Source organism: Spermophilus citellus, assembly GCF_964194105.1.
Source record: "Spermophilus citellus genome assembly, chromosome: 3".
NCBI lineage: Eukaryota > Metazoa > Chordata > Mammalia > Rodentia > Sciuridae > Spermophilus > Spermophilus citellus.
In genome coordinates, this window is record NC_138184.1 from 201,947,359 (window position 1) to 202,235,716 (window position 288,358).

The 288,358-nt window shown below is 36.5% G+C and overlaps 4 protein-coding genes and 1 pseudogene across 13 annotated transcripts in view; 4 read left to right on the forward strand and 1 right to left on the reverse strand.

Annotated features, from left to right (window-relative positions):
- Window positions 1-9,517: 9,517 nt before the first annotated feature.
- Window positions 9,518-132,357, reverse strand: ANKIB1 (ankyrin repeat and IBR domain containing 1). Of its 7 annotated transcripts, none has more exons than XM_081288430.1 (21): window positions 131,937-132,357; window positions 123,826-123,921; window positions 95,091-95,371; window positions 84,861-85,161; window positions 75,517-75,699; window positions 68,592-68,709; window positions 52,180-52,388; window positions 50,876-50,964; window positions 47,324-47,468; window positions 45,924-46,090; window positions 36,245-36,333; window positions 30,643-30,773; window positions 24,379-24,513; window positions 23,012-23,098; window positions 22,855-22,921; window positions 20,529-20,674; window positions 18,988-19,166; window positions 18,109-18,160; window positions 14,008-14,122; window positions 12,965-13,101; window positions 9,518-12,205 (listed from the first exon to the last, which is right to left on the reverse strand). In XM_081288430.1, the coding sequence occupies exons 3-21, from the start codon at window positions 95,276-95,278 to the stop codon at window positions 11,468-11,470; spliced, it is 3,276 nt and encodes a 1,091-aa protein (XP_081144556.1). In that variant the 5' UTR covers window positions 95,279-95,371; window positions 123,826-123,921; window positions 131,937-132,357; the 3' UTR covers window positions 9,518-11,467. The 7 variants fall into 7 exon arrangements, with proteins under 7 accessions (XP_081144556.1, XP_081144557.1, XP_081144560.1 ...); XM_081288431.1 differs by lacking the exon at window positions 131,937-132,357 and adding an exon at window positions 124,835-124,850; XM_081288434.1 differs by lacking the exon at window positions 123,826-123,921 and having other exon boundaries at window positions 12,965-13,098; window positions 14,008-14,104.
- A 97-nt stretch (window positions 132,358-132,454) lies between these two features.
- On the forward strand, window positions 132,455-181,084 carry KRIT1 (KRIT1 ankyrin repeat containing). 3 transcript variants are annotated; one of them, XM_081288436.1, is made up of 18 exons: window positions 132,455-133,019; window positions 134,408-134,432; window positions 134,569-134,672; window positions 135,584-135,743; window positions 146,985-147,077; window positions 147,635-147,764; window positions 148,361-148,604; window positions 148,815-148,930; window positions 149,148-149,291; window positions 155,345-155,501; window positions 156,142-156,249; window positions 158,551-158,707; window positions 159,459-159,610; window positions 172,190-172,356; window positions 173,008-173,095; window positions 173,694-173,900; window positions 178,686-178,802; window positions 179,301-181,080. In XM_081288436.1, the coding sequence occupies exons 3-18, from the start codon at window positions 134,571-134,573 to the stop codon at window positions 179,367-179,369; spliced, it is 2,211 nt and encodes a 736-aa protein (XP_081144562.1). In that variant the 5' UTR covers window positions 132,455-133,019; window positions 134,408-134,432; window positions 134,569-134,570; the 3' UTR covers window positions 179,370-181,080. The 3 variants fall into 3 exon arrangements, with proteins under 3 accessions (XP_081144562.1, XP_081144564.1, XP_081144563.1); XM_081288438.1 differs by lacking the exon at window positions 134,408-134,432 and having other exon boundaries at window positions 132,992-133,019; XM_081288437.1 differs by lacking the exons at window positions 132,455-133,019; window positions 134,408-134,432; window positions 134,569-134,672; window positions 135,584-135,743; window positions 146,985-147,077 and adding an exon at window positions 148,076-148,118 and having other exon boundaries at window positions 147,647-147,764; window positions 179,301-181,084.
- Window positions 181,085-201,173: 20,089 nt separating this feature from the next.
- On the forward strand, window positions 201,174-215,286 carry LRRD1 (leucine rich repeats and death domain containing 1; the record flags this gene model as incomplete). Its single annotated transcript, XM_081287301.1, has 5 exons — window positions 201,174-203,090; window positions 206,595-206,793; window positions 211,109-211,270; window positions 214,356-214,473; window positions 215,103-215,286. 5 exons carry the CDS (start codon window positions 201,174-201,176, stop codon window positions 215,284-215,286), a joined length of 2,580 nt encoding a protein of 859 aa, XP_081143427.1.
- Window positions 215,287-237,141: 21,855 nt separating this feature from the next.
- On the forward strand, window positions 237,142-238,080 carry LOC308645514 (aldo-keto reductase family 1 member B10-like; annotated as a pseudogene). The gene has a single exon. The product of its transcript is annotated as an aldo-keto reductase family 1 member B10-like (transcript).
- Window positions 238,081-270,514: 32,434 nt separating this feature from the next.
- The window catches only part of CYP51A1 (cytochrome P450 family 51 subfamily A member 1), a 21,688-nt gene continuing 3,844 nt past the window's right edge, over window positions 270,515-288,358 (forward strand). Inside the window, exons 1-7 of the mRNA XM_081288439.1 lie at window positions 270,515-271,337; window positions 273,205-273,303; window positions 277,873-278,049; window positions 279,477-279,603; window positions 281,111-281,285; window positions 283,008-283,127; window positions 283,541-283,736. Of these exons, the coding sequence (XP_081144565.1) occupies window positions 271,164-271,337; window positions 273,205-273,303; window positions 277,873-278,049; window positions 279,477-279,603; window positions 281,111-281,285; window positions 283,008-283,127; window positions 283,541-283,736 (1,068 nt within the window). The 5' untranslated portion in view covers window positions 270,515-271,163. The remainder of the gene's footprint in view (window positions 271,338-273,204; window positions 273,304-277,872; window positions 278,050-279,476; window positions 279,604-281,110; window positions 281,286-283,007; window positions 283,128-283,540; window positions 283,737-288,358) is intronic.

Consider the following 288,358-nt stretch of genomic DNA (forward strand, 5'->3'; position numbering starts at 1 on the left):
GGGACAACTAGCTTCCTATGAAGTCCTATGTTTTAAACTTAATTTGTGTGTTTAATTGTGACAAAATATAAATAAAATTTACTTCCTCATCCATTTTAAGTATACAGTTTAATAGCATCAAGTTTATTTAAATTATCATGCAACTAATCTCCCAAAGTCTTTTTCTTTTGCAAAACTCAAGCTCTAGGTCCATTAAAAAAGAAGTCCATAACCTTTTTATTTATAGATATCTTATACAACCAATTTATGTTCCAGAAGGTCATAGGCCATACAGATCTTGATGTCCCTCCTGGACTCTCACAACTTGCAAGCCCCAGGCCAGCCAGGCTTTGTTGCTCCCCGAGCAGGAAGAGCACAAGGCTGTGGCATGAACAAAGGCAGTGAGCAGGTGGGCTCCTGGTGGACTTCAGGAGGTCTGGGGGAGGAGCTACAGAAAAAGATTTATGTAGAGGATGGTGGAGTCAGAAGGACCTCAAGTAATCCTCAAAGGCTGGAGGATTTCAGGCTTTATAGTGTTACATCAGGTTTTGATTGTAGTGTCCTGGTGAAGACACTGCTTTAGGGGAATGAGCTTGGTCATGTTGGGTGGGTGAAGGTACAGAAGGAGCTATTGGAGAGGAAGGAGGTGGAGCAAGGGCTACTACAATAACCCAGGCTGAAGGCACTAACAACAGAACTCAGGGTAGAATGAGCTAACGATGTATGATCCAGAAAATGGACAAGTTCATGTCCGATAGGGTGGATCTGCAGTGCAGGGGACATGAGGAATGTCCTACTTTTTACCGTGGGTAATTGTCACTAAAATAAGGCCATCTTAAGAAAGTAGGAAATGGCTTGGGGTGTTATGAGGCAAGGTGAAAAATAACTTCAATATGTAGAAACAGAGGGAATGTTAACTTGGCTGTTTGGGGAGCAGGAGCTCAGGGCTAGAGATTCAAAATAGGAGGCCATCAGAGTCTGGTAAGAACTGAGGTTGTGAGATCAGATGCAACTGCCAGGAATGAGAAGGAAGGAGAGCCCAAAAAACCAATGTGAGAATGCCAAAATTCAGAGATGGAAGGAAGAAGGGTGTTGGTCAGTAAAACATAAGAACAGCGAGGGCATAGCATTTTGAAGGCCAACCAGGGATCCAAGGGAGGTGTTGGAACAGCACAGCTATCATTAATTTACAGCTACCATTAATTTAGAGGCTTTCTATCATCAAAAGTTCAAGCACAGGACTAGGGTGTGGCTCGCCTAGCATGCATGAGGCCCTGGGTTCGATCCCTTGCACCACAAATACATAAAGATATTGAGTATTTTTTTTTTTTAAAGGTCAAGCACAATAAAACTAAGAATAAGGCCAGTGGATTTGCCCACGACCAGACTGGAAAGAGCCCAGATTCCAGGGCAGGAAGGACTGATGTGAAACAAAAGGTCAAAGCCCTGAGAAATGTCTGCCAGGTTCATCTGCAGGGAGAGGAGAAATAGCAGGGGCAGGTGAAGGTTGTGCTTTTGTTACTTGATTTTTCAGGAGGGATTTTTTTCAGGACAGGGAGAAAATGTTTGAGGGCAGAAGAAAAATGAAGGTGCTAGAAATTGGGAAAAATCAACGTGAGTAGGGATAGGAGGACGGGATGGCCTTGGAGAGGCTGAGGGCAGGGCTTTGCACTGGAGGTTTGATCCGGCTGCCGTGGGTTGTGCACGTGAAAGTCAGCCAGAGAGCTCTGTGATTACTCTTCTCCTCTATCACAAGTACTGAAATAAGGCTGTGATTTAACTGAATCTAAAGATCTCAAGGAAGACATTTGAGTCGGTGCAAGCACTATTCACAGTCCCAGACACTTACCTTTTTCTTGTTTCAAATTCACCCTGTCTTACTATTTTCTGGTTATAGTGACTCTCAGAAGGGACTCTAGTAGAGTTTCCTATTGTGTTTTGCAATCTGGGATTCAATTCTGAAATGTGAACAAGTAGAAAAGAGACTTTAAAGCCACTCGGAAAAAAATTCTGTAGCATCCTCCAAAGGTTGTGGGTCTGGATATTTAAACAAACATTACTGTGTATGCATCTGCCAAAGCCTTTGGTATTGAAGTCACAGTGAATTAATTTCATACAAGAAAGTAAATGCAATTGGGAAGCTTGATGTTTTGCATATCCTCTTGGGTATCAAGAAAACCTTCAAGCATATAATAGGCTACTTGCTTTCTTGAGCTTCTGCTGTCCCAGCACAGCACCGGGCATTTCCGCTATCTCAGCAATGTTCCCAACCACGCGCAGCCCAACGTGGGAGCCTACTGTATGTGCCAGTAGAAATGGGGACTTGATTAAAAAGAAGCCCTAAGCCAGATGCAGTGGTGCATGCATGTAAACCTAGCCGCTTGGGAGGCTGAGACAGGAGGATGGTGAGCTCAAAGGCAGTCTCAGCAAGGGTGAGGCACTAAGCAACTCAGTGAGACCCTTCTCTAAATAAAATACAAAATAGGGCTGGGGATGCAGCTCAGTGGTTAAAAGCCTAATACTTCTGTGACAGCCTTTTTTCTTTTTCCCTCCCCTCCGTTACCGAGGTTTGAACTCAAGGGCCACTCACAAGCATAGAGCCACATCCTCAGCCCTATTTTGTATTTTATTTTGAGAAAGGGTCTCAGTGAGTTGCTTAGTGCCTCTCAGTTGCTGAGCCTGGCTTTGAACTTGTGATCCTCCTCCCTCAGCCTCCTGAGTTGCTGGGATCAGGGGCCTGTGCTACCGTACCTGGCTCTGTGACTCTAAAAAAAAATTTTTTTTTTTTTTTTAGTTGTAGATGAACACAATACCTTTGTTTTATTTGTTTATGTGTTGCTGAGGATTGAACCCAGTGTTCCATGCATGAGAGGCAAGTGCTCTACCACTGAGACAGTCTTTTGATTTGTGCATTTAGTACAGGCTCTAAGCAACATCAGCTGTTAGGGTCAGTCTATTAAATGAGTGGGTAAATTGAATTGCTTTCAATTAATAGTAATTCATCTTTTGAGAGTACAGTCCACAATTTGAACATATTAGAAGTGGCCCAAAATCCAGTGACGTATAGCAGATCTGTAAATCAACTCAAGATGTCCATAGAAGCATAATGGAAGACTACTGGCCAGTGGAGAATTCATACAAGTGTTTAAGTTACATATTCTATAACACCCACAAATGTAGGCATTCAAATCTACTTTTTTTAAACCTATAATTTACTTTTACCTTTTGTTCTCTATATTAACCCAAATCCTCATCTAGTTCTAGGCCTAGTTTGATGAGCATATCTCTCCATACACAAAAGGATGGTGGTAAAAACGCTGATAGTAAAGGCAGTGCATAGTCAAGTTCTTTTTTTGAGGTGGGGGCGGGGGGGGGGTACCAGGGATTGAACTCAGGGGCACTCAACTACTGAGCCACATCCCCAGCCCTGTTTTGTATTTTATTTAGATTCAGGGTCTCACCGAGTTGTTTAGCACCTTGCTTTTGCTGAGGCTGGCTTTGAACTTGTGATCCTCCTGCCTCAGCTTCCTGAGCCACTGGGATTACAAGTGTGTGCCACCTCACCCAGCTGTCAAGTTCTTTGTAAAACCACTTAGAACTCATAGGCTCAAATGCCAATAGCCAAAACACAGTGGCATTCATTTGACATTATTATGGAAAGTGAATGCTAGCAGTTTTAACATCATGCTTAAAGTTAAAACACATGAATCAACTGTTAAAGATATCTTCAATGGTTCCCAAGTTATAGTAGCATTGATGCTGATTAGGTACTAAGATAATGTTTGCTTTCTTGCCCTAAAGCAGGCCATCTTTTAATTTTTAAATTTTGAAATAATTTATAGACTCACAGGAAGTTGCTAATATAGAGACCCTGTGTACCCTTCACCCAGTTTCCTCCAATAATTATCTCTTCATAACCCATAGTATCAAAACAGGAAATTGACATTTTTTTGTATGTGTTCTTCTTACATGAGATTTTTAACAAGTATAAATTCATGCAGCTAGCACTAATATACTGAGCTATTCCCCTTATGGAACATACAAGTCCCTAATTGTCCCCCCCACCCCACCCCTATTCCTGGCCATCACTAATTTGTTTCCATCTCTATTGTTCTATTTTGAAAATATAATCTAAATGGAATAATACAGAATGTGACAGTTTTGAGATTGGCTTTTTTTTTTCCACTCAGCATTATGTCCCTGAGATCCACCCAAGTGATATCAGTAGTTTTCATTGCATGGATTACCAGTTAACCATTCATCCACTACATTTGGGTGGATTCCAGTCTTGGCCTATTATAAATAAAGCAACTATGAACAATCATGTACAGAACATAATGTTTTTCATTTTCCTGTGATAAATGCCCATAAATGCAAGTGTTGGATCATATGGTAAGTATATACTTATTTTCCAGGGTGGCTGCACCATCTTATTTTCCCACCAGCAATGTATGAACAGTCCAGTTTCTCTGTATCCTTGCCCGCACTAGATACTGACACTAATATTTTTTTTTAAATTTTAATATTTATTTATTTTAGTTTTCAGCGGACGCAACATCTTTGTTTGTATGTGGTGCTGAGGATCGAACCTGGGCCGCACGCATGCCAGGCGAGCGTGCTACCACTTGAGCCACATCCCCAGCCCGACACTAATATTTTGGTCATTCTGATAGGTGTGTGGTGTCTTATTGTGATTTTAATTTGCATTTTCCAGATGATATTGAACATCTTTTTAGGTATTGATCATTTTCCTTCTTTGGTGAAGTCTCTTCATGTTCTTTGTTCATCTTATTGGCTTATTTGTCTTTTTACTGTTTAGTTTTGAAAGTTCTTTTTATATCTTGAACGAGTTGTCAGACATGCAGTTTGAAAGTATTTTCTCCCAGGCTCTAGCTTGTCTTTCATTTTCTTCATTGGGTCTCTCACAGAACAAGAAGTTTTACATTTTGATGAAGTTCAATTTAATAAATTTTAAGTGGATTATGTTTTTGGTATCAAGTCTAAACATTTCTGCTACCCTAGACTCTTACAAAGAGACTTTTGCTTGCCTATGAATCTATAATCCATATTAATGTTATATAACATTTAAATCTATAATCCATTTCAAGTTCTGTATAAAGTGTGAGATTAGGCAGAAGTTCACATTTTTGCCTACCTTATACTAATAGTTCCAGAATCATTTGTTGAAAAGCCTATATTTTCTCCTTTTGAAACTTAATCATAATCAATTGAAAATTTTTGTGTAGGGCTATTTCTGGTTCCGTATCTCATTCAATTGATCTGTATTTATTCTTTCACCAGTATTATATCATCTTGATTACTGTACTTTTGAAATAGAGTGATTTCTATGACTTTTTTCAAGATTATTTTTGCTATTCCTGTTCCTTTGTCTTTCCATATAAACTTCAGAATAATCTATAGTTAATAAAAAATAAAAAGATTCTTGCTGGGACTTGGCAGAAACTGCTGACAAGCAATTGAACTAAGCTTAGTTATTTTGTGAACTGGGCTCCCCACTAAGCTACTGGCTTTGCTTCAGGCAGTGGATGTGGAACACAATTTCATCCAAAGAGGTTATCTATACTTTTTAAGGTAAAATGGAGACACTATAGGTAGGGCCATGCTACCTGTACTCTCAAATATTCCCTTCCTATTTGGCTGGCCTGTTGGACTCCTTCCATTTCTTTTAATCCTCCAATTAGAGCTGATCTACCCCAAAGTCAAGATGTCAGGCCAGCAAGTCAGTTTCCATGGGCCAGGCATTCAAGTTTCAAGAGCTTAGTAGTAGGTTAATAGCTGCACTTTTGAAAATGTCAGGCAGGTGGCGATATTATGCTGGAAAACGGCTGAGCTCTGACCCAACTATTGTTCTTATTTAGGAAAGGTAGCAGAATACAACAGTCACTAATATGGCAGTATGTAAAAATGTGATGTGTAACCGATGTGATTCTGCAATCTGTATTTGGGGTAAAAATGGGAGTTCATAACCCACTAGATTCTAATGTATGAAATATGATTGGTCAAGAGCTTTGTAATGTTGTGAACATCCAATAAAAAAAAAAAGAGAAAAAAAAATAAAAACTTCATTATAATTACTCATAATATTGGGATTCCTTGTGAAATATTCATATATGTATATAAAGCAATGGGGGTTTTATTCTCTAGTATATACCATCTTTCCTCTCCTCCTCTCTTCCCTTGGGTCTTTTATGAGGGGGGAAAAAAAGATACTGGGGATTGAACACAGGGGTGCTTACCCCTGAGCTATATAACCAGTCCTTTTTATTTTGAGACAGGATCTTTGTCTAAATTGTTGGGGCTGGCCTTGAAATTGCCTCAGCCTCCAGGGTTGCTGGGATTGCAGATGTTCCCCTCTGCCCAGATCTTCAACTAAGGCAGCAATTTCCTTTTCTCCTGATTTCTATATTGTTTCTGCTGGACCAGCAGGAAGGGGATAAGAAGACAGGTGGAGGAGCAGTTTACATTCCCACTACCACATCTCTTCATGTGGCAGCCTCTGAAAGGGGAATCCCACTGACAATTATTTGAAACAGGTTAAGTGCAGGTATAGAACATGCCAATTCCTTTATTCATTCAGATTTGGAAGCTACATTATTAGACTGAATCTCCCAGAGGATCTCACCCACCAGGCCCTTTTAGCTTCCCTTCCCCATTGTGAAGCACATCTCAAATCCATTTCCACTACAGCAACAGACCAAGAAGCTGAAGATGTGTGCGACTACACGTGGCGGAATGACAGATGGCAATGGGTGGGGAGCCCCGGTTGGCAGAAGAGGATGCAAGTGTCACCCTTTTTCTTCTTTAGCTCCATGGTCAGTGCTTGAACACTGACGACTACTTTCCCTTGACAGCAAGGGACAAGCTTCTGTGCCCAGAGCCTTGTCCTCCTTGTTGGCTAAGTAAGTGGTGGCAGAGGCCAGGGTTACTGTGCCTATAGCCTGTTCTGCACATCTGGCTTTGCATTTGAACAGTGCAGCTTGTGGCTCAACCCAATGATTTTCTAATCTTTTCAGCCCACTCACAGCTCTCAAATACCAACGTTTTATTGTGGAGACCATTTTATGTTTGGAGACTCCTTGACTCAGCAGCCCTAGCCATATTACCTTTCAGCTAGAGAGACAATTGCTGACAACTTGTCATGAAAACATAACATACCATTCTCTGCCTGCTACAGTCACAATCAAGGTAACATTTAGATAACTTGTTTCAATAATACCTCTGGTCACTAAACCACTAAACATTAGTTCAACATCTGTTCGTCAAGAGGTAGGACAGTGGGAACCTTTAGTCTCCCCCATCCTTATCACTTGGGTGAGAGCCTTCACTACCAGGGTTCTGGGAGTCTTACAGTGTCATGGTTACTTCTCCATGGCCCATGATTTGTTTTCCAGAAAACCTTGTCTCTGCCAGCATTCCATCCTTGTTGCCCAAATTCCAGGGTATAGACCTTCATTTGACCCTACTTATAAGTCAGTAAGTTTGCCTGTCACTGTCTCATATATGTTGACAAAAGACACAAGACTCCTGGGTCAGAGGCAAAGGACTTTTTATCACTTGTGGCACAGCATGCAGATTAGATTATACATCACATTTATCAGTTACCCATGTCTCCAGCTTCACAGAGGCAACACAATGGGCCTGGATGTCTACAGGGACTGAGCGGATTCATGCTGCAGCCAAGCAGCATGAAGAATTCACCACTTTTATAGCAAGCAATTCAGCCTGCTCCTTTTCCTCAGGGTTACTATTTACATGAATCCTGAGAGATGGCCCAAGCAAAATTGTTGTCTAGGCCTTGCAGTCTTGGCACGCAGAGCAGGATATATAGTTATACAAGAGGCTAAGAGATGACAGATGACAGACAGCCTGATCAAGAATACTGTCCAATTACAGTTTCAAAGACCAAAGAACAATTCCTTTAAAAGCTTGGTTAGTTTTCCAGCCTAATGTCATTGAATGTGAAACTGAGAAGTACAGGAAACTTTTCTGGTCCACCTTTCTTTAATAACTAGTACCACTGCCAGTTCCTAAAATAAGGACTATCATAAAATAGTCTAGAAGAAAGCCGCTTCTTTCTAGAAAAAAATCTATTCTGATGAGAAAGTCATAAGAACTGAAGAGACAACAGTATAGTGTTGCTAAGGAGATCCAGTAATTACCCCCTTGGCACAATGCTGAGATGAAACTACCACTCGGTGGCTGAACCCATGGAAATATTTTTCCTATGAAATCATTTTAGATTTTTAAAAATCCCCAAATTTATGTTATGATTTAATATTTAGGTTCCAAGATTTTACTCTTTAGAGATATACTAACTGTAACTTTAACATTACAACCAAACCTCAACAAGTCTCAGATTTTAATTCATAACAGGGTAAGTGACAAAATATTTAGGATTAAAAAGAGAATGAAAATGAGATCAGTGACTACAATTAACATTTAAGGGATAATTAAGCATATGGACATTGGTAGCTAAGTTTCAGATCTACATATTGAAAGTCATAAATAAAACATGACTGTTAAGTGATAACCAATGGCAGACCCCATGAAACACCAGCTGGTAGCCTAGAACTTACATGTAGGTACTGAAGGTCATATGCCACAAGGTTGTTTTGGTAATTCAGAAGGGATAAAATACTTTTTTAAAATTTTGGTGGAGAAGCAGGCATTTTTATTCATAAGGCTAAGTTTTTTCCTTTTCTAGCAATTTAAAACATGGCTTACATTCTATATTTCTCAGTGTTTCTATTAGAGATTTTATTGAGATTTTGCAGAAAAAGCATAATTTTTTTCTCTTAAAGGTATAGCGATGAAAATAAAATGAGCATTTAAGTCATGTTTTAACACATCTTTATACAGTGTTACTGGATTTATCTCTGAGATACAAAATGCTCAGTAAGTGGGCTAGTGTAAAAATATTAGGCACTAATCAATTACATGTTAGAACCAAATTAATCACGCTATATTGGAGGGAATTTAATTTCAAGAAAATTAAGCTCCCTGACCTGCTTAAAACAAAGTTTATAATGTAATGAGACAAAATGGAAGTAGTTTAAGTAATAAATGTTTAATCAAAGAATTTTACATATTATTAACAGCATTCATTTGGCCAAACATCTACACGTTTGTAGAATCCTACTGTATATAAAGTGGGAATGTATCAAGTATAGACTATGAAAGTGCAAATAACAAGTCAAGATTAGGTTAATTTCTTTTACATTATAAAATTAACTTGTTTACAAAATAGGCTTTGCCAAACTTTATTACTGAATTGTAAAGTCAATGACTGTGTTGTTTTTAAAATATGTACCAAGGAAATACAAACTGGATAACGATCATTTTTCATGCTCAGGAGAGACCAGCACAGAAACAAAGGATACTGCATAAGGTGCAAGGAAACCAGAACCCACCACAAACACTACCTTCACACAGAGAACTCCTCACCTCACTGCAGTTGTGCAAGACGCCTCAATGTGATGCGAACTCTACTGGAAAAATTACAACTTGGTCTATAAACTTAATGTTAAATATTTTTAATCCAAAATAAATTTGTAAAAAAATCCTTTAATGGACTATTTCAGTTTAATATACAGTAATACACTGTAGATTAAGTTAATATTTTCCCCCACTAATTTCAATAGGGATTGATATTAATTTTTCTGTAACTGGAGAAATAAAAACTAATGTGGACCTTAGTTATCCATAGCATAAGAGCAATTTTCATTTAGTAGAGGAACCTGGGGAACTTTAAATACTTTATATTTTAATGTCCTGGCCATATGAATTTAAAGTTCAAGAAAATTTCAAAAGTAAGGGATTGGAAAAAACAAGCAATCAAAAACCGTAATCACAACTCACATGAATACCAATACTAATACAACCTTTTATCTGGCCTAAGACTTGCCTGTACAAACTCAGTACAGAAATTTTGGTTTCTGTAGATTTCTGGTAACAATCCAGCAAAACATTAAATGGAGTGTTGCACGAATCTATTTTGCTTATGTTATGCTAGTTTTGATAATATGTAAGTAAAACAGCCATTCCAATAGTTTACTCTAGTTTTAATTACACACTGTACCATTGTATCTTAATTACAACTAAGACCAGTAATTTCTTCACAGTAAGACACTGATAACTAGGAAGTTGATTTTTTTCAATACTAAACAGTAATCACACAGCAAATGAGTATTGTGCAAGACAACAAACACATGTCAGCATTTGCTATTTAGGCAAACAAACTGAACATTTAGTTGTTATATTTACTGTAAAGGCAAGGCCATGGGTGGTTTCATGGAGGTCTTTGCAATTCATAGCATAGTTATTTCAGAAGAGACATTGAAATTTGAATTACTGACTTATTAACTGGCAACTATCCATTTAGGTTAGGCAAAGGCACGGTAACATGTTGCGCAGGATGTTTTATTGAATTTTTTAATAATTGTGGGATTTACTATAACTCATGAAAACTCCACTTTTTTTCTATTTTATAAAACACCATTAAAAGTAATTGCACCCATTAGTAATTAGAATGCACTGTAAAATTGTGAAAACAAAGAACTATGATTGCACTTCCAATAAAGTGTCTCTTAAAATACAGCACCGCTGTTGCTAATCAACTGTATTTTAATATTAAAATAAACTGTTTTTAACAGCAGCATTAGATTTAGTTAACTTAAGCTACAGGCTACATTTATTTAAAATACAGTCTCCATGGCAACAAAAGCCCATGAAATTCTGGAATATCACTGCTACCAAGTGGCACCTTTTACTCCCAAGAACGCTGACACTGTCTTGGAGTACACTAGGATGCTGCACACCTCAATGCTTTGTCAGTCAGCGCACGACTCAGAGTTTGGCACAATTGGACTGTAAATAGACAGGAGGAGAAATCTTTGATTCATATGAAAATTAAAACTAATTACACTGTGGTAGATGCAGCACTAAAGAAGCTGTGGATACTTCAATTCACATTGCTCAGACAAAAAGGGAAGAAGGAAGTTATGAAAGAGCACAAAAAGATTGAGGACATACATGTTATCAGATCTGTCCAAAATGAACTTCTAAAATGAAGAAAACTTCCTTTTTAAAGGAAAGCCACCCAAAGATTAAGGAGTAAGCCTTTGATTTCCATGTTCAAGTCAAGTATTGCCAACTCCAGGGTAAACAGAGCCCTGCATTTTCTTAGCATGTAGAATACAACCTAATTATTCCATTTTGTTTCTCTTGCTCTCCTGCCATTCTTTTTCTCAGCAAAATGGGGACCAGTTATCCAGTTAAATACAAAAGAAATTCCCTGTAAGGTTAAAATTGAAAATGAAGCTACCATTCAAGGGAACTCCTTTGTATTCCATCCTAACATCAGTGGTTTATAACTGAGCTGGAATTAAGTGGATCAAAGTCTCTATAAAGCTTTCTCCACCTAACATACCTGTACTTGCAATTCATTTGGAGCCCAGATATGTACATTTCATACTAAATGTACTTGTTCAAGCCATTCACTTGAGGTTTGGGGTGTCTGACTTGAAACATCTGAACCATCACCTTTGTTGGCTGCCTCATGACTACTCCCATCACCTTGAGATGATGCTTCCCCAGCCAGAATATTTTCTTCCAAAGGATTTTCTTCTATCTGAGTTCCTCTATCTTCGTTGACACCAGCATCTTCAAACACTGAATCTTCTGGTGGCATTAGTTCCACATCCCTCACACTTTCTGACCCATCTTTGACACAGGGGAGCTGAGAATCTGCACTGATTTCTGTAGTGGCTGGAGGAATCAGAGCAATGCTCTGAGGGTTCATGTCATGAAACCAAGCCATAATATTACCAAGAAGATTGTCACTGACATTGGGATCCTGGCCAGCTGAGTCAGGGTCACTGGATGAAGGACAGAAATCACTTCTTGCCTCACTGAGGGGGTGTGAACTCAAGGTGTCAGTTGAAAATGGGTCACTCGCTGCTCCTAGTCTCATGAGGCTGTCACCAAGTTCCAACAGCTCAGAGCTGCTCAATGCAGCACGAGGGCTATCTGTATTCCTGGGGACAGAGTCCAGCCTGGAAGGTAAAGAAGTGCCTATAGCTCCTAGGGATGCTTCATTACTGAGGAAGTCTCTAGTTTCTTCGTCGATGGTCAGCCCAGATTCTTGCAGTGACAACTGTATTGCAAGAAGTATGTTGGGATCATCTTCATCCAAGGAACTCAGAGCCTGAGACAATAGAAAATAAAACTACTTTAAAAACTTCCGACAGAAAAATAATTCAACTCAATCAGATTTACCACTTTTCCTTTAACAAACAGATAACAAATATTACTAATATATGTATACAAATTATTTTTTTCTACTCAAATTTTTTTTTGTGTGTGTATATAAAATATATTTTATTTCTCATTTCATCTGCTGACAGACACCTAGGCTGATTCCATATCTTTTTTTTATTAGTTGCTCAAAACATTACAATGATCTTGACATATCATACATTTGATTCAAGTGGGGTATGAATTCTTTTTTTCCACGTGTACATATTGCAGTATCACACTGGTTTTACAGTCACGTTTATACATACAGCCATATTAGTGTCTATTGTATTCTGATACCCTTCCTATTCCCCTCTCCCCTCCCTTCCCCTCCCATCACCTCTCTCTACCCACTCTATGACACTTTTCTCTCTCTCTCTGTCTCTGTCTCTCTCTTTTTCTCTTCCTCACACCATCTTATATGTAATTTTGCATAACAATGAGGGTTCCACTCAAATCTTATAACTATCTTCTTGTCTATGCAAAGGGAAAAAATATATAAGATAAATCAGAAATATAGTAATTATATATATATATTTTTGCAGCACATCTTTGAAACAAAGATTTCAAAATGGAAGTAAGAAAAAGGAAAGCTGTAGAAGTAAAAGCAGAAAATCACACTAAACATGAAATGAGCAAAAGGGCAACTGAAGCTGCCCAGCAAGGCTACCTGAAGAGAGTCCTGGTTTTCAGAGCGACTGGCAGGGGTATAGTCACGCAGGGAAGAGCTGTGCAGCACACTCATAGATGCAGAACTTACCACAGACGCTCCAGGCCTGCGGCCACTGCCACCCTCTGGAATATCTGCTTCAAAGCAATTGGTACCACAGGCAATTTAGTGATAGGTAAGATTTTTTTTTTCCTTTTTTCCATACATCTTCTTATTTAAACTGGGAATTTCTCTTTCAGTGCTATGAATATCTGTATTTACATGTTTTCTTAATTTTTCTGGGATTTCTCAGCCATATTTGTCTCACCACAAGCAACAATATATCTAATACTATCACTTCAAGTCCATGACTGTTTTTACAACTTTTGCTCGTGTACTTATGGTTTTCTTCATAAATTCGAATGCTACACTCTGTTATTCTTTCATTTTTCCTAAGTAATAGCAAATAAGGGTATTTTCATTTTCAGATTTTTTTAAATTAAAGAATTTTGGAATTACAATAGCCTAAAAAACTAATTTTTAGTCACAATGATCCTGATGTTATAGTTTTTAAGATTTTAACTCATAATTTAACATTTAAAAGTTGAATGATTAAAATAATTACCTCTAAAAGAACATCTCTAGGAGAACTAAGACTAATAGGAAAAATATTCCACAAACACAGTAACAGTACTGACAGCTATAATTTACTTAGTGCTCAGAAGGCGCTGAAGTGCTTTACAAGCATTATCTTAATTTAATGCTAAGAATGAGCCTACGAACTGGTACTATTATTGCTTCTTTAGAATAAGGAAACTGAAGCATAGAGAGCTTCAGTGACTTGACTGTAGTTATACAACTAGTTTACAGCAATGATAGTGTCGTAAACCCAGGTCTGTCCAACTCTATGTGTTCTTAACCTTCCTGGTTTTCTGTATCCCCGGACAATCTGAACATTTACTGTGTATCTAAACTACAAACCCCAAAATATTGACATCAGCCAGTTTTAAAAAATAAATTCAGGAGAATTAAGATATTAAACCATGCTGAACCCAAGAGCTTACCTAAAGTGCTTTCGCTTTGCTCATCAGGGTCCGGAGGATTACTAAGCAGACTGTGCACGTCTCCTCGACGGCGCTGCTGTCTGTGTCTCCTCCGATACTGAAATTCAGCATATTCCTGCATAAACCAAAGGTTATAAAATACAGGAGAGCATGCAGTTTTTAATGCAAATAAAAACAAATAACATACTTTTTCCCAGGGGAAAAATGTGTGATTTTATACACATATTATAAAATCACTTGGCTTTAGAAAAAGAAACTTCAAGTTTTGCCATGCCAAGGAAACATAATAGGCAAAATGAAAAATAAATTTTTCCAAGTCATCACTATTGCCTAGATAAATTGGGAATACTTGCAAGCCTCAGAGCTACATTATAACTGAGTGTTACTTCATAATGCCTGATGATTTCAGTGGTCCTGTTATGTAATATTATAACTAATACCACAATCATTTTACTAAGTTAGATTCTCCCTGGAGGTCTATTTTTAAAAAGTGTGCAACAGAGGCGGGGACAATAACAATAATAAAAATGTCAAACCACATACACACACTGTTAAGTATTTGTCAGACTGTTGAACTTCCTACTCTTTGGAACTACCACATAACACATTCACAACTCAAATGACTAGATTAAAAGAAATAAGTTAACTTTAAAAGAAGATATCACTGAGCTTCCTTCTCTTAGTAGCCAATATGTGATATTATCTACAATATAAAAAAGGGAAGTGTTTTCTATTTAGCAAGTGGGAAGAGTACAGATTTAGACAAATGTCCATAAATCTATTTTATATTTGTGACAACAGCTTAAGATAGGGTTGTTATTACCCAAGGTGATAGCTGGGAGTATCTTCTAATACCTGGGTATAAATGTATTTTCCTAGATTTTAGTGGCAGAGGAAATAAAAATGAAACAGAGGTCAGAGTGCATGACACTAGCATAAAAAGGCTAATTTGCAGAATCATTGTGGAATCTTATAGTGATAAACATAAAAATTCTCAGGTTTATGATTATCTTAGTTACTCTAGAATAGTCAATGTATTTATATGGTGACAGTACTAGGAATAAGTGAAGACAAGTTCTATGTCATAAAACTTCTGTATCACACTACTCTAATTAAATTTATTTAAACTTCTTCATTTATCTAAGTTTAGCTGGAGTCTTAATAAGGGAGAGAAGGGGCATCCTACCAAGTTAGAAACCAATGACTGAAAGTACACTGAGGGATTACTTAGTTTCTTTAAAATTTCTGGGTAAACTGGGCATCATTTCTTCTTCTGGAGGCTCATGCTCTCAAGCTAGATTATTTATTATGTCATTATGTGGCTCTATGAACCACAGAAGACCACATTTCTTGGACAAAAATGGTGTGAAAATTTTATCTCAACTAAAGGTTCATATACGAGGAAAATCTGCTTATTTTGTAGACTTGATAAAAATAATATTTCTAATTATTCTGAAAAAAAAACCCTCTCAAATTGGGGCTGAGGTTGTGGCTCAGAGGTAGAGCACTTGTCTAGCATGTGTGAGGCACTGGGTTTGATCCTTAGTACCACGTTAAAAAAAATAATAATAAAGGTATTGTGTCTAACCACAACTAAAGAAAAAATGTTTTTTAAAAAAAACTCTCAAATTACATTCTCTGATGATGTAACATGTTAAAAAAATTGCTTTCATAAAATTATCTAAAAATTTCCAAGGAATCCTAAGATCTTTGAGAAAATACACAAAAAGGCTTTAGTCAGGATGCTACACATGGTTTGAGAGTGTTAAGGCCACAGAGAAGATTTAAAAGTTCTAGGATAATAGGAAGAAAGGCTGCCAGAAGTTTGTTCTTTTGAATAATAAGAGCCACCATTTATTGGGCACCAATTTTGTCAATGCCTTGACAGTCTTTAATTCTTCTAGAACTTGATGGGGTGAATACCACTGCCTGTATTTTAAAGATGAGAAGTTAAGGAAGAGAACATGCTAAGATCTAGTAAGTTAGAGAACTAGAAACACTTGAACTCAGGTGTTTCTCAGACTTTAAGACTATGCTCTTTAAACAAAATTTCCCTGACTTTAAAGTGGCATAAAACATGATGATGGGAACTGTAGTCTGAGCTGGCTGTCGAAAAATAAATAAATAAATAAATAAATAAATACATACATACATACATACATACATACATAAGTGGCATAAAACAAATACTTGTGCCTGCCATGGAATCATGTAATTTATTTTTAAAATTTTTATCTATTTATTATTATTATTTTTTGTGGTACTGAGGAATGAACCCAGGGGTACTTACCACTGAGTTACACATGCTCCAAACCCTTTTTATATTTTATTTTGAGACAGCGCCTCATTAAGTTGAAGAGGCTGGCCTCAAATTTGCAATCCTAACTCAGCTTCCTGGGTTGCTGGAATTACAGATGCACCCAGCTTCATGCAATTTAATGTAAATAAAATAAGGTAAAATTAACTTCACTGAAAAAATATGAATCTAACCTAAAAGTTTACTGGAGTTAAGTAAAATTATTCTCCTTTCCCCATAGCCTATCCTAAGACAAAGAGATAACTTTTAAAAATATAATCTTGGCAGATATTGAATAGTCACACACAGAATTTGAAAGTCTCACAATGTTTGGTAATTCTTTGGTTTTGTTGTAAAGTTTACACAAAAGTTTTGAATTTCAACATGTCAAAGACTAAAGAAAAGCAAAAGTAGATTAAATAATTTTTGTGGAATCAATTCATAAAACAAAAATTTAAGTAATAGTCATATTAGCAGGCCAAATATTTCAGAATCTCTAAAGTTACTGTCAGAGCCAGAAGCATCAAGATGATACAAACATTATTATGAACACTGATAAAGGTTTTATTTTTGCTTAACTGTGTTAATTGTTTTTGATAAATGAAGTTATCTATTCCTCCTTTTAGGCATAAATTTCCCATAATATCCCCAAAGCTATAATCATATTATAATACAGAAATAATAAGTCTAGAACCAGGTAAAGAAAAAGGTCTGTAATTTGTTTTCCAATAAAAATTTCATTATTATATATATATATTTTTGCAATTAAAAGTGAATTTAAAATTTCCATATGCCTTATAAGCACTGTTTTCTCAAGTCAATATTTTCTTAAAGATATCTACCAATACAAAAGGCCACAAGGTGATTGCAAGTATCCTCAAAAGCTGAAAAGAGAAAGTGTCTGATTTAAATAAGCCATAGTCATTTCTGAATAATATTCTGAATAATAATTATTTTCACAAAAAAATGGGGTATAAATGATACACAAAGGTTTCATCATTTGTCCTGCTTCATTTCAAGAATAAACTGAGGAATGTAAGTATCAAATGCTATACTATATTATAAGGCACAAAGGAAAGAGAAGCAGAGAACTGCTAAAATAATTTAAAAATCAGATATAAAGGTGACATTGGCAATTTAAATCTCAGAAAATATTTGTGATTAAGATTTTCACTCTGACTTATTTGCCACAACTGCTTGTTGCAGTATTAAGTATTTTAGATTTTCTGTAGTTTAAAATGACATTTCAATAACAAGAACCAAAAACACAAATAAGAATAAGAAAGTCTTAAAGAGAAGCAGAAAGCAACTAAGCAAAGCATTTCTTTTAATATGAACATTATCACTGCAAAATTTCACACTTTAGTAATTTGATTATGAATTAATTCTCAAGTTTGTTGAAGTAACATAAAAAATACATCATTCATTTAGGTTTTTAATAGATTCAGACTAAAATAATATTACAAATAGAAACCCATTTCTAATAAGTAAAAATTACCTCTATTAAAAAATTAGAAGATATCTTCCAAAATAATATGTTGTAAATTTGCCTAAGTTCTGTTTAGGAATTAAGAACAATAAAAGGGGGATACATTTAACAATGTGATGATACTCCAGTACTATGAAGAGCTAAATGTAGGTTCTGCTGAAGCATTTTTGTTACAAAATAAAGAGAAAGCACTGCTGATAACCTTAGTAGGATTTAGAATAGATGAAGGTGCAAATGCAAGCAGGGTTGTGCTAAGAAAAAACAAAACAACAACAACAACAAAAAAACAACCAAAAAACCCCCACAAAACAATTACCTCAGGTGATGCAAATCCTAAATATTCCCAATCCCATGTTCCACCAGCAAAGCTACAAAGAAATTAGACATACCATTTGATTTATTATCAGTACTATAAAGTACATACTACCAGACCCTTGCCCTTTGAACATTACTTTTAATTCTTCTACTAAGAATTTGCTTAACCAAAGTAGATCGATTATTAAAATGACACTTTCATCATTTCTTCCAAATTCCAAGTTGCTTTGTTTGTGCAAAATAACAAAAAAAATAAAAATCAGCATGTTATAACAAAATATTTTTACAACTGCTTCTATTTTTACTTTATAAGTAATGCTTGTAATCATTATGAATAATAAAATATGCTTCAATTTGCAGTGGCAGAAGTAGTATAAGTATCTGAAATGAAACAACCAAAACAACTGCTCTTTTTAGGGATAAATTTGAATCATTTAAGTAACTTTAGTATTAGCAGATTTCTCATTTCTTTACAAGTTCTTACACAAAAATACAAATATGACCATAACAAGTTGGCAGTTTCCAAATTCTACATTATGAGATGTCTGTGACTCATCATATCACTACATATATTACACACCGGAAATGGCGCATTTGAATACTCTATGAATTGTGAGTTCACCTGAAATGTGAAATTAACCTAGTCTAATTAGTTTCAGGAACTATACAATGATAAACAAACAAAAAGAAATGCCAAATAAAATAGAAATAGTACTGAAGAAAAAATATCACCAAAAAGAAAGTAACATACTTTTATTGGCTATCCATATTTTAGGTGTAAGTAACCTCCAGGCATATGAACCCTAGTTGGATAAAAAATACAACTGCTGGCATTTGTGGCTCAAGCTAAAGTGGTTTCTATAGTGTACATCCTTTTTACCTGCGCCTTGGAGCTTCTGGTGAGTCTGCTGGAGCAACTCCACGAGCCACAGATGCCAGGAATTCTTGCCTCTTCTGCTGTACAAGGCATGCGGCCTTGATGATCTTGTGGCGAGGTGTGCGAAGGTAAGGCCTATTGACTTTTTGGGCAAGGTCTTCAGTGACCATTTCTAGGTCTGTCTATGGCATGAGGAGGGAAAAAAAAAAAAGATTATAGGCTAAATGTGTTAGTAAGTACCAAATCCAGAGTTGGTCTGGTCTCCTAGCTAAGTCTCATTCTTTTGGAGTCAGAAAGTAATACACATTTTGAAATAACTTCCTATTTGACATACTTACTACTATGTACATTTTTTCCAGGTTATGAAAGAGAAAGAATCCCCCTAATTTCAGGAAAATGACACTTATTTGATAGGTATTTATAGAAATGTAGATTACAATAGGTATTTACAGTGATGTAGTTGATACAGATTACAGTCATTGAACATCAAAAGTATCTATAAGAATTTATAGATATGTGAAATGTGTAATATACTTCAAGACACTGTACAACCACATGCAAGATGTTATGATGTAGACCATATATAAATGCTGAAGGAATCTGAGGCAAGGTAAGACCACTGTGATTTGGGGTTAGGCCTTAAAGGCTATGGAGAAAATGAATATTGACCTTTAAAAGAAATGCAGGATATAAATTAGTAAGGACAGCTTGAAAATAATACATGAAACTGTAACGAAAGGAGAAAGTTTTTTAAAAAAATATTTTTTATTTGTTCTAATTAGTTATACATGACAGTAGAAAAGAAGGAAGTCTGATGGCTTCAAAAAAAGATGAGTGTACAATGAAGTTGATTGGTTACAAGGACTTCAGCTGACTCAGGTATTTTAGCTTTTTAAATTCTGTAACTTTTTTTTTTTGGTAGTGCTGGGGATTGAACCTAGGGCCTTGTGAATGCTAGGCAACCACTCTACCAACTGAGCTTATCCCCAGCCCCAACTTTTTTTTTTTTAATCGAACATGTTTATATGCATACTATTTTTTGGTAGAAAAAAATATAACATACATTTATTTAGCACAGCCTTGTGAAATGCAAAAAGCATAATTGGGTAAGAAGCAATTTTTTTTAATCCTAGTTCATTTCTGCTAAAATATTTTCTGAGGACTAAATCATGAACTGCTCCATTGGAATTAAGTATTATACTAGTGGGGCACACATTTAACATTTATTAATTTTCTCCTAAGTATAGGTAGCAATTCACCATTCTCTTAAATACTGTAACTTTTTGAGTTGTACTTTAAAAATAAACCAGTAAACATAACCTTCTAATATAGAATATAATGTGGTTTGTTTCATATTTGAGGATAAACTTCAAAAACCAGTTTAAAACAAAGAAACAAATGCTAGCATAGTTCTTGACTCATTCAAACTTGCAGTGAAAAATTTAAACATGAAAGAAAATTTCAGTTTATTATTGGTTAGTTTTTATTTATAAGCTACATATAACTGCTATCATTTGAAATATAAATTTAAAAAGATATCTTACTTGCATTAGTTCAAAAATTTCTTTCTTTGTGCTTTTAGGTTCTAAGAAAAATCCATATGGATAAGAACACTTGAGGATACGCCGAGTTTTTAAGAGCACGTGAACTGCATCTTCAATGAAAGTGGTATCTGGACAGCCTCCTTCAGCTATAATAAAGGAATTAAGGCACAGTGAATTTTTTTGCAAACTATTTTATTATAAAATTAACCAAACAACTGTTTTCTTAAAAAAAATCCTTAAGAAGAAACTAAAGTAGTTCTATGATACTTATTTGAGCTAAACTAAAAACCTATATGAAATATTCATATGTGATATGCATGTGATAGTGAAGGACATTCAGATCAGCCCAGGAGCCATGAAGAATGCACACTCATCCTGGATTCTGTCCTTAACCTACTGGTAAACAAACACAGCTTTAGGTTTAATGTTTTATTAAATTTTTCAGATTATATCTAGGGGAACTTTTTTTAAATATTTTTTTTTAGTTGTAGATGGACACAATACCTTTATTTTGTTTATTTTTATGTGGTGCCGGGATCGAACCCAGTGCCTCATGCATGCTTGGTAAGTGCTCTACCACTGAGCTACAACCCTGGCCCTAGGGGAACTTTGTTGCTTAAGAATTAGAACAAATGCCTTTGCTAAGTTGCTTGCTTAAAAAAAAAAAAAGTCTAATTATAATCAACCCTCTGCAAATACAACACAGGAAAAAGATACTACATTCTGAGGAACAAATGGATAACTAACTCTAGTAAATAAAAAACATCAGAGAGAAAAAAGGAAGAGTGAGGAGCAGGGAAGAAGAAATTGTCTTAATAAAGCAAAAATATCTTTACAGCATTCTAGCTTTTTCTTTAACAAACTATAGAATCTAAAAGAATAAGTACTGTTGAAAACCAGATTATTTTGCATGCCTTTAGATTTCAATTACATCTGTATGTTCACAGATATATATATACCACCCTAAAATTTCTGCTTTTGTTCAACATTTGGTATCTATAGAATGTAAAAAAACAAACCAAACCAAACATGCCCCTTGCTCATTATGTGAGAGAAGTGCATGAAATTGTATCTTCTTTTTCAATTCTTATTTTTTAAATTTTTTCACATTTTATATGCTGCCTAGAACCTCCAAATGTTGAACAAAAGCAGTAATTCATATCGCAAATATTTATTGTTTACTACGTGTCAGGCATGGTTCTAGGTAATAGGAATACATTAATGACAGAATAGACAAAAATCTCTGCTAAAGAACTATGTACCCTGTGATAATTTTTCCCTTTCAATTTTACTGTGGACAATATTCTAGAGCTTGATATTAGTGTGATATAATTATATCATTAATAATGTCTACAAACTAATAATTAACAAGAATAAGCCTATTGATACATTCTTCCCTTCTCTATTTATCTTATGGTTACTGTCTTATTAGGGAATCATTTTCACAAAAAAGGTTATTAGTACTCATTATTTTATAAATTGGAACAAATACAAATATAATTGATCACATTTTTAGGCTTAAATATGTCATTCATATAAATGGTAGGACTATTTTTAAGATATGATTTTTAAAAATAAACATACCATATCCTGTATTGTGTGGTCACTGTGGGATATTATATTCTAATGATGTGACTAGCACTTAATCCATATTTAGGAATACTCTTTTATTTTTTTATTTATTATTTATTTTTATTGGTTATTCAAAACATTACAAAGATTGCAGAGTCACATCGAATACTCTTTTATAACTTAAGACTTATAAGTGTTAGCTCTTCTTATGGCTTTGCTTTTGACCTTGATTTCATTACTTACCAGTGAAACTATTTCTCTCCAAACTTTTATTTTGACTCCATTAGGCACTCTGCTATACTTTCTCAAGAATTTTATGGTATTCAGTTTCATGACATTTGGGTAGCAAATATATGTTGCTTCCTTTGACTATGTCAGGAATGCCCTTTAGTACCCATCACTTTTCCCAACACTTGAGAGCATCAGCAAAGGCACAATGTAAACAAAGTCATGATGTGTTTTTGTCACCATAGGCTACATTAAGAGAAGCAGGCTAGGTGCCAGGTGGAAAATCCTATCACAAGAGATAAAGTCTTATAAGAGGAGGAAGGGACTTATCCTTATAAGAAGAGGAAGGGACACCAGAGCAATCTCATTCTCTTTCCCAGACAACATAAGGACATAGGTGAGCTAATGACTATAATACATTCCTTTAGAGACCTAATCTCTAATCAGTGAACTGAATTAGTATGGAAGGACATTTTATATTAATTGATATTTTATATTAATTATAACACAATCACTTAGAACTTACTTTCTTTGAGAGCTCTACTCAATTGCTCCATCTTTTCTTTGGCTGTTTTAAGAAGGCGTTGTTCTAACTAAAGGAACAAAAATAAATAATTTAAGCCATCGTCTTTATTTATTTACAACAGAGTGGTTCAACTCATTTAAAATGATTTGAGACATACCTGATAACTATGCTCATGGTTTTTAAATCTTGTGTAATAGTGCATAAATCTATCAAGTTCCTGAAACCGTTTGTGTTTTTTCTCAGCCTAGAAAACAAAAGTCCATTAATAACTTTTACAAAAACTACTAATTATTAAAATTAGTTCTGGAGGGATAAGTTAAATTTTTTATTAGTAATAGGTAGTGATGCATACAGATTTGTTGGTTATTTTTCTGAGAAAAAATAATAATCAATACATTTTAAAGGTTCTCAAAACAAAGTCTAAATTGGTATTCTCTACAACAACCCATTAGACATCTTCACATCTTCAATGTCTTTAAAAAAATTTTTTTTAGTTGTAGAAGGAAACAATACTTTTATTTTGTTTATTTTTATGTGGTGTCAGGGAACAGACCCAGTGCCTCATGCATGCTAGGCAAGTGCTCTACCACTGAGCCACAACCCCAAGCCCTTCAATGTCTTATCATATGGTTTATTGTCAGAGACTAATTTGTGTCCCACTGAAATTCTTATGTTGAAGTCCTAACCCCAAAGTGTTTCTGGAGACAGTGCCTGTTGAGGAGGTAATAAAAGTTAAATAAGGTCATTAGTGTAGTGATCTAATGTGATAGGGCTGGTGTCCTAATCAGAAGAGGAAGGGACACCAGAGTGCTCTCATTATCTTTCCTAGACAACATGAGAACACAGGTGAGAAGGTGGCTGGCTGTGTGCAAACCAAGATGAGAATCTCCTCACCAAGAACCAGTCAGCTAGAAACCTGATCTTGGACTTCATAGCCTCTGGAATTGTGAGAAATAAATTTCTATTGTTTAAGCTACCCCATCTTTGGCAGCTGAGCAGACTAACACACTGTATGCTATAATGTAATACTGTATTGTTGATATTTTACGAAAATTATTTTTAAGTCTTTACATTGGCAGGTTGAGACTAGGCTTTTCATACTCATCAAAATCAAAAGGGAAAGCTTAAAAGGAGAAAAAACTGTCAAGTTTATAGATTACTTTGTTTTAACTAAAGCCTCCTCCAAAGTGTATTCAATTTTAATGCCTCATTAAGATGAAGACAGGAGCTGGGTAAGGGGGCAGACACCTGTAATTCCAGGGGCTCTGGAGGCTAAAACAGAAGGATTGCAAATCTGAGGCCAGCCTCAGCAATTTAGTAAGGCTCTAAGTAACTTAGAGAGACTCTGTCTCAAAAAATCTAAAGGGCTGGGGGTGTAGCTTAATGGTAAAGCATCTCTGGGTTTAATTCCTGGTAGGAAAAAAAAAAAGATGAAGACAGGAAAAGAAGAAATGCAAAATACTTCCCATGGTTTAAGTGGCTTATACAAAAATATAAAGTCTTGGCTTAATCAGTTCTCTTTACCTCCACAGTCATTTCTTTGGATTGCTCCTCCACATGCTGAATGACTTCATAGCGAGTACATCTGTAATAACCTCCAGTGGAAGAGCTATGTTTTTTCCATTCTTCTAGGCAAATCCAGCAAAAGTCATATTTGCACTTCAAAAGAAAACATACATGCATAACATTTCCCTGTTAATATACAAATGCTGTTCTGCTTTTTAGTCAATCAATTTGTAATGACTAAACAATTCTGTTTATGTGACCAGAAACAAAACATCTCAAAGATATGCTCTCTTACTCATATTTCCTTTTGCTATCTTATCTGCATTATGGAAAGATGTGAGGGTAGTTTAAAACTGTTACTTCTAGGTATAACTCAAAAATAAAATCACAATATTTTATGAAGTAATCAAAAAGAAACAATAAAAATATCAGTAGGATATTTGTTTCAAATACTAAAACAAATAGTGATAAATGTTTCACTTTTTTCAAGTGTGTGGTAATCTGACACTGGTCTCTGAAGTTCTATGTTCCATATGAAAAACTTCTGGCAACTTGATAGACAAATTGGTTTTGAAACTGCAATGTTTATAAGGTCTCTAAGTACAGGAGCTGACAGAAAGCTGTTTCCCATTTTAAAGAAAATTTCATTTACTTAATATGTCATAATTAGAAGAAAATGCCAAAAATATGAACATGGATTCTGAATCAGAAACATTTTCCCATTCTAAGTCTATGTTGTTTTCTGGTCATTTTTTTTTAAATAAACATTTAAATCTTTGAGCTACTAGAAACTTATTTGGGTATACAGTATGAAACTAACTTTATTCCCACCCCCAATAGCTGTCCTACTATCCTATTACCAATTACTGAATAATTCATGTGTATCTACTGGTTAAGAATGCCACCTTTACCATATGCTAAATTCCCATGTATGTGTATCTATTTTCTGGGCTTGCTTTATGTTGTGTTTCATGATCTGTTTATTCACATGCCAGCACCATATTGTTTTAATTATTGAGGATTTGTAATATGGCTTATCAAGGTTAGCACCACTTTACTGTTCTTTTTCAGTTTTCCTAGTTATTCTTGCTTTGATTTCCCTTATGGACTTGTTTGTTTCTATCTTTCTTCGGTGCTGGGGATTGAACCCAGAGTCTCACATACTAGGCAAGTGCTCTACCACTGAGTTGCACAGCCTCCAACAAAAAACTTTTTTGAATTAAGTTTATCTAGATGCAGAAACAAAACTTGGTGGTATTTTTGTTGAGTCTTTCTATTTAAGAAATTGGTTGTCTTTTTATTTGTTCATCATCCTTTGGACCCTAGAGGATTTTAAAAATTTTTTTCTATAAAAGTCATGCATATTTTTAAAATTTATTTCTAGATAAATAATGCTTGTACATATGAATATTATTACTTTCTGTATATTAGTTTTGTACTCTGCTACTTAATTGAATTTTTATTTGTAGAAGTTATTCAGTGATTTTTATGGATTTCTAGGCATACAATCATGCCAACTGCAATATTACCTAATATTTAATCTAACTTTTACAACTCTTAATTTTTTAAGAGAATGATTTAAAAAAATTTTTTTTAAATTTATTTTTTAGGTGTAGATGGACACAACACAATGCCTTTATTTTTATGTGGTGCTGAGGATCGAACCCAGGTCCCGACCGTGCTAGGTAAGCGCTCTACCGCTGAGCCACAATCCCAGCCCAACAGAACAATTTTTTAAAATATCTTTTTAAGTTGTAGGTGGACACAATGCCTTTATTATTATTTATTTATTTTTATGTGGTGCTGAGGACTGAACCCAGTGCCTCACCCACGCTAGGCAAGCACTGAGCCACAATCCCAGCCCCTCTTAATTTCTTTATGTTGTCTAATTATGTTGACCAGTATTACCAGTTCAGTGTTAATGATAATACAATAATGCAGAGCATCCTTACTTTATTTTTGTGTTTAGGGAGCTGCCACTAATTTCCCCACTAAATATATTAGCTTTCATGGAGACAATTTATTTTTATCACACTTAAAAAGAAAGAGTCCATTCTTTATTGATTTGAATGTTTATAAAAATTGTTAGGGGTTGGGGTTGTAGCTCAGTGGTAGAGTTCTTGTCTAGCATGCTTGAGTCACTGGGTTTGATCCTCAGCACAACATGAAAGTAAATAAAGTAAAGATATTGTGCCCATCTACAACTAAAAATATTAAAAAAGAAAAAATTTAAAACTTTTGTCAAAAGCCATTCAGCATCTATAGAAAATATATGACTTTCCTCTTTGGATCTACCAATAAAATGAGGTAGAGTAACAATTTTCCTCATATGGAACCAGTTTTCTTAAATTTATTTTTTAGCTGTAGTTGGACATAATACCTTTATTTAATTTATTTATATGTAGTGCTGAGGATCAAACCCAGGGCCTCACATGTGCTAGGTGAGCACTCTACCAGTGAGCCACAACCTCAGCCCTGGAACCATTCTTGTATTCCTAGAATAAACCCTGACTCATCAATTACTCTCTTTATGTGTTCTGATATTGTCTGCAAATATCTTTGTGTGCTTTTTGTCTCCTCTAATATCTTATCAGGACTTCTGTATTGTTATTTATAAGTAAGATTAAAGTTTTATTTTTATGATCTTGTCACGTGGTATTAAGGTTCTACTCAATAAAAATAACTTCATGTTTTCTTTAAAAATAAATTTAAAAAAATCCCAGGAACAGTTTAAATGACACTGGTATTACCTGTTCCTTATAGGTTTGATAAAATTCTCCTGTGAAACTGTCAGGACTCATTGAAGGGACTAAAAAGAAGGAAATGATCCTTAATGGGGTTTGTGGTGGGGCTTATCTTTGTAAAACTTTCTTTCTCTTTATGGGAATGAAGACAATTGATATTTTCTCTCTTCTAGGGTCACTTTTAACTAATTACTTTTTTCTGAGAAAATAATCCATTCATATCCAGCCTGAAATATATTTACAAGGGTTCAGCTAAATTATTCCTTATTATTCCAGTTTGTTTCTCTGATTATTGTATTTTTGTGTGTTTCTCTGACTGTTTCCCTGTTTCTTATTTGGTATATTTGAACTCTCTCAACTCCATTATTTATTATGTTAGCTTACTGGTTTTTCTATATTTTTTTCTTCAGAAAATAATTTGATTCTTTGTTGTTGCATTGTTTTTCAAAGCTCACTAATTTCTGCAATTCTTTTTTAAAAGTTAATTTATTTTAATTAGGTATGACAGCAGAATGCATTTTGATTTATTGTACATAATTGCAGCATACCTTTACATTTGTATAGTTGTAAACAGTGTAGTGTCACACCATATGTACAGTCATACAAGTATCTAGATACCCTAGGTAATGATGTCCATCTCTTTCCACTGTCTTTCTGCCCCCCATGCACTAAACCTTGTGGTGTTAAAATTTCTTTTTCTAAATTTCTGAATCACATTCTCAATTCTTTATTTTGTATTATTTTAAGTGAATAAGGCTGCACATATTTTTTCATTGGTTCTTTTGAGTTATCTGTAACATTAGGATTCATTTTCACATAATTATAAAAGCATGGAATATAGTTTGCTCTAATGCAGTCCCCAGTACTTCCCTTCCCATCCAATGTCTTATGGGTATACTTGATGGTCAGATTCACTGCAACATATTCACATATGTACACAGAAAAGTTAGATCAGATTCATTGCAATGTTCCTCTCTTATCCCGTCCCTCCTCTCTCCCCTTTTGTCTATTCCATTGATCTCTCTTCTATTTAGATGGAACACACACCCTCCTTATTTTGGACTGACCTCTGCATATTAGAAAATACTTGACTTTTGACTTTTCGGGTGTGACTTATTTCACTTAGCATAATTCCACCTATTTACCAGCAAATGGCTGAACATATTTTTGAGTATTGCTTTAGCTGCAGCCCTTAGATTCTGATAAGTCATTTTCATTATTTTTTTTTCTAGAGATCTTTAAAAAAATAGTTTTAGTAGTAGATGAACACAATGCCTTTATTTATTTATTTATTTTAATGTGGTCCTGAAGATCAAATCCAGTACCTCACATGTGCTAGGCAAGAGCTCTACCATTAAGCCACGACCCCAGTCCCTAGAAAATTCTTTAATTTACATTTTGTTCATTTATGTTGTCTGAAAGATTAAAAATTTCCACGTGAAAAGGCCTTTTATATAACTTTATTTTTAATTTCAATTTTATTCCCTTATGATCAGAGATTATTATTTGTATTATTTTCTACCTTTGGAAAGTTAATGAAGTTTTGATGATTAGTGATCAATTTTTTGTGTACAATGCTTCATGGTGCTTGAAAAGATGGCAGAGTTCACATTTTAAGGATATAGAATTTGATATATATAATAAACATATACACTTCAGTTAATTATGGTATTGATGCCCTCTATTCCCTAAATTCTTTGTCTGCCTAATATGAAATGGACAGAGAACTGAATTAAAGCCGTTTACAACATAATAAACTATAAACTTATTTCAAGGCTCTGATAAAATGTCTTAGTATCCCCCTCCCTGCTTACTGGGGACTGAATTCAAGCAGGAAGAGGAATATAGAACGTTAATAATTTTTACTTTTTAGTCATGGCATAAATTTCTCACAGAATGAGATAGAGAAAATTAGTAGGGGCTGGGGATGTGGCTCAAGCGGTAGCGCGCTCGCCTGGCATGCGTGCGGCCCGGGTTCGATCCTCAGCACCACATACCAACAAAGATGTTGTGTCCGCCGAGAACTAAAAAATAAATATTAAAAATTCTCTCTCTCTCTCTCTCTCTTTAAAAAAAAAAAAAAGAAAAAGAAAATTAGTACAAGTAATTTGAAATATTTAAGAATAAAAAGTTAAATAGCTACCAAAAATTATCTAAGGGGACACTTATAGAATAAATAGTGTTTTAAAAATAAATAAACATATTTTTAGAGGATTAAATTTGTCATTCTTTTAAAATGTTTAACATATTTGATTCCAGAAAGAAAAATTGCTTACTGAATCATAATCAATGCTGAGGCATTAATAAAGCTATACTGTGATTTAGTCTTTGTGGTGCAGAATGGATTCAATTACACATGAAATGTTGTTTCAGCTACACATTTAAAAAATATTTCTGAAGTATTCAATTTTGCTGTAAGATTATTACTCTCTAAATATGTCTTACATGTCATAATAAGAATACTATTTTTCTACTTTGAATGCAAACATTTCAGACAGCATTATTAGATATTCCTTTACTCATACAGGTATGTGCTATGAAGGAAATAAAGGTAAAGTAGAATTCTATCTCAGCCAACTATGAATTTTAGAGTCAATCTGTATTTCCTTACATGTATAATCTATATAAGATTTTCCAAGAAAAAAATGAATATGAATATTGGAAATAATACCATAATTAGATGAAATGATTTTAGTCCAATCCTTAGCCATATTAATAAGCACTTTTAAATATTTTGCCCAGAACATTGCACTAGATTTTTCTGTCTCTTGGGGAATCATTATTATTCCCTCACTAAATTGATTCATTTATGTTAATTTTAATTGATTGATTCATAGTGGTGTTGGGAATTGAATCAGAGGCACTCTATTATTGAGCTACATCCCCAGCCCTTTTTATTTTGAGATAGGGTCTCACTAAGTTGCTGAGGCTGGTCTCAAACTTGTCTCAGCCTCCCAAGTCACTGGGATTACTGGTGTAGGCCACTGTGCCTAGCTATATATGTGAATCTTACAACACAGTTTTGTAATAACATTTCTAACTGCCATTCTTTTGCAAGTTATAACTACAATGATCATTAAATTTCAGGTTAAAAATCAAGTAATTCTTAGAAGATACTGAAATATTTTATAGAAATCTTAACTATTTGAGTTTCTCTAAATGAGAAAAAATTACTATAGTTTAAATAATCATTTTAAACCATTGATAACATGATAAAACATTAGAATATCATTACAATTTTATAACAGAGATGTTCAAAATATAAGCAGGGATTAATTCCAGAATATTTGAAACATATAGTAATTTGTTTTTGTGCAACGAAATCAGGAGGGTATATTCTATTTAGCCTTCAGTACTCTAAAACTAATTATTTATGATTTTTCAGCTAAGTGGATCATGTTGGCATTTTAATTTTCAATACGATAATTACTTATTTAGTTGATGGTTTCATTAGCAAAGCAACATTTCTGCTTTGGGTTGACAATCAACTTATATTAAGATTCCAACTGCAAAGCATATAAAACACTCCAATTCTTACCTTAGCACACTGCATGTGATTGCAGCCTTCATTCTTCTGTATCGGAGACTTACAATTAGCACAAGGTTTGGAGTTAGTTAACAACCAGAGACAATTGGCAGCATCCTCATAAGCTTCACTAACTCCCACAACTTTGGGATATTAAGCACAAACATAAAAAGAAATGATTTTGTGTACAATTTCACAGAGGAAAAAACCCACACTTTACTTCCAGGTTAACTCTCCATTTTAATCGTATATTTATTTTCCTATTAGGGTTTATGGCAACATTTTTTAAGTTGCTTCATTTTGATTGGCATAATTATAAAGATAAAAAGCTTTATCCCAAAAGTCCTATTTATCAAATCTAGTTTGAAGTTTTTTTTTTCTTTTTTTTTCCCTTATAAACTTGTATCCAAACAAACTGGAAAGAAAAGAACCAAAGAATGATTGCTGTAGACAATAATTACTTAAATCCAGTTGCAAACATAATTATCAGAAATTCTTCATTATAGTGAAAAGTATTAAATATCAATTTTTTTGTTATCCATAATTATTTTGGATAAACTTAAAATGAATCCAATGTGACATGTCTAAAAGTAAACTTAACCATTTTTCCCAAACATGTTCTTTTTTCTAGCTTTTGTATAGATAAATAATGCCTGCCCAGAGTCAATCCGGGAGGAATATAATCTTCAATATTTTCCTCTTCCTCTTCCTCCGGGCATCCTAATGATTCTACTTCTTTCTCCTTCATATCTGTTTCCTCTCCACTCCCACTTTTTACTGCTTTAGCTAGAATCTTACATACCCCTTGCCTAGACAATGGAAGTATAGAAAACCAACCTATATCCCCAGTTCCCTCTCTGTCCCACTCCTAACTAAATTGCCTATATAATGATCTTTTTAAAATAAAATCTGCTTAAAATTTCTCAATTGTTCCTCACTGACTATAAGATAAATTCAAACTGCTTTAGCAAAAAATACAAATTTTTTTTTATCATCTGGTCATCTACTTGGCCACCATTGCTCACTCAACATCCCTACACCGTTTCAACATTAGAGTTCTTAAACTCCATTTATGATATTATAATTTGGGATCTGTAAACTTCAGGAATGACATGATTTTTAAAGATTTTAAACTTATAAGCCCCCCACCCACCAAACAGAGTTAAGTGGACAAAAGTTTGGGCTGATTGTGATCTAGGAAGTGGCTTTGTATATGAATTGGAGGGACTGAGCACTATAAGCAGTCCTTAGACGGGACCTAGCAGTAGAGGAGTGGGGCTTTCTTGCAATAGCAACACAATAGCACCTACTGTTGGACTGATTTTTAATTCCACATAGCAAAGAGAAACAACAGCAGCAGTGTAGTGACAAGACTTCACTCCGGTTCTAAATTCACTTGGTAGAAGATGGGTCAACAAGGGTGCTGGCAGATAGAATTCTCAGAATAATTGGGTGGGGACAGGAGTTTCAGAAAAAACTTAGTATACTTATGGTTAATATGGTCAAGCTGATGGTAATGCTGTTTACAAAAGGCATTTCTAAAAAACCTATGAACTAAGTAAATGCTGCATTTAAAACATTTTTTTTGTTTAAAAATAGTGGTGTTTCTCTCTTCAGAATCAATGTTATTTTAGCTCAGAGGCTCTAACATATTATTATGACCCTATTGTCCATTGTTATAGTAAATAAAGCACAAAGCCATTAAAACAAAGAGGCTGTGTAGCCTGCAACATAACATTTTTTTTCTCTAACCCTTGGAGAGAACCCTATCTCCCAAATGTATTCTAATGGATTACATGATGTAAATCACATTAAGGAGACAACTATTACTGTAACAAAAAATTACGTTGGAAAAAATGCCTTCACTTTTTCACCAATTCTTTGAACATGCTTATTTCAGACATTGTTTCTTTGTATATATACTGTTCTTAATACCTCCAATACCTTATCTATCTCCAAGCTCTGTGGTAAATCTTCATTACTCCTACTGACTTTCAAACTCTTCCCCTCACTTCAGTTGCATGTTCATTATAATACATCAACTAGATGTATTAGGTCTCTTGGTAAGAAACACTAACTTTATTTAATAAAGTGCTAGAGTATAAGAGAATCTTAAGATTTATTAGTAGAATCAAAATGTATGCAAGTGAAAACAGTTGCTTTTATAGACTATATTTTTAAATAGACAATTTGAATTAAATTCCACAACCATTTACTGAATATGTACTATGAAAAAATTGTAAATTATATAAATTAACATCATTTCACAGAAAATACAATCATTACTTCTTCTTGCTTTGATTAAACAAAATAGGGTCAATTTCAGTGCTCAAAAAACTATTTGAATTTTCATATGGAATTCAAGTGGATTTTACATATTTTCTTAATATCTTTTCTCATTAATGAAGATTTTGGTGCTTTTTAGTTTCATCATTCAGGGACCTTGGAAAACTGGGAACAAGAGAGGAAATTGTCCCAAGAATCTACAAGTTTAGTTAAAAACGCCTATGTGAATTGGGTATAGTAGGATGTACCTATAATCTCAGCTATTCAGGAGGTTGAACAGAAGGATCATGAGTTCAAGATCAGCCTGGGTCAACACAGTGAGACCCGCCCATTCAGAGAAAAAAATAAAAGCTTCTGTCATTTATTTTTGCATAATATGCAAAGAAAAAATGCTTATGATTCAAAGTAGTATGTAACTTAAAATAGCATTCAGCCATACTTTTGTTTTTTGGAATATCATTTTTTATGTATTTAATGATGATGTTCTACTTTAGTATTACAGTTGGCCTATTATTATTTGCTTTATGTTTCATGATAAATTTCATAAGCTTAAGTGGTCATTAATAGTAGACTAGTAGGCCACCATCTTTCAGTGTGGAGAACACACATCAATATAGAGAAAATACCTACTTTTTTAACTTTTAACTTTTTTTTTTCCACTGTCATAGCTTTGGTTTTCTCTGGTAGAACATTTCTCAGGTATCCTCAGACTCTTGTCTCTTATCCTATTTTCTAATGTTTCTTCATCTTTCTGAATCAAAATCCCATTTGGGCTCTTCAAGAATGACCTTTAGTTTTTTTTTTTTTTTTTTTTTTTTTTGTGTGTGTGTGTGTGTGTGTGGTACCAGGGATTAAAGCCAGGGGCACTTAACCACTGAACCACATCCCCAGCCTTTTTATATTTTATTTAGAGACTGGGTCTCGCTAAGTTGCTCAGGCCTAGTTAAGTTGCTGAGGTTGGCTTTGAATTCATGATCTTCCTGCCTCAGTCTCCCAAGCCACTGAGATTACATGTGCGCCACACCACCTGACTCTCTTCATTTTAAAATTTGTGGTATCCCTATCTCTGGTCAACATTGGTAATCATATATAAATAGTATGTATACCATTTTCTTGTTCTCTTATTTCTTTTCTTATAACCAAGATCATTATCATGTGCAAGATTATTCTTTCACAATCCCACCAATATCTATTCTCTCCTTCCTTTGCAAAAACTTATCTATGAGTGATCCAATTTTAAAACGATAAAGGGTAACTAAATACAATTAACAATCAAAATACTTGCTTTATATCTTAGATACTTTTGGACATTTTCTACTCAAGAATTAAATAGTATGCTACACTACTTCTTGTGCATTATATCTTCTAGGCAACTAAAAAGCATACTTGATTACAACTAAATACAATTACATCTTCTTCATTCTCCTGCATATACCCCCTGCCTCATCTGAATTGCCCCTGTCTTGTTTAAGCCCTCATAGCCTCTCTCTCACCTGGTCATTCTGAAATTGTCTCAGATAAGGTGTTCTTGCCTGGTGTTTTAATACTTTCTGATTTACCATCCCTACTTCTGCTTGAGTGTCTTTCTAAGCAAGAATCTTCATTCATCACTCTCCTACTAAAAACTCCTTTTCATTGTCTCAAGTCAGACTTCCTTGCATTGTGTACAACACCCTATCTGCACCCAATGTCTGATTTGGACCCCTGCCTGGGTAGTTTCATTTGTTACTACGCCTTACTGCACCACTGCACTGGTGTATTGAATTTGTAGTCCTTGAATAGGCCATGTTGTTTCACATGTAAAACTTCATCCTATGTTTGAAATGCCCTTCGTATTATGGCTCATGTGAAGAACATCTATCATTTTCAAGATTCATCTTAAGAAGCATCAATTCTTTTATAATTATGTGTTTCCTTTACCTTCTTTACCACAGGAACAATTTTCTCAACATTTACAACAATATCCTCTCTAAAATAAGAATTTCAAGAGCATATAAGTTATCTTATTTTTGTCTTCTAACATACAACATCACTCAAAAATGTTAAATAAAAAATGAATATACCATTTGAAGTCAACAAATCATTCCTAATTTTTGTTCATATTCTATTTCTTTTAGAAGATTCTAGGTTATTCTTCCTACCCTCAACCTGAATTAGTTGTTCTTATTTCTGCACTCTCATTGTTACTCTACTGTATCAGTTATCATATAACACTGACTACTTATCCTTTAATCTCTGCATTCCCTGAAGGCTGGCATCATTTTTCTTTTGTTTTTGTTTATGGTACTAGGGATTGAACCCAGGGGTGCTTTACGACTGAGCTAAATTCCCAGCCCTTTTAAATTATTTTTTAAAATTTTGAGACAGGGTCTCACTAAGTTGCTGAGGCTGGCCTTGAACTTGTGATCCTTCTGCCCTAGTCTTCCAAACTGCTGGGATTATAGGCATGAGCCCATGCTGGTTGACATCATCTTTATTATGTGCTTTGAACATAAGTATAGATTCAGTGACTAAATTCTTGATCCTGATTCGCAACACATCAGAGTAATTCCACTACTTAAAAATAAAAACAAAAACTTTAAAAAGACCCAAACTAAATTAATTTACATTTATATTAATTTGAAAGAAAATATTGTCAGAAACACTTTAGGAGTAGGGAAAATAATGCAAAGTAGATATATTTATTTGTTAATGTGGGAATTGATACTGGGAAGGATTTAAAAAGGCGTCCCCTTAGAGTTCAATCCATTTCATCATTAGGCACATGCTGTGTCACTCAGTACAACCTAGATATTAGTTTCCTCTGTAAAACATGACTACTAACATCACCTCACAGCATTTCTTTGACCACTCTCCCTTTAAGAGATAATCTATTTATAGAAGTCTCAGTGACAACTGTTATAGATGTGGTATTTAATTAAGTAAATACATAGAACCACAGAACAGCAAGAAATTCACTTGTTCTTCACTGGAATTTGCTTCTCACTATGGATCATATACTATTTCCCAAAAAGTACAGAAAAGTTGGTTGGCTCATTCTAGGATAAAATAAAGAAGGGCTATATGGGGAAGATTAAACGTGACCCCCCCAAATGTCCTATTTATCTTAGGCTATAAAGTCTTATTAGAAACACGGGACCTGTCTAATGATTCCTCCTTGCAAAAAGTTCGATCTCCAAAAGGGTATTATTAATCAGGGGGCAATGTTAAACATGGGAGCTCTATCAGTAACAAATTTGAAAAACCTCTTAAATAAGATTATAAGAAATATGACATTATATTTTGAATGGTATTGGAAATACACAGAACAGCTATCTAAGATTCTTACGTTCTTCAGGTTTCATTTCAGTTATTTTTTGTAGCCAGTTTTTCCATGTTTGGCAGTCACAAGGCTCATGTGCTTCACCAAGGCACTCCCTAAGGAAAAAAACAGAAAAGACTATTTAAAAATATTCATCAATATCAAGGTGAAGCTGGATGCAGTGGCACATGCCTATAATCCCAGTGGCCTGGGAGGCAGAGGCAGGAGGATTGCAAGTTTAAAGCCAACCTCAGCAACTCAGACTCTGTGCCAAAATTAAAAATAAAAAAGGGGGGGGAGCTGGGGATAAGCTCAGTGGTAAGGTATCCCTGGGTTCAATCCCCAGTACAAAAAAAAAAAAAAAAAAAAAAGAGTAAAAAAGTATAGGTGAGATATTCTTGTTCAATTTTAAAATTAAAAAACTAAGGCAGAGCAACTAATAAGACATGAAATATTTTTATAGAAAACTTGAAAATCCAAAGCTTGATACTATCATATCAGCTTTTTAAGAAAATAAGTACATTCAATTTATAAATTTTGAAGTTCAAATACATTACCTAATATTTATAACTTAGTTTATTTTTATTTATTTTTTATTGCTTTTTTTTAGTTATACATGACAGTAGAATCCATTTTAACATAATTATACAAACATGGAATATATCTCCTTCTAATTCAGACCGCAATGCCACTCTATAATTTTGCATGCCTTTAGAGGTGTAAAACATTTTTGTCAGGGGCTGTGGCTGTGGCTCAGTGGTAGCGCACTTGCATGTGTGAGGCACTGGGTTCAATTCTCAGCACTGCATTAAATAAATAAATAAATAAATAAATGTGTTCAGTCCATCTACAACTAAAAAATATATATATAAAAAGAAGACCCTTTAAATAATTTTTATCAATTAGGTTGCATTCTTATTAATATTTTAAATGCTCCTTACTCAAGGTGTGTTCGTTCCTCTGGTTAGCAGCATTACTATTACTTAGGTTTTGTTAGCAAGCAGAAGGCAGGCCCCAAAAGACCCAGAGATTAGAATCTGCATTTAATCAAAATTACCACAATTCTTCATTTTAAAGTTTGAGAAGCACTGTTTTAAATCACATTCTTACAGTTATTTTTTAACTTCAAATTCCCAGATAATTGCTAAGACAATCTAAGATATTTTATAGGAATTTGGCAAATTTTGGTTTAAGTAATTAAAACCATCAATTTATCACTGGCAATTCAATTTCACATTTTTTTATTGCTATGTAAGAAGTCAAACAGTAAAAAGAGTTTAAAGTCTTTATGAATTGCTCATTTTGATTCAATATGATGCTGTACTGTATAATATGAAGATCATATTAAGAAGCAAAAGTCAAATTACAGTTAATAACAATATTATTTTGGAGAGAGAAAAACTCAATTGGGAGATGATATCATCATAATCATCATCACTGTTATCTTAAAGATCTTATTTGCAAAGGTTGTTTGCTAAGAAGACATACCAACTAAGAGGTGACATTTCACTGTATTACAAATGTACCAATTCTACTTCATACTCTTTAGGATTTTTAAAAAATATTTTTTAGTTGTAGATGGACACAGTATCTTTATATATTTATTTTTATGTGGTGCTGAGAATGGAACCCAGTACCTCATATATACAAGGCAAGTGATCTACCACTGAGTCACACACAGCCCCAGTCCCCTCTTCAGGACTTCTTTTTATAAACATTTGCTTTAGTTGTCAATGGATCTTTAATTATTCATTTATATGTGGTGCTGATAATTGAATCCAGTGCCTTACACATGCTAGGTAAGTGCTCTACCATTGAGCCACAACCCCAGGCCCTAAGATGTTCTTGTTATACCCTAGAAATGAAGATTTTCAAAAATTAAAACCCTGTGTACTACTGGTAAAATAAAAGTGCTGATGTAACTAGTTGCTATGAAAAAGTTTGGTGAATCCTTATAAAATTAAGTATAAAATTACCATATGAGTCAATAATTCCATCCACAGGTATATATCTAAAAGAACTGAAAACAAAGACCCAGACTTGAACACTCCAATGTTCACAGCAGCATATAAAAGCCACACTGTGGAAACAACCAAAGTGTGTCTGTATACTGAGGGATAAACTATGGTGTATATACACATAATGGTAAAGGAATACTATGGGGGGAGATTGTAGAGCTGCCTATCTAGCATGCTTGAAGCCCGGGATTTGATCTCCAGCATTGAAAGAAAAAAAAAATGATATCCTGACACATGTTAAAAAATGAGCCTTCATTTTATTAAGTGAATTAAACTAGACATAAAAAGATAAAAATTGTAAGGTTCCACTTAAATGTTAATTATCTGGAGTAGGCTAATTCACAGATATAGAAAGTAGGATGTTGACTATCAGTGGCTGGGGAGGGCAAGATGAGGAAATACTGCTTACTGGTCACGGTCTCTTGGGATCATGAAAAAGTTCTAAAAATGGATGGGTGGTTGTTGCATTGTGAATGCAATAATGCCACTCAAGTGCATACTTAAAAATAGTTAATTTTTAAAAATGCATCAATTACCTTGAAAGGGTAATTTAATTTACTTACTTTCTTGACTTATCTCCTAACATGACATTTGGGAAAATTTTCCATATAGAGCTCCTAGTACCTTAGCGGTAACTTAACAGATACCCAAAGAATATTAACTTGTTTAAAAATTGAGGTGGATATATTTTATTCATTTAAATGCATATCAAAATCAATTCTTTCCATAAAATGGCTATCTGTAATAAGAGCAAATCTTTATTTGGCACACATACTAACACACATAGGAATAAGAAATGATAGGAAATAATGCCATAGTTCTAGGAACAGTATTTCCATATGGTGCTTCAGAAGACATATGGGAATGCAGATCTACATTTCTCATGACTCATTAAAAAGGAAAAAGTCTATTTTGTTCATTATACCTCAATAAAGATGAGAAAAAAAGAAGTCTTGAGATGCAAAGTTCCCTTACATATCTGCAATATCTAAAACAAACAAATGAAGTCAATGAAAATAAATTACTTCCATTAAGTTTAAGACTTTTTTCTACTGGGGATTAAAGAGCATATTTAATTTTTTCCCCTCCTTGAAGAGTCAATACTGGTATACTGGTTCTGCTATCAGAACACTTTCATCAAGGGGGAAAAAGCCCAATGCTACAAATAAATTCTTAAAAAACCTCCAACACTTTATCAAAAGGCCAAAATTGCTTATCAGTGTGCTTGGCTTTCTGAGACTGTTTGTATTAGATAATAACAGAAGATTTTCCTTTCCAGAACCTCACAAGAGGACAGACTGCCTGCTTCTTCAAGTGTTAGCCCAATCAGTAGGATCTCTTGGGAATGTCATACAGTTTCTACTCATTTCCAATGCAATATTAAGAGTGAGTATAAAAGGGAGAAGTTTATAAATAAAGAAGACATTATAGGGCTGGAGTTGTGGCTCAGCGGTAGAGTGCTCGCCTAGCATGTGCAAGACCCTGGGTTCGATCCTCAGCACCACATAAAAATAAATAAATAAAATAAAGATATTGTGGCTAATTACAACTAAAAAATAAAGAAATAAAAAAGAAGACACTACAGCAATGACTGAAAATTAGCAAGATAGCCAGAGTTTTCCATTTAATACAATTAACTATTTTTGAGCACTAAGGCATCTAGGAAAATAAGCTCAGACTTTTCCAAAGTACTAAAATAACTGTACCAGACATAATAGGTAACTGATAATCTAGATTATAAATGTAGTCCAGTAGACACTAGAAAGCTAATTCCTGAAGACAGTTTTTATCAATGACGATGACAAGTATTCTGAAAGACCTGGTACTTGTTATTAAAACTGTATCTCTAAAGTTAAGTAAAATGTGTATAGGGAAGAGAATTTGGCATATAGGAGACTGAATCTTGGCTACAGACATCAACAGAGTAGGTCTCTTCTAGAAAAAAAAGTGTCTTGGTAGAAGATTATAAAGATAAAAGTAGCTGCCTAATCTCAAGTCTTCAACCCCATCCACATATGGCTGGATGGTAATGTAAGACCAACAGATCAGCAAATGGCTTTTTCCTTGAAAATGCGTCAGTACACACAACTGTTGGCAGGAAAATACAGTGGCTCCGAGTGCTCTGGAAAAGAAAAGATCTACTAAAAGTTTCAAGCATCATCATTTGATGGAAGAAATTGCTATCAAGAAGTTGGCAATTCCAGTTCAATGTTAGTTTAGTACTTAATAATCAAGACTGTGAATTCAGTTAGAAATCCTCATTTTTAGAATTATCCCTTTAGATAACAACATTTTTTTAAGTCTACCAGGCAATGTTCTAGACTCATTATACCAACACGTTGAAATTGGTTTATTCCCATTTTAAATGCACAGAGGGGTCCAGTAATCTGCCAAAGTAAATGAAATAAAATTTGAACTAAATGTTTGGCTTTGGAACTCTTCAAGTTGTCTGCATCAGATAAGAAGACATCTATTTTCTTACTGCATTACAAAAGAGAATGATCACCAAGTCACACAGCTAAGTAGTGGTAGAGCTGTCTCAAATTCAGGTTCTATGTCCCCTAGAATAATATCAATCTGTGCTCTACTGAAATTTGATAAATTGAACTTTCAAGCAGCATTTATTTAGGTATATTATTTTGTATAGGATGTATATGATATTTAAACAAGGTCTTATGATTGAACTCTTGCCAAATAAAGCAAATACTGCTTTTATTTCTGGGTTGTGAAGAGCTAAGGCATCTTTTGCTAGTTGGCAAGACTGTGATTCTTAAATAGCTAGATGCTGCTAACCTGAAAAAAAATCTTTCTTTTTCACATAACTAGAGCCATTAAACTAAGGTCTGACACTGATTTTGCCAGAAATGACAAAATGCAACCATTAGGTCCACAAATAAGGATAACTTCATCTATTTTCCCCAGGGCACTCTCAGAGAGTCTCTTTGCCTGAGAAGTCTGTGGAAAGGCAGATAAAGCATGAAACTACTGCTTTACCTCAATTAAGATCCACAATCCTAAGAAGGGAGTAAATGTTACCAAAGTTCTTTAGTGACTTTGGAGAAAATGGGCATTGAATGAACTGACAATTTTAATGCAAAGACATTCACTTTTGGAGTTTTCCCTGAATATATGACAAATTTGTACACTATACTCTGATTTACAGGAAACTCAAGAGGCTACAAGCTGATACTGCTTTTTCTTAACTGATGCATCACTATGATTCAAACTTTCCTATCAGAGGTTTAAATTTGTTTCTTGGTGATTCTATTTTGAACTATTTTGAAAGATGCATTGCCTTCAAAATAGTTGTTGTTCCAGTACCTAAATGCTCTATTGCTGGGTGACAAATTAAGAGCTCAACCATATTATTATTTATAATATTCTTGCCAGTTAATTTGAGCAAATAACTCTAAAATACATTTAACTGTTTATGGGTTTAGAAGATGAATTCCAAGTAAGTTTCAGTTTCCAATGGAGATACTACTGATTAAAATTAAAGACCAGCAATACAGGAGAGAAATAACCTACTCTCTAGGTTAAACTTAAGCTTTTCTCTGGACAGACAAGATTTTGGTGACTAAGAAATACTTCAGACAATGAATCTTTAAGAGGGACTTTGTGTTAGTTTAGAGGGCAGAGAAGTTAAACAGTAGAATATTCTACTTATTATAAAAACAAATGGGGAAAGGTCATTGGCTCAAGTCAAAGTCCTTCCAGGTTTTAAATACCATCTGCAAATAATTTTGTCCAGATTAGAAAAACTCCCCTTATAAAGGCTAGGAGGAGGGTTGGGGAGGTGGCTCAGCGGAATAACACTCACCTAGCATGTGTGGGGCCCTGGGTTTGATCCTCAGCATCATATAAGGAAATAAATAAAATAAAGATATTGTGTCTGAATACAACTAAAAAAGAAATGTAAAAAAAAAAAAAAAGGCTAGGAGGAAAAAGCATCCTACGTTTAGTTACAGAGGGCAGAGAACTTGTTGGTGAATAAGCTATCCTGTGGTAGGAAGAGAAAATGCCTTCTATTACCTTATCTCAAAACAACACATATATTCAATTATATCCAAGCAGACATCTCTTGGGCATGGCTCAACTGATTCAGTCACATGGCGCTATTAAGAAGAAAAAATTATTATTGCCATTTTGTGGTTTCTGTAATCATCTTTTAAAAAATATTTCTGAGGAAAGCAAAGGAAGCAAAAGCAGAGTCACATGGCTTTATTTTGTGAAGATCTATTGTAGAGATGCCTTTTGCAAAAGATTTGGCTTCTCAGTGAAATAAGAGATAAAGGTGGCAGAAAATGTGACCATTTCTATTTGTAATTTCTGATCATAGTTAGAGCTCTTACACCATATGAAAAAGAATAAGAGATTAAGAACATAAAAACAAAAATAAACAGCTCATACTAAAAAAAATGTATAAACAACGGGTATAAATTAATGCCTAGAGAAGTGAAGAAGGCAATACACAAATCCTAGACAATCTATCTCACAATCTTATAGCTTAATGAATATCATAACTGAAAGGCAACAAGATTAAGTTCAAGAACTTAAATCAGAATTTGTCCTTCACATAACCTATTTTTATCTCATTCAAGTTCCTTCAGGTGCTGTGCCCAGAAAATGATGATTCTATTTGCTAAAATCTCTACTACCCTTATGAATAGGAGGAAAAGCAAATAAAATGGCAGATATGACCTCAGTCCATGTGCTCATTCTCAGATCCTTTTAACTGGGTTGAAATTCAAATCACATTGGCCTGAGATCTTGGCGCACAAGTATCCAGTGTTTGAATAAAACCAACTTCATATTTTAGGGTAAGAGAAAGACTAAGGTGAAAATTTCTCCAAATGTTGGACAAGATATATAGTTTATAGCATTTTACACACACACACACACACACACACACACACACACAGTTTAAAAAATCTATTTATTTGGGTAGGTGTACTTGTTTTGAGTTAAACCAAACTTATTACTTGGAGAATACAAAAATAATAAGAACATAAGAAAGTAAAACCTAAACTCTGATGAAAACTAGTAAAAGCTAGACCAAAGAAACCACAGAGTTTAAGGCAATGCTAATCACAGGTTTTCTTTTTTCCTTTAAGACTTTTCTCTGATTTTAGCAAATGCTATCTTCTTATTTATCTTCTAGATATTTTACTAATTTTTTTCCTTTGTAGCATCTTCAACTAACACTTTAAAACCCAGCTTTCCTCCAACAAGGATTCCTCATAAAATGAACTCAACCAGAAAACTTATAAAATGATCTATGTGATAATTTTTGTCACTTTTCCCCATGACTTCCTATCAGTACCATTTTAGAGGCATAGGATGCATATAAATGGTGTCTGAAGGCACTGGAGTTTGATTTTCTCAAGAAACCTAATACTGGCTGAGAAGAGAAAGGTCCTTTATTACTTTACAGCAAAATGGGTTCATATTCATCTAAATTCCCTTTATTGGCCAACCAAGTTTCTGTGCATTTAATGCCCATCTTATTTCTATAGTTTCTATAGTTTCACTCTTATGTCTCATGGTTAGTGAGGGAGTTAGTAAACCAATTATGAATAATAAAAGTGCAAAACTTTAATGTTGGCAAGGATGTGGGGGAAAAGGCACACTCATACATTGCTAGTGGAGTGCCAATTGGTGCAACCAATCTGAAAGCAGTATGGAGATTCCTTAGAAAATTTGGAATGGAACCATCATTTGACCCAGCTATCCCACTCCTGGGTCTAAACCCTAAAGACTTAAAAACAGCATAATACAGTGACACAGTCACTTCAATGTTTATAGCAACACAATTAACAGTTGCTAAACTGTGGAACCAATCTAGATGCTCTTCAATAGATGAATGGATAAAGAAACCGTGGTACATATACACAATGGAATATTACTCAGCATTAAAAGAGAATAAAATCATGGCATTTGCAGGTAAATGGATGGAATTGGAGAATATGCTAAGTGAAGTAAGCCAATCTCAAAAAACCAAGGGCTGAATGTTTTCTCTAATAAGTAGATGCTAATCCATAATGGGGTGGGGCATGGGATGAGTGGAGGAACTTTGGATGGGGCAAAGGAGAGGGGGAAGGGGCAAAGGGTAGAAAACATCGTGGAATGAGACATACAGCATTACTCTAGGTACATGTCTGACTGCATGAAAGGTGTGACTCCATGTACAACCAGAAAAGTGAAAAATTCTGCTCCATTTGTGTGCAACGAATTAAAGAGCTTTCTACTGTCATGTGTAACTGGTTAGAAATAATTTTGAAAAAGTTTTAAAAAAGTGCAAAACTTTTAAAGACTAAAATGTTTTCTTTTCAATGTTTTGAATAACTACTTAAGGCATATGCGTATAACCTATTATTCAGCATTTTGTGGCTAATATTTTACTTGCATAGACTGATTTAGCCATGAAAATAGTAAAGATGAAAGTTTTCTTTTCATCAATCACTATATCCAAGCACCTAGTGCAAGGTTCAGCAAAAATTTTCTGTAAAGGGCTAAAGAGTAAATATTTAGGGTTTTGTTGGCCACACAGTTTCTGTTCCAACTACACAATTCTGCTGCCATGGCCCCAAAGCAGACCCATACAACACATAAATATGAAAGTGTGTGTCGGTGTTCCAATAAAAATTCATTTTCAAAGACAGGTATGGATACTAGTTTGCTGACCCTGACCTAGAGGTTGGTATTATATATATAGGCTGGTAGGTCAGTAAATGTTTTTATCTCATGTTGATGAGAAAGGTAAAAAACAGACCTGCCAGGGTAGGAGTAATTATATTTATTAAATTTATTAAATTTATATTATTTATTTTATTGTTGGTCGTTCAAAACATTACATAGTTCTTAATATATCATATTTCACAGTAATTTATATTATTTATAAATCCAAAACAGCTAATTGGATTTACTTTGAATAAGCAGAATGTTGATGGCTGACAAATATAGTCAAATGAGCATACAAAGTTACATATCCTTGTGAAGTTCTTACCAGGTAATGGAAACTAAATAAAACACATGAAATAAAAAGCCTATAGTCATTGGTTCTTAACTAGGACTATGCATTAGAATAACCTGAAAAATTTTTTTTCTTTTTCTGTGGTTTTTGTTGTTGTTGTTGTTTGTTTTTTGGAGCACCACTCAAAAAAAAAAAAAAAAAAAAAAAAAAAACCTATTAAATCAAAATCTTACTTGTCATGGCCAAGGACAAAAATCTGGAAAAGATCCCTTAGCAATTCTGAGCATAACTGGTTAAGAATCACTGCTGAAGATTTATATATTAAGAAGAAAAGTTAAAATGGTAAACATTTTCTAATCTATGGTTAGCATTTTCTAATACGGTTGGAATCAAACATATCTGGGCTCAAACCCTTTTCCACCATTTCCTAGCTATATAACCCTGGGGAAACATCTCTGTGGTTGAATTTCCTTATCTGTAAAATGAACATAATATCAGCATTCTATGCAGAGCATCACTGGAAGAATCTCATACTTAAAAATATTTGGCATAGTGCTTGATATTTATCAACACATGATAAATATCAACTATTACTATTTACTATATTTTTTTAATTAATAAGAATAATATCAAGTATACTACAATGTAAAGGCTGAGAGAGAACATTTCTTTAAAAACTGTTAGAAAGGCTGATGTCATCTTGTCACGTACTAACCAGCAGAAGAGATGTCCTTTCCCACAATCCACAGCTGGAGCTCTCAGCAGTGGGAAACTGAGTGTATCAGATCCAGATGTATTTGACCCTTGTTTTGTTAGTCTGACTGCTCTTTCACAGCCTGCAGTAGGGCACCACTTAATGGCAGGATTATTTTCAACAAAGGCCTGTTTAAATAGTAATAACAAAAAACATTTTAACTCTAAATTCTAACATAAAGGGTACCGCCACAGTAATTTGAAGTTAAAAAAAAATGAAAATATAAGAAATTATCAGTCTCAAAAACACTTAAAATTAGAAAGCATTAAAAAAAAACTTAAGGAAAAATGACGTTTTTACCTTAGAAATAACATGACTTAAAAATTTTGTTTTCGTTAATCTAAAAAATAGGTAAATGAAGCTAAAGTAAAAATGCAATTATTTACTCAGAAAATGTGTAATTTAAAAATGTTTTCTCATACAATGTGCTACTTTTCTGATAAAATATAAGTAGAATTTTGCATATAATTACTAGTGTATTAGAACAGTTAATTTTTTAAATGGCATCTTTATAACACATAAAAATCAATTTATGGGGCTAGGGTTGTGGCTCAGTGGTAGAGTGCTTGCCTAGCATGTGTGAGGCACTGAGTTCAATCCCAGGCACCACATAAAAATAAAAACAAATAAAGGTATTTTGTCCATCTATAACTAAATATATATACACATATATATATATATATATATATATATATATATTAAAAAATCAATTTATGATGATGCTTTTTATTTTATAAAAGCAGGACTTCTCTTTTAAAAGTCCATTAACTGCACAAAGCAATTAAAATTTAACTTTTAAATTCCACAAAAAAAGAGAGTAACCTATATCTATTTCTGAATAACTCCTGAATGAAAATAAACACTGGGGGGAAAAAGTTGAAATGTTATAATATTTATATGAAACTATTACTGCAATTAAAAAAATTGTAAGTTTCCAAGTTAAAAATACTAAATATTTACCTTAAAATAATTTATTGCTATATCTAAATTTCTATTTCTAAATAGTTATTTGTAGGAGCATCAGATGTTTTGGAAAATTTAAAGCAGGTACTATCTGCTTTGAACATCATCTTAGCCAATTAGTTATAAAAGTATAATATGCAAATTAGTAAATACCTCTGAGCTATAACAATTTTTTTGGTAAACTACTATGCCAGGCTTTCATTTTTACTTTTATTTTATAAAATAATGCTTTGGCTTAAAACTTTAATGCCACCCATTCCTTTATGTAATATTTCTGAGAAACGTACATTAGAGGCCATTATTCTATATTTTCAAAAATAAAATGAAAACAAATATCATGTTATATAGGTTTAATAAAATTGAAATTATGGAAATCAGACAAATAATTGGCAGCATACCTTAATATCAAATTGTAGGTATCGTTTGTCCATCTCCTTAGAAACTACGCTTTCTATGATGTCCACAGGTACAAGTTGAAAGCAATCATATGCAGGGCAGAAAATGTTGTGAGCTTCACCCTCCTGAATTTTCAGATTCAAAAACCTGTTAAAGCAGCAATTGACAGAAAAAGGGCAACAATGTAAGTTATTTGCACATTTAAGAATTTTTCTTTATTCTGAATTTTCTGTTAAGAGTATAATTAAGCTAATACTAACATGGGATGGAGGTGTAGCTTAGTAGTAGACTGTGTGCTAGCATGCACTAGACTTGAGTTTAGTGTCCAGTGCATGAGCAAACATACGCACACCGACTAGATTGTGGAATATCAACTCTAGCACTTATTAATTGTCCAGCCATTTATTTTATGAGCATATATGTAGACATGTAGACACACATATACACACACACTTGAGTATTTCAGTTATTTTTATGTTTCCATTTTGCTTTATTATCTCTAAAAATATGAAACACTTTTATTTAACACTAAAAATTCAGAAATGAGTGGCTTAGAAAGGACATATTCAATTCTCAATATATTATATCTTTAAGCAAATGAACCAAAGATAATTAAAGATATTTGAGGGTGGCACTAGAATCCAGGGCTTTTCTTTTTAAAAGAAAATGGTTTTTCCTTATATATCATTTTGAAAAATACTAAAATGAGTTCTATGTCCTGCTCTGTTGTTGAGTTAGTAAGGAAAAGGCATCCTGTAAAGTGGGAGGAATATAGCCCAAGGTGAATTAATCATTAAGAGCAAGATTCTAAATTAAAAAATTTTAGGTTTTCAGCTTAATAATCTTAAGCAATTTAGTTAACTCTTCTGAAAAATAGGGATAATAAGGGCTGGGGCTGTAGCTCAATGGCAGAGCTAGCATGTGTGAAGCACTGGGTTCGATCCTTAGCACCACATTAAAAAAATAAATATATAAAATAAAAAGCATGCTGTCCATATACAACTACAAAAATTTTTTAAAAAATAGGAATAATAATAATATTATTATCCTCAGGTCTGTTATGCAAATTATACACATGAAATATATATATAGTGCCTGACACTGAAGAATTCACAAATTTTAGCAAGGATTATTGCTGTTATATTTAATACTGCCTGTGGAGACGCAAGAAACAAACTTTTGATTCTGTCTGACTATATGGGACTTAAGATTTTGTTAAACAAAAATTCAATGGAAAACAGGACAAATGAATCAAACCTCTTCTACTTATCACTATCAATAGTTTGATGATTCTAATTATAATATCTTTTCCCTTTTCTTCTCAGTCTCTTAATTCCATTGTACTTAAAAGAAAAAAAAAATCAACCTTACTGAGACCTCAATGGACCTGCTCCCTTTCTCCATCTCCTTCTACCTCCACAACCCTCATCCTGGCACTTCACAGAAGTTTTCCAACAGGTAGCCCTATCCCCTCAAACCTAGCTCTAATATATATAGATATTTATATTTTAAAGCTATCTTTGCCTTTGTAAAAGAAATCTGGAGCAAATTCTACCAATATTTTTAATCTTGTGTATCACCTTCAAGATGTTATCATACAGATAGGCTCTTTGCTTATTAAAATGCTTAGGAAGATGATTACATATGCCCTGTTCCAAGCACTTTATATATACTGTTACTTAATAAATTAATCCTATGAAGTACTTACTATTTACATCATTTTATAAATTAGAAAACTGAGGTACAGACAGGTTACCATTTACCTAAATCAACAATTAATAAATAGCAGAGCTGAAATCCACAACCTAGAAGCCTATTATATCTAGAACCTGAGCTCTTATCCTTATATCAGGCAGTAAGTTCTAGCCTGGGTGGCAAGTAATAGTTCTCTTTTTTCAAACCTTTGGCATAGATCTGGCTGGACTGAGAAGATAGGGGCACTGGGAAGAGTAGGATAGAGGAGCTTTCAAAATTATTTGAAGACCTTAAAAACTCTTCCTCATTTTTAGATAGGAATTTCTTTTTTTATAAGCCTGTGTAAAGTTTGCAATTAATTTAAAAGTGATTTTATCAACATGAATCACTTAACATGGAACTTGCTTTACTGATGTTTGATTTGACAAGATCTACAGGGAAAGGGCACAGAAACCTAGGTAGGATAGTAAGATACTTTGGAAAACAATAATTAGATCTTTCAAATGCGAATCTTGCCATAAACTCTCATGGTTAGTCTGTGATGAGTATAAGAGATGGTTCCCATGAGAAAGATCAAAGAAGCTCAAAAAATTCAAGTAATTCCTGGATGAGCTGTTTTCACATATGAACCAAAGCCAAAAGCTGCAAACCTAGTAAAACCCAGGTAATACATCCTCCTACATTATAGTTAACAATTTTAAGCTAAATAAAGTACTGTACATGGGAGAGATATTCGGCCTCCAGAGATAAATGAAAGACTGCTTTAGACTGTTAATTTTGGCCTTTGTAAATTCATTATCTATTAAACTCAGAGTAAAGTCTAGCTTGTGTTTTAAAAAGAATAAATAGATACTCTTACTTATTCTGACTTTTGAAAAGCAGTAGCTTCCCCCCCCCCAAAAAAAAAAACCTTTGCCACATAATTCCATTTTGGAAAACAGAAAAAAAAAGATGTATTCGAAATGAAACCAGAACCACAGGCCAGTAAACCTATAGCTTTGGGTGTCGGGAGGCAGAATGAGAAGGGCATGAGGGATTCAAGAGGAAATGAATATATTTATATTTATTGATATATTTATTATCTTGATTGTGGTGATGGTTTCACAGGTGTATATATACATTAAAGTTTATGAAATTATTTATTTTAAACATGTGGTTTGATGTATGAAAACTATACCCCAACAGAGCTGTTAAAATAAAACAGAACAAAACCCCAAAAATTTGCTCAAATTTCTTCTTGTTCTCTTACCCACCTGGAGTTCCCCAGATCTCTACATTTAAGTGCAACCTCAAAGCAGTTAATGGATAATAAGAAAATATAAATCTTAGCAAGGTAATGAGAAGGAAAATAGAGATAAACATAAGAAACAAAATACATTTCCCACCTCAACCATATCTAGCAGAAACATTTAACTTTGAATAGACTAAAAAGGAATTTTAAACACCCACATTTTTACAGACTTTCAAGGTTATTCATCAACAAAAATTAAGAGAAAGCACAAAAACAAATGATTAGAATTCTTAGGACTAAGGCAGAAACTGATTCTTGAAATTTAGGTGGAGGCCTGGCATTTACATTAGATGTTATATACATTAAAATACTAAGAAAATTTATTTAGAATAGTTGTTTGTTTCCTAAAGTACATTATATTAAGCTAAACAGCAATAACTAAAGTAGCTGGAAAGATGACAAAATAAGAAAAAGAATTCTTCTTTAATAATTAAGTACAACAAATTTCAGGGTAACTCTGAAACGAATATAAATAATCCATAGAAGTAAGTAATGAAAGCAAACAATTCTATTACCAAATCAGAATGCTACCATGCAGTAAGAAATACTAAGCTGCTCATATACTCACGACTCCCAACATCCTCTACAAAAGTCATGTCCACAGGGCATATCCACTGGATCTTCAAATACAGAGATACTGCACATACAAATGTCACACTGGAGATGGAGAAGAACAATGACTTCAACAGTCATATTTTGGAGAGAGAAAAACATTCATTTTGGGCATTAATACTTTTGCTTTGTTCATTATTTAAAAGTAAAAATACTGGAATGGTAATCATAAATTTTAACATTAGGTGTTCCCAAGTTATAAGGGCAGTTAGAGTGCCTATCTTTGAATAACATACAATTTCTATCTCACTATAAACTATTATACAACTTAAATACTTTAATGCAAAAGTCAAACTCTTAATTTCATGTATTTATCAGCATCTGTGCAATTTGGAAAAGGAAGTGCAAGAAAAAAATCATTATAATCTATTCAGGTCAAGATCAAATTGCATGCTGCAAAATAACCACTTCAGTATCATGTCCTTCAACCTACACTTAACTTGGACAATCTATAAAACCAGAGTTATCTTTGTGCTTTTAACACAGCAACTCAGGATATTAAGAGTAGCAATTTAAAGCTTTCTAAGCAAGGAACCCTGCTATAAAACTATGTATCTTCTCAACAATGACTTACTAGAAGCAAACTTTATCTTGTGATAGTTGAGAATTAATAGAAAGTAGGATTCTGTTTTCCAAAATGGGTTAGATGAAACAAGGAGTGCTTTCATATTAATCACAAAGTTTGAGTGGTTGAACCATTCAAGAAATATCAAAATTTCCTATAAAGCATACCAATGATATGCCAATCTAAAAATCCACAAAGGGCAATACTGTACCTTAATAAAGAGGAAATATTTATTATGGAAATGCATCTGGATGACAAACTCCAGAAGCTTTGCTGAAATAAATATATGACCATCAATATACTGAAAATGTTTAAAAATTAGTAGCTTTCAAGAAATCATAGAAATTTTTTTTGCATTTTTGGTTTAAAGTACATACCACAAATTCAGTTTTCAATATTTTAGTATCTGAAGCTTTTAAGTGAAAATAGAGTACATGGTTTCTCCAAACTATTATGTTTTGATCTATAGTTTACAGATCACAAAAATATTCTGTGATAATAAGCATTTACTAAAGCATGAAAATAATGGAACCTTTAAAAAAGAGTATAGGATTCAATTACAAGAACACAACTAGACATTCCATGGAATAACATTAAATAATTTAAAAGTTAAAAGACTAAGAACAAAGCTATGGGAAGTATACTATAGCCACCCTACACCATATAATACTAAACCGTAGTACACTAAACCATACCAAACTGGTGTCTAAATCTCCAGGTGATAAACTTATTTCATCTGGACTGGTGACAGAAGAGCGTGTAGTCCTTGGAGTTCTTGGAGAAGGGAGCGTGTCCCAGGCATTATACCCGCTTGGTGGTGGAGTTGGCATTTGAACACCTGATCGTTGGCAACAGTTCTCTGGGTTGGACATCCAAGCTTCAAGTAATTTCTCCCTGTCCCAGTCTTTAAGAAAAATGAAATGGATCTCTCTCAAAATGCAGAAACTATAGTAATGTTTTAGAAGCTACACTATAGTGAAAGAAACAGTCTGGATAAATTAAAAAGATATCAGTCACCTAAGGAAAAAAAGTAGTATTTATGTACAAGCAATAACAGAAAATGATTATCTGGCTATGTTAAATTTATTGATATTTTAAAGCAGAATTTAAATTCCCTTATAACCTACTGTGGCTTACAAGTGTGTCAATATCTAACAATTTCCTAATTTCTACTAATAAAAGATGATACACATCACTTTTAGAATTTACTAAATTTTTAGCCTCTTTTACTCTTTCAATATGCAATTTTGTAAATGGCCTCATTAGCGTGAAGTTGTAAAATGATTATATAGTTACCCCAAGCATGTCAATACCAATATCAGGTCCTAAAAATCACTTGACAAACAGCTTGAGAGCAGAAGGAACTTCCCAAGGGTTATAAAAAAAGTTTTAGTGAAGTAGTGTATAAATTTTGTCTTAAGTGAGCTCAAATCTGGCTTCACTATAAAAAAAGTTTTGTCTTCCTACGCTGAACATTTATAAAATGGCCAAGTGAAACACATTATGATAAAGTCCCAGAGCCATAAAAACCTAACCCTTTAAAAACAATAAATTAATATATTCAATTATTTTGGTAGGCATTTTATACACCCTCCCAGCAAACTTTTCAATCATTATTTAATGACTGAAATCATTATTTAATGAAGAAAACAATACTCAGGATAGTTAGTTATGTAACTTGTCCACGCTCACATGGATAGATACTTGACAAGTCTTCTGTGATCCCAAAGCTGTGTCATTTCCACTACCACATACTATTTTACAAGTATATTAAATGGGTGAACTTAAAGGCTGGGGATGCAGCTTAATGGAAGACTCCTTGTCTTATAGGTACAATTCTGGGGGTTTGATTGCCAGCATCCTCCCCACCCTAAAAAAGTTAAAAAGGACAACTTATTCACTGTAGGTCCATTCTATAAAATTTTACAGCTCAAATACAATAGCTGTGGAAATTTTCTACACAAGAATTTTTCAATCATATTAAGCTAATGCATTTGGCAATTTAACAGGATAAGTACGATTCAGACATGCAATGAGAATTGAGGAAGTGTATTTCCAGCTGAGGAAACCAAAAATACAGAAGCACAGAAGTTAACTGTGAGACTTAAAACAGTTCTACAGTATAGGAAGTCCTAGTTTGGGAAGACTGGGAGAAAGAAGCGAAATAGGAGTCAAATTACACAGGAGGGAAAAAACCCCTAACAACTGAAAAAACTACACGTGAGTACATTTCAGGAAAAGGTGCTAGATGGAATCAGTGTTTTGATAGGTTATTACTAACTATAGGTTATTACTCTGATCATTGCCTGTATGCAACATTTGACTTTCTTGTGGGTCCTGTAGACTGTCCTCTAAATTTTGCATATTTAAAATACTGCAGTGTAAACCTAAATTTTCTACTTGTATGGAAAGTTTATATGTACATATAAAATAGGCATTTATATTTCTCAGTTATGAATTTTGTTTCTAAAACATATGGCATAAAATTTAGCAATCTACTAATTTTATTAGTAGAAACTTATTTTAACATATAAAAGTCCTTTAATTGAATAGATATTTATGGAGAAATTTTTAGAGATAAGAGTACTAAATAAATGTTTTATCTTCCTAGGTTTTCTCATAAGAATCTTTCTTTCGTTTTAAACCTGACCACTCTTAATTCTTGCAACATCATATAATACATCATGATGGTTTCTTTCTTTTTTTGGTGCTGGGGACTAAATCCAGGGCCTCAGGCATGGCAGGCAAACACTCTACCACTAAGTCACATTCCTAGCCCCTAATGCTGGTTTCTTTAAACTTGACTGATGTGTAATATTTAAGAGGTGATACTGACTGGTATAAAGATATCTTTTCCTTCCTTTTTAGCAGCTATAGGGATTTGTAATTACATTAGGAAAAACCAATCTTCCATGTCTATTTTATGAACTCTCATCAATTTCAAAAGAAAGTGGTAGGCAAGTACTTAACCTCTTTGTATCTAAGTTTCTTATATGCTAACTGGGACTAATTAGTATCTACCCTATTGGTTTCATGAACATTAAATGAAGTAATATACGTAATATGCTTTAAGTAATGGCTGGCAGATGGTAACATCAATAAATCTAGGCTATGATTAATTATTATAATTATTTCAGGGCTTATCACAAAACTTGTGATGACTTCAAGACATTTGGATCATAGTCTTGGAAGAGAATTGAGGGTTTTATTCAGAGAACTATATTGAAGAAGTTATGAACTTACTTTGGAAACTTAAGGAATAGAGTTAAGAAATAGATAAAATAATGCTGAGGTATACACAGTTTATCCAGGCTAAAAAAAAAACAAAAACAAAAAAACAACAACTTTATCTTGTCTTTTAAAATAAGACTTTGGCTGGTAGGTTTAAAAGAGAATGTGAGGAAAAGAGACGGCATTATCTCTTTACAGAATGATAGATTAAACTTTAAAACACTAAATTAGCACAACTGTATGTTAAAGTGAGGCATAAGTTAAGTGCACATTAGTCTACTAAAAACAGACTGGTAACTGAAAAATCTGGTTAAAAGTTACAATTGTAAATGATGGCAAAACATCTCATTAAAATACCTTGTTTGGATCTTCCTTTCTTAATTTACAAATTATAAATAATATATTGACTAAAACATACTTTTAAAAACATACTGAAAGATTTTATATTAAAGCAATTAAGGGGCTAGGGTTGTGGCTCAGCAGTAGAGCGCTTGCCTAGCGTGTGTGAGGCCCTGGGTTGGATCCTCAGCATCATAAAAAATAAGTATTAAAAAAAAAGCAATTAAAAAGAAAAACGAAAAGAGACTATGAGAATTGATGAATACACTCATTAGTTTAAAATATTTTTTAAAATTTTATAACATTAAATTATTTTATGTCTACCTGAAAAAATTTCTTAAAATATTTATCAAATACTTTGTAAAACATATGTATATTATGAATAAAGATACACATAGTATATCATATATGCTAGTTTTAGAGCAGAAGCTTTTGTTTTTTTACTTGTTTCTCCTTGTTCTCTACTTTCCCTCTTTGTCAGTAATACATATGAGAAACAAAATATTTCTCCTTCCATGTTTTTCTCCATGCTAATATAATTATATGTAAACTCATATATACATACATGAAGGTTTTCAGATTATTTTACATAAGTTTAATCTAAACTTTATTTCCTTTTCTACTAATCAACCTCCTAAAAACTCTCCAAGTTGAACATTATTTTCTTTTTAATAACTGAATCCACCTTGTGAAACAATTTGTGTACCATGATTTACTTAAGTATTCCCTGCTTTGTTTAGTTATTTTTTGCCACAACAATAAAGCTGTACTACACATCATGCTTCTAATTCTTTGGGATAAATTCCCTGGAATAGGGCCAAACACTCATATTCCCATATATATGCAAACAACAGAAGACTTAACCAGTTTCCTCTGCAGTGATGTTATAGTTCCTTTAGATATTTATGAAGTGGCACTGTTATTTCACAAAAATATTTTTTAGTTGCAGATGGCCATAATAAATTTTTTGTAATGTGGTCCTGAGGATCGAACTCAGTGCCTCACATGTGAGAAGCAAGCGTTCTACCACTGAGCTACAACTCCAGCTGATATTGTTATTTTAACTTACTTTTCTGACAGCTAATGAATTCAAATATCTTTTCATGTGTTTGTTGGCCATTAACATTTGTCCTGTGAATTACCTACCCACATCCTTTCATCAGTTTTCTATTGGGTTATTTACCAATGTCTTTTAACAACAAAAATTTAAAATGTCAATATTCTTTAGCCTATCTTTTCTTTAGCTTCTTGGTTGCTTGTCTGAGAAAGTGTATACTAGACCTTCTCCTAAGATTGATGGATTGATTTTATGTCTTCCCTCCATTTCTGATATGAATTTTCTTTATTTTTTAAATATTCCAGCTTAATTTCACTCCAGCTGTCCAGCCAGTCATATTACACTCATTTATTGACTATTGTCTTCTTACTAAGCTAGAATATCTTAACTATAAATTAAATCCCCAAATATTTTAAATTGGGCTTGCTATGATTTCAAAGGTCTATTTGTCTAGATTTGTTCAGGTGCCATATTGACTGAATTATAGTGGCTTATAGTATGTTTTATTTTCTGGTGAGGCTAGTTCTCTTCACTGGAACCAATGGAGTGCCCCTGAGGTAGGGTCAGAGAGCAAAAAGACAGCTGCAGAAAAGGTGTTGCTGTAGCAAAGAAAAACAACATGTGAAAATCAAATAGAACATTTAACAAATAAAATAAGAAGCTCTTAGAGGAAGCATGAGAAACAACAAATAAAATATTAATAAGAACATTAGTAAGAATCAAAATTATCATAAAAGACTTCTTGGGACAAAACAGTTATAAGTTAAAAAAAAAAAAAAGCATCATTGGCCAAATAAGGAAAATGAGACCAAATTGGTATTTTTCAAGAACAAAGATGAAGAAATCCTTTGAAACAAAAATAAAGAATATTTAAATAATAAAAAAATCACTATAAATTAAAAAATGCAAAAAGCTAAATAACTAAGCCAATACTGTTGTAGTCAAGAAAAACTCAGTACATATACATTTCAATTGAAAATGAAATACAGCAAGATGTTGAGAGAAAATGAAAAGAACTGCAGGAAAATGTAGTGTTTTTCAAACTATAAACTTATAGAAGGGAAGAGATGGTAACTATATTGCTAATCTATTTTATCTCCACTGCTCAGCCTAAGGTCTAGATCAAAGTATGTATTCAATAAAAATCTGATGAATAAACAAATAAACATAAAATAACATACCAATATTATTAAAATCTGCATGAAGTTTGATAGTACTCTAGGAAATTGCAAATGACTAAAACTGAAGAATGCATGAAGAGGTAGTAAACCTAAACAGACTAAAAACTATGTAAGAAACTGGGAAGTACAGTAATTGTTTCTTTAAACAATATATGATATAAGCAAAATTTTCCAAAATTTTATGTAACAATTCTTGGGATTTTTAAAAGGCTGTCATAAAAACTCCAAATGCCAAAACTCAATTTTACATAAACCAAGTCTTCTTTATATTAGCAAGTATAATTGGTCAGTTAAAATGTAGAATTACAAAAATAATTATACACACATATCGCAAACTTTAAAAAAAATTTTTTTAGTTGTAGTTGAACACAATATCTTTATTTATTATTTATGCAGTGCTGAGGATCGAACCCAGTGCCTCACACGTGCTCTACCACTGAGCTTCAGTCCCAACCCATCAAACTTTTAATAAAAGCATATACATTAATTTTCTAATCCTTTTTATGTAGGGCCAAGGCTTTTTCTTTGACTTTCATTCTACTTCTATTTCCTATTTCTTGCCTAAACTGCCCCATAAAACATGTATACAAGTTTTCAGCATCATTTCTTTACAATGAGATTTAAAATACATCCAGTAGTAATCCGAATGTAAAGGCCTAAATTTTTATGATCTCTTTTTTCACTTATTTCACTCACACATAATATAACAGCAATTTAAAAAGTAACTTACTTTATCAAGGCTTTCCAAGGTAATAAATTTTAATTTCAGAAAAATAATAATTTTTTAAACTAATATTTTATCAGTATGATTCATTATATTATGCAATCACAACTAGGATAATCAGATCTGGTAATCAAAGCTTGGTAAGCACACAATTCAAGTCAACCACAGGAGAATTCTGAAAAGAAATCTCCTAGCCAAGAATACTCTCAGTCTACTTGGCAAAAAAAGTCCTTACTTGACAAAGTCTAGTTAAACTGATGCTAGTTAAAAGAGTATTTATTATACTATAATGCCAAAATCTAAATAAAATATTAGGAAATCAAATAGAGCATGATATAAACCCCAAGATCAAATGTCTTAACTTTCTAATATAAAAATACTTGAGTGTTATGAAAGATAAAAATAGTATTATAATTTCTTTTAAGAATTGGAAAAAGCCAAACAAACTTAAAAATTATTCCTGATGTTTTAAAAAGAAAGCTTTTAAATAGCAAGAAAAAGATACTTCAAAACATGATAAGGGGCTGCGGCTGGGATTGTGGCTCAGTGGTATAGTGCTTGCCTGGCATGTGTGAGGCATTGGGTTCAATTCTCAACACCACATATTAATAAATAAATTAAATAAAGGTTCATTGACAACTAAAAAAAATATTTAAAAACAACATGATGAGGAGAATCTGATTCAAACCAAAAGCCTATTCATTTTTTTGGTAATGGGGATTGAAACCAGAAGGGCTTAACCATTGAGCAACATGCCCAACCCTTTTTTAATATTTTATTTTAGAGATAGGGTCTTGCTAAAATGTAGTGCAGGGCTTAACTAAGTTTCTGAGGCTGGTTATGAACTTATAATCCTCATGCCTCAGCCTCCTGAGTCACTGGGATTATAGGCGTGCATCACTGCATCTGGTTTAGCCTATTTTTTTTTTCTTTCTTTTTTGGTACTGGGAATTGAACTCAGGGGCAAGCGACCACTGAGCGACATCCCCAGCTCTACTTTGTATTTTATTTAGAGATTGCTTAGTATTTTATTTAGAGTTGCTTAGTGCCTCGGCATTGCTGAGGCTGGCTTTGAACTCGCAATCCTCCTGCATCAGCCTCCTGAGCTGCTGGGATTATAGGTGTGAGCCACCGTGCCTGGCTCAGAGACTATTTCTTACTTTAAAAAACTAGAGGCATTCTCAGGATTTCTTTCTTTCTTTTTTTTTCTTTTTCCTGGTTGTATACAAAGTATATTCACACCACTTCATGTCTCAGGATTTCAATTATCACCTATTCACTGATAAATTTCCTACCCAAACGATTATGAGGTCTAGACAATTTCTCAAAGTCTACTGCTTGCCACACAGTAAAGAACAAATTAGTGACTGAATTTTCATGTAAGCCAAGAAAGTGGTAAGAATCACTAATACCAAGGGTTACACATGAAAGCTAGCCAATAACCAGATAATCCAGATAAACCAGATAAAAGATAAGGAAAAGGTGGGAGCAGAATGACCATGACTTAGAAATGATATAACTGTCTTCCTTATAATACTTAAAAAACATGAGGAATGCTTTGAATGTAATAAGTACTGTTCCATTTCTGGTAAGAGTAAAGTAATTCCCTTCTATCAGACCAACCTTCCTACAATAACAATGATAAATGTTAGACAAAATACCAATCACAACTAAAGACAGTACTGTCTAAAGACAATAGTGAACAATCAAAAAAGAAGTGGAGTTGTCACTTGGCCAAACTGAAATAGCACTGTATGAGTGTTTTAAGTTTTTGCCTGTGGGAAGACTCCATGCAGCACAAGAATGGTAACCTGAAATTTTATTAGCCTGAAGAAGTGAGATTAGATTCAGGGTTACCAGAGCACCTAGAAAAGGAGGGAGAATATTCTAAAAAAAAAAAAAAAAAGCCACAGATATGTTGAATGTAGACTCTCCAAATCTCTGATTTGGGCCTGAATTGTTCATGTATGCAACAGATTCCAGGCAGTTAAAACAAGTCAACAAAGATTCAGCCGCTGCCCACTGCAAGAAAATGGGAGTCTGAAGTATAATGTTAACAAACAAACATCAATACACAGAGGATTATTACAGAATTCAGAATCTCTACAATATATCTTTGTGTTTTCTTTGTGTGTGGATAGTTCTAGAGATGGAACCTAGGACCTTGTGCCTGCTAGGTAAGCACAATATCACTGAGTAACTGAGCTCTTCTCTAGTGCTCCATATATCATTTTGTTGGTTTGTTTTTCTGGATTGCTGGGGATCAAATTCAGGGCCTTCTGCATGGTAGGCAAGTGTTCTTCCACTGAACTAAACCCCAGACCCTCCAATAAGTCATTTTAAATGTCTAAGCTGCAAGCCCAAACTACTAGATGTATGGAAAAAGGAAAATGTAAGAAAATGCAATCAATGGAGATCAACCCTGAGGTGATGTGATTCACATGTTAGAATAATGATTATTAAGGACTTAAATGATAACTTTTTCCTGAAGGTCATAAATAAAAAAATGTGTAAATATTATCAATGAAAACTTAGTAAAGAAAAAGGACCAAATGGGAATTTTAGAACCAAAAAGTACAGTATCTGAAAAGGGGGGAAAAAAAAATCACTGGGTTAACTTTGGTTTAGAGATGAAAGAGATCAAAGGTAAAATCGGGTGAAACAGATAATAACAGGTCAGTAGAAATGATCCAACCTAAAGAATAGGAAAAAAATGTTTATTTAAAATATGATTGATTGAAGCAAACATTTTAACAATGTTGTGAAATTTATAATGTATGTAATATGATATTCATAACACAAAGGATGGAACAATAGATCCACATTTTATGTGAAATGGTACCACATTAACTTTAAGTAGATGTAAAAAGATAAGTATACAGGAGATCAGAGAGAAAGCATTTTTTAAAAGATGCAAACAAGAATAACCTAAAACCCAAGAGATAATTAAAATCAAATTCTAAAATCATTCAATTAATTTGAAAGACAGCAGGGAAAAAAGGAACAGAGGAACAAAACACAGACGAGACAAAAAACATAGTGAAATGAAAGACTAAAATTCAACCATAATAATAATTTCATTAAATGTAAATGCACTAATGAAAAGGTATAGGGAATTAGGATTGGATAAAAAAAAACAAGACTCACTTCTACTGTCATGTATAACTAATTAAAATAACTTAAAAAAACTCTATTAGCTATGCAAATAACATAAGTAAAGCTATGCATTAATTAATTTCAGATAAAAATGAGTGATAGGAAAGATAAAAAGGGACATTTCATGATAAAAGTCAGACATAGTCATAAATGTGTATGAGACTGGGATCAGAGCTTCAAAATATACTAAGAGACTGACAGCATTAAGAACATTTACACAGGGGCTGGGGTTATAGCTCAGTGGTAGAGCATTTGCCTAGCCTGGGTTTGATCCTCAGCACTACATAAAAACAAATAAATAAAAAATAGAATTCATTAATAGGAAGGAATTTTTTAATTGAGTGGGGTACAGGGGATTAAACTCAGGGGCACTCAACCACTAAGCCATATCCCTAATCCTATTTTCTACTTTAAAAAAAATTTTAAAAATATTTTTTAGTAATAGTTGGACACAATACCTTTATTTTATTTATTTATTTTTATTTGGTACTGAGGATCAAACCCAGTGCCCTGCATGTGCTAGGCGAGCGATCTACTGCTAAGCCACAAACTCAGCCCCCCTATTTTGTATTTTATTTAGAGACAGGGTCTCACTGAGTTGCTTAGCGCCTCGCTGTGGCTGAGGATGGCTTTGAACTCAAAATTCTCCTGCCTCAGCCTACCAAGCTGCTGGGATTACAGGTGTGCATGCGCCAATGTGTCCGGTCCACAAATGGGAATTTTAACATCCCTTTGTTAGCAACCAATAGAACTAGATAATAAAAATTAGTAATGACACTGAAAATTTGCATAATACATTGATGTTAACAGAACTCTATACTAAACAATTGCAGAATACATTCTTTTCAAGTACACATGGGAAAGTTATCAAGATAGACTATGTATTAGGCCATTAAACAAGTCACAACAAATTACAAAAGAATGAAATCCTAGTGGACAAAAGTGGAAATAGTTAATAGGATATCCAGAAAAATTTCAAATATTTAGAAACTATATCCTTCTAAATAACAGATAGAGTCAAAGAAGGGAAAATTTAAACACTTTCAAAAGAATGATAATGAAAATACAACACACAATTTTTTGGCTCTACCAGAAAAAATAGTACAAGAGATCACAAAAGAAATCACAATAAAAAAATACAAATATCCAATAAACATGTAATTTTATTATATACTGCCATTAAAGATTGTAATAGTATAAACAACTATCGAAAAATGTTTGTGATGTACTGAGAAAATTGCAATAAAAATGAATTGGTATCATGTAAAATATATTAATATATCAAATTGTGAGGCATATAAAGAAAAAATAATTTTCTTAGGATAATATAATTCCTTTATAAAAATTTTTATTATAAGCCAGACCTCACTTATAATTAAGAATTGCAAAGTTTTGATGAAGAGTATATTCTTTAAACTGTAGTTTTACTTGTAAGAACTGATCCTTTTTTTTAATTTAAGCAAATATAGTTTTATTAAATTATGTCCAGAGAAAGAATTGAAAACAAGGTAGCAAGTGCCTAGTTTAAGTAAACTTGGTTATTTTTTTCTAATCAGTTTCAGATTTGGGGTATATACATTTCATGTCCCCACAAATGATTACAAATTTAATGACCTCTTAATGAAGTTATGGCTCAACTCAGAAATTGAATAAATTTATTAGACATATCTCTGTTTTATGTCTAAGATAATTCTGAAGTGTAAGTAAATTCTTCTAGATAACTAAAAAAAAAAAAAAAACAAACAAATTCACTTAAGATTGGTGAAAAAGGTAACCACAATGAAATACTTTTTTCAGCATAATTGGCTGAAGACTTCCAAAGTTTTTCTAGCTAAATGCACTACTAAAACAACCAACTCTGAATATAAATAATTCCAAGTACATAAATATACCTCCAAAATATGAACAAATTATATCTAAAAGTGTTATACAGTTTTACAATTTCCATCTGTTATGGCTTGGATTCTAAATGCCTCCAAAGGTTCACGTGTTCAAGGCTTGGTCCCAAGCTGATGGCACTATGGAACCTTTAGAAAATGGTGCCTCTTGGACTTAGAATCATAGACTCTTTCTACCATGCAGATATAATGCCATTTACCTATGAACACCTCAGGAAGTATTGATTCATCTCTAAACATATTACAAAATTGTTGAAAGAAAAATCTCTAGATTTTATTAAATTATGTGATCAATACTTTCAGCATTGAAAATAATTTTAAAAGTAAGTGTAAATTACAACTTTAAAATGATAGAAATTATGTCTACCTATCATTTGTGGTCTTCTCCTCGCATTCTATGGTCAACATTCTGTGTGTCCTGGGATCTGGGGCAATCCTCTCTGGAGGGTCACTACAAATGCTTTGCTTTTTATTTTTTTTTTAAAGTAAGAACTTATCCTAATTCAGTAAATGAAAAGGTGTACAGTATTTATAACTGCAACAAAGAAAACAATGATACAAATAAAGAGCAATGGAGTTGACTATTTTTATATGATTGCAAGATCATGAAGCCATATATTTACTAATATGGAAAGCGTATGTCTTGTATTAATTCTAAAAAGCATAATCATATGTAGACATATTATTATAAAAAACAATGTTCATTTCCCTGTGTCCCACTCAATTTTTATTTACATAGATTATATTATTGTGTCCATCTACAATATGTCAAAATATTTTTTAGTTGTAGATGGACACAATACCTTTATTTTATTTATTTATTTTTATATGGTGCTGAGGATCAAACCCAATGCTTCACATGTGCTAGGCAAGTGTTCTACCACTGAGCTACAACCTCAACCTGATTATGTCACTTTTTTTTTTAAACATTTACTTATTTAATTTAGTTGTAGGTGGACACAATAACTTTGTTTTATTTTTATGTGGTGCTGAGGATGGAACTCAGTGCCTCAAGCATAAGAGTCAAGCACTCTACCTCTGAGCCACAAACCCAGCCCTTAAGTCACTTAAAAAAAAAATTTTTTTTAGTTGTTGATGGACTTTTATTTTATTTATTTATATGTGGTGCTGAGAATCAAACCCAGTCCCTCACACATGCTAGGCAAGCTCTACCAATGAACTACAACCCCAGCCCACCTTGTCACTTTTTAATAAAGAAAAAAACTACTATAACGTATAAACAGATTAAATATGCTAAATTTTAGTCCTACCTACTATAAATATTTTTCACCTCAATTTCTACCTGGATCCTATCACATCAGTCATTTAGTAAGTATACTGTGCATATTTTCTATGTGCCATGTTCTATATCAATTAGGGAAGAATAGTAGGAAAAACCAGATATAATCCCTATCTTAATAGTATTTCCAGTTGTAAGAAGAAAGACATTAATAAAATAATGTTTCATACACACTCACACCAATCACCAGTCAGAATCACATGAAGAAGAGCTGGACAACCTCAGGTAAGGGAGGTAAGACAAGGTGATCTGGGGAAAATGGCAGAGAGGACATCTAAATAATAAGCGGGAGTTAACCAGATGAAAGGAGAAGAAAAGACATTCTCAAGAGAGGAAACAACATATTCAAAAGCTTCTGGCAGAAGGTGGCTGCCTTGTGAAATTAAAAAGGTCAATATAGCCGAAGCAAGGAGACCAGAGGGAAGATTTGTGTGAGATGGGGCTTGACAAATTGACAGGGGCTCAGTGTTGAAGAACTTTGTTTACAAATATCTCTACCTTAAGTTTAGTAGTGATATAAAGTCAATGAAAAGTTGGGAATGGGGACAGAAAGGACAAGCTGCCATGATTAGATATAAAAATATTAATATGACATATAGAAAAAAATCAGACAGGGCATAAGTACACTAGGAAGTGGCTACTGTATGTGACAGAGAACAGGGATAAGCGGTGGTAATAGAAATAAAACAAAGAGCCTGGTGTGGTGTTGCATGCCTGTAATCCCAGCAGCTAGGGAGGCTGAGGAAGGAGGATGGCGAATTCAAAGCCAGCCTCAGCAAAGCAAGACACTAAGAAACTCAGTGAGATCCTTTCTTTAACTAAAATACAAAATAGGGCTGAGGATGTAGCTCAGTGGCCAAGTGCCCCTGGGTTCAATCCCCAGTGACCCCTTTCCTCCTAAAACACACACACACACACACACACACACACACACACACACAAAGAAAAAAAGTTTAGGATTGGGGAGGTGAAACTGACAATTCAGTAATGATAGGACACAAGAGTCTGAGGGAGGGGGAAATGTCAAATTTGGTGTCCCAAGTTTCTGCCTTGAATACCCAGTTGGTTGGCTGGTGCTCCTACAGACATAGGTAACATCAGAGAACCAGGTGCAGTTGGAAGAGCATGATTTTAGTTTTAGACATGATGAGTTTAAGGTGTTTTTGAGGTATGCTGGAGGGGTTTTCAAAAAGACAGTTATAATAAAGCTCCTTTTCAATGTCTTTGTCAATATCTTCAACATAGTCACCTCTTTCCAACTTGTTCCTAGAGAAAAATCTGAAAAGTCATTTACGTAAGGGAATGACTGAATTACTATATTTTAGGTAATTTTTCTTTTGAAATAAAATCCCTATCTAAAAAAAAAGATAGTTATATGTAAGGTATCTAGCAAAAAAGGAAGATGTAATCCAGAGGGAAAAAATTATGTTCATGAGGACTTGGGAAAAGATATCATTACCTAGGAAAAGAGAAATTGAGATGCAGACCACCAATGTTTAATTGCCCATAGTTAAAAATGATGCTTCAATAAATTTATTCTAAGCTCAAATAAATTAGCATTGGTCTTATATTTTGTAAATTTTATTTATCTTTTCATGAGGTAATACTCAATTATATGTTACTTTTATTACTGAGAGAAATTCAAGAGGATGAACTTTGTATGTCTAATATACTTCTCATTAAAATTGAGTTAGTTAGAACCTTACCCTGAGTAAACACAAATTAAGGTATTTTGTATTTCTGAAGAAATTTTTGTATTTTGATTGTAAGAATTATTACCTGGCTAAAAAGAAAACATTCTGCCTTTAAATTATGATTTTAAAAGCTATTCTGAAGTATAACATTTCAGGTATCTTATTCATTCATTCCTCAACTATTTTCTGTGAGGTCAATATATGTTAGGTACTGTGGAAAGAAACAAAACATTAAAACCTAGCCTTAAGGAGCTCTCAGATTAATAAAGAGAAAAAGCAAATAAAGAAACTGAAATATTATATTCTAAGTGTGTATCATATATGCATGGGATACAATGGGAATACGAAGGAAGGATACCAACAGAGACTTGGGAAGACATACTCAGAAGAGGTTTCCTAGATTTTTAAGAACAATTGGAGTGGGTCAGGTCAAGAACTGGAGACACAATCTAGGCAAAGAAGCCTGTATCATAAACTCTACTAAAAAAATTTGGATGCTTTTAAGTTTGTGAAGAGTCAGTGAAGAGTCTTCAGCAGGGAGTGATATGCTCCAATTGACATTTTAAAAGGACACCTACTGGTAATATGAAAAATTAATTGGACTTGGGCACTACACTTTAGATGAAAAATAACTGGAGCCTGAATTTAAGTGAAAATGGGAAGACCTAAGGAAGGTAGGCAGAGGCTGAGAGATATTTGAGAAGTGGAATGATGGGACTAAAGCTAGACATAATAGAGATGGAGGAATAAAGTATGATTTTCAAGTTTCTGGCTAGCTAATTAGGTAAAGGTAGATGCTCACTCATGAGTTTAGCTGTGGACATTCTTAGGTTGAGGAGAAAATGATAAGGAGGCATTTAGAAATTGTTGAGAGCCACAGCCGAAGGGGCCCCAGCAAAATTCCAGCGGCCACCAAACTTCCAGCTGCCGGCTGATGATTGGCTCACAGCAGCCCCAGCAACATCTAGCTGATTGGCTCCTCTGTGGTGATGCTCCTTGGAGATGCTCATTGAGCTGTTTCCCTGCCCTTTCAGACCACGGAGCTGCTCATTGGGGGACTTTTTTGGCTCTGCCCACGCGACCCAGCCAATCGGCCTCAAGAGCAGGAGGATTGTGGGAGGTGGTGAGGCTTGTGGTTGAGAGAGAGGCTTGTGGGAAGCCAGTGGTGGCAGTTGGGCTCTGAGGGTTTTTCCTGAGGAGCTGTTTTGTTTGGCCTGTGTGGTTCTAAAAATAAAGTTCGTTTCTTTTGACAAGTGGCTCCTGAATTGTGCCCAGCCAGAATACTTAGATTTAAAGTCAGACTGTAGATAAAGTCTTTACTGTTTAGGTGGTTTTTGAAACTACTGCTTTTATTAAAAAAAAAATGAGTTTAGCAATGTTTCTAAGTAATCTAGTTAGTAAGCTTGTTTATAATGCATTTTTATACCTACCTGCACACCTAATGTCTTCATAGTCAGCAATCTATGTTTAGTTTCCCCGTGCATTGTTTTGTATACTAAAATTTAAGAGCCATTGATATATGAAATAGGAAAACAATGTCAATTGTACAACCATAGAAACATCAATATTGAAGGAAACAATTCTGGAAGTTTATAACAAAATATTAACAGTGGTGATCAATGGATGATGAAATATGGAGTTTAAATTTTCTTCTGATCAAAACATTACTGGGTTTGATTCTCAGCACCACATATGAACAAATAAATAAATAAAGATTCATCAACACTAATAAAAATGTAAAAGATTACATAAACATTTTGGAAGTTGGAGATAGAGATTTCTAGTTAAAACAGAAAGCTAGAACCTCAAAATAAGTGGAATAGTCATTTACCTTAATTTTTGTTTTTATTTTAAAAATTTCAACATTTACCTTTATAGAGAGGTAAATATTAAATATTTTTAAATTAAAGGAACCATTAAAAGTGATGTATATGCTTCAGTTTTTAAGATCATTTTATACATTTCATGGTGAGAAACAGCTTTTTCTGAAACACAACCATCAAAACTAATAACAAATTCTAAGGTATTTATAATTGAAGTACTACAATTTTATAAGTGAATGACTTCAGCAAAAAAATGTTAAAATGAGGACTAGCACAATGGATTCCAACACCTAATCACACTCAAATCAGATATATTTCTAAAATGACACTGTAAGTTGATTTAGTATCTCAATTTTTAAAAAGAAATGCCTAATTTCCCCCTTTGATTCAATATAGCCATTTTATGCTTCAAAATACAAAATGTCACGAGGATGATGAGTAATGCAGTAACCATGATGCAATAAACAAGTTAGGCTTGTTTAAGAAACTGTTTTGTGGGGTTGGGGTTGTGGCTCAGTGGTAGAGCACTTGCCTAGCACATGTGAGAGGTACTGGGTTTGATCCTAAGTACCTCAGAAAAATAAATACAGGTATTAAAGAAAACTGTTTTGTTTTATATTAAAAGACAAAAATACTGATCTTTTAACCCTGAAAAGTTTCAAAAAACACCAGTATGATTAGAAGCATGACATTTCTTTCATTACCATGGGCTCGAAGTAAAGCTTCAGCAGTAAATAGAGGAGCCTGAAGCATGTCTGCAGTTTCCACAATAAGCATATCTTTCAATCTGCGAAGATCCTGAGGCCTTAATCCTTCATATGGCTTTGAAAAGAAGAGAAATTAGAAATTAGAAGTTAGATTGGCCATGATGCTTAGGAATTATCAAAATATATATAAACAAATACATAAGATTATCATTTATTAAATCTTTCAGCTTCAATTTGATTATAGAAGTTCAAATGGCATTTTTAGGTTCTACTGTCACAGACTTCAAACTACCCTTTCACAAGTCCCTTTTAAGCTGGAAAGCAGATGCTGGGGCTCATGCAACTCAACATTCTAAAAACAAAAGTATTAAAACCATAGTGGCAAAACCATCATACCTTATAGTTTTGCAAATCTGGATTATATACCAAAAAAAGCCTTAGAAATAAAAACTTATAATCGTATGAATAAGCAATAATCACTACTAAAGGTCTCATGTATTTTTATCCAGTTTGTTCTTTCTGCAAACCAACTGTATATAAATACATGTATGTTCACTTAAGGCAGTTTCAGTCACTGAATCACTGAATAGTAACCAATGCATTGTAGTAAACAAGAATTAAAAATCAGCTTAAAAAGCAGTAGAGATTCCCAAATATTTATTAGAAAAACAACCACTCAGATGTCCTCTGGTAGTATCTACCACAGTTCTTAAAGAGCTCTAGGCAGGAAGAAATCTCACCCAGTGTATTTGATTTACAAATATTTTAGAATTAGATGTTATTTTTATTTCTTGCTTGTTTTTTTTAGTATCATGGTAATCATTTCATCAATTCTTACTTAACTTCATGTGACTAGGACTATTCACCAAGGCTAATTTTTCTGAGTTGACAGGATTAACTTTCTGATTCTTAGATATCTTCTGGCAGGGACAAATAAAAAGCAATAAGTATATTAATGACAGAGAAGACTGACACACTTAACCTCATAAAAATCTGCCAAGATTTAAACAAACAAACCAAAAAAGGCGTATTACATTTAATATATAGAAATTCTGTCATCATAAGTAAGTTTTTTTTTTAAATTAAAAAACATAAACAGCCTTCAAGATACAAATTCTTTCTCCAGCAAAGGCCAAGGTTACAAAAACAAACAAACAAACAAACAAAAAAACCCCCACAGTATTGGCAAAGTTGCAGTGAGCTGGTCATCAGCAACATTATAGATGAAAATGAAAATCAGTGTATCATTTAACAACCTACCATAATCTATCATGAACCCTTAAAATATTCATCTTTTAACCTATTAATTTGACTTGTATGAATGTATTGCAAGATAGAATTGCAAATGTGGACAGAACTGGTTATTTGTAATGTTATTTGAAAAGTAAAAAAAAAGCAAATAATTCAGATCTACACTAAGGGAATTATGGTACAATCACACTGAATATGCATGTGAAATGATTTTCATCATGATAATTTTCATGAGTTTGTAAAAATCCAGCAGTGTTAGGAATTAAAAAATATTTAAAAAAGCACGTTCTATGGAAAAAATGTAATTGAAAAATAAAAGAAAAATCACGTGGGATGTAAAACAGCTACCAGGAGTAGCAGTGTACATTCAATCTATAGTGTTTTTGCTATTAAAAATTATGGGGTAGACTTAACATTACATACATTCCACATCACACAGTATTACAGCTTACTTCATATGTATCCATTCAGCTACAACACCATGAATGCCTACATATACAGGTATTCCATGAACTTAACTAGAAAGAAATGGAAAATTAACACTATTCTATATAGAAATATCATTAAATAAAAATGAAAGAAGCACTTCAATGTAATCCTATGTATCCTTAGAAAAAGTCTTAACTGTATAATGCTACCTTTCAAGCTAACTGTGAAACACATTTTCTCCTTAAAAAAATCCTAGTACATCTTTTAATAGTTAAATTTGTAGTATTTATTTTATTTTGAAAGTATATACTATGTATCACATTGTTTCTAGAAAATGTATTTCAAGTCCAGGTTTGGGGTTGGAGTAACTTTCTTTGCCTCAATAATTAGAGTATTTCTTGATATTCCCAGTGGTAGCAATTGTGTATTTCCTGAACTCATTTCCTAAATATTCTTTTTCAGATTAGCCATCATTCTACCTCATCAATGTTGAACCAACTAAGCAGGGAGAAAATGGTTAATTTAATTATCACTTTATAGATTATTATCAAGAAACCAGCCGGGCACAGTGGTGCATGCCTGTATTCCCAGTGACTCGGGAGGCTGAGGCAGGAGGATCTCGAGTATAGATAAACTAATGGGGGGAAAAATCACCTTTCCTTGCAATTCTGATATAACGTATTGAAAGATTTTTTTTTTAAATTTTAGACATATTAAGAAGGAAAGGATACTATAAAGCAATCAGCATGAATTAAGTTTTTTTTAAATGTATGCAGTTTTAAATTGAAAAAGACAACAATGGAAGAAAAACAGTTGTTGAAGGACAAAAACATATTGCCTGCATAAACATGTAACATATTCATTCTGAATTTCTGTAGAACTGTAATTAGGTCATGTGAAGCATTTCAATACATTGCTTAGTCCCAAGTAGGCATTAACTAGCTCTTTCTTCTGTAGGAAAGATTAAAATTAAGGCGCCTTTCTTTTTCCTGCTGCCAGGACAAACTGCTTCTACTTTCACATTAAACACAAACCAGCAATAACCTTCAAAGGAGTCAGTACAGATATAAAAAAAGAAAAAGGAAACTAAATTAAAAAGACACAGTGAATAAAAGTACCTCTTCTGTATCAGTGCATACTACTGCTACCAAGAGACCACTCAAGAAATGAGAAAATCTAACACAAAAATGGCACTATTTTTATACCATGTTAAAAAAAAAAAAGGTAGATTCTTCAAAAATAGTTTTAGAAAGACTCTGACATAAATTAATTGAAGGGCATATTTGTTTTTGTTAAATTTTTCCACAATGAAAACAGCACCCTGCTATGAATGTGAAACGTGTGAAACGTTTTTTGTTGTTGTTGTTGTTGTTTTTTTTTTTTTTTTTTTTTTTAGTTTAAGGATAGCATTTTTTTACTCCAATATATTGGTAACTTAAAATGTTTAAATGTGAAATACACTCAGGAGAGTGTATTTCCAATTCCCCTTAATACCAATTTTTATTTTGCTGATCCATGAGCTTATTTTAAGAGGTAGAGGGGGAAAAAAGCAGCCAGAGAAATAGGCAATATCCTCTCTCCCTATTTAGCTGTTATTGCCTGGGCATTAAGACCTAGACTATTTTCACCTATACCTCCACTTAAAAGTATACTATAGAGCAGAGGAGGTTAAATGTGCTAACAAGAGTAGTTGCCTAAGGCAATGCCCAATATGTGGGTTCCTTGCTAGACAGAACCTTGAAGGGGCTCAGGGGTAGAGGGCCCACTTAAAAGTATACTATAGAGCAGAGGAGGTTAAATGCTCTAACAAGAGTAGTTGCTTAAGGCAATGCCCAACATGTGGGTTCCTTGCTAGACAGAACCTTGAAGGGGCTCAGGGGTAGAGCGCTTGCCTAGCATGTGTGAGGCACTGGATTCAATCCTCAGCACCACATAAAGAAATAAATAAAGATATTGTGTCAAACTACAACTAAAAAAAAATTAAATAACAGCAAAAGGACCTTGAGCCTTCCTCATTTATAGAATGGTGGAAAGGGAGAATTCTTAATTATTTTTTCTTTTTTAATGAAGGCCTTTTATACAGCATACTGTGTGCACTTTTCATTTACTCAGAAGAAAACTTACAATGTTTCTAGGCAGCCATAACTATAGTTTTTATTTTTATTTTTTTTCTTATCTGCGTTCCTATTGTTTCCAGGCACTTAAAACAGTGTCTGCAGAGCAGCAACTCAGAGTTTTGCTGAATGATGGGATAAGAAATGGATTTCACCCATTTATAAACTAATTATTTTATTATTTATAAACTAATTAATTACAACGTGTCAAGAAGATAAAGGATATTTTATACACCATCTAGATCATTAACTGAATCAAAAACTCAGAAATGTAAAAATATCTAAATTACTTAAATATTCATCAATAAACAAATGGTTAAGATATGCAGATTAGGTAGCTCAGTGGTAAAGCCTTGGCCTAGCATGCCTAGACCCTGGTTCAATCCCCAGAACAGGGGTAGGGGGTGTCATGGGGAGGGGGCGGTGGCAAGGGGAGAGTCTCTCAAACACAGATTATATATTCTGACTTGGGAAAATGTTCAAGATATATTGTAAAGTTGAAAAAAAATTATTAGGACTCAATACATGATGATCTTTTATGTTAAAAATTCAATATGTATATATGTTTTTGCTTAAGTCTGATAATATAAGAAACTTAATATGAAACGGGTAGCATCAGGACAGAGAACATTTTTTAGCAATAAATATTCATTATAAATTTCAGAAAATGCATGAAAATAGAAAATTAAGAAAAGCAAAGGAAATTTCCCATGACCACAATTATTATTTTATGTACTTCAATCTTCTTTCTTTATATAGGTTTTCTTCTATATAATTAGAATCAAACTATTATATATTTAAAGTTAAACTAATAGTCAGTTACACTAAGTTCATTTAGGTCATTCATCTGTTAATGAGTTCTACTGATTTATTTAATTTATTTTAATTTTTTTTTGTCCCCCAAGTAGTTCTAAGTTCTATTAGTTTCTAAAAACCAAATTCTACTAATTTCATATTTAACTAGGAATTAAATTATGGTACCTTGGAGAAAAGACTAAATACATAATCACAAATGACTTTCAATTTAATCACATCAACATTATTTCTGGAATACTACTGCTGAAATGTTATCTTCTGACTAAATAATTATATTAATAATTTATGCTTGACTCAAAATCATGGATTGTCAAAAGGGAAGTAGTATGGCAAACAGAAGAATCAAGTTCATTTCACTGTGATCCTGGAAAGTATTTTCTGGTTTATCTTTCTTATTAAAAAGGGAGGTAGAGGGGCTGGGGTTGTGGCTTAGCAGTAGAGCACTCGCCTACTAGCACATGTGAGACTCTGGGTTCAATCCTCATCACCACATAGAAATGAATAAAATAAAGGTGTTGTATACAACTACAACTAAAAAGTAAATATTTTTAAAAAAAAGGGAGGAAGGGGACACAAATATCACTCAAGATTCCTGTGTGGATTCAATAACCATGTGAAAAGGCCAGCAAAATCTTTAGGACATAGGCCCTTTCTATATGTACTTAAACTTAATAAGTATGTCTATAATATAACCTAAATAAAGAAACAAAAACACAAAGAAATACAAATATTAATTCTAAGAAACTCAGCTCTTTTGGCCTTTATAGAGAGTATAAAAACTCAAAATATTTTTGTTGACAATTTCATAGGAAAAATAAAACAAACAATATGACTGGATGATACACATACAAACCAATAGTGATACAATACCTTTAGAATCAAGTTAGTACTGAACAATGAAGAATCAGAATCATTTTGGGAGGAAAAATTGTGTTATAATTTCTTTAAGCAATATCAATGGATGCATACTCTGTAAGCAGAGTGTTAGGCACTGAAAATACTCTGTTGAATAAGGCAGATGAGGCTCTAGATTTATTGTAGTTGACAATCTAATAAGAGAGAAAGGCAATAATCAAATAAATACACAAAATAATTATAGCATCTGATAGGTCTTATGAGAAATAAATGGGGGCACAAAGTTTCAGGTAGACAGGAAGAATAGATATTGAGGTCTACTGCACAATAGCATGAAAGACTAGAGTCAGAATAAAAATGTACTGTGTATTTCAAAATAAGAGCAATTTTCAAATATATCACCATAAAAAAATGATAAGAGCACTGGGGAGACCATATTTAGAAAGATTTTCTCTCTGAACCTAAACGAAAACAACTGGGAGAAGATTTCAGACATAAAGCAAATGGAAAAGCCTTGGATTAGTTTAGGTATTGTGCTGGGGAAGTAAATTTTGAGATGAAGATGGAAAGAGAGGTAGTAGTAAGATCATAAAAGGGCTTTCATCTGAGCAAACACTTCAGATTTTATTCAAGTACAATGACAAGTCACTCATATTGTTTGAATATGTTTAAATGTGCCCTTCCCCACCTGTTCTCCTGCCAAAGATTCCTGTGCTAAAAGCTTGGTTCTCACTGTGGCAATGATGGTCTGGAATTTTTAAGAGATATGGCCTATGAATGGCAGGTCCTCAAAGGAAGGCACTGTGGGACCCCAGTCTTCCTCTGGTTTCTTGTTTCAAGATCACTCCCATAAATATTCTCCACTATTTGCCATGAGGCCCTTATCAGAACCTGCCGTTTAGACTTTTAGCTTCCAAAACCAGAGCTACATAAACTTCTTTTCTTTAAAAAGTTGGCTCATCTCAGGTATTTCATTATAGCAACACAAAATGGACCAATATGGTCACTAATTCATTTAAATGATACGAAGTGATTTAAGTTTAAAAATGCGCCATTCTGACTCCTATGTACAAAACAGATTCTAAAGGTACCAGATTGGAGGTAAGGAAAATGTAACAATAGCTAAGAAGTGAGTATGGTGAGGGCCTGGAGATGGAGAGTAGAAGTAAAGACTGAAGAGCATATAGATTTAGGTAAAATTAACAGGACACCCTGATTGTTTGGATGTGATGGTTAAGGAGATGTGAGGAATCAAGAATGCCTGCCACATTTATTATGCTTGAGCAAATCAGTTAGCTATGGAAATGACAGGATATTTAGCATATTGCAAAGAAGACCATACAAACCAAGCTCTAAAGAAGAAAAAATTTCTAATTTAATATAAAATGTAAAATTATTGTTACATAATTTTTTATTAAAAACAACAACAACAACAACAACAACAAAAAGCACCTTACCTCTCGTTTGTCTAATGCAGCATATTCAGCTTCTATTTCTTCAGCCTCAGGATCCCGTGAAAATACCATTTGGGATTCCAGATTGAGGGCCAAATCTTTGTGGTGTTGTTTTTCAGCACAATCACAAGGAGTATCTTTATTTTCATTCTCAGCAAACAAGTCTCCTCCATGTTTTACTAAAAGCTAAGAAAGATTTTTTTGAAAAGTTGCAACCAGATTTACATGAAAAGTTATTGCAACCTACTGATTTTTAAAAAATACAATAGGATTAGCGTAACAAAAATGCAACAGTATGTATAGTGTGTATTTGAACTAATAATAAAATGTATTTAGATATCTGTGGCTTCTAATTTTTAAGGCTAGAAATTATTCTTTTTTAATAATAAGATGAATTCCTTTGATTATAAACAATAATAAATAAACATTTTACTTGTATCATTCATTATCCTATGAAATACTAAAATGAAATTAGGATGACCAAGTCACTGAGGCAAAGCTGTTTCTAATATTCCTCAAAATAAGTGATGGGATGAGCTACTGATGGACAAGTTGGGAAGATCCTCTATCATACAATCTCTCTTTGGTCCAAAGAAATCCATCTCTAAAAAGATATAAAATAATGTTGTAACTTGCTTACTACTGAGGTTTCTGCTGGTTTTGCAGAAGTTATATATGTAATTTCTAAGAGCTGTAGGTTCCAGATTCTGATTGTGTTCATGGACAGGTTAAGGACATAAAAATCTTCAAAAAAAACCCTTCAACTTTGAAGGGCATTCTGACAATTAAGCATGAAGATTCTTATACAGGATTCAGTCATACTCAGTATAGTAACAGTCACTATGTATTGCCTTCTAAGACAGCATAGTGCTTAGCATTAAATATACATTCTCATTTAATATTATACAGGCCTGTGACAGACGTCTCTCAGAAAAGGAACTTGACCAAAGTTATCAAGCTAGTCAGACACAAGTGTGATCGAGTTTTTAACTGTGCTTGGCTATTCTGCTGACTCATGTTGTAGGATGATCACACAAACTGAAGAAGGCAAATGCAACCTGAGTCAATCCTCAAGTTCTGCCCAGGCTCTTATGTAAATCTAAATGTGAATACTTTTGTAGAGGCTTTCACTTTATATGAGGGTTAATCATAAATGGCTCTTTTCATTTTCTTTCAAATAATTTTATCCTCCTCTTTGCTCACCAGCAAACACTGACCTTCTTGCAAAGTTCTTCTGATTGGAATTCTTTTTTTTTTTTTTTTTTTGGTACCAGGAATTGAACCCAGGGCACTTAACCACTAACTAAGCAACATCCCCAGCCCCTTTTATTTTGAGACAGGGTCTCACTTAGGGCCTTGCTAAGTTGCTGAGGCTGGCTTTGAACTTGGTATCCTCCTGCCTCAGCCTCCTGAGCCACTGATCTGATTGAAATTCTTATGTTTCCTCTACAGTCATACCAAGATATATCAAATCATCACTATTTCAACACATCTTTTCTTCAATTCTGCCTTTCTTCCTGTTTATAATTCCAGAGGTGGGGTAACCAATAACATTCAAAACAAATCCCATACCATTCTTCTGATCCATAATATAAAATGTTGGGAACTCTTGGCAAGTCATTTAACTCTTTCAAGTCACAGTTTACATAGGCCCATTAGAAAAAGAGACATGTAATTTTGAAAAAAAGGTGCAAGGGCTGGGGTTGTGGCTCAAGCGGTAGCGCGCTCGCCTGGCATGCGTGCGGCCCGGGTTCGATCCTCAGCACCACATACCAACAAAGATGTTGTGTCCGCCGAGAACTAAAAAATAAATATTAAAAACTCTCTCTCTCTCTCTCTCCCTCTCTCTCCTTTAAAAAAAAAAAAAGGTGCAAAACAAGATGATTCCTAAAGTCTGTTCTAATTCTAAGATTACCATTTCACTATCTCTGTGTACTGGACTTCATTACTTTCTCCATCTCTACTATGACTTCCTTTAGCTCCTGGCACAGAATCCCTTTAACTTAATCCTGCTATCCTTCTAGTTACTTTCCTAATACTGTAACGGGCAGGATAATAACATTTTGGTATGCATATAAGAAGAAGATGTAGTGAGATAATAGAGCTGAAAAATTATTATTATTGCCTTAGTGGTGTTGTGACTATCCTAAATTTATACAACACCACCTTATTCACTAGTTTGTGGTGATACTGGTGTAAACTATGCTGCTAGTCATATAAAAATTACATACATAAGGCTTTCACTTTATATGAGGGTTATTATGTAAATCTAAATGTTAATACTTTTGTAGAGGCTTTCACTTTATATGAAGGTTAATCATAAATGGCTCTTTTCATTTTCTTTCAAATAATTTTATCCTCCTCTTTGCTCACCAGCAAACACTGACCTTCTTGCAAAGTTGAAAAGGAGGGAAAGGTATGTAGCAGACTTTAACATCAAGGTTTATGTACGTACATGTTATGATGTTCATACAATGGTGAAACCACCTAACTATGCATTTCTCAGAATGTATTTCCATTGTTAAGGAATGCATGTCTGTCTGTTCCTGTTGTCCTCAGCCACATTTCTCAAAAATATTCACTCTCTCTCCATTTTCTCAGCAAATGACTCAATTACTCCTAGTTATCGTCTACCTTATTTTATGTAAACAATATTCCTGAAAGTCATTAATACCTCTTAACTCTCAATCCAACAGTCTTTCTCAGTCCTCCAATTCCTTTACCTTGCTGCAGCATGTCACATGACTGAGTACCCTCTGTTTTAATCAGCTTTTTCACTAAAAGATCTGACCAGAACAACTGTAGAGGAGGAGAAGTTTATTTGAGGGCTCAGGATTTCTAAGGTTATTAGTCCACAAAAGGTCATCTCCATTCCTTAGCCCTCTAGTGAGGCAGAACATCATGGCAGAAAAGGGTGGCAAAGGGAAGCAAGCAGCTCACATGATGTTTAGGAAGCAGAGAGAAACTCCACTTTCCAGATACAAAATATATACCCCATAGCCCCACACTCAATGAACCACTTCCCCCAGCCACACCCCACTTGCCTCCAGTTACCACTCAGTTAATCCCACCAGGGATTAATTCACTGATTAGGTTAAGCGTATGGCCCAATCATTTCTCCTCCAAACCTTGCACTGTCTTATACGTGAGCTTTTGGGGGACACCACATCTAAACCATAACACCCTTTCTCTTTGGAATTCTTCTCTTGGCATCCTTGACATTGTATCACTATGCCACCGTATTTTTCTACTTTTTCTGTTTCTGACATAGGCTTTACCTCTTGTTCTTACCATCTTCAAATGTAAGCATTCTCTAAATTGACGCTGTCACTTTAACTCTGTTATCTATAACTTTAAAAGACTTTCCCCTGGATCTCCCATCTTTCCATTGTCTTGTTTGTAGCTGTCAATCATGTAGCTCATAATTCCAAATCTATACTCTTTAGTCCCAAACATTTGGTCCTAATTTTCAGTAGTCTGTCTACTATTTCTTGTGGAGAATCTAAGACCTGAATATCCATCCTTCTAAATAAAAGGCTACTTTCCCTTCTTTTCGACTCATTCCTTCCTCATCTTACTTTTTGAGAGGCTAATAATTGTTGGCAAGCCTCAAATTTACTTAGATTTAAAACCATGTTCATTTTTCTTAAAGTTAATTTAATTTAGTTAAGGAGATAAGAGTAGATTATTATAAAAAAATAATTTTAAAAAATCAGAAAATGTCATCCCAAGATAGTTCATCATAGTCAATATTAAAAATTTAAAGCCTTTTTAAGCCTTTTTCTCCCTTGCTTTTTCTCTTAGTTTTTATTTTTTTGTTCTATTAAGTTATGCATGACAGTAGAATGCATTTCGACACAGCATACATAAATGGAGTGTAACTTCTCATTATTTTGGTTGTAAATGATGTAGAGTTACACTATTCAAGTAATCATATATGCACATGGGGTAATAATGTTCAATCATTCTACTATCATTCCTAATCCCAAACCCCCTTGTCTCCTTTCACTCTCCCTCTGTCTAATCCAAAATACCTCTATTCTTCCCTAGCCCCACCCCCTTAATGTGAATTAGCATCCGCATAACAGAGAAAACATTCAGCCTTTGGTTCTTTGTTTTCCTTCTTTTTTCATGTCACCAAATGCTACCAGTTCTTCATAATATCCCATATATCTGCTTCATTCTTTCCATCCCTAATGCCACCACACAAAGCCAAGCTCTTTATCAGTTTATACAAGATTAATCCAATAATCTCACTACGACTCCTCCATCTAGTACAATGGTTTTCAACCTTGGCTACACACTGAAGCCATCTGGAGAACTTTAAAAATAACAATGTGTGGGATCTACATTTAGAGCTTATGATTGTATTAGTATGAGGTTTCTATACAGTAATGGTTAGAACCAGTGTCCTGATACAAGGTTTTCAAATGGTTTAACAATCATCTGGGGAGCTTGATAGTCTTATAAGATGGATTTGGAGTGGAAAGTGCAATCAATTTATTTTTATAGGTGATTACAATATAAGTGGCCCAAAGACCTCATTGTAAATAGGGGTTTTCAATCTTCAATGGGAATATGATTAAGATTTACTAGAGTATAGATTCAGTTTCAGTTGGGCCTAAAATTTGGTCTGAATTTCTTTATTTGTAACAAGTTCCCAGATGATCAATGCTAATACCATTCTGAGGACCAATCTCTGAGTACCAAGTCTCTTAATAAATACTGCTTTACAATTATCCCATTAAAATCTATTCCACACTCCAACCATTAGGCTAATCTTTTTGTTTTACCTTTTAAGATACTACTTTTTCAATCACAGTGTTTCATTGGCTTAATTTTCTGCAAAAGAACTCCCAAATCTTTGACCCTGGCATTCAGTAGTTTCTGTTTGGTATGGTCTCTATTTTCAAGTCACTTATTATTTCTCCACCAAAAAAACTTCAATCTGCAAATGTTTGAGACCTAGGACAGTGCTTCTCAAACTCTACCATGCAAAAGAATCAGCAGGAGAACCTACCAAAACATTCCTGGAATCCTAGAAATTTTGCTTTGGAATTTGGAGGTTCAAGAAATTGTATTTATCATAAGATCAGAGTAGCTACTGATGCTGCAGGTCTGACATTTACATTTTCAATAGCTTCCTCCAGATACTTAATCTGAAATCTTACCCTCTCAAATCTTACTACTACAATGAACCCCTTCCAGGGTGTGTGTAATGCCTTTAATAGTCACTGTCTTAATATAGCCCTTAGCACATCATAATATTTGGGAACAATGATGAGATCATAACTCTTGAAAAAAAATGAGAAAACTGAGACTCTCATAGTTACTGAGTTACAGAGCTGGGACTACAATTCTTGCATTCTTTTCAATTTTAAAACTCCAGGTGCTAATAAAAAACACAAAATAATTAGGTAAACTCTTCAGTCAGTTCTGTGAATGGTTATTATGGCTTTTCAGTGAACCGGTGAAACACTCTGATAGCTGCCCATGTGTCAAACAGGCTCTCTGCCTATGGAAGGGAAAGTATGCCTTACCACCTTTGTTTTTCTAGTAACCTCTATTTGATCTAAGCAGCTACACTTACAGCTCCCAAAATAAGCAATTAGGGAATGTATCAGAAATATATAAAGTAACACTCATTTTTAAACATGCTTTATAATAGAGTGAAGCACTATCAAAAGCAAAAATCTGTTATAGTCACCAACTACCGCAAGTGTTGAGTCATCTTGCCTTATGCAGGGGTCAGTCTGCTGCCTGTTTCTGTATAGCCCATTAATTAAAAATGGCTTTTCCATTTTTTAATGGTTGAAAATGAGTCAAAACAAATATTTCAGGATATGTGCAAATAATCAGAAATTCAAATAAAATTATTTACTATCTAGGTTTTCAGAGGGGAGAAAAAAAAAAAAACAGCTTACAAACCCCTGAATTCTTCTTTGGTATATGAAAAATCAGAATTAGAGGAATTTATTTTTAGTTTATCCTTAGTAAATGTTTATTATGTAAGCATTTCCAGTTTTCAAACAATTTAAAACTATCACAATTTTTTGATTACTTTTAACTCATAAATAACTTTAAATAATGAGTATTTGTGAAACACAAGATTTTCCTGTTTAAGCAGTTCTAAAAAATACACCAAAGTGAAGATTTAACATAAATCACTTGGTATTAGAGAGTGAACATAGAGATAAAAAGAAGGTGCTGGCTGAAAGAAACAAGAGGTCTACTCTGTCAGTGAATCATACTGGTTTGGTGCAGGCAGTGGGGGTTGGGGGTTGCTGCAAGGAGAAAGAGAAAGAAAAGAAAGAACAGACCAAGGTAAGTCCAGGTATTATCAAGACTGGTTGGTTATTGGGGAGATTAAGAGGAGAAGCTAGTGGGTAGAAAGTGCAGCTTCAAAAATGTAAAATTTGAGAAACTGTTGGAACAGCTATATCAGGAAGTCAACCAGGCAGCAATAGCACATGAGAAACTTCGGAAAAATCAGGGTTGGCCATCAGAGACACTGATATGTGACACTATATACATCCAGTGATACCTTCATACCTAGAGGTTCCCAGAGAACTCTATAATTAAGAGATTTCAATTTTATTTGTACGTGTGAGGAAGCTATTATGGACCACAATTATTATAGAAAGGAGGAGTTTTAAAATAAATAATTCATTTCCATGGTTCAAAATGGTGAGGCACAGAAAACTTTATATTACAAATGCATCTATAAAATTGTCAAATACTAACTTTATCAAAGCTGTTCTTAAATAAACATACAAAAACATTTCAACAACTAGAGAAGATATATTTTCATAAATATAAAAATATAAGTCTGTACATTTTAAAAAGGGGTTGGTCTTAACCTTGGGGAAAAAAATAATCTCCTAATTGTAATGCCTAGACACCAAAAATAGGAAATATTTTACTACAGTCATGATCTAATAGAAAATTAGTAATAAAAGGGGTATTTGAAGTAATTTTTAAATTATTTACCCCAACCAGCCAAGAGGCAACTATCACAGAGATTGAGTGACTCACACAGTCTCATAGTTACTATACTAAGATTAGATACCAGTGCTTTCACCACAAGATAATACTTTAGCTTCATGAAAAATTAATAAATACTGGTGACTCTATTTCACTCAACTCCAACTTTTATATCATGCTTAATTAACAATGAGTGCTATGAAAATTAAAAAGCATCATACAAATGTATTATTATTACTATTATTCTTATAGTCAAAGACTAACAGATGTATAGAAAGAAGTTTAGAAAAAAATATTTAAAGTACCCTTCATAGTAAATTTTATAAGAGAAATCTAAACCTTTCTTGTTCATGAAAATAGTGCAACATTACCTGAAGACTAATATTCTAAGAATTATAGTTATATAGTAGGTTACATATTACAATGTATTTATTTTATGCACTTACACAAGAAAACACAATAGGAACTCAGGAGCTTAGTTAATCAAAAGTAAGTAAGGGCCTAAGTCTGGGCAAGGAGAGTATAGTCAAATAATGTAAATTAAAGATAAGCTTTACATGGGCAAAATAACATCTGAAATAAGTACTAGAATGAATGTAGGATATTCATAAAACTATATTTGGAATATTTTACATTAAGTCAAAAGAATTCTTCAGAATACAGAAAAATGAAAACAGTCATCAAATGCTGGTGTGGCTTATGCAATGATATGATCAAACAGTTAAAATATATATTCTCTCTCTCTCTCTCTCTCTCTCTCTCACACACACACACACACACACACACACACACACACACACACATCAAAATAAACCTCACACTAATTTTCCTTAATAAACAAAAAATAAAGGTGGCAAAGGTACATCATTGTAAAAATACTTCAAAATCAACAACTACTAAAGCAATAATATTGACAAATTTTGGAAGCAAGATATTAAAACAGCCTTTTAAAAGCATTATTATTACTATCAAGAATAAGCTATTTTCTACCCAAGTCCACTTGAGAAATATGATGCAGATAAATCAATAATGGCGAGTCACTACAGCAGGGATTATTTCATAGGAGATAAATATGAGAACAATATCTACAAGGCTTGAGCAAAAAAAATTCTGCTATTAGCCACTCCCTGCAAAAAATCCAGGATATCCTTCCACTACACTGAATCAATATTAGCACTGCTTGAAAGAATAATCTCAAGTTAATGACTGTCACTCACTAACTAGTGAGCAAAGGTGACATAAACACAAGAAATAAAATGATGGAGATTTTAAAAGATTAACAAGTATCACAACAGCAGTAAATAAAAGACAAGTTTATAAGAGTGCTATTAGTGAAAAGAACTGCCTCTTCAGATATACTAAAGTGGCTGTAATTCTTTAACAGAATACATTCAATATTTTTGATATATTAATCAATTTAGAAGTATAATGTTAAAGAAACATTAAATTTAAAATATCCAGATATACATAATTTAATCCCATTAGGATCACTGCTTTTCCAATAAAGACACACATTTTTAGAAATGAAAATACTCTGATCCAACCTAAAATGCACCTCCCTCATAAAAGAACTTTATGAGCTATATATGGAATGACATGAATGGTGATAACTGAGAAAAATCTGTTCTGATGTATGTATAGTAGTGATATCATAAAAGTAATGGTTTCTTAGGTTTAGCTAAGATCCCATGTATATAGACGATTGTATCTAAACGTATTGTTAGATATTTTACATATATTAGTAACATATATTAGGTATATATATATATTAAATAAATGTTAAAAACTCAAATGTAATGTACTTAAGAGCACTTTAATGCAGACCAAATATAAAAAAGTTTAAAAACAACAAGTGCTTTTAAAGATTCAATAAAAGCATTTATTCATGTTTATTTATTATTTGTTCATGTTTATCCCTTGCTTATTAACTGATCGATTCTAGAAAAAAATACCTACAGAGCCTACTTCTCAATACTGCCATATCTGACATGTATAAATTTCATAAATTGGCTACAAAAAAAATCAGCAAAAAATCAGAATGCATCTTGACTAAAATTATTACTTTCAATATGACAGTGCTTAATTGATGACTACTTTTGTTGGTAAATTTTTAATTATTCTTGATTCTAGTTTATTTAAAGGGTTGACTATTTAGCTGTGGGTTTTTCCCTGGTAAAACAACATTAAAATAAAGTTAAAGATAATTTTTTAACTTTAAAGGGCCCTGATTCTTTCAGAATGAAAAAAGGGACAAAAATGGCTAGCTTAAATATTGTTACCACAAACAAAACAAACCCTTATTGTTAAATATTAACAAGATACAAATTTTATAATTCAGAATATTAAAAGAAACCAAGTTTTACCTCTACACAGGCTTTCATCCCTGAGGCAGCAGCATAGTGAAGGGGTGTGTTTTTCTTGTTATCAACAGCATCGATAGCTGCTCGCTCATATTCGCCTTGATCAAGTTTTGCCCCTTTCCATCTTAAGATCATCTGCAGACAATCTGCTCTTCTGAAATCATCTTCCACGGGGCGTGCTAAGCGCGGATGAAGGGCTCCTTCAGATATCATAATTTGAGGTCCCATACACAACAAATGCATAGATGTTTCATTGTGGACATTCCTTTTATTTGGATTTCCATCTCTACCAAAAAGAAAAGTCCTAAAATGGAAGGAAGAATGGAAACCACTTGAAATATATAAGAAATCACTAATTTAACAGATAAGCTCAAAATCCTTTTTTTTTTTTTTTTTTTTTTTATATTGGGTATAGAACTCAAGGGCACTCAACCACTAAGCCACATCCCAGGCCCTATTTTGAATTTTATTTAGAGACAGAGTCTCATTGAGTTGCTTAGTGCCTTGCCTCACTTTTGCTAAGGCTGGCTTTGAACTTGCCATTCTCCTGCCTCAGCCTTCCAAGCCACTGGGATTACAGGCGTCTCCACTGTGCCTAGCTCAAAATCCAATTTTTGAAGTGTTTGGTTCATAATAAGTTGAAGGACTGATTCTTACAATTTCAAAAATCTTCATTCTAGAATAATACTAAAATTAAAAAAAAAAGAATATATAGTGCTTGCTAATAACAAGAGAAGAAAAGGGAAAATGAAGGGGTAGCGGATGAAAAGGAAAAGAAAGAAGAAAGCAAAGGGGCAATTTACAGATTAATATGTCAATTACATAAATGTCTTAGAGTGCCTTAAGAAACTATATATATATATATACACATTTTTTTTTGCTGCCCTCTCCTATCATACGTATTTACTTAACAACCATGGTGACAACTAATATTAAAAACACAAAATCCATAAGTCTTAAGACTAAATTTTTAAATCTAGGAAAAATTTTCTCTACCTGAAGGTGATCAAACTAAACTTTGGAATAAGGGAGCACATATTTCCAAATTTGCCTGAGCTGCTGTAACAAAAATACCATAAACTATATGGCTTATAAACAACCAGCATTTATTTCTCAAGTTGTGGAGATTGGAAAATCCATGATTAAGGTGTCAGCAGTGTCTGGTAGGGGCTTATTTCTCAGAGAATTTTTTTTTTTTTTTTTTTTGCTGTGTTCTCACACAGTAGGAGGGGCAAAGCAGCTGTCTGGGGCCTCTTTCATTTGGGCACTAATCCTAACCTCATGACCTAGTCATTTCCCAAAAGCCCCCAAACTGTCACCTCAGGGGTTAGGAGGCAAAAAGACAACAGCACATGGTATAATACTTCTGATGAGAATTAACTTGTAGTTGTTTCTCAAAGACCAACATTTAATTTGATGGTGGGAGATTTTGCCAAAGACAGGTCTAAGTAAGCTGCCTTAACTACTGTCAAACCTGGATCTACAAGTTATGCCTCATTCTTAATTTATTCATAAACTAGGGTCCTAAGACTAATAATTGAGCCAATTTGGTGGCTATAATAGGATACTGGAAAATGGGTTGGAAAAGACTTGCTATAATATAGGCAGCCTATAAATTTACTCTGAAATGGGTATACAAAGTCCCACATCTGAAGATAAATGCCTGCATTTACTGTCTCCACTGACCAAGACTACCTAAAAGCAAACCCAACCTTACTTAGAAGTTTCTTTTTTACAACAGGTTGTCATCCCCTAGTTGAGATCATTAGGCTCCTCTTATCCAAGTCCAGAACAGCAAAGGGAAGGGAAAAGAACTAAATCCTGAATCCATTACATTTGAATTGCTTTTAGGATAGTCTAGCAAATACATTGCTCTGACAGGGAAAAACAACAACAACAACAACAAAAAAACCCTAACCATAAAGGAACTGGCATACTACTCCATTAGTAGTAGTTAGCCAAGTTGGAAAGCTCTTGGCGGGGGGGGGGGACTGAATAAGAGGTCCAATCTCAAGCAGAATGACCCAGACAACTTACTGAATAACTCTGAATCTGTCAGCTTCACCATTCAAAACCCTAGAGAGCTCATCAGTGTGGTCCTTTAAAACTAACAGGGTTTTTAAAAACTGCATTTATTAGCTTGTCCTGAAAGTAGGCACAAGTTTTCTGGAGCAGGAAATAAATGAATTATTACTACACTTGTAAGAATCATGTCAACTTACTCATATCCCAATTTTCCCACTGGTGCAATGCAAAAAGACAGATCAGATGCCACCTTGCATGTACTAGGATTTGCCTTATAGGTGAGTGTGGCAGGATAATGCCTCTACCTTAAAGATATCCACTTTCTAATCCTAGGAACCTGTAAATATGTTACCTGAAATGATAAAAAGGAACTCTGCAGATATAATTAAATAACCAATTTGAGATGAAGAAATTATTCTAGATTATCCAATGGGCCCAATGTAATAAAGCATTCTTATAAAAGAGAGAGACAGAAAGGTGTATGCTTCTAACTTTAAAGATGGAGGAAGGGAACATGAGCCAATAAATGTAGGCAGCTTGTAGAATCTGGAAAAGGCAAGGGAAGGGCATAAATTTCATTCACAAGGCCTCCAACATTATATCTAATCACCTCTCAAAGGCTCCATCTCCTAATATCTTGGGGTTTAGGATTTAAAACACAAATTTTAGAAGGACACAAAAGGAATACAGCCCTGACAACCTAGAGTTTAGTCCAGTGAAACCATTCTGACCTTTATATCTCTAATATAATAAAATTTTGTGTTGTTTTAAGCCATTATATTTGAGGCAATTATGACAGTGGCAATAGGAAACTAATACAGTAAGAAGCACTGAAAATAAAAATCTGGGAGGTTATATAGTAACATCTGTATAACAGACCTCCTCCCCTCTGGAGATGCAGAGAATTCAACCCATCCCTCAGCATAAAGAATGTCTTAGGGGACAGACCCTGAGCTGTGACCCTCTGGATTGTAAAATATGTCTCTAAGGGAAAGGAAAGATCAATAATTAGATTTTTACAATTTAGGGAATATTTCCATGATCTCAGGTCTCATTTACTCCTCAACCTCTTTCAAATATATGTATCTTTTGGGAGATAAATCTCTCTGGAGTTCTCAGTCTCTATTCAGTCATGATGCTTCCAAGGCTCAGCTTTTAGCCTAGGTCCAAAGTTTCAGTGAAATTTGCTCAGATTTTCTCTCCATGCATATTTTCCCCCACAGCTCCACACAGCATTTACAGTCTTTCAGGCACTCATAGTATTCTACAATGCTTGTTTTGCTGTTTCCTAGGAATTGACCAAGACTACCTAAAAGCAAACCCAACCTTACTTAGAAGTTTCTTTTTTACAATAGGTTGTCTTCCCCTAGTTGAGTTGACCACTTTCTTTTTTGTCCTCACACAGCATCCTCATTGCATAACTCACTTCATTCTATTGTAGTTACTATTTTTATAAATCTGTTCTCTTCTTTCACTTAGTTTATAGGCATGTAAGGTGAGCCTATATCCTGCTCTTTCTTGAATCACTAGCAGTGTCACACCTATAGTAATTTCATGATATAATTTTGACAGATAAACAGAATGCATATTAAATTTCCATGATCCAGATCAGGGACATGGGGTTGGAGAGCTCTCAAGTTGGCAGTATATAAAACTAATTAAGAACACAGTATCTAGTAGCAGACTACTATATTCTAATCATAGCTCTATTGATTTCTTTGTGTGATCCTCAGCAAGTTACATAATAGTTCCTAACAAGTAATATATGATTCAGATTCTTTGAGTAAACCTACTCCTGGAAATGTATCTTAAATAATTTAAAGAAGTAAAAATCTAGGAACACTGAAGATTCAATAGTATTATTCTGAATAGAAAATCTGGGAAATACTTAAATGTGTGACAAAAGGAAAAACAGGAAATGAAAATCAAGGTATTGCCTACCCAATGGAAAATTAAAGTTGCTAAAAAGTCTACCCCAAAACACTTATAGCTAAATGAAAGTATAAATAAATAATTTCAATTTCTATCACAATTCCCTGAATATTTATGGATAAAAAGTAGAAGAGAAAATAAGAATAATAAACAGTTGTTTAAAGGAAACAGAAACATGGATAATTTGTCTTATTATGCTACTATAATGTTGCTCAGTAGTTAAAAAATATTGTTCCTTATACCAATAGCTAATGATGAAATTTCCATATCTCCTTGTATTTATGATGATTATAGTAACTAAAATTAAAACCATAATCTCAAATACCTCTTCTAGGAGGTATTGCCATCAACAAAAAACATCCACTTTCTTAAAAATTTAATTTAGAAATTATTAAAATTCATATTCTACAAAAATTTTGAACACATTTATCTATCCTTTTCTATTCCCCTTTCCAATATATCAGTTATTCTTTAAGTTTTCTTTTGAAAGAAATCAGGTTATTATCACCATGAAATTGAACATAAGTTGGAAGAATGTCAGTCAATATGTAAGCTTCAGATACACTCCTTTCTGTAACCATGTTGGTAGTTATGAAGTGTTTCCTATCACTTGACTATAAGGTTAATTCTGGAACAGAGTTAGGAGATGATTAATAGAAAGGTGCACTGAGTAAAACACTAACCTGGAAAAAAATATTCCTTTCACTTAACTTAATAACCCATCTAGAAGACATAGGCTTTTCTAGATTCCTTCAGTGTTAATTCTCAAAGTCAGTTAATAACTGTTACCTCTATTTATTTTACATTAATTCTTAACTTCAAAATGACTCTATTCTTATCACTTTACTGAAATTTTATTCTCTCATACTACCAGGAATTTCCTAAACGTTAAATTCTTTATCATTGTCCTTAATTTTACTTCTAAACCTGAAATTCTTCTTATTACCTTGCTTTCCATAACCACACATCTTTCAATAATACTCATTTTTTTTTCCAGCACAACTTTACTTTTACCCTTGGCATTGGCTCCACTTCCAATCCCTGCTTGAAGAAAATAAGATATTTTTTGACTCCATTTTCTTCTCCAAATAAATTCAAAGAGTACAACCACTTTCAGAGCCATTTAACCTTTAATAGCTTCTATGAATACCCTTTTTAAATTAAGTTTGGTCAGAACTCAAATGATAGCAGTGATGGCAGAAACATACTTTCTCTCAAAAGGTTTTTACTATTATTTCTGTGGTAATTTTTAATGTTCTGTCATCCTATATGACTTTTCTTCTGACCTATAAGCCATGTTCTAATTTCTTATATGCACTTTCTCTTGCATATTTTTCTATCATCTTATATTTAACTGAGCTTCCTTTAAAATCAGTTTTCTCCCCCACAGCCTCACATTTCTTGCAATAATCCCATTTTCACAGTCAATAATGTATATTTACACCTTCAAATCCTTTAAAATCTCCTCTTTTGTACAACAATGATAGAGTATTCATTATTTGCCAGGTACTATTTTAGAAATTAAGCATATTATAAAGAAAACATAGTAAGGTCTTGCCCTTAGGCATAAGCATGCAAACTAGGGGGTAGGAGAGGGGGCTTGTATTTTAATTCATTTAAAAATAACTTAATAACTCCTTAAACATAAAACAGTTTAAAAATATAGAAATCATTGATTGGAAAGTATATTTTAATGAATCCTCAAAGCTATAGACCTTTATATTAATATATGCTTAGTAAAAACAGACTCTATTGAAGACTTCATATTTTATGTATACCCAAAGACAGGTCTCTTTTATTTCCAAAGAAGCTGTTCTATAGAAGACCCAATAATGAATCATATACTCAACGTAGAACACAATGGCACCAAAGTCCATGCATGGCCTTTTGCTACATTAAGCAGTAACTTTGAGTATGAATTTATTTCCCATAAAAAAGGCAGGGTGGTGTAGTATGATGTAAACATACAACATTTGGGTACAGAGAAAAATAGGTGCAAACTAGCTACTGAACTGTAAATTCCTCTTTTTGCCATATTATTCTGCCTAAGAAAAGAACAAAAAGATGCATGCTACTGCATGTACCATAATCCTAAAGGAAGTGTAGATAAAAATCAAGCACTTATCCCAAATTAGTGTGGCTAAAAATCCTTGGATAGGTCTATCTTTGTCTACATATATGTGTCATGGTTAGGTAGAACTCTATCTAGCCAAGATAAGCAAGAGTTTACATTGAAGTAGCAGGCAAGCACACTAGATTATATGAGGCAGCGTGAGAAAATAAATGCTATCAACTTGTTAGAATGTTAAGCAAGGTTAAATCCAGTGCAGTATTTGAAGCTACTTAATATACAAATAATTAAAAGAGTTGCTATTTTATTTAATGCTGAAGAACACATGCTCTTTAGCCTCATTCTACATGACATAAAAGTATTAAGAAGAGTTAATTCCTTATTCCGAAAGCAATCATTTACAATAATAATATGAAAAATTAAAAAGCAATCTATGGAATGGGAAAAAATATTTGCAAGCCATATATCTGATAAAGGGTTAAAATCCAAAATATATAAGTAACTCCTACAACTCAAGAGCTAAAACCGACCTAATGTTTAAAAATGGACAAAGGGCCTGAACAACATGTTTTAAAGAAGACATACAAATGGCCAACAGGTGCATGAAAAAAATGCTCATTATCACTAATCATCAGGGAAATGCAAGTCAAAATTATGATGAGGTTATCACTTTATACCTATTAGAAGGCTATTAACAAAAAGTCAAAATGTAAGTGTTCGTAGGATATGGAAAACAGATGTACACTGCTGGGAATGTAAAATGGTATAGTCAGTATGGAAAACAGTATGAAAGTTCCTCAAAAATTTAAAAATAGAACTTTATGATCCAGCAGTCATACTTCTCAAAGAGGTATACGCATTCCTGGGCTAACTTTAGTATTTTTCACAACAGCCAAAAAACAACCTAAATAGCCAAAAAGGATGAATGGACAGACTATACATCCTCTGTAAATATATACATACATACAATGGCATATGATTCAGTCTTTAAAGAGAATGAAATCCAGATAGGCACGGTGACACGTATCTACCTGTATGCTGGCTAATCAGGAGGTTGAGGCAGGAGAATCACAAGTTTTAGGCCAGTCTAAGCAACTTAGAGAGACTTTCTCAAAAGAAAATAAGAAAACTGATGAAAAAGTAGTTCAGAGCTGGAGCATTTGCCTCGAATGCACCAGGATCTCAGTTCAATCCCCAATACCAGGGGAAAGAAAACAAAAGAATAAAATCCTGCCATTTACAATAACATGAATGAACCTTGAGGATATTTTGCTAAGTGAAATGAACCAGACATAGAAAAATAAATGTTACACAATCCCACTTACATATAGAATCTAAAAAATGCAAATGCAGAGACATAGAGAATAAAATGGTGGATATCAGAGGTCAGAGGTAGAAGAAATGGAGAGAAGATGGTCAAAGGGCATAAATTTTCAGTTCTAAAATGAATTAAGTTCTGGAGACCTAATGTACAGCTTGGTGTCTATGGTTAATAATTATGTATTAAATAGGTGAAATTTGCTTTAAGAATAGATCTTGAGTACTCTCACCACACTTATAAAAAAAAAGTTATTAGTGTGAAGAGATTGATATAATTTGATTTGGTAACTGATGATTCCATACATCAAAACTTCATGTATATTTTAAATATTTTTTGTTAATTTGTGAATATTCATACATACAGTAGAATATGATTCAGTCTTTAAAGAGAATGAGTTTTTATTTGTCAAATATACTCTAATAAAACTGGAAAAAACTGATTCGTATTTCTGAACAATCTAAGTAAATTTCCCAAAACAAAAGGACACATAAATTAAAGCAGTAGGGTTGCTTATTCTCAGGAAAGAACAGAAATAAAATAATCTCTGATTCTAATACAGTATGCTAAAAAAGCTAAAACAAAGAAATTACCAGTCAGTGTTCTTCAAACAATTAAGAAAGAAAAAAACATTTTAGGACTGGAGACTGAAGATGTAAAAATTTTAAGTACAATGTTAAGTATAAAGTATATGGTCAAATCATAAAAGTAATCCAGACTGGTACCTAAAAGAGAATATATAATCATGTTTACTGTAGGTTTTTAAATTCTCATTTAATAGAATGATAACCAATAATAGGGTTAGACAGATATTCCTGCTTAGAAAGGAAACAAGAATATCAACTAGAAGAGCAAGTCTTAAAATTGGGTTCATAAGATTCTTTTACAATTTAAAAAAAATTACTGCTGGTTCCTGAGAGCTTGATTGTGGGTTATTTATTAATTTTAAAAAATCCACTACACATTAACTATATATAACACTTTAAAACAAAAAAAATAACTAAAAAAATAAATCAAAGAGTGACATTATGTGTTTATAAATTTCTTTTAATGTCTGGTTCAGTAGAAGACAGCTGGATTTTCAAAGAATTCAATCTCTTGTAATATGTTAAGTTGATTCAAGTACAATATTTGCAGAAAATTCAGACTTTATACAGTTAGAAAAGTATTTTAAAAGTTTGTCTCTTCAAATAACTATGGACATTTGTTTTTGATACACCAAAAATTCAACAAGTCTTATTACCATTGCCTTGATTCATCTAAAAGCACAAGCAGTTTTAACCCTCCATTTTTGCATTATCACTGCAAATGTCAACACAGTGAAAAAGACAAATCACATCTTAATATTATAAAAATGTTCTTGACTTCACATTCCTTTGAAAGAGCCTCAGGATACAGGAGTCCTAACAACACATTTTAAGAATCACCAGACTAAATGAGTATCTTTCATATAAACTAATAATTAAGAGCAGTGGCCTTCCTTCCAAATGGGAGTCTCGCTATGTTGCTTAGGCTGGTCTCAAACTTGTATACTCAAGTAAGCCTCCTGCCTCAGCCTCCCAAGTAACTAGGATTATAAGCATGCACCATCATACTTGGCTTTACATGATTTTCTTATATAATGTTTTCCAATTTATAATGTAAATCTGTACGTTATACTACAAATGGTCAAAAAATATTTTGCTACTTGGTTTCTTCTGTGTTAAAATAGACACATTAACTCAGTAATAATAATATTTAAATATGTTTTACATTGGGACTATAAATAAATTTTAATTGTAGATAAGACCTGATGTTAAACATTACTGGAATATTCAATATTAGTGGGCTACATCAATAGTTTTTTAATTTCACTGAAAATACTCAACAAAAACGTCATGTTAGAATGCCTTAGTAGATTAGGCTACATAATTGTTAAATTATTGAAAATTACACTAAGTGTTTACCATTGTATTTATGGTATTTACAATCTAGCAAAGAGGAGCTTACTAATGATAGTATGGTTTTAAATGGGAATTTCAAAGAATAAAAAGTATATTTCAGGTTCAAGTAGTTGGGATAAATTAAAATATAAGGCAGAAACCAAGTTAGAACTTAAAGGACAGTAATTAGAGAAGAAAGAACACATTTTAGAATCAAAAAGCAACAAGAACAAAGTTAAGGGTGGGGGAGTATAATTCCTAAAGCAGAAAGAATCAACCAATCAAATTGACAGTCAAGATCATGTTAGAGAGTAATGAGAGATTAGATTAACTGGGTAGAATGAAGGCAGAAGTAGGGAGTGTTTTGGAAGGCAAACAGAATAATGAAGACAATGGGGCATTGTTATAACTTTCTCATTAGAAAAAGAACACTGAAAGGAAGACTAATCTGGAAATGAGACTATAAAAGGGACAGACTTGCAAAAAGATCATTTAAGTCAGATACCTAAAGTATTGAGAGAAAGGATTAATAAGGATGAACCAAGTTTGAGGCAATAAAAATGGAAAGAAGTAATCCCAGGAGATAAACTTAGTGAACCCGGTATTAGTACCATGTTAGGTTAAGTAAATTAAAGATGATTTTAAGATATTTAGGATTATGTAAATGAAATACTATATTTCATTCATCCTATGAAATCTGCCAAGGATCAAAATATCTTTATAGCAACAAGAATATATGAACCAACCTCACTATTTAAACTTCTGGTTTAAGTTAGGTATAATCTTTCAGTTTTAATTTAGGTATGATAAAAAAAAATCACAAATAATTTAGGCATATTCAGTTTTAGAAAGTTAAACCCATTGAAATACCAAAAAACATGCACATACCTGTATATATTTTCAATGATTATAGTTGCTCTCCCCTTTCACCGATTTGTTATCAATTGGTTTATAGTAATACTTACCCTAATATTCTATTCATTCCATGTCTAGCGGCATAGTGCAATGGAGTATTGTGCTGGTAGGGCTCCCCATAAGATGTATTTGGATCAAGGGATTCTTTTAACTGAGGATTGTTTTCATAGATTTGGCAGGCCAGGTTTTCATCACCATTGATGAGAGCTTTACGGAATTTGGTGGTTGTATTTCCCATGTTTTGATTTGTTTTCTTTTCTAATAAGCAGTGGCACTTTTTTCTTTTCTCCGTCAGCCACTTCTTGAATGCTTCTGCAACATGTTTCACATCCTAATGAAGGAAAAGTTATTCAAATTAGATTATAAAACAGTAATCACAAGCAGCATCTTAAAAAAAGTAAAAACATCTTTGAGAAGCATATGTAAATGGCAAAAACAATGCTACGTTTTATGAACTTTATCTCGGCTAAAAAAATCTCAAATTTTTAACACCTCCCAAATTAGCCTCTTTTTAAACTACAACATTTTCTCACAGAGACTGTTATGATTTGATAGACTGTACTATATGAGTTATCTATATATACAAGCTTTTCATGTTTCTTCTTCACATGGGCAGGAAATCAGCTTGACTGAGTTTTATGGTTGAATACACTTAAGTTTCCATATAAATCCTACTCAACCAATTTGTGGAAGAGTAAATATAAGAAATTTTGTTCAAGTAAGAATTACAAAATAGGTCTTAAGTTACAGTAAAGGAAAACAAACCATTCAGTGCTTATAATAACATCAAAGAAAACTTTTTAAATGCAAATATAAGACTACACACTTACTGAAACTCAGATAATAACAGGAAACTAATAAAACTGATTATAGAAAGAACAAAAGATTATTCTATCTTTATGATTAGTAAATATATTTCTTTCTACTATGAAGAATTCAAAACAAGTCTAAAAACATCAGATATTTATGCACTGTATTCAGAAAGAGGTTATAATAAAGATCATATGGGCATGTACTGCCAAAGCAACGTGAGGTGGGTAGTGTAAGGTCACGGAAACAAATACTGGAATTGAGATATAAAATACTATATTTGCCTACAATGTGTGATTTTAAGCAAGTTATTTACCCTCTAAAAGCCTCATATTCCCATTTAAACAGCAAATAAATGACTGTTTATTAGGCATGACTACAAGGATTACAAGAATAACTTTATGTATTGTACGTAAGAGTTCTTGGTTAGTGTGTTCAATAAATGCCAGTTTTATTCCATTCCAATAAATCTTATTTCTAAATCTATTATTGAACAATGATTACTATAGTTTGAATATATCAAAAGACTCATTTAAAAAATATTTATACATGCATATATATTTTAAGTTGTCAATGGACCTTTATTTTATTTATTTATATGTGGGGCTGAGGATCAAACCCAGTGCTTCACAGATGCTAGGCAAGTGCTCTACCACTGAGCTACAACTCCAACCCCAGAAAGACTTATTTGTTGAAGGTTTGGTCCCTAGCCAGTGGCACTACTGGAAGGTGATAGAAACTCCAAGACAGGGGGGATAGTGGGAGGAGACTGGGTCCCTAGGGGTATGACCTTGAAGAGGATATTGGGACCCCAGCTCCTTCCGCACTCTTTTTGCTTTCCCAGCATCATGGGCTGAACAGGACTCCTGCCACATGATCCCACCATGATGTACTATGTATGCCACCACAGGCCCAACACAACAGGACCAAGTAACTATGGACTAAAACCTTAGAAAAGCCAAACCAAAATAAACCTCTCCTCCTTTTAAATTGACTGCCACAGGTTTTTGTCACAACAACAGAAGTTAACACATGATCAAAACTAGTGACTTGTATAAGCAAAAGGCAGGTATGAAAAAAAAGCTATATGCAAAAATGGTGAGTATGGGGGCTGTGGCTGTAGCTCAGTGGTACAGAGCTTGCCTCCCATGTATGAGGTACTGGGTTCAATCCTCAGCATCATAAATAAATAAATAAATTGTGTCCATCTACAACTAAAACAATTTTTTTAAATGGTGAATATGCATGGAGTTCAGTGTCTCTAGCACTGAATGAACAGGAGATAAAACTGAGGATAGTTTAGGCCAGATAACCTGAAAAAAACAGATAAGTAAAACTTTTATGCAGGGTCAGGATATAATTATTTTATACTTAGAAAATTAACTACAGTGACAATGTAGAAGATGGAATGGATGGAATGGAGGGAAGAAAAACTTAAGAGAGAGAATATAAGAGTCTATCATGTTACCCAATTAATATAACCCTGGACACTAAAACACAACTTCAAAAAGTAAAAATAATATGTCAACACAATATTTGTATAGGGTAGTAACAATGTCAACAAAATACAATCGGAAAAAAACAGAAAAAAAACCCAAATGAGTTGTTTCTTTAAGTTTCTTATAAAATTATGACTCTCAACCTTGGCTGTGCATTCTAATAATGAGGAGAAACTCATAGTATTCTACTGGCTAACCTATATCCCAGAGGAGTTAAACCAAGTCTCTAGGGGTGGTCCCCACGCATTGGTATTTAAGTTCCTTGGGTGATTTAAGTTCCTTGGGTACTGATTTTTAAATTTTAAACCTACAAATACATATGCATAATAAAATATTCTGAAACTACAAATAAAGAAAAAGGACCAAAGGCCCCTCAGTGTATTTACTGGAAGATAACCAGTTAGCATTGACAAATAATCACCCTATTTATCTCTGTGTGTATATTTGTGTGTGTGTGTGTGTGTGTGTGTGTGTGTACACACATCAATTGGCTCATACTACATAACTTTAATTTTGTATTTAATCTTTCAGAGGATTACTAAAACTTTAAAGTCCTACTCCTTTATTGTCTCATCTTGAATCAGAGGAGCAAATCCTTCCCTCCTACACCCTATTCTTATCACAATGTACTACAGATAACTTCTGGGATTTTTCCAGGACAGCCTGTATTTTTTCTTCCTCTTTTTAAAAGAAACTCAGAGCGATATATTAATTCTTAGTGAAATAACTTGTGTTTGTTGTATAGCTCTAAGCATTTAAGTATTTATTATTCTCAATAAGAATTCCAGCACACTATTTCTATCTATAAAAATATGAAGGACACCATGTGGGTTATGAAGGGTCTTTCTTAAGACTTTGGAAACTTTTAGAAACTTTCAGTTGTTTTGGTCTTATCTTCCCTGATAGAATGCAGCTCAAATTACAAACATTTTCAACATTCTGAGTTAGATTAATAAATAACAAACTTTCTTTGATCTATATTAGAGTATAACTTTAGGGAAATGTTCTATGGAAAAAAAGGAAAAATAATTTGTATCCATGTTTAAAAAATGTAAGAAAAAATAATAACATGGGGCACTTAAAGTAACTTGGTACTTCTTAATAAAAAATTAATACTCTAAATGTGTATTGAATATTGCTGTTACTCATGTTGAAAAGCCTAGTGGCATTTTAGAAGCTTTTTCTGTGGTCTTCAGTTATTTTCAAGTCTGTTTCATTTAAAAATTGTGATCAACAGGCCTGAAATACACCAAGAAACATTATTTAAGAGTTGTATTTATTCTCAGAAGTCTTGCTTAGAAATTTGCCAGATTTGCCTTTTACTTTTTTACACACAACTATTATTGCCTGAAATGACTGTTCCCTCTTTGTCTGAATCAAAATCCCTAAGTAATAATCTCTATGAAATGTTATATTACACATATATGTACTATTAGATTTATACTATATTTCTTTTGGAGGTGTAATTATAAATAGTACTGTAAAAATAAAATTCTAGTATATATGAAAACAACTGAACTTGCATACTGACTTTCTATTCTGTGAACCTGCCATTTTCACTTACTAGTTCTAGGAAGTGCAAAAAAAAAAAAACAAAAAACAAAAAAACAAAAAACAAAACACTAGATTTTTTGGGGGACTGCCTAAATTAAATTCACATAACCTATAAACACAGTCTTAGTCTTGCTTTAACCTGTACTCTTTTTAATTTCTTTTTCTTGCCCTACTGCATTAACTAGATGGATTTTAAAATTAGTGGACCAAAGTTTGGGGAGAAATAGGATAACTGCAAATACTGAAATTATCTCTCCCAAGATATTCAATATAAAGTGAAAAAAAGTAACTTTGCAGTGGAGAAAGATGTGATACCACCTAACCAAGTTATCAATTCTAATACCTCCTGCAACATACTGACATCATAGACTCTAATTTTGATGCACTAAAAAAGGCAACTAAATTCCAAAGTATTCTCATCAAAGGAAAAAAAAAAACATAACCTCCACCTAAGTATGAGAAAATATTACTCAAATTGAGAGACATTCTACAAAATAACTTGGCAGTTAACAGTCTTCAAAAGTGTTAAGACCATGAGAGACAAGAAAAGACAACAACTGTTCACGGATTAGTAGAGACTAATTATTGAGACATGACAACTAAAGGCCTTGTGGAATCCTAGATTAGAGTCTGAAATGGCGGCAGGGAGGTGAGCGACAGACAATAATGGAAAACTGATGAAATATAAATAAAATAAATATAGTCATTCCTTAGTATTTTCAAGAAACTTATTCCAAGATATTCCATGGGCACCAAAATCCACTGATGTTCAAGTCTCCTATAGGAAATGGCTCAGCATTTGCATATCATCTATGCACATCCTCTCATAATCAATCCTTCCTGTAAATCACCTCTAGATGACTAGATTACTGTTTAGATACCTAAAACAGTGTAGATGTTATGTAAATGGATGTTGTTTATGGAATACTGCCAAGGAAAGACTTCGTGTAGTACAGACACAATTTTTTTCAAATATTTTTGATCCCTGGTTGGTGGAATCTAAAGTTGAAGAACCCACAAACAGAAAAGGACAACTGTAGTTTAGTCAATAATATACTAGTGTTAATTTCTCAGTTTCAATAACTGAACTATGGTTATTTAACATGTTAACATTAGGAAAAACTAAGTAAAGGGTGGAATAACAAAGGGAATAAAAACATCCTAAATTCACAAATCCTTGAAGAATATAATAATAATATATAATAATAATCCTTGAAAATATAATACTAAGTGAAGTTAGCCAATTCCAAAAAACCAGTTGTCCAACGCAAGGTAAACAGGCTGTTCCATGAAAACTCAATTGCTATTTACTATTATTTTTGGTACTAAACATCTAATCTCTATACAATCTTTTAACCCAGGGTATTAAGCTATGTAAAAATCACAAGATATACTGGATCCTTTAGAATAGATTTTTCTTATAAGAGACAAAGGAAGATGGGAAGAAAACAATGTCAAAAACAGCCGCCTGCACTCATACATTGCTGGTGGGACTGAAAAATGGTGCAGCCAATATAGAAAACAATATGAAGATTCGTTGGAAAACTTGGAATGGAACCATAATTTGACCCAGCTATCTCACTCCTTGGTCTATACCCAAAGGATTTAAAAACAGCATACTATAAGGACACAGCCACATCAGTATTTATTGCAGCACAATTCACAATAGCTAAACTGTGGAGCCAACCTAGATGGCCTTCAATAGATGAAAGAATAAAGAAAATGTGATATATATATATATATATATATATATACACACACACACACACACATACACACACACACACACACACACACACACAATGGAATATTACTCAGAAACAAGAGAATAAAATCATGGCATTGCAGGTAAATGGATGGAGTTGGAGAATATAATACTAAGTGAAGTTAGCCAATCCCAAAAAACCAAATGGCGATTGTTTTCTCTGATATAAGGAGGCTGATTAATTGTGGGGTTAGAAGGGAAGCATGGGAAGATTAGATGAACTCTACATAGGATAAAGGGGAGGGAGGGAAAGGGAAGGGGCGAGAGGTGTAAAAAAGATAGTGGAATAAGATGGACATCATTACTCTAAGTACATACATGAGGACACGAATGGTGTGCATATACTGTGCATACAACCAGAAATATGAAAAATTATGCTCTATGTGTGAAATATGAATTGTAATACATTCTGCTGTCATATATAACAAATTAGAATTTAAAAAAATTAAAAATAAAGTAAAAAACCTAGCTGCCTGAATCCAATTTGCATCCCTCTACTAAAAAAAATACACATCCTAGTATTCAGGTTTAACGTTTTAAGATGTTATTTTGGAGGAGAATATGGTTTCTCCTATAGCCCAGGGTATGTAATAATCCGCTTTAGCAATAGCAGTGTTCAGGATTTGACTACAATATGTAGTGGTAGTCATTAGGAAGGAAGTGATAGTTATAAAATCTTCAATGGCTTTCTACAGGGTAAAGGCAAACTCTTAGAAAATACATAAAGACTGTTTTTAAGGACAAAGAGTTTGCCTGAAATTGGCTATTTACACATGAAAATAATCAGAGTTAAGGCCATATAGCTGGGTAAGGCTGAACCCTTGGAATTCTTTTTTTTTTTTTTTGTAGTTGTAGATGGACACAATGCCTTTACTTTATTTATTTTCATGTGGTGCTGAGGATAAAACCCAGTGCTTCACACTTGCTAGGCAATAGATCTACCACTGAGCTCAAAACTCCAGCTCCTAGACCCTTGGGTTCTTATCCTAAGAGTTTGGCTTTAGCTTTAACTTTCTCAGCTTCATTTCAGGGCATTACAATTCTTAACAGTATCTCCTCTAAAATGATAGCTTATTTATTATCTTGGCCACTTACAACTTGGCTAGTATAATTTAGTAAAAAAAAAAAAATCCTTTGACAGATTAATTACTACAATGTGACATAGTGAAATGAAAGTGCTTTTAAGATAGAACTAGTTTAGAACTGAAAAGTCTTTAAATGTCAACTTTGGTTTTCTCATCTAGAAACAAATATTTGTTCTGGAAGGCCATTTTAAAGATATATATATATTTAATATATATATATATTTCCCACAATTTACAAGAAATAATTAGTGCAACATAACTTCTTCCATTTAAGATTATAAAGTCTACCAACCAATAAGACACAGCTTATACTTCTCTACATGAAAACTGTTTGTTGCATGAAATTGTTAGTTCATAAAATCACAAGAATAGGGGCTGGGGTTGTGGCTCAGCAGTAGAGTGCTCACCTTGCATGTGTGGGGCCCTGGGTTCGATCCTCAGCACCCACATAAAAATAAATGAAATAGAAGTATTGTGTTCAACTACAATTAAAAAATATATATATTTTAAATCATAGGAATAGAAAGGACTTAATTTAAATCTTCCCAGTTTGTGGCCAGGTGCTTATAATTTCAGTGACTCATGAGGATGAGGCAGGATGATCCCAAATTCAAGGCCAGCTTCAGCAACCTAAAGAGACCCTGTCTCAAAATAAAAAATAAAAAGGATTGGGGATGTAAATTAGTGATAAAGAGTTCCCATAACCAAAAATGAAATAAATCTCAGTCTGTATATCCATATTTAATCCATAAAAGCTCTTAACATGTATAGTTTATTGTAAGTAACTGCCTTCTACACTAGATACCTAACAAGCCTATAATCAATTAGGCCATGAAATGGTTTTTGAAATTCTTTATTAAAAGTATCTGGTGGCACATTCTGCTGTCATACATAACAAATTAGAATAAGTAAAATAAAGTTTCTGGTGGTTCTCTTCCATATTTCATACAGAAGTTAAGAGTATCAAGGGCATTCAGTAAAGTACAAATTGCCCCCTCCCACCATGCCAAGAAAATATGAAATTTTTAAAGTTAAAATGATTTAATGTTATTTCCCCTCCCCTTTTTATTCTTTAAAGAACTGAGCTGTCAAAAATTAGAAAACTGCTATTTATAAAAGTCCATGAAGATCTTAGAAAAAACAACAATAAAAGCTTTATTAGAAAGTGCTACAGTCAGATGAAACTGGCGTAGTTCACTCAGAAAATGACATGAAATAAAAAGGCTGATCTGATCAACTCATGACAAAGAAAGCCTTTCAGAAATGTGATGGCAAATTGGCAAGAGTCTACTGAGAAATTTTACATCCCCCATAAAGTTATTCACTGTAACAGCCGGCCACTATGGATCTCTAACTCCCCAACACACCCCTTCTTTATCTTAATCTAATTAGTATGATAGATTTTAAAAATTTGACCTATACTATACCATGTTATAAACAAAAAGTTCTGCTCGCATGCAAACATTAATTAACACAATTGGAGGTATTTTGAATGTCATAAATTATACTATTGAAATATTAACTTGTATTTTCGAAAAATAAAATGACAAATAAGAAAACCAATTCATACTTACAAGAAAACTGAAATATTTATGAGTATTCATTTTTAAATGAATTATGATACATAGAATCATAGAAATACAAAGAATTATATTTATATAATTTCAGCTTATTTTTCCAAATCTAACGCTAAAAGCTTTTGTACATTCATGATCTGTGGTTAGTAAATACTTTGCTTCCCTCATTACATGATGGGAAATCTACTTTATTACTTTAATTTAAGCCTAGTGCTTCAGTAAGAATGAAACTCATATTAATGAATGCAAATTCTGTTTATAGAATCTCTAAAATTATGAATTTAGTACAGGGATCAGCAAACTTTCTCTATAAAGGACCAGATAGTAAATATAGCTTTGTGAATCATATGATCTGTCACAACTACCTAACTCTGCTATTGTAACACCAAAGACAAGTAAGACCTTAAAAAAAAAATGAGCATAACCAGGTTCCAATAAAATGTTATTTACAAAAACAGTGGGGACAACTTGGATCATGGCCCAGAGTTTGCCAACCCCTGCTTTGGTGGAAGGAGCACAGCACAGTAAAAGAATCTGGATTGGAACCCCAAGTCTGCTTCCTAATTCTATCATAAATTATTTAACTTCTCTGTACCTTAATTTCCTCATTGGCAAAATGGGAGAATGATACCTAGTTTTAGGATTTTCATGCAATGTGTATGCAAAGATCATATTACAGTATCTAGCACACAGTAAGTACTCAATAAGTTTTATATCACCTCTGCCATCAGGATTTGCACAAAAATGGTAAAGAGAGAGTTGATGCTTTCAAAGAACTCGTTGTTTATTCCTTTTAAAAGACAATGAAATAAATGAGATGGGCTCAAACTAAAAAGTTTCTTCTCAGCAAAAGAAACAATCTGTGAGGTGAATAGAGAGCCTACATCTTGGGAGCAAATCTTTACCCCTCACACATCAGATAGAGCAATAATCTCTAGGGTATATAAAGAACTCGAAAAGCTAAACACCAAAAAAACAAATAACCCAACCAATAAATGGGCCAAGGACCTGAAGAGACACTTCTCAAAAGATGATGTACAATCAATCAACAAATACATGAATCAATATTCATCATCACTAGCAATTAGAGAAATGCAAATCAAAACTACTCTAAGATTTCATCTCACTCCAGTCAGAATGGCAGCTACAAACAATAATAAGTGTTGGCGAGGATGTGGGGAAAAAGGTACACTCATACACTGTTGGTGGGACTGCAAACTGGTGCAGCCAATATGGAAAGCAATATGGAGATTTCTTGGAAAATTGGGAATGCAACCACCATTTGATGCAGCTATACCTCTCCTTGGTCTATACCCAAAGGACTTAAAAATAGCATACTACATGGACACGGCCACATCAATGTTTATAGCAGCACAAGTCACAATAGCTAAATTGTGGTACCAATCTAGATACCCTTTTCAGCAGATGAATGGATAAAAAAAGGTGGCATATACACACAATGGAATATTACTCAGCAATAAAAGAGAATAAAATCTTGGCATTTGCAGGTAAATGGATGGAATTGGAGAAGATAATGCTAAGTAAAGTTAGCCAATCCCCCAAAAACCAAATGCTGACTGTTTTCTTTGATATTAGGAAACTGATTCATAGTGGGATAGGGAGAGGGAGCTTGCGAAGAACAGACAAACTCTAGATAGGGCAGAGGGGTTGGAGGGGAAGGGAGGGTACATGGGGTTAGAAATGATGGTGGAAGGTGATGATCATTATTATTCAAAGTACATGTATGAAGACACAAATTGGTGTGAATATACTGTGTATACAACCAGAGATATGAAAAATTGTGCTCTATATGTGTAATAAGAATTGTAATGCATTCCGCTGTCATATATAAATAAGTAAATATAAAAAAGATAAATATAAAAAAAAACAATTAAGATGGCTGGGGTGTGGGTCAGTGATAGAGTGCTTGCCTCCAACGTGTGAGCAACTGGGTTCAATCCTCAGCACCACATAAAAGTAAATAAACAAAATAAAGATACTGCATCCATGTATAACTAAAAAATACTGAAAAAAGGACAATGAAATATTAAGGAAAATGTCATATACTCTATGTTCTACATCAAGAATGATATATAACTGCTAGTCTAGAATTTATCATGTATTAGGTGTCTGATCTTTGGCAACTTAAGTATACATTTTTCAACTATATTCTGAACAAACATTAATAATAAATAATTTTCATTATTTTTCTAGGTAACTGGCAGTATTAGTAAAGATCTCTCTAGCAGTTCCCTAATCTTTGACAGCTCAATTCTCTAACTGTACTTTCAAATATTATGTGAAAGTGACAGACATTTGGTTGAGTACAAAGCCAGGAGCAAGAGACATACCTTGTAATGGAAGTATGTGAAAAATACACACATTCCTTTGACAGTGAGTAAAAAGGTCTTAGTCTATGCCAAGTGTGGTGGCACACACCTGTAATCCCAGCAGCTTGGGAGGCTCAGACAGGAGGATAGAGTTCAAAACTAGCCTCAGCAACAGCCAAGATGCTATGCTATACAAAATAGGACTGAAGATGTGGCTCAGTGGTCGAGTGCCTCTGAGCTCAATCCCTGGTACAAAAAAAAAAAAAGGTCTTAATCTAAAATGTTGTTAAAAATGAAGTTCAGTTTAAGAGATCTGGGGTTTCACCTGCCAAACTGTATACTAAATGAAGTAAAATGTGGCTTCATTCTTGTAGGCTTCCTGAAAGAAGTTCACAAATACCCATAGTCTTCCAAAAATTTTCTGAATATTAGAAAGAACTGTGAAAATGACTAGAGCTAAGAAAAATCTTTTAACAAAGAAAGTAAATTCGCGTAATGGCATTCCAGAATTAAAATTCATTTTGCTGTTATTCCAATATCTTAATATGACAGCATCCAAAATAAAACGACAACATAAACACAAAACTATTATGGTAGTGATAAAAAAATTAATGAATGTAACTGCCTAAGTATTCTCAGCAAGCAGGAAAAGAAGAAAATCGTATTCTGATTCCTTTTGGATACCTTTTAGATCTACACAGCTTTCACAGTATGATAAAAGATGCTGCAATTACAAAAGGAAGAAATGAAAATAGCTGCAAAAGGAGGCAGCTGACTGCTGCTTTTTGCCAAACTTACATATGAACACTGAAAATAGCTAACATGATGTCCAAAGGGGAAAACTGTAAACTTGGGATACAACTACTATATGAAACACCATTCTCTTCTATTTCCTATTAAAGCATTATTACCTATAATGATCAATAGTCCCCTCACAAAATTTTTCAGATTAGTTAACTTTTTCTAGGTAGTATTCAGCCTTCAAACATTTGACTTTTCAACTACCCAAAATGTTTTGTGTTATACTTTAACTGACCCAAGAAGTATTTTTCCAATTTTTGAATTCAGAATTTCACAGTGACTGAAAAATAAATATTTCAAGCTCTAATGCTATGGTCCTGACAATGAGCAGTTTAATTTTAGCAATTTTGGCATCTCTGGCTATTCAGACTGTTTTGCTTTCATAATTTTTGAACATTATACTGTCCTTATTTTTAAAACTAAGTGAAAATGTCAAATTGGAAGTGTATATTTTGGAATTATTTAAGTCAAAGTCTCAAAATTGATGCATTTTAGACAAAAATTATTTTTGCTCCAAAAGGCAAAACTTCAGCCCTTCCCTAAACGTCAATGTGTGGAAGTACAGATTTGTAGCCAAATGTTTTTTAAAGGAATCATTAAATTTAATGTTCGTAAGCAACATTACATCCTTAAAAAATTTAAGAAGCAAACTATAATTGAGAATTTTATATTACACTTCAGAGAACTAAATTGCTCCCTATCATGAAAAGAGAATAACTCTATTTCTCATACTAACTATAAAGAACAAATACAGAATTGCTACAAAACTGTTTAGATTATCTTCATTGGAAAAACCCTCATTCCACCATCTACTGCTTAAGTCAGTGAGTCTTTCTAGCTTTGCTGTGCCCTTCAATGTAAGGCACTCTTTTAAAAATTATTATTGTCATGCAGAAAACCTGTGAAGTATTACACTGTGTCAGCATATAAACCATTTCATTTCTAGGAGCCCTGTTTTCTTATTCATTGTTATGCTAACACTAAATGAATTTATCAGGTTAAACTAAGTTTATTCAATATTATAATTTTACCATCATCTGTCTGTGGATATCTTACCATATTGTAGGGAAAATAGTTAATATAGTGGGCTTGGGACAATTATCCTTAGAAAAGTCTGCTTGTAAGACTGGTATCTGAGAACTTGGATTTCAGGAAGGTTCCCACCATTCCCTGACTGGAGTGGTTCCATGCACTTAAATTGTACAATGTAGTACATGTATTAAATGCCTGCTTTTTCCCTAAGAGTCCAGATTTTTGGTACATGCCTGATAGAAGGTGCCTACATGACCAGCGTTCAATAAAAACCCTGGGCGCTTAGTCTCTAATGAGATTCCTTGGTAAACAAAGTTTCACATGTGTTATCACAATTCAGTGCTGGAGGAATTAAGCATATCTTGTGTGAGTCTGTAGGAAGAAGACTCTTGGAAGCTTGTTCCTATTTTTCTCTGGGCCTTGCTCCATATGCCTTTCTTCTCTGCTGATTTTGCTTCAAATTCTTTGATGTAATAAATTTTATTGTGGCCACAATTAATATACTGAGTCTTTAAGAGAATTGTTGAATGTGGGGGTGGTGTTCAGAATTGCTAAATACAATAGTGTCAGAAGTAGGATACCCCAGACCATTTGACTAAAATATGGCAACATTGTTTGGGAAAAGAAAGGATGAAGAGGTAAAATATGATGATCCTCTCATGCCTGAGTAGCTATATAGTTGACCTATAATAGAAAACGTAAGGGAGTTGCTTTCCATGATGAGATGTAGAAGTTGCCTATGAAATTTGAAAATGATAGATTGAACATCAGGAGAGCTAGCTTGCTAAATAAATTCTCTTTGTCCTTTGGCTAAACTGACTAAAATTGGGGAGAGGATACTCTGGGTAATGTCTTTGATTTGTTTTTTCCCTGCAGGGTCCAAATATTCCCAAAATTGAACTCTGGGTGTGTCAAGTTTTTAAAAGTTTACAAAAGGTCAAATCAATTCCCAGAATAAAGTAAAGCTTTAGATAAACTCAGAGGGAAACGTGGGGGCCAGGGGGTAGTGGGGTATGGATACCTTCCAACAGTATTGTTCAGCATAGATGTGCTCTACTAACTCCATCCCCTTTGTATTCTAGCTATTCTTCAACCTTATCCATTACCCTTCATAGCTATAAATGCAAAATTTACTGCTAGGGACACTTCAATAAAATTGCAATGAGAAAAAAAGAAATTTTTAAAAAATTATTTTGTGGCCATTGCATCTGGATGGATGATAAAATTGATGTAAAATGTTATATATTTGTAATTTCACAAATGCTAAAAGAATCATTTCCTAATCAAAAAAAGTTTAAGAGGGCTGAGGTTATGGCTCAGTGATAGAGCCCTTGCCTAGCAAGTGTGAAGCACTGGGTTAGATCCTCAACACCATATAAAAAATAAATAAATAAAAATAAAGATATTGTGTCCATCTACAACTAAAGAAAATATTAAATTTTAAAAAAAACACTAAAAAAAAGCTGAAGAGAAAAAAATGTTAATGGGACAAAACTCCTTTGCTTTTGTTTTTGGTCAACAGATTGAAATCCAGACACTCTGAATATCAGAAAAAGATTAAGTCTTTATAACTAAATATTTTTGCCTATTGAAGCACTTACAAAAAAGAAGACAAAAATGAGACAACTTCTAGATATATGTAGATATACTTTTGGAGTTTTAAAGCCAATCTTTAGTTGCTAATGAGCTCTTATGAAATCAGATGTCTGACCCTTAGACTTCTGATGTTTCAGCCTGATGTGCATTTTTTTTTTTTTTGAGAGAGAGAGAGGAAGAGAGAGAGAGAGAGAGAGAGAGAATTTTAATATTTATTTTTAGTTTTCGGCAGACACAACATCTTTATTTATATGTGGTGCTAAGGATCAAACCCAGGCCGAAGGCATGCCAGGCGAGTGCGCTACGCTTGAGCCACATCCCCAGCCCAGATGTGCATATTTTTGAGTGGGTCAATTTAGACTCTAGATTAAGATTAAAGGTCTAAGCAAGTCTTGCTTATCACTTGAACTTGGATTACAGCTGCCTGGCACTGCAGTCTCTGCTTTGTTACTGAAAAAGACTAGCTGGTAGCTTTTTTGGAATTCTGAATTCATAGATCTTAATTGCTTAGGCCTGACTCTAAGCTAAAACCTGTATATCTGCTATGGGTATTTGGCCTCAGTATGAGCTTTGCTGAACTGAAACAGGCACAGGCTCTGGGAATGCTGCAGATTTAGGACACTCCTCTGTGGGCCTTAAACTATGAAAAACATTAGTGGATGCCAGCTGGACTGTCTGGGTCATATCCAAATGCCCACAGGAAAGGGCTTTTTCTCTGATGGGACAATCTGAAATTGGGCTGCTGATCAACTTTATTTCTAATGCAGTGTGGTCAATACATTCCTAATTTCTTATTCTTTACCAAAGTTACAAGTTGCAGGAAGGTATATCACAAGGAGCATGACTCCTCCACCTACCCCAGACAGCCTAGATTCTGGACTCCCTCTAGGGAATGTCTCATTCCTACTGACTGACGTTCAGGTTTCCTTATTAGTTGCAATTTACAAGAAAAGACTCATAACCTGACTCTACTTCCCTTGCCTTTTTTCCTGAGGCATATACTTAGTGAGGCAATCTGATTATTAAATGTAGTTTTCCCCGAAAGGGATTGATTTTTTTTCCCCTACTCATTAGATAATTGGTCAGAGAACACTGGGGAAGGGGGTGATTTTTTTTTTTTTGCGTTTATTTTTTTTTTATTGGTTGTTCACAACATTACAAAGCTCTTGACATATCATATTTCATACATTAGATTGAAATGGGTTATGAACCCCCAATTTTACCCCAAATGCAGATTGCAGAATCACGTCGGTTACACATCCACAATTTTACATAATGCCCTATTAGTAATTGTTGTATTCTGCTACCTTTCCTATCCCCTACTATCCCCCCTCCCCTCCCCTCCCATCTTCTCTCTCTACCCCATCTACTGTAATTCATTTTTCTCCTTGTTTATTTTCCCATTCCCCTCACAACCTCTTACATGTAATTTTGTATAGCAATGAGGGTCTCCGGAAGGGGGTGATTATGTAAATCCATTATGAAAGTTTTGAAAATTCAATTGTTCATCCTGTCCAATTCCTGAACTTGTTGAAATGTGTCTTTCTGATCAAATTACACAGGCACATACACAGACAGAGTGTGTGTGTGTGTGTGTTGTATCTCTCCTCTCTCTCTCTCTCTCTCTCCTCTCTCTCTCTCACACACACACACACACACACACACACACACACACACACAGACATTTGCGATGCTGGTAATTAAACTCAGGGCCCCACACATGCCAGGCAAGTGCTCTACCACTGAGCTACACAAACAGTCCTTTTTTCTAATTTAAGTGAAAGATCATTTCACAATCATAGGCTTATGTAATGATAGCAATAGTTGTCTACTGAGAAGTAACTATAGCCTTCAACTTAAGGAAAGTGAGAATCTGGAGATACTTTATTATTTTCCTATCCCTCACTGCTATTCTATTGATTCAGTCTAAAAAAAAAAAAAAGAATGAAACATGCTATTACAAAAGAGAATTCAGAAGAAAGTGAACTTATCCTAAAGGCATTTTATAATACTTTTAATTGTATTATAAATGAAATATATAATTTCTAATGTTCTTTGTGTTTCAAGTCAAGCATTAAGTGTCTGGAAAACATTGTGGCCCATTGCCATGTCTGCAAAGTATCTTCCTGTGATGAATAATTTATACTTTAGAGTAATGCCTTCCCCAAACAGTTGGTCAAAAGCTGTTCTAATTAAAAAATAAAAAAAAAGGGTATTTCTCCTTTAAATTCCTTGTACAAAAGCTACTGAACAAAAACTTAATGTTAGGTAAAGAAAGAGATGCAAGTTGAAAGAAAAATACTCACAATCCATGGAGGCAATGTTGCTTTAAAAGAACATGAATTAAACAGCTAAGACATTTAAAAATAATTTTTTTTCTTTTTTTATTGATTATTTAAAGCATTACATAGCTCATGATATATCATCTTTCATACATTTGACTCAAATTGTGTTTTGAACTCCCATTTTCACCCCAAATACAGATTGCAGAATCACATCTGTTACATATTCACATTTTTACATAATTTATAATATGATTACATTTGCAATGTAAGGTGTTTTAATTCACTGATTTTGCAAAAAAATCAATCAGATTTCTTTAAAGGGATTATATTCCTCCATTATATTCCCAATATATTTGTATTTACCCAACAACTATTACATCCTTCTCTGATAAGAGCAATTCAATTGTTCTGGAGAAACTCTCCCACCACAATCATGACATGGTTTAGAAGGATTGGTTACATTGAGGGTGGGGGGAATTAATTCAATGAAAAAAGGATAGTTTTTTCAACAAATGGTGTTGAAACAACTAGACATCCGCATACAGAAAAAAAAAGAAAAAAAACATTCCCTGGGGCTAGGAGTATAGTTCAGTGGTACAGCATTGCCTAGTTTTATGCTAGGCCCACAAACTAACAAAAAACATTCCATCTTTGACCTAGCTTCTCAGGACTCACCCTTCTCTCATGAACAGAGAAGGAAAAAAAATTCCTTCATCTTCTCATATCAAGCTTACAGAAACTATCTTGCACCTAAACAATAATGCCTTCTCTATTTTTTCCTGTTAAAATAAAAGTACATCAGTTGCAAAGCAAAGGCACATCTGCTATAAATCCCTTCATTTTCAAGAACTTTTCCTTCCTTTTCAAAAATACTGTTCTTTTTTTACCTTAACCTATTCCTAAGCTACCAACTCCCTAGAATCCAGAGGATGATAAAGGCCTAAATCACCCATCATTGGCAAACATGTTCTATTATTTTCTATCTTTAGAAACTCCTCCCTTAAAAGATGATGTTCTCAAAAACATTTGGTCAATTGTATATCCCAATGGGAAAAAAAAGATAATTTTTAACCCTGCCTAAAACCCCCAAACCAATGTCAAATTCCAAATGCATTGCATATCTACATGTGAAAAGTAAAACAATACTACTTTAGGAAGAAAACACAGAGTACTATATCTTCAAGATCATAAGGTAAGTAAAGAGACCTTACACAAAGAAAAATCCTCTTAGAGATTTTTAGGAGTGTATATATCATTAAGGAGCATGATAAAAGAAATTGGAACTGAAGTGTAAATCAGCATAGTCACTTTGGAAAACTATTTGGCAGTACCAAATTAAGCACACACAAATCCTACCATCTGGCAATTTCACTCTTAGGTATACATCCCACAGGTATTTGTACATATATGTGTTTTTAAAAGGTGCAAGAATATTCACAGGAGCATTATTGCTATATGAAAAAAACTGAACCAAATCCAAATATTTATCAATAGTAAAATGGATAAATTGTGGTATATTCACAAATTGAAACAGTATTCAGCAATAAGAATAAATTGTGATTACATGCAATAATATGGAGAAATACATTTTGAGTGAAAAATGATAAACACATTAGCATATATTATGATTCAATTTATATAAAGAATAACAATAAAGGAAAAGCAATATTGTTGAAGTCAGTTACTTTTGGGAGGCATAATTTTGACCTCATGAGGGATGGGATGCATGAAGGAGGCTTCTGTAGTACTAGTTATACTCTTTCTATACCCCTAGGTATTTATCTACATAAATACTACACGTACACATATACACTGATGACTCCCAAATACTGATTTCTGTTTTGATGTCCAGATTCCTGTATCAATGCCTAGTTAATATCTTGTATCATAAAAAGAACTGGCCACCTCAAATGAGATTCTCTCTTGATCTTTCCCATCAATCTGTTTCTCCTCCATTTTTGCAGCACCAAATCCCACAAATAACATTACCATCTAGTCACTCAGTTCAGTAATAAAGGAAGTCATCCTTCAATCCTTTCTTATCATATTCAACCTAAGAGTAAGCATTCTTAGCACCATTCTGAAAATACATGCATTATGAATATGACCAAATCTCACCATTTCTTGGACAACCCCAGCTCTAGCCACCTTCACCTCATCCTTCAACAACTCCAACAGCACCCTAACTGGTTTTCCATTTCTACTTTTGCCTTCCCACCTCAATAATCGATGATCTACACAGCAGCCAGAAGATTTTGTTTTGCTTTTTAACATAATTTGATGACATAAAGCTGCAAATGGAATAGAATCCACCCCTTGCTCAGTATGTTCCATCAACATTGGCCCCTTTTGAATATACCAACATTTTTTTTCTTTTTCTCCTCCCTCTCCCTCCCCCACTCTCCTTTCCTCCCTTCCTCCCTCTCTTTAAATCTCAGGGCCTTTGCATATGTAGTTCTTCTACCTAAAACACTCAGCATTATTTCCTCCTCTATTAGTCTTAAGCTTAAACATCTTCTCATCTTCCCACTTTTGTCTTAAATATAATTTCTCCAAAGATACTTCTTTGAACACCATATCAAAATACCTCTTCCCTTCTGCCCTCACACTGTTAAGATTTATTTTATGTATCCTTCAAATCATTTGCTGTTTGATTTATTTATATGTTTAATGTTGGTCTGCCCCACTAAAGTATAAACTTGCTGCAGACAGAGGCCTTGATTGTTTTATTCCCTGGTAAAAAGCTGGTACTTAGCATTGTGGACATTAAAAATGCTTAATAAATATTTACTAAAAGGAGAGATTCCATACTAAAAGTATTCTCTTCCTCTTATCACTGAAAACATTAATCTACTTCATGTCTATAATGCTATTGTCTTTCTCCCACAAGTGTTTCAAACCTATTTTTTAAAAGGTATAAAGTATAACTATATAAGGTATAGCTAAGCCCACCCTAAAAGCTTCAATCCCTTTCTTTCCCCCTCTCTTCCTGAAATCTGAGGGTTTTTTTTTTAATGCAATCCACCTGTTCATCTGTAGAAGAGATGAAATAAGTGGCAGTTAACCATATAGAATACCAGTGCAATAGCAAAAACATCAAAAGAACTTACATGCACATTGTTTAAAAGAAGGTTTTATTTATCCAATTAAATTATAAATTTGAGGGTAACAACAGTTTTATAATTCTTTGTATTTCCCATATTACAGTGTACACATTTACCAAATCCAAAATTAAGACACACAAGTTGAAAAATATGGAAGCCAAATATAATACTTAAAATCACAACCTGTGCAAAGATTTTCTGGAACATGTGTTCACTAAATCCACAGGAACAGCATAATGCTGAACATAAGACTAAGTAGTCTCTATACCTGGTTTATCCATTTATGCATACATATTCATATTTGCTGACTATAACAAAAACTATCAGCTAGGACTGAATTCTTCATACTTTGGCAGGTCAGCAGCTTTTTTACATTAACTTCTAAACACATCTGAAACTTGAAAGATATGTTGAAAGTAGGCACTTCTACATGCCTAATGATTTTTTCCATTTAAAAAGAGCTCAACTGTTAAAACATTTCTAACTATACTGTACCCCCAGGACATTAGAAAACCTGGGAAGAAAAACTGGATGTTTTCTGGTTTGACTTCTCAGCTGGTTCAGAATTCACACAAGAGAGGTCTTTAAAATTCCATCACAATATCAGGTTCCTTAAAACATATTTTGAGCAAGGTAAGAAACAGAAGCTTTGCCCCTTTAAACAGAGTATCACTCACTGATCTTTTTGTAAATAAAACTATGAAAACAACTGAAAAACTGTTATATAAACACAAAACTATAAAGAACAAAACTCAAATCAACAGTTTAACTATTCTTTGAAGAAATGGAATTAAAGGTTTTGGTATCAGAGTAAAACTTTCAGATGTTGTTAATGAAAATATTTAACAACAGGGTTTGAAAAATAAATGTATAGAAGTAAGTCTGTTAAGAGGCCAAAATCCTAGATTTACAGAGAGATACTGATGGGAAAAACCTACTCCTGTGGTATCAGGTATCTTCTGTCATTTAATTCACATACAATACCACCTGTATTTTACAATAAAGTACACAGATTTGGGGAATTTATTTTGGAAAGGTTTTTTTTTTGGTATACTGATAAAACTGAAGGCAAACTTCAGTTTGAATCCTGGATGATTAGAGTATGAGTTACTTATTAGATTATGAGTTACTTATATATACTGACATTCAAACCCTTGTTTGCATCTAGAAGAAAGAATTCATTTGTACTTTATACATCTTTAGCTATTGATAGTGAATCATCACATTAAGTACATTCTATTGCCATAGATACAAAATAAAGGGTAAGGGTTTTCTCATGTCTCTTATCTGCTGCTAAGGCCATAGATAACTGCCTCAGACTACAAATTCTCCAATATCAGAAACCAAAACCTGAGTCCTATGTATTTGACATGTTCTGAACTTCACTTCATAGTCCATACATCTTAATGAAGTGATGAGGGGTAATATAGCAATAATAGTGGCCCTGTGTTGTGAAGAATTAAATCTGAAGCCAACCATGCTTCCTGTATCCTAAAGAAATGGTAGCAGGATGAACATGAGTGCTACAGTAAATCTTTGAAATTGAAGAGTTAGGACATGATTCAAAACGTGATCTGATTTGCATTTCCCTGATTGCCAGGGATGTTGTACATTTTTAAATATATTTGTTGGCCATTTGTATTTCTTCTTTTTAAAAATGTTTGTTTAGTTTTTTTGGCTACTTATTGATTTAGGTTATTTGGTTTTTTTGGTGTTAATTTTTTTTTATATTAATTCCCTGTCAAAGGAACAGCAGGCAAAAAATTTTCTCCCATGCTACAGGCTTTGTCTTCACACTCATTTCCCTTTGCTGTGCAGAAGTTTCTTAATCTGATGCCATCCCTTTTATTAATTCTAAGTTTTATCTCTTGAATTTTAGGGGTCTGGTTAAGAAAGTTGTTGCCTGTGTCAATGTGCTGGAGTGTTGAGCCTATTGTTTCATTCTAGCAGTTGCAAAGTTTCTGGTCTAATTCCTAGGTCTCTGATTCATTCTGAGTTGACTTTTGTGCAAAGTGAAAGATATGGATTTAGTTACATTCTTCTACATATGAATACAGTTTTCCCAGCACCATTTGTTGAAATGCCATTTTTTCTCCAATGTATGTTTTTAGAAATATATATATGTATATGTGCACATATATGTATGTGTGTGTATACACACACACACATATATATATATTCAGTTATAGTTGGACATAATACCTGTATTTTACTTTTTATGTTATGTGGTGCTGAGGATCGCACCCAGCGCCTGAGCGCTCTACCACTGAGCCACAACCCCAGCTGTTTTGGGGCTTTTATTGAGTATCAGATGACTGCATCTATGTGGATTTGTCTGTGTCTTCTATGCCTCTGATCTTCATGTCTGTTTTGATGCCAATATCATGCATTTCTGTTACTATAGCTCTGTAGTATAATTTGAAGTCTGGCATTGTGAAACCTCCAGCCTCACTCTTTTTGCTCAGGATTGCTTCGGTTATTCCCGGTGTTTCACTCTTCCCAACAATGTTTTTAAAAATATTTATTTTTTTAGTTGTAGTTGAACACGATACCTTTATTTCACTTATTTATTTTTATGTGGTGTTGAGGATCGAACCCAGGGTCTCGCACATACAAGGTGAGTGCTCTACCTCTGAGCCACAATCCCAGCCCCTTTTCCAAATGATTTTAAGGTTATTTTTTCTAGTTGTGTGAAGAATGCCATCAGTATTTTGATGGGGATTGCATCAAAACTGTATAATGAATTTGGTAGTATGGCCATTTTGACAATATTAAGTCAGCCTATCCAAGAACATGGAAGATCTTTCCATCTTCTAAGGTCTTCTTCAATTTTTTTCTTTAGTGTTCTATAGTATTCATTGTAGAGGCCTTGCATCTGCTTGGTTAGATTTATTCCGAAGTATTTTATTTTATTTTATTATTTTGAAGATAAGGTGAATGGGATAGCTTTTCTGATTTCTCAGCAATTCATTACTGGAGGACAGGAAGGATTAATTTATATATGTTGACCTTGTATTCTGCTACTTTGCTGAATTGGTTTATTAGCTTCAAGTTTTCTGGGTCTTCTAAATAAAAGATTATGTCATTCGCAGAGATAATTTGACTTCTTTAATTTTCTTCTTTTCCCTAATTGCTCTGGCTACAGTTTCAAGAACCATATTGAATAGGAGTAGTGAGAGCAGAAATCCTTGTCTTGATCCTGATTGAGAGGAAATGCTTTCAGGTTTTCATCCATTAGTATGATGTTGGCCATGGATTTGTCATATACAGCTTTTACAACATTTAGGTAAGTTCTTTCTATCCCTAGTTTTTCCAGCATTTTAAACATGAATGGGTGCTGGATTTTTTCTACATCTACTGAGATGATTATGTGACTCTTGCCCTTAAGAACATTTATGTGGTGAATTATCTTTATTCATTTGTGAATGCTGAACCAACCTTTCATCTTTGGGATGAAACCCACTTGATCATATGTACTATCTTCTTAATGTGTTTCTTTTTAATGTGGTTTGCCATTATTAAGGATTTCTGCATCTGTGTTCATTAGGTCTGAACATGTTAGTTTGAAGTTTTCTTCCTTGACATATCTTTGTTTGGTTTTGGTATCAGAGTAATACTGGTTTCATAGAATGAATCTGGCAGTATTTTCTCCCTTTTGATTTCATGGAATGATTTGAAGAAGATTGGCACTGGTTCTTCTTTAAAGGTCTCATAAAACTCAGCTGAGAATCCATTTGGTCCTGGGCTTTTCTTTATTGGAAGGCTTTTAATTGCTGCTTTAATCTGATTGCTTGATATTGCTCTAAATTTTCTATATCCTCATGATTTAATCAAAACTCCAATGTGATTTGATCTCACTCCAGCTAGAATGGCTATCATCAAGAACACAAATAATAATAAATGCTGGTGAGGATGTAGAAAAAAAGATCCCCTCATACATTGTTGGTGCAACCACATTGTAAAGCAGTATGGAGTTGACTCAAAGCATTAAGAATGGAACCACCATATGACCGAGCTATCCTACTTGTTGGAATTTATCCTAAAAAATTAAAATCAGCATATTATAGTGATATAGGCATATCAGTTTTTATAGCAGTACAATTCATAATAACCAAGTAATGGACCCAGCTCAAGTGCCCATCAATAGATGAATAGATAAAGAAAATTGGGCATATATACACAATGGACTTTTATTCAGTCATAAAGAATGAAACTGTCATTTACTGGTAAATGGATGGAACTGGAGAACATAATGCTAAGTGAAATAAGTCAGACTCAGAAAGTCAAGGGTCAAATGTTTTCTCTCATATATGGAAGCTAGACTAAAGTAACCGAAAAAAGGTTTGGTATGGGAATCCCATGAAAATAGATAGGAAATTGGTGGAGTAAAGAAAAGGTATAGAGGAGGGAGGTGGGAAAGGAAAAGAGAGAAATGATATAATGAAATTGACCAAATTATGCTATGGTCATATGTATATTTATGAATATACCATAGTGAATTTCACCTTTATGCGTATCTATAAAGCAGCAATTAGAAAACTACAAGTAAGTACAAGGAAGAGAGAGGGAAGAAGGAAGGGAAAAAGTAGTGGGGACTAAAGTGGAGTAAACTGTATTACATGCACCTATGATTATGTCAAAATGGATCCCAATGTTATGTGTACCTACAATAATGCACTAATAAAAACATAATTTTAAAAACGATTGTTTAAAAAATATTTATTTTTTAGTTAGACACAATATCTTTCTTTCTTTATTTTTATGTGATGCTGAGGATCGAACCCAGGGCCTCGCATGTGCTAGGCGAGTGTGCTACCGCTGAGTCACAAACCCAACCCCTTAAAAACGATTTTTAAAAATGACCTGGCAACAAGGCACAAATACTTGAAATGAAAAATCTAAGTCATTATAACTTTCATAACAAGTACATAAAACTCAAGTCTTTGGAAGTGAAAATTTAAAAAAAAAATGGGAAGAGAATGGGCCTCCATAGGATCTAAGTGTTCCAATTAAGATACTTATTAATTAAGCACATCTACACAAAAACTTAAATCTGTAAAACCCTCAGAATCAGGACTAAGTTCCTGATCTTTCTAGGAGAATATGAAAGAAGCTATGATATAGCTACAAATTATGACATAAAAATCATCTAAAATCAAGACACATGCCAAAATATTACTATGACTATAAGGAAACACCACAGTCAATGACAATAATTAATAATTCATATGCCTCAAGAATATTAACTTATGTTTAATTATTTTCCAACATAATACATAAACTTAGGAACTATAATTTACACCAAGGAAAATATGTTGCAAACAAACAAAATAAAACACATAGTAATTTTAAATCCAAATCAGAGAGAGGCATAGAACATACCAATTTAGGAATAAGAAGCAGAGTAATTAAGTGTTAAAAGACAATGTGGCAGGCAGCCACGATTTCAGATGCACTTCTCAGAAGAAATATATACATACTCTTCTCGGCAGTTAAAATAAATTCATGCACCAATATTTACCTACCACCTATCATATGCCAGGCATTGTTCTAAGGGTAGGAGAATATAGCAGGAACAAAATAAACTAAAACTGTTGGACTCATATAATTTATACTCTATGTTCAATAACATAAGGTGTTATTTTTTAAAATAATAAAACCAGGAAGGGGAGGGAATGTTGGCATGTTGTAATGTTTTAAAAGGTAATTAGGGAAGGTCTTACCAAGGTGACATCTGAGAAAGAGCTAAAGGAGGGGAAGTAGGAAACCATGTAGTATCTAGGGGAAAGAGTATTCCAGGTATAAGGAATACCCAGTGTACAGAGAGAAGCATACCCTACATGTTCAAGGAAAACAGGCCAAGTATGCAGTATATAGACTGAGGAAGGAAGTAGTAAGTATAAAATCAAGAGAACTAATGGGAGGAGACAATATGTTTAGGTAGATTTTTTGAAGGTCACTGTAAATCACTACACTAGGTGAAAAGGAAAGCCACTGGAGGCTTTTATCAAAGAAATGAAATGACCTGACTTTTATTTAACAGGATCACCCTGGCTGGTTGTCAAGAAGAAAGGGGGGTGTGGGAAAGCCAAGAAGACGACCAGTTAGGAATTGGCTGTACTAATCCAAATAAAGGATAGTAGACTGAATTAAGAAGGTAGCAATAGAGGTGGTGAATACTTCATCCAATTCTGGATGTATTCTGAAGGTAAGAGCAGACAGAATTTGCTAATGGATAGGAAAAATGAGTAAAAGAAAAGGAAAAGTTAAGAGGCCAGGCACAGTGATGTACATCTGTAATCCCAGCAGCTCAGGAGGATGAGAGAAGGATCACAAATTCAAAGCCAGACTCAGCAACTTAGCGAGGCCCTAAAAACCTCAGTAACACTCTGTCTCTAAATAAAATACAAAAAAGGGCTGCATATTAACAAACTTCAGTTATTAAGTGCCCCTGAGTTCAATCCTCGGTACAAAAAAAAAAAAAAAAAAAATAGCTCCCAGATACTTGGTCTGAGTCCCTGGAAGGATGGAGTTATCATTGCTGAAAGGGAAAGATTGTAGGAGGTAAGGTTTGAATGGGAGGAGAGATCTGCTAATTTTTGAGAGACCTATTAGATATTAGATAGGCAAAAGAATAGACAAGACTGAAACTGAAGTGACAGGTCTGGGCTAGATACACAATTCAGAAATATAATTGTATTGTATAGTTTTCCAATTTTAAAGTGCTGAAATTTTTCTCCAGGTATTAATTATTCAATACATACATGTTAAATAGGAAACAAAAATGAGGAATCAGGAATCCAATTAAGGAGTCAGAAGTATATGCAAACTACATCAAGGAATGAAAGGAATTGATAAGGAAGGTGGTAAGAAGCATCATGCAAAAAAATCAAATATTTATATAATTTTCAGGTTGCAAACTGGCACACTGACATCATCAAATGTGCTACATTTTACATTTAAACTGGCCCCTGATGTGTAGCTGATGTCATCAAATAGGTCTAAACGCAAAAATTCCAAATAGAGTGTTTTGCTTGTTTTGGGTACTGGAGACTGAACCCAGAGGCACTTCACTATTCAACTACATCCATCCCAGTTCTTTTTATTTTTTGAGACAGAGTCTTGTTATGTTGCTCTGGCTGCCTTCATACGAGAGAACCTCCTGCCTCAACCTCCCAAGTGGCTGGGGTTATAAAAACTCTCTTTTAAACATATTCTGAATAGAAGGTGGATGAAAGAACCCTTAAGTAATTGAACTTGTACTGTGTTTTTTCCCTTCAATTCATCCTAGACATTATGATACATTTATCTTTCTATGTCCATATAACTTTGTTTTTATCTTTTCAAATGGGTTAAGATTTGGAATTATAGTTAATTTCAACCATTTTTTAAATTTCCCCACCCCTCCAGGCTTTCTCCATCCGAGTTTCTCATCTAAAGCAAAAAACACAGAAAAATGACTTCTCATTTCTTAAAATTCTCTCAGTGGTTGTATATAACTATTACCATTCTAGAGGCATAGGGGAGAAATAATTTCACAAATAGATAACAGCAACAACAGCAGCAGCTGTTACCTTTTTAGTAATGAAAACACTCAGGTCCCACCCAGACATAACTGAATTTAGAATCTTTGGAGGTGGGACCCAGCACTCTGCATATTAACAAGCCCTCCAAAGGATTCTAAAATATGCTACACTTTGAGAACCTCTGGCTTAGAGCAGTAAGGCTCAATTTCCTCAAGGAATGTCAAATGAAAAAGGTTACTAGACTATAAAATTCTTGAAAACTTAAACTTATTATTCTACATTTTCTCTTGCCTTATACATTTGACATTTAACCCATACAGAGTTTTTGAGTAGTTAAAAAATCAGAAATAACCCCTCCCTCTTAAACTCCCTATTTCTTCTCATTTTATGAAATCAATTTATAAGTTAAACCTTTATTGTCTCTTCTTAGTGCTATTTTATAGAAAAAGTAATGACTTTCTAATCAGAATATACAACTTTTAAAATAAATCTGTTGATGTCAAGTTACATTTCAAATATAGGTAAAACGTGGCCACACTGGTCACACAGCAAACACACCCCTTCACAAAAGTAGAAAAATCACTTTATAGAAATAGAAACAAATATTTTAAAACCACAGATGCTTTATTTATTATTAATAATGCATGCCTTTCTCATTCTTTGCTCTGTATATTAAATATGGAAGAACCATAACATTGATAGAGTGCTATCCAGCTTTGTAAGGACATGCCATGCCATGCCATGCCAGCATCATTTCCCCCACTGTCCTATCAGTACAATACTGTTCCTAAACTAATTTCAAGACTATTCACAATAACTCCTTCATTCATGTAATGTGGCAAGTTTTCTGATCAACATTTATCTTCCTGGTTATATTCCATACAACTCCAAGAGTGCCAAAGAGTGGAGAAAGCCAGAGAACAGTTTGTTGATTCTTTGTGTCCCAAGCTGAAACCATTTTAATTGTACTCTAATTTTATTTCCCAAGGGGTCCCAGGTAAGGTACAAGTAACATACAGGTAATAGGTGAGGGGAAAATAAATATTGTGGAAGGCAGTGTAGAACACATGGAAACAATATTTGTTTAAGATCCTTTTAGTTTGACTTAATTCCAGCCTTCACTTGCCATCATTTTATAATAGAGATAGAAGCCAAAATATCATATTCTGTCTCATATTGTTGACATTTAGTGCTTATTTTAAAATACAAACTCCTTGAGAATAAGAAGCGTATGTTTCTGTTTTTTTAATATTTATTCTTTAGTTTCAATTGGACACAATATCTTTATCTTACATTTATGTGGTGCTGAGGATCGAACCCAGTGCCCCATGCATGCTAGGCGAGCGCTCCACCACTGAGCCACAACCCCAGACCCAGAAGTATGTTCTAAACATCTCAGTATTCACCTGCATTATTTTTACGAAGGTATTTAATGAATATTTATTTAATACTGGAACAGATTCTAATATCCCAGAAAAAACTTCTTGCCAAGACCAACATTTGCCAATTCACAGCTTATCTCTTAATTTGTTTTAGTCAACTTTTTTTCCTGATGTGACTAAAAGACCTCACCAGAACAATTGTAAAAGAGAAGTTTATTTAGGGGCTCACTGTTTCAGAGCTCTCAGTCGATACTCAACTCCATTTCTAGGGGCTCAAGGTAAGGCTGAACATCATGGTGGAAGAGTAAGTAGGTGGAGGGAAGCAGCATACTTGATGATCAGGAAGCAGAGATAAAGAGAGACTCCACTCACCTGATACAAATATATATCCCAAATGCATGCCCCAATGACCCACCTCCTCCAGCCACACCCTACCTACCTTCAGTTACCAGTTAATGCCATCATAACTCAATGATTTCTCCTCTGAACATTCTTGCAAAGTCTCACACATAAACTTCATGTTGAATAATACAAACTAAGACCAAAAAAAAGATTGACAAAACATGTTTGCAAATAAGAATTATATGCATAACAAATATATCAAAGAGCACCACAATTTAGTAAGAATAAAATGAGTAAATATATGAATAAGCAATTCATAGAACTAAAAAACAAAATGAGAGAACAGGGCTGGGTGCTGTAACACACACATGTTATCCCAGCAGTTTGGGAGGCTGAGGCAAGAGGATCAAAAGTTCAAAGCCAAACTCAGCAACTTAGCAAGACCCTGTCTCAAAATTAAAAATAAAAGGGCTGGGGATGTCGCTCAGTGGTCAACCATCCAAGAGTTCAATCCCTGGTACCAAGAAAAAAAACGACAGGTGTGGTGTCACATGCCTGTAATTCCAGCAACCAAGCTGAAGCTGAGGCAGGAGGATCACAAATTCAAAGTTAGTCTTAGCAACTTAGCAAGATCCTATCTCAAAATAAAAAAGAAAAAGTATTGGGGATGGATGTATTTCGATGGTAAAGCACCCCTGGGTTCAATCCCCAGTGCCCAAAAAATAAATCAAAGTGGCCAATGAAGATACTTAAAAATGCTTAGCCTCATAAGTAGTTAAGGAAATGCAAAATTAAGCACCATAGAAGCCTTTTGTCTTTTTTTATTGTCAAAGAAGAGCATTCAGTAATAGTAAATTTGTAGGGAAAACAGCCACTCTTAGACATTGATGGTAACAATAAGAATTGTGCCAGTATCTCTGCAAAACAATTTGGCATCATGATTAAAATTCAATTGGTGAATATTATGTATATAGATATTTATTATAACATATTATTGTAGAACAGTAGATTAGTTATATGTCCAAACGAGCAGTTACGGTTTCAGATGCTACAGAACAAACTACCCCATATTTAGAGTTTTGAAACAACACCATGTTATTTCTTACAACTCTGTAAGTTGATTTGAAGTTTCTTTGCTGATTTCATTTCTGGCTTCTCTACTGGTGCATTCAGCTAAGGGTCAGCTGGACTAGTAGATCCAAGATAACTCACTTTAATGTCAGCTGGTTGTTGGCTGGGTATCATGGTTCTCCTGTAACAGACTTCTTATCCTTCTATAGGCTAGACTAGCTTTCTTGCTAGCAGTTGTAGGAAAGCATTCTTTGAAGCTTCTTAAGGATCTGGCTCCAGAACTCAAAGATTACTTCTGGATGGAAGAAGCAGTAAAGGGACATTGCAAAGAGAAACATATACTAGGATGGGAGACATTTATTTTATATATATATATATATATATATATATATATATATATATATATATATATATCGTGTGTGTGTATACATACATATACATATAAACATACACATACACATACATACATACACCACCACAGTTAGGTGGCAGAAAGTTGTCTGGATATATGTGTGTGTACATACTCACACACACTGAAATAACTATATAACTGTTAAAAAGAACACTTTATGTATTCACATGAAACTTTCAAGATATGATAAGTAAACAAAACAGAACCCAAGGTACAGAATATTTAACATTACCATTTGTGTGTGAAAAAATCATGTACATATGTTATCACATCCATGTATGCTTGTAATTCCTCAAAATTTATTTTAAGATTAACTACTGAGGCATGCAAAAAAGTTAGCATGCTGGCTGATGATGCAGGGCAGGGAGGCCCTGTTAGCACAATTACCTCAGATAAGGACAATTAGGGTTATGTGGGGATAGGGAGTTGTACAGAGTTATGGGTCTAGGGAGAGGTTGTAGATTCATAAAAAGGTATAGGCCCATTGGCAGTCCATGATGTACAATGATGAGGCAGATGTAGGAGAATGGTAACACAGTCATGGTTTGGATACGAGAAATTCCCTATAAGCTCCTACGTTAATACAGGATTATTCAGAAGTAAAATGATTAAATTATGAGAGCTGTAGCCTATTGGTCCATCTGTAGCCTACTGGTCCATACTGAGCGGCAATGTATGCAGGAGGGGCATGGATGGAGGAGATGGGTCACTGCAGGTATACCTTGAAAGGTTCATCTTCTCTATGGCCCCACCCATTTCTCTCTCTCTGATTCCTGGCTGCTGTGAATGGACAAGTGCTCCTCACCATGCCCTTCTGCCATGATGTTCCACTTCACCTTGGGCCTACAGCAATGGACTTGGCCAACAACAGACTATACCTCTGGAACTGTAAGCCAAAATAAACTTTCCCTCCTCTAAGTTGTTCTTGTCACAGTGATGAGAACCTAACTAACACATACACATTGAGTAAATAACAACTGGGCACATGATAAATATATTTAGGCAAAAGCCAAGTTAAGTTTCTTACTACCACAGAAAGAATTTATAAACATGAAGAGGGGCAAGGTTAGAAAGAATCTTGGGTATCACACTGGAATTGAAACTACAAAAACAAACTAATGATTTTATAATATATACACATAGGCATAGAAATAATTAAGTACATATACAACTTATTTATATATATACATATGTATACAAACCATACACTTGTATCCTAATTTTATTCATGAAGATCACTTGATAGCAACGACTCCCCAATAGCAATGAGCACACTACGCCCCAAATCTTTGCTTTAAATATGACCCTTTACAAAAACAAAAGTCAAAAACAAGGCTCCTTGAAGAAATGGCTGCTTCTAGGACCAGAACAAGCAAAGCACAAGATGAACCAGGAACAACTTGTTCTACCAGAAAGTACTAAGAAAATGCACAATGAATAAGATAGGAGCATGATAAATAAGCATGGAAGCCAGTTTGATGGGGGCTCCCCCTGGCTAAATAGGGGACAAATTAAATAGCAAAGTAAATAATAATGGTAACAAATCACAACACATTGAATAAAGTCAAAATTCATGAGTCTTTTTATGCATTTAATTAATAGAAAAGTGCCTTATAATATCAACAGTACATATAGAAGAAATAATGGAAATAAATAATGGCAATCATCATAAAAGTGGTTAATTCGTATGGGAATCATCAATAACACTAAGGCTAATGAGAAGAGGTTTGATTAAGATACTGGCACAGTGATGGACAATATCTCTACAAATACTTATCAATTACAAAGGGAAACAAATATTATCTTGTTAACATCACTACTAGTGACATGGTTTGACACTGTATGCCTCTGGATGCAATGCATCAAGAAGGGCACAGCACAATTTGTATGGTATTTCTAACCAGGAAAGTATCATCTGATTGGGGTCATGAGGAAACATTACACAGATCTAGAATAAAGATCATTCTACAGAATGCAGGCCCTGTATTTTATAAAATGGCCAAAGACATGAAAGACCAGGGAAAATTGAGGCTCAAGAAATTTAAAGAGTTATGACAACTAAATAGAAAATGTCTTTCTGTTGAGTTGTATTTTGGTTATACAACATAGTGCCTTGTTTTTAAGAAGTATACGCTGGCCTGCTTAAGGTTGATAAGATACACATTTGCAACATGCTCCAAAGGTTTTGGGAAAGACTGATAATCCAGGCACATATGCATGTATTATGGAGACAGGGCAGGCAATGGAAGAAATGCAGCAAAATATTAACAATGGAAGAAATTGGGTGAAGAGATTCTTTGCAGCAGTTCTTTATACTATGTACCATTTAAAATTTGAAATTATTTCAAACTGATGTTTTAAAAATCTGAAATAAAAATGTGATATAGAAAATTTGATGGTTCAGCAAATATGAATCAGTCATTGTCTGAAGCCAGGAAACAGAATGAAAGTTTTGGCTTAATATGCTTATTTACATGCCTTCTTTTACCATATTTGATGCATTAAAAAGGAAGACAATGTTTTTATGCCTACTTGGAGAACTAAGAGCATCTCAATGTTTTAAATGAATATTTTCTTCCTGAATTTTAAATGGGCATTTTACAGCTAAATGAGGAAGAGAATCCTGATTTGTTCATCAGTGTAGCCTCAGTCAGCAACTAACAAATTTATGACATGCTCATAATTCCTTGAATAGGAAGTCTACCACAAATATTATTCCAAACAGCAAAATACAGTGACTTAAAAATATCAAGGATTTTGGTACACTGAAAAGGCGAGACTATTTAAATCAAGTTAAAATTACACACACACACACATACATACACACACACACACACACACATATCAAACTAAGAATAGAAAAATTTCAAGCATTTTCTTTCTTAGGAACTTGAGAAGTATTAATTATCTGCTCTATACCCCTAAAAACAGCAAACTGTTAATAGTTTTTGGTTAAAAAAATTGGAATAAGATGTTTAATATACCAATGAGACTTCTGGAGATAGTGGAAGACCATGTTAAAAAAAAAAAGAGTGTGGAAAAAATTAGTAGAATTAACTGTATCAAACTGCTGATAAACACATATCCTACTGATAACAAATAAGTAAAATCATTTTCGAATTTGAAGGAATACATTGTCTTTACAGAAACCAAAACTCTCCCAGGCATTTAGATAGTTAGCCAAATTAAACTCTGAATTTTAAAAGCTGAACATATGTCACATGATTTTCCTAGAGAATAAACACATTTTAATACATTTTATAGGCTCTTGGTTCCATTGTTGAACTTGAAAAAAAATTATGCATGGCTGAAGATCTATGTTATAGTTACACATAATGAACTTAAGAAGTATGTCTTTCCAAAGGTTTAAACAATAACTGAAAATTACATTTTGATATGTAATTATCTGTTTTAGAACATAAGAGATAATAATACTTTACGAAATTACGATTTGTCAATTTGAAGCAACATTAGAAAATTAAGAACTGTTACAAATCTATTAAAACTTCTTCCCCCCAAGGAGTGTAAGTCAAATCATTTCTAGCATATTACAAGTAAAAAAACATTCAGCAATACTATAAACCAAAATCTGTATGGCTTTCAAAACAAGATAAAATATTTTTAGGACTATTCCAAAAATAAAATAAAATAAATAGAAATTATCAGGACTGTCAAAAATTAAGCACTCAATGGGAGGCATTTATTATGTTTATTCTTATAGAAAGGATGCAAAACAACCCTGTAAAAAGGTGAAGTGTCTTAAAAATCTATTAGAGAAATCTATAAAGACAGTTGGATAAAGTCAGCATAATATATCTACACTGGTAAATCAACTAAGGAAAGGAATCTTGACATAACACAGAGCCTTGCACATGTAGAGGTGTTCAATAATGGTTTACTGAAATGAAGTGAGCATGAAAAAAATTTTTTTTTTAATCTGGAAAAGCAAAAAAAAAAAAAAAAAAAAGAAGGCAGTCTGAGGTTGTCTGAAAAATAAAGTAAGAGTACAAAAATCACTGTTCCCTAAGCAAGTCACTTTGAAAAAGAAAATACCTAAGCATTTTTAGAATGATGCATGGAAACTCCCTTCAGCTGATCTCTAATAATGACTGAGCCTACTCTCAAATTCTTTCTGGAAATGTATCATGTATAAAGTCTAACTGAAATAACTATTTTAAAATTTAACTTAAATGAATGCTGTATCACCAAAGAAGGAAAAATTACCAAAAGCAGCAAGGAACCTTTTCTACTCTCCATTCAGTAAGAATCAGATGAACTTAATTCATAATTCTTCCATCTACTGTATTTATATATATGAAAATCAGCAGAACTTTTACCTACAAGTAGGTTGTAAATACACACGTTTCACTTTCACAAGTCTGAGTGTGTGTGTATATATATATATATATATATATATATATATATATATATATATATATATATATATATATATATATACACACACACACACACACACACACACACACAAAATGAAAGGAAAGACAATCAACTCTCTCAAAAGTGGGCAGTGCCTTAATGCAAAAGGGTGGGGCTTGGGTTGTGGCTCAGGGGTAGAGCCCTTGCCTCACATGTGCCAGACCCTGGGTTTGATCCTCAGCACCACATAAAAGTAAATGAATAAAATAAGGATATTGTGTCCAACTACAACTAAAAAATAAGTATTAAAAAAAATACAAAAGGGTGGCAAAACCTTTATCTCCCATGTCTAAGCAGCTACCTGTGGTAGTCCTTGCATAGGAGAGTCTGCGTGATTTTAGAGCTCTTTGGTATTGTAAACAGAAAATCCTCAGAGACATGAAGGGAAAAACAAGTGAAATATGAAAATATGGTCCTATCTTTCCCACCCTATCCCAAGGATAAGAAGAATCAATAGACATTAGTTTATTAAAGACTTCACAAAGTTATTGCCCATCAGCTCACTATGACACCCATTTTTTTCTTATTTAAAAACTGATCATTTTTACAGAACACAAAAGCCACACCCTTAATAATACACTCATCTCTGAACAGTGCTTGGCTTCTATGACAAGTAAATGTACATTTTCAGAGAGATAGCTGAGGCTACGTCTCCTGAGCCTATTTCAAACTAAAATCTGTTAAGTGTAAGTTACAGGTCAAATAGCTCCAAACCAACTGCTGAGAAGAGGTTGAGGAGAAAAACATTAAATACATCTATTTCTCTTAATGAAATAAAGTCTTTCAAGAAACCCATCACCAAAGCTACTGGACTACTAATTTAGAGAATAATAACATTTAATCTGCAAGGCACAGAGTAATATTATTCTTAAATTATTATTTTATTTCTATGGTGCTTTGAAAAGTAGTAAATTCATGAAGGCATATGAGACCTACTCTCTAATCATGGACAGTATTAAAATTATATTTTTATCTAATTTCTGGAAAGTTCTGCAGTATCAGCTTAAGAAAGCAAACCAAGGGGCTGTGGTTTTGCCTCAGTGGTAGAGCACTCACTCGCCTAGCACCAGTGAGGCACTGGGTTTGATCCTCGGCACCACACAAAAATAAAATAAAGATACTGTGTCCACCTACAATGAAAAAATAATTTTTAAAAATGCAATAAAAATTTTAAAAAAGAAAGCAATTAAATTTTAATGAGAAAAAAGGTCTAGTAAAAAAATCTGAAAATAAACATTAAAGACATTCATAGTTAACTTTTTTTGACTAAAGGGAGGAAGGTAGGCACCAAGGTGTGCAACATCTGCGAGTGGTTAAGGTCGGTTCCTTGGAAATTAATACCTTATAAAATATAATCTGACATGATCTTTAAAAATCATATTTTAACCACTGTATGTCTCCATTAACAAAGAAAAAGCTTTTAATACAAGGATTTTTCACATCATGCACAAACATTCACTCTTGCAAACTAAGAACTACATGTAAATCAAAACACTTAAAATTATCTAAAGTTATCCAAAACATACTACTTGGAGCCTCAGGGTTTTGTTTTCATATTCTTTCTCAGATCTTAGTTGTAATGCAGTTTTGGAATGGGTCTTCATTTCAATATAAGACTGTTCAATAAGCCATTCCATGTAAATAGAGCTTGAGAGACTAATTCTCAAAACCACCTCAGGAGATGCTTAATAACATCTCCATCTCCAATTTCCTTCGACTCAAACAGCAACATACAGAAAACAGTGCACACACATAGTTAGGAAAGGAGAGGAGTAAGGGTACACAAAAGCGCCCCATTCTTTTGTTTTGGTGGCAAAAGCAGCAAAACTAAAGATTTACCGAAGCCATCCACACCTATCCCCACCCATCAGAGCCCTGCAGACCCTACCATCCATCAGCTCCTCAAGACACTAGCCAGAGCCTGAGGTTGGTAAAACTCATGGTTTTCCACGTTTCAAAGATGGACTAGGGAGGCTGTGTCTGGGGGTACTGATAGAGAGGACACAAATCCTTTGAGGACAGAGGGACAAGGCGATGCATCTAGATGGGGAGGATGGGACGCGTCACAGAAACCAGGTGGCTTGCAAATTCGTCAGGAGGAAGAGCTCCACAAGGCAGACACAGGATGCTGCCTGTTCAGTGATGGGGACAGACGGACAGTGCTCCAGAAGGGGAGACTCACGATCCTAAGAAACACGAGAGGGCGTGAACTAGGCAGGTCTGAAGTCGGATCCCAAAATGGGTTGAGACAGCGTCAAACAAACCCATACGGAGAGGCTGAGACTTACGGTTACTTCTTGGGCTCAGGGTAAGGGTTGGCTGGACTCCGCACGTCTGCAATTCTGCCTCCGCCGCGGCCGCCCCTGCCTCTCGCGCCGAGCCGGTGTCCTGAGGTACCCTCCCCGCCCCACCCACCCGGACAGGCGCCCCTTCCTCGCGCGCCTGGGTGCACCCGCTAAACGGAGGCTGCCGGGGTGCAGGGTGTGCACTGGAGGCCCGCAGAAAGCGTAGCGTGAGCCGAGGGCACCGGGTAGAGGCTCAGACTGGGCGGGCGCCCCCCATCCCTCTCTGGCCGCCGCGCCGCCTCTCTCGGGGGAGGGGAAGAGGGGGCGGTGGCTCTTGCCTCCGCCTCACGGTCAAGTCCGGCTCATGCTCGAGCCTTGCGCGCGCGCGCGCGTAGCCCCGGCCGCCCTCCTCCCCTCCCCTGCCTCCGGCTCCGTCGCTTCCGCCGCCACCACCGCGGTCTCCGAGCCGCCGGCCACCAGTCCCAGAAAGCCTTGTAGCCCGGGCCAGCAGCGGGCAGGAACGGTAGCACCTCTGCTGCCGACCCGGAAGTTCTTCCGCCACCAACCGCGAGGCTGCGAGGGGTGTGAACCCGGAAGCGATTTTCTCACCCGGATAGCGGCAGGATGAAAAGATAGGGCCTTTGAAGATCTGGGAGCCCATAATTTCTGGAGAAAGTGCAAGGGTGAACGGTGCTCAGGCGCGAGGAAAGGGAGGGACAATAAAAAGCGGGTGCGCAAAAGGTTCTCCGACGCCAGAGACCCGAGCTCTCGGGGTGTGGGGTGGCGAGCGCGAGAGAACGCGCCCGGCGTCTTCTGGTGGCGACCGAGGGTCCTGCTGCTACAGGAAGTGGGGCCGGGCTGCTGTGCCTGGGAGAAGGGAAGGAGGGATGAAAAAACGGTGACGGTACCCCGCCCCTACGGTGACCGTCCCACCCTGGGCGTTGAATGTAGCGGCCCCAGAGACTGTGGGCCGCCCGCACGGGTGAGACCGCTAGGTTTCCTTCGCGGAAACGAGAAGCGAGATCCAGATTCCAGCGAAAGAAAAGAACTCGGAGACCGAATCACCTCCGTATCTAGTTTCTCCAGGCAAGGAATTTCTTTCTACGAATAGTTACTGAGAAGCCAAAGCTACCTTTGAGGTGGAAACTGCGCAAAGAAGCTTGCAGTTTTCCTTGAAGGGTGGTAGCGGAGGTGGGGGAGTGAAAGGCAGAGTGTTTGTTGTCAGGTAGGAAAACCGAGTCGGAGCTCGTCATCATAACTCACTTTCCCTTTCTTCTGTTTTTGAGGCTTTTCGTTTTCTTTCTTTGCTTTTTCTCCATCGTGCTTTTAGCTTCACCAGAAGTCTTTTTATCTAGCTGGCCTAACTAAAAAATCTCAGTTCCATTACTTTCCCACTCTCCCAGAGAGCTGTGTCTCTTTAGTGTTTGTTTGCAAGCAGTCTAACATATTATTCTGCCCACGGGCACCAAATGTTTCTTCTCTACCGCCCCTTCTCCAGTCATAGTCACAACCAAAAATGCCCTTGTGTATTTTAAAATGATACCACCCCCAACACTTCATTTCTGAGGCCTCATTACTTACTATATTGTTATTTTTGCCTAAACATTTTCTGGTATTGAGTGGGAAATATGACAAAATGCCACATGTTTCCTGTACATAGTCACTTAAACCGTCATTAAAACTCAGTCTCAACATTTCATAACATATCTAGTTATATCTTCATTATTGTTAGCTCAGTTGTTTTCTTCCTATCCATTTGTATGTGTTCTCTGTCTTTTCAGGCTTTACCTTGATTATTAATATAGGAATATTATTTCCCTAAAAAAAGCCTTTGTTTACTTATTTCATGTCACAGGAAGAATGTATATTTCAAATAGTCAAGTGTGAATATTTCTGGAAAGCCAGTTTTAAGAATCTTTTGGGAATGCTAACATTAAAAAGAAAAAAAAAACTAAGTGATGAGCATTAACAAATAAAGCACTTGACTGATTTCTTAGCCTAGGTTGGCCAAGACAGGAATTGATTTGCTTCAAATTCATTTTGGAAAACTAAGAGTTACTTGATTTCTCTTTGTAGATACTTAATGGCAAAACTTGTTTGTGTAATTGTGCCATGTATATTATACAATGTCTTCACAATACATTGTCTTTTAGGGGGTTTTCAGTCTTTAAGGAGGTGTCCATACATCTCATTCACATGTATAATTTATGGAAAATGAGTGTGCATTGATCTGAATCATTGTTTCAAGTCATTATTTGCAAAATATTTTATAACCTCATGACTTTTTTATGCCTAAAAGACAGATTCTTAACTGTCATTAAGATCTATGAAAATATGTATCTTCATTTTGAAATTTTTTTACCTTTAACAGAAGGAATTTAAAAGACTATAGGAAAATCTTAAATTATAAGCTAATATTTTGAATAGTTCCGTGATAAAGATACAATCAAAGTTATCTCTGGTTTGCCTTTTAGGTACTATCAAGTCGAAGATACACAAGTAAACATTTTTTAATTGTTTCCAAAGTGATTATTGGAAATAAAAGATTTTCAAGTTGGGATATAATACTCTATTTTTTACTTTGCCACCAATTGTGTCATATAATCTTTAAGGAATTTTTGTTTGTTTTGTAAAGCAATGGGAAATCCAGAAAACATAGAAGATGCATATGTTGCTGTTATTCGGCCAAAGAATACTGCCAGTCTCAATTCTCGAGAATACAGAGCTAAGTCATATGAAGTGAGAAAATTTAATGACATTTGATTTTCTACACTGAATGTCATTCTATACTATCATTAACATATAAAACCTTATAATATGTTTTATTTATTTATTATATATTTTAAACCTTATTGATAAGCTGGTTATTCTAGATCTCTATCCATCATTGTCTTTCTGCTGCATGCCTTTTGAGCATTTAAATATTTGATTTATGTGTGTAGGTTATTGTATAGTAAAAGTTATTCCTTTGAGCTTTTCTTACAATTTATATACTTAGATTTAGTACAGTTTGTAGAATGGTTCTCAAAAATGAAAAAACTACAAAAGTCAACTCACTCAAAATGTTTGTGTAAACATTGTTCTCGTTTTCCCAGTTTATTTTTAACTATTTAATGTATATTTTTCCCTTAAGTTCTAGGCAATCAAGTGACTTCTCTGTGGTCTTGAATTGTATTACATACATTGGTAAACTTGTAATTCAGGCAAAAATATATCTAACTGAATTGTTATCTTTTTTATACAACACATGCCTAGCACTATGAATTACTTTTAATCTAACCTAATTCCTCTAGTATTTTACTTAAACTGCTCTTTTCAGGTTTTCTGAAACCTGTTAAAGGGTACTGCAGGGGTTTTCTGTAGACTGTTGCTCCAGCAATGCGTTTGCTTATTCCTTCTCAATCATGGCTACATTGATGAATTACCTGGAAATTTTTTGAAACTGTTAGTATCAGAACTCCAGTTCCTAGACATTCTGATTTAATAGGTCTGAGATTAGGGATGGGTGTTGATATTATTATTCTAAAGCTATTCTACTTTATTACTAGACGTATTACTAGAGCTGAGAACGGCTGTTAGCGTATTACAGTATTTTAGGTAAGGGACATTTTATTTTAAACTTTCTCTTACTGATATTTTTCTCATTTAAGATTCTATTGCATGAAGTTCCCATTGAAGGACAGAAAAAAAAGAGAAAGAAAGTTTTGTTGGAAACTAAACTTCAAGGCAACAGTGAAATTACACAAGGCATATTGGATTATGTCGTAGAAACCACCAAGCCAATTTCTCCAGCAAACCAGGGTATCAGAGGTAGGAAACTTTTCTTTATTTTTCTTAACTCAGTTTTCTTTAAATACTTGTAAAAATAAGATATATTTTAAAATATACAAAAATCAAAGTTTGTTTTTTTTTTACATTTGAAAAACTTACAAAACAGAAAGTTTTTTATTAATTATATCAAGCCTTTTAAGAAGTAATTCAACTATAATTTTTCTCAAACCTTGAAAAGCATTTAAAGAAATCACAATGTTAATGATTTGGTCAGTAGAAAAAGGAAATGAAGTAGTGATTTAAAAACTATGGGCAGGGAATAAAAGAGAATTAAACAATAGCATTTGTAGGTAAAAGGATGGTGTTGGAGAAGATAATGCTAAGTAAAGTTAGCCAATCCCAAAAAAACAAATGCTGAATGTTTTCTCTGATATAAGGAGGCTGACTCATAGTGGGTAGGGAGGGGGAGCATGGGAGGAATAGATGAATTCTAGATAGGGAAGAGAGGTGGGAAGGAAAGGGAGGGGCAGGAGATTAGCAAGGATGGTGGAATGAGATGGACATCATTATTCAAAGTACATGTATGAAGACACGAATTGGGTATCAACATTTTTTATATACAAACAGATATATGAAAAATTGTGGTATATATATGTGTAATAAGAACTGTAATGCATTCTGTTGTCTTTTTTTTGTCTTTCTTTTTTTTTTGTTCTTTTTTATTGGTTGTTCACAACATTACAAAGCTCTTGACATATCATATTTCATACATTAGATTGAAGTGGGTTATGAACCCCCAATTTTACCCCAAATGCAGATTGCAGAATCACGTCGGTTACACATCCACAATTTTACATAATGCCCTATTAGTAATTGTTGTATTCCGCTACATTTCCTATCCCCTACTATGCCCCCTCCCCTCCCCTTCCATCTTCTCTCTCTACCCCATCTACTGTAATTCATTTCTCTCCTTGTTTATTTTCCCATTCCCCTCACAACCTCTTATATGTAATTTTGTATAACAATGAGGGTCTCCCTCCATTCCCATGCAATTTCCCTTTTCTCTCCCTTTCCCTCCCATCTCATGTCTCTGTTTAATGTTAATCTTTTCTTCCTGCTCTTCCTCTCTGCTCTGTTCTTAGTTGCTCTCATTATATCAAAGAAGACATTTGGTATTTGTTTTTTAGGGATTGGCTAGCTTCACTAAGCATAATCTGCTATAGTGCCATCCATTTCCCTGCAAATTCTGTGATTTTGTCATTTTTTAGTGCTGAGTAATACTCCATTGTGTATAAATGCCACATTTTTTTTATCCATTCATCTATTGAAGGGCATCTGGGTTGGTTCCACAGTCTAGCTATTGTGAATTGTGCTGCTATGAACATCGATGTGGCAGTATCCCTGTAGCATGCTCTTTTAAGGTGTTCAGGGAATAGTCCGAGAAGGGCAATAGCAGGGTCAAATGGTGGTTCCATTCCCATCTTTCTCAAAAATCTCCAAACTGCTTTCCAAATTGGCCGCACCAATTTGCAGTCCCACCAGCAATGTACAAGTGTACCCTTTTCTCCACATCCTCGCCAGCACTTGCTGTTCTTTGACTTCATAGTGGCTGCCAATCTTACTGGAGTGAGATGGTATCTTAGGGTGGTTTTGATTTGCATTTCTCTGACTGCTAGAGATGGAGAGCATTTTTTCATGTACTTGTTGATTGATTGTATGTCCTCCTCTGAGAAGTGTCTGTTCAGGTCCTTGGCCCATTTGTTGATTGGGTTATTTGTTATCTTATTGTCTAATTTTTTTGAGTTCTTTGTATACTCTGGATATTAGGGCTCTATCTGAAGTGTGAGGAGTAAAAATTTGTTCCCAGGATGTAGGCTCCCTATTTACCTCTCTTATTGTTTCTCTTGCTGAGAAAAAACTTTTTAGTTTAAGTAAGTCCCATTTGTTGATTCTTGTTATTAACTCTTGTGCTATGGGTGTCCTATTAAGGAATTTGGAGCCCGACCCCACAATATGTAGATCGGAGCCAACTTTTTCTTCTATCAGACGCAGAGTCTCTGATTTGATATCAAGCTCCTTGGTCCATTTTGAGTTAACTTTTGTGCATGGAGAGAGAAAGGGATTCAGTTTCATTTTGTTGCATATGGATTTCCAGTTTTCCCAACACCATTTGTTGAAGATGCTATCCTTCCTTCATTGCATGCTTTTAGCCCCTTTATCAAATATAAGATAGTTGTAACTTTGTGGATTAGTCTCTGTGTCCTCTATTCTATACCATTGGTCCACCCGCTTGTTTTGGTACCAGTACCATGCTGCTTTTGTCACTATTGCTCTGTAATATAGTTTGAAATCTGGTATCGCTATATTGCCTGATTCACACTTCCTGTTTAGAATTGCTTTTGCTATTCTGGGTCTTTTATTTTTCCATATGAATTTCATGATTGCTTTATCTATTTCTACAAGAAATGCCGTTGGGATTTTGATTGGCATTGCATTAAACCTATAGAGAACTTTTGGTAATGTTGCCATTTTGATGATGTTAGTTCTGCCTATCCATGAACAGGGTATATTTTTCCATCTTCTAAGATCTTCTTCTACTTCTCTCTTTAGGGTTCTGTAGTTTTCATTGTATAAATCTTTCACCTCTTTTGTTAGGTTGATTCCCAAGTATTTTATTTTTTATGAGGATATTGTGAATGGAGTGTTTTTCCTCATTTCCGTTTCAGAAGTTTTGTTGCTGATATACAGAAATGCCTTTGATTTATGCGTGTTGATTTTATATCCTGCCACTTTGCTGAATTCATTTATTAGTTCTAGTAGTTTCTTTGTAGACCCTTTTGGGTCTTCTAGGTATAGAATCATGTCATCTGCAAATAGTGATAGTTTAAGTTCTTCTTTTCCTATTTTTATGCCTTTAATTTCTTTCGTCTGTCTAATTGCTCTGGCCAGTGTTTCGAGAACTATATTGAATAGAAGTGGTGATAGAGGGCATCCCTGTCTTGTTCCAGATTTTAGAGGGAATGCCTTTAACTTTTGTCCATTCAGAATGATGCTAGCCTGAGGCTTAGCATAGATAGCTTTTACAATGTCAAGGTAAATTGCTGTTATCCCTAGTTTTTCTAATGTTTTGAACATAAAGGGATGCTGTACTTTGTCGAATGCTTTCTCTGCGTCTATCGAGATGATCATATGGTTCTTATCTTTAAGTCTATTGATGTGGTGAATAACATTTATTGATTTCTGTATATTGAACCATCCTTGCATCCCAGGGATGAATCCTACTTGATCATGGTGCACAATTTTTTTGATGTGTTTTTGTATTCGATTCGCCAGAATTTTATTGAGGATTTTTGCATCTAGGTTCATTAGAGATATTGGTCTGTAGTTTTCTTTCTTTGAGGTGTCTTTGTCTGGTTTCGGAATCAGGGTGATGTTGGCCTCATAGAATGAATTTGGAAGAGCTCCCTCTTTTTCTATTTCCTGAAATAACTTGAAAAGAATTGGTATTAATTCTTCTTTAAAGGTTTTGTAAAACTCCGCTGTACACCCATGCAGTCCTGGGCTTTTCTTGGTTGGTAGTCTTTTGATGGCTTCTTCAATTTCATCCATTGATATTGGTCTGTTCAAATTGTGTGTATCCTCCTGACTCAGTCTGGGCAAATCATATGACTTAAGAAATTTATCGATGTCTTCACTATCTTCTATTTTATTGGAATATAGGTTTTCAAAATAATTTCTAATTGTCTTCTGTATTTCTGTAGCATCTGTTGTGATATTGCCATTTTCATCCCGTATGTTAGTAATTTGAGTTCTCTCTCTTCTTCTCTTCGTTAGCATGGCTAAAGGTCTGTCGATCTTATTTATTTTTTCAAAGAACCAACTTTTAGTTTTGTTAATTTTTTCAATAGTTTCTTTTGTTTCAATTTCATTGATTTCCGCTCTGATTTTAATTATTTCTTGCCTTCTGCTACATTTGCTGTTGTTTTGCTCTTCCTTTTCTAGGACTTTGAGATGAAGTGTGAGCTCATTTATTTGTTGGTTTTTTCTTTTTTTGAGGAATGACCACCAGGCGATGAATTTTCCTCTTAAAACTGCTTTCATTGTGTCCCATAGATTCCAATATGTTGTGTCTGTATTTTCATTTATCTCTAAGAATTTTTTTATTTCCTCCTTTATGTCTTCTGTAACCCATTGATCATTCAGTAACATATTGTTCATTTTCCATGTGATGTAGGATTTTTCCTTCCTTCTTTTATCATTGATTTCCAGTTTCATTCCATTATGATCAGATAAAATGCAAGGTATTATCTCCACCCCTTTATATTTACTGAGGGTTGCCCTATGGCATAATATATGGTCTATTTTTGAAAAGGATCCATGTGCTGCTGAGAAAAAAGTATATCCATTTGATGATGGTTGATATATTCTATATATATCAGTTAAGTCTAGGTTATTGATTGTGATATTGAGTTCTATAGTTTCTTTATTCAACTTTTGTTTGGAGGATCTGTCCAATGGTGAGAGAGGTGTGTTGAAGTCACCCATAATTATTGTGTTGTGGTCTATTTGATTCTCGAACTTGAGGAGAATTTGTTTTATGAATGTCGCAGCACCATTATTTGGTGCATAAATATTGATAATTGTTATGTCTTGTTGGTGAATGGTTCCTTTTAACAGTATATAATGTCCTTCTTTATCCCTTTTGATTAACTTAGTCTTGAAGTTGATTTTATTCGATATGAGAATGGCCACCCCTGCTTGCTTACGAGGACCGTGTGCATGGTATATTTTTTCCCATCCTTTCACCTTCAGCCTGTGTATGTCTTTTCCAATCAGATGTGTCTCCTGGAGGCAGCATATTGTTGGATTTGTTTTTTTAATCCATGATACTAGCCTATGTCGCTTTATTGGAGAGTTTAAGCCATTAACATTCAGAGTTACTATTGATATATGGTTTGTACTTCCATCCATGTTTGATTATTTATCCTTTTTTTAAAAAATTTAGTTTGTTTCTCCATGATTATCCTTCCGCTCGCCCTCTGTCTTTACCGAGGCACTTCCCACTGATGGTTTTGGTTATTGTTTTTCATTTCTTCCTCATGTAGTACTTTGCTCAAAATGCTTTGCAATGCTGGTTTTCTGGCTGCAAATTCTTTTAACTTTTGTTTATCATGAAAGATTTTTATTTCGTTGTCATACCTGAAGCTTAATTTTGCTGGATACAGAATTCTTGGTTGGCATCCATTGTCTTTCAGTGTTTGAAATACATTGTTCCATGACCTTCTTGCTTTCAGTGTCTGTGATGAAAAATCCGTTGTTCACCTTATTGGTTTACCCCTGAATGTAATCTGTCTCCTTTCTCTTGTAGCTTTTAATATTTTCTCTTTGTTCTGTATATTGGATATCTTCATAACAATGTGTCTTGGCATTGGTCTACTGTGATTTTGTGTGCTCGGTGTCCTGTATGCATCTTCAGTTTTTATATCTGTTTCCTTTTTTATTTCTGGAAAGTTTTCTGTAATTATTTCATTCAGCCGGTTACTCATTCCCTTGGTTTGAATCTCTGTACCTTCTTCTATCCCAATGACTCGTAAGTTTGGTTTTTTTATGTTATCCCATAACTCTTGGATGTTTTTCTCGTGATTTTTTACCAGCCTTTCTGAGTTGGCTAGACTCTTTTCAAGATGATATATTTTGTCTTCATTATCTGACGTTCTGGCTTCTACTTGCTCCACTCTGTTAGTGATACTCTCAATTGAGTTTTTAATTTGGTTTATCGTTTCCTTCATTTCTAGAATTATTGTTTGATTATTTTTTATAATCTCTATCTCCTGATAAAGATGCTTAACTTCTTCTTTTATCTGTTTATGTAATTCATTCTCAATGTGTTCTTTCGCTGCTTGAATTTGGTGTCTCGTATCCTCTTTAAGGTTCCATTCCATCTGTCTAAGGTGTTCCTTGAGTTCTTTATATGACCATTTTTCTGATGACTCTAGGTCCTCCTGAATATTTAGGCTGTCCTGCATTGTTTGTACTCCTTTTCTTCCTTGCTTTTTGAAGCTGCTCATGTTACTTCTTGTTCTGTTTGACTGATGAGTTACTGTTTACTCCTACAAATTTATTAGATGCTTGGGAGGAAAGGTATTAGAAGGGAAGGGAAGAAGTCACTAAAGAGAATGAGAGTAAGCAGGTAGAATTCAAGGAAGGGGGGATAAGGTAATTGAAAAGAAATAAAAAGACAAAAGAAGAAAAAAAATAGGAAATAAAAAAAGAAAAAAAAATTTAAAAAATAATAAAAAAAATAAAATTAAAATTAGAAGAAAAAAATTTTTTAAAAAAGTGTAAAAAAAATTTTAAAAAACAACAAGAAAGAAAAATGAAAATGAAAGAAAAACCCAAATCAAAAAAAAGAGAAAAGAAAAAAAGAAAAAAAAAAACAAAAACTAATAAATGCAGTCTTAGAGTTTGATTAACTTCTCTTCCAGTAGGTGGCGCTGTGCCCACCAGGCCAAGTTTCTCCTGTCAGTAAGCGGGAACCAATCACTGTGCAGCAGCTCCTCCCAGACTGGGCGAGTCTCCAATCCTGAGTGCCTAGGGCCTCCTCTTGAGTCTAGTCACTTCCCACTTTTCCTCTAGCCAGGCCCCTCTCACGGGTGCCGCTCACCACAATACTGGCTACACGCCAGGTCTGCTGCTCCCGGGAGCCCTGTTTTCATGAACGACTGGGCACACTCTTCCAGTTTGCCATTCCCTCAGACCCTAAGTTTGTAGAGCTTGGGGCTGAGAATCCTCAGCGAATTTTACTTGCCCTCCGGTAGCCACGCCCCAGTAGCTGGTGCAAGAGATCTCAGCTGTCAGCACTGGTGGGAGCGGTAGTTCGGCGCCGCGGGTCCCGCACCACCTCTGATTCCCTCGGGCTGGCTATCGTGCTCACGGGAGAGCTGGGAGGGGCTCTTACAAGAGAGCTTTGAGGGGCCCTTAAGGTTTCCCCGATGTGTGGAGAGGGAAGGCTAGGGAATTACACACCTGTAGCCGCAGGTTTCAATGAGGTTATCTCCTCCGCCACAGTCTGATGACATCAGTTCTCTGCCATGGTGGTATCTCTTGCAAATGGCGACAGTTCGTTTCCCTTTGCCGGGTGACCAATGCAACGGGTGGGTCCTTACTGTCTCTCCCAAGCCCCGTTTCAAACCTGTGGCCACTACCTATGAAGGCTCGGTTGGCATTTACCTCCGTAGGATCAGAAGGGCTGACCAGTTGTTTCAGCCGGATGGATTAGTGCTGAGTCACAGCTGTTTGTCTGCGGGAAGCAGGCGAACGGGAGCTTGAATTCAGCCGATCCGGGCTCAGTGTGTGTTCTGAGAGGCCCAGACTGATCGCCCCAGATCCACGTCAGCTCAGCATTGCCTAGTGATCCTGAGCAAACAGATTTAGGTTGTTTACGACTCCCTATGTCTGCACAGCTGAAGAGGTCAGGGACTTGATCTCTCTGCGCCCGCCGCCATGTTGGAATTGCCGTCATTTTTTTTTAATCAATTAAAAATAAAAAAACTATGGGCTAGGGTTGTGGCTCAGCGGTAGAATGCTTTGCCTTGCACATGCAAGGCACTGGGTTCAATCCTCAGCACCAAATAAAAATAAATAAATAAAATAGAGGTATTGTGTCCAATGACAACTAAAAAAAATAAATATTTAAAAATAAAAACTATAATCAATTACAAATTACATTTGCTGAAAGTTTAGTTTTCTAGGTAAGTATCATTGAACTACTGTTTTTATGTTTCTACTCCAGTACAAAAGAAATTATAAACCTCTATCTTATAACTAAGTAAAAGTTAACATTCATGGATTATGGGAAATTCTGGAAGTTACCAGATAGCAGGGATTTTCTTTCCATTTGGCCATAGAAATAAGTCCCTTTTCTAAGAGTGAAACTAATGTGTAGACATACTAACCTTGAAAGATTGAGACACCATTTAAAATATTAAATAATGTATAGACATTGGCACCATTTAAAATATTAAATAATGTATAGACAGTAAAAGTGATTAAAAATTGATGATCCAATTTCTCAGGGTATATCCTTTTAACAAGCAAAAGTGGTCAGAAATTACAGAAACTATAAACTATGCCTAAGATTCAGGCATCATAATTAAAAAGATAATGCTTGCTTCAATCAAAAAGAAGTTGAAACCAATTGTTAGTGAGATAAAGAGTACCTCTCTGTGTCTGCTTTTGGTTTTTAAAGTTTATTCAGTTTTTTGTCGTTGTTCCCCTGTGGAAATTAGGTGTCTGATTCACCTGTTTTAGTAAAGATTATTTGTTGCAGACATATAGCCAGGTCTTATGATTTGTTAGTTTTTTTCCAATTTGTTTTCTAGACATAATCTAGCTGAGCTATACAGCTGTGTTATGACTTTCTGAGGTACCATTCACTTTATTGTATGATTCGAATAGGTTACTTCCACAGAAGAGCTTTAAGGGTTTTTGTGAGTTGGGACTCTGTTATAACTCAAGATTGTAAGAAGTTCCTCCATAACTTTGCAGATCTTTGATATATATTCTGAATCTCACAAAAAGAATCCTTTTTCCCTGATTATTGAATTTTTTTTTTTTAATAAAATGATCTAGAAACCATTTTTACCCTAGGGGGAAAGAAGCAGGATGAGGGGAAAGAGGAACATCCTTTTGGGATTAAAGTGTGTGAAAGACTGTGGATATCACAAATTTGCCAGTCTTTTGACTTCTCTGTCAAATTTTCATCTTCCACAATTGCCAAATTATTATAGTTATCAAGATTTATGGGGCCGGGGATGTGGCTCAAGCGGTAGCGCGCTCGCCTGGCATGCGTGCGGCCCGGGTTCGATCCTCAGCACCACATACCAGCAAAGATGTTGTGTCCGCCGAGAACTAAAAAATAATAAATATTAAAAAATTCTCTCTCTCTCTCTCTCTCTCATTCTCTCTTAAAAAAAAAAAAAAAAAGATTTATCCTGAGACTGAATCCATGAGACAGAAATCTGCTTAGTCTGTGAGGTATTTGAGCTGAAATAGATTAGTAATAATTTGCTGTGCATAAGCCAAGCTTTGCTACTAGGTTCATTCACCCAAAAGGGGGATGGGAGAGGTGTCAGTATTAACAAAAATTCCCCTGACCCAGAGTACTAGGCAGTTTCCCTTAGGAAGAATTATAAATGAAGCATGCCTAGTAAAATTTTACCCATTTAGACAATAAAATATACTAATATATTTTCAGGCAGCTTTTAATGAACACAAATAGAGGAATTTACTATTAATCTCCTTTTCAATTGAGCTTTTGTAAATGTCTAAGGGTTTGGGGGGGTCTCTGTTTTGTTTTGTATTAGTTTGGGTGTTTATTTGTTTTTGGTGTTGGAGATGAAACTCAGGAACTCACACATGCTAATAAGCAGGTGCTATGTCCCAATGATTCATTGTATAGGTGTCACATGGAAATCACAAACAACTACAGTAGCAGTAGGTATGCTTTGCATTTTGTGTAGTACTCTATATGCTTTGCTACCACATTTATTCCTGAAATTCTTTAATTGGTCCTGTGAGTTGGTATGTGGACATTTTCACAACTGTAATTGGAAATGCAGATATAAGTTGTCACCTATAAAGAGCATGTTGCTGTTAATTGAGGAATTAGAACTAAACCCTCACATCTCATTTTGAAGTCAGTGCCTTTTTTTCCTTCCACAACAGATCTCATAGTTACAGATATGATTTGTAAAATAGGCAGTTCAACAGTAAATGTGAACCAGATCTGGGAAAGCAGCAAAGCAGGAAGGATCGAGTAAATAGGAGACCTCAAGACAGACAAAAGAGGGGCTGGGGCTATAGCTCAGTGGTAGATCACTTGCCTCTACACGTGTGAGGCACTGAGTTCAATCCTCAGCACCACATAAAAATAAATAAATAAAGATATTATGTTCTTCTACTACTAAAAAAATATTTTTAAAAAGACAAAACAAATAGTGCCTCGACATTTATTAGAATGTTATTCTATATCTAACATTTATACTTTGAACAAGTGTCCATTTTGTAAAATAATTTTGGGGACTATAATAGAAAAGGCCTTAAGAACTAGAAATAATGTGGCTAGGGTTGTAGCTCAGCGGTAGAATGCTTGCCTAGCATGTGCAAGGCCTTGGGTTCGATCCTCAGCATCACATAAAAAATAAATTAATTAATTAAAGGTATTGTGTCCAACTACACCTAAAAAATAAATATTAAAAAAACTAGAAACACTAACTGATATTTTATGAATACATGAAATTATTTATCTGTTTAACTACTTATCCACAGAGTAATCCCATTGCTAGCTATTGTATTTCTTGAAGGGAGAAGATCGGAAATTGATAAATTTGATGAATATCATAGCAAAGGAACCTAGACAATGAGGGGTTTTAGAGTATAAGATTAGTAGTTTATTAGTGATGGCCTACTTAATGCCAAATTAAGGTAAACAGACTCAAGAATTGTGATTACGACTCAAAACATTAGTTTGTAGCCCAATCAGATTCTAATAAAAGTTAATATTGAGGATGGAAGATGAGTATTTAAATAACAAAGAGCTACCATTTAAGATTTTGTAACTTTCATATACTACTCTGCCTCAGTGAACCCAGACTGTAATAAAATTACCACCTTTATCAGAGCTGAGTGAGGAAGTATGTTTGTTGACCTTACAGGATGCCTTGCTGTTGGACCTGCTTTCTCAGTCCTTAGCAGAACAGTTTTCCTTGCTATACATAGGAAACTTCTCTTCTAGTAAGTGAAACTATGACCTTAAATGTACTAGCTCACTACAGGATGATCCTGTTATAATCAGAATTATTATTTTTATTAGTATATGTAATAAAACTGATTTTTAAGCATATTTCAGTTCCTCTTATGTTGTCTTAAAATTTTTTTCTTTTCTTTTTAAACTTGTTTTTTTATTTGCAGTACATGGGATCAAACACAGATATTATGTTCTTGATCAAACACAGATATTATGCCTTGCCTAAACTAAGACAAGTGCTCTACTACTGAGCTATATCCGTAATTCCTAAAGATTTATTTTCTAATTTGTGAGTTAATTTATCAGACTTAAAAGTCTGTTATTTTAGGGCTAGGGATATAGCTCAATTGGTAGAGTGCTTGCTTCATATGTACAAGGCCCTGGGTTTAATCCCCAGCACCAAAAAAAAAAAAAAAAAAAAAAAAAAAAAAGTCTGTTTTTTTTATCTTTGCTGCCTTTCTTAAAATGATTAGGAAAACGAGTGGTACTAATGAAGAAATTTCCTCTGGATGGAGAGAAGATGGGCAGAGAAGCATCATTATTTATTGTTCCATCAGTTGTCAAAGGTACAATCTCTATCTTATATTTATTACTTTAGATGCTAAGTGAAAGTTTATTGAGGAACTTAGAAGTTTGCATTTATAGTTACTATTGGGATACTGTTATAAAATACATGTTAAGTTCATAGAAAAAATTTTGACTTGACAAAAATGTTTCAATTTCAAATTAATGTATATCTTCTTGGCTTTGTATATTGGTTAGTATACAAGCATTATTGGCTAACCAGTGATGCTTTTATTTCAGTTTTTTAAATAGGATGGAAAAGTGAGGAGGGAGGGTATAATTGAGATTAAAAGTACTTAGGTTAAAATCAGGAATTTTTCAAATGATATACCGTAGATAGAATAGAAATAGATATTTAAGTATTCTGGGAAATAAACAGATTATGATCAAAGCCTATTTTGTTATTGAGGATAAGAAATGTCAATAATAGTTCTAAAATATACTGCCCAATTGTAGTATTTGTAATATTTATATTACATAGATGTAATGTATAATATGACTCACTTCATAATGTAGATATAATCCTTTTTATGATGGTACCATTCTTTTTTTTTTTCAGATAATACTAAATATACATATACTCCAGGATGCCCAATATTTTACTGCTTACAGGATATTATGCGAGTCTGTAGTGAATCCAGTACTCACTTTGCAACACTTACAGCAAGAATGTTAATAGCCTTGGATAAGTAAGATGTACCATTAAATATATTTTTTAATTAATCAGATACATGTTTATACTGGAAATTAGTCCGATATAGACACTTTTAAAATAATATATGTATTAAGAAATCGTATGTTTTTCAATTATAAAATAAAAATGAAAACCACCCAAGGCAAGATTGGCTTATCTGTTTAGAGCATGTTAATTTTATTAAAAAATAACAAACACTGCCCTGACCTTGGAATTAAGATTCTTCTGTAACAAAACTGGATTTAGTGTTTAGATATTCTTATTAATATAAGTCATTTAATCTCTCCCTTTGTCTTTCTCTAACAGTAGGACTCTTATCACCTACATCTCAGTGGTGTAAATTTTGAAGGTACTTCATTTTTTGAAAGGAGTTTTTATCATTACTATAGCATATACATTTTTAAAAATTGTTTACTTGTGTCTATTAACAAAAGTTTTATTAACAAATGAGGTACTTAGCCAACACTAATGAAGATTATAAAAATCCAAGTGTAATATTAGAAAGTATCACATATCAGAATTAATAGTCTACCGTTTCATCTTCATTTTTGAACAAGTGTTTTTACTACCTCTTTTTTTCTATTTTGCCAGGTGGTTAGATGAACGTCATGCACAGTCTCACTTTATTCCAGCTTTATTCCGACCTTCTCCACTTGAGCGTATAAAAACTAATGTCATAAACCCTGCATATGCTACTGAATCAGGCCAGGCAGAAAACTCACTACATATGGGGTATAGTGCATTAGAAATAAAGAGTAAAATGTTAGCCCTAGAGAAAGCAGATACCTGTATTTATAACCCTTTGTTTGGATCAGATCTTCAATATACAAATCGGGTAAGAGTTGAATTTTGGCTTTGGTTTCAAAAGTCATTTCATGTCAAGTGTAATTTTTTTCTGAGATGTATGTGTGTGTGTGTGTGTGTGTGTGTGTATAGTTATTTGTAAACAAACATTAAGATGATATCCATGCTGTATTTATATACATAAAGGTCAATTATTAAAAGCTCTTAAGTTTTTCTTTTTGTTTTGTTTTCTACTTTCTAGGTAGATAAAGTGGTAATAAATCCATACTTTGGTCTAGGAGCTCCAGACTACTCAAAAATACAAATTCCCAAACAGGAAAAATGGCAGAGAAGCATGAGCAGTGTCACAGAAGACAAGTACTTTTTTGGTTTTACTCCATATTGTTAACCTTAAAAATATATTACTTAAAATATTGTTTAAAATAATACGTGCTATAATTTTGCAACCTAGTTAATAGTTTACTTATAGCTGCTCAGTTATATGTAGCTTTAATAGGTGTGTCACATTTGTTTTGAAACAATTTCAATTTAAACAATGCTGTTTGCATTTTTTTACTTTCTTTTTAATAATTAGAGAACGACAGTGGGTAGATGATTTTCCTCTTCATCGAAGTGCCTGTGAAGGAGATTCAGAATTACTAAGCCGTCTTCTCAATGAGAGATTTTCAGTCAACCAATTAGATAGTGACCACTGGGCACCCATTCATTATGCATGCTGGTAAATGAATTACTTATTCTTTTCTTTCTAGAGAGAATAAATTCTTAGTATTAAATATTAATATATCTTATCAAAAAGACTATTATCATTTCAGACACTTTTTTCCACTATGGTTGCCTTCTGAGCTTTCTGTTTTGATCTTGTGATTACTGTGTATGTGCTACTGTTCAGAATTGCAAGGTCTGACCCATGGGGAAAGTACTGCCATTGTTAATAGGGATCATCAAGTCTTACCGTAGGATAGTTAATAACTAGTAAATGTCACTGCTGAACCCAAGGTCCCTTATTTACCTTGCAGTGTCTTTTGTTTTATATTGGGTTTATGTTGTATTATTTTATCCTTATTATAAAGTTTGAATGTGTTAATAACATAGGAAATTATCCTCTTCATTCTTTGGGAAATGGTGGTTATCAGAAACCTTCATTAGAATCAGAACCTTCCATTTTATTAGATGTGGGGGTTTGAAAAGAATCGGAGTTAGCTCTTAACACTACTTGCCTGATGTAGCTCTTACTGTCCTACTCTTTTCACATAATATACTATTTCCCCTTAGCTGGGCTGAGTTTTCAATATTGGTGGCTGTAGTTAACAGAATGCCCATTGTCTCAAAAGAACATGATTATATTACAATTTTTTTCTATAAGAAAGTTATTTTTGACCTGTTGTTTAAAGTATAGTACCATACTACTTACTAACCGTTAATTGTCCACAATATCTTAGCTGTGCAATGTTAAGCAAGGAACTTCACATATTTGCATCTTAGTTCATTTATCTGTATGTAAAATACAATAACTAGACCATTTCTAGAGTTCATTCCAATTCAGAATTCTTTTGATTTCTCTAATTCTAATATTTGTGATCAAGTATCTAAATTTAGTTGCTTTTAAAGTATTTTTTTTTCTGTTTTCTTAAAAATAAGCTCTTTTATTTGGTAAACTTGCTCTTATGTTTTCAGTTTGGGAAATTTTTATATTTATATTTAGGGTTACCCTAAATCATGCTTAGGTTATCTACTAGTTGTTGCCTCAGATTACTGATAAATACTGATGATGTAAATAATACTAAAAGAAATTGCATGCTTTACCTGTAGATAAACAAAAAAGGTATAGCATATAGATCAAACCCCAAACAACTACACTGTGGGATTGGGAAAGGCCAAGGCAGTGAATTGTAGTTTATGGCAGGAGATTTTTTTTCTTCTCTAATAAAAAAAATGGTAGTGTTTTCTACTACATGTTATATAAAAGCACTAGTCTAGCATTTAACATATTTTGGAAGGTATTTAAGTTTCAATCGCATCTGTTATTCCTAAAAGTATGACCATTGCCAAGTTACTTAACTGCTTTAAGGGTTTGTTTCCTTATGTATAAGATGGACTTCAAAATGATACTTTCCCTAAGATTAAAAAAGAAAATACAGGGCTGAGGTGTAACTCAGTGGTAGAGCACTTGCCTAGCATACTGAGGTTCAGTCATTAGCACTATATCAAAAAAGAAAAATGAAGATAGGGTTCTTTGAGGACACATAATAAGCACTTAATAAAGTTGGCTTTTATTAAATATTGTTGTAGTTGAGGTGATAGCTCAATAGCAGAGTATATGCTTATTAGCATGCATGTATGCGTGAGACCCTGGGTTCAATCTGCAGCACCCCCCCCCAAGAAGAAAAAAAATGTTAAAATGTAAAGATGTTGGTGTCTCATTCTAAAACTTATTAAGCTATAGTATTTTAATTTCAGCTTCTTGTTAATAGAGTACACCAAGGAAAATTTGATAAAATTAATTTTCCTAGAAGTACCGATCACCAGACATAGTATGGGTCACCTTTCAATACTTTTAATCAGATGCATCATTTGATTGGTATGAATTTGAATAAAGAATGGTTTATTTAATTAAGAATTTAAATTAATTTATTTTGGAATATACTCTTATTCAGTACAATGATCTAGGAGGGGACACTGAACTATCACAGCCTAAACTCTGGGGCTTGTCCAGTCTTTATAAGGTTAAACAATGTTTTACTCCTCTTGATCTGTTTTCTCATCTTTAAAATGAGGGTATTTGCCAAGTGTGGTGGCACAGGCTTTCAATCCTAGCAGCTCAGGAGTTCTGAGGTAGGAGGATCACAAGTTCCTGGCCAGCCTCAGCAACTTAGTGAGGCCCTAAGCAACTTAGTGAGACCATGTCTCAAAATAAAAAGGGCTGGGGATATGGTTCAGTGGTTAAGAACCCCTAGGTTCAATCCCTGGTACCAAAAAAGAAAAGAAAAGAAAAGAAAAAGAATAAAATAAAATGAAGCCAGGCATGCTGGCATACTCCTATAATCTCAGCGACTTGGGAGGCAGAAGATAAAGGATTTTAAGTTTCAAGCCAGCCTCAACAACTTAGCAAGAATCTGTCTCAAAATAAAAACTACGAAATTGGACTGGGGGATGTGGCTCAGTGTTTAAGTGCCCCTAGGTTCAACTCGGGTACCAAAAATAAGTAAGTAAACCAATGATGGTTTTGATTAGATAAGTACTTTTCAAACTTTTTGGTCTCAGGACCTATTTTTCCTTTTAAAACTTATAGAATCAACAAAGAGTTCTTTTTTGTTTATGTGGAATTAATGTTATTTACTACATTAAAAATGAAAACAGAAAAATAGCCTAAATATTTAGTAATGCATTTTAAAATAATAAACATGTATTAGCATAATACAAGTTTATAAAAGTGCCATATTTTCCAGAATAAAAAAATTAATGAGAAGAGTGGCATTGTTTTACAGTCTTACAAATCTCTTTACTGTCTTTATTTAATAGACTCTTACATCTGCTTCTGCCTTTAGTATGTGGCAAAACATGTCACACAGCTTCTAGAAAACTTCATACTAAGAAGTAAATGAGAATGAAAAGGGCAAATACTATCTTGTATTATTATTATGAAAATATTGACCTCGAAGACACCCTGAAAATTTTTTAGCAGTCCTTATGAATTTCTGTATCTCTTTTTGAGGATCATTTAATTATATCACCCCTAGGATTGTTCAAAGCTGTTAAAATTCCTTAATCAGTGATCAGTCACCTAAATACATAATTTATGGAGTTATCATTTTCTCAAATTATTTAAATTGACTTTTACTCCATATTTTCAATGTGTCACCACTTGTAAATGTCTCATAGCCCATATTTTGTCACCTCTTTGCCCTTTCTATGCCAGACTCTCCGTTTTGGATCAAATCACTGTCTTCTTTCTCTGATAGTACTTTTAGGCATTAGTTCATTGCTAGAAAGTATTTTTAGAACTATGAGATGATATGGCTCACTATGAATTAATCCATCTGATTTCATTGGGGTCTTCACTGTAGCTTAGCTTTGCTTCATTCTCTTTGCTTCATTCATTCTGTCATGCTTTTGGTCTTCCCCTACAAACTATTCTAAAGCTTTCTACTCCTAAATATGTAAATGCTAACTATTTTCATTCTTAACTTTCATAACTCCCTATACTCTTTTACCCCCTATTTTCAAAGAAAGGTGAAAACAGAAATGTACTTCTTTACCCCAATGATAAGTTTTTGTCTCCATACATCTTCTCATCTTCTGTATAAGATAATGCATGCAAATGTTTCCCATTCAAATCACCATTTCCTTTCTTTTCTTTCTTTTTTTTTTTTTTTTTTCTGTACCAGAGATTGAACTCGGAGGCATTCAACCACTGAGCCGCATCCCCAGTCCTATTTTGTATTTTGTTTAGAGACAGGGTCTCACTAAGTTGCTTATAGCACCTTGCTAAATTACTGAGGCTAGCTTTGAACTCTTGATTCTCCTGCCTCAGCCTCCCAAGCCACTAGGATTACAGGCATGTGCCACTGCTCCTGGCACCATTTTCTTTTTCAAACTTTCTTTGCTCTTGCCTTCATGCATGATTCTCTGTCCCTACATGTAAAGAACCTTAATTTGAACTTGCTACCTATTCTAGCTACGGTCCTGTTTCTTTCCTTCCTTTCAAAGCCACTTCAAAGGTGAATGGGCCACATTCTCTTGTTTTCTGTGTCACAATCTTCATAAACATTCTTTACCTTCTCTGAGTTTTTAATCTTTCCCTGCCCTGCATATTGTTGACCGCCCCTTTATTCTAAGAACAAATTGGAGTTGCAGGAGTGTAATGAGACTTTAATAAAACTTAAAATAAATGCAAGATTTTATTGTTAATCTATCACTATTATTAATGAAATATTGGCCTCCATTCTATGATCCAAGCATGTATAGGAACGTGGAAAGTACAAAGATTCAGAAAACCAGATTCTAACTCTGGCTAGTAACTATGAGACTTGGACAAGTTACTTAACTGACTTCAAGCTTCATTTTTCTCATTCTTCGAATTCGTGTTTGTATTAATTATTTTTATTATTACTTCTAGGATTATTCCTGCATTATGACTTTCCCTGAAAGGCTATGTTTCAAAATGCATTTATTGTTCTAAGAGGATCATCTTTCTCTAACTTCTCTCTCGGAAAGATTTTATCTATTCTTCCAACCTTAATAGTAATTCATTTCAGTTAAATGATTGTACATAATCTAGATAGATATTCTAAGCCTTTGCCTCTCTTCTGAGAACCAATCCTGCATTTTCAATTGCCTACTTAACAGTTTAGTCATGCATCTTTTGTGCATAAGGCATTTTGGAGAATGCAATGACATTATCTCTACCCTTAATGAACTTCCAGGGTAACAGAAGAAGTATATAAATAAGAATGAAATTAGTTAAAATGAGGTGAGTCCCATAAGAGTAACAAAAATAAAGTGCTAAAATGTATTATTAGGAATATAGAGAAATTTATCCTAAACCATTTCAAAGGATTAATAGAATTCAATCTGAACAAAATGAGGAAGAATAGAAGAGCATGTTGATAGCAGAGAACACCAGCAAAAGTCACATGAATAAGAAGGGATAGGATACAAGTGAACAATTCAGAGTATAGAAAAACCATAGAGTTTGTGAAAGGGGAAAAGCGTTCAGGGCAAATCAGATCAATTCTAATTAATGTACTGTTTTCCTTCAAATATCTAAAACCAAATTTCCATTCACCTTCTCTCCTTCCATCCTCTTCTTTCGAAACAACAGATTATTTTTCACCATTGCTTCTGATTGCAATGTTTCATAAATCTTTGGCCGTAATCAAGATGTTGACTCACTATGTCTGGCACATGCTTTGTACTCTTCTGAGACCTTGCTTATCTCCCTTTAACATTTCTTATGTTCTTTCTTATTTCAAATCTGTTCAAATTGCTCTTTCAAAACACTTCCTGAGAAGACAAAACTCATTCATCTTTTCAAATGTTTTAAATAATTAAATATATGCCATTTTGATTTGACAGTTGTGAAGTCCCATTTGTGTTGTTATCCTAAATTCTTAAATCTAACAGTACAAAGTACAAAAGTTATAAATTATGTAATTTATCCATGTTAATGTCTTGCCTGATTAATTAAACCCTTCAGAGCAGGGTTCTGTATCGTATCTTTGTGTCTTCCACATAGTTTAATGTAGCACCCACATATAGGATTGTCTTTGGGCCTCTTTTGTAATTCATGGTCAGGCCTACATGTAAAACATTCCCATAATATTGTTTATGACTTACTTTCTGATTCTAAACTTTTTTTTTTTCCTTTTTTCGTGCTGGAATTGAACTCAGGGTCTTGCATATGATAGCACATGCTCTACCACTATACTGTATCCCCAACTTCTCTTAACCTATTTTTAACTAAAAATTATATCTTCCTAATTTATAACTTTTGTACTTTATATGGAGTGTTTCTCCATCACCTTCTTTATTTTATATTTGGTTATATTTTCTCTCAATTGATCAGAAATAGAATTGAGCCAAAATAATTAATAAAAAGTCCCTAACCCTTGAGAGTATTTTTTGTCAGAGTTTTAATCCATTAATGCTTTACATCTGTCCTAGAAAAGCCTTAGATTTCTTGGATATTAGCTGAATTTTGGATTTTTTTAAACATTCCAGATGATTTTTTTTTTAGGTAAGTTTCTTTTTTTTTTTTTTTTTTTTTTGTAGGTATGGAAAAGTTGAGGCCACTCGTATATTATTAGAGAAAGGAAAGTGCAATCCAAACCTTTTAAATGGACAGCTGAGTTCTCCTCTTCATTTTGCTGCTGGAGGAGGACATGCTGAAATAGTACAGATTCTCCTAAACCATCCAGAAGTTGACAGAGTAAGTTATTTCCCTATTTATCCCCATCCCAAGCAGTAAATAACATGTAATGACACTGAAATATTCCATTGTACATTTGAAAGGTCAGCTAAAAAATAAAAATAAATTTCATTTTATAGACTAAGTAATATTTATGTATGAGCTGTGCTCTTGAGCATACATTTTAAATGTTTTTTTATCCTGACAAAATATACCTCATGTAAAATTTATGATTTTATTTACATTTAAGTGCACAATTCAGTGGCATTGAGTACATTCTCACATTATTGTGCAACCATTACCACTACCCTTTACCAGAATCATAAAATTTTTACCACTTTTCATTTTATATTCTATTTCCCAAAATATGTCTTGAGAAAGAAAAAAAGATGGTCTATCCACATAGTAACAAGTGTTTCTAAAGGGCAAAGTAAAAACATAACAAAAACTGTTGTATCTGTATCAGAACTTTTAAAAATCAATAATCTCATTGACTAGTGCTTTCAGTCTTTTAACTTTGGCAATTCTTGTTTGATATAGAATATGTACGATGTAGCCTTAATATTTACTGAACACTTTGCATTAATCTTTTTTTATGAAATTCTGATTAATTGAATGTTTTCCCTTAGAAAACTATTTTTAATGTCTCCCACATTTTTAGCACATAACAGACCAACAAGGAAGATCCCCATTAAATATTTGTGAAGAAAACAAACAAAACAACTGGGAAGAAGCAGCAAAATTGTTGAAGGAAGCCATTAACAAACCAGTAAGGATTACATTTATCAATAGTCAAACGTAGCTTTTAAATTGATAGATAATTTAAGGACCTGTGGCAAGAGTGAAAGGATACAAGCTTAGATGACTCTTTACTATTGTAAAACTCATGTATTAAATTTGTTGTCGTTCTTAACATTTGAACTTTTTTTTTTTTTTTTTTTGGTACTGGAGATTAAACCCAGAGGTGCCCAAACACTGAGCCATATTCCAGCCCTTTAATACTTTATTTTGAAATGGGATCTCACACTAATTTGCTTAGGGCAAACTGAGTTATGAGGCTGGCTTTGAACTCTCGATCTTCCTGCCTCCTGAGTTGCTGAGATTACAAGGCATATGCCACTGCACCTGGCTGAATATTTATTTTTATATAACCAAATGAACTGGAAAAATGAATAAAACTTCCAAGATAATTAATCTAATTTGGGGACTAGGGATGTAGGTCAGTGATAGAGTTCATGCTTAGCAAGCACAAGACCTTGGGTTCAATCTCTTTCACCAGAAAAAGAAGAAAACATAATTTCCAGTATAATCTCTAATTTCCAGTATAATCTTTTGTGTGTGTGTGTGCTAGGGATTGAACCCAGGATCTTGTGCATGCAAGGCAAGCACTCTGCGAACTGAGCTATATCCCCAGCCCCCAATATAATCATTCTAAAACAGGGATTTATTCTGAGAAATGCATCATTAGGCAATTTCATCATTATGTGAACAACATAAAGTATTTTTACACAAACCTAGATATCATATATAGCCTTTTATATACGTAGGCTGTATTGTATATAGCATTAGGTATGTCATCAACTAAAATGTTCAATGATGCACAAATGTAACTTGATGTGTTGAGTAAAATAATTCTGATTATTCATTGAAGAATATTTCTGTATTAGCCCTTCTAAACAACATTTTATATTTGTAAATTCAGCATTGAACATAATTTATTAATTTAGTCTCAGCAAGTTAGTGAAAACTTCCTCCCCCTCACAAACGTTGAAATAGGTGATTTCCTGGCTCTATTTTTCTGCTATTTCAACCTAGTCTTCCCATCTAATTATGCCCAAAATAAACTGATAAATCTAATGACAAATACACATTGTATTATAAAGATTAAAGTTTAATTTAGAATTAGCATTGACATTAAGATGGAGAAGAGGGCTTGGGGCATAGTTCATTGATAGAGCACTTGATTAGCATGTGCAAAGCCCTGGAGTTCCATCCCCAGCACCATAGACAAACAAAACAAAAGCAAGAATGGAGAGGAATTTACAATAAGAAGAAATTGTTATGCCTAAAAGTTATAGTGATTATAAAACTATTATTAATTTAAAAACTATTTGAAAACTTAAAAACCAGATAAAAAGGTTTATACCAACAGATGTAACTGATACTCCCGAGCCTTTCTAGATACTAACCATCAACTAGTCAATAAGTATTTATTTAGTTTATCTGTGAATCTAACCCCATGGAATACTCTTGAAAATGGTAAGGAACACATAATGTCTTCCATTAGGAAATGTTACATACAGACTCACCACACATATACATTTTGTCAAAATACTATTCCAAGACCATAAGACAGAGACAAGAAATGATAAGCAATAGAGACACCTTATGTTACACTTCATTACAATTAATTTTCTAACTGTATAGTTATAACACATTTTTATTTCTGGCATAATTTTTATATTTTGAACGGATAAGAAGAGGAATCAAGTACTTCAGTCCAAAATGATTTGGCCTATATGTTACTTGGGAGCATCAGGTACTTCCTGTAACACTTTTATTTGAGTTTTTCTGAATTAAAGGAAGGAAGCTAGCCAAAATTTGTTGTTCTACAACTTTTACCTTCAGAGTCTTTCGTTATAAAAGACTTCTCAGTACAAGTTACTGCTGCTACCATATCTTTAGTATGATTTATGACCCATTATGCTTATTGAGTACTTGACTAAAACTTAGTTCAGTGACCAAGTCTATATTTCCCATATATTTACCTTTTACATTAACAACTATGAAATATCCTCCCAGAAGAATTTGAATTTTAAAGAACCATTTTCTTTAGTTGCCCAAAATTATTTGACAGAACATTCAGAAGAAAATAATTTAGAAAATATAAATAATGGAAGTAAAATGTTTTAAAATATTATCAACAAGTTCTCATTTGAAGCAGCTTTCTGATATTTTTGTATTAGAAATCTATTCTAAAAGATTAGAAGTTAAAAGTAAAGTGTTTTATTGGACTGTGTTAGGTAATTTTTAAGCAGTTTTCCTAATTTATTATCATTCCTTATCCTAGTATGAAAAAGTTCGAATATATAGAATGGATGGATCATACCGTTCTGTAGAACTGAAACATGGAAATAATACCACAGTACAGCAGATAATGGAAGGAATGCGTCTCTCTCAAGAAACTCAGCAGTATTTCACTATTTGGATCTGTTCAGAAAACCTTAGTAAGATAGTTTTTATTTTATTGTTTAAACACCATTATTCCTTTTTGGAAATAAAATGGTAAACTTCAATGTAACATTTATCATTTGCTTTAAATTTTAAGTAATACCATGTTATTCTCTTTTGTATAAATTATTAGTGTTCAAACTGCTGAAACAGGTGAGCCCTTAAGGCCCCTTCCCTCCTTCATTTAAAGCATTTTGTAACTAGTAAAAACCAAAAATTTTCTTCTCCTGCAACAACATTTGATTTGAATGCCATTAAATGTATTGTTTATATTGACTCTCTCAAAATAATCCACATGTTCTTTTCTTTACATTAGTTTTCCAGCAAACCTTTCTAGTTAACAGCAAGTTAATGTGTGTGTATAAATAAATGCATATATATACGTTTTTTCCCACACAAAGTATTGCATAGGTAAAGAATTTAATTGATAAAGGTTGGTTACCTAATGGTTTAATTGTATCTTTGACACAAAATTTTATTGATTGTGATATAATTAAATAGGTTATAATGGAATTAAAAATTTCACGCACATTTGATAAATTTGCTAGATGAATTATTCTTATATTAAAAACAAGCAGTTATCTACAAATTAGGTAATAGTAAAGATTAAATAGTGATTTAAATTTAGACTTTTAATTTATATATATTCAGTACTTAAGTGCCCATAGTTTAGAATAAAATTTTTATATGCATTGGCATAATAATTTTTTTTACATTATCATTTATAAAAGGAAAGATGTTTTTCAGGCCTTCAGCTCAAGCCTTATCATAAACCTTTGCAACATGTTCGTGACTGGCCAGAAATACTTGCTGAATTGACTAATTTGGATCCCCAAAGAGAATCACCACAGCTTTTCCTAAGAAGAGATGTGAGACTTCCTTTGGAAGTTGAAAAAAAGGTTTGTTTGGAAATCTTTTTATGGTCATTTAAATACACAAAATCTATTAGGTTCCTGTTATAGGCACTACATGCAGAAATTGCACTATTCCTGTACCAAAGAGTTTTACTTCTGTTTTTATATTCAGTCCTTATATCTTTGTGGTGATTAATAGAGTTTCATTTGTCTACTTACAAAACACTTGGTTAGGGCTAAGGTTGTGTGGCTCAGTAGTAGAGCACTTGCCTAGCATGTGTGAGGCAATGGGTTTGATTCTTAGCACCACATATAAATAAATAAAATATAGGTCCATTGACAACTAAAAAATATTTTTTAAAAATGGCCTCTTGGTTAGTAGTTTTTTCCTTTCTATTCCATTATCTTAAAGATTTTTTTAATTGTTTTTCTTGTAAAAAGAAAGAGGAAAGCAACCCCCCCCACACACCAAAAAATAATTAATAAAATAGCAATTGGATGAAACAGTTTATATAAAAAATAATTTTGGTGGGAGGAATAGTTAGGAAGTATGAATTTTAAAAAGGGCTAATCAGTTATGTAAATTTTGAAAGAGTTACAGGAAAGAACACTGAAAATAAAAAAACAATGTTGAAAAACTAAGACACACCTGAATATCTAGAAAGATCCCCATGTTCAAGGAGAGGAATATTTAATATTGTTGAACTGTCAATACTAGCATAGTTATCTACAGGTTTAATACAACCCATAATAAAATTTCAAAGCCTTTTTTACAGAATTTAAAGGATGACTTTTAAATTCATATGTAATTACAAAGGACCTCAAATAGACAAAGCAATCTTGAAGAGAGAAGAATAAACTTAGGAGATTCACCTTTCCCAATTTTAAACCATACTGCTACAAAGTTCAAAACATTTTGGTAGTATTCTAGGATATTAAACTAATGGAATAGAATTGAGAGTTCAGAAATAAGCCCATACACGTGTGACCAATTGTTTTTTGACAAGGGTGCCAAAATAGTCTCTTCAACATATGGTTCTTGAACAATGGGGAAATTGTAACCCTTGTATGTGGCAGATAGAACATAAAATACTATAGCCACATGGAAAAGAGTTTGGTGATTCGTCAAAAATTGAAGCATGAATTACCATAGGCTCTCCTAGGTATAAAATGTGAAAGAATTGAAAACAAACATATTTATATGCCATTATTCATTGCAGCCTTATATATAATAGCTAAAAAGGTGAAAACAAACTAAGTATCCAGTAGATGAGTATTCAAATAAAATGTAGTATATACATAAAATGGAATATTATTTGGTGTTAAAAAAGGGATTAAGTTCAATATTTGCCACAACAGGGATGAATCTTGAAACCATTATATTAAGTAAAATAAGCCAGACACAAAACACTACTATTGTATGATTCCACTTACATTGTATTATCTAGAAAAGGCAAATTCATAAATAGAAAGTAGATCAGAGCTTACTAAAAGTATCAGTGGAGGAGCTGGGGAGGGTTTTTGTTTGGTTTGGTTTGGTTTTGCTGGGGAGCGGTGGTTTTGGTTTGTTTGGTTGGTTTTGGTTTGTTTCTTTTGGGGTGCTAGGGATCAAACCCAGGACCTTGTACATGCTAACATATACTCTGCCACTGAGCTATACCTCCAGCTCTGCTCATTCTTTTTTGGGGAGGGAGAAGAGGGGTACTGGGGATTGAATTCAGGGGCACTTAATCACTGAGCCATATCCCCAGCCCTGTTTGTATTTTATTTTGAGACAAGGTCTCACTGAGTTGCTTAGCGCCTCACTGTTGCTGAAGCTGGCTTTGAACTCACTATCCTCCTGCCTCAGCCTCCTGAGCCACTGGGATTACAGGCATGTGCCACCGTGCCTGGCTCCACTTCATCTTAATGGTTATAGAGTTTCTGTTAATGTAAAAGCTGTGCAGTTGGTGATAGTAGCATGAATTTTGAATGTAATTAATGCCATTTAATTATTCACTTTTTTTGGTAAAATGACAAACTTTATGTTGGGTATACTACTATAATTTTTAAAAGCATATTAGTTCCATAATATTTTAAATATATTTTAGTTGTAGTTGGACACAATACCTTTCATTTTATTTATTTAATTTTTATGTGGTGCTGAGGATTGAACCCAGTTGCCTCATACATGCTAGACGAGCGCTCTACTGCTGAGCTACAACCCTAGCCCCTAGTTTCATAAAGTAATCTAAGTAATCTAAGTATACCCAATCTACCTTCTCCAGTCATGTAATATTTTAAAAGTTGATAGAAGGAGCATTAATGATAATATTGGATGATAAACAAATGCATAATTAAACTATAAAATAAAGTGGACTCAAGTGAAAAAGCAGTGCTTAGTAAATTCTTACGGCAAATACAGAATATCATGATCATCTGTTAAAATATTTTTGTCCTTTCACTCATTGTATAATTGAGAAATTCCTATTTGTATCATCTGAAAAAATGAAGAATTATATTTATTGGTTAGCATCATTCTCTTAGAATGAAAACAGCTTGATTTCACTAGAAAAGAACAGAGGTTGATTAACACTCATTTAACATAGGGAATTGTATATGTTGGTATCTGCTCAGACTCTCCTAATTTTCTTGTCAGTTTATACCAGAAAATAAGCTCTCCATGAGTCTTTCAACATTTTATCTCGAGAAATTTTTTAAAAACTACATAAGTTGAAAAGTGATTACAGTTCACATTATATTCTATCTATTTGACTAATTGTTAAATTTTTTGCCACATTTCCTTTATCTCTTTTTCCTTTGTGAACCATTTTAAATTGAGTTGTAGATATCATGACACATTCCTACTTATTTTAGTGTTCATTTCCTAAAGGACATACCTACATACCACAATACCATTTTCAACCTAATAAAATATTTCCATAATAACAGCTAATATCCAAATTAATATTTTTCCTAATTGTTTCAAAAAGTCTTTTATAGCCTCTCACCGGAACGATCTGTCAAGGATCATACTTTGTATTTGACCTTATCATTAGATTCCTAGTTTAGAATGGTCTTCCCATCTCTGGTTTTTTTTTTTCTTTTAATTTTTTATTCTAATTTGTTATATATGACAGCAGAATGCATTACAATTCATATTACACATATAGAACACAATTTTTCATATCTTTGGTTGTACACAAAACATATTCACACCATTTGTGTCTTCATACATGTATTTAGGGTAATAATGTCCATCTCATTCCACCATCTTTTTTACACCCCTTTTCCCCTCGCTTGCCCTCCCTCCCCTTTTCCCTATCTAGAGTTGGTCTAATCTTCCCATGTTCCTCCTCCCAACCCCACTATGAATCAGCTTCCTTACATCAGAGAAAACATTTGGCATTTGGTTTTTTGGGATTGACTAACTTCACTTAGCATAATTTTATCCTCTTTTATTGCTGAGTAATATTCCATTGTGTGTGTGTGTGTGTGTGTGTATATATATATATATATATCACATTTTTTTTATCCATTCATCTACTGAAGGGCATCTAGGTTGGTTCCACAGTTTAGCTATTGTGAATTGTGCTACAATAAACATTGATGTGGCTGTATCCCTGTAGTATGCTGTTTTTAAGTCCTTTGGGAATAGATCAAAGAGTAGGATAGCTGGTTCAAAGGTGGTTCCATTCCAAGTTTTCCAAGGATTCGCCATACTGCTTTTCATATTGGCTGTACCATTTTTTAGTCTCACCAGCAATGTGTGAGTGTGTCTTTTTCCCCACATCCTTGCCAACACTTACCGTTGTTTGTATTCTTAATAGCTGCCATTCTGACTGGAGTGAGATGAAATCTTAGAATGATTTTGATTTGCATTTCTCTAATTGCTAGAGATGTTGAACATTTTTTCATATATTTGTTCATTGGTTGCATATCACCTTCGAGAAGTGTCTGTTCAGTTCCTTGGTCCATTTATTGATTGGGTTTTGTTTGTTTGTTTGTTTTGCTTTGTTTTGGGTTTTTTTTTTTTTTTTTTGGTGTTTAGCTTTTTGAGTTCTTTATATACCCTAGAGATTAGTGCTCTATCTGATATGTGAGGGGTAAAGATTTGCTCCCAAAATGTAGGCTCTCTATTCACCTCACAGATTGTTTCTTTTGCTGAGAAGAAACTTTTGTTTGAGTTCATCCCATTTATTAATTCTTTATTTTAATTCTTGCGGTATACGAATCTTATTAAGGAAGTAGGGGCCTAATCCGATATAATGGAGATTTAGGCCTACTTTTTATTCTATTTGACACATGTCTCTGGTTTAATTCCTTGATCCACTTTGAGTTGAGTTTTGTGCATGGTGAGATATAGCTGTTTAATTTTATCTTGTTCATATGGATTTCCAGTTTTCCCAGCACCATTTGTTGAAGAGGCTATCTTTTCTCTAATGTATGTTTTTACATTTTTATGTTTATGCCTTTGTCTAATAAAGATAACTGTATCCTCTATTCTGTACCATTGGTCTACCAGTCTATTTTGTGCCAATACTATGCTGTTTTGTTACTGTTGCTCTGTAGTATAGTTTAAGGTCTGGTATAGTGATGCCATCTGCTTCACTCTTCTTGCTAAGGATTGCTTTAGCTATTCTGGGTCTCTTATTTTTTCCAGATGAACTTTATGACTGCGTTTTCTATTTCTATGAAGAATGTCATTGGGATTTTGATTGGAATTGCACTAAATCTGTATAATGCTTTTGGTAGTATGGTCATTTTGACAATATTAATTCTGCCTGTACAAGAACAAAGTAGATCTTTCCATCTTCTGAGGTCTTCTTTAATTTCTTTCTTTAGTGTTCTGTAATTTCCATTGTAGAGGTCTTTCACCTCTTTTGTTTGGTTGATTCCCAAGTATTTTATTTTATTTTATTGAGGCTATTGTAAATGGGGTAGTTTTCTTCGTTTCCTTTTCAGAGGATTTGTCACTGTTATACAGAAATGCCTTTGATTTATGGGTTGATTTTGAATCCTGCCAATTTGCTGAATTCATTTACTAATTCTGTAAGTTTTCTGGTAGATTTTTGGGAGGACCTTCTGGTATAGAATCATATAGTCAGCAAATAGTGCCTATTTGAGTTCTTATTTTCCTATGTGTATCCCTTTAATTTCTTTCATCTAATTGCTATATAACATCTTTCAAGAACTATGTTAAATAGAACTGGTGAAAGAGCATCCCTGTCTTGTTCCAGTTTTCAGAGGTAATGCTTTCAGTTTTCTCCATTTAGGATGATGTTGGGCTCGAGCTTAGCACAGATAGCCTTTACAATGTTGCAATATGTTCCTGTTATCCCTAGTTTTTCTAGTGTTTTGAACATGAAGGGCTGCTGTATTTTGTTGAGTGCTTTTTCTGCAATAATTGAGATGATCATATTGTTGAGAGCCACAGCCGAAGGGGCCCCAGCAAACTTCCAGCTGTCAGCAAACTTCCAGCTGCCAGCTGATGATTGGCTCACAGCAGCCCCAGCAAACTTCCAGCTGCTAGCTGATTGACTCCTCTGCGGTGATGCTCATTGGGCTGTTTCCCCGCCCTTTCAGACCACAGAGCTGCTCATTGGGGGACTCTTTTGGCTCCGCCCATGCGACCCAGCCAATCAGCTAGCAGCTGGAAGTTTGCTGGGGCCCCCTTGAGCCAATCATCAGCTGGCAGCTGGAAGTTTGCTGGGGTCCCTTCGGCTATGGCTCTCAACATCATATGGTTCTTATCTTTAAGTCTATTGATGTAATGAATTACATTTATTGATTTCTGTATGTTGAACCAACCCTGCATCCCTGGGATGAACCCCATTTGATCATAGTGGAATATCTTTTAGATATGTTTTTGTATTTGATTTGCCAGAATTTTATTGAGAATTTTTGCATTTATGTTCAGTAGAGATATTGGTCTAAAGTTTTCTTTCTTTGATGTGTCTGTGCCTGGTTTTGGAATCAGGGTGATATTGGCCTCATAGAATGAGTTTGGAAGTTCTGCCTCTTTTTCTGTTTCGTGAAGAGTATTGGTATTAGTTCTTCTTTAAAGGTCTTGTAGAACTCGGCTGTTTATCCATCTGGTCCTGGGCTTTTCTTGGTTTGAAGGCTTCTGATGGTGTCTTCTACTTTGTCACTTGAAATTAATCTGTTTAAATTGTGTATATCATCCTTTCAATTTTGCAAATCATATGACTCTAGAAATTTGTCAAGCTTTGATATTTTCTATTATATGGAAGTACAAGTTTTCAAAATAATTTCTAATTATCTTCTGTATTTCTATAGTGTCTGTTGTGATATTTCCTTTTTCATCACGAATGTTAGTAGTTTTCTTTCTCCTTCTCTTCATTAGCATGGTTAAGGGTTTGTCAATTTTATTTATTTTTTCAAAGAACCAAAACTTTTTGTTTTGTCAATTTTTCAGTTGTTTCTTTTGTTTCAATTTCATTGATTTCAGCTCTGCTTTTAATTATTTTCTGTCTTCTACTGCTTTGGGTGTTGATTTGTTCTTCTTTTTCTAGGGCTTTGAGATTTAATGTTAAGTCATTTATTTTTTGACTTTTCTTCTTTTAAAGAATGAACTCCATGCAATGAACTTTCCTCTTAGGACTGCCCTCATAGTGTTCCAAAGTTTTTGATATGTTGTATCTGGTTTTCTTTCGCCTCTAAGAATTTTTTAATCTCTTTGATGTCATTTGCAACCCATTGTTCATTCAGTAGCATATTATGTAGTCTCCAGGTATTAGAGTAGCTTTTATTTTTTATTTTATCATTCATTCCATTATGGTCTGGTAGAATGCAGGCTAGTATCTCTACTTTTTTATATTTGCTAAGACTTGTTTTGTGGCATAATATATGGCCTATTTTAGAGCAGGATTCATGTGCTGCTGAGAAGAAGAGTATTCATTCATTGAAAGATGTAATATTCTATATATGTCAGTTAAGTCTAAGTTATTGATTGTGTTATTGAGCTCTACAGTTTCTTTTTTCAGCTTTTGTTTGGATGATCTATCCAGTGGTAAAAGAGGTGTGTTAAAGTTGTCCAGAATTATTGTGTTGTGGTCTAGGACTCTTGAACCTGAGAAGACTTTGTTTGATGAACGAAGATGCTCTGTTGTTTGGGGCATATAAATTTATTATTGCTGTGACTTGTTGATGAATGTTTCCTGTAAACAGTATGAAATATCTTTCTTGATCCCTTTTAATTAACTTTGGCTTAAAGTCTACTTTATTTTATGTGAGGATAGAAACCCCTGCTTGCTTCCGCAGTCCATGTGAGTGGTGTGATTTTTTTCCCCAACCTTTCACCTTCAGTCTGTGGATGTCTTTTCCTATGAGTCTTTTGGAAGCAGCATATTGATGGGTCTTTTTTTTTTTTAATCCAATCTGCCAGTCTGTGTCTTTTGATTGGTGAGTTTAGGCCATTAAGATTCAGGGTTATTATTGAGAGCTTGTTTGGAGGTTCTAGCAGGGGAGCGCAGCTACTCGTATACCCTTAACCGAAGAACAGTCCTCCTCTATCGGGGAAGGTCGTCCAGAGGGTTATTATTGAGACATGATTTGTACTCCCAGCCATTTTTGTTTATTTTTGGTATTTAACTTGACTTGGTTACTCCTTTGATTAGTTTTTTCCTTTAGTGTAATAACCTCCCTTTGCTGATTTTCACTGTTGTTTTTCAGTTCCTCTTCATAGAATATTTTGCCGAGGATGTTCTGTACTGCAGGCTTTCGAGTTTTAATTCTTTTAACTTTTGTTTATCATGGAAGGTTTTTATTTTATCATCAAATCTATAGCTTAATTTTTCTGGATATAAGATTCTTGGTTGGCATCCATTTATTTCAGAGCTTGATATATATTATTCCAGGATCTTCTAGCTTTCAGGGTCTGGGTTGAAAAATCTGCACATAATCTAATTGGTTTCCCCCTATATGTAATCTGATTCCTTTGTCTTGTGGCTTTCAATATTTTCTCCTTATTCTGTATTTTAGGCATTTTTATTATAATGCATCTTGGTGTGGATCTCTTGTTATTTTGTACATTTGGCATCCTGTAAGCCTCCTGAATTTGGTTTTCCAATTCATTCTTCATGTTTGGAAAATTTTCTGATATTATTTAATGAAATAGATTGCTCATTCCTTTGGTTTGGAACTCTATGCCTTCCTCTATTCCGGTAACTCTTTAGTTTAGTCTTTTCATGCTATCCTATATTTCTTGATGTTCTGCTTATGGTTTCTTACCATTTTCACTGTGTAGTCTACATTCTTTTTTTTTTTAAGTATTTATTTATTTATTTTAGTTTTTCGGCGGACACAACATCTTTGTTTGTATGTGGTGCTGAGGATCGAACCCGGGCTGCACGCATGCAAGGCGAGCGCGCTACCAATTGAGCCACATCCCAGCCCTAGTCTATATTCTTTTCAAGATTATATATTTTGTTTTCATTGTCTGAAGTCCTTTCTTCCAAGTGGTCTAATCTATTAGTGATGTTTTCAGTTGAACTTTTAATTTGGTTTATTGTTTCTTTTTTTTTTTTTTTAAAGAGAGAGAGAGAGAGAGAGAGAAAGGATTTTTAATATTTATTTTTTAGTTTTTGGGCGGACACAACATCTTTGTTTGTATGTGGTGCTGAGGATCGAACCCGGGCTGCACGCATGCCAGGCGAGCGCGCTACCACTTGAGCCACATCCCCAGCCCTGTTTCTTTTATTTTTGTTTGTTTGTTTTAGAGCCTCTGTCTCCCTATTGAAGTAATCTTTTTCTTCCTGTATTTGTTTTTGTAGCTCATGGACAAAATGATCTTTTGCTGCTTGTATTTGCTTTCTTATATCTTTTTTTTTTTTTTTATTTGTGGAACATTTTCATTATATACATCCTGAACTCCTTCTCCATCATTTCTTATGCTGTGCTGGCCATAGATTCTTTTTTTTTTTTTTAATCTTTTTATTTGTTGATAGACCTTTATTTTATTTATTTATTTTTATGTGGTGCTGAGGATAGAACCCAGTGCCTCACACATGCTGGGCAAGCACTCTACCACTGAACTACAACCCCAGCCCCTGGCCATGGATTCTAATAGTGGGTTATCTTGAATTGTTTGGGGCACTTTCTTCCTTTGTCTTTTCATATTGCTTGTGTGTCTTCCCTTCTAGAACTGTGGATCCAAAAATGGTTACCATTTTTACCCTATAGGCTTTTAGTGCCGCGATAGGAATCCAATACCTCTCCTTTAAGGTGAAGGACAATGTTAACAGATATCCTAATATAAATAATATGCACCCTAAAAACAAATGTTTGCTCTTAAGATGTTTATAGTTTGGTCACAATGTACAGAAGTGGTGAATTCAATTATTATCTGCAGTATACTCTGTAAGTTTCTAAAAGGGTTTATAGATTCTGATGGTGGACAAAGAACCAGGGGTGAGGAGTAGAATGATATGCTGAGGAGGTAAGAGGTAAAGATATAGAGTTATTTTATCTTAGGAAGTGTGAAAGAGAAATCGAAAGAGGAAGATTAGTAGCAGGAGAAGGAAGGGGAAGTAATTTGGGGTAGACAAGTAAGTAGGAAGACAGTAGAGTACTTAATACAAACACACATATATATTAAGAAAAATAAAAAACCGTGAAAATAGTAGAAATTGGTGGGGAAAAAAGAAAAAAAAAGAATATATAACACAACTATAATATACTGTTCAGAATCCTAGTTCTCAAAGTCCCAGTTCATGCAAAGTACTTGATTTCATATATGTTGGGGATGTGAGGATAGGAGAATAGAGAGGGAGAAGAAAAAAAAATCTTGAAGGAAGAAACAGGGATTGTTTTGGTTGGAGATCGGTATCTTTTCTGCTTCTCTTCTCATCCAATGGGTGGGATTGTCTGTTATTAGCTGGTATTCTGCTCTCAGGATGTTGCAGGTAACTGGGGTGTCACCATGCCGGGGTAGCAGATGCTGGGGAGAAGGAGTTAGAAACAGGGTACCTGGCCATCTGGAGTTCTAAATTGGGAATTGCCCCTGCTGAAGACTGTGATGAAGGTGGCGAAGATGGAGGTACCTTCTTTCAATGATGGGGTGTCAGATCGGGTCAGGGGAGCTGAGCGATGGAGTTGGACAATGAGTTCAGAGACAAGTTCTGTGGCGTCTGTCATGTGGCAGTTGGCTGACTTCAGAGCCTGTGTGATGTTCGCAGGCGCAGGCAGGCTTCTGCAAGTAGGGGACTATGTCTGCTGCTGCAGAGTCCTAAGGTGGCGGCGACTAGGATAGCCCCACATTGGTAGATGCGGGGGTCCACATGGGAGTGACTGCCAGAGTTCCTACTCATGAGAAGCTACTGCGTGTCCTGTGTGCCAGCAGCATCTGTGATTTCTGCTCGGGCCAGTGGCCAAAAGTTCTTTGCAGGTGCTGCTGCTGCCAATGGTCTCGCTCTAGTACCCAGTAGTCCTGCATGGGTGAGTAGTTAGGAGACCTACTCTGATGCTAGGGCCTGGAGCCCTGGACAGGCAAGGTGCTTCCTGCATAGCGATATTCACAGGGGCAGGAATATCGCTAGCAGAGAAGCAGTATTCTCACTACTTGAATCCCAAGTTACTGAGCAACCCAGAATGCTTCCTTCCTCTGGCCCACCGTCTTGGTTCCTGTGTGTTTTTTCTTTTCATTGTTTCAGTTTTTATATATTGCATAGAGTATTATAAGATAGAAAAATAAAATTGTTTGCCAGGCACCATGGCTCCTGCCTGTAATTGAAGCAGCTCAGAAAGGCAGGAGGATCTCAAGTTCAAAGCCAGCCTCAGCAATTTAGCAAGACCCTAAGCAACTCAGTGTGACACTGTCTCTAAATAAAATACAAAAAAGGGCTGGAGGACCCGGGTGGTAGCTCAGTAGTAGAGCACTTGCCTAGCATGTGTAAACTACTGGATTTGATTCTTATCTTAGCACCATATATAAATAAAATAAAGGTTCATTGACAACTAAAAACAAAAGGTCTCAGGATGTGGTTCAGTGGTTAAGTGCCCCTGAATTCAGTCTCTAGTACAAAAAAAAAAAAAAAAAAAGAAAGAAATAAACAAGAAAAATTGAATTATTTATTTGATAAAAATCTTTTAACTTTTTTTTTTTTTTTTTTTTTTTGGTACCAGGATTGAACTCAGGGGCACTCAACCACTGAGACACATCCCCAGCCTTATTTTGTATTTTATTTTGAGACAAGGTCTCAATGAGTTGCTTAGCGCCTCACTTTTGCTGAGCTGGCTTTCAACTTGCAATCCTCCTGTTTCATCCTCCCAAGCTGCTGGTATTAGAGATGTGCACCCAGCAAACTATGCTTTTAATGTTATTCCTAAATACAAAAATCTTTATTCAGATAATATAAAAAATGTTTCCTTTAAGACAAACTTTAAAAAAATTTTTTTAATTGTTCTTATTAGTTATACAGGAGAGTAGAATGCATTTTGACACATTTTACACAAGTGGAGCACAACTTCTCATTCCTCTGGCTATACATGGTGCAAGTCACACCAATAGAGTAATTATACGTGTATATAGGGTAATAATGTTTCATTCTACCCCCTTCCCATCTCCACAGCCCTACCCTTCCACTCACTCCCTTCTGCCCAATCCAAAGTTCCTTCATTCTTCCCTACCTATCCTCAACTATGGATCAACATTAGCTTATCAGAGAAAACATTAGGCCTTTTGGTTTGGGCGATTGGCTTATTTTACTTAACATGATATTCTCTAGCTTCATCCCTTTACCTGCAAATGCCATAATTTCATTTAAGGCTGAGTAATATTCTATTGTGCAGTGGTGCAGGCCTGTAATCCCAGCAGTTCAGGAGGCTGAAGCAGGAGGATCATGAGTTCAAAGCCAACCTCAGCAACTTAGCAAGGCCCTAAGCAACTCAGTGAGACCCTGTCTCTCAAATATAAAAAAAGGGCTGGGGATGTTGCTCAATGGTTAAGCACCCCTGGATTTAATCCCTAGTTAAAAAAAAAAAAGAAAGAAAGAAAACCCATAAGACAAGCATTTTAAAGTACATTTGTACTTCTTGGAATTGATAAACTTCCTTTTTATCTTCACTAATACAGTGTATAAACATAGGTAATAGAAAATATTTTTATGAATATAAAGATTTAGTGCTAGAGTTCATAGATATCCATAAACTGAAGGTAATATTATTAGATGGTCAATCGGGGTTAGCAAACTATTGTCATGATCATATCCTGCCTGTTTCCTATTTTTGTATAACCTAAAAGCTAAGAATGCATATTTATATTTTATGATGGTTAAAAAATGTAAAGAATAAAATTTAAATCATGTGAAAATTTTCTGGAATTCAAATTGAGTATCTTTACAAAAAGTGGTATGCCATACCACTTATTTAAGTATTGCCTGAAGCTGCTTTTATACTATAATGATAAAGTTGAATAGTTGCAACAGAGATTATATGGCTCACAAAGCTTAAAATATTACTATTTAGCCCTTAGAAAAAGTTTCCACAACTCCTGCTCTAAAGCAGTAACAGTTCATTGATGTATAAATGTGCAATTTCTGCTTTTTCTTTATTATACAGTGACAAGCTATATATTTTTAAAAGGAAATTGTAGCCTGATAACCACATTATACTTTTTCTTTTAAGATTGAGGACCCACTGGCTATTCTTATTCTCTTTGATGAAGCCAGATATAATTTATTAAAGGGCTTTTATACAGCTCCTGATGCTAAACTGATAACATTGGCAAGCCTGCTGTTGCAAATAGTGTATGGAAATTATGAAAGTAAGAAACACAAGCAAGGTTTCCTAAAGTAAGTATTTAATGCTGTGTATGGTCTTGTGTTATGCTAAAGATTCTATCTAACCAAGAAAGTTTTGAAATTTTATTAGAACATTTTTATACATTGATTTGGAATTAAATAATACAAACAGAATGAAAGGGAATACAAACAAACCCCAGCTTCTGTAATAAGGCATTCTTAAAGTTTTATTTTCCAAAGTTATTTTTCTTATGTTTGATTTTTATTTTGATATACTTCATATTTATTTTTTATCTTTCTTTACTGTATGTTTAAATAAGTTCACTAAAACCTGACTTGAATAAGTAGTAAAAAATTTTATAAGGCAGATGCACTTAGACATCCTACCATAAAAATTAAAATCATGTTCAATCTTTCAGAGAAAACACTGAGATTTAAGCACATCTAAAGTTTGTTTATTGTGCTTTTCAACTTTCAAAAACATTTTCTGGCTCTTGAAAGAAGAAACATTCTCTATTGCAAATGTTGTGACATTGTGACGTTTTCCCACAACTTGAACTCTTAAAATTTTTGAGTTCTCTAATTTTTAAAGCAGTATTTTTCAGTTTAAAAATTGTGTCATTTAAAGTCATCTGTTACAGAGGGATTAGTGTACTTGAGTACCAAAGATGACTTAAAGGATGTTTGCATGTGTGCTTACAGTGAAGAAAATCTAAAATCCATTGTACCTATTACCAAACTAAAAAGTAAGGCACCACACTGGACAAATCGAATTCTTCATGAATATAAGGTAAGCTGTTTAATGAAAATAAAAAGACATTTTTATAGCCTACTTGATATTTTGTTAGTGTTATTAATCTTTTAAACATAGGTATAGTAAACTCATAGTCCTGAACTTCTAAATGGATCTTTTGGTTTACAATGTCCGAAACTGAAAATAGCAAGATATTCTTAGTAATGTAAAATCTTTTACATCTATGTGCTGAATATTTTGGTAAAGGATAGGAATAAAATTTTGAAATAATATACTATCCCTGCCCATGAGGCACTTAAAATTAATGGAATAGACAAATAATATTTTTACACCTCAGCATATTTTTTTTAATATTAAGATTATAAAAAGAGGGCTGGGGTTGTGGCTCAGTGGTATAGAGCACTTGCCTAGCATGCATGAGTCACTGGGTTTGTTCCCCGCACCACAATAAAATTAACAAATAAAATAAAGGTATTTAAAAAATATTATAAAAAGAAAAAGTACTCTTATGATAATGTGCCATAATTTCATTCTTTGGGGAAAACCTTGATTTTAGAAATTGCGTAGTTGGCCTGTTTGGATTATCATACTTGTAATTCTATTTCATGTCTCTTTTATTTGTAATTGTTCTTAGAATCTTAGTACAAGTGAAGGTGTCAGTAAAGAAATGCATCACCTGCAGCGCATGTTCTTACAGAATTGTTGGGAAATTCCTACATATGGAGCAGCTTTTTTCACAGGACAGATATTTACAAAAGCAAGCCCCAGCAATCATAAAGTCATCCCTGTGTATGTGGGAGTAAATATAAAAGGACTTCATCTCCTCAACATGGAAACTAAGGTATATTTTTAGCTGTTTTTGACCAGTCATGTCATATAACTACTAAACTAACAGTACCAGCCTATGTGAAGAATCTAGAAATAGCATATATGTATAACTTTTCATTGAAGTTTCATTCATTGCAAATAATGCTGGGGGAGGCGTGTGACTAAGTGACTTCCAGTAAGGAGTTTTAACGTTAATTAAATACATTGCTGATTGGAATATCTTAGGTATATGGAGTATTTTTGTGTATAGTAATATATTTACAAGTATATTTAGTGAAAATGGTGCCAAACCACATGTAATATGCTACAATTGGTATACAAATGGAAGGAGGTTGAGACTATTTTTACCTGAAGAACATGATGTATACATAAAAAAATGTTTGAAGCCTTTTGAGAAGGGACACGTGTAATTGGGAACTGGAGTTAGAAGGGAGACTTTTCAATATGTACCTATCTGAGTTCAGGCTGTTATAACAGAGTACCTTAGACTAAATGGCTTATAAACAATAGAAATTTATTTCTCAATTCTGGAAACTAGAAGTCGGAGATCAGGCATCAGTATGGTCAGCTTCTGGAAAAGGCCTTTTTCTTGGTTGCTCTTGGGGACCCTTCTATGAGGGCACTAATTCCCTTCAAGAGGGCTCTACCCTTGTGACCTAATTATCTTCCAAAGGCTATACATCTACTACCATCACATTGGTCACACTAGGGGTTAAAATTTCAACATAGGAATCTTAGGAATGGTCACAAACATAATAACACCATCTTGCAAGTCAAAAGTTTTTTACTGTGTGATTATAATAACCTATTTAAAATATCAAGTGGGTTTAAATGAAAAATGCAGAATTAAAAAAGAAAAATATATGATACAAGGGCTTCATTTTGAAAATTGGGACTAGTTATAAGAAGCTCTTGGGGATAGTGTGAAGCTTAGAAGGGTTATAGATATCCATTAGGACACTAAAAAGCACTCCAGTCAGAAATTTGTTACTGTTTGATGCTTGCACCTTTTTCTAATCAAATTTATTATGATATAAAATATAGGTTTGTCATTTATTTTTAACACTTCACACATTTAAGCAGGATGGATGACTAGTTTATAATAAGAATAAAAATCAAATCTAATTTGTTAACTCAGATTTGCCAAGAATAGACCATTTTCCAAATCAATTAATGTAAACTAAACCTGTGCATTTTGTTTTTAATTTTTTTAAAATATATTTTATAGTTGTGGATGGACAGATACCTTTATTTTATTTGTTTATGTGGTGCTGAGGATTGAACCCAGTGCCTCACGCATGCTAGGCAAGTACTGTGCCATTTACAGCCCCAGCCAAACTTGTGCATTTTAAAAACACATTTTAGATTGGGAAATGTGCTAATAAATTTAATTTTTCTTTTCCTAATTTTTATAAGTCTTTATTATGATAATCACATAACTTTTTAAATTATCCCAGTCATAATTATTTAATATTAACTCAGGATCATCTTTATGGGCAGCATTATTTAATGAAGTTGTCAGATAAACCTGTGGATGGGACTAGAGAAGATTTAGGGAAATGGAGCAGAATAAAGTCTGACTTCAGTTACTGACCTGAATTTGATTTCTTGAATACCCTTATAAGCCAGCTTGCTTTTGGGTCTTTTACTTATTTTCTTTTAAAACTATTTTGTGGGGCTGGGGATATAGCTCAGAAATTTGTTACTGTTTGGTGGTACTTTTGATAGAGTACATGTCTCACATGCACAAGGCCCTGGGTTCAATCCCCAGCACCACCAAAAAAAAAATTTTTTTTTTGCTTACATAAAATACACTACTGCTTATAAAACTTATAGCACTTTTCTGTTTCATTTCTAAACTTGTTAAATGAAGGAGAAATTACCCCCTCCATTTCAGGAAATTTTTCTTTGCTATTTATATAGAGCATCTTGCATCTTATACCAACATTTACAAATTTTTTTTCATGGAACTGGATGGTTTTATATATATATATATATATATATATATATATATATATATATATGTAGTATTCATAAGGTAGTTTAACAATACCTTAAAATATTTATATTGTAAATAACAGTCTGGACCAGAAGTTGAATAAGTGAGATAGTAGTAGTAGACAGGGAATGTTAGCTATATTATTAATTAACAGATTGCTTTTTCAGGATAATATGTTCAGCTTCTAGAAAAATAAACAGGAATACTATCCTTGAGTATATAAAAAGATGATTGAACCAAAATGTAAACATGCTTTCTGTCCCTGCATAAGCCACTGATAAATATATGGCACTTTCAAAAGCTTTAAGATGATTATATTTTCCAGTTATCAAAGGTAGAAACAACCAGGTTGTCCTCGATTGTCTTAGATTCAGCAAGATGTACTATTGTTGAATGTGAACAGCTTCATTAAAATAAACACCTTCATCTGTAAAAATACCTTAATTTGAATTTAAAACACCAAATGGGATACATTAGCCTCAGAGATTAATTCTCAGGCAAAGCCACAGAATATAACTATGTTTTTTATATCAATTACTTCTACCTTCTATATCTTCTTTCTCTTTGAAATAATGAAAGTTGCCCATCAGAAAATATAACTCACCAATTTCATGTGCTTGTCAAAGATTTGTCTGTTCTGCCTACATAAAATGTGAACACTATTGAATAGATAAATGCAGTGTTTATTCACTTAAAATCGTGGCTCAGTGTTTTACTGTAGTGAATATGTTGCATTCTTCACAGCTGAACTGTACTTGTTGATATGTCTTCAACCTTAATAAATGCCATTACCACAAAACAATAGATTATCATTTGCTGATGTTGATTTATATTGACCATAATGCCCTTCTGGTTGGAATTGGTTGTTTAAACACTCACCTGGTACCATTACATAATCAGTTATCAATATAATTGTTTCTCCTCTCTGCTGGTCATCTATGTGCTACTCTGTGCCTTTTTCTGTTCTCAACTGTCCCTGTTCTCAACTATTATGATTTTTGACTTTCCTTACTGAGCACCTTGTCATAATGAGGACTACTTTTTCCTTCTGGAGTAGACTTATCACTTAAAATTATTATTTGGACTCTGCTCCTCAATTCCATTCAATTGCTTACTATTTGGGGTTTCTCAAGAATTCTTCCTCACTGCATGTTGTCCTTTAACCACAAAACTTTTATCTTTAACTTATGGACTCAGTAATAACTTTTGTTAGAAATCTGACCTCTGTACAACTGAAAGTTGCTGTACCACAGGGTTTTTTTTTCTGCATATTAAGCTGTTTTGAGGCCATTTTAATGGACCATTTTTTGACTTCAGCTAAAGAGATTTCAAGTAATGTAAAAGATAGTTGGTTTAAGGTATTATATCTGTACATTGGTAAGTAGTATTTTAGCATATTCTGTCTATAAAGTTTGCAATATGATGTGGATGGCTTTTTTAAACAAGATTTTTTGAAAACTATATATAATATATACTCAAGTAAATTAATACCATGTTTTATTTACATAACCTTACTTTAAAAGTGCCCCAAACTGGACTCGAGTTGTGGCTCAGCGGTAGAGTACTTGCCTAGCATGCATGAGGCACTGGGTTTGATTCTCAGCACCACATTAAAAAAAATAAAACCTAAAATAAACAAAATAAAGGTATTGTGTCCATCTACAACTAAAAATATTTTTTTTTAATGCCCCAAACAATTATCCTTTTGGCATATGCTTAGTTTATTATTTACAGTCAATATTCTAAGAATTGTTACTCATAGATTGCTAATGTTTCTAACCATTCATACATATATACATATATATTTGGTACTGGGGATTGAAATCTGAGACCCTCTAACTCTCCAAGTTCCAGGTTAGGCCCAGCCTTTTATATTTTATTTTGAGACAGAGTCTCACAAAATTGCTGAGCCTAATCTGGAACTTGGAATCTTCCTGCCTCAACCTCACAAGTTGCTGAGGTTACAGGCATGTGCTACACCTGGCCTAAATATATGTATTTTAAAGTATAGCACAAATACTTTCTGTGTACCTACTTAAATACAGCATTGTTAAGAAAAATCAAAGAATGGATTACTGTAATATTGATTTTTTAAAATAGTTCTGTTAAATTTATGAAAGATTGATTACTAATTTTTATAATTATGCTTATTTTTACAATACATATGTCTGTGTCCTTATTTTAGTGGCGTAAAAATTGCCTAAGTCGTCCTGTTTCCCCTGTTGCATAAATTTCAGATTTGAAAGTACCATGTGACTATTTAAAAGAAGATTTTAAAACAAGATTTTTTTAATCTATATATAATATACACTCAAGTAAATTAATACCATGTTTGATTGGAATTGGTTGTTTTAAAACAAAAGTACTGAGTAAATTAAAGAGGCTGTTCTTAACTGCAGGGAAAAAAAAGTTTGCAGTACATTTCATTATTTTGAAAGTCACTAATGAGTTGGGCATCTTTTTTTATAATTTTTTTTACATTTTTTTGTAGTTGTAGATGGACAGCATGACTTTATTTTATTTATATATGATGTTCAGTGCCTTGGACATGCTAGGCAAGCACTCTGCCACTGAGATACAGCCCCAGCCCTAAGTTGGACATCATTAAAAGAATATCATTGCTCATCCAGGTTCTGTGCCACAGGTTGTGTGAGGTTAGTGTGGCATTCTGAATGGATTATATGATCATACTCGAAACCATAATGTTTAGAACTTACTAGATAAGTGTGGACAGTAAGGGAAGATAGTTGTTTTTAATATGTATTTTAATTAATACAATGATTCTTAATTATTTTGCAGGCTTTACTCATCAGTCTTAAGTATGGTTGTTTTATGTGGCAATTGGGAGATGCTGATACCTGTTTTCAGATCCATAGTATGGAGAATAAAATGAGCTTTATTGTACATACAAAACAGGTAAGCATTTATCAATTATTTTGGACTAAACAGTTATACTAGTAAAGTTATTTTTAAGTGACATAATCCATAATCTTTTTTAAAGAAAAACTTCTAATATTAGATGAAATTTAAAGGGAAAAATGAAAGGCCTTTCCTAAGCAAAGAAAACCAGAAACTTAACTAATTCATTTCAAATTTATGACAATTAATCTCTTTATTGTGCCATTTCTTTTAATTCTGATTAGTATTCCCTGTCTCTTCTACCAAGGTTTTAGGTAGTCCTTCCCTCCTCTTCTAGTATCCTATCCTGAGCTACTAGTTGTGTTCAGCAAGTCACTTCTTAAATCTTTTCAAAGAGCCTGAGTAAATTCTCCCTGAGTTCAACTTCTTGGGAGACTACCTCTTAATAAGAAAGTTCCCTTTCAAGTTAGGTAGATAACTGCCCACTGCCATGTGTATTCTTTAAACATTCTTGATGGTTTGATATTTATTGTTAACATATGTTTTACTTTATAGGCTGGTCTGGTGGTAAAACTGTTAATGAAGCTAAATGGACAGTTAATGCCCACTGAAAGAAACTCATGAAAGGAAAATAGCTGGTACTCAAGCCACGTTTTATAATGCAGAGTTTTTTTCCATGAAAGATTTCTTAAAATATTACTTTTAACAAAGCATTAGTCTCTTGTAATATGTATGTATACTGTTACATTGTACAGAATCTGTACTTATGTTTGGTGTGTAATATACCAGTTAGTTTTATATTATATCCTTATAAGCTATTTTAATTTTTGAGAGAAACACACACAAAAAATATAGATTGATAATCTGTATAATATTAGACAAAATAGTAAGCTTTATAAAAAAGTTATTTTTGGTAAATGGTAAAGAATTTGGAATGGAATATGATGAAATTAAAATGTAGCTTTGGTACAGCTTTGTGTGAAACATGAAAGTCAACATGCTTTGAATAAAGAAAATGTATTTTCTACTTGGACCATATGCCACTGTTATTTAAAACATTTTTCTGTAGCTTATAAACATTGCTCAATATGTTTATAAGTCTTTGCTAAAAGGTGTATCTAGTATAAGGTGTTTCTTAAAGTATTGTTGTTGAACCTCTTGCATCATAATTACTTGGGTGTCTCTTAAAAACTTAAGAAGTATTGGGGACTGGGAATATTTTCTTAAAGTTTTTCTTTCCTGTTGAAATAATTCCAGACCCAGCAATGGATTTATATTAAATTTGCATAATTATACCACTGATAACACAAGCACACATATGTACAGACATTCATTTTTAATAACAATCTCTGGATGTTGGTAGTTACATTTGTAAAATCCATAGTGTATTTTTATGAGTTGGTTTAATGGCTTATTTATATTGGCTTTATATTAGGAAATAGATCACCAGATATCTGGTTGTTTCATTTATTGATATCAGAAATGAGGAGCTAAATAAATAATATACTGTTTAAAGGCTAGAAACTATCAACTTTCCAGTTGGGCATTGTGGCACACACCTATAATCCCAGCTTGCAAGTTCAAGGCCAGCCTGGGCAATTTAATGTGACCCTGTCTAAAATACAATGTAACTCAGTAGTAGAGCACCCCTGTGCTCAATCCCCAATATGGAGATGTCAGGATCAATTTTCAAAATTAGCTGGGCACAGCAGCACACGCCTGTAATCCCAGTGGAGGCAGGAGGATCAAGAGTTCAAAGCCAGCCTCAGTAATGGCAGGGCATTAAGCAACTCAGTGAGACCCTGTCTCTAAATAAAATACAAAATCAGGCTGGGGATGTGGCTCGGTGGCCCAATGCTCCTGAGTTCAATCACCGGTACCCCCCCAACCCAATTTTTTTTTTCAAAATTAGAGTGAGAAAAAAAATTGATCTTTAACTGTCAAGCTATAACAATCCAGAAGTAAAACAATAATGGGGAGATCTAAACCACTTTAATGAATGCCTGGTATTAGTGAGACGTATTGAGGATTTAAAAAAAAAGGATTTGTACCAGGGATCTAATAAATAAAGTCTCTGCCTTCAGGAGTTTATCGAGGGAAACAATAAATATTTATGGAAATATATAATTGTACACTATACTAATTGTAATAAAAGACGATTAAAATGTACAATCTAAGCACAGAGAGGAACTTTGTCTAGTCTTAGGGATCCGGAGTCTTCCTAGAGCAAATAAATGATGCTTGATTTGGCATCTGAGATATGAGCAGGTGTTAAGTGTGTGATGACAGTTGAATGGGAAATGAAATATAAGATGTTTTGACCCCAAGGACAGTCCTCGACAACTCATGAGGGGATTACAGTTTTCTCCATGTTTAGGTAAGTTATGAATTCAAACAGTTGTTTATTCAAATAACAATAAATGAATTTCAGTTATAAAAATAAAACCAGAATAGCTGATGCTGCATATAATAAATGTATTAGAGATAAATTTAACTGAAGAACTGTAAGATTAAAAATTGTATACCACTGGGAGAGGTGGCGAATGCCTATTATCCCAGTGGCTCCAGAGGCTAAGGCAGGAGGATGGCAAGTTCAAAGCCAGCTTCAGCATTTAGCGAGGTCCTAAGCAACTTAGTGAGATTCTATCTCAAAAAATGAAAAGGGGGTGTGGCTCAGTGGATGTGGCTCAGTGGAAAAGCACTCTTGCCTTGAGTTCAATCCCTACTACAAAAAAAAAATTAGACTTGATAGAAATATTCAACAAATTAAAATTTCCTCCACAGTTCTTGATCAAATTAATAGAAGAATTGTATCAAAAAAATTTAGATTTTAATTTGATCCTGAGGAACTTAGTGCCAAAAACTATTACCGGAAGAATTTGATGTTTGCATAAGCTGATCATTGAATCATTTTCTAGCCTTATGATTTATGAATAAAAATGTTTTCAATAAATATAATTTCAGCAAAGTGAAAATGGAAAAAATATAAATTGTTTTTGCTGTTCTAAGAAATTGGTTTAAGTGCATACAGAAAAGTACATTCAACAAAAATCCATCTGTGATGGTATGAGTATCATTTAATGTCTGTTCATATGCAAAGTCAGAATACTTGACTGGGCATATTTGAAATTTGAAGTCGTGTATGGTATTTGGAGAGAGAGAGAGTGGTAGGCAGACTGAAAAGGTTCTAAGACAGATAAGGGGCAAACCCTAGGTGTTTTTAGAGGCCAGAGTGCTTGAAGCAAAGAAATATCTTTCAATCATCTTAAGGTATGAGTGAAAAAAAAACCAGTTTTAATATATTGTGCTAATTTCCATGATAAAAGGACACTCTGGTTTGCTCAAAATTCATTGGATGACTTGGGTTGTAGCTCAGTGGTAGATCATTTGCCTAGCACGTGTGAAGTACTGGGTTTGATCCTCAACACCACATAAAATAATAAAGGTATTGTGTCTATCTTACAACTAAAAATATTTTTTTAAAAAAAGATTCATTTTTAAAAAAAGATTTTTTTAAAAAAATTCAATCTTTTTTAAAAAAAGATTCATTTAAAAAAGATTCATTCATTAAAAAGATTCAGGTCGGAAATTAAGAACTTATTTCCCCCATTGTTCAAATAATAATTAACACAATGATGCCCAACATCATTTGAAGCATTTATAGGTATGTTAATCCATTTATTCCTCACAATAATTACCATGAGGCAGATACTCTTGTTCTCATTTTACAAATAGGAAAAGCAGAGAAGTCACTTGCCAAAGAGAATATAGTAGGGCTGGAGTATGTGGCTCAGTAGAGTGCTGGGTTTGATCCTCAGTGTTGGGTGTGTGGGAGACCTTGCCTTTTGGTTTCATTTCCCCCTTCCGGGTTTCTCCCAATGAACTTAAGTTTCTGTCTCTTGAAGAGAGAGGCTCAGGCTGCTGCTCTCTTCCTCTCCTTTTCTTAGGGCAGCCGCCCCCCCACCCAATAAAATCTCTTGGTTGAATTTTCGTCTCCAATGAGACACTCGCCTTTCACTCAGCACCACACAAAAATAAATAAAGCATAATATAAGTGCTGGAGCTGAGATTCATATATCTAGGTGGTCTGACTCTAGAGTATAAGTGAATCAGAAACATGATATATGGTTATATAAAAGCATGAGATATTTGTTTTATAGTATTTTAAAAGCTTAGGAGCCAAAGTTCCTATAGTGACATAATGTTTTCGTTTTTATATAACATATAGCTTTGAATACAATTGAATATGGAGAGGCTTTTTTACTTATATAAGGTAAAAAACTATATGGGAGAGTCAGAATTCAAAATCTGATAGTCTGACTTCTGAATTGAGACATTGGGCAAAAAAGAAGTAGCTGGAGAGGTTTGTGAATAAAAGACCAAATATCAAAAGCTATTGTGTTCCCTGCCAATGAGACCTTGGATCCTTTAGGACTTCACTAGCTCAGATTCGAATATTGAAAGATCACCCTGGGGGCTGGGGTTCTTGTTCAGTGATAGAATGCTTGCCTAGCACAGGTAAGGCACTGGGTTCAATCCTCAGCAGCACATAAAAATAAATAAAAATATTGTGTCCATCTACTATTTATTTATTTACTTGTGGTGCTGAGGATTGAACCCATGGCTTTGTGCATGCGAGGCAAGCACTCTACCAACTGAGCTATATCCCCAGCCCATCTGCAATTAAAAAAAAAAAAATCCTGGATCAGTGAACAGCTGGAAGACAGTATGCTCTGTCTCTGTCTAACCTAAGGTAATGACAATGGGGAGAAATGAATCAATATTTTGAAAAACCCATTGGCCCTTATAGATAGTTTCCTTATCTCTATCCTGAGCAATTGGGAAAATGGTGCCACACACTGCCTAAGATAGGGAATGGAGAAGGTGATTTTGAAAAATATGCTGAGTTTCTGGTGATGTGCAATAGACAACAGAATTCCCAGGCTTAAAGCTCAAAGGCTTTACAGGACATGGCAGTTGAAACTCCAAATATAGCCGGGTGCAAAGGTAGACACCAGCAGCTCGGGAGACTGAGGCAGGAAGATCTGGAGTTCAAAACCATCCTCAACAACATATCAAGGCTCTAAGCAACTTAGCAAGACCCTGTTCTAAATAAAATATAGAACAGGCTGGGGATGGGGCTTGGTTTAAGCGCCCTGGGTTCAATCCCTGATACTAAAAAAAAAAAAAAAAGAAAAGAAACTCCAAATACAGATGTAAAACCACACAGGAAGAAACAGAGCCAGAAAATGCCAACATTTGAAAAACAGAGAAAGGTATGGCAATCCACACAGCATCTTTGTAGGACAAATGGATGGCAAAATGGAACGGAAACAGCCTGACACTATTCTGCATACTAAATATCCAATAAAATTTAAATGGAAGGGTTGGGGCTGTGGCTCAATGTTATTGCACTTGCCTGGCATGTGTGAGGCACTGAGTTTGATTCTCAGCACCTCATATAAAAAAATAAAATAAAGGTCTATCAACAACTAAAAAAAATTTTTTTTAATTTAAATGGACAAAAATTAAGTATTAAGTTAATATTTAATATCATTAGAAAAATAGCATATTTTAGTGTCAGGACATTCATTTGTGGATTTTTTTAAAGGATATGAGAGGTGAAAAGATGTTTAAATGTTTTTTAGATATACATAATAAAATATCAAAAGGAAAGCAAAAGAATCAGGATTTGGAGCAACGGGAACTCAGCTAATAGGAAAGCAAAATGGCACAACCATTTTGGAAAATGGTTCAAAGTAGTTTCTTACAAGTTAAAAATATACCAATTATAATACACAGCTTTCCATTCCTACCCAGGTATTTATGCAAAAATAAAAACATGTTCACATATAAATATGTATGCAAATGTTTATAGAATACATTTTTACATTATGAAATATAATTATTCATAGCTATTCCAAACTGCAAACAATCCTAATGTCTTTTTTGGGGTGAGTGAATAAACTTAGCTATATCCATACAGTGGAATATTATTTAACAATAAAAAGGAATAAACTATTGATTAACACAAGGATTAAGTCCAAAGGGATTATGACAACTGAATAAGCCAGACTCAAAAGGTTGTGTGCCAGAACACCCATTAGAAAGCAAATAGTAGTTAATAGAGATTAAGGATCAGTGTAAGGGAATGTCAGAATATGAAGAAGCAGTGTAAGAGAATTTGGGCAGAGGAAAAATATTCTGATGGTGATTGAAATAGTGTCAAAATTGACAAAACTGATCAAAGGAAATTCTACATAAGTTTTAAAATACATTTTTAGGAAGAATCAGAACTTGCTATAAAGGTTGGAAGAAATTCATAAAGATATAATAGAAATAGATGTCAGTTCCCAAACTCTATTTAGTGATTAGTCAAAGATTAACAGAGAAGCTGTATGCTTAGAAACACCGACAACTTAAAAAAAAAAAAGAGGAAATAGAAATCTTTGATAACAAAAATGCCCGAAGGACCTTATTAAAGTTGTCGCGACCCCCTTGCCCGCAAGGAAGACGCAACAACAGGAATCTTCTTTCAGCCGTTTATTCAGGTCCTTGATATTTCTTCTTCTTCCCTCGGATGCCTCTCCCAGCCTTAATAAAGCATCCCAAGCCCCAATGCGAAGCTGCTACGGGGAGCTTTCTCATAGGGTGTTAAAAAACCATGTGCCAACTCTCCCAAATAAGGAGTTGTTTATTACAGACCACAGCGGAGCCAGCGCCATCTTGTAATGGTGACCACAGTCCGCAGAAACAGCTCACCACAGTTCCCCCTTTTGTTTTCTAAAAACAACACAGGAGAGAGTAGAGGTCCTATCCCACTGTGCAGAAAGGGCTGCATAGTATGGCTCAGGCCCAAGGAGGCGCCTTCCTCAGATCTGAGGCCATATCAGCCGACGCTTTTTCCGTGGGACGGGGCGTGGACGCGTCTAACCCGCATGCAATAGAACATGCTCTCCTTGAGGTCCACTCCAAGGATCACTCAAGTGCAGTGCCTTGCCTCGCATCCTGTATCGTGACGATGGTGGACGAAGGGGGATAACCGAGGCTGGACTGTGGCTGTTTAGAAATACAATGACAAACAAGTTGGTAACACCCTAAAAGAAAGGCACGGGTCCTAAAGCGATAAAAAGGCACTAGTGTGGAAACCCATCTGTGTGCAATGGCAGTAAAGCCGGCAGAGTGCAAAGGCTTTCCAACACTAAGAGAATAGCAAGAAGAGACATGTCGTTCCCAGTGCAATGTCCGTAAAACTTGGGGTGCAACGACCATGTCAAAGATTTACTGTTTAATTTGCGCAAGCCAAACTTGAGGAGAGTTGCCATTTTCTAAAGCTGCAAGAGCTTGTATGAGCATAGCTTTATCGTGAGCATTGCGGGCCTTGAGGCGACAAAGAAACCACAAGCAGAGAACCATACCGAAACAACACATTGCACCAAAAATGCCTACCCCCACCCACTCTTTAAAAAAGGAAAAGGCAGAAGATATCCAATCGGTGAATTGACCCAAAGTCACGGGATCGACATGGGTACTATTCAAGACAGCTATCTGGGTTAGTTGAGACTGGATCATGTCTTCCGCTGCCATGGACCAATTTCCGGCCAAGTATTCACCAATGATACGGGAGGCATTCCTGGAATCATTAAATCTGACAGAGGTTATACATAAATGTGCACGTTGGTCAACACAGCCCAAAAGCACCAAATCAGCCAATTCTTCCACCTGAGCTTGGAGTAAATCTATTCTTTGGTTGGCAGCTAAAATCCCTGACAAAATATGTTGATTAATTGTATTCTGGGATTCAAGTATGGTGGAAGTTTGTTGTACAATTTGATTAATGGTGGCAGCAGTCTGCACTTGACTGGCCATGGCCACTCCGGCCGTGACCGTTGCAGCAGCAGATATCGCCACAGCTGTCACTATAGCAGCTGTGATTCCAAAATCCCTGCGGACTCTAAGTAGCTCAATAATGGGGAATTTGTCAGGGTCCGCAGTGACTGGGATAGGGACAAAAGTTGGAATTTTCATAACCACCGCTACAGTCCAGGAACCATTCCAACACTCAGATAAGAACAATCCAGCACCCCTGACGAGGTGTCATTAGCCAAAAGGAGTAAGAACGGGGATTGGACACAGACCATTGCAGGGGGCAATGTGGCATTATATAACAGAGAGTTGAACGAAACAGATGTGAGTCTTTTACCTCGTTCACTCTCCCAAACAGTGCCAGAAACATTAGCCAGCCAACTTTTGGCTCCCAGCAATTGAGCCAGTGCAGAAATATCAGCTGAAGCCCCCTTTTCGTTGGAAATCAGCCATTGAAACCAGGACCAACCCGCTCCTGTAGAGGAGTTGGCACTGTTGTTAAAGTTGTAAACATACCTCTTAAGAGAGGGGGAAAGGGAGAAACCTTTAGCAACTTGACGTTGCTCCCAGGAATGATCCTGACAAGGCGTGAATGTTGGGGGGAAACCGAGATTAGGGGTACAGTAAGGAGAGGCCTTAAAATGAGTGGCATTATAAAGATTATTAGAAGGAGGAGGCACTGGGATTAGTACCTCGGAGATAATAGCCAAGGTAGTTGTTTTTAAAGCAGAGCTATTTGCAGGGGTTCCTGAGCCAGATTGTTCCCCCGAGACTACTTGGCTCAATACAGCACTGAGAATGCTCCCTGAGACCTGACTGGACCGCAATGGGTCCTCCCAGTTAGTCAAATTCTTGGTCTTAAGACTAATACAATGAGTGTTCCCAAGGCTGAAACAAAAAACTCCTGTGAGATTAACTTGAGATTGATTAAAAATGCTACCTATGTCCCCTCTAGGAGAGGCACAGGGAGCAATAAGTCGCATTTGAGCATTAACTGCTCGTAGATCATGCAGTAGGCGCCACTTCCCTGAATTTTTCTTAATGACAAATATGGGAGTATTCCATGGAGAAGTAGAAGGCTGGATGTGACCCAAGTCAAGTTGTTCCTTAACTAGAGCATGGGCTGCTGCCAATTTAACCGAGGGAAGAGGCCACTGAGGCACCCAAACAGGCTCCTCGGTGAGCCATGTTATGGGTATTTGAGCCCCAGCGGCCCCTAGGAAAAACCCAGACCAAATCTGTCAAGCTTTTGATGACCTTGTATAGGATGCTTACGTCCCTGCAAATGTTTTCCTAGTCCTAGACTTGGCCTATACCCCATATATTGCATAATTTGTTGAGACACTGGGGAATAGTCGTTACTAAGAGTGAACCCCATGTCTTTCATCAGATCATGGCCCCATAGAGAGATAGGTAAATCAAGTACATAAGGCTGAAAGGTACCATTATGTCCTTCTGGATCCTTCCAGAATAGATGTCACATCCCCAGGAGGCACAATAATAGGCCTTAGGTCCCTGGCAGCATCTATATAATTTCCCCTCCTTTATATTTTGTAGATAAATTTTTAAATGCTGATGGGCTCGTTCCACAATTGTTTGTCCCTGGGGGTTATAGGGAATTCCTGTTTTGTGTTTAACCTCCCAGTGGGTGCAGAATCGTTGAACTGTTTGGCTTATATATGTGGGTCCGTTGTCTGTTTTGAGACAACGTGGGCTGCCCATGCAGGAGAAAGCTTTTAAGAAATGTCTAATTACATCCTTAGCCTGTTCCCCAGTATGTAAGGTAGCAAAGATATAGCCAGAATATGTGTCAATAGAAACATGCACAAAAGACAGCTTACCAAAACTAGGGAAGTGGGTAACATCAGTTTGCCAGATAACATTGGGGTGTAAGCCTCTAGGGTTAACACCTAAGCTGGGAAAATGAAGAAATGGAGCACATACTGGGCATAAGGAAACAATTTGTAAAGCCTGATCACGCGAGCATCCTGTGCGGAAGCATAAGGATTGTGCATTTAGATGGAATTCAGCATGGAGTTGTGAGGCCTCATCATATTTGGTTATAGTGTATACTAGGCCCATATTATGAGTGGCGGCATCTGCTTTAGCATTACCCTCCGCCAGAGGCCCAGGAAGCTCCGAATGTCCTCGGATATGTCCAATGAATAAAGGATCTCATCTAGCCCAAACAAGGAGTTGAACTGTTTGTAATTGTTCCATGATGGTAGATTGCCTGCCAATATAAGGGGCTGTTTCAATAACCAAGGCTAAATTAGCAACATAGAGACTATCAGTATACACATTAAGTGGGATGGAATTGTAAAGTTTAAGGGCCATAATTAGAGCCTCAACTTCTGATCTTTGTGCAGGCAGTTTAGGAACAGGGTGTCGAATTACTTGAGATCCATCAAAAGCAACAGCAAACCCCCCTGTTGCTCCGTCTGTATAAACAGTCTGAGCTCCTGGGATAGGTTCCCTTTTAATAATTTTAGGAAAAATAATAGGACATTTTTTAAGGCCTTCTAGAAGTTTATGTCGGGGAAAGTGATTATCAATTTTACCTTTGAAATTACAAAGAAAGAGACACCAAAGATCATGTTTTTGTTGTAATTTTAAAATCATATCCTGGGTATAAGGTTGAATGAGAATGTCAAAAAGTCTTTCCAAACAATGCATCACCCAAATATTTGGCTTTCTAGATCAAATTTAACACTAGTTCATAAAAGGGAGTTATCACCCGAGAGTTAGAAGCGGGTAAATGGGCCCAATAGATGGGACCTGTTTGTCAAAACACTCCAGTAGGAGTTAATTTTGATGGCAGGATTATAAATGATAAGGGTATAGAATAATCTATCTGGGTAACCTGCATCTCTTGTAAGGCTGTTTCTATTAACCTGAGTGCCTTCAAGGCTTTTGGAGTAGGTTTTCACAGGGAGGTGAGTGAGGGGTCTCCTCTCAAAAAGTCATACAGGGGTTTAAGTTAGTAGTTCAATATACTTAATGTTTAATCAACAATGTGAATTTATTTACCAAAATTAATCTTTATCTTAAACAGTAAGAATTATTAGGCAATAAGGATCTTTCTTTAAAGAAATAAACTTACATCTTAATAGGTGTTTGTCATGTCAAAATATGGACAAAATTTTTGCTCACATTAGTATAGTTAAATTAGGAAAATAAACTGAAATACCCTTAAATTAATTATAGTCAGTTTAGTATATGAAAATCTCCCCTTTTTTTTTTTCATCTGTTTAAATAACAATATAAAAATCTTTTTTACTTAGGGAAATGAATATAAAGACCTTATTTTACCCAAAGATGATTTCTTTCTTCTTCTTAGGATCCATGTGTGCTTTCTCTTTGTTGGAACATCTTTTTCTTTAAAAAAAAATATACTTTGGAACAATTTCTGAAAACCTTAGAATCTATAAACAAATTATTATACTTTGATAAGAAATATCAATGAAAATATAGTTAAAACCCTTAGATATTTTGTAGAAATAATTATAATAATTTATCATCTTATGAGTTTAAATAGTAGCTTTGAGAATTAGAAACTACTTGATTGTATTTTCACTTAAAAGCAAATTTATAGTAAACACATTTATCTCAAACATCTGTAACTGAAAAGGCAGAGTATCTGATAAATGTAAATATAAAACATAAATTATGGGTTTCCTGTTGAAGAAAAACAATTAGGCAAATATATATTAACTAATCAATTAGGCATGTGCTAATTAATTTATAGATTAACAAATATAGGTTATTTAAATATCTAAAAAATATATAGTAAGAATAAGAACTTAACTTATAATTGTATTAACTTTATGTAACCACGTGGTCTTAAAATATTTGGATCCATTTTAATTTATTTTTAACTAGGAGTGCACTCTTTTATGTGACGTCACTTGATGTAACTGAAATAAGATCCTTGAGTATACATTTTTATTTTTATAGTTAGCAATGAAAATAAGGATTTTTTGGTCATCACAGGAACTTTGCCGGCTTGTTCCTGTGGCAAGCAAATGCATCCTCATGACCTCCAAAATTAAAAGTAAAATATAAAGAAGCATATTTGATATCTCTCATCAATAGAACATTATTTAGTAACACAACTATAAAGAAAAAGTACAGGCTCTGAGTAGCTCCGGTAGAAATCTGAAACACAGCAAAACAGGTTAGTGGCTGGAAGGCGGGACTAGAAGTCCTGTCCAATCGGAAGCCCGCAAAAGTGTGGGAGGTGGGACCAGGAAGCTGCTCTTCCGGCCAGGCACCCCATGGTTACCATGGTGATGCAAACAACATGGAGTCCGCTGCCCATTTTCAGGGCAAAAGTTCCCCAAGTTTTCCTAGCCGATTGCCTTTTGTTTGATTTTGTCTGCATTTTCCCCCGCCTGGCCAAGATCTTACTGCAGTAGCAGCTTGTTCTGTCTCTGGACCGTCCCGTACACTCTGGCATACGGGGCCCGGGGTGGGCCCTTGTTCCCATTTCCCGGCTGCAGTGGGCGTTCCTGAGCATCAAACTTGGAACTACACTCGCTGCTGTAGCTATCTGAGCATAGACCCCAGGATCATAATTAATTTGCTGATTTATGATAGCATATTGTCCCGAGCCTGTTAACATTTCAAGGTTACGCCGTGGGAAGCCGGCGTTCTGATTGACTCGGGCTAGCTCGCGGCACCTCTCTTGATTTTCACTTTTCCATAACAAAAAAAATTCCCTTCCGGACAATACAGCCCTGCAAAGCTGTTGCCAGTCACTAGGTGTCAGCTGATTGGCAGAGAAAGACCCGAAGAGAGTCAATGTAAAGGGATGACACAGCAACAAAAGAAACACAGAAAACAAAAGTGAAAGTACACAGTGCAGCTGCAATAAAATATGAGGCTCTCTCTTTCTTTGTAGAGGAGCTGATTCCGCTTTGGTTGCGGGTCCCGCTCTCCGGGACGATGGGGTCCCGCTCTCCGGGACGATGGGGTCCCGCTCTCCGGGACGATGGGGTCCCGCTCTCCGGGACGATGGGGTCCCACTCTCCGGGACGATCTGGTGCACCACTCCTGACGACTGAGAGTCCTGGTTTTCCCGGGTTTCGGCACCACTTGTCGCGACCCCCTTGCCCGCAAGGAAGACGCAACAACAGGAATCTTCTTTCAGCCGTTTATTCAGGTCCTTGATATTTCTTCTTCTTCCCTCGGATGCCCCTCCCAGCCTTAATAAAGCATCCCAAGCCCCAATGCGAAGCTGCTACGGGGAGCTTTCTCATAGGGTGTTAGAAAACCATGTGCCAACTCTCCCAAATAAGGAGTTGTTTGTTACAGACCACAGCGGAGCCAGCGCCATCTTGTAATGGTGACCACAGTCCGCAGAAACAGCTCACCACAAAAGTAGTTAAAATTGTAAGGAATAATACAATTAAATTAATTAAAGTTAACGATGGCACAGGACTGAGGCAATGCTGAAGAATGTGTTTTGAGTGGTACTGAAAATTGGTTCAATCTTCTGATAAAGCAGTCTAAAAATATGTTTACTCCTTTTGACCTGATGATCCCCTGTGAGGACAACCTAGGGATGAAACTGTTGCTCCCATTTTCTCATTTACAGTGCTTAACTGGTACAATTCCCCCTGCTTTCTTAGGAAGTAAATTGTATGTCCTACAATTGCAAGGGGAAGAGAGTTTTGTAATAGTACCATAAAAATGGAAAATTTTACTGTTAAAAATGCAGTATATACAAAGCAATTATTTTTAAAACAACTTGCCCAGAGCATAGCAAATTACATAGTTGTTGCAGAATTATGTAATCATGCCATTGCTAAGATTTTGATATGGTTTGTCCCCTCCAAAACTCTTGTTACAATTTAATCTCCATTGTGAGGTATTAAGGAGGGCAGAAACTTTATCCTACTATGGTGCTTAGAGGTGGGGCCTATGGAAAATTATTAAAATTAGATGAAGTCATCACAATGAAGCCCCCCCAATTGAATACTGATGGCTTTATAAGAAGAGGGAACAAGCCAGGTGTGGTAATGCACACCTGTAATCCCAATAGCTTGGGATGTGGCTGAGGGGTTAAATGCCCCTGGGTTCAATCCCTGGTACAAAAACAAAGGGACGCTGTGAGACCTGAACATAGACACAATATGTGCTTGCTCCCTGTTTCTTCCATATCTTTTTATAGTTGTAGATAGACAGCATGCCTTTATTTGTTTAGTTTTTTATGCCATGCTAAGGATTGAACCCAGTGCCTCACACCTGATAGGCAAGCACTCTGCCACTGAGCTACAGACCCAGACCTCTTACATATTTTGCTCCATCCCACCTCAGTACTCTGCCAGCAAAGCCATTACCAGGTATGTCCCCTTGACCTTGGACCTGGACTATGAACCAAAATAAATCTCTTTTCTTTATAATGCACTCAGTCCATGATATTGTATTATTATTAGAAAACTAGGACAACCATGAACTCATTATAAGAGCAAATACAGCAAGTATAATCTCAAACCAGTAATTAGCAAATTGTTTGTTGACTTTTGGAATCTGCTATGTGATTTTTTCTTTTTTTTGGTGCTAGGGATTAAACATATGTGATGTTTTAATAGCATGTATCTCAGTTATTTTATAGATGCTGATGATTTTGTTTGTAATTACTGAATATGTATCTATAGGACAATGGAAAGGAAAAAACCTGAAAAGATAAATCATCTTCAGATAGAAAAATGAATGAATAATTCTTACCCAAGTGTCAAAATATGTGCCATCTTTCCTTTCTTGATTGTTTGCATTCAATTAATATTAAATTTAGTTTTGTACAGCTAACCACTAAGACAAAGAAAAAACCAGCCTAGGTCTTTATTTCAGCCAATTCACTAACAAATAATTAACTATGTAATTAAAAGTTGGATTTTATCAAAACTTTGGCTTACATGTTATTCACTATTTTTAAATTTATGACTGTTCATCTACCAGATAATATTTTATGAAATATAATAGTTTAAAAAGCAGTAAAATTAACAACATTCCCCCTTCCTTAATTATAATCAGTCATTAAAATGAATACATCATTTCACATTTACATTATTATATACCAAGGAAAGATTCAGAAATAGAAAATTTCCAAGATAGATTAAGCACTATTTTAGGAGTTACCATGACAAAAATATTTTTGAAACTTTCAAGTTCTAAATAAAATTTGAGACAATACTTAGGTAACAATAATCCCACAAGTCATAAACTTAGTATTTAAGCTCTTTCTTAAAAGGGCAAAATGTGAACCAGGAATGGTGGCTCACTCCTCTCATCTCAGCAGCTCAGGAGACTGAGGCAGGAGGATCTAGAGTTCAAAGGCAGCCTTAGCAACAGCAAGGTGCTAAGCAACTCAGTGAGACCCTGTCTCTAAATAAAATACAGAAATAGGGCCTGGGAGGGGGTGCTAGGGATGTGTCTCAGTGATTAAGTGCCCCTGAGTTCAATTACACACACACACACACACACACACACACAAAGGAGTAAAAGGTGAAAAGAAAAGGGAAAAAAGCTATTCGTATTCTAAAGGGGGTAATACAGATTTCCAAATCAAGATTTGGAATCAAGATTTGTTTTTCCCTTCTCTCCCTATCCTGAATAAAGGGGGTAAGCACCTTAAGTAGCAGCTTTTAATGCCCTTTGTTTAAAAAAATAGTAATAATAATCCACAGACTTCTGGAACACTAACATATTTATTTCCAAATAGTTACCAAGTTTTGTTAGACAACAGGCAAATGAAAACCTTGCAAATTCAATCCACATGAATAGCACACTAAAAGGAAGTATCATTGTATTTCATAAATTCTCCAAAGTTAATTGCATTATTTACCTTTAAATTCAAAACTGAAATTTGGGGGTGATGTGAACTATTATGGTGATCCAGACTCCAGAAATTATTTGAGAACAAGTTGGAGGTGCCTGGAAAGAAGACTAGGAAAAGCCTTGGGCCAACAATCCTATTAACAAGGAAGGCTGTCTCTTTATCAAGGTGGCAGCCACCAAGCCCAGGCAGTCTCTTGCCCTGCAGAGAACAAGGGCTTCTGCAAATGCAAGTCAAAAATTAAATGAGGCATTGAAGATGTCCTAACACTAAGAATGATAGTAGGGCTGGGGATGTGGCTCAAGCGGTAGCGCGCTCGCCTGGCATGCGTGCAGCCCAGGTTCGATCCTCAACACCACATACAAACAAAGATGTAGTGTCCACCGAGAACTAAGAAAAATAAATAAATATTAAAATTCTCTCTCTCTCTCTCTCTCTCTCTCTCTCTCTCTGTCCCCCTCTCTCTCTCTCACTCTCTTTAAAAAAAATAAATAAAAAAAGAATGATAGTAGAATGAATCAGACACCATTACCCTATGTGTCCTAACACTAAGAATATATTAAACATCACCTTGAAATGTTGATAGTGATATGTGCTCATTTCTACTTTTCATCAAAAATATAAATTCAGTCCTACCAGCAATTGTATGAATGTACTTTTTCCCCACATCCTCACCAACATTTATTGTTGCTTGTATTCTTGATGATTGCCCTTCTGACTAGAGTGAAATGGAATCTCAGAATAGTTTTTGATTTCTGGTAGGTCTGCAAATTGGTGCAACCACTATGGAAAGCAGTATGGAGATTCCTAAGAAAACTTGCAATGGAACCACCGTTTGACCAATCATCCCACTCCTACATTTATACCCATAGGACTTAAAATCCGAATACACAGCCACATCAATGTTTATAGCAGCTCAAGTCACAATAGCTAAACTATGGAACCAAACTAAGTGCCCTTCAACAGATGAATGAGTAAAGAAACTGGTATATATACACAATGGAATACTCCTCTTTAAAGAAGAATGAAATTATGGCATTTGCCAGTAAGTGGATGGAGCTGGAGAATATTATTCTAAGCAAAATAAGCCAATCCCAAAGAACCAAAGGCTGAGTGTTTTCTGATATGTGGATGCTAATTCACAATAAGAGGGGGTAGAATAGAGGTAATTTGAACTAGACAGAGGGGATTAAAGGGGGATGGAGGATGGGGGTAAGAATGATAGTAGAATGAATCGGACACTATTACCCTATGTGTGTATATGATTACATGACCTGTATAATTCTACATCATGTACAACCGGATAAATAAATTAGACTCCATTTATGTATGATGGGTCAAAATGCATTCTACTTTCATATATAACTAATTAAAACAAATATATATACACACATATATATAACTGGAAATAGGAAATACACATTTTATTCTAATGCTAACATCGTTGAATATAGAATTTGCATATCATAGATAAATGCACAATTCTTCAAATGAAAAAAATTTAAATTCAAGTGACACTTTAAAATACTTTATTTCAGTTGGGCTCAGTGGTGCGTACCTATAATCCCAGTGGCTCAGGAGACTGAGGCAAGAGGATTGCAAGTTCAAAGCCAGCCTCAGCATTTTAGTGAGGCCCTAAGGAACTTAGCAAGACCCTGTCTCTAATCTAAATGAACCCTGAGGACCGAGCAAGGGCTGAGTACATGGCTCAATGGCAGCGCCCCTGGATTTAATCCCTGGTACCAAAAAAAAAAAAAAAAAGTATTTCTTTCATACTAAAACTTGTATTTATTTACTCTTGTAATCAAACAAAACCTTTTTAAGTTTTTCCCCTAAGACCTCTATATATACTTCTTCAATTACATGCTCATATTTTATAAATGGTACATGTTTCTGATGAATATTGTATTCTGGTTATATTGGGCTGGAACTAAATCTTGTTGTAACCCTGACTTGTCCAGCTGTTTAGGTGATGGGAACAAGGAGGGTCACAATTACCAGCGCAGCTTCTTCAAAGCGCAATTACCTCTCCTGGCCCACACTCCCCAATAAGCCGCTAGGGCAGGTCTGCTTCCCAAACTCCAAACCGTCGAGGTTTCAGGGATGCCTTTTAAATCACCGCACGATGTTCACCTCCCCGAGAGGAGCGTGCTCGGTTATTCCTGCGCCCAGAGGGCTCGCCCTCAGGCGGGTTTGTGGTTTGGAAGCCTGACTGTGCCTGAAGAGTGACTCCCAAGTAACCAACATAAAGGAGGGTGGACTCCGTTAGGTTCGGCTGCAGAGTGCAAAGCTGAGTCCTCCGTCACTAGGTGTCATTTTCACTGTGCCTGCACCGCCTGCTGTTAATCATGTTCGCAGACTCCGCAATCAGGCCGGAAGATAACGTCCCCTGAAGCACCTGGGACAGCGACGAATCCCACGAAGCCGTGCTCGGGTGGCTTAACCCGGGACCCTGAGGACCGAGCAAGGTCGTGCGTCCTGGCTGCTCGTTAGAACCTGCTGCCCGGGCTACCCTTCAGACTGACTAAATCGGCCTCTTCTGGGCGGGCTGTGAGTCTCCGGGGAGATTCCAGTCAACAAACTGAGGACTCTGACGCGCCTTTGGGGTCCGCCACCGGCGGCCGGCGCACCTCCCTCCTGGGGAACTGAACGCGGGCCCCCGCGCCTCCCGGCGGCCATCCTCAAGTGACCCAGGGCCAGCTCACAAACGCGCAGAGGGTGCGGCTGAACCCCGGCCCGGCCTCTCTGGGTCTGGGCTGTGGGAGCCAGGGCCCGAGCCAGTGTCTGGGTTGGGCAGCCGCCTCAGCCATTGCTGCCATCGCCGACCCTCTGCCAGGCGCGCCCCCTGCCGACCCAGCGAAGGAGCCGCGGCGGCCCCAGGAGCCCCAGGTGAGGCCCAGCACTGCCACTTACTTCCTCCCTCCTGGGACCCCCACCTAGGTTCTCTGCTTTCTCCCAGCTCCTCCGACACTCACTCCCCTCTTCATGCTTCTGGGCACCTCTTCTCACGTGTTTGCATTCTGCACCCCGCCCCTCTATTAAGTGGCCTTCCCCCCCACACCCCTAGGAAACAATTTGCTGATGCTGCACAATGTGAAAAAGTCTGTGGCTCCCTGAATGACCATGTCTTTAGGATAAGCAATAAATTTCATAGGGTCTTTATTTATCTTATACTAATATTTGTTAAAACAGAGTTTAGATCGAGTTTCCTACCGTATTGGCAATATTGGTTTTTTGAATGATATTCTTTTTTTTTGGGGGGGGGCGGAGGGACAGTGTGTACTGGGTATTGAACTCAGGGGCACTCGACCACGGAGCCACATCCCCAGCCCTATTTTGTATTTTATTTGGAGACAAGAGTCTCACTGAGTTGTTTAGCCCCTCGCCATTGCTGAGGCTGCCTCAGCCTCTGGAGCCACTGGGATTACAGGCCAGCACCACCACGCGCAGATAAATGAGACTCTTTGAAACTTGTGAGAATTAACAGATTAAGACTTTCTCATATACATTTACAGAATGTTATTTAGCTGTGTAGCCTTTTTAAATGCTTGTACGGAAATGGCTAATTGATGGCACCTCTTTCAATGGAGTATTTTTCTGCCACGAAGTTTTTCAAATGATGTTTTCAAATCAGTGCATGTTAATGCCTACATATAGTCTATAATGATGGAAATGTTAGATATATATCCACACTGCTCAAAAAGGAGTCACTCACCACTTGTAGCTATTCAGCACTTGGAATATGATTGGTGTGATTGAGGAGTTGAATTGTAATTTTATTTAACTTTTAATTAATTTCAATTGAAATAACCATGTGTGGCTGCCTTATGGGACAATGATGCTACCTATTAAAGTCTCAATTTCATCCCAGAAAAAAAAGGTATATGGGTAATATTCACCAATATTTATCTCTAAGAAGTGGCTAAGGGTTTAAGAAGAGGACATCCTATTTGCCTCTCCAGCATCTGATCTTCCTTTGGATTGCTTTATCTCCCCTATAGAGCTCCTGTGATTTAGGGGAAGCAAATGCTAGCCCAGGCTCTAGGATGAGCCATATAGCACTATCTAAAATGACAGCATTATTCTAGTTTCCAGAACCAGTCATTGGTTCAGGGTTGGGTATGTAACCTAACTTGGGCCAATGGAACAAAAAACCTAATTTCTTGACTCTCTTCCAATTTTCCTTGTCTTTCGAAGGACAAGGATAACGCCCCCTTCCTTAGACAGGCTTTGCTCTGAGGTAGAGGCTGGTTTTTCAATATATTCCTGGGTATTTGATATTTCTTGTTGATTGTAAATAGTGCCTTTTTGAACTTTCATTTCCTAACTCCCTTTTGCTAGTATAAAATTGGGGTTATAGCTCAGTGGTGGAGCACTTGCCTCTCACATGTGAGGCACTGGGTTCAATTCTCAGCACCACGTAATAATAAAGATATTATGTCTATCTACAACTAAATTTTTTTAATAAAAAGGAAATTGACTTGTATTTACTTTGTATTTAGCAACATTACTTAATGTTTTTACTGATCTAATAATTTATCTGTATCTATTGGATTTTCTATTTTATCTGTGACTAATGACAATTTTATTTCTTCTTGTATAAACCTTAGACCCTTTATTCTTGCCTTATGCCACTGGTTAAGATCTCAGTACAATGTGGACTAGAATTATGAGAGCAACCTTTTGGTGGTTCAAAGCTCAAAGAAAAGCTTTCAGGGCTCTGGTTGTGGCTCAGTGGTAGAGCACTTGCCTGCATACCTGAGGCACTGGGTTCAATTCTCAGCACTGCCTATAAATAAATAATAAAATAAAGGTCCATTAATAACTAAAAAATATTTAAAAAAGAAAAAAAGAAAAGCTTTCAGAGTTTCACCTTGAGTATAATGTTTATTACAGAATTTTAATGGATTTTTTTTAGTAGATTAAGGAAATTTCCACCTATTCCTAGTTTGTTATAAATTTTCTTTAAAATAATGAAAATGTAATTTATCGGGCTGGGGATGTGGCTCAAGCAGTAGCGCGCTCACCTGGCATGCGTGCGGCCCGGGTTCGATCCTCAGCGCCACATACCAACAAAGATGTTGTGTCCGCCGAGAACTAAAAAATAAATATTAAAAAAAATTAAAAAAAAAAAGAAAATGTAATCTATCAAGTGCTTCTGCATATATTGTTGTATTATATGGTCCTTCTCTTTTAATTTCTTTTTTGTTTGTTTTGATGTAGTATTGAACCCAAGGCTTCATGCATGTTAATAAGCACATGCTCTGCCACTGAGCTACACCCACAGTTTCTCCTTTAATCTCTTAATGTGGCAAATTACATTCATTTTCTAATGTTAAAATGCAATCTTGCATTTCTGGGAAAAATTCAAGTTAGTCATGAAATATCAGCCTTTTTATATATTACTAGATTTGTAATATGTAGAACAGTTTTTTAATGATTAGAATTTTTGCATTTTTGTGCTTGAATAAAATTGCCTTTTTCATATCGTCCTTTTTAGGTGCTGATACCAAGATTACTACCACCTCATTAAAAAACCTGGAAAAAAATTCCCTTTTTGTATTCTCTGGGAGACATTAAAATATATATATTTATTTTTTAGTTTAGGTAGACATAATATCTTTATTTTATTTTTATATGATGCTGAGGATTGAACCCAGTGTCTCGTGTATACTAGGTAAGCATTCTACCACGGAGCCACAACCCCTGTGCTCTGGGAGACTTTTTGAAATATTAAAACCATACCAGTTGAATAGATAGGATTTAATATACAGAGTTGCTTACAAGAATATGGGAGAACTGAGAAGGTAAATAGTCATACTAATAGTTCTGTTACTGCAAAAATTATAAATATAGGAAGTAACTACCATGCCAAGGCATAAAGGGATTCCTACAAAAAACATCCTCTTCCTTAAGACGTTTTACTTCCACCCATTGGAAAATTGCCATAACATTTGAATTTGTTAGAAAAAGGCACTTAGTACCACATGTAAACCTCATATTCACCATGTGAATGGTAGTTTCTACATGCAACACAATAGGCCACTGGCTATCCCTTTTCTTTCTTTCTTAATATTTTTTTAGTTGTAGATAGATATCTTTATTTATTTATGCTTAGGATCGAACCCAGTTCCTCACACATGTGAGGCAGGCGCTCTACCACTGAGCTAAAGCCACAGGCCCTCCCTTTTCTTTAAAAAATGTGCTAAATTCTCTCAGTGCTTTATGTCTCCTTGTTATTTTCTTTGATCTTTTTCATTCTTTTTCTATAATTTTAATGTGATTTCAAGAGTAACGTGATAGCTAGGGAGGATCACAAGTTCAAGGCCAGCCTCACCAACTTAGTGAGGGCCTAAGCAACTAAGCAACACCCTGTCTCAAAATAAAAAAATAAAAAGGGCCAGGGATGTAGCTCAGTGGTTCACCAACTCTGGGTTCAATCCTTGGTACCAAAAAAAAAAAAAGTAATATGTGATAAAACTTATACAATCAATAAACTATCTTTAACCAGGAATCATATATAAAATAGTTTGTTATGAATGTATTTTATATTTATTAAATTATTCCTGTGAAATGAAATAGTTGTGTTACAATTCATTTGTAATTTTGACATTTATTATACCTCTTATTTTAATATCAACACTTGTTTTGTAGGTTCAAAGAAAAATATCTGAAAATTACAGTTATAATCTTGAATTGGTACAAAACATACCAGCAATAAGATGTCTGAAGAGGAGGACACTTCAGCAGAAGTAGAAGATATCATTAATCCATCAAGGCAGTCAGCAGAGGAGCCTCAATTCATTAACAAAACATCAGATGAGTTAAATGAAGCTTCTTACTACTGGAAACCTTTCAACCAGATTTATGAAACATATCCTATAGAAAATACATTACAGTCAGGTTCTTCTTCTGAAAGCAAGACTAACAGAAATGAAGAACAAAAAAATTTGGAATTTTCTCAAACAAGAACTAGTGATGCCGGCCTACTGTCAAAACCAGCAACTTCACAAAGTTCATCACAACCCGTAACTGAGACAATTTCCGACTATCAGGTTTTCGTTCACTTCCAATCTCATGAAAAAGCAGAAAAAATTAGTTCACAAGTCCCTGAAGAAAATCAGTCATCTGACCTTAAGTCAGATGACTTTACGCTTAACCTTGAGGCCAAGGGTTTACAAGAATTCCCTAAGAACATTTTAAAAATCAAATATGTAAAATATCTGTACTTAGACAAAAACCAAATAAAAACTTTTCAAGTGGCAGGCTCAGGTGACATGCTAGGCCTTGAAATTCTGTCCATGCAAGAAAATGCATTATCATCACTCCCACCTGAAATTCAGCTACTTTATAATTTAAGAATATTAAACGTCAGTCATAATCAAATATCACAAATACCTAAAGAAATTTCACAACTTGGGAATTTAAGGCAACTCCTTTTAAATAACAATTACATTGATAATTTTCCTTCTTCTGGTTTAGAAAATCTTAAAAACTTAGAAATTTTAAATTTGGGTAAAAATAAGTTAAGACATATACCAGACACTCTGCCTAGTTTGCAAAACATGAGGGTGCTCAATCTGGAATATAATAAATTAACAATATTTCCTAAAGCTCTATGTTTTCTTCCAAAATTAATTTCACTAAATCTTACTGGAAACCTAATAGGCAGTTTGCCAAAAGAAATTAGGGAACTTAAAAATTTAGAAAAACTTTTATTAGCTCACAATAAACTTACCTTTTTGGCAGTGGAAATTTTTCAATTACGCAAAATAAAAGAACTCCAACTGGCTGACAATAAATTGGAAGATATTTCACACAAAATTGAGAACTTCAGGGAACTGAGGATTCTTGTACTTGATAACAATTTACTGAAAAATATGCCAGAGAAAATTTCCTGCTGTGTGTTGTTGGAATGCCTTAGTCTTAATGATAATCAATTAACAGAACTTCCTAAGAACATCCATAAGCTTAAATATTTAAAAATACTCCATGTAAACAGAAATAACATAGTAAAAATAACTGAAAGTATCTTTCATCTTAATAATTTACATAGCCTGGAATTTTCAAGAAATATAATCACACATGTTCCCATTGAAGTAAAAAACTGTAAAAAAATTACTAAGGTTGAATTGAGTTATAACAAAATAGCATATTTTCCAGCAGGACTCTGTGCACTAGAGTTACTTTATTATTTGAGTTGTAATGGAAATTCTATTTCAGAAATACCCGTGGATATATCTTTCAGTAAACAACTGCGTCATTTGGAATTTAATGAAAACAAACTCCTCACATTTTCTGAGTACTTATGTTCTCTTATTAATCTCAGTTACCTGGATCTTGGTAAAAACCAAATAGGGAAAATTCCATCATCTATTTCCAATATGGTATCACTCCACATACTTATTTTATGCTCTAATACCTTTGAAACTTTCCCCAGAGAACTGTGTACTTTAAAAAATTTGGAAGTACTTGATCTTTCAGAAAACCATTTACAGACAATACCTTCAGAGATATGTAATTTAAAAAGAATCCAGAAATTAAACTTCTCAAGCAATCAATTTGTATATTTTCCTATCGAATTGTGCCAACTTCAATCACTGGAAGAGCTAAATATAAGTCAGATCAATGGGAAAAAGGTAAGAAACTGGTATTTTCGACTTTGTGGGGCAAGAGGGACTAGAAGGGATCAGAATCTAAGGTGTAATGTATTTTCATATACATGTATATTCATATGCATGTGTTTTAAACAGAGTCAAAATGCTTTATTTTTTTAAGAATAGAGTCCATCCAATCCCCACCAAAACATGGCTTATACTTCTCAACACAATCACTTTATAGGAAAATATTTCATTAAAATGCAGTGTGCAGGGCTGGGGTTGTGGCTCAGTGGTGGAGTGCTTGCCTTGCATGTGTGAGAAACTGGGTTTGATCCTCAGCATCACATAAAAATAAATAAATAAAAATGTTGTGGGCTGGGGTTGTGGCTCAGTGGTAGCGCGCTTACCTAGCATTTGTGAAGCACTGGGTTTAATTCTCAGCACCACATAAAATAAAGGCCCATCAACAACTTAAAAAAAATATTTTTAAAAATGTTGTGTTCATTACTAAAAATAATATTTTAAAAAATGCAGTGTGCAACAATGCTGACAATTTTGCAGATTTCTTTTTATTTCAGTTTACTGTAAAATAAGCTTTAAAGTTATAGATGTCATATAAATACTGTTGAAAATCTTTAAAAAAATTTTTTTTGTAATTGTAGATATACAGAATGCCTTTATTTTATTTCTTTATTTTTATGTAGTGCTGAGGATTGAACCCAGTGCCTCACGCATGCTAGGCAAGTGTTCACCACTGAGCCCCAGCCCCAGACTGTTGAAAACCTTTAAAGTGGAGAAAATTAAAAAAAAAATCATTGCACATTCTATCACAATAAAACTACTGGCATATGTTGATTCAACTTGACTGTTCCCTTAGGAAGATTTCCCTGAAGAATTTTTAGGACATGTTTTTATAGTTTAGCATTTCATTTTACTTATATTTGAAGAATAAATTTTATGGAAGTATTTTTTTTGGTGGAGGGCAGTGGGGATCGAACCCAGAGCATTGTGCAATCTGAGCATTCTTCTACCACTGAGCTGTACTTCTAGCCCTGGAAATACTTTTTAAAATCAAAAATTTACTGATAAACTTTAAGATCTCAGTAACCACAGCGATTTTCTGCTATTGCTAATTCTGTATGATTATACAAATCAAGATTTCCCCAAAGTCTGTTCCTAAAAACCCTAGTTCCAAGTACTTTTTCTGAAAAATAAATAAATATGTAAGTAAATAAGCGGGGGATGTAGCTCAGGACCTTTAAAATGGAATGAATATCTGTTAATCATCTGCTAATTCCTTGAGTAATTTATAATCCTCTCACTCTTTCCTCCTGGATCTTACTTGTTTCTCCAAGGTTGTGTCCGAAAAATTCTCTTTTCTACTAACTCTTTAATCTCACCACACATGCTGTCATTTACCTGCACACAACCCCATATCTAGCGGGTGCTGCCTTGACCCAGTGCTCTAGTCCCATGCTTTCCAATTTCCTTGCCACTGACTCTATCCTGGCCTGAGGTTATCACTTGCTTCATGCCTCTATTACACCAGAAGCCTCCTGGCTATCTTCTCTGACGCAATCTCCTTGTTAGCAGGCCTTGTGGAAACTATCAGACTTCATTCCAGAGAACTTTTCTTAATGTATGATAACTGCCTTTTAGGAATCCAGGATGACTACTTAAAGTGTGTGGTTGCCAAAGGCACCAGTCCACATCTTTGCAACATCACTTCAAAGATCTCCAGATAGGAAAAAAAAAAAAGAATATATATATAAATATATATATAACAAGAAATATATATAAATATATATTACAAAAACTCCTCAATAAGAATATCCTGTGTGGTTGAAAATATCATTTTGATAACCCCCTTGAGTTATCAAATGCCCAAAAGATTAATTTATCTAACAAATGATCTCTTTAAGAATCATCTAATGAAGATGCCTCAGGTTAATCAAAGGGCTTTTATTTTGCTAAGACAAGGATGCCCAACAGGAATCTTTTAACAGTAGTTCTATCCTCACATAGTTCTCAGACACTTCCTCTAATAAATATTGAACAAGTAGTTAAAGAATCTTTATTTGAAGGAAATTCTACCTATGATGATCTAGCCTCTTCTCCATAGGCTAGCCAACAAGTCTTGCAATAGCCTGTTTCAGTGCTCTTTATCCAAATGTATCTTCCTCTGCTTCCCATCACATCTCCTTACGGATCAACTTCTCACTTGCCTTTTTTTTTGTGGGGAGGGATGGGTATTGGGGATTGAACTCAGGGGTACCACTGAGCCACATCCCCAGATCTATTTAGTATTTTATTTAGAGACAGGATCTCACCGAGTTGCTTAGTGCCTTGCTTTCGCTGAGGCTGCCTTTGAACCCACTGGGATTACAGACATGTGCCACCTCCTAAGCTCACTTGCCTTTTTTATGCATAATATTTGTATTGCTTTAACTGTCCTGTAACTTCAATCCTATTCATTCTTTTGTGGTGCAGGGGATTGAACCCAGGGCCTTGAGGCAAGCACTCTACCAACTGAGCTATATCCCCAGCCTCCATTCTTAAGAGGCTATTCAAGTTTCATCTTTTACCTGAAGCTTTCCTTTAGTTCTCTAATTTATACTGATTCGCCGTCTCTAAATGTTCATATACCTGTTATTGCTTGTACTCTTTATTTTTAGCACTGGACTATTTGTTGCCTGATTGTTTCACATGTATATGTTTTGTTCCCTGGAGCAAAATTTAATCTTCTTAAAGTCAGTGAGTGTGCCTTAGACGACTACTTCCATATGTGGAAGTGCACTTAGCACAATATTTATTATAAACCTCATTTTTCAGGTATTTATGAGGGACCTACATATTCAAAATTCTTTTATTTACCTATAGAACAAAAGCATTCACAATGTCCTTATTCTTTCTAAATATGCATATTTGCTTCTTTGTTTTATCAGTATCTCAATATATACTGTTATTTCACAACACTTTTTGTACAGGAAATTTTATCTGGGCCATAATGCCAGCTATGTGACTCTGTTATTGAACATTTACTGAAAATGCATTGTGCTTGGAAACACATACACAAAAAGTATGAAGCATGCCTTTCATGTCATTTAAGGATCTAAGGAAAACATACTAGTAAACAGTGGAGATGATGAAAGTAAGGATTAAAGAGATCAAATGTGAAACAGAGTAGTTGAGACAGACTTCAGGAAGAAAAGAAGCCAAAGCATGGTCAGATTTAGGAAGAGAAGAAGGGACTGGGAGGCAACGAACACTGAAAGTTGGGAGAGTGAAGAAGGTGGTTAGCCAGTCACAGGGTTGAATTGGTAGCTTTGGTCAGATTACGGAGGTACTTGGATATCTCACACTATCTTGTGGATTTTTAGCTAGGAGGGGGAGTCACAAAGAATCTGTGACAGAATGAAAATATCTCCTTTCTAAAACAAAAAACAAAGAAATAAAACTCGCTCCTTGCATTTGATTTTTAGAAAACGTTTGTCATACAAGTCTTTATGGATTAATGAACCATAATTGTTTAATCTGTTACAGTTAACAAGACTTCCAGATGAACTGTCTAATATAACTCAACTTAAAAAACTTGATATCTCAAATAATGCGATCAGAGAGATTCCAAAAAGTATAGGGGAATTGAGAAGTCTGGTTACTTTATACGCTAACAACAATCAAATAAGTTCTCTTCCACCATCTTTTTTATCGTTAAAAGATCTCAAGCAACTAAACATGAAAGGTAAGTGTCAGTCATAATCAATAAGTAGAATGTTAATGTCTGAGTTATACATTTTGCTAACAAAAAACAGAATGACAGACAACATAACACATTAAGTGCCCAGTGTAGGGAGATGGCTAGCCTCGCTACAGAAATGAGAGCAAAGTATAAGATTCAGTTCTTGTCTTCAATGAGCTTATAATCCAGTTGGGTAAGGTGAAGGCATTTTGCATTTCTATTTTGTCTTCTCTGCTTATACCCAATCATTCAGTATTCTTTTTCTGAACCTGACCTCATCCCTCCCTCTACACACACACCTACACAACCCTTAGTTCATCACTTTCTCATCATTTCCTTCTCTGCTGGCTCCCTACTCTCACTCCTGAACCCTATTAATATAAAACAATATAATATAATAGTTTATATTATAAACTAAAATTAAGAAGACATAGAATAAAAAGCATATAATTCACTCTAAAGATATCAGAAAAGATTTTCCAAAGTATAAGGAATAACTAGATTGATAGTTTTCTTAACAATTTTTATTATGGAATATTTCAGACTTTCAGAAAATAATAAATTTTTATGTATATTCCCAGATACAGGATGCTAACATTTTGTAATATTAACAATGTATAATATTTGAGACATTTTTATTGTTAAGACATAGAGTTGACACTTTTTTGTGCTTCTTCTAAATGATAAGTAACTATTACACTGAAATTGGTGTGTATCTTTTTTCAGCCATATTTTTATACTAACATTTCTCCATCAAAAAAGTGGTACCTAGGGCTGGAGTGGTGGCTCAGTAGTAGAGCGCTTGCCTACCATGTGTGAGGCACTCTCAGCACTGCATTTAAATAAATAAAATAAAGGTCCATTGGCAACTAAAAAATATTTTTTTTAAAAGTGGTATCTTATTGAATTTTTAAATCTTATTAAATTGTTACTATATAGATCACTCTGTAACTTGAATTTTACATTCATTATATTCCTTTTTTAATATTTATTTTTTTAGTTGTAGTTGGACATAATATGTTTATTTAATTAATTTATTTATTTTTATGTGGTGCTGAAGATCGAACCCAGGGCTTTGCACGTTCTAGACAAGTGCTATATCGATGAGCCACAACCCCAGCCCACATTCACTGTATTTTTAAAATGAATCTATGTTAACATATATAAGATTCCTTCTATGCTGTGTAATATCCAATTGAATGTTTACATAACAATCCATTTTCATGTGGTAGACAACTAAGTTATTTCCAATTTGTTTGCTTTTACAAACATTCTTGTACATTTTCTCAGTATAAACTGCACCAGTTTCTCTAGGGCATAAAGTTATAACTAGAGTGGCTGAATCTGAGCATATGTACATCTTCAAACTTATCAGATTTCAACAAATTGATTTCCATTGTGGTTGTACCAGCTAATCACGTGAACAGCTGAGTATGAGATTATGTCTTTTAGTTGGACATAGCTTTTACGAACAGTGCTCCACACCTTATTAAATTTAGAGGATTTCCATATGAAAAACAATGCTTGTATTTTTGCCGAACAGTACCAGTAGTAGAGTACCCTACTCGTGGTGCACCAATATGTAGTCCCATGTAATGAAACTGACATTGGTCTCCTGGAGACTCAGAACTTCCAGAGAAAGCTAGCTATCCAGCTATGCATTGGGGCATTTCATAACCATTTCGTTCATAGCAACTTATAATGAGTCTCAATAACTCAATCCTGCATTGAGGTTTTCTTCATTTGTATTATGACAACATTTTACTGTATTTTAGGGAGTTTCTTTATTTTGTTCAAGTGTAGGACAAACTCCATTCACCTGCTATTTCGGCATGAGAAACAAACAAATAAACAAAAAAATACAAAAACAAAAATCCTCCAGAATTCTCTGGCCTATTGGAGAATTATCAATTGGAAGCACAGTACTCTGGCAGCTTTTTAGTTAGGACAGCGTCAAGAGAGAACAGGAAGGAGTAGTGTTTCTTTTTCTGCAAGTTTGATCAGCTCTCAGTCTCCATCAGAATTAAAAAATATTAAAACCCATGTCTAGTCAAAGAAACTAAAATATCTGAAACAATTTTGAAAAACAAAATGAATGACTCACATAATGTGATTTCAAGACTTATGCAAAGCAACATTAGTGAATATGGTGTGGTATTAACATGACAATATTTGAGGTAAATATTGATGGAGCAGAACACAGTATAGAAATAGACCCACACATATGTGTTGAATTGATTTTTTAAATGCACAAAAGTAATTCAATGGAGAAAGAACAATATTTTCCACAAATAGGGCTAAAAAATATGTGTCCAAAATCCTAAAGAAAATAAAACAAAAACCAACCACAAAAAAACTCATCCATACCATGCACCATAAAAAAAGATTAACTCAAAATGAATCACAGACCTAAATGTAAAATCTAAAACTACAAAACATCCAGATAAAAACAGAAGAAAAATCTTTGTAACCTTAGCAAAGCTTTTTTAGCTACAACATTAAAAACACAATCTACAGGGGCTGGGGTTATGGCTCAGAGGTAGAGTGCTCACCTAGCACGTGCAAGGAACTAGGTTCGATCCTCAGCACCACATAAAAACAAATAAATAAAATAATGTTATATATTAAAAAAAAAACAAAAACAAACACAATCTACAGCAGGGGATGTAGCTGGGGATGTAGTTTAGTGGTAGAGCGTGTTTGCCTGGCCTTGAGTTCAATTGCCAGCAATGAAAAAAAAATCATCATATATAAATAAAAAGAATTCATATGTTGGATTTTAGTAAATTAGAAACCTCTGCTCTTCAAAAGGTATTATGAAGAGAATAAAAAGAAGAGAATGAAAAGCCACAGATTGAAAGAAAATATTTGCTGAATAAATTTTTAAAAATAATTTGAAATTAAGGCAAACAATTCAAAAAAATTGGTATAAATTTTGAACCAGTATATAATGAACAATATAGATGAATGGAAAATATACACAAGAAAATATTCTCAATTTCATTAGTGTTAGAGAAGTGCAAATTATAATGAAATATTGCTATTAGAATAGCTAAAACAAAACTTGACAATACCAAGAGCTGTCAAAATATGGAGTAACTGCAACTGATATATTGATGGTAGGAATTCAAAATGATATAATCACTCTGAAAAACTGGTAGTTTCTTATAAAATTCTATGGACACGTACCATATGACTCCCACATCTTGATTTCTAAATACCATTCTTCACTAAAAGGAAACAGGTTTTTAAATTCATACTTATAAATAATATATATTTAAAATATATAAATAATATAAAGGCAAACTTTATGTCTTCTAAGTGATTATAAATTCTGTGTTACTATAGTTTTACTTTTTTTGTGAGTTTTATACTGAATTAAGGTGGTATTGAAAAATTTTATTCAGGGAGGTGGAACTTAATACCTTTGCCCTATTGAGGATGGTCAATCCTTAATGACTCATCTTCAAAAAGTAGAGTATGGAAAGGAAAAATAAATCATAACATTACATTGGAGAAACTCAGTAGATACTATGTTAGCCAATGACAGAGGTTAGTGATGTCATGTGGAAATCAGGTACCCCTGATACAATGTGATGAGGTTACTTCACTTTTTTGGTATTCTTTCCCAAACCCCAAATGCTGTCTAGTCATGAGAAATGTATCAGAAAATTCTAACTATAGAACCTTCTACAAATTTCCTTACCAGTACTCCTCAAAACTGTTAGGTCATAAAAAAAAAATACTGAAAAACTGTCACAAAGCAGAGGGACTAGAAAGACATAAATATACGCAATGTGGTATCCGGGAATGGATTCTGGAAAAAAAAGGCCATGGATGGAAAAACTAATATATCCAAAAAGTCTGGAATTTAATTAATAGTAATGCACCAGTATTGATTTTTTTAGATTGGATAGATGTAACATGGTAATACGAAATAATGGTAGAAGAAATGAAAATAATGAGGAGTATATAGGAACTCACTACTATATAGCTTTTCTGCAAATCTAAAATTATTCTAAATAAAAGGCTTATTTTAAAAATTACCAACATACTTACTCTATAAAGTCCTTTACTACCTTGGAAGGACTCCTGACCATTTTACCACCCACAGAATAAAAAGGCATCACTGCTGTTCCTATACTCCCTCCTTTTCACTTGTAGCACATGGACATAAGTAAGAACTCACAACTTACAAGCACTGTGAGAGTCCTCTTATACTTGCCAAGACAATAGATTCTTCACAAATAGTTGTTATTTGTCTCCATAGTTTTAATTTACAGAAAGGTATAATTAATTATACTTTTTATTTAACTAGGAAATAATCTGACAGATCTGCCCAGTGCCATTTGTAGTCTTCTTTCCCTGGAGGAGATAAATTTTGATGACAATCCTTTGATGAGACCTCCCATGGAAATCTGTAAAGGGAAACAGTTGCATACTATTGCAAGCTATCTACAGAGGGCAGACGAAAGAGATGGTAAGTGATGAGTGATTGATTTTCTTGTAAGTAATTTTCTGGTATTATCTATAAATTAAAAGATAGCCTACTTTGGAGACTATCAATCTGGCAAAGACATTAGCATATTTATCATTTTTTGAAGTTTAGGAGTTTATTTTAAAAATTTAGATTATTTAATCCAGGTCCATATACATCATGCCTTTGAACAGGGACATCCATATGGGGTAAAAATAACATAAGGTATAAAAATGTTGATTTTCTTTTTTTCCTTATATCCCTATTTTTTTTTCCTTAACTTCCCTCCCTGGGAGCAGCGTTAATTAGAAATGGTGATATTATTAAGGGGGTGGGCAGTTACTTATCCATTCACCTTAACGCCCTTCAGTAGGTTTTTCATTATGGTTGTGGCCATACTCAGAGAATCCATATATAGACTTCTTTATTTCTGATCTGTTTTTACCAGATAGTTGTTCTAAAAGACATATTTGCTTTGAAGGAAGTCCACAGATCATTTCCATTGCGGTCAGTTGGTGTGGGGTCCACTTGAACAGTCTTCATCCCCTCTGTCCTGGAGCACTCCATTGTATTTTCTAATTATCTCCAAGAGTAAGTCCATATCCTTTAAATCAGGGACACTCAACCACTGAGCCACATCCCCAGCCCTATTTTGTATTTTATTTAGAGACAGGGTCTCACTGAGTTGCTTAGTGCCTCGCCATTCCTAAGGCTGGCTTGAACAACTCCTTCCCTCAGCCTCCCAAGCTGCTGGGATTACAGGCCTGCGCCACCATGCCTGATTTAAACACCCTCTCATTGGACTAGATGGAGCTGGTTTCTCCAAATCCCTGGGAAGGAAGCTTCACTGTCCAGTTCTCTCCCTGTGGTTAGGTTCCTGACAGTTAGGCTTTTCCTTAGGACTCTCTGACTTTGTGACTCATTATCACCCCTTAGAGTCAATTCAGATTTTGGTCCTCCAGTTTTACTGTTATAGACCAATAACTATTGATCCAGATTTGGGGAATTTGAATGTTTGACACTGTCCCCCAAATCATTTTGTCATCTACCTTGCCTACATAATCAGGAGCCTGTACAAGCATACTCATCATCTAGAGAGATAGTTCCTAAAAAGGTATAGTCCTTTTTATGCCACCTTTTACATTCTTGTACATGGCTTACTATTCAGAAGCTTTTGCAAGACTTAGACCTCATTGATGGAAGAAATTCAAGTGACAAAATTAAAAGTCACAGTAGCTGTCTTTAACTTGCTGTGCAGGGTGATTGTGCTAATTAATATTGTAAAAAAGGAGTCATTTTATGCTGATGCTATTAAAATAAAATAAAGGTTCAGGGTTTCCAAGGATCCATAATGTATTTCTATTTTGTATCATACTTTAGAGAATGGCTTTCAAGTCACATGATTGAACCTCCTTGCTAATATTCCATTTCTCAAATTCTTGAGGAAGAATCAATCTAGTCTTTATGCAGATAATGCAATAGTCCATAAGCAATGGCTTTTGAGCAAAAGTCAGCAAAAAAACAAGACAACCCCCAATATTCATCTCCTTTCTCTGTGCTCAGAGAGCCTTCATACTGCAGGATTGGCACACAGCAAGGATAGGAAGTCAGAATGAGATATATATTTATTTTGCAATTAATCAATCATGGACTCAGTCCCTCTTTGAAATTTTTACTCAGGGTACTGGAATTTTCTCTTATATCATTAGAATAAAACCTACCCTGAGGGATTAGTAGTTATGTATATAATTTTTAAAAATACAGCATATTTGACATAATTATAGGGGCTGGGAAATCTCTCTCTCTCTTTTTTTTTGTCCTGGGGATTGACCCAGAGTGCTGTACTACTGAGCTAGATCCTCTAGTCCTTTTTCCTTTTCTTTAATTTTTAAATTTTTTTTAGTTGTCAATTGATCCAGATTTGGGGAATTTGAATATTTGACACTGTCCCCCAAATCATTTTGTCATCTACCTTGCCTACATAATCAGGAGCCTGTACAAGCATACTCATCACTTTATTTATTTATATGTGGTGCTGAGAATCAAACCCAGTGCCTCACACATACTAGGCCAGTGCTCTACCACTGAACCATAAGCCCGGCCCCCTTTTTCCTTCTTATTTATCTTTTCATTTATTTATTTTTGAAGCAGGTTTTCACTAAGTTGTCCATGGCTGGCCTCAAACTTGAGATCTTCCTGCCTCAGCCTCTTGAATTCCTGGGATTATAGGTATATGCCACTGTACCTGGCTCTAGTTCTTGAAAGTTCTCATAGTACAATGATCAACAAAAAAAATGAATCTAGTTCAAAGTAGTTGGAAGCTTTAAAAAAAACCCAACAACTAAAAACACTAATATTTAAGCCAACATTTACTAAATAAGTGATGTGAATATGTTGATTTCCATTTCACAAATGCTTGGTAGGCTCTTTCATTTAATGGAATGAGGCTGAAAAAAATTAAAAGTAACAATTATTTTAATTACTAATTAAGAACATTGTTTTACACACACACACACACACACACACACATAGGCACACATATATACATATTTGGTGTATGCATATATATGTATACATATATACATGTATATGTATATTCCATATTTATAGCAGATATGATCTTCGTTTCTCAAGATGTGTGGTTCATACATAAGCACATAAAAAAGAGTCAGAATTGAAGCAAGGAGTCAAATTCACTTAAAATCCTGAGAGAATTAAAATACACAGAAGTCATTTGAAGTTGGGCTGAGGATATAGTTCAGTTGGTAGAGTGCTTGCCTTGCATGCACGAGGCCCTCAGCTCAACCCCCAGTACCACCAAAAAAAAAAAAAAAAAAAAGAAGAAAAAAAAAAGAAATCACTTTGAAGTTGCTTATAATATCCTTTAAACAAGCATTTTAAGTTGTAGGATTTTTCAGATTTTAGAATAGAATAGATGGTTCAAATTTCAGTACATTTTAGATCTGTATCTTAATTTTTTATTTTTGGATACATTTCATAGAAGCACAGAAAATAAGTAAATATTAACTCAAAATAGAGTGTATTTTTCCAAAGAAATAGCTTATTTTTCTTTTATATTCAAATATAGAGAAAATCTTAGAGAAGACATTCAAGATAGTTGCCAACAATATTACTGAAACAAATTTTGAATTTTTGTGTCAAAAACTAAACCTGGTAAAATCAGAAAATAATATTCCTACAAAGAGGTATGTATGATTGACAACATTTGGTACATGTTTAGTCTCATATTCTGATTTATGTCATATTGATGTCACATGGTTTTGAAACTTTTATTTTAACATAAACTCTAATTTGCTGTAAGAGATTGATTTTAGTTTATTATGTATTTGTGATCCATGTTGGGAGGCCTATAGTGTAATTAAGAACAAGGGTCCTGAGGACAAACTGCTTGGCTTTTAATCCCAGATGGCTTCGTGACTTTGGACAAATCCTTTAATTTCTCTGTGCTACAGTTTCTAAACTGGTAAAATAGATGCAGTTACCTAAGAGCACAGTCATGAGGATTAAGTGAGTTCCAGCTATAAAGCATGTGGTATAGTATTGTACTAATTTATAGTGAAGAAAAATTGACAATTATTATTTTGAGATCTTGAGAATTAAATGTAAATTGTTGACTTATTATAAGAAAGCAAGATATAATATGGGGCTAACATTCACTTTCTAAATGCCAACTCTGTACTAAACCTTCATGTAGTCTGTCTTCCTCAATTAATTTCAGATTCACTTTCATCTGGTAAATTGATTTGAATAGCTGTCATTTAAAACAATGTTCTTAATTAGTAATTAAAATAATTGTTACTTTAATTTTTTTCAGCCTCATTCCATTAAATGAAAGAGCCTACCAAGCATTTGTGAAATGGAAAACAGAAAATAACTTATCGCTAACTACTGCTGCTTTAAGAGACCAACTAGTTCGGGGACTAAATATGATAGGAGCATATGACATTATGGACAAAATAACAGCTTTAAATCTTTTTACATGTGCAATTAAATTCTAATCAATGGACCTATAATAAAAGTTGAAAACTGGATTTTTGAGCCATCTTACTTCATTTTATCATATTTGCATGTCATATTTCTTTTCATGCATTCTTAAGTTACTATAGTTTATGACTACCACTCTAATGTTGTCTTAATAAAATATTACAGATAATGTTTTACATACTTGTTCTGTTGCCATAGAGTGGCATATAATTCCATTAAAATTATTATATAATGTTTTCATACAATGCAAGACTTATAGGTAATAAGGATATTAGTAACTTCCATTGAATTTAGAAAGCACAGAAGTTTCTTATCAGATGCTGGCTTAAAAATGGCAATGAATACATTGCCCGCCCCTTTGCTTCACTAGGAATAAGATTGCTTCATTAAACAAAAGTTGGCTTTAGGGCCAAGAATCCTCTTTAGTTGAATGTGCAGGTGCAAGGCAACAGACTAAGACAGATGGAGTCTTGGTGTATCAAACATAGCTTGTGGTAGTGTGTCTGTCAGTTTTTTGTTGCTGTGAAGAATAAAAGTTTATTTTGGCTTATCATTTGAGAGGTCTCAGCCAATGCTCTGGGCCCAAGGTGAGGCAGAGCACCACACAGCAGGAGGATGTGGTGGAGAAGAGCTGCTCAGTTCATGGCAACTAGGAAGCACTGTGAGAGAGTGAGAGAGCCGGAAAGGGACAGGAAGAAGCCAGGGACAGAATATATAATCCCAAAGGTGACTCTCCAGTGACTTACTTCCTCCAGCCACATTCCACCAGCCTGCAATTCCCACCCAATAATCCATTCAAATGGATTACTCCACTGATTAGGTTAAAAGTCTCATAATTTAATTATTTTTCTTCTAGCCTGAGGTTTTTTTTTTTTTGGGGGGGGGGGTTAGTCACCTCATTTCCAAAACATAACAGTGTTTCAAGAGCTTCATGGGGAGATAAAACATTGATTATACTTTTCGGCCCCCAATTCAGCCACATCTGAAGCTAACCGTACTCTTTAAAAATAATTTTTATTGGTGCATTATAATAATAGTGGGATTAATTATTTTAGTTGCAGAGCAGACTAAACAAATGTTAGCTACAGGGTAGCCTGAACACTCAACCCCCATCTGTCTAGTTCCTTATCACTTGTTTGCCTCAAGTCTGAACACTCAACCCCACTCAAGGCTGAACAGTCGACCCCCACCCGTCTGGTGCAACAGAAACCCACATCTAGCCCCTGCCTGGTCTGCCTGAAAGCAGAAGATGACACCCTTAGCAACTACTGTATAATCCAATCACTGTACGCCAAAAAAGCAGCTTGCAGACCCAGAGACCCCATTAGATTTGGCTATAAAAACTCTCTCCTGCCGGGCCCCCTTCTCTTGGTCTCTCTCCTCTCTCCCCTCTCTCCCTCCCTCTCTCTCTCTCTCTCTCTCTCTTCTCTTTTCCTCCAGTCAATCAGACACTGCCGTAATAAAGATATCTTGGTTGCTCCTAGTGTTATGATCACTTTCTTTTCAAATTATGCCATATTTGTACATGCATATAATATAATTTGAACAATCTAATTGCTAGTATCGTCCCTTCCCCAATCTGCTTACTCTACTCTAGTGATCTCCCTTCTACTGTTATTATTATTATTATTGTTATTATTATTTTAATTAGTGCTATATATATATATATATATATATATATATATATATATATATGACTCATTTTGGTTTATTCATACACAGACATAGCATATTTTGGTACATTTCATTCCCCAGTACTTCCCCATGCCCTCTCCTCTTTTCTCCCTCTCAATCTGCTTCCTTTACTCTATTAGTCTCACTTCTATTTTCATGAAATTCCCCTCCCCCATTTTGAAAATTCCCCCCTTCCCTGCCCCACCTTCTTCTAGCTTCTGCATATAAGAAAACATTTAACTTTGATTTTTTTGAGTCTGGTTGATCACTTAGCATGATGTTCTCCAGTTCCATCCATTTACCAGCAGATGACATAATTACAGTCTTCTTAATGACTGAGTAAAACTCTATTGTGTATATGTAGCACAATTTCTACAAGAAATGTTAAAGCAAAAATGGTATTTTCAGCTATAAGTCTGAATCTACACAAACACATGAAGAATCCATTTGTCTGTTGAAAGCACCTAGGTTGGTTCCACAACGTGGCTATTGTGATGTACACTGCTATAAACATTGATTTGCACATGTCACTATATTATGTTAATTTTTTAAAATATTTTTTATTTGTAGTTAGACACAATACCTTTATTTTATTTATTTATTTTTATGTAGTTCTGAGGATGGAACCTGAAAGGTTAATAAAATAGGTACTTGTCACTCCGTTTTTCTGTATGCTTAACAAAACACTGTTGAAATCCTGAGAACTGTTTGCTAATCTTGTTCCCAGAATGTGCTGTCCCCAACTGCCAAATTGCAGGATGCACTCCCTCACTAGGTTGCAGGCAAACTGCCTACTCGCCCTGACCCGTCAATGAACTTCCCTCCCTGCCCTCTCCAAGAAAAGTATATAAGCTCTGCTTAAGCTGTTCTCAGGGCTCTATCTCTCTTTGCTCTAGTGAGGTCTGAGCCCCAGCATGCTGGTCCCCAAATAAACCCTCTTGCTGTTGCATGAGGCAGTCTCTTGGTGGTCTCTTCCTCCGACGTTTCGCCGGTCCCTTACAAACCCAGCACTTCACACATGCTAGGCAAGCGCTCAACCACTGAGCCAAAACCCCAGCCCATTATGCTGATTTTTAAAAAAAATATTTGTTTGGGGCTGGGGATGTGGCTCAAGCGGTAGCGCGCTTGCCTGGCGTGCGTGCAATCCGGGTTCGATCCTCAGCACCACATACCAACAAAGATGTGTCCGCCGAGAACTAAAAATAAATAAATAAATATTAAAAATTCTCTCTCTCTCTCTCTCTCTCTCTCTCTCTCCTCTCTCTCACTCTCTCTTTTAAAAAAAAATTTGTTAGTTGTAGATGGACATGATGCCTTTTTGTAAATTTATTTATTTATTTATTTATTTACTTATTTATTTATTTTATGAGGTACTGAGGACTGAACCCAGTGCCTCACATGTATTGGGCAAGCACTCTACCACTGAGCTACAACCACAGCCCTGTGTGCTGATTTTTAAAAATTAATTTATTTATTTATTGCCTGAGAGATTGAACACAGGGGTGCTTAACTACTGAGCCACATTCCTACCTTTTTTTTATTTTTTATTTTGAGACAGGGTCTCGGTAAGTTGCTTAGGCATTGCTAAATTGCTGAGGCTGGCTGTGTACTTGCAATCCTCTTGCCTCAGTGTGAGGATGGCCTTAGGCCTGAGCCTAAGCAGCTCCATTTTTAAAAAACCTACAGTTTAAAAACTCCAGTCTTATTAGCACACCCAACAGAGCCCTCCAGTATGGCCTCAGACATACTTACTTCCCCTCATCCTGATAAACAGAGTGAAGCCTTTGGTAGGCTGTCCTGGCCTGAGAAGAGGGAACAGTGAGAAGATCAGGGTGGAGACCACCAGACCAGATGATTCTGACCCCAGAGTAAATGATGTCATGGAGAAATCTGGTGGTAGCTGATAAGGATTGAAAGGGGGATCAAAAGCCCCCAAATTTATTATAAATAATAGAGCTAATGAACAGGGATTCAGCCAGCCGAAACAAGGATGCACTCGAGCTGGAGAGCCTGATGAGGACCTGGACTGACATCCCATCACTTGTCATCATTTTCCTGATCCTTTGTGTGATCCTCACCACTCTCAAACTCTACCGCCTCATCTGAACCCTAGGGAGAACCACAACTTCTCCCTTTGACCCTCTCCTCAACCGGTCATCCACTCCACACCAGGAGAAGCCTGCCTTGGTTCCAGACCTAATCACCATGGTCTGAGTGTGCATCTGCTGGACTTAAAGTCTAGGCTTAAGACTTTTGATCTGACATTTGAATTTAGCACGAAGAGGGAATGTCTGTCATTAGCCTGTCATGATAAAGTGTGTTTGCAGTACTTAGAATTAATCTAAATTGTTTGCTGTGGATTGATTATTTCTATTGCAGTGCCTAGCATTAAGGATTGTCATTTTCTTGATTAAGAACCTATAGAGTGAAATTGTATTGAGTAATCCGAGTGAATAAAGCATTGAACAGGGGCATTAGCGTGTGGACATTCTTTACTTCTCTCCATCAATTGCATATGTCACAATTTATCCCCCTGGCAACACACAGCCTCTGAAGCCTCTGGGATTACAGGCATGCCAACTGTTCCTACAGGGTCTTTATTTAGACATCTGAGCAGCCATCTTAAATGTTAACCACCATCTTTGAGATAAGTTTTGCTTTCCTGTACTTCCTCCTACTCAAACTCCCCTACCCCTATTAATGACCTACCCCATGGTACATAACCATAAGCCAATCCCAGAAGGACAGGACCACTTGACTCTAGAAAGCCCCACAGTGCTATTAACCTAAGCCAATCCCATTCTATTCCCCACCTGCCCAGCTCTGACAAAAGCACCCCTGAGGCTTTCCCTTAGTGCCACAACTACAACTCCAAACCTCTACCCCACAAAAACTGAACACCTGAATATCTCTGGTGCCTCTCTCCTCTCTATGGAGAGATGGCCTTTATTTGTCAGCTTTGACAAATAAATCTTTGTGTGGATCTCTGCCTGATCTCTGTCCTTCATTTCTCCCTCACCAGTCTCTCACTTTCTCACTTTCATTTTGTAAGGGACCGGCGAAACGTTGGAGGAAGAGACCACCAAGAGACTGTCTCATGCAACAGCAAAGGGTTTATTCGGGGACCAGCATGCTGGGGCTTAGAGCTCAGTTGAATAGAGCAAAGAGATAGAGCCCTGAGAACAGCTTAAGCAGAGCTTACATACTTTCCTTGGAGAGGGCAGGGAGAGAAGTTACATTTTGTAGTTTGGCAATTGGAGACAGCTCATTCTGGGAACAAGATTAGCAAACAGTTCACAGTTGGGGACAGCACATTCTGGGAACAAGATTAACAAACAGTTCTTAAGATTTCAACAGTGTTTTGTTAAGCATATAGAAAAATGGAGTGACAAGTACCTATTTTATTAACCTTTCAATTTTGGTGCTGAAACCCAGGATTGGGCTCCTGGTGTGCTCGCTCCCCTCTTTGAGGGTCACTGAGCATCCTCAGGTCCCAATTTGGATTCCATTATGGGACCAGGCCTTCCATTTTTCTGAAAGCCCTCTCTGCACCCACCCACCACCAGACACTTCAGGTAAGACCCCTATCTCCAGTCGACCTAAAAGACCTATGGGTTCCGGGAAGTGACCGTTGATTGTCCAGCACTCCTAGGGTTACCATGTGGTTGGGGTCACCCCCAGCCAAAGCTTTCACAACTATGGCTGATCCCTACTGTCAACAGAGTCTATAAGTGGTCTTTTATTTGGGTCCTGGGTTTTGAGAAAAAAACACTGAGAGTGATTGGGAGTTGTTCTTGGTGAGACTACCTCTTGGCCTTGCGTTAATCTCTATGGGCTTCTGCCCCTCTACAGGCTTCTGACTGTACTACACAGTCCCGGCCAGGCACTCAAGTGTCTCTACAAGCTCCTGCCCTGATGCTTACCCAGCAGTGGTGATGATTCCCTGAGTGTAACCATCCTCTTGACTAGGTGACACTGCAGACTGAGGGATTCCCTACCTCCAAACTCACCTCCTACATCTCACCAAGGGTGGTTCCTCATCCATTTCCTCCCATTGTCCCCTAGGCTGCCTCCTGGCTAACCTAGGGTCAATCTCTGTCTCATACCCTGGACCTAACCCCCCCCAAAACTTATCCACTTGTAAAATCAGATCTGGCCTCAATATCCTTTGGATAATGACTTCAAATGGCTGCTTAACAGCACTCAAGATCCCAATATTATCAGGGATCTTTTCAACTATTGTGAGCATTCAGGAAAATGGAAAGAGATATCATTCATTCAGGCCTTCTCCTCTCTAGGTTCTAAGACCTCTCTCTGCAACTCATGCTCTCCTGCATAAGTCCTCTTAGCTCTCACCTCCCCTATGCCTGCTTCTAATATACAGAAGATCCTTCCCAGGACTCCTTCTCTTTGACCCAGCAGATGAGCCCCTGCCATACCACAATTCTCTTTCTAGTGAAGCCTCCACAGAAACTGTCCCCTTGGCCCCTCTGCCCTTTTCTTCTCCTGCCACATGCTCACAGGCTGCCCAACCCACATCTCTGTGTCCTTTATGTGAAGTGGCTGGGGTAGATGGTATAACCCAGTTTCCTGTGCCTTTCTCTTTGTCAGATCTTTCACAGATAGAAAAGTGGCTTGGGTCCTATACTTCAAGTCCCGCCACATATATCAAAGAGTTTCAATATCTGACTCAATCATATAATTTGACCTTCCACAATTTCCATATGATCTTGTCTAACACCCTCCTGCCTGAGGATTGCAGGCAAGTTTGGATGCAAGCTAGAAATTATGCTGATGAGGTACATCAGACTTTCCCTGCCCATCCGATTGGCACTAAGGAAATTGGGATTATAATTCACCTAGAGGAATAACTAGTAGAAACCAATTCATTACTTTCCTCATGGCAGGATTTAGAAAGGCATCCCATAAGGCTATAAATTATGAAAGGCTCCAGGAAATCTTCCAAGATAAGAATGAAAACCCTTCCAACTTTTTAGGCCGCCAGACCAAGGCTTTATTACAATATACTAATCTGGACCCTGAGATTCCAGATGGAAGCAACTACTAATGACCTACTTTTTCTCCCAGAGGTTCCCCAATTTTAAGGCTAAACTGAGGCACCTGGAGAGGGGGTCCCTAACTCCCCAAGCTTAGGTTCTGGAAGTGGCCTTAAAGTGTATAACAAATGAAAGGAGAGTGACCACAACACTCAGAGTGACCAAGAGATCTTTATTGCAGCAGTGAGAAAGAGGAGAAAAGTGAGAGAGAGAGAGAGAGAGAGAGAGAGAGAGAGAGAGAGAGAGAAAGTGAGAGAAGAAAGAGAGCAAAAGCAAGAGAGGGAGACAGAGACAGCAAGAGAGAGGGGCCCAGAAGGAGGAAATTTTTATAGCCAAAATCTAATGAGGTCTTCAGGTCTGCAAGCTGCCTTGTTGGCATACAGTGATTGGATCATACAGTAGTTGCTAAGGGTGTCATCTTCTGCCTTCAGGCAGATGGGGCATGGGTCAGATGTGGGTTTCCATTGCACCAGACAGGTGAGGATTGAGAGTTCAGCCTTGAGTGGGGTTGAGTGTTCAGACTTGATGCAAACAGGTAATAAAGGACCAGATGGGGGGTGGGATTTGAGTGCCCGGGTTATCCTGCAGCTATTTGTTCAGCCTGCCCTGCAGACAACTCAGTTTATCCTGCCCTGCACCTAACATTCTTCTCTTTTTGTTTTCCTAAGTGACATGGGGATGGAAAAAATTCGTCTGGCTACTTCCTGCTGAGAGGGGGCACCGTGGGACCTGCGAGAGCAAGTGGAGGAATGTCCGGGGGACAGGTCTAGGAACATTAGGGCTGCTAGAAATAACACCCAGTGGCTATAGAAAGTTATTTCAGCAGGGGTAAAGTCCACAGAAGTTCCTTGAAGCCATAAGTTGTCAACAGCATCAAATCATTCCTGAACGGAAGAGATCCTTGGTGTCAGCCTTTGGTCCTGTTGTAGGAACTCTAGAAAATATTGGAGGTGGCTTGGTTGAATCCAGTAATGTTAAGGATGACTGCCCAATTGCAGCCAGTGGAAGGGCAATCACCCTGACCCATAAACTGAGAGTGGGTGGTGTCATCCTGGTGCCATATTGCTTGGATGTAGAAGCGCCATCTGTGGATTGGGATAGAAACTTGAGAGAGATTAATGATTAGTTAAAAAAAAAAAAAAAGAAGAGGGTTAGCGAGAAATCTTGAGTTTGGTGGGCGTGATCGAAGTCCAGGACTGGACATTTGGAACAGGTGCCTTTTTAAGGTGGGAGACATGGTACCAGGGGGAGTGGCCCAAAACTTGGCCGCCTTTAGGGTAGTAAATATGACTGTATGGGGTCCCGTCCAGCAAGGTTCCAATGATTGAGAATGCAGTTCCCGAAGTAAGACTACATCACCCAAAGAGGGTCCAATTCAGTTTGTTGTTGTGCTGGGATTGAGGCAATAAATGGCGCAGAAAGGCACCAGTCTGCATGTTCCCTTAGGAGTTTGCCTAGAAGTGTGAGATAGGGCATGTAGGACACAAGGGGATTAGGAGTGAATAGAAATCTTTGGTTGATTAAGAAAAGGCACCCATAGAGTTGCTCAGAGGGGCGAAGGCCTGAGGGAGCTCTTGGCACTGCCTGAATTCAGGTGAGGGCCAACAGCCGGAGATTGGGCCAGGAGAGCCTGAGTTCAATACAAGTTTAGTGAGATGATCCTTGAGAATTAGGCCTCTCAAACTTACCCAAGAATTGGGATTGGGAGGGGATGTGGAGCCTCCAAATGATGTTGAGGCCTTTGGAGACTACTTGTCTGACTGGATGGAGGTGGGAAGTCCGAACCTGGGAATGATCTGCTCAATGAGGATGGAGGCAATGGTGTCAGCAGTTTCCCTGGAGGTAGGGAAGGCATTTATCCAACCTGAAAAAGTATCAACCAAAGTAAGTAGGTAGTTAAGCTTTTTGTGCCTAGGCATGTGAGTGAAGTTGATCTACCAGTCTTCGCCTGGCTGGTGGCTCCCCATCTGATGTGTGGGGAGTTTAGGCTTAATGGTTCCTTGTGGGGATACTGTAGAGCAGACAGAGCAAACAGAGTGGAACTGCTGGAGAGTAGTTCTCATTCCTAGGAAGTAAAGCAAAGGTTGTAAAAAACTGGAAAAGGGGTCAGGGAGGGTTTTAGATGGGGGCAGGTTCTGGAGCCAGAGGAGTTCATCATGAGTCATAGGTCTCCATCTTGGGCATTGGGGGCTGGTAGTCTTAAAGAAGTAGTTGATTGACTGGTTGGTAAATTTGTGTATCTGATCTTGTCGGAACTTCTATAGGCAATTTAATAGACAAGATCCTATTAAGAGAAAGATAAAGAGGATTAATAGGGGTCCTGTGAGGGGGATGAGCCAAGGTCATACTTGACTGAACATTTCCGATGGAGACTGTAGGCCTAGTTGCTGTTTCCTCTTTTCTACCTGTTCTTATCCTTCATTACCCCCAGTAATGACTGTGTTTTGGTTTAACTGTTTTTGTTAAGTGTTTAAGACCAAACTAGTCAAAACTGACTTTATTTCAATCTATTGTTAAGAGTCAGCCAAGTTCCCATAGGGGTCACTCATGGGGGAACTTGAGAGCATCTTCTTAGTTCTGCTAGTGTCATTTGTGCTACGATGAGTCCAGTCTTGCTTGATCATATGGCTTCCCTTGGAAGCATCAGGGATGTCTCCTTTCTCCAATGACCCTCCTATTCACAGCAAGTGCACTGAATGGCTTTTCATTCTCCAGTGGTCTCATTAATCTCCTTGATAAGGAGGTTATGTGGCCCAGAGTTGCAAAGCTTTTTAGGGCAATTCCCTGTTCCTTGGATTCAGACTGTCTCAGAGGGTAAGAGCCAAATATTGTTTTTCTTGGCCTTTTAAATTTAACTTTAATTTTAAGTCTTAATCTTAAACATCCGGCAAGTCACTCTCACCAGTTTTAAATTAAGAGTACTGGGCTTTAACTGAAATCTGGCCTACTTTGGAGCTGTTCTGACATGTAGTAAGATGGGAGGCCTTATCTCAGGTAAGGAAGGGCTCTTTTTAAACCTTAGGTAAAGTGTTCTAGTACTGAAGCTGATCTTTGCATCTTAAATTTCATTTTATAAAGCTTACATGTATTGTCACATGAATACTAGCTAACACAATATAATATTACATTTAAATTGTACCCAGTGTATAGAACTTTATATTAATCTTATTGATAACAGGTCCAGTTATAGAACATTAAATGATATAAATAAATCTCCAATACATTATTCTTTTTTAGAGAGAGAGAGAGAGCGGTAGGTTTTTTTTAATATTTATTTTTTAGTTTTCGGCGGACACAACATCTTGTTGGTATGTGGTGCTGAAGATTGTACCCGGGCCGCACGCATGCCAGGCAAACGTGCTACCGCTTGAGCCACATCCCCAGCCCTCCAATATATTATTCTTATAAGCCTAAAATGACCATGCATCTTTAGTTTGGAGAACACTAGCTTAATAGAATGCTTTTTAAGAGCTTGTTTAAAGCTTTTATCTTAAAGACTTCTATACCTGGAAAATATGAACACATTTAATATACAAAGAAGATTAATAGTACCACAATTACATTGATGTTTTTATATTAATCAAGTTTAGTTCTTAAAGAAATAACATATTATAATATTGCAAAATAATAGTTGTTGTTTACCCATAGTTGTATAATCCTTAATTCCTTCAAGATTACTTGTTGAAAAAACTTACATATATAACCAACTTACACAGAACTTCTTTATCATTTACTTAAACCCTCGTATTTACTTAATCATGTAGACTCTCTTAACCAGAAACACTTTTTCCTTCTATTAAATCCATACCTAGAACCTTCTAATTTCACTTTCTCATCTGTTAACCCCTTCGTTATTCACATTTTGAAACAATCCTTGTAAATTTCTGAATTTAGGCAAATTATTCCATTTTAATAAGAAATATTTTGTTATTTCCAGTACACAATTAATCACATCTGTTTACCATTTCATGAAAACATAAACTATGTTTAAGTATATAGAATTATACTGTTGTAGGGATGAACAAGGCAAGGCACGGCACCTAAGATAGCACTGAAGACAGGGAAACAGTTTTATTTGGTTGCAGCCAGATTCAGAGGTCACAGCTTCTGTTGTAATCACTTAATACCCTGAATCCCAAGCTTAGGTAGTTTCAGAATTGTGTACCCAGCATGTAAGGGGAGGGGCTCAGAAGTTCCCAGTCTGCAGAAGTTCACATAAAAGCAGTTTGTTGGGTTTTTTTTTTTCTGTTTTGGGCAAGTTAACCCTTCAAGGACAACACCTGAGAAGGAGAGAGCTTTTTTTCCCCTTTCTTTCCTCCCCTGCCAGCTGTTACCATGCAGCCCAGTTGGTAACTTCTCTTATCTTAGAAATGTAGACCTCTCTGTGAAGCCTCAGCTCAAGGCCAAAGGCATTGTTTACATCTTTTTGTGAAAAACTAGTAAAGGGGTGTCTAGCATCTGGAGTGATGATTTTTTCCAGCCAGTGGCCAATTAAAATAGGGCAACACGAAATGAGGAAGTTTATCTACATTGAACTTTTTGTAGGGACTCTTTTGCCAACAGTCCTAAAATCAGCCATGGACAAGATTTCTGGAGAAGGTCAGTTAAGACTTTTCTGTGGGCCTGGGTATGGAGGGGGAAGACAGGAATGTGGGGCTGAGAGCAGCTAGGGTGGACCTGAGAATGAGGAAGGAGATTTAAAAGAATAATGGGAAAGGGGTTTGGAATTTTCCCTAGCAAGGAAAACTTGAGTAGTAGAACAGGTAGAGCAGTGGGGAAGACAGAGCAAATATCCCAAAAGGCCTGTAAGGGACTTTAAATTCTTACTAACCTTGTTTTCAGTGGTGACAAAGCAACTTTAGAGGCCATTTTCACCAGATCTCAGATAGGGGTCTGAGTGCTCTCCTCAGCTCTTTTGAGCTTTGGTTTAGCTGGTAAGAGGGCCTGGTGGGACCCAGTATGGGCACTGACAGGAGACGAGAGGAGTGAGTGGATGGAGGAATACCTTCAGTAACTGCTACCTCATGCAAGGGGGCAAAGGTCTGGGGAAGGGCAGTGGTATAGGTTTTTGGTCTAGTAATTGGAGGGGAGAAAGGAGGTTGTGGAGGCCAGGGAAACAGGTAAAGGCCTGGGGCAGAAGGTTGAGGGTGAGGACCTATTCAAGCCAGGTGATAGGGTGAAGGTTCATCAGCAGGGTCAAAAGTAGTGGAGAAGGCTTGGGATTGGTGGTTGGGGGGGGTTGGTTTGCAAGCTAGAAGAATTTGTAGAGGTTTTCAAGAAGTGCAGAGAGCAGGTTTGGATCAGAGCAAGAAGAAATCTTGGAAATAAACAGGAAAGGGGGTTGTCCCTGGGGTGTTTTCCTTCCTACAGGTGGGTGAAGAGGTTTGCTGGAGATCAACCGTCAAATCCTACCAAGACCACCATTGGGTTTGGGACTCCAGGAAGGGGAAACTCACCAATTGAAGGCCAGTGGTAGATGTAGTTCTGTGGTCGAGAAAAATGAGTTTGGGTCATCTGGTGAGTGGCACTTCTGAAAGAAGAGGGACCCAAAAGTGGGTTTTCACCCTCTTCCCAGGTTTTGGCACCAGATGAAAGGAAAGTGACCACAACACTCAGAGCAACCAAGAGATCTTTATTGCAGCAGTGAGAAAGAGGAAGAGAGAGAGAGAGAGAGAGAGAGAGAGAGAGAGAGAGAGAGAGAGAGAGAGAGAGAGGAGAAACAGAGAGCAAGAGAAAACAAAAGCAAGAGAGGAAGACAGAGAGAGCAAGAGAGGGGCCCAGAAGGAGGGAGTTTTTATAGCCAAAATCTAACGGGGTCACTAGGTCTGCAAGCTGCCTTGTTGGCATACAGTGATTGGATCATAAAGTAGTTGCTAAGGGTGTCATTTTCTGCCTTCAGGCAGATGGGGCAGGGTTCAGATGTGGGTTTCCGTTGCACCAGACAGGTGGGTATTAAGTGTTCAGCCTTGAGTGGGGTTGAGTGTTCAGACTTGACACAAACAGGTGATAAAGGACCAGACAGAGGCGGGGTTGAGTGCCCAGGTTATCTTGCAGCTAACATTTGTTCAGCCTGCCATGCAGACAACTTAGTTCAGCCTTCCCTGCACCTAACAAGAGAGACGAGAAGACCAGAAGCAGAAATATCAGATCCTTGCTCAAGCTATTCATCCGGCATTAGCATCTGTCCCTGGTTCCACTGGCCTGTGGAAGGGTCCCTCAGGACTGCCTTCACTCTGTTTTAAATGTGGTTAGACAGTTCACTGGGGTCATACATGTCCTAAACCTCGAAAGCTTCCAGGCCCTTGTCCTAAATGCTATCAGAAGAGACACTGGGCTGTTGACTGTCCCTGAGCATGTAGCAACCCCTGGCCATTTGGCCCTTCTGGCTCCCCTTTCCAACTCTTAGGACTGGCTGCAGAGGACTGATGAGGTCCAGGTCCCCATTATCCAACCCCTTCTTCCTACACACCAGGGCTACATATTCAGTTCTCAAGGAGTTCTGAGGGCCTACTACTCATTCTATGTCCTCTATTGTTGGGGTAGAGGGTAAACCTTACCAACTCTTACAGACACCTAGCCTTGTTTGTGCTTTTGGCTCTCTAATTGTTATTCACTCCTTTTTGGTCATTCCAAATTGCCCTGTTTCCCTTATGGGAAGAGTCATCCTCACTATCTGGAATGTTTCAAGTTCTTCTTTTGCCTCACACCCCAAGCCCATTCACATCTGTCTGAAAGACCCCCTTTATCTTCTGGCCCAATCATAATACCTGCTCTCCTAACAAAAACTTCTAGGCTTATAGCCTATCATTCAAGACTGCTGAGAGTCATAGCCACGTAGGAATGACGCATGGCAATTTCCTTGTCAGGCTACCCAATGTTGCTTAGAGGGAGGACTCTCCATTGTGGAAATGGGCTTGCCTTGGACCCAGGTCATTTGCAGTGACATTGCATGAATGTTTGAGAGTTTTGGTTGAAAGGTGACCCTGCTCAAGGACCAGGGTGGATCCGGGTTTAGGGTGGATCCTGCTGGGAATAGGGTGGTTCCAGGTTTAGGGTGGATCCTGCTGGGAATAGGGCGTATCCTGCTGCCTCAGGCACCCACTCCTTGAGTTCCCATTGAGTTTTCGTGGGATTCAGAGAGTATTTGGTATGCAGAGCCCGGTGGAGTGTGTGGATTTTCCCAGAACATGCATGTAGAGTGCCGGTGAGAGGTCGGGAATAAAGAATTGCTGTTTTAATCTACAAGGCTGTGAGTGGCTCGTGATTTTGTGCCCAGCCAGACTGTGGCACAAGACCTCTTGCAAAAGGGATTCCTTAGACCTACTCATTCCCCTTATAACTCCCCATCTTGGCAGTAATAAAGTCCAATGGTTCCCACCACTTGGTCCAAGATCTCTGTTCCATCAACTCTGTGGTCATCCCAATCCATCCCGTGGTAACCAATCCTTATACCCTCTCTCCCCCATTCCTTCTGGGATCTCTTATGTCTCAGTACTAGACCTGAAAGATGCCTTTTTCTCTATTCCCCTCCATTCTGACTCTCAAGACATTTTCACCTTTACATGGACAGACCCTGAGTCTTACAACTCCACTCAGCTGACATGGACAGTTCTCCCCCAAAGGTTCTGAGACTGCCCTCACATCTTCAGACAGACCTTTGCTAAGGACCTATCATCCATACATCTCACTCAGTCTATGGTGCTACAGTATGTTGATGACCTCCTTCTTTACAGTCCCTCCTTTGAGCTCAGTCATCAGGACAATAGTAAACTTCTTAACTTCCTTTCTGGCTATAGGGTTTCCCCATCCAAGGTACAGATTTCCTTGGTAATAGTAACATACCTAGGCCTCCTCCTGACCCCTACACACAAAGCCATTACAGCTGATAGAAAGGGCCTTATGGCTAATATACCAACGCCATCTACTAAGGAAGAAATTCTTTCCTTTCTAGGTGTGGCAGGATTCCTCAGAACTTGGATTCCTGACTACTCTATATTGGCTAAGCATCTATATGGTACTGCCCACTCTCTGAACCCCTATTGCACTCTGTTACAAAGCCTTCACCAGGCTCCAGCAGGCCTTCCTCCAGGCCCCTGATCTCCATCTCCCTGATCTCACACGCCCATTTCACCTTTACATGGTTGAAAAGCAGGGATTTGCTCTAGGGGTCCTCGGACACATGCTGGGGCCAACCTTTACCCCTGTGGTTTATCTATCAAAGGTCTTGACCCTACTGTTCATGGATAGGCTTCTTGCCTATGAACATTGGCCACAGTCTCTCTACTCATTAACAAGTCAAAGAAACTCACCTTTGGAGCCTCACTCACCATCCTGGCTCCCCATCATCTAAAGGAACTCCTCACCTACAAGAGCTTACATTTCTTACCCTGCTGTCGCCTTTTATCTCTACAGGTTTCTCTGGTGGAAGATCCCAGCCTTACTTTCCACTCTCCTCTCTGTTCCTCAGGACTCTTCCACCTCTTCTCCTCTTACCCATTCATGCACTGAAACTCTGGAGGAGGTTCTTCCACATCCTTCCCACAAAAAGGAAGGTCCCTTGCTCCAGGCAACATACACATGGTTCACAAATGGCTCCTCTTACCTTCAGGAGGGAGTTCCTCAGGCAGGGTATGCTATAGTCTCTCTAACCTTCATTGTGGAAGTGGCTCCCATCCCCAATAATACATCCAATCAGCAGGCTGAACTTGTTGCCCTCATCAGAATCTTTGCTTTGGCAAAGGGAGCCTCCCTCAATATCTACAGTGACTCTAAATATACTTTCCACATAATTCTCTCCCACTCTGCTATTTGGGAGGAGCACGGATTCCTTACCACCAAGGGAACTTCAATTACTAATGCCCCCTTTATCACTGATATCCTTCATGCCTCAAAGCTTCCCACTGCCGTTGGAATCTCACATTGTATATCCCATCAGGCATACACCTCCTTTGTGACACTCAGCAACAACAAGGCAGACTCTGAGGCAAGGGCCACCACCCTCCAAAAGCCTACTCCACCTCTGGTCCTCTGCCTTGCTAGTCCCTAGACGACTCTTCCCCACCTGACACTCAACAGACGCTTACCTTCCTTCACCCTAACACCACATCTTTAAAACAATTTCTCAGGGGCTGAAGTTGTGACTCAAGTGGTAGAGTGCTCCCCTAGCACATGTGGGTTTGATCCTCAGCACTACATAAAAATAAAATATATTGTATCCACCTATAACTAAAAAAAAATATTAAAAAAAACAATTTCTCACTTCCCATCTTAAACTCTCTCCAGAGGACCTACAATTTCTCTTTACCTTCTCTGCCTCATGTGAAACCTGCCAAAAACCAATCCCACCTCCAATCTCTGCCCACCTGCCTTCCCTTTACACCAAGCAAGAGGACATCTCCCTTACTCTGATTGGCAGCTGGCTTTCACCCATATGCCCCAAGTAAAGCGGTACAAATTTCTCTTGGTACTTGTCAACACCTTCTCAGGATGGATTGAGATTTTTCCTACCACCAATAAATGGGCCCCTGCTGTGGTCAACAACCTCATTGAACACATTCTTCCCCAATTTGGCCTCCCCTCTTCACTCCAGTCTGATAATGGTCCTGAATTTACTTCCCATGTTTCACAGTCTGTAGTTAAGCTTCTCAACATCTCCTGACATTTTCATATTCCCTACCATTCCCAGTCCTCTGGCAAGGTGGAATGTACTGTTAAACACCAATGCAAAGAAAAGACCCCAATTTTAAACAAATAAAAGCAAACTTGTATTTGTGTACACAAAGGAAGCTGATCAGCAGCTGACTCCCCTAACACAGGCTACAGACTAGCATCCCCAGCTCCCCAAGAAGGAGATTTTATAGCTCAAAAAGTTACAAAAAAAAAAAAAAGATGGGGGGTGTCTTGAGAACTCCAGCTGATAGGATTTTGACAAGCATAATACAAAAGTAAATAATAGGTTAATGATCTAAATGGTTCAACATTTCAAGTTAGGGAGTAAATTCAGATCCCAGCATCAGAATTTATGAGGCGCCACTGAGGTTTCAGAGAGGGTTGTTATCTGGTCAGGGAAAGCCAGGCATGGGTGACTTCAAGGCACAGGCAGGCATTCCAAGCAAGTTTAAAATATCAAAATATGGCCAGGCCAAATTGAAATCCTAATATTTTACAGAAAACAGAAATGAACCTTTTATAACTTTTGACAAGATGGCTCCCAATCTTAAGATCTTAAGAGGGAATTAGGCTGGGTTTATCAGTACCAACTGGGCCTTGAAGAAGATTCTCACTAAACTATCCTTTGAATTACATTTAGATTGGACTAAACTCCTTCCTTTGGCTCTTCTTAGGTTATGAGTCCTCCCAAAGAAGCCAGTCAACATCTCCCCTTTTGAGCTTCTATATGGATGGCCCCTGCTCAGCTCACAACCCTCTGATTCCCCACTACCCCTTGTTCCTCATCTTTTCTGCCCCCTTCTTGCATACATTAGGAACCTTCTTTGGCAATACTGTAATGCTGTTCTGGCAAAGCCTAATTCCATCTCTTCCCCTTGTCCCACTCTGACTCCTCCTCTCAACTCTCCTCAAAATGGACTGGACCCTATTGGGACATTCTTACCACTCCCTCAGCAGCCCACCTTGAGGGCATCCCATATTGGATTCATAACTCCCATTTAAATGGTTTTCTCTGCCATTTTATACAATGATACCCACAACCCTCTCAAGCTGCATTTCTCCAAGGCCCCCAATCTTCCTTTGGTCTCTGAGGACCACGAGGACACTGCAGAACCATGAGTACCACTCTTTCCTTTTTCATTTTTGCCCTTTCCCTTATTCTGCACTCACCTCCCAGGGGTACCATTACCAGGAACTAGCATTCCAATTTCTAGGAAACTTACAGCAAATTGCTGACAGTCCTGGCCAGCTCCTTTGTACACAAATATAAACTTGCTTTAATTTGATTCAAATTGGAGTTGATGGTCTTTTCTTTGCATCGTGGTTTAACAGTCAGCTCTGATAAGTAAACTCTCCTGTGTATCTCTGCCCCGGTCTCCGTCTTTCATTTCTCTCTTACCCATCTCTCATTCCTTGCTTTCCCGTCAGCTACTACCTGGTTGTAAAAACAAACAAAACAAACCAGAACTATTTTTATGTTGCTACTGTGATCCTACAGGATATATATATTTACCTTTTAAAACTCAAAATATTTCTGATTTGACCATGCTTCTTTGTTAATACCTCCTTTTCTAAATCTTTGCCACATGCACCTCAGATAGAGCACTAATCTCCAGGATATATAAAGGATACAAAACCTTAACATAAAAAAAAAAATCAATAAATGGGCTAAGGAACTGAAAAGACACTTCACAGAAGAAGAAATGCAATTTATCAACAAACATCTGGAAAAAAATGTTCATCATCTCAAGCAATTAGAGACATGCAAACCAAAACTACTCCAAGATTTCATCTCATTCCAGGCAGAATAGCAATTATTAAGAATACAAGCAATAATAAGTATTGGCAAGGATGTGGGGGGAAAGGTACACTCATACATTGCTGGTGGCACTACAAATTGGTGCAACTGGTACTGCTGGTTACTGAAAGGAAGTCCTGATTCCTCACATGTTGATGTATAACATTAGAGAAGCACGCCAAGGCAAGCATATAAAGCAGAGTTTATTTTAAAAGAGGTAACATAGACTTTTCCCAGGAAGAAGAAAGGGACCATATCTGGTATCCTGGTGTCCCAAGAAGCCATCTGTTCTACCCCCTTTTATATATCCTAGGCTTCCTTTGCTCTCCTGCCCTCTTCCCCTTATTTCTCTCCTTTCAATATAGAGACTTGGCCTAGGAAATGCTCAATGGGATGGCCAAAAGGGTGAAAAACAGGTGAACTGAAGCGGGAAGAGAAGGATGGAGCAGCCCAAGACACATTAATTAACAATTTTATAGCTCCCTATAGGGAGGAGCAATTCCTGGGACAGGTTACCTTAGCAACAGGTTGGAGCAGGGGCGGGTTCTTGTTAAGGGTGGAGGAAAGGCTCTGAAGTAATTACATATCAATCCCTCAGGGAGCAGACTCAGATTGGCTTCCTTGATACAACCTGACTGGATTTACCTCTATCTATACTGACTACTTAATTCTGGCTTCACACTACTTTGGAAAGCAGCGTGAAGATTCCTCAGAAAACTTGGAATGAAACTACCATTGATCCGGTTAACCCACTCCTCTGTTTATACCCAAAGGACTTAAAAACAACATACTTGTAAGGATGACCTTACCCTAAGCAACTCTATTTTAAAATAAACCTGCAGTCTGTGATTCCCAATGTCATTGGACATAGCCTGATAAGAACAAGTCACTTTCCACAACCCTGATAAGAGGGTGAAGTCACTTGTCATTTATTGTAACCCTGATAAGAGTCAGAAGGGTAATATCAGGGTGGAAACCAGCAGACCATATGTCCTCTCTAAAATGTAAGATGTCACTAAGAAACCTGGTAACAGCTGGTAGGGACCAAAAGGGTATGCAAAAGCCCCAAAATTTAGTATAAATAATGGGACAAATGAACAGACATTCAGCCAGCCTATACTGATGCCCACATGCCAGAGAGCCTGATGAGGACCTGGACTGATATCCCAACTCCTCATCATTTGCCTGATCCTGTGCATTATTCTCACCACTCTCAAACTCTACAGCAGCCTCTTGACCCTGGTGAGAAAGGCGACTACTCCTTATGAGAGGCTCAGCCAGCTGTCAACTCCACCCCAGGAGAGGCCTCCATCTTCCTGACCTGATCACTGCAGTCTGAGTGAGTGTGCATCTGCTGGACTTAAGACCTAAAACTTAAGACTTTAAATCTAGCACTTGAGCTTAGCATGCAGAGAGAATGTCCATAATAGGTCTGTCATGATTAAGAGTGTTTGCAGTGCTTTGACTTAACTTTGAATTTGTTTGCTTTGAATTAGTTGTGTTTATTGCTTTTATAAGTCTGAATTAATGTATTTGTAGTGCCCAACATTAAGTATTGTCATTTTCTTGATTAAGAACCTTGTCAAGAGGGGGCAAAATTGCAATGTATGCAGTTGAGGGTAGAAATAAAGAATGTCTACTTGCTTCTGCACCTTTCAACGCTTTATTCATTCAAATTAGCCAATACAATTTCACTCTATAGGATCTTTTTTATTTTTTATTATTTAGGTATATATGGACACAACACAATGCCTTTATTTTTGCGTGGTGCTGAAAATCAAACCCTGGGCTGGGCATGTGGCTCAAGCGGTAGCGCGCTCGCCTGGCATGCGTTTGGCCCGGGTTCAATCCTCAGCACCACATACCAACAAAGATGTTGTGTCCGCTGAGAACTAAAAAATAAATATTAAAAAAAATTCTCTCTCTCTCTCTCCTCTCTCACTCTCTCTAAAATAAATAAATAAATAAATAAATAAATAAATAAATAAATAAATTATCATGAAGTTATTTAAAAAAAAAAAAAGAAAATCAAACCCTGGTCCTGTACGTGCTAGGCGAGCACTGTACCGCTGAGCCACAATCCCAGCCCCTCTATAGGTTCTTAATCAAGAAAATGACAACCCTTAATGCTAGGTACTGCAATAGACATAATCAATTCACAGCAAACAATTCTAGGTTAATCAATTCACATCAAACAATTCTAGATTAATTCTAAGCACTGCAACACACCTAATCATAACAGGCTAATGACAGACATTTCCTCTGCAAGTTCAAAAGTCTCAAGCCTTAGGCTTTATGTCTAGCAGATGCACACTCACTTAGACTGTGGCCACCAGGTCTGGAGCCAAGGCAGGCCTAACAGGTAAATTTTGCCAATTTCCCTGGCCAAATAAAAATATTTATTAAGTCACTTTTTACTGTTTAAATACTTGGACAATGCTGGGCCATTCTACAATTTAAAGCTAATGATGCTCTAGCTTATATCAACTGTTTTTCTGCAATTTTAAAAAATAAAAAAGGGAGAAACAGAATTCAACATAACCACACAAAATCCCACAAAATTATTTAAAAAGAAATTTAAGGGCGCTGGGTTGTGGCTCAGTGGTGGAACGCTTGTCTTGCATGCATAAGGCCCTGGGTTCGATCCTCAGCACCACATAAAAATAAATAAATAAAAATAAAGATATTAAAAAAATTTAAATTGTGATATAAAAAGCCTAACTACTGCTGAGCAACACATGGAACAATAGAATAAACCAGATTCAGTAATAATATAGGTGTCACCAGGGGACAAAATTGCTATGTATGCAGTCAAGGGGAAAAATAAAGAATGTCCATGTGCTTCTGTCCCTTTCAATGCTTTATTCATTCAAATCACTCAAAACAGTTTCACTCTATAGGCTTTTGATCAAGGAAATGACAAACCTTAATGCTGGGCACTGCAATACACATAATCAATTCACAGCAAACAATTCTAGATTAATTCTAAGCACTGCAAACATACTTAATCATGACAGGCTAATGACAGACATTGCCTCTGCATGCTAAGTTCAACAGTCTTAAACCTCAGGCTTTATGTCCAACAGATTCACATTCACTTAGACCACAATGAATCAAGGCAGGCTTTTCTTGGCATGGAGTGGATGACCGGTTGAGAAGAGGGTTATAGGGAGAAGTTGCAGCTCTCACCAGGGTCCAGATGAGTCAGTAGAGTTTGAGAGCAGTGAGGATTGCACAGAGGATCAGGAAAGTGATGGTATGTCAGGTCCTCATGAGGTTCTCCAGATCGAGGGCATCCTTATTTCAGCTGGCTGAATCCCTGTTCATCAGCTCTACTACTTATACTAAATCTGGGGGTTTTTGATCCTCCTTTCATTCCTTATCAGCTACCACCAGATTTCTTCATGACATCATTTACCTTGGGGTCAGAAACATATGGTCTGGTGGTCTCCACCTTGATCTTCTCTCCTTTCCTTCTTATCAGGCAAGGACAACCTGTCAGGGACTTCACTCTGTTTATCAGGGTGAGGAGAAATAACTTGTTTGAGGCCATACTGGAGGGCTCTGTGTGTGTGCCTGGTTAAACTGCATGTTTCAAACTGGAGTTTTTAAAATGGAGTTGCTGACACCAGACATCTATTTGCTCTCTCAAAGCCATTTCTGCACCAACCATGGCCACCTTTGTGGAGCTCAGCACCAAAGCCAAGATGCTTGTCTTTGATCTGGGCACCTGGAAGTCTCCCCCAAACAAAGTCAAAGAAGCCATGAAGGTGGCCATTGATGCAGAATATCGCCACATAGACTGTGCCTACTTCTATCAGAATGAGAATGAGGTGGGAGAAGCCATCCAAGAGAAGATCCAAGAGAAGGTGGTGAAGTGGGAGGACCTCTTTATTGTGAGCAAGTTGTGGTGCACCTTCTTTGAGAGTAAGCTTGTGAAGGAAGCCTCAAGGATCTGAAACTGGACTATCTGGATGTCTATCTTATTCATTGGCCCCAGGGATTTCAGGCTGGGAAGGACTTATTCCCCAAAGATGATAAAGGTAACAACCTCATCAGTAAAGTAACATTCTTGGATGTCTGGGAGGTCATGGAGGAGCTGGTGGATGAGGGGTTGGTGAAAGCTCTTGGTGTCTCCAACTTCAACCACTTCCAGATTGAAAAGATCTTGAATAAGCCTGGACTCAAATATAAACCAGTGACTTACCAGGTCGAGTGTCCACCCATTCCTCACCTAGGAGAAACTGATCCAATACTGCTACTATAAGGGCATCACTGTCACAGCTTACAGACCCCTGGGCTTTCCAGATAGACCTTGGGCAAAACCAGAAGACCCTTCACTACTGGAGGACCCTAAGATCAAGGAGATTGCTGCAAGGCACAAAAAATCCCCAGCCCAGGTTTAGATTCGATTCCATATCCAGAGGAATGTGGTTGTGATCCCCAAGTCTGTGACACCAGAACGTATTGTCGAGAACTTTCAGGTCTTTGACTTCAAATTGAGTGATTAGGAGATGGTGATCTTACTCAGCTTCAACAGAAACTGGAGGATCTCTGTCCTGGCTAAACAGGCTCATTTGCTGGAATACCCCTACAATGCTGATTACTGAAGCTGAATCTCCTGATGAGACACTTAGTGGATTCTTTCTCTTCACTGAAGTTTTATTTGCTCTCCCTAAGGCCCATTTTAGCCAAATTTATATGAAATCATATTGTGCCTGATCTTGCCAGAATCTAGGCAAAATTTTTAAAAATTTATTAGTGCATTATAATTGTACATAATGGCATTTTTTAATGCTGTAATCGTACATGCATGCAACATTAGTTGCTCAATCTCCTTCCCATAACCTTCTTTCCTTCTCCTCCTCCCTCCCCTTAAGTAAGGTTTTATTTAGATCCATATGTTGAACCAGGAAAAGACTTATCACAGGGAAGTATGACTCAGATGAGCAAATGACTATTTCTTCCACTTATGTGATCTGAACAAATGTTTGTTAAACAACAGGGTCTCTGCTACAATTGAGGATGCAAAAATAAAAATTAAAAAATAATGAAAGTTAAAAAATAATAATAAAATAAAATAAAATGGAATTGCTTAGGCTCAGCCTTAAGAGCAACAATAGGGCAGAGGCTGTAGCTTGTGTATTTTCAGAAAACCCAACCTGTCATTGTGGAGACAACTGAAGGACCTGACAATTCTGGCTGAACAAATAGTTCAATAACCAGGAGGAAATAAGACTGAAACTACAATGTTTGGGGCCATGCTAGCTTTGTTGAGGAGTCAGGTAAGTAGAGTCTATGGAGAAACTTATTGGACCTATTTTCCAGATCCACCTTTAGTACACTCAGCTGTATGGTCTGGAGAATCCATCCCATATAATGATACTGATATGATAGGAGGTTTTACAAACACATTACACCTATTCATGCCACTGGGTTTAATTATACTGGCGACAGTGGGTATTCACCTATATGTTGGTCCTGTGATAAACATGCTGGCTGTTTAAAATAACTTTTGAGGAAAAGGCAGCATATGGGGGACCTAGACCAGCCAATCATACCAGCCCTGGGGACTTAAAAGTATATGTCCAGACAGTTATTAAAATGGAACTTTTCCACAACAGGCCAGTTATTCCCAGGTAACATCCACCAGTATCTATTGCCCTATTCAATCTTCAACAGAATTTGGTGAGTTTTCCAAATGGTTGGCTTATGCAAATGTCTTGCCAGTACAACATAATATCTCTAGAAGTGGCAGATATGTTTTGGATTGATCTTCAAAAATTGATAAAAGTCAGTTACGTCAGGATCCTATGACTCTTGGAGGATTTGTCAGTAGTATCCTAACTTTCACTGAAGGTGGCATACAAAAGGATCTGTGGCGTTTAATAGCTGCCTTAGATTTTCTCCATTTTACAGATGGTTCCTTGTCTGACTTTATAGGCAAGAGCTGTAAGGAGGGTTACCCCTATGGCCTTCGAGCCTGTATTCAATCTCCTTATGTTTTCATTTCTGGAAATGTGAGAATGCAGAGAAAAGGAGAAAAATATCATATAACTTGTAGGAAATGTAATCTACCTAAGCTAATTTTCTTAATAATTTGGCTCAAAATATTTCCAAATCCCTGTACAATTAGGTGAATATTGATGAAAAGATTGAGACTAAATTAATGCTTTGAAAGCTACCATCATAAATATAGTAAATGAACTCTCTGCTCAAATTTAAACAAATATTTAGATGCCCCACTGACTCTAAGTATGTCTTTATTAATGCAGCCAAATACAATACTTCCCAATGGATTGGGGAAAAGTCAAAAATCACCTGATGGGCGTTTGGCATAGCAATAATAATAGCTTGGACCTTATGAAGTTACATCATCACATCCAGGATATTCAGAAAAGCAGGATCGAGCTCATGCACCTCTAGTTGAACAAATACTTTATGAATTAGATGACTTTAATCTTGGAAATATGTTAAAACATTTGCATGGTATATATTATTAGAATGATATGTTTGTTACTAATTCTTTTTTGTGTTATGATAATAGGTTGTGTACCCTCAGATCCAAGATCTGGGAACTCCAAGTAATTGCCTGTTGCTTGTATTTAAAAAGTAAAGAAGTGTGAGATGTTGGAAGCCATGTATAAATTATGGGTTTGTTTGAGCCATCATAAGGCAGGGAGGATGCTTTTCTGGGAAATCCTGGGTGAAATTCCCTGGTCAAAGAAAGTCCAGATCATGCTGGCACCCTGCCTTAGCTCACAGCCCTAAGTTCAAATGCAGCCACCTGGAGATGGACCCCAAACAACTTGTTTTCTCCATTCTTGTTTTCTTCAAGATGTCTGCCACACTGAAACCTTTTGATGTATTTCCTCTTAAATAAAGAATTTGGGCCCTTTTCCCTTGTTCAGTTCCAGTTCCTATCAGGGCTGGAAGACCCACAGGCGACCTGTTTTTAAAACTATTTTGTCTATTGTCTTTTGTTTCTTATTTTCAGACTTTTTATTTTACCTGCCAGTTCACACCTCCAAGCAAGAATCTGGTAACCCTGGCATCACAGGAATAACAAAATTTCCTTGTTAAATACATCATAATTTTATCGCTGTTTACTGGTGACAAGTCCTTGCTTCCCCATTGTTAAAGTATACCACAAGAGAAGCACATCAAGGCAAGTTTAGAGTGGAAAGTAGAAGCTTTATTAAAGGACAGCAGAAAAGACTTCTCCCCAGAGGAAGAAGGGGACCCAAGAGGTGGAATCCGTTGAAGGGCAATATCTCCCCTCTTTTATAGCTAAGGTCTTATTTCAGTTTTCCCCCCGCATTCCTGTCCCATTCCTGTCCTTTGTTCTGTTATCTTTCAGTGATGTAATGTAGGTGGGAAGGCCCAAAGGGTGGGGCACACTTGGACCAAAGGAGTAATCTGGGCAGGAAGGATTTTTGGATTAGCATCTCCATGTTTGCTGGGAGTTGTTTCATTAACATTTCTTTGGGATGGGCTCTGAGCCTTGGGGACATTAACATTGCAAGTGTTGTTCTGCTTTTCTGGGACTCCATTCTCAACATAGCCTTCATTTTCGATTTTACTGGATATTGGACCCATTTACCTAACTACACTAACTACCTATCTTTAAATCTGGCGTCATTCCCCCCTCTAATTTTGGGAACTCCTTACTGCTGTAAGGAAAGGGGGCGAAGACCGTTCTGGCTTCTTCGAGCTGAAAGGGGGCGATGTTGAGCAAGCAGTTTGGAGTCCTCCTTTTAAAATTCGGGTCTTCGAGTGGTCCATGACAGAAGTTCGATTGAGGAGTAACAGGCTGGAGGGCCATTTGAGTGATGGGTAGTCTATAAGAGAAACAAGAAGCCATTAGTACTGGGACTAGATTGATACAGCAATAAATGCCACAGCATAGGAAAATGACAATGAGTATGATGACAACACAGAGACTAACAATGTTTTCCACCAGGAAGTCCCAGAGAACCTGGAGCTAAGATATTCTTCCCATGACAAGATTGGTGAGGACATGGCTTCTATCTGAGCATGTAAATCTTTAAGAATATTTGTCACATTGCCAGAATTGTCAGGCACAATTCAGTTTTAATAATGGCACAAGTATCACCTTGAGCTGCAGTGAGGACATCTAAAGCCATCCAGCTTTGTAAGATGGCCTTCCTCATAAGGGTTATTTCAGTGTTAAGGAGAGAGATACTTTCCTCGACATCATGGAAGGCAGTTTGAGTATAATTGTTTAAGGTCTCTACATGCCACATTGTATCTTCTAAACCATTTTGTGGGATTAACAGTGAAGCTAGATGATCATACCAATGAAACACAGATTGTCCCCATCTAGGTTTGAGATTGGGGATTTTTGCTGGCTGCTTTATATTTGGAGTCCATTTCCCCTGCATCCAGGGGTACCCAATAGTACATCTTCCTATCCAGCATGGGGGAAAAGATTGTGCTTCTATGGTGTCATGTAAAGTCACCACAGCATCTCCAGCTTTGCATTCTGTTCTCCTTGTTCCATAAAGGAACTCCCATCTGTGAACATGGTGAGGTCTGGATTGGATAGGGGAAGGTTTTAAAGGTCCTTCTGGGCTGAGTAATTTATAGCTAGGACTTGTTGGCAGTCATATTCAGGTTTCCCTCTAATTTCTCTGGGAGGAAGGTAGCTGGATTTAAATTAGAGCAAGTCCTTATTTGAGTTACAGGTCCTTCTAAAAGTAGGGTTTGATATTTTAGAAGGTGATTGTCTGAGAGCCATAGTTCTTTTGTATTTAAAATTCCTGAGAGATCATGGGAGGTTTAGACAATAAGGTCTCTTCCCAGGGTTATTTTAATTGCCTCAAGGACTAGTAAGGCTACTGCTGCTACTACTACCCTCAAACAATGAGGCCATCCTGGAGACACTAGGTCAAGATCCTTACTGAGATAAGCAACTGGCTGTTGAACTGGTCCCTCTTTTGTGTAACCACTTCTAGGGCTATTCCTCCTCTCTCAGTAACAAATAGGTTGAATTTTTGTTCATTGGGTAAGCTAAGGGCAGGGGCTTGGAGTAAGGCCCCTTCTAATGCCTTAAAGGCTTTAATCTGTTCTGGTTCCCATATTAGGGAAGTTGTTCCTTGGTGTAGTGTCTCTTTGAGGAGGCTATAGAGAGGCTTAGCTATTTCCCCATATCCAGGGATCCAAAGCCTACAGTATCCAGTTATCCCTAGGAATTCTCTAAGTTGTCTTATAGTTTGAGGTAGAGGATATTGTCCTATAGGGGTTATTCTTTCTGGTCCTGTTGTAGGGACAAACGAGGCAAGGCACTGAAGATAGCAGGAAACAGTTTTATTTGGCTGCAGTGAGGTTCAGGGGGTACAGCCTTTGCTATAATCAATCAATCCCTTGAACCCCGAATACAGGTAATTTCAGAGTTTTATACCCAGCATGTAAGGGGAGGGGCTCAGAAGTTCACAGTCTGCAGAAGTTTACACAAAAGCAGCTTTTTCTTTCACTGTTTTAGGCAAGTTAACACTTCAATGACAACACCTGAGAAAGGGAGAGCTTCTTCTCTCCTTTCTTTCTTTCCCTGCCAGCTGTTACCATGGAGCCCAATTGGTATCTTCTCTTATCTTAAAAATGTAGACATCTTTGTGAAGCCCAGCTCAAGGCCAGAAGTCTTGTTTGCACATTTCTACAAACTACTATACTGGATACATTTGTGTAAAATTGTTAAGGGGGTGTCCAGCACCTGGAGTGCTGGTATCTTCCTGGCCAGTGGCTAAGCAAAACAGGGCAACAGGAAAATAGGAAATTTATCCACATTGAACTTTTTGTCAGAAACTCTTTGGCTGACAGTCCCAAAATCAGCCATAATGAGAATTTCTGGAAAAGCTCAGTTAAGACTTTTTCTGTGGAGAGAGAGTGTGCCACTTCAATTTCCCCCTTTAATGATGCTCCCCACAATTTAATCCTTTAAATTACAGAGCATCATTATCATCATCTTGGTTTAAAGCCTTATATAATGCCAGAATTTTAGTTGTTGTCCTCCTTTCAACAATGGCTTCTATTGTGGATCTAATAGTTTTAATGCACAATGGAGCCAAACATGGAAGCAATAAACAGGTTAACAGCAGAATACCCACTATACCAATTAAGCTTTTTAAATCCACCAAGAGTTGAAAACCAACCCCCTAAAAGTGTGTTAGGGTCCCAAACTTTAATGCCTTTCCATGTCTGAACTGGAACGTGTGCCAGTTTTCTTATGTTGTTGGCTATACCCTTGACTGATTGTCCATTATAATCTATTTGGATGCAACAATCTGAGCTGTTGAACTTTCCACATATTCCTCCTTCTTCAGCCAGTGGGTAATCTAATATCAAGCGGTTTTGATAGATAGCTGCTCGCATCTGGGTCTGTTGTGTGGCTATGAGGTCAAGACCTGTGGCAATCTGATTAGTCATAATTTCTAGTACAGCTTGTAAGTGGATAATTCTGTTCAGCATGTAAATAGGAGTCCTATAACCCCAACTGCTATCTTGTGCCCAGGTAGCAGGACCATAAGTGGCAATAATTCTCTGGGGCATCCATTCATCTTCACCCCAAGATTGGTGGCCTCCTAGATCAATCTCTTGCCCAATGAATCTCCTTTTTCTTGGCCCTAGATCCTCATACAAGGGGATTCCTAGGTCCTTTCCAGTAGCATTAGGCAGTAAGAAAAACCCTGGTCTAATAGTACCAATAGTACAAGTTCCTCTCCAATTTGTTGGGAGTTGGGTATAAGCCTTTTCCCACAAATCCAAAACAGCCCATCAGGTGCTTTCCAATTAGTGGGAGCTAGGTTGCTCCAGAATCTATGGATTTCAGGGATGCCCCGAAAGGAACTGATCTGGTTATTGTCTGAGCACCTACAGTTAAAAAGTGCTCTTTTCTTATGGGGCTTTTTGCATATTAGACCTCTAATCCTCAGCCAGCCTGGATTATCTGCCCCAAACCAAGTAGGTTTCTCTGGCCACCAGGTGGAGTTCCAAAACAATATTCTATTACATGGGGTTTCACTGACCCATTGTGTGTGATGGGGTCCAAATCTGCCAATACATTCTTCACCAAATATTTCTGAAGTGAGAACCCAGCCTTGGGGCCTTTCATTTTTTAGTTCCACTTGTGTTTTATTCCAAAGTAATAGGGAGTAAGCATCTACACTTATTCCTGTCCATGGCCACTCCTCACTCATAAGGCCCCTCCCCACAGACCCAGCAATTTTTAACCCCAAGGTTTTTAGCAATTCTTCCTGATAGGTCCAGAAAGAGATTCTTCCCTAAGGGAGGAAGGTTGAGATTTGGACTCAACTCCTCATACAGTTTAGCTTTAGGGTAAGGACTTAGAGTAGGTCTCAAGGCAGCTGGCTTCGAATCACTTTTTATAAAACTTTTCCAAGTCAGTGGCTGGGAGTCTAGTGTCCAACAATACCAAATTCCACCAGTAAAGGGGAAATTTCCTGGGCAAGTTATTTTTCCCTTAAATTATGATTTGATCCAAGCCATGCAGACTCCTTTTCCTTTCCAGAGGCAAACTGTCATCCACCTATAGCATTCCTCTGGTGGGACAGGTCCTAAGTATATGGTTTTTTTTTTTTACCACCTTTTGGTTATAGTAGATTGGTTTTACATATGGTTCACATGGTCTCCACTGTTGGAGTAGGAGTAGGGCAGATCTCCTTAACATTATCTAAAGAAACCATACTGAGTGATAGACTAACATTTTGGTTAGCATAGGTTGGACAGTGTAAGTTAGCAAAGCCAAACTAATAACATCAAACAAATCCTAGAAACTTATATAAGCAAGATAATGAATATAAGTGAAATTTTGTTATTCAGAGCCCAGAGTGCTAACCATTACACTATAGGAATTATCTTAGAGGTTGAAAGAGTCCATTAGTCTTCTTGGGAGGTCTATCTTTCACTATGAATTGATCAGCCAGTCCCTCCCGTGCGGCTGAAACAGGGCTGTACGTAGACTCCTCAAGCTTCAGCTGTGCAAAGACCAGTCAGCTTCCGGAGTGACTAGAGCAGGGCTGCTGTCCTTCTGATCCTCAAGCTTCTCTGATGTTCCTTTTTTTTGGATGGTCAGCTTCAAGGGTGTTGTGGCATCTGGAGAGCACTCCCAGTCTGCGGCTGTAGGCTTGAGTCTTGTGTAATGAATCCAGGGGCCTATTTCTGCAACCTTGACTGATGTTGGGGTAGATAAAATAACAGTGAAAAGACCCTTCCAAAAGGTTTTAAAGGTTGAATATTCCATTCTTTGACCCAGACTGAATCTCCTGGCTAGAAGGAGTGTGCATCTGTGGTTAAACTTACTGGCAACCTTTCTCTAACCTATTGGTTGAGAACCTGCAAAGTTTCCCCTAAGGCCTGAAGTTGCTGCCTCAGGGTTAATTCTCCTATCTCTCTAAGTCTCCCTGTAGCCCCTAATAAGAGGGGGGACCTTCCAAACATTATCTCATAAGGATAGAATCCAGTCCTCCTAGTGGGAGTGGATCTAATCCTCAAAAGTATAATAGGGAGAAGTTCATCCCAGTGTAAGTGTGTCTCCTGACACAGCTTACCCAATTGAGTCTTTAAAGTCCTGTTCATCCTTTCAGCTTTACCAGAACTCTGAGGCCCATCTAATATTTAAATTTTTGGCCAGTAATTGTATCACCTCAGCCACAAAACCTGGCCCACTGTCTGAGCCAGTAGTTATTGGGATACCAAATCTGGGAATAATTTCCCAGAGGAGCATTCTGGCTACCTCCCTAGCCTTTTCAGAGAGGGTTGGAAAGGCTTCTACCCAGCCAGAGTATGAGCACACAAACACCAGAAGATATTTACAGCCCCGTGAGTGTGGTAGTTCTGTGAAGTCTACTTCCAAATCCTCAAAAGGGGCTCTTCCTATAGTCTGAATTCCTGGTGAAAGTTTTGGCCCCTGACAGAGATTTTTACATGCACACACCTCACATTGTTCACAAATCACCCGGGTAATGCTTGTGAGCCGGGGGATATAGAAATATGGGTTCAGAATTGTCTCAAGTGCTGTACGTCCAATATGTGTTCCTCTCTGGAACTGTCTGATAAAGGCTGGGGCTAGAATCTCAGGAATGGCTATGCAGCCATCAGAAAATCTCCACCATCCACCAGGGAGATAACTTCCTTCTTCAGTTTTAAACCAATTACTTTCATGCAGGGAATATTTTGGCTCCCATTGTGTTAGTGGGTCTGGCAGGAGAGCAGCATTTAAATCCAAGGCTGGATTATCTTCCTGTTTGTAGGCAGCTGATCTGGCCTCTCTGACAGCTCTCTGGTTGCCCTGAGCAACCACAGTATTTCCTTTTTGATGACCCCGGCAATGCATAACTGCAACCCTTTTGGGAGCCCACACTGCATCTAAAAGTTTAAGAATTTCTTGCCCATATTTTATGTATTTTCCTCCTGCGTTAATTAGCCCCTTTTCTTTATATAAGGCCCCATGTACGTGAATGGCAGTGAACGCATATTTTGAGTCTGAGTAAATATTTGCACAGACTCTGCCTTTTGCACTGAAGTTCCCTGAGGCAGAGGTTCCACCTTAACAGTAGATTCCAAAGTGACCACTGCATATCCAGCAAAATGAATCCCATCTTTTATAAAACTGCTTCCATCTGTAAAGTACTCTACATTGGCATCCTTGAGAGGCTGGTCTGTTAGGTCTGATCTGCTGGAGAACACTTCATCTATGACTTCAACACATTTGTGATCCGGTTTTCCAGGTCCAGTGGGCAGCAAAGGTGCTGGGTTTAGAGTTTTGACAACCTCAACACAGATACGTAGGTTTTCATATAACATGCCCTGATATTTAACCATTCTTTCATTAGTCAACCAATAGTGTCCTTTATATTCTAAGAATGTCAAAATTGAATGAGGAACTCTGACAACCAGTTCTTGTCCCATGGCCAGTTTATCAGCTTCCAACACCAGAAGAGCTGTGGCCACAAGGGCCCATAAACAAGGTGGCCAGCCCTGGGCTACAAAGTCTAGCTGTCTTGATAAATAGGCCACTGGACGGTGCCATGTCCCCAGCATCTGAGTCAAAACTCCCACAGCCACTCCAGACCAATCATGGACATACAGAAAGAAAGGCTTTGTGAGGTCAGGGAGCCCTAATCCAGGTGCACTAGTGAGTGCTTGTTTAATGTCCTCAAAGGCCTTTTGTTGTGTTGGCCCCCACATCAGAGGATCTCGTTCTCCACCCTTTGTGGCTTCATAGAGGGGTTTTGCCATGACTGAAAACTTGGGGATCCATATACAGCAGAATCCAGCAGCTCCCCAAAATTTTCTAATTTGGCGGTGGTTTGAAAGGACTGGAATTGAGCAGATTGCCTGTTTTCTTTCAGAGCCCAGCTGTCGTTGCCCCTGAGTCAGATAGAAACCAAGGTATTTGACCTTTTCCTGACAGATCTGGGCCTTTTTTTTTTTTTTTTTTTTTGAAACTTTGTAACCAGCCTCATATAGGAGAATGAGAAGCAGTTGTGTCTCCTTCATGCAGTCCTCTTTGGTTGATCCAGCCAGCAATAGATCATCTACATATTGGAGCAGTGTGCACCCACACTGCCTTGCAGGAAAGGCTTTTAAGTCAGAGGCCAGTGCTGTCCCAAAGATAGTGGGTGAGTTTTTAAAGCCTTGTGGTAATCTAATCCAGGTCAATTGGCCTTTGTTCCCATTGGAATCTCCCCACTGAAGGGCAAAGAGCTGCTGACTCTGTGGTGCCAGTCGAATGGAAAAGAAGGCATCTTTAAGGTCCAGGCAAGTGAAATACGCTGCTTTAGCCAGAAGCAGACTTAAGAGTGTATATGGATTGGGGGCCACAGGATGTAAAGTGACTGTGGCTTGATTTATTACACATAAATCTTGGACTGGTCTGTAATCATCAGTTCCTGGTTTTTGAATAGGCAAAAGAGATGTATTCCATGGTGATTGGCATGGCCTGAGAATCCCATGTTGTAAAAGTCTGTCCAAATGTTTTTGAATCCCAAGTTGTGCCTTATGAGGAATATGAGATTGCCTCAGGAGTATTGGTATAACTCCTGGTTTTAATTCCACTATTACTGGGGCAATATTTTGGGCGAGTCCAGGTGGATTGTCCTCTGCCCATACTCCTGGCACTTGGAAAGGAAGCTCTGGCTTGTTGTGGTGTCTCTACTAGGCTGAAGAGACGCCGTTCCTCTTCCTGGGGAATGGTGAGGATTAAAATTTTTTGCCTCAGGGTTTTCCAATGATAAAGCTGCCTGACCTCTTGCATCAAAAGTTATTTGGGCCCGGAGTTTTCCTAGCAAGTCTCGACCCATCAATGGTACTGGGCAATCTGGCATATACAGAAACTCATGAGTCACTTCATGACCTGGTAAATTGCATCGCCGAGGCAACAGGAAAGGATGAAGAGCTTTGTTGCCTGTGGCCCCAATAATTGTAGTTGTTTCTTTGAAAGCGGGCCCACCAGTCTGGTCACCACTGAGTGGTGAGCCCCAGTGTCCACCATAAAGTCCATGGGTTAGCCCCCTACAAACATTCGGACCATAGGCTCCTGGGGGCCCAATGGGATGGAGCCCGGTCGGTCCTAGTCCTCATCATAACTTTCCATGGCTGCCAGTCCCACAAAATCCTTTTCTGGGGTATCAGGTGGGTGTTCATGGCATTGAGCATCATGGGGGACCCTTTTGTAGGGCTGGTATCACCCTCTAATGACTTCACCTCTCTTGTCCTGGTAAGGAGTAGCAGCAACCCAATTGTCTTTCTTTCGCCTGGGGCATTCAATCTTCCAATGGCCCTCTATATGGCAGTAGCTGCACTGGTTTGGTCTCAGCTTAATCCCAGGATGTAATGGTCCCTCCAGCCAGATTTTTCTTCGGCTTTGCATTTGACCCCAATTTTGAATATTGTTTTGGCATTGTTCTGGCAGGACCCCCCTTTGAGTGATTCCTGAATTCACAATAAAGGCAGCCGCAAGTAAATCCATTTTATTTTTTATCTTTCTGTCTGCTTCTCCTTGGGCCTCTTGCTCTCTATTGATAAACACTGCAGTGGCAACCTCAATCAGTTCATTGGCACACTTTCCAGCAAACCCTCTAGGTTTTGTAATTTTTGGCAAATGTCACCCTGAGCTTGTCCCACAAAGGCAGCATTGATCATCCGCTGATTGTCTGGTGCCTCAGGATCAAAGGGAGTAAAGAGTTGAAAGGCTTCACACAGTCATTCGTAGAATTGACTGGGGCTTTCATCTGGTTTCGGGATCACTTCTGATATCTTATTCATATTTAGGGCTTTCTTTCCTCCTTCCTTTAGGCCTCCTATGAAAGCCTCTTGATATCTCCTTATCTTTTGGAGGTCCTCCTCATTGTTGGGGTCCCACCCGGGGTCAGTGTCCAGGAGCTGGGGCTGGGCATTGGCTTGGATATTGCTTTGTGCATCTGGAGCATGTTCCTCTAGCCATTTTAAGGCTGCTTGAGTTACCCATCTACGTTCCTCTGTATTAAATAGAGTCAGAAGGAGCTGGTGGCAGTCCACCCTGGTAGGCTGGTGAGTTTGTGTAATGGATTGTATCAAATCAATCATGGCCTGAGGCTTTTTTGTATAGGAGGGAGTATGATATTTCCAATTTAAAAGGTCAGTGGAGGCGAAAGGCTGATACATATAAATGCATTGTCCCCTTGAATATTTCTTTCCTGGTCAACATAGGCTGGTCCTCTAGCTTTTCATAAAGGCATCTGGAGCACTCTCCTTTGAGTAATGGCTCTAGTCTTAGGACGGGCTCCCATTCTGGTCTTAGGAGGTGGAAGAAGAGACTTAGGTTCAGGAGAAGTTTCTGGCTCTGAGGACAAATTGGAGGAAGGAGTAGCGGGTGTTGGAGAACTATCATCTGTAACCTCTGAAGATGAGGGGGCTCTGGGTGCAGGCTGTTGTTCCAGTGGTCTTGGTAAGGTTGGGTAGAGTGGTACACATGGTGGTGGAGTCTCTTCTGGCTCATGGGGCAAAACTGGTTTCTCTTCTGGCTTTTTTCTGTTAGGTTCCCTCTGTCTATTTGCCTCTCATTGTGTCTAGAGGCTGCTGTGCTTAGTGCTAACATCAGCTTGAACTGTCCATCTAGACAGGCTCTCAACCAAGGGGGCTGCTTCTGTACTATTTCTTGCCAGCAATCAATATGAGGGAACTGGTCTGTGTGCCCAGGAGTACCAACAACTATTAAAAGGACCTCAGCAATGACTCTCTCATCTAAAGATCCTTCTGGTGGCCAGTCCACACCTAAGGTGGGCCATTCTACTGCACAGAGAGTACACAACTTTTGTGGAGTGAGTTTCACCCCATAATTTCCCTTAAAACCCTTTTAAAAAATTTTTTAACATACACTCCAAGGGGTTCAAGGAACTCTGTTTACTTTGTGTGCCCCCCATGTTCCACCCTGAGTCGGTGTCGCACACTTAGAACAAAGCACACTTAGGACAAGACTCGCTTCGGGGGGACTTAGGGCCCTCTTAGCCTTGCGGGTCGGTATCAACCCCCGACCTGGAGCTTTCACCTAGATGTTGGTTGGTGAAATTCCGCCATGGACTGTGTGAGGTGCCACGGAACCGCGGATCAGGACTCTGCACTCGCTTCAGCCCTCGGGTTGGGTCGGAACTCTCCCCTTTGTCCCTGTCATTCACACACTTTCACACAGACATGGCCAGGACAGAATTTCTATACCGCCCAAATTCCAACAATTCCAAACCAAACAGAAAAGGGAGTCACAGTTTCCCCTCTGCTTGCTGACCCCAACAGAAACTACTCGGGCTATTCCCAGGTCCGTTTCAGCTCCAGCCACTTTGGAGGGTACTCGGGACCCAACAGAGGGTGATCAAGCCTCTCTTCCACCTGCTTAGGCCTCGAAGGGGAAGTCAGTGGGCTACAGAACCAAATGGACCTGGGTCCTACCTGTTTAGATGGGCGGTGCTCCAAAACCCTGATTCTGGTTCCTGCTGCCCGTGGGTGGCAGCCCCAGGGCGCTGGGTGAGTTGATCCTCCTTCAGGTCAAGAGTGGCCTGAACGCTGTCCCCCACAGTCCCAGGGAAGCCTGTCCCCAGAGACAAGAGAGGCAGAATAACATTCCTTATGTCCCATATCCCATCTGGGTCGCCAAAAATGTTGTAGGGACAAAGGAGGCAAGGTACCAAAGACAGCAGGAAACAGTTTTATTTGGCTACAGCCAGGTTCAGGGGGTACAATCAATCAATTGCCTGAACCCTGAATACAGGTAATTTCAGAGTTTTATACCCAGCTTGTAAGGGGAGGGGCTCAGAAGTTCACAGTCTGCAGAAGTTTACACAAAAGCAGCTTTTTCTTTCACTGTTTTAGGCAAGTTAACACTTCAATGACAACACCTAAGAAAGGGAGAGCTTTTTCTCCCCTTTCTTCCCCTGCCAGCTGTTACCATGGAGCCCAATTGGTATCTTCTTCTTATCTTAAAAATGTAGACATCTCTGTGAAGCCCAGCTCAAGGCCAGAAGTCTTGTTTGCACATTTCTACAAACTACTATACTGGATACATTTGTGAAAAATTATTAAGGGGGTGTCCAGCACCTGAAGTGCTGGTATCTTCCTGGCCAGTGGCTAAGCAAAACAGGGCAACAGGAAAATAGGAAACTTATCCACATTGAACTTTTTCTCAGAAACTCTTTGGCTGACAGTCCCAAAATCAGCCATGATGAGAATTTCTGGAGAAGCCCAATTAAGACTTTTTCTGAGGAGAGAGAGAGTGCCACTTCAATCCTAGCTTGAGAGTTCCTTGAGACAGTTGTAATCCTAAATATTGAACTTGTTTTTGTCATAATTGAGCTTTTTTCTTTGAGATTTTATAACCCTTATCAGCTAAGAAGTTTAGAAGTTCTTTAGTAGCTTTTTGATATTACTTTTGAGTAGAAGCACACAAAAGTATGTCATCTACATATTGTAGGACAGTCATAGATGTTTCACCTCTGAACTCTGTTAAATCCTTAGCTAGGGTTTGGCCAAACAAATGAGGGCTATCTCTAAACCCTTGGGGTAATACTGTCCAAATAGTTGAGATCCGCTATCTGGTTCCTCAAAGGCAAACAGATATTGTGATTGGGTGTCTAAGGATATACAGAAAAAGGCATCTAACACAGTGAACCAAGCAGTGGCTGCTGGAATCTCAGATAACAGAGTGTATGGATTAGGAACCATAGGGTGGAGAGGAACAACTACTTCATTAATTATTCTCAGGTCCTGAACTAGTCGCCATTCCCCATTGGGTTTTTGAATTCCTAAAATGGGTGTGTTACATGGGCTGTTGCAGGGCACTAGAAGTTTCTGTCTTTTGAAGTTCTGAATGATCTTCAATAAGTCCTTTTTTGCCTCTGGGCATAGGGGATATTGTCTCTGATGTGGAAATACAGAAGGGTCTTTTAAGACTATTTTGATTGGAACTGCACTTTTTTGCTCGTCCAATTTTGCCTTCACTAGCCCACACTTCAGGGTTTATATTACATTCTAATAAAGGCAAACATAATGGCCATCTTGGTCCTAAATTCATTGTAATGGATGGCTGAAGTTTTGAAAGTAAGTCCCTTCCCCATAAAGGGGTAGGACATTCTGGGACTATCAGAAATGCACAAGAAAACATCACCCCGTCCCACTCATAACTCAGGGGAGGAGTAAACTTTCTGGTGATCGGCTGTCCAGACACTCCTTGTATGGTTATAGTATTAGAAGAAAGAGGTCCCGGGTAAAAGGTGAGCACAGCATAACTGGCACCAGTATCTAAGAGGAAGTTGACCTCTCTGCTCCCAACGGGGAGAAGCATATCCTGGGCTCATGTGCGGTGATACAGGAGCCAGAGTTGAGCCCGGGCCCATCAGGCCTGTGTGGAGGAGTCTGGCTTCAAGGACCTATGCCCCTGAAGACAGTCACTCTTCTAGTGATTACCTTGGCATTTAGGGCAGGGCTTTTGAGGTGGTCACTTGGCTCTTGGGCAATCCCTTGGCTCTTGGGCAATCCCGTTTGAAATGTCCTTCCTCTCCACAATGGAAACAAGTCCCTTTTGTGGATTGAGGAGCATTTCATCTTCCTCCTTCACCCTGGGAGCTTACTCCTCTAAGAGCAAATACCAGTGCTTCAGTTCTTTTTCTGTCTCTGAGTTCTTTTTCCTTCTTTTCTTCTTGATCTCTATTATAAAAAACAGAAGTAGCAAGTCAGAGAATGTTATCTAAAGATTGATCAGGGCCATATGCCATTTTTTGTAACTTCCTCTCAATGTCTGGGGCTGACTAAGTGATAAATTTGTCCTTTAAAAGTGATTGGCCCTCTTTCATCACGTGGGGGCAGGCCTCAAATTTCTTAATAAGACACCTATAGCACAAGAGTTAAAACCAATAATCAACAAATGGGACGAATTCAAACTAAAAAGTTTTTTCTCAGAAAGAGAAGTAATATGTGAGGTGAATAGGGAGCCTACATCCTGGGAACAAATTTTTACCCCTCAAGCATCAGATAGAGCTCTAATCTCTAGAGTATACAAAGAACTCAAAAAGTTAAACAACAAAAAAGCAAATAACCCAATCAACAAATGGGCCAAGGACTTGAACAGAACCTTCTCAGAAGAGGATATATAATCAATCAACAAATACGTGAAAAAATGCTCACCATCTCTAGAAATCAGAGAAATGCAAATTAAAACTACTCTAAGATACCATCTCACTCTAATAAGAATGGCAGCCATTATGAAGTCAAACAACAATAAGTGCTGGCGAGGATGGGGGGGGGAGGTACACTCCTACATTGCTGGTGGGACTGCAAATTGGTGCAGCCAATTTGGAAAGCAGTATGGAGATTCCTTGGAAAGCTGGGAATGGAACCACCTTTTGACCCAGCTATTCATTCCCCTTCTTGGACTATACCCAAAAGACCTAAAAAGAGCATACTACAGGGACACAGCCACATCAATGTTTATAGTAGCACAATTCACAATAGCTAGAATGTGGAACCAACCTAGATGCCCTTCAATAGATGAATGGATTAAAAAATGTGGCATTTATACACAATGGAATGTTACTCAGCACTAAAAAGTAATAAGATCATGACATTTGCAGGCAAATGGATGGCATTAAAGCAGATTATGCAAAGTGAAGTTAGCCAATCCCTAAAAAGCAAATGTCGAATGTCTTCTCTGATATAAGAGGGGTGACTCAAAATGGGATAGGGAAGAAGAGCATGAGAAGACTACCACTAAATAGAGAAGAGAGGTGGGAGGGAAAAAGAGGGAGAAGGGGAGTTGCATGGAAGATGGAAGGAGAACCTCATTATTATACAGAATACATATATGATGTTGTAATGAGAAAAAGAAAAAAAAGTGTGTCACATTAGATTGGATAGAGAGAAAGGATGGGAGAGGAGGGGAGGGGTAAGGAGGATAGGAAGGCAGCAGAATAGAATTGACAATATGATTGATGTATGTACATTCCATGTATGTATTATATGTCAAAATTCATTCTGCTGTCATGTATGACTAAAAATAAATAAATAAATAATTTTTTAAAAAGTAATTGGCCCTCTGTGGATTCAGGATCCATGGTGGTGTGTTTTCTCATTGCCTCTCTGAGTTTCTCCATGAAAATAGCAGGGCTTTCTTGGGGTCCCTGAATAATTTCTGAAAACTTAGAATAGTTTATGGGCTCTTGCTTGATTCTCCTGAGGCCCTCAAGGATCAACACTTGGAAATGGCTAATTTTCCAAGCGTCTTGCTCATCCTTTGGGTCCCACTCAGGATCATTTCTGGGAACTTCCTGTGCTCCAGATAGGTAATTGGGTTTCCTCCTAGTCTGTTCTGCTGGGGAAAGAGTAAGGTGTAGATCATCCCCCAATTCCTCAGCTGCTCTTAGGGCTGCTTCCTTCTCATTAAAATTCAAAGACTGGTTGAGTAATAGTATAATATCTTTCCAGGTGAAGTCAAATACCTTTACCTGGGTCCTCTGAAAATCTCCCCAAGTTTGTTTTTATCTCCCTTAGGTCTTGAACAGAGAAGGGGATATGAATTTTGATTGATCCAAATTCTCCTCCTGGCATCTCCTGGAAAGGTAATATATTTGATCTGTCTATTGGGGCAAATGCAGAGAGGCCAGGATGTGGAGGACAGGAGGGCTGCTGTTGCACACCAACAGCAGATGGAGATTTTGTGGGTCCTCCTGATTCTTTCTCCTCAGTAGGTGAGTCCCCAAGATTTTCTCTCTTCATGGCAGATATCATAGCTAAGTCTACTTTACATTGTTGGCATAATTTAGGGATTTCCCTTAGGGCAAAGAAAACCTGGACATATGGCACCTCACACCATTTTCCTTCCCTTTTTGCAAAATTTATCAAGCTATAAAATTGTATTAAAATTGATACTTCCCTCTGGTGGCCAGGTTTCTCTGTCAGGGAGTTTGTATTGAGGCCAGGCCTGGTGGCAGAAGAAAATGAGGCACTTTTTCTTGAGTGTCTGAGGGTCAAATCTATCCCAATTTTTCAATATGTACATTAGTGGTGCACCTGGCATATTGGAGAGAGTAGCTCCCATCTGAGTGAGAAGAGAAAAAAACAGGACTCAGGCGCCCGTGCCAGAGAAAACTGTTCTCATTAGGGACGTCTCCCTAAGCTTGAGCTTCCTAAACAGTCCAGAAAACCTGTCTCTCACCTTGCTTTGCCAAGGGTGTTTCTGGTCCCCTTTGGCAAAGTGCTAGGGTCTCAGTTTGCTCTGTGACAAAGACCCTGGGAGGATTCAGACTTAACGGCATTACTGCTTTCCTCCTTGCCAATAAGAACCCACTGCAAAAGAGAATTGTGCGCTCTTCTTGTTGCCTTTGCTCTGTAGACTAAAGGAACCTCCTGAGGGTAAGGGATACCTCCTGGTTATAAGGTAGCGCTTTCTATTGGAGACTACCGGAAGAGTTGATTCTAAAAATGCCTCCCTCTTGCAGCTTAAATAGAACACAGCACATTTTAAACATCTGAGCAGTAAAACAGACTAGTAAAAGTTACCTATGCACATTAGGGAACCTGGGAAGCTGTAGAGCATGATTTAACATGTGGTGCATATTGCATCAGAAAAGAGGAAACCTAACTTGCTACACGCTCCCGGGTCCTGGGACCACATGTGGCTAAGATAGCCACCTAGAGATCAGCCAGAAGGCATTGCCTGGGTTGTGACGAAAATCAGACGACCTCTAGGAGAGGCTCAGAACCCTTCCGCCCTCTTGGATAGCTCGTGTCACCCATTACGGCCTGTAGGATGGGTGTACATGTGAACTCTCCACCCTGTTGACCTTTATCCTGATTGGCTCCTGTAAATTATATTAGCTGTGTGTGTTTTCTCATTAAACGAGATCCTGTTTTGACTGGTCTCTCTGACATGTCTGATTGTCCTCTGGTCAGTCCGTCAGTCGACCCTTGACCCTTTCCTTTCTTGGTTTGTCCTGGTAGGGGCGTGCTCCCCCAATCTCTCCTGCGGGTCAGGAGGGAACGGGGGCTAAAAACCCCAATAGGCAGCTTTTACTAATCATCCCATGGCTTTCTCTCAGTCCTACAACCTGAATTGCTAACATTTCTGACCTACGAAGGAAGGGAAGCATCCAGGAGAGAATGTATGTGGGTTTGGGAGTGTTGTGTAGCCCACACGGAGGCAAATGTGATTGGGGCTTTCCCTCAGTGCCATTCATCTACCGATCACCCTAGATACCCCTTAGGGCTGTCGGGAGGGGGCTCAAGAGAAAGGAATCTTAGGAATACATCTGAGTGTAGCCCAGACCGGAATTCCACAGTTGTTCCAAACTCCTTCCTCCACCTCCACGCATCCAAGATAGATCGGGATTAGGGATACTGTGTACTCACACCAATTGCTCTCTGGGCCCAGACAGAAAAGTGGGAAGCGGCTTTGGCAGAACCCAACATGCCTGCTCTGTATTGAACAGGTGATTCAGAGCTGCCTAGGCTGGGAAACCTCTCACCTCAGTCTTGAAGAGTGGAGGCTGCACTAATTGCGTCTAAATAGCTGTCGGGTGCCCACATCATCCTCCAGAAAGAAAGAGAGAGAAAGATGCACCTCAGACAGACGTTGGGTGCGTCTTACCTCGGTGTAGATCTCGATGGAGAACTCCAGTCTGTTACCGCTGTTTACCGGTGATGAGTCCTTGCTTCCCCAATGTTGAAGTATAACACCAGAGAAGCACATCAAGGCAAGTTTAGAATGGAAAGTAGAAGCTTTATTAAAGGACAGCAGAAAAGACTTCTCCCCAGAGGAAGAAGGGGACCCAAGAGGTGGAATCCGTGGAAGGGCGATATCTCCCCTCTTTTATAGCTAAGGTCTTCTTTCAGCTTTCCCCGCATTCCTGTCCTTTGTTCTGTTATCTTTCAGTGATGGAATGTAGGTGGGAAGGCCCAAAGGGTGGGGCACACTTGGACCAAAGGAGTAATCTGGGCAGGAAGGATTTTTGGATTAGCATCTCCATGTTTGTTGGGAGTTGTTTCATTAACATTTCTTTGGGATGGGCTCTGAGCCTTGGGGACATTAACATTGCAAGTGTTGTTCTGCTTTTCTGGGACTCCATTCTCAACATAGCCTTCATTTTCGATTTTACTGGATATTGGACCCATTTACCTAACTACACTAACTACCCATCTTTAAATCTGGCTTCAATAATAAACTCTCATCAAATTTTTAAGATTTTTTTAATGGCCTTTTTAAGCTTTATCATTCACAGACCATTTTGATGTCCTGAAAGCTGTTGTATGCAATTATAATCCTAAAGTGTTTTGTCTTCATGGATTATTCAGTAGATTCAATGAAAGTAATCTGAAAAGTACAGGTTTCTAACTTCAAGATCTTATCATTGTACTAGGCAAGAATTTCCAGAATGCTAATGAAGAAACTGGTTGTTTCACATAACTGCTAACTCAACATCAAGCACAACAAGAATTAATAACATGGGATGAATGGACTGCTGAACTAAAATTAATTTTTATGATCTTTTGTTTGACACAGTTCTGATTCTTTAACAGATTTAAGAAAAACATTTCTTTTTTCTTCCTCTTATGTTATTTAGATCTTTTAGGATTTTCGATCTTTCATGATTTTCAACATTTGGGATTATGGTGTTCAGGATTATGTCTCTTGGGATTATGCCCAAACCCACTTTAGTGACTCAAGAAGTGTCAGGATGAAGACAGGTCTAGAAGTAGGAAGCTCAGATACATTGTAGTAATGCCAACAAGAGAGGATGAGGGCTTTAACCTAAGGCTATGGCATAGTGTTGGGAAAAGTATAAACGGCAGCCGTACCCCAGAGAAAAAACCCCAACATGGCGCCTAAGAACTTCTCCTTCCTACCTTCTTCTTCTCTGCAGTGGTGTGAAAAGTTCCCGCCCTTGTGAACTCTCCCGCCGGCGCCAATTTCAAACCTCGCTGGCGGGGAACCTTAGCCCCAATGAGAACTAATGCCTGGGCGCGGGAACTCATATCTGGAAGAACTTGCCAATAAACGGGTGGCCTGCCATTTATCTAAGCCCTACCATCTCCCCTTTAGTTCTATATAAGCACATAGCTTTTTGCAATAAAATTGGAATTCTCCCGGCGAAGTGTCTTTGCGTGGGGAATTCTTTCATTCTGGTGCCCCGTGTGAGGACCCAGGTGAGCTCTTTCCAACGAGAGCCCCGTCCCCTGCCCCGCCGAAGACTCTCCGCCCAAAGTCCGCTGTTCTCAGACGCTAGCTCCCCTGCACTCACCGCTGATTCGGCCGTAGGTAAGGTCCCCCTGACCCTGGCTCACCAACCCCCTTCGGGCTACAGCTGGTACTGTGACCGTTGACTGCCCGCACACTCCGGACGCCCGTTGGGGGGAGGGAATTCCCACCACTAAGGTCTTCACTGGCCGCAGTGGACCCTCTGGTGATCTATTTCCCTTTGGGGCGTGAGGCTTCTGAGTTTACACGAAAGGTTCTGTGGTTTTTTTTTTTTTCTCCTCCTCCCGCTGCCGCTGCTGCTACTATCTCCCGCCGGGTTACTGTATCTGGCCTTTCTACTCGGGGAAAACTGAACTCCCGGCCTGGAACTGTGTTCCGCCGGAGCCGGAGTTCTGTTTTCATTACTGACTTTTTCCGCTGCGGTCGAAAACTTTCCTGACATCAGGTTGCCCGTGGCTCCGACCCCATTGGGTCTCAGATCGCACTTCACTGGTGACGACCAGGTAGTGCCCTCTGCAGTTCCTGGCGACGGCTGGTCATTTTGGGGACGCCCACCTGACCCCCGTTTGCCCTGGGCTTCCTGGAAGCCATTCCAGCCCGGGTTTTCCCTTTGCCTCTCTCGCTTACGCTTATTCTCTCTTTCTCTCTTCCATCTCTCCCTGTGACTATGGGCACCTCTTCGTCTATACCTGAAGCCTCACCTCTCAAATGCTTAATAAAAAATCTGGCCACACTCTCCTTCACACCAGACATCAAGCCCAAACTTTTAATCAAATTCTGTACCCAAGATTGGCCTACATATCCACTGGATAATGGCAATCACTGGCCTCCAGAAGGCTCCTTAGATTCAAACCTACTTCGAGACCTTTTTAACTACTGCCAGCGTCTAAAAAAGTGGAGGGAGATTCCCTGCGTTGAAGGTTTTAGCCTTCTCGCACAACACCCTGCTCTCTGCTCCTCCTGCTCCCCCTCTCAAGTCCTCCTTGCTTGCAAACCCCTCCCTTCCCCTACTTCTACTCCTGACTTCGCAGATTCTTCCTCATTTGACCCAGCAGATGAACCTCCACCTTATCCTCCAGCCCCATCTGCTCCTTCTCTCCCGCTATACCCTCCTCTTCCTCCACCTGGTTCCATGGATCTTCAACCCTCCGTTTCATCCCCCTCCCCTTCACCCTCTTCTGCCTGCTCCACCTCCTCCGCAGAGACACCCCCTTCCCCTACCTCTCCTTCCTGTCTGCCGCCTGCCTCTTTCAGTCCTCCTGTTACCAGGTCTAAGGGACTCCTTCCCACCCCCAAGATAATTGCACCCCTTCGTGAGGTAGCTGGTCCCGAGGGTGTCATCAGAGTCCACGTGCCCTTCTCCATGTCAGACATTACTCAGCTAGAGAGAAAGCTAGGCTCATTCACCACTGACCCCACCACTTACATTCGGGAGTTTCAATGGGTCCTGCAGGCATATAGCCTCACTCATCATGACATATACATGCTCTTGGCCAATACACTTCTCCCTGAGGAAGGGCGACGGGTCTGGGAGCTAGCCCAAGCCCATGCTGATGAAAATCATAGGACCAATCCCAACCACCCCACGGGCCCTCATGCTGTCCCAGAGCAGGATCCCCTGTGGGATTATAACACCCCTGAAGGCTTGCAGTCTCGTGACCTTTTTACATCCTGCCTCTTGGCGGGCCTGAAAAAGGCCACCCGCAAGGCTGTTAACTTTCAAAAGGTGCAGGAGGTCATTCAAAAAAAGGAAAAAACACCTTCAGAATTCTTGGATAGACTAACCAAGGCCCTTCAACAGTACACAAACCTCGACCCAGAAACCCCTGATGGCCGTCATGTCTTAATGACATATTTTCTGGCCCAAAGCTACCCTGACATTAAAGCCAAGCTTAAAAAGCTTGAACAGGGCCCTGCTACTCCTCAGACCGAAATCCTCGCTGTCGCTTTCAAGGTTTTTCATGGTAGAGAGGATGAAAGCGAACGCCGTAGGCAGAGGGCTGAAAATGCCAAGTTCCAAATGTTGGCCCAGGTCATTCAGAGAAGGTCATCACCACACCGTCCTAATAAGACACCCCCTGGAGCTTGCTTCAAATGTGGTAAGGAGGGACATTAGGCCAAGGATTGTCCTTCGCCAAGGACACCCTCCACCCCCTGCCCAAAGTGCCACCAAAGGGGACACTGGGGGGTGGACTGCCCAACAACCCGGAAGGGAGGTTGGTCAGCCACCCGGCAACCCCAGCCTCTCCTGGGCTTGGCAGAGGAGGATTGACGGAGCCCTGGGCCTTCCCTCCCAACTATTACCATCAAGAAGCAAGAGCCTAGGGTCACCTTCCTGGTGGATGGACGCTTCATTACCTTCCTCTTAGATACTGGTGCCACTTTTTCGGTCTTGAGGGAGTATTGGGGTCCTACCACACCCTCAAAAACTCCTATTGTCGGGGTAGGAGGTAAACAGATTTACCCTCGAAAAACCCCTCCCCCCCTTATCATGTTATATGCAGGGATCCCTTTTGTGCTTCACACACTCCTTTCTCGTTATGAGCCATTGCCCCACTTCCCTTCTGGGAAGGGACATACTCTCACTATTGAAAGTCACCATTCACATATCACCCCACACTTCTCCCACCTCTCATTTCCTCATGATGTTCCTAGGGACAGATACACCTCCTTCACACACTCTTCCACAACTATCTAAACCAGTTAACCCTGAGGTTTGGGACACAACTACACCCTCTATAGCTAAATGCAGTCCTATTCATATTGTCTTACGGGACCCTTCAAGATATATTAGTCAACCACAATATCCACTCACAACCACAGCCCTCCTCGGATTAGAACCCATCATCCAAGATTTATTACGAAAGGGATATCTTAGGCCTACACACTCTCCTTTCAACACCCCCATTCTGGCAGTTAAGAAACCTAACGGGTCCTACAGGCTGGTTCAAGACCTTCGCCTTGTCAGCTCCTCTGTGGTCCCTATCCACCCGCTAGTGCCCAACCCTTACACCCTCCTCTCTCAGATCCTTGCCACTACTACCCACTTCTCGGCCCTAGATTTGAAAGATGCATTCTTTTCTATTCCCTTGTCCTCAGAATCTCAGGATATCTTTGCTTTTACGTGGACTGACCCTCACACCCGCCATTCTCGTCAGCTTACCTGGACTGTCCTCCCACAGGGATTCAGGGATAGTCCCCATCTCTTTGGCCAAGTTCTTGCCCAGGACCTCACATCCTTTCACCCCACCTGTCCTGACTCTACTCTCCTTCAATATGTCGATGACCTTCTTCTATGTAGTCCCTCTTGGAAACACTCTCAATCCCACACCACCCAGCTTCTTAATTTCCTAGCAGACAAGGGATATAGGGTGTCTCCCCACAAGGCCCAGATTTCCCAGTCTTCTGTCACCTATCTTGGCTTTCGCCTTACACCCGGGAAAAAGGAAATAACACTGGACAGGAGGCAACTCCTCTCTAATCTTCCAGTGCCCCATACGAAAGCCGAAATACTATCATTCCTAGGACTAGCAGGTTATTTTAGGGCCTGGATCCCAAATTATTCTCTTCTAGCCAAACCCCTGTATGACCTAGCAAAGGGACCCCCTAGTGAATCTCTTGCCTCCTCCCCCAACTACCACTTCCGCAGGCTTCAGCAACTCCTCTTAAAGGCACCTGCCCTTCACCTTCCTGATCTTTCAAGACCATTTCATCTATATGTCCATGAAAAAAGTGGACAAGCACTTGGGGTCTTAGGTCAAAACTATGGGCCTACATTTGCACCTGTGGCATATTTGTCCAAGCAACTAGACCCTACCATCCGTGGGTGGGCCCCTTGCTTAAGAGCTCTGGCTGCTGGACAAATTTTACACAAAGAAGCCTCTAAGCTGACTTTTGGGGCCCCTTTAACTATCCACTCCCCACATCACTTGAAGGATCTTTTAGCTTATAAGGGCCTTCAAACCCTTCCTCCATCCAGAGTTCTGTCACTCCTCACTTCTTTTCTGGAAAACCCTAATATTACGTTCCTCCCCTGCTCTGCACTGAACCCTGCCTCACTGCTCCCAACGACTCCCATGTCTGACACACCAACTCATAATTGCTTGGAAACCTTAGATGATTTCCTCCCCTGTCATCCTTCCATCTCTGAGGGACCACTCACCAAGCCTGACCTTATCTGGTTCACTGACGGCAGTTCCTTTAGACAGAATGGCACTCATTACTCTGGATACGCTGTAGTTTCAGCCACTGAGATTATAGAGGCCAAAGCTCTGCCTTCAGGAACTACCAACCAGCAGGCTGAACTCATAGCAGCCACTCGTGCCTGCCTTCTAGCTCAAGGCAAATCCCTCACCCTTTATACTGACTCAAAATATGTCTTCCATATTCTATTATCCCATGCTGCAATATGGAAGGAGCGAGGCCTACTTACCACCAAAGGTAATGCAATCACTAATTCGGCTCTTATAACCAATCTGATAGAGACCTCCCACTTACCCACCCAGTTGGGAGTCGTCCATTGTAGGTCCCATCAGAAGGACGGCTCTCTTATCACTGAGGGCAACGCCAGGGCTGACCAGGCGGCACGCATGGCTGCTACCACTCCCAATTATGGCCCCCCTGGGGGACATATAATGGCCACCTTAGACAGCTCATCTGAAGCCCCTACTTCTTCCAGTAAGAACAAGGATCTTTTCGAGTTCCTTCATACTCTATTCCATTCCAACTCTCAGTCTTTGACCCTCTTTTTACAGAGCTTCTTTTCCCTCACCCCCTCTGACAAAGCCATACTACAGAATATAGCCTCTAATTGTCAGATCTGTCAGCGGACCAACCCTCATACTCCTTTAAGGCCTAAACCTTTCCCCTCCCACCAAGCTCAGGGACACACTCCTGCTGCTGACTGGCAGGTAGACTTCACCAACATGCCCACAGTACGGCGTACTAAGTACCTCCTTGTCTTTGTGGACACCTTCTCTGGTTGGGTTGAGGCATTTCCCACTTCCAATAAAAAGGCTTCCACTGTAGCTTCAATCTTACTGACAGACATCATCCCTAGGTTTGGTATGCCCACTTCCTTACAATCTGACAATGGTCCTGAGTTTATTTCTAAGATCACACAAAAGGTCTCTCAAGCACTCTCCTTCAAGTGGCATTTCCACTGTCCATATCGCCCCCAGGCTTCAGGAAAAGTGGAAAGGGTAAATCGGACTCTATAGGAAGTCCTTACCAAATTAACAATGGAATTAAACTTAGACTGGGTCAAACTCCTTCCCTTGGCTTTGCTTCGAATCAGAGCTCTCCCTAAGAAACCATCTTTACTGTCTCCCTTTGAGATAATGTATGGAAGACCTCTCATACCCCCTGGGTTAGTCATTTCACAAGGACCTCTCACCCGAGATTTGTCTTTGCCTCTCTTGTTTCATCTCCTCTCGGAACTCTGGAAATATCAGGACTGGCTTCTTCCGGACCCAGTCTCCTCTCCAAACACTCCTCCCTTAACACCTGGAAGTTTAGTCTACTATAATACCCCAGAGGAGAAAGGGCCTCTTACCCCAAAATGGGAAGGCCCCTATCCTGTCATTCTCAGTACCCCCACCGCCGCCAAACTCTCCTTACCAGACAACCGTCTCACTCCCTGGATTCACATTTCTAGGTTGAAGCCATATCACCAGGAGGCCCCACCTGCTGACGACAGGACCACCCCAGAGGAACTCCAAGAATCACCTCCTGAACCTCCCCTTTACTCCTGCTCTCCACACCCATCTCACCCCTTTAAGTTGCGGCTCACACGGTGTTCCCCGCAGCCCCATTCCTCTTAGAAAAAAGGCACAATGAGCTTCCCCAACACCCCAGTCTTCTCTCTCTGCTTGTTTTTTGTGCTCTGCTTCTTTTCTGTGTTCTGTCGGGACCGGTCTTTACCCTCCTCTCCTACCATGTATCTATTCACTCTCCGGGAATGATATTCAGAACATGGCATGCTGAAGGTCCGCGAAGTGGATGCAACTACTTGCTTCATTCACAACTGCACCTCTATTTCCCTAAAATTGTCACCTTCCAGGACCTTCGTCCCTGGTAACTGGAACTGGCCTTTCATTTGCTTCCTTTTTGATCAAACCAAAGGCTATTGCCATTGGTGGCCTGAGATATATAATGGGTGCCCCTATTGGTCATGCAGGTTCCATGATGAACGTGGTAGCTATTCTTACCACTCACTTGGTTACCCTGTAGGATGGACTTCTAGTTACCTAAAATGGCATAAAGGCTCTTCATCAGATAACCATGGATGGTATACTTTAGATATACCTGACCCCAAGGCCAAACGTTGGGACTATGTTGAGTTTGCTGTCTATGCTCGGACAACCTCAGCCAAACCCACAGGGTGGATGACTGTCGGCCGCACCCTAATTATGCCACCTAAGGCAACCATCCAGGTAGTCGAGCACATCAAGGAGTCAGAATCAAAACTTCGAGATCTTATCCATAGCCCATCCAAAGAGGATTCAGAGCCTTCAGCCCCCTCAGGCCTCCCTCCCACATGGCTCAATTTGCTACACCAAACTCTTCGATTATTAAACTCCACCCCTCTTTCTGTGCCTACTTCTCAGTGCTTTCTCTGTGCTTCACTTAGTCGTCCACTTCTAGCAGCGGTCCCATTAGCAGCAGGAAATATTTCAGCAAGAACCTACAATTTCTCTAAGAAAGGACAACCCCTACACGTGACATGTATCCCACTATGTGAAAGTTATTCCACCAATACTTCATTTCCTTTCATCTGCTTCCACCCGCCAACAATGAATCCTTTACCCATTTGTTCCTTGAGCTATAGCACCCCATCAAGCCCTATGTTTATGCAACCTGGACATTTCCTCTGGTGTAACGGGTCTTTAAGTACCTCAACAATCAATGTCTCTGTCACCTGTTTCTTGGTTACTGTAGTTCCTCAGCTGTCTTTATATACTCCCACCGAATTCCGACAGCTGGCCCTGCCTTCCCGCACCCGTAGGGCAGTCTTTCTGCCGGTTCTGGTAGGCCTCACTTTAACAACCTCAGTGGTGAGTCTTGGACTCTCTGGTGGAGCTCTAGGTCATGCTCTATGGGCATCCAATGACCTGCAACAAAAACTGCAGGAAGCACTTGATACCACTGCTGAGTCTCTGGGCTCCTTGCAGCGCCAGGTTACTTCATTGGCACAAGTGGCTTTACAGAACCGAAGAGCGATTGATCTTCTTACTGCAGAAAAAGGGGGTACCTGCCTGTTCCTCAGAGAGGAATGTTGCTACTATGTTAATGAGTCTGGGCTAATAGAGAAAAATGTTGTTAAATTGCAGGAATTATCGACCCAATTGCTTAAACCCACCTCCCCTAATCCCATAACGGGGTTCTTCCAATCCTCTCTTGCCACGTACTTACTACCTATCTTGGGGCCCCTTATTGGGATGCTCCTTTTCTGTGCTCTCTTGCCCTGCATAATAAAGTTCCTTCAAACTCAATTGCAGAAAATTTCTAATCAAACTTTCAACCAGCTTCTGCTTAGGCACTACCAGCCTCTGATGACCGATGAACCCCCAACATCTCCAAGAGAACAGTTCACTCAGTGCTGAGGCTCCCTACCAGGCACGATGGAATGCAACGGACATCAGACAGCGGGAGACAACGAGCCCAAAGAACCTCTTAATCTGCCATCCTGGATCCATAAGTCTTTATGTCCTTTTAAGCCTCCTCATGGCCCTTGGCCTCTTCTCTGTCAGTCCCCCAACATGGAACTTCTGCCAAAAATCGACCTTTGCTTTAATTTTTATCTTCATTCTGTTTTTATTCGCTCTGATCTTCTTCAGGTGCTGGTGACACCATGTCCAGGCAACGCTTCCAGTATTTCCTAGAGTCTCTGTTACAGGACCAGTGGCTGATACCAACAATCTTCTCCATCCAGGACTGGTTCGATGCCATCGACGACTTGTGGCTTCAGGGAACATTCATAGACTTCACCCCTACGGAAGTAGCTGTCTATAGCCACTGGGTTTTATTTCTGGCTGCCATGATATCCCCAGACCTGCCCCCTGAACATTCCTCCACTTCCCTTTCTAGGCCCTACGGCGCCCCCACCCAGCAGGAAGCAGCCGGATCTGACTAACGACGACCCAATTCCTAAGAAAACAAAAAAGGGAGGAATGTTGGGAAAAGTATAAACGGCAGCCGTACCCCAGAGGAAAAACCCCAACATGGCGCCTAAGAACTTCTCCTTCCTACCTTCTTCTTCTTTGCAGTGGCGCAAAAAGTTCCCGCCCTTGTGAACTCTCCCTCCGGCGCCAATTTCAAACCCCGCTGGCGGGGAACCTTAGCCCCAATGAGAACTAATGCCTGGGCGCGGGAACTCATATCTGGAAGAACTTGCCAATAAACGGGTGGCCTGCCATTTATCTAAGCCCTACCATCTCCCCTTTAGTTCTATATAAGCACATAGCTTTTTGCAATAAAATTGGAATTCTCCCAGCGAAGTGTCTTTGCGTGGGGAATTCTTTCACATAGGAATGGAGAAATTTTAATGTGGGAGAATTAAAGGATTTGATGACTGATTAGACATGAGAAAGCAGGATGCAACAATTTGGTTAAGCATATGTATGTGAACAAAGATAAAATAATTATTTTTTTCTCTGTCTTATCCCTCTAGGATTTGGAAACTATTAGTGAGATTTTTATTTTCATGGCAATATAATTATTTGTATAAGCTTTTTTTAAATATTTATTTTTTAGTTGGACACAATATCTTTATTTATTTATTTATATGTGGTGCTGAGGATCAAACCCAGGGCCTCGAATGGGCTAGGCGAGTGCTCTACTGCTGAGCCACAACCCCAGCCCCTTGTGTAAGTTTGATTACAATGCTTCTCCCTATAACAGGACACAAATGGAAATATTAATTATATTACCAATCCTCTGACTGAAATTTAAGGATCATGAAAGTTGGCCACCTGTTATGGACTATCTTCACTTGATAATCTGTCCCGTAATACATTTTTTTTTTCATTTTCCAATTTATTTTATTTTCAAATTTTTGTTTTAAATTTTCAACATTATTTTTTACCACTTGCCACACTATGTCTTTCATCTTTGCATTGTTTCTAATCCTGAAGACATAAGATACATTAAGACTTTTAGAAAGTTTTAATTCATTTTATGCATTTTTTTTTGCAAATTTGACTCTGCAAAAGCACATTACACATTGACTTTGTGTGTAAATAATGTGTGTGTATGTAAGTATCTTGAAACTTCCTCAATGAATGTGTAAAGGTAAAATTTCTAAGCTGATTCTAAGCTGCAAAAGCCTGAATTAAAATGTAAAAGACTGGGCATTGTAAAGCTTCTAAATTGCAAAGCCTAAATTAAAATGTAAAAGACCGGGAATTGTAAAGTTTCTGCCCTACTGGCCATTTAGCCTAGGGCCCTGTGCAGTTTGTCACAGGGCCCGAATCAATCAGTTTGAATGTGTACCCCGCTTAGGAGTGACCAATCACCCCCACCGGACCTGTTCCCGCCAATGAATGTGCTAATCATGTCTCAGAGTTGTTGTTCAATTTTCCCGCGCCCCATGATGATTTGTTCTGATGTATGCAAAACCCCCGCCCTCCCCAAAAAGTGTACTTAAGCTCTGCTTGACCTCTGCTCTGGGCTCTGGGCCACTCTCCCTTCCTGAGTGAGCCTTGAGCCTCAGCGTGCTGAATTAGGGTCCTCTTCAATAAACTCCCTCCTGCTCATTGCATGAAGCTGGTCTCTTGTGGTCTCTTTCTCTAATGATTCGCCGAACCCTTACAAATGAAGAGATGTCCTTTGGGATCTTGGCTCTTTGTACCACACTGCACATGCAGTGGTAACTAGTAACTCATATAGTTTTTGACCAATTTTATCAAGACTTGAATTGTCATTATGGTATTTCAGATGACAGCAGTTATAAAGTTGAATGTATGTAAACAATTAACAACCATAATGATATTCATTTATAGAATTCCTTTTTTTGTTGTTTCTTTATGAATACCATCCATCTGCTAATAATTGTTACATCAGTGCAACTGTCATTAGCATACCTGAATGTTTATGCTTGCAAAAATGTTGACTATTTTATTCTGTAAAGTGGTCTATGAAATGTTCTGTCCTGTTTTTGTGTTTCTCAAATAAATTCCTTTTTTTTCCATGTAAGTTTTTATTTTTTTATTTTTTAAAAATTTTTATTATTGGTTGTTCAAAACATTACATAGTTCTTGACATATCATATTTCACACATTTGATTCAAGTGGGTTATGAACTCCCATTTTTACCTGGTATAATGATTGCAGAATCACATTGGTTACACATCCACTGAAATAAATTCCTTTTAAATGATGTAAATAAATGTGTTTTTAAGAATTTAAAATTTTTTCCCCCCAGAATTACATTTTTTAGGGTTTTGATCTTTTAGGATTTTAGATCTTTCATGATTTTCAACATTTGGGATTTTGGTGTTCACGACCATGTCTCTTGGGATTATGGCCCAAACCCACTTTAGTGACTCAAGAAGTGTCAGGATGAAGACAGTTCTGGAAGTAGGAAGCCCAGATACATTGCAGTAATGTAAATAAGAGAGGATGAGGGCCTTAACCTAAGGCTGTAACATAGGAATGGAGAAATTTTAACGGGAGAGAATTAAAGGATTTGATGACTGATTAGTTGTGAGACATGAAGGAGGAAAGCAGGATGCATAGAGGTCTACTTCCTACACAGACATTATAGGAGGGCAGGTTGGCAGAAGGGTGGGAGAAGATAAGCAGTTTAGATTTACTGACTCTGAGAAGGATGTTAGATCTCTAGGTAGAAGTATTTAGTAGGCAATTGGATATTCCTATTCATTCCCTGAGGGCCTTGCAGTTTTGTTTCACTGCTGTAACCCTAGGCTGGGCACAAAACCTAGCTCTTAACCTTGATTGAATAAACAAACGAATCTAGTCCAGTGTTAGTAATTGGGAAGGGTTCAATTTGGTGGTCACCTTAGAGCTTATGCGACATCACAGGAGTGAATGAGATCAGTTTGATGATGGCTTCAGGATTGAACTCCCGCTTCCCAATCTTTCTGGATAATAAACCCTCGGAATGACGGGCAATCTTGGAAATGTGGCCTCAAACAGACCACTACTTTTTATAACATCTACGTTTATTTTAAAGACTTATTTTACCTAATAACGTTTGTTAACTAATATTTGCGAAAGTGTTTTTAATTGGGGTGGGGCGGGGTTGACCTCCCTTCAGGTGCTGTTGGCGTCTGCACGCCTCAGCTTTTCAGGACTCCCAGTTCCATGCAATTAGGGGCTGTCTCCCAGTGCCGGAGAAGGGATACCTGAGCGAGATAGGCGCGGCCTCTCCGCGAGCCCAGGCAGGAGGCGGCGCTCGACCCACTCCGCCTGCTGACGCGACATAGGCTGAGATCACCTCAGGGGCGCGCGGTGCAATCACAGAGCGCGCCTCCGCCGCCATTCGGCAACCACACCTCCCGCCCCGAGATCCCTCCGCCGAGCCCCTCCCGCGCAGGTTGCCGGCTGCCGGCTGGCCGCACCCCAGGGGTGCAGGCCCGAATGGCGCGCCGTCCTCAAGGAGTGATCATCTCTTAAGCCGACTTCTTTTGACTCCCTGATCCCTTGTGCCACAGACGCAGCCCGCTTCCTCAAGTCCTATCTCTGGCGCAAGGAGACCTCGGTGTCGTAGAGCACCTCTGAGGGCGTGGCCAGAGGTAGGCCCCGCCCCCTTTGTGACGCCCGTGGTGGCGCGCGGGCGAGCGGTGGGTGTGGGTGGTGGTGGGTTTAGTAGGAGACCTGGAGGTCTCGCCTGTCTGTTAGCTGCTCTCGCTCCGTCTGCTCGGAGGAGCGGCGGTACCTCGGCCTCCAGTGTCTCCGGCGGAGCGAAGCGGCGGCCAGGATGGTGTTGCTGGGCTTTCTGCAGGCTGGCGGGTCCGTGCTGGGACAGGCGATGGAGCGGGTGACTGGAGGCAACCTTCTGTCCATGCTGCTGATCGCCTGCGCCTTCACACTCAGCCTGGTTTATCTGTTCCGCCTCGCTGTCAGCCACCTGGTCCCACTGCCAGCCGGGGCAGTAAGTGCACCCTAGGGGACAGGGCGCGATCAGCTACCTCGACACGTACCGTGTTCGCGGCGCTGACCGGCTCCCTGGCCAGGGCGGCGGGTCTCGGGGAGGCGGTCGTCTCGTGGTACTGTCGCTGGTGGCGGCCGCAGTGACGACATTGCTGCTGGTGTCCGTGGCAGTCTCTACCGCCGTGGCCTTGGTGGCCTTGTGCTGGCGGCCGTGCTGGCCATAGTGATTGCAGAGGTGTCCGTGGCGGCTCTGGCCGCGTGTCTGGTACTGGCTGGTGTTGTACTTGCTGCTTGCTGCATTTGTGGGCATAGTGATAACTGTGTGGGCTGCAGCCTTAATGGTGGTGGCTGGTCTGGCGGCCCTGGCCCTGGCCTCGGCTCTGAGTGTCCTGTGGTTCTGCTGGCCTTTATTGCTGCATTGGGGCCCTTGGTGGGGGCCCTTGGTGAGGGCCTTAATGGAGATGCTATTGGTAGCTGCCCTCTTCCAGGAGGTGGCTTTGTGTGGTTCAGTGACTATGGGCTATGGCATTGCCCCTAAAGGCAATCTCTGTTAAGTTTGCGAACACTGGGGTGACTAGAAAGTGGTAAAAGCTTTCCTTTACTATCAAAATGTCAATTTCTCGAATTTAGCGACTTCTTTGATCACTAGTTTAAAATCTCCCAAATAGTTTTTAGATTTTTTCTTCGTGGTTGTAGATGGACAACATACCTTTATTTGTTTAGTTTTATATGCGGTGCTAAAGATCGAATTCAGTGCCTTACACATGCTAGGCAAGCGCTCTGCCAATGAACTACAGCTCCAACCCTCCTCCCAAATATTTTTGATCAGTGTACCGTTAGCAATTGAAAACTATTCGGATAATGCATTATATAAACTAAGTACATTGTATTTAGCACTAAGTTCTAAATAGCTTTTAAAATAGTTTACCATAACAGGTAGGAGGCAGAGTTACTATTATTATTTTTCTTAACACAGGTGATTTTTGAGGAAGTGGTATTTGTCTTTGGAAAGACAGGTGAGGTGGTGGTGCTCTTTTCTGTTTGAGGCCACCAAATATCTGAGGAGGATCATTTTTTCATCAGGGAAGGTTTGTTTTTCAGAGATTTACTGTTGTTTCTATGGGTCTCACTTTGTGGCATCTAAAGAACCTTTTATGTTAGAAAATTTCTGGTAGGATTGATCTACTTTATAAATCAGAAGCTGGGTATGTAGCTCAGTGGTAGAGCACTTGCCTAGCATGTGGATTGAACCCTGGGTTTAATCCCCAGTGACAACCACAGCCTGTCCCCACCCTCCCCCACCATAAATTAAAATTTAAAAAAAATTAAAGTTAGTGGATCTAGTTCATTTGCATAGAGCAATGCATAAAATATATTCCTTTCACTGTAAATGTCACTTAAATAGTTCTCTAATTTCTATACCTCAAGTTACTGTTTGGCTTTTTCTATTCCTTCCTTAGGCAAGATTCTGGGATTAAAATTGCGAGTGGTTGAAGTGAAGAAACAATGACTTGATTTCCCTGTTTGCTTGCTTGCTTACTTGTTTTTTCTTTTTCTGTTAAATAATTAGAAATGTTGCCTGGAAGCCATCAGTAATATTGGAAATACTTGATAGTGTCATTTAAAATTGTGATATCTTTCTGTTTCTCTAGTCATTTATTTTATACCATGTTTTGAGTTTTTCTTCATTTTAACTTCAGCTACTCTCCTAAGATATTGACAGTTTGGCTGTTCTTAAGTTACTTTGGATGTTTCACTTTTTGGTGATTTTTTTTTTAAAGTATTAACAGCAAATTTCATTTAATTGGTTATGAAACTAAAATGGATTCTTAAAATGAGAGCTTATTATTTTTTGTTTTCTCTTGCAGAAAAGTCCACCATACATTTTCTCTCCAATTCCATTCCTTGGGCATGCTATAGCATTTGGGAAAAGTCCAATTGAATTCCTAGAAAATGCATATGAGAAGGTAAGTCTTCCAGATAATTAGAGGAAAAAAATTAGGAAAATTAGATAAGTAAGTGTTGAGAGCCACAGTTTAGTCCGAATGACGCCTGGCATTTTGCTAGAGGGAATGGTTGAAAGGTGATCCTGCTTTGGGATTAGGGAGCCTCTGGGATTAGGGCCTATCCTGGGGGGTGGGGGAGGGGGGCGGGAATAGGGCAGCTCTGGGATTAGGGAGGATCCTGCTGCCTCCATTGCCCCTACTTTGGAGTTCAGAGAGAATTGGCGCACTGAGCCCCGTGGAGGGAGTGTTCTCAGGAAGTGTGTGTAGAGTGCCAGTGAGAGTTCGGGAATAAAAGTTGCTGTTTGAACCTACAAGGCTGTGTGGTGGCTCGGTTATTTTGTGCCCAGCCAGACTGCGGCAGATAAGTGCTTTTCAAATTTTTTTTTTTTATAAATGGCAGCACAATGAAAAAAATGTGATCTTATGCTTATTGACAATATAGAAATCATAAAATTGAAGCTTCTGTGATCTAAGGCATTGGAGAGACCTTTAAAACCTAAAACTCTTTTTAGGTTCTCCCCTTGTCCTGGGGGTAGTTCTCTGAGACACCATTAAGGAAACCTGTAGTTCAGATAACTTATGGTATAAAACCCATTGCTCTAAAGTTTGTTTGCACTGAATGTAGTTAAAGTTGATAAAATTGAGCCTCATTTTTCTTAATCACATATCTGAAGTTTTCTAATCTGCTCTATACATATTCCATGATTTCCTTCCCCCTTGGATGACCCATATGACATCATGGGCACTCATCTCTTTGCCCTTCTCTTTTCTAATGAGCTTTCCTATATTAATTCAATTATTTACTCCACAGTCCTACTTTAGATCTATTAACCATTGCACCTAACAATCTTAATTTAGGCTCCCAAAAAACATGCCTTCTCCTGATTTGCTTGTGAGACTCCTTTGATAATAACCATTCTTTAACTTCGTTAGATCTTCTACTCCATTTTGTTCTCATTTACTCTTTTCATCTGTCAGCCTTGTTTCTTCCTTTTTCTACTTTGGGTCTGGGTCCCTTCATTCCAGTTATGTTCTTTCTAATAGCTCAGTTTCTCTCCCCCTGGATCCTATTTCTGGGCTTACTTGGCAATATTAACTGGGGGGCTGGAGAGGCACTTATTCATTTTCTTCTTTCCTGTGCTAGATTAATTTCTTCTTATTGCCTACCTTGCACGAAATTTGAATTCTGTTCAACAATTCTGTGATGTTTCTGTAAATGCCTTAGTTTCCCATTCATCTCAATGACAAATTCATACCTTCACTTTTCTAAACTTTTGAATCTTTCTACCTTTCCATCAGAGTAGATGACTTTGTCTCCTATTTAAAGAGTGATTAAAAGCTTTCCAATGAGCTGGGCATGGTGGCATATGCCTGTAATCCCAGCAGCTCAGGAAGCTAAGGCAGGAGGATTGTGAGTTCAAAGCTAGCCTCAGCAACAGCAAGGCGCTAAGTGAAAAGTAATTCAGTGTGACCCTATCTCTAAATAAAGTACAAAGTAGGGCTAGGGATGTGGCTCAGTGGTCGAGTGCCCCTGAGTTCAATCCCTGGTCTCCCCGTTGCTCCCCCCCCCCCCCAAAGAAGCTTTCCAGTGAGAGCTCACTTTTTTTAAAAATTTTTTTAGATGTTGATGGACCTTTATTTTATTTATCTATTTATATGCGGGGCTGAAAATTAAACCCAGTGCCCCACACTTGTTAGGCAAGAGCTCTACCCCTGAGCTACAACCCCAGCCCGAGAACTCACTTTTGAACATACAAACCTAATTGTCTCTATTCTCTTTCTTATTATCACAGTAACAATTTAAAAACATTTATTGGGTCATGATTTGATACTTTACATAATTGTTTTCACTGAAGTACCACAAAAACTCTTACAGGTATATTTTATAACAAAACTGAGAAATAATTATTATATAATTTGTTCTTGAACTCTTTGCTAGCCAGTGGCAAGTTAATATTTACACAAAGTCTGATTTCTGGGCCTATGCTTTTAACAATAATGATGATTGTAATAATAATAATCATCAAAAATAAGTCATATTTGCAATAGTCAAAGCATTTTTTGTCCTCTATGTATAATTTATATAAATTATGAATATAACATAATTTTGGACTAGGGATATAGCTCAGTGATAGAGCACTGGCCTAGTATGTGTGAGGAATCCTGAGCACTGCAAAAAGAAATAAACAAGTAATCTCGACAATAGATCTGTTGACCAAGTTCTGTTTTTATTATTACCATTTTCTAGATGAGGGAAACTGAAGCCCAGAGAGGTTAAGGTTTCTGATTTAAAGTCACACAGCTAATAAGTGGAGGAACTGGGACTAGAATCCAGGCAGTCTGGCTTCAGAATCTTGTGTTTTAGCTTACTATGTACCATCATCTTAATTTTATAAAACTGTTGCCTCCTATTGGAGGCCAATATCTTCATCCCTCATTTGTCTCACAACAGTATACTATTTATTTTTTTCAATATATATCTTTTCTCTTGAATGGCTCTTTCCCTTTTTCTCTGAAAAATTCTCAGTGACTTGTATCTAAGAAAATCAAAGCTTCTCTTAACCTCTGTCTTCTTTCATGTGGCTCCCCTTCCATGAGTTGTTTACTTGCTGTTTTCCTGACTTCTGTTTACCTAATTGTCGTTCCACTCTAGTCTCTTCTCACCCCTTCACCAGTGACCTCTGTTACAAATCCAGTGAACTTGGCTTCTTTGACTACTTTTTTCTCAGTTGTGGGTAGATGGCTGGCTGTTTCCTGTTGGGGTTCTCCGAGGTTTGGTCCTACATCTGTTTTCTAGGAGGTCTTGTCTACATGGAGCTTCTAGTTACTGCCTATGTGTAGATAGCCAAATTAATTTGTGCAGGTTGGGTCTTTTCTCTGAGCTATAAACCTGGATGTCCAACTTTCTAACTTTCATATGATTCCTTCTCTTAGTTGTCTCCAAGGCATCTGAAATCCAATATTTCTAATGTTTATTTAACCACTGACTTTTCTCTCTGCTATCCTGATTATTCTATTCTACTCTCTTATTATTTTTTTTATAGTTTTGTAAAGTACCAGAAGTATAAAATTCCTTCTTTCGTTAATTTTTTTTTTTAATTGTAGATGGGCGCAATATCTTTGTTTATTTTGTTGTGCTGAGGATTGAACCCAGTGCCTCACATGTGTGAGGCAAGCACTCTACCACTGAGCTACAGCCCCAGCACATAAAATTCCTTTCTTGATAACTTTGCTCTCTATCAATCTACCACCATGTCTGCAGATTCTGTCTTGTAGAACTACTTGGTTGTCTGTCTCTGTTTCCATTATTTCACTATTACTTTTTGCTAAGTGCTTATCATCAGATTTCTGCATGTTCTCTAACTACAGAAACCCTTTCTGCTCCTGTCCCTTCATTCTTTGCACTTAGCAGACACCTTTTCAAATGTATACAGATCAATGTGTTTTCCTCACAGTTTCCTATGCTTGCAAGGAAAAACGTCTTTAATATGATTTATAAGGCTCTTTGTAGTCTAGACCTTACTTAACTCTCTTCTCATCCTCTCCTCTTTTTCTCTCATCTTCAAGTCCTTTGTGCATTTTTGACTGCCAAGCTAACTCCTGCTTATCCTTTAAGTTTCAGGTCAGGTGTCTTTTTCTCTTTAGGTGCTCCCTTTTTAAAGGTTATCTCATCCCAGAGTTGCTTTCCTTTGTGTAATGTTTGTCCCATTTGCAATTTTATATTTGTTAATATTGATTATTTGGTAAGTTTGTGTGTTTTCCAAGGGAAAAGAGTCTTAAGACAATATATTTGTTTATGATTATATTCCCAGAGTCTAGTCTTTAATAATAATAAAAACACTGCAAGGTAAAACTTTTAATACCTCACAAAATTTAACAATAGCAACAATAAAATAAAATCATTCATGTTGATGAAATAGTGTAAAACTGATAACTAAATAAACTTTTAGAGTCTTCACATAGCAAGTACTGTAGAAAATACTTTGGCTATCCTTGTAAGTTTATTTTATTTTTTTAGAATATTTTTAGTTGTGGTTGGACATAACACCCAGGGCCTTGCATGTGCTAGGCGAGCGTTCTACCACTGACTGAGCCACAACCCCAGTTTATTTTTAATCATGGGGAAATATATATTCTAGAGACGTTCATTGTAGAATTACTCATAATAAAAACAAAAACAAAAGAACCCTGATACATTATCCATACGTGCAACAATGATAAAGCAATTTAAGTTAACGTTGTGATGTCTAATGATAGAAAGTAGATATCTAATGTTTTAATGATAGAAAATATTTTCAATATAAACAGTGAAAAAAGCAGAATAAAAAGTTGTATTTATACTACTAGATGAATATAATTATAAATTGGACAATGATAGGAAGGGAAAGTATGGCAAGATGAAATAAAAGTGTTTTAAGGTTTATGAATGTTTTATGTTTTTTTCTATAATGTGTGATTTAAGAAATTAATATCTTAGTGCTATGTATCTTTGTGTAACATAACTAATAATGAGCACTCTTCTCTTTCCAGTATGGACCTGTATTTAGTTTTACCATGGTGGGCAAGACGTTTACTTACCTTTTGGGGAGTGATGCTGCTGCACTGTTTTTTAATAGTAAAAATGAAGACCTGAATGCTGAGGATGTCTATAGCCGTCTGACAACACCTGTGTTTGGAAAGGGAGTTGGATATGATGTGCCTAATGCAGTAAGTAACACTTATTTAGAATAAAGACCATTCTATACTATAATAGTTTTATGTAGTTTAATATTATACATTTAAAATGTAGAAACAATTTATTCTTTGGTTAGAAAATATGAATAAAGGGCTGGGGATATAGCTCAGTTGAGAGTGCTTGCCTTGTGTGTACAAGGCCCTGGGTTCAACGCCCAGCACCACACACACACACACACACACACACACACACACACACACACAAAGAGAAAATATGAAGAAACATGATATATTTCAAAGAAGAATAACTATATGTAACTCATAAGGAATTTTGCATTATATTTACTGACATAAGCAAAGTAATTTTAAAGGGCTTCCTACACAAAGAAATGGAATCAACAATCACTTAGCATATTGGGATTTGCTCTGAGAAGCTAACAAGGAAATCTTATTGTTTCATCAAAAGGACTTCCTATCTACCTACTCCTGTCTGAAATTCTAGCCTAAGAACTTAGAGTTGGAAATTGCTGACTTCACAGGTGGCCGCCCCCCCCCCCTTTTTTTTAAACAACAGTGTAATGATGTGCTTTTTTTTTTTTTTTAGTTGTAGTTGGACACAATACCTTTATTTTATTTATTTTTTATGTGGTGCTGAGGATTGAGCTCAGGGCCTTGCACATTGCTAGGCAAGCACTCTACTGTTGTGCCACAATCCCAGCCCCACAGGTCCCTTTTTAATGCAGCTACTTCAGGTTGGTATAGAACATGAATTAGATTAACTGGTCAGCTGCTTTGTGTAGGTTCTGGCTGTACTTTTATTATACATAACTCAGTACCTAAGTATAGTATTTAAGAATAGACAATAAAATGTTGTTTTGGGGGTTGGGGAAGTTGTGGAGGAATGAATGCTTCTCAAGTTCAAAAGCAAGGGCCTTGGAAAATCCTTCTGCTTGGATTTATGTATAAATGCCTTGGATGGTTTACCATTAGTTGTCATAGTATAAATTTATGTTTTCAGACTGTTCTAATTAAACTTCTGGAAAATAGTATCAGTGAGGGATGACAACTTTTTTGGGGGGGAAATAAAATAGGAGAGTATGCAAAGGAGGATAAAAATAATGTCAAAGTATAATGAGCCCTCGAGTATCAGGAAAAGGGTCTGTAAGAACAAGGGATTACCAGTAGATTTCTCTAGGATTCTGGAAGCAGGCACTTTTTTTCTACTTGTTACTTCAGATATATGTATGCATAGGTTTTCTAAGTTACTCACATCTTATACAGTTCAAAAAAAATTCTTTAATTCTTTTTTATTTTCAATTTTCTAGAATACTATTTTACATTTTAGAATAACCTAATGAATCTTATGATAAAACAAGCACATATTTAATGGCTTATATCCTTAATTTTTTTTTTTTTTTTTTTTTTTTTTTTTTTTTTTTTTTTTTTTTTTTAATTTGAAGGTCTTCTTGGAGCAGAAGAAAATGTTAAAGAGTGGCCTTAACATAGCCCACTTTAAACAGTGTGTTTCTATAATTGAAAAAGAAACAAAGGAATACTTTCAGAGTTGGGGAGAAAGTGGAGAAAAAAGTAAGCAAAATGTTTTACATTTGTCCTATTATTCTACTTTTCTGTGAATGTAGAGTTATGTATGTGTGGATATATAAAGCAAAGTACCATGTATATAGAACTACCTTGAATTTAATGAGAGGGACATTTTTTGATTACCTGGAGTTGCAACTGTGAATCCAGTCTTTATACTGGCCTACAGTATATGTTGCCTTCAGAGGCAATAGTCATATCTATAGCAGGAAGCAGCATCTGTTCACAGGGCAGCAGACTGCCTCATTCTGGGTTTGGGCTTCAACTTCTACAAAAGGTCTAGAAGCTTGTTTTATTTTTAGGATATCTAAAGTCAATGATATGTATATGTATTTATACACACATATCTCACATGTCATGTTATATATAATTATATATATAACATACAATTTTGCATATTCATACATAGGCACATACATATAAAATTATAGATGGCTTATAATAAGTATATAATGTAAATAATGTACAATATATTAACAAAGATAATATATTACTAAGATATAACACATTACATACAGATGTAATTGTTTTGATGTAATATATTTTATAACTATACAAGAAGCTGATGTGTACATTTTAGAATGCCAATTTCATAAATACATGTGAGACACAATATTTACTGATCTGTTTTTGGCAAATCTAATTGGAAAGCCAAATGCTAACTTGAAGTTCGTTTGGTGAATGAAGAATAGGAAATTAATTGGATTAACTTATGACTTGGAAGCATCATCAAATTGGGTGCTGGATGCATGTCTCTGATGTTGGGATGTGCCAGTGGGTGATTAAAATTTTCTTTTATATATAGCCAACACTTCAATTTTTAGTCCTAATTTTCCTACATTGGACTCTGGAGAAATTAAGTCTTGGGTCTTTGACTACCATTCCCTGGGAAGTGTATTGCAATATTGTCCTCATATGTTCTAAATGACCTTTTTGTTGCTTTTTTTGTGTGGTGACTTGGAAATAAGATAACCACATTTATTTTAATGTCCATTTTATCTTTTCAAGATGAAAAAGAGCTAATGAATGAGGTTTAGAGATGCCTTTGTGGCTTCTACTTTGGATGAACAGAGGGACTAGGTGTGTCCCATAATTTAGTTTATCTCCTTCAGTATTCTGCATAGCCATGTCATCAGTCAGAAAACTTTTGTTACACGAATGGGATCTTGTTTGTTCTTGAGGTTTTTTTGGGGGGGATACTAGGGATTGAACTCAGGGATAATCAACCACTGAGCCACATCCCCACCCTATTTTGTATTTTATTTAGAGACAGGGTTGCTTAGTGCCTCACTGTTGCTGAGGTTGGCTTTGAACTTGAGATCTTCCTGCCTCAGCCTCCAGAGCCATTGGGGTTACAGGCCTGCACCACTGTGCCTGGCCTGTTCTTGAGTTTTTAAAATTCTCAATTCTCCTTCATAATCCCTTTACAGCTTCAAGAAAACAATATTTAAAGACTTTTTGAAAATAGTAATGATAATGCTCTTTTAACCCCTAGATGTATTTGAAGCTCTTTCTGAGCTCATAATTTTAACAGCCAGTCATTGTTTACACGGAAAGGAAATCAGAAGTCAACTGAATGAGAAGGTGGCACAGCTGTATGCAGATTTGGATGGAGGTTTTAGTCATGCAGCCTGGCTGTTGCCAGGTTGGCTGCCTCTGCCTAGTTTCAGGTATGGTTAAAGAAGATAATCACACCAATTTAATTTTGTGCAATTGCTCTAATGTTGGTATGCTTTTAAATTTGGGGAGGATATGAACTGTTATTCTTTTGTAAGAATTGAGGAAAAAAAGTTGAGGACAGGTTTTTTTAAATGGAGTGAGCTCATTTAAAGTAAGTTTTATCTTATTAAAAAGGTGATTTGTTGTCTATTCTAATATTTTAAAGCCTAATTATCTGACATATTCCTTGTATTCAGGAAAGTCTCTGAATTCTGATTTGGCTGTCCTTTAAGTACTTGTTTTGAAGTTTTCTGATGGTTCTGTAGTATGTATATAATGACATTTCTTTTGAAGATCTGTGACTTTATTTAATTTTTTCTTTGTCTTCTTCCTAACTGTACTGTAATGCTAAGAAATATTGCCCTTAGGACTTGTATGTATCTTGCATATTAGTCTTTCTATACCTTTGCAGAGTCATTTCTATTTAGGTGAGTGATGTGGGGGAGTTGTAAATTGGTATTTCCTTTTCCTTCTGCTTCTACCCCTTCTATGTAGTTGCAGAATAAAAGAGAGTGGGACTAAACAGGAAAGCTAGGAGAGTTTCTCAGCGACTCTTTTTAACACTTTATATTTGTAAGAAACCTTGTAGTTTTCGAAATGCTTTCATTCATATATATATATGAAAGCATGTGTATATGAATAAACCACACCCAGCATATTTTTTGGCCTATTGTAGGTTTTTCATAAAAGCGCACCCAGCTTATTTCTACCTGTCCTATCTTCTAGATGAGGTCAGAATCCTTGAGCTTGATATGATAGCTTGCTTAGCTTTCTGTTTTACTTGAATCAAATGGTTTAGTCAGATTCTTTGATTAGTTTTTTTAAAATTTATGTATGTATTGGTTCTGGGGATTGAACCCAGAGTCTCACACATACTAAGCATGTGTTTGAGTTGCACCACCAGCCACTCCATTCGCTTTCCTAAACAGGCCTTATATTTTCCTGTCTCTGCTGGGTTCACTGTCTTCTTACTTTCTGTACATAGTACTGCAGTTGATCCTCAGCAGGTCTTGCAAGTAAAATAGGGCAGGGCAGGATTTTTTATCAGAGGACTTGATTAAGAGTGGACTTGGGAGCGAGATTCACTGGTTTTTAAATTCCAGCTCCATTGTTAATTGGCTGTGTGATCTTATGCCACTAACTGTGAATTGAGGACAGTGGTATCTGTGTTACAGTACTTGTGAGTACCCTCCCTGTTTAAAGGTTAAGTTTTGGGACTTGAAGCTTGTTTTCTGACTATATTACTATTTTTCTCCTGCAAAATGAATATTGTTTAGAAAATGAAAGTATCAAATTATTTAGATGGACCCTTCTTCAAGAATTGATTTGGTTAAAATTGGAATTTCATGTTAACTTAAAAGAGTGTTCTGTTTTCTGTTAAACTGGAAAATGCTTCTGAAGGAATTTCATGCTTGTTTTAAGCTTTTAGTTAGAAAACAGTAAGTTAAGAATTTGAGCTATATATGATAAAGCACTCTTCTTATATAGAAAATTTTAACCATATAAGATGTTTATGACTTTTTTCTCTTGGCTCTGAGTTTTTGCCAATTATTTTAGGGTCATTAAGTTAGTTAAAAATGTTGCTTTAATAAACTAGGTCTGAGTTTTCAAAATGAATTTGATCTTGGAAAGTGTGACTTTATTTTTTAAAAAATATTTTTATTTTTAAATAGACGCAGAGACAGAGCTCATCGAGAGATCAAGAATATTTTCTATAAGGCAATCCAAAAACGCAGGCAGTCAGAGGAAAAAAATGATGACATTCTCCAAACTCTACTAGATTCTTCATACAAGTAAGAGCTGTTCAGATCACATATTAAGTTAAAGTCATAAACTACACATTAAAACATAGTTAAATAACATTTCCAGGTAGAAAATAAGGATGTTGACAAAGTAAGTCACTAGCTATGACCTTTGGGTTTTTACAGTTGTTGAGATATATGATATTGAGGTCTCATGCCTTACTGGCATCCTATTCACTAGGCTGGTGAAAATATGCTAATAAATGGTAGGGAAGACGTTTGGAATCAAAATCATGTTTTCTACTGGTTGAGTCTTTGAGGGGGAAAAATACTCTGACTTGTGGTAGGCAGATGAAGTTTTTTTATACTTTTATAAAGTATTTGTTATGAGCCTTTATTTAAAGGTTAAGGCATGAAATGTGTCTGCCAAAATGTTAAGTTTGTGCATGTGATTCATTCTGTAGGGATGGGCGTCCTTTGACAGATGAAGAAATAGCAGGGATGCTGATTGGACTCCTCTTGGCAGGGCAGCATACGTCTTCAACTACCAGTGCCTGGATGGGCTTCTTTTTGGCCAGAGATAAAACACTTCAAGAAAAATGTTATTTAGAACAGCGTACAGTCTGCGGGGAGGATCTTCCTCCTTTAACTTATGATCAGGTTGGTTGGATTTTTCACTTTCATTGCTGCCTTGTAACTTCCGAGTATCTGTGTCTAATTTGTCCCCTTTAAAGGGGGAAGTTGAGGTTTTGTGTATTTACACTTCAGCTTAAATTGATAAGCTTCTCTATTTTTAGAAAATTCCCCCTTTCCTTGTGTACGATATCCTATATCTGCTGCTTTTCATAAACTTTATCATATGCATTTTAGATGATTCCTGAGAGATCTCTCTGGTTGTTTCTTTAGTACTTACTTCTTGACTGTATTGTAGAAGCCTCTGAACGACTTAGAATTCTGTGGTCTGGAAAGGCCTGTGCTTGGGCAAAGTAGTAATGGACTCTAGAACTCCACGAACCCTGCATCTGGCTTGTTGGCAGAAAAGAAGTGAGAAGGACTGACTGACTTGAGGTTCCACCTTTGAATATAGCGTATTACATTTATTTTCAGATATTCTTATTTTCCTGGGATAAATCCTACATTGTCTTACGGTCCTCTTTATTTGTTGCTGTATTCTGTTGCTAGTATTTTAGAGAGGATTTTTATAGTTTTATTATGATGTCTTTGGCTTTGGTACCAGGGTCTTAAAATGAGTTTGGAAGTATTTCCTTTATCCGGTTTTTCTGAAAACTTTGTGAAAGATTGGTATTAATTCTTTTTTACATATCTGATAAAATTCACCCTTGAATCCATCAGTTTGTGCCTTTCTTTGTGGGAAGTTTCTTGATTATGAATTCTTTCAGTTCGATCTCTTTACTTGTTATAGGTATATTTACATTTTCCTTTTTTGTGTGTGCATGCCAGATTTTATAGTTTGTGGCTTTTTAGGAACTTATCCATTTCATCTTGGCATACAGTTGTTCATAGTATTCTTTTTATAATCATTATGAAAGATCAGTAGTGATATCCTCTTTTTCAATCTTGATTTTAGTAACCTTTTAAATACCAGATTAAGGGATTTAAAGTAACACCATAAAATCTATCCATGTAAAACATTTACATCATTCCCCAAAGAGTCAGTATCCATTAACAGAAATGTTCTATTCCCCTGTCCCTTATTTCCAGCAACCAAGAATCTATTATTTGTTTGTATGGGTTTGCCTATTCTGGACGTTTCATATAAATAGAGTCATAAATATTTGGTATTTCATGACTAGCTTCTTTCATTTAGCATTTGTTTTAGTCAGTTTATTATAATGAAATTCCTGAGATTGGGTACTTTATAAAGAAAAAGAATTTATTTAGCTCTCATAGTTATATATCTGTGCTTTTTTTTTTTTTTTTTTTTTTTTTTTTTTTTTAACAAAAATGGGAGGATCAAAGTCCAGATAGCATGCACTGGTTCTGGCAAGGGCCCCCTTGGCTGTACTGATATATCATGGCAGATGGCAGCATCATGGCAGGAGTGTTAGGAGTGAGAACTTGCATAGTGAGACAGGAAGCCAGAGCAGGAGTAGGGCTTGTCTTGCTGTTTTTATAACAATGGTCTCAAGAATTAACTCAGGGTCTCTTGAGAACTACCTTAATCCCTTCCAAGGACAGTACTCCCACTGGCCCCACCATAAAAGGCCCTGTAACCTCTTAGCATCACCACACTCTGGGGATCAGCTTTTCAACACATGAAATTCTGGGGGACTCACATAAATGTTATTCAAACCATAGCAGCATGTTAAGTTGCATCCATGTGGTAGTGTGTATCAGTATTGCAGTCTTTATCATCAATAATATGTGGGTGTGCTGCATTTTGTTTTTCCATTTGTCAGTTTATAGATACTTGGGTTGTTTCTACTTTTGAGTTTTATGAATAATGTCATTCTAAATGTTTGTGGACTGATTTTGAGTGGACATTTATTTTAATTTTGTGGGGTGCATATGTATGAGTAGAATTACTGGGTCATCTGACATTTTTTATGCTTAACATTTTGAAGAACTGCTAGATTGTTTTCCAAGAGATTGTACCACTTTTGAATCTCACCACAGTATATGAGGGTTTTGATTTCTATATACCCTTGCCAAACTTGTTATTGCCTTTTTGATTATAATGATGTAAAGTGGTATTTTGTTCTGGTTTTGTTTGAGTATATTAATGTCCTCTTTGGCCTTAGTGTATCTTCTTTGGAGAGATGTCTATTCAGATCTTGACTCTGTCTCTAAATAAAATACAAAAAAGGGGCTGGGGATGTGGCTTAAGCGGTAGCACGCTCGCCTGGCCTGCGTGCGGCCCGGGTTCGATCCTCAGCACCACATGCAAACAAAGATGCTGTACCCGCCGATAACTAAATAATAAATATTAAAATTCTCTCTCTCTGTCTACCTCTCTCTACCTCTCTTAAAAAAAAATACAAAAAAGGGCTGGGGAGGTGGCTCAGTGGTCAAATGCCCCTAAATTCAATCCCCAGTATGCACCCCCCATTCCCTAATCAAAAGCTACAAAGCTTTAGTCCTATGTTTTCTTTTTAACATCTTGTAATTTCATCTCTTACCATTTGGGCCTTTGATCCATTTTGAGTTAATTTCTGTATATAGGTAAGGTAGACAACCAGCTTACTTTTTGTTGCCATATGAAAATCCAGTTGTCTCAGCCTATTTGTTGAAAGGCCCATTCTTTTTCCATTGAATGGTCTTTTGTAAAAAAAAAAAATCAATCATCAATTTAGGACTTTATTTCTGAATTTTATTCTGTTGATCTATATGTTTAGCCTTATGCCATTAATTACTGTAGTTGTGTATTAAGTTTTAATTTGTGAATGTGAGTTCTCTAACTTACACTTTCCAAGGCCATTTTAGCTATTCTTAGTTCCTTTCATTTCCACATGAATTTTAGAATCAACTTGTCAGTTTCTGCAAAGAAGCTAGGGGTAGTGATTGCATTGTATCTACATATAAATTTGGGAGCATTTGTCTTCTTAACAATTTTAATCTTTAGATTCATGAACATGGGGTGTTATTCTATTCTTTTAGGTCTTTTACTAAACAAGACTTACACTTTCATTAAATATATTCTTTTTGGTGTTATTCTTCTGCCTGTTTACGTCTACTATTGAGCCACTCTAGTGAAATTCTTTTTCTGTTTTTTTTTTTTTTTTTTTTTTTTTAATAAGGATTAGACCCACAGGTGCTCAGCCACTGAGTCACATCCCCAGTCCTTTTTATACTTTGAAACAGGGGCTTGCTAAGTTGTTTAGGGCCCCATTAAGTTGCTGAGGCTGACAATCCTCCTGCCTCAGCCTCCCTAGTCTCTGGGATTATAGATGTCTCCCACCATGCCCAGCTATTGAAATTTTCATTTCAAAGTCCTTATACTTGGGCTGGGGATGTGGCTCAGGCGGTAGCGCGCTCGCCTGGTGTGCGTGCGGCCCGGGGGTTCGATCCTCAGCACCACATACCAACAAAGATGTTGTGTCCGCCGAGAACTAAAAAATAAATATTAAAAATTCTCTCTCTCTCTCTCTCTCCTCTCTCACTCTCTCTTTAAAAAAAAAAAAAAAAAAAAAAAGAAATATTTGTTCTCACTCCTGTATAGTTGTTAGGCTGATGTAGCTGCCATGCTCTTCATTTCTGAGGCTATCATGGATCTGGACATAGCATAAGTTATATGACCACAAAGCTTGTTCTTTTCACCAAGATCCAGCTTTTTTGTTCTGAATTAGATATAAGCCTTTAGTTAATTTTCTAGATTTTTTTTTGAACTGAGAATGCAATTTTATTTAATTTTTTAAAAAATTTTTTACATGACTGCAGAATGTATTACAATTTTTATTACACATATAGAGCACAATTTTTCATATCTCTAGTTGTATACAAAATATGTTCACACCAATTTGTGTCTTCATACATGTACTTTGGATAATAATGTCCATCACATTCCACCATAATTTCGAACCTCATGCCCTGTTCCCTTCCCCTCCCATCCCTCTGACCTATCTAAAGAAAGAACAATTTTATATCAGTCACATCTCCAGCTTAACACTTTTGCTCTGGGTGGACTTAGGAGATATTTATCTAATAATATGAATGCTCTTAAGTTCTGGCAGATGATTTAATAACAAAAACAAGAACTAGAGATAATATTTAGCAAAGTAGCAGATGTTTTACAATATTAAGATACTTCTGTGTTTTATTTTTCCTGTACTTTGTCTTATATTGTTCTACTAATAGAAAATTTTAAATCTTAAATTCCAAGTGATCAATTTAAGATTCCTTGATTTTTTTTTGTAGCTGTATTAATTTGAGAATCATTCAAAACACGATTCAAGGAAAATAGGTTGGCATATTTGCCATACTGTTTAGGAAAAACTTCCACTTAGTTTTTTTTTTTTTTAATATTTAATTTAGTTGTAGTTGGACACAATACCTTTATTTTATTTATTTATTTTTATGTGATGCTGAGGACTGAACTCAGGGCCTTGCACATGCAAGGCGAGTGCTCTGCCACTGGGCCACAACCCCAGCCCAATTTTCTAGAGTTTTAAAAACTTGGCTGGGTGCAGTGGCTCACACCTGTAATCTCAGTGGCTCGGGAGGCTGAGGTAGGAGGATCATGAGTTCAAAGCCAGCCTCAGCAACAGTGGGGCACTAAGCAACTCAGTAAGACCCTGTCTCTAAATAAAATACAAAATAGGGCT

What these genes read in the sequence shown, in the direction of transcription:
- ANKIB1 (XM_081288429.1), bottom strand. Translation starts at nt 95,278, where the DNA reads ATGGGAAATACAACCACCAAATTCCGTAAAGCTCTCATCAATGGTGAT. An exon ending in TGAAATGAAACCTGAAGAAC is followed by an intron (nt 30,774 to 36,244) that starts GTAAGAATCTTA and finishes AATATCCCAAAG; the next exon opens with TTGTGGGAGTTAGTGAAGCT. An exon ending in GCAAAGCGAAAGCACTTTAG is followed by an intron (nt 13,102 to 14,007) that starts GTAAGCTCTTGG and finishes ATTGCTTTGAAG; the next exon opens with CAGATATTCCAGAGGGTGGC.
- KRIT1 (XM_081288436.1), top strand. Translation starts at nt 134,571, where the DNA reads ATGGGAAATCCAGAAAACATAGAAGATGCATATGTTGCTGTTATTCGG. An exon ending in CCCATTCATTATGCATGCTG is followed by an intron (nt 149,292 to 155,344) that starts GTAAATGAATTA and finishes TTTTTTTTGTAG; the next exon opens with GTATGGAAAAGTTGAGGCCA. An exon ending in TTATTGTACATACAAAACAG is followed by an intron (nt 178,803 to 179,300) that starts GTAAGCATTTAT and finishes TTTACTTTATAG; the next exon opens with GCTGGTCTGGTGGTAAAACT.